We start from the raw sequence: 288,358 nt of genomic DNA on the forward strand, positions 1-288,358 counted from the left end.
AGAGAGAGAGAGAGAGAGAGAGAGAGAGAGAGAAGGCATACCAAAAAACTGCACATACGGAGCGACGAAGAGAAAGGGAGACTAGGTGGCTGGCTGGCTGCGTGAACGAGAGAGAGGCGATGGAGACTCAGAGAGTGAGCGAGCGAGCGAGGAAGGTAGGGTGGCTGCATGTCCGAATCGAATGAATTAGGTTTAGGATGCGCACCTTTATATATGTAAATAATTGAATTAGGGTGCATATGTGCACGTGTTCGAAAATAAAAGGATGCGAAGCAGAAGCGCCTTGTAGGGCTACTTTGTTCTAAAATGGTAGATTTTGTCAAGATTTTTGCATTGAAGTGAAATAAAGAGGGTAGGAAGACAGCGGGGTTGAAGAGAGTTCAGCTTTATAGGAAACATGCAAATTTGAATACGGAAACATAATATCTCGTTAATATATGTTAAGCTTAATTACTCATCAACCAGTTTGCATCTGAAAATAGGGGGCTGGAAGGAGAACACATACTGCACCTCCTAGTTACCTACACTGCATCCATGAGAAATTTGAGACAGAATGAACTTGCTGGAGTCATATTTGGTTGCACGAACATCACGATCAAAGAATGTCTATCTGAACATCTGCCTACCAGAAGCTTAATCTAGAGCACGGTCTGTAGTTCATCCATGAGAAATTTGAGGAAGAATGAACTTGCTGGAGTCATATTTGGTTGCACAAACATTACAATCAACAAAATTTAGCAGATAATATGGGTGGGTGTCAACAAAATTTGACCATTAGAGGCTGATGTCGACAAATTTTACTATAATATGGGTGTTTTACATCTCATATGCATATGATTTTTAAAGCATGAGAAATTATAAGTGCAATTACTACATTAATATAGTAATCGGACCAACAATTCCTCATTAAAAATTTGAGAAATTGACACCAACAAGCTTCGAAATCTTGCAGCATGACGTAAAAGATGCAATTGATTGAGCTGTGATACACACACTGTCACCATAGTTGTTGCTAGCCTACATTGATGGGTCATTCAGTACCTAGGTTGTTACTTTTATGAGTGCGTGCCTCCAATTTGTGTCTGTTATGCATTTATTTATGTTGTAAATAGCGGGTATGTTTGCCCACATGTGTATAGTAAAGACTCATATGCTAAATAGTAACCTTTTTGTAAGTTTCTTTTGAAGTGTCTCTATAAATAGAGCACTTCGATTGTTCAAAGTTGACGAACACCAAAAAGAGAAAGGAAAAAAATATACTACTTTCAGTATCTCGTATTTTCACACTTGCAATAATTTTGTGGTAGTATTAAAAAACTAAACATAGTAATATTTGCACCCGCTTCTCCCTCGCTCTTAGCAAAGGTTATTTCTCTAACTTTTGCTTATTTATAACACGTTATCAGCACGAGTCTCTAACCATTTCTCATTTCTCTTTGCCGAAAGAAAAGCAAAAAAAAAAAAAAGAAATGTTTCCTCTAAGAATTTTACTATTCGTCTTCTTCCTTTGCCTCAACTATTGGATATACCCTCGTGAAGAACTGTTTGCACCATGCTTGCCTCGTGAAGAACTGTTTGCACCATGCTTGCTTTCAGTTCTTAACATAACAATTACTTATATCTTTGATTTCTTGTTTGGTGTAGCTATTGACTACTAACCCAGTGTTTATTTATGCAATCAAAGATGGTGCGGTATCATCACCTATCTTGGACTGCAAATTTGATTTTACTGCAAATTTTAGGTGGAGCGGTATAATCGCCCATCTTATCCTGCATATTTAAATTTTATTGCAATTTTAGGCGGTGTGGAATAATCACCCACCCTGCTCTGCATATTTAATTTTATTGCAATTTTAGGTGATGTGGAATAATCACCCATCCTGTTCTGCATATTTAAATTTTATCGCAATTTTAGGTGGTGCAGTATAATCGTCCACCCTGCTCTGTATATTTAAATTCTCCTGCTATTTAAAGTGGTGCGGAATAATCGCCCATCCTATGCTTGTTCCGATGAGAATGATGTGGTACAATCGTCCTTCTCATTAATCATGTAAATCTCGAGCCTGAAGTTTCGAGTACTTATCATTTTGGCTTGAAGATCAAAGAAAAATTTGTAAGAACCAGAAGTTCTAATAAAATATTCCTCCAGAATACATATTATTGCAAGTTCTTACACACCTCAATTTTCTTTTAGAAAAGAAAATGGCGAACTTGGCAAAGCTTAATTTTGTTGCCCTGGATATTACTGGAAATAACTACCTTACCTGGGTAATGGATGCCAAGATCCATCTGGAGGCAAGAAATCTTGGGGAAACCATTAATGAGGATAACAATACATCTTCTCAAGATCGGGCGAAGGCTATGATCTTTATCTGTCGCCACCTTGATGAGGGATTGAAGAGCGAGTACCTCACGGTTAAAGATCCACAAACCCTCTGGAAGGCACTGAAAAATAGCTACAATCACCAGAATACAGTGATTTTTTCAAGGGCTCGATATGAGTGGATTCACCTAAGGATCTAGGATTTCAAGACGATGGATGAGTACAATTTTGCTATGTTTAGAATTACTTCCCAGTTGAAGCTCTGTGGAGAAACGATCACTGAGGAGGATATGCTGGAAAAGATTTTTAGCACTTTTCATGCCTCCAACGTGCTCCTGCAACAGCAGTATAGAGAAAGAGGCTTTACTGAGTACAACCAGTTGATATTTGTACTCTTCGTGGCTGAACAAAACAATGAGCTTCTGATGAAGAATCATCAGTCCCGGCCTACTTGATTTGCACCATTCCCAGAAGTGAATGTTGCTTCCCTTGAAGGGAATACCACATCCTCTCGTGGCAATAATTACAAACGAGGACATGGCCACAAGTGAGGCCGGTGGAATGAGAAAGGCAAGAACCATGGTGTCCAGGTTCCAAGGCATAATACAGGCCTGAGCTTTAAGAGTGCAAATCGCCAGAAAGGCAAAGCTCATATGAACACTCCTAAAAATCCTGAAGAAGTTTGCCATAGGTGTGGTGGCAATGGGCACTGGGCATGTACCTGTCGTAACACAAAACATCTAGTGGATCTGTATCAAGTCTCCCTCAAGGAGAAGGGTGTCGAGACCAATTTCCTAGACCAGGCTAAACCAATTGATATACCTGATCCAGTGACTGATTTATCAGGACATTTGAACACAACCCACCTGGATGTTTCGGACTTTATCATTGAAAGAGGGAATGAGGTTTATGGGTCCAATTGAATCATTTATGTACTCTTGTTATTTGTATTTATGGTTTAATGCTCACATTTTCAATTCAATAAAAGCAGTATTCCAGTATGAATAAACTGCTTTTAACTGTAATTTCCATTACTCAGAGAGCATGGATAAAAATTATGGTTGTTTTCAAAACAAGAGCAATGGCGGATACCTTTGTCTTGTAGACAGCGCAACCACGTATTCAATACTTTGAGATTGAAAGTATCTCTCGAACTTGGTACTTGCAAAAGTAAATGTAATAACAATATTAGGGCCATCAGATGTAATTGAAGGCTCAGGAAAAGCCCAGATCATTTTACAAAATGGAACAATATTGTCCATACAGAATGCGTTGTACGCTACTCGATCCACTCGAAATTTGTTGAGTTTTAAAGACATACGTCTAAATAGATAACACATTGAAACAAAAAGTGCAGAAAATGTGGAATATCTATGCATTACCTCCAATGATACCCATAAGCGTATATTTGAGAAGTTGCATGGTTTATCAAGTGGATTGTATTATACATACTTAAAGACAATTGAGGCATATACTGTCATGAACCAAAAGTTCATGAACTCAAAAGTTTATATGCTTTGGCATCACCATCTAGGTCATCCAGGATCCACCATTATGCGTAGGATCATTACCAATTCTAATGGACATCCATTATTGAACAGACACATTGCTGTCTTAAATGATAACCCTTGCAAGGCTTGTTCCCAAGGGAAGTTGATAATTAGACCATCATAACTAAAGGTTGATACTGAATCCCCATCATTTTTGCAAAGGATCCAAGGGGATATTTGTCGGCCTATTCAACCACCTTGTGGACCATTTCGATATTTTATGATTTTGGTTAATGCACCTACCCGATGGTCACATGTTTGCCTGTTGTCTACTCGAAATGTAGCTTTTGCGAGACTTTTTGCTCAAATAATTAAGTTGCGAGTACAGTTTCCAGATCATCCCATTAAGTCAATTCGACTTGATAACGCTGGTGAATTTACGTCTCAAACCTTTGATGATTACTATATGGCACTGGGCATTGATGTTGAACATCCTGTTTCTCATGTCCATATTCAAAATGGTTTAGCAGAGACATTTATCAAGCGGTTTCAATTAACAACCCACACTCTGCTCATGAAAACAAAATTGCCAGTATTTGCATGGGGACATGCCATATTACATGCTACATCATTGGTTAGATTGAGACCCATAGCCAACCACCAATATTCATCAATACAACTCATGTTTGGGCATCAGCCAAACATTTCACATTTACGAGTTTTTGGTTGTGCTGTTTATGTGCCTGCTGCATCGCCACAACGCACTAAAATGGGACCTCACTACAGACTAAGAATTTATGTGGGTTTTGATTCACCATCTATCATTAGATATTTGGAACCCTTGACAAGTGATATGTTTACAGTTCATTTTGCTGATTGCCACTTTGATGAGACAGTCTTCCCGTCGTTAGCGGGAGAAAAAATCATTCCAGAAGAACGGCAAGAGCTGACATGGGTTGTTCCCACCTTGTCTCATTTTGATCCTTGAAGCATGCAATGTGAAAATGAAGTGAAAATGATCATTCACCTTCAAAATATTGCTAACCAAATGCCAGATGCATTTAATGATGCTTCGAAAGTGACAAAGTCACATATACCAGCTGCAAATGCACCTGCAAAAATTAATGTCCCTGTTGGACAAAATAAAATGGCAGCGAATGATTCATCTAGTGCACGCCTAAAGTGTGGTAGACCCCCAGGTTCAAGAGATTCAGCCCCTCGAAAGAGAAAGATGAGGGTACAGTTGAACCTAAGCGAAATCATTCAGGAAAAGAAAATGAATGATAAATCCACAATTCATGATTTTGTACTTCCAAAAAAAGAAAGTGTCCTTGATGAGACACATATCCCTGAAGAGACAGAAGTACATGAAAGCAAAGAAATATCCATAAATTATGCATGTACTAATGAATTGTGGGATCGAAATAAGCAAATAAATTTTGCATTTGCAATAGCCATTGAAATTATATTAAGCGATGACATTGAGCCCCGCTCTATTGATGAATGCAAACAGAGACATGATTGACCTAAGTGGAAAGATGCAATCTAGGCAGAACAAATTCTTTGGAAAGGCGAAGTGTTTTTGGACCAGTAGTCCAAACCCTGCCTGGTGTAAACCCCGTGAGTTACAAATGGGTATTCAAAAGGAAACGCAACGAGAAAAAAGAGATTGCAAGATACAAAGCAAGACTCATTGCACAAGGTTTTTCACAAAGACCTGAAATTGATTATAAAGAGACATATTCTCCTGTAATGGACGCAATTACGTTCCGTTACTTAATAAGTTTGGTAGTTTCAAAAAAACTTGACATGCGACTTATGGATGTCATCACCGCGTATCTATATGGAGAATTAGATATTGACATATATATGAAAGTCCCAGAAGGACTTCAGTTGCCTGAAGCAACTAACAAACCACGAGGTATGTTCTCAATTAAATTAAGGCGATCATTATATGGGCTGAAACAATCTGGACGAATGTGGTACAATCATCTGAGTGAGTATTTGATTAAAAAAAGATATGCCAACAATGTCATCTGCCCTTGTGTATTCATTAAGAAATCAAATACTGGATTTGCTATAGTGGCAGTATATGTCGATGATATGAATTTAGTTGGAACCCCTGAAGAGCTTAATAAAATTGCTGAATATCTGAAAAGCGAATTTGAAATGAAAGACCTTGGAAAAAAAAATATTGTCTCAGCCTACAGATCAAGCATTGTGTTAATGGAATTTTGGTTCATCAATCAGCTTACATTGAAAAAATACTGAAGCGATTTGGCATGGACAAGGCTTATCCACTTAGCACCCTAATGGTCGTTCATTCTTTGGACATTAAGAAAGATCCATTCCGTCCAAAAGAAGATGATGAACTGGTCCTTGGTCCAGAAGTACCATATTTGAGTGCAATAGGTGCTTTATTGTATTTAGCACAATGTACTAGACCAAATATAGCTTATTCAGTCAACTTGTTAGTAAGATATAGCTTTGCTCCAACAATTCGTCACTGGAAGGGAGTCAAAGATGTTCTACGATACCTTCGTGGGACAGCAGACATGGGTCTCTTCTACTTAGATAAGTCCACAAATGACCAGATCCTTGTTGGATATGCAGACGCTGGTTTCCTCTCTGATTCGCACAAAGCTCGCTCACAAACTCGATATATGTTCAATAATGGAGAGACTACAATTTCATGGCGCTTAACAAAGTAAACATTAGTTGCTACATCTTCCAATCACTCGGAAATAATTACTTTGCATGAAGCAAGTCGTGAATGTTCTTGGTTAAGATCAATGATTCATCACATCAGGAATTTATGTGGTCTACCTTAAAAAATAGACACTCCAACTGTCATCCATGAAGATAATGCAGCCTGTATTACCCAAATGAAGGAAGGATTCATCAAGGGTAATAAGACTAAACACATATATCTCCAAGATTTTTCAGTGCACATGAGCTTTATAAGGCTAAAGTTATTAAAGTCAGACAAATCCATTCCAATGAAAATTTGGCAGACTTATTCACCAAGTCTCTACCAAAGTGCACATTTCAGAAGTTAGTGCAGGGAATCAGATTACATTGAATTACCAATTTGAAGAATGCGGAATCAGGGAGAGATACAATTCAAGGGGAGCATTTATGACACATGCATGTTGTACTCTTTTTCCTTCGATTAGGATTTTTTTCCACTGGGTTTTTTTTCCTATCAAGGTTTTAACGAGGCAACGTAAGCATGCTTAACACTATATCAACAATCCGGGTAAAGTTGTACTCTTTTTCCTTCATTGTGGTTTTTTCCCACTGGTTTTTCCAAGCAAGGTTTTAAAGAGGTAACTGATATTGATATGTGGGCATCCAAGGGGGAGTGTTGTAAATAGTGGGTATGTTTGCCCACATGTGTATAGTAAAGACTCATATGCTAAATAGTAACCCTTGTGTAAGTTTCCTTTGAAGTGGCTCTATAAATAGAGCACTTTGATTGTTCAAAGTTGACGAACACCAAAAAGAGAAAGGAAAGAAATGTACTACTTTCAGTATCTCTTATTTTCACACTTGCAATAATTTTGTGGTAGTATTAAAAAAACTAAACAGTGTAATATTTGCACCCGCTTCACCATCGCTCTTAGCAAAGGTTATTTCTCTAACTTTTGCCTATTTATAACAATTTATTTATTTTTATTATTTTTTAATAGGCTATTTTAGAGTTGATGAACAATCTGAACTCAAACAAGTGGCCCATAACCTAACCCTTGTAGGCCTTTTCAAATCCTGTACAGTTAGGATTTTTTAGTCAGTTTCAGTATGATTTGAGGGTAGATAGGACTATTGCAAACAACTTTATTGGGATCAAGCCTATTTTATATTTAATGGGCATTCTTGCTACTGTTGCAAAGACTCTCTAGGGCTATTGCAAACAACTTTATTGGGATTAGGCCTTTTTTAACTTTACCGTTACAAAGGCCCTCTAGGGCTATTTACTGTTTAATTCATTAAGTGAACAGTAAATGCTCTTAATGAACAGTAATTGCCTTTTGCATCTCCACCTCTACACTGAATAGCCCTGGCAATATGCAATAAAATATTAGTACTACAAAATAATTTTATTTGTAATTTCGGATAAGATTTTTAATTGTTCTCGTTGCGCAACGTATCGTTACCTTTTCAGAATCGTTGAGTAACTTCAACCCAGCTAGTACACAACGTAACATCTTCAATAAGCGTCTAATTCGTACTTGCATCATTAGCCATTTTGTTTGAAAAAAATTGGATGGAAACTTTGAGAGAAAGATAGGAATGCGGTTGAAATTAGTTGACAAAATATGAAATTGTGGTGTAAGGTAGAAAATAATGAGAAGGTATGTATAGAAAAGTAAAATCATTTTTTTAAAATTTTTTATTCACATAATTAATCTTTGGATTAAAATTTTTTTAATTCCAACACTCTAGATTGTGCCATGTGGCACAATGGTAAGATTTCAAAATTTTAAATTGTTTTTTTTTAATTTATAAAGCCGAATAACGTAGACCGTTGATCTCAAAATTAAATGAGGTTTTAAATTTTTTTTGACAGTTGGAAATCCAACAGTCCATAAAATGTTGTCATTGAAATCTAACGGATGTGGGTCACGTGGCCTTCCCAACGGTAACATTTAAGAAAAGCACCGCGGGCCCCACGTTTGAAACTGTGTCGGATGACGCACGCTTGAAGTGCACGCGCATGACGCAAAAAAGAGAGAAAACGTGGCTGACGTCGCCTTGACGTTAGCCTTGCATCATACCCATTCCGGGCTCTCGGGCCAGTGACTTCCCACGGGCCTCTCGCTCGAGCCCTCTTTCATCCACGCGCCTCTGTGGGCTAGAGCATGCAGGTCGGGCCATTGGGTTGGTGGGGAAGCCTGTCCATGGGCTATTTAGCACAATGAAGGTGCTCTAACTTAGTGAATGTTCATATAATATCCAGTTTGCAGATATATGGCAAGCCTATACTGGGTAGAATGGGAAAACATGTGAAATGTTGTAAAATCGATGGTGTGTGCAGTGGAATAAATAAAACAAGACACAAAATTTACGAGGTTCCTTTACAGTCAGTGTGACTGGAGTATATCCTCGAAGCAGCATTGGTGCTTCTATTATAATTTAGAATAATAAGAGTACAAAATAGCTCTCTCTATTATCCTTTCTCCTCTTCCTCCTCTTTTCTCTCTTCTTCTTCTGTGAGCCTTGTGGCTTCTATCTTCATTCGTTTTATAAGCAAAGAGAACACTATTCATTTACAAAATTTCCACAAATGAATAGTAAAAATACTGTGCATAAATAGTAACAAACTATTCATGTGGGCCATCCACATATTATTCACAACACTCCTCCTTGGATGGCCACAAGTCTTCGATTGACTCATTAAAATCTTGATTACTTGTGGATGCTCCCCTTGGTGAGTATCTCCCTCTGATTTCAAATCATTTAGGCTGATCGTTGATCATTCTGCTTCTGTCTCTTAGTGAGAAGAGTTGCTGAAAGAGGTGTTTTACTTGTAGTTAACTTTCCACATGCTTGTTCTTGAACTGGGCTGTAGGTGTGACATCTTCTTTTGTAGTATTTGTCCCTTGATGCAGCAGTGGAATGCAACCCTTGCATTTGAATGGTCATTCAAAACATTACTTCTCAGCAACTTATCATGCTTGGCAGCTTCAGTGTAAATAACCAACATCATATCAATAGTTGAAAATGAGTACTCAAGAGCAATGCAAGATAAGCAACCAGGCAAAGGTTCCGAGCAATCAGTTCCAAATCATGAGCTTGATTCTATGTGGCGACTGATTGCTCTCTTTCTCCTGATCCTGCAGGTGAGAACAAGGACAAAGGAAAGGATAGGGAGATTGCATGATATGAGATATTCTTGCTCTCGTCCTTGATGATATGAGGTAATCTTGCCCTGGTGTGACTGGTTTGAAGAGGTATTCTCAGAGAGGAAGAAAATTGGGTATTTCAAGATGCTTTGTTGAATATGCATGCTCGGAGATGAGGATGAGTTAGGTATTCTTGCAAGTCTGCCTTGTTATGAAGAACAAAGGTCAACATATATAGAGATTTTTCAATAGCAAGTAGTGGTGCTGTGCCTTTACTCTTGTCAGCAACTATGGTGTAATTTGAATAGTAAGATTTACGCATTTTCAACTTTGTCAAAGATTTTTGACAAAGTTGCACGCGATATCTGAAAAAGCTGAGATTGCGTCTGAAAAATGCCAACGAACTTTATTCAGGAAAATCTGGCTTTTGAAATCCGGAGAGTGGTGCTTCTTCGATCTCTGAACAAGTGGCTCTGTTGCCTTTGCTTTTTATAGAGACATCAATTGTGTTCAAAAGTATGCTTAGAAAGTTGTTGCATGTAGAAATTTTCTCTTTCTTGCACTTCTGAGTGTTTATTTGACCTCATTTTTCCTTCATTATTTCTGAAAATGGCTTGCCCATCTAACATTTGCTTAGATTTGAGTCTTAAGAGTGACACAGACGAGCAACGTCACGATAATATATGGCGCCCATCCTTCTTATCTTCTAATGGTCTTTTTACAGTTCGGGACTCTGTGATGAAGAATAACATTACCGCTACAGTGGTAGCTAGGAATTTTATCACTCCAAAAGATAACAAAATCCTTTCAAAATGGTCTGATGAGTCGGCCGTTCAAGACTCCTTGGCTCTCAGTGTTCAATGTGCGGGTTTTGTATCCAATATGGGCCAACGACTACTTGCTCGAACTCACCAAGTTGAATCATTGATGGTTGAGGTGGCAAGTCTTAAACAAGAGATCAGAGGGCACGTGCTTGCAAATAATTACTCGACGAGCATGAAAATTGATCTCAACCAGTTAGAGGAATCCGAAAGTCGAATTCAAAGTGATCACCAGAGGTTCATTGCTAAATTCCGAAGGCAACTGATTTCTTCCCCTTCTGGTGTTTTGTCGAGTACTGGGGTCCCACATGATCAATCTCCAGTGCCTCCCCCTTCTGGGGTATTGCCGAGTACTAAGGCTTCACATGAGCAACCTTTGTGAAGGCTTCATCCTGTTTGTTTGTTTTAACTCATGTGTATGCACATATCTGTAATTTCTCGGAGATATCAATATATAAGCTTTATTTCATTCAATGTATTATGCCAAATACAATAAAGCATATACTTCACTAAGATGTAGTACTTCTAGACCAAATATCAATTTATCTTTGCCCTCACGAAGATAAATGATCATTCTTAGTGTCTAAATCATTTGAGTATTCAACTCATAATCTTCAATCCATATGATTCTTTAATATCATAAACATCATGGATAAGATTCGTGTTGGCATATTGTTCGATTTGCAGTTCAAGAGAATATTTCTCTCAACACTTTATAATCTTTCTTGACTCTTCGGGAGTTTCAATTTAATATCATCAACTATTGCAAGAGATTTTTGTATTTTGCAACAATATCATAATGAAAGTAGTCACTAAGGCAATTTATACCATCCATTGGTATTGAGTACATATTTTATGTTTACCCTTCCGGGGCTTACTTTCAAGCAATTTGAATCCTTCAGGGATTTTCTGCACTTCATGATACATTTTCCTTTGGAATTTATATAGAGCAATTTGCTCCCATGTATACTTGAGGGATTTACTTGTGGAGATATGATGTGGGTGACGTACAACCCTTCGTATATAATTCTCCATTCATATGAACTTCTTTACAACCTTGTGTCATATCATGTAAGTGTATTTCACGGTACTACAAATGCCCATATGTAACCTTCTAGGTTCAACATCTTTTGGTTATTTGTATTGTTTTCAAGTATATAGGTTCATTTTTCCACATTCTTACAAAATTGTAATGGAATTGCCTTTCTCCATTTTGGCCAATAATTTTGTTGACAAAAAAAGAACGAGACTCAATATCAACACAGCTCATTGATGAATTTAGTAGCTACTTGTAGAAACCAAAATTACCATTGGTTATCATCAATTCTTGATCCCATATTCTCAAGTGCATGCGCATGCATAAATTTTTTTTATTTATTTTTTATATATTTGGATATCCATTGCCTCTTCAAGGGCATTACACCGTCTCTTCTAAGACAGTCATACTTTAGAGAATGCGGATCATAACCTCTTCTTGAGCGTTATAGAGCTTGGATTGTAATCTCCACTTCCGGGAGTTGAGTCATTGGAACCTATATGTCTATCATGCTTCATGCATGAGACATCAACATTCCCATGTCCGCGGATTATCCTTTCTAGGACGTATATCCATGCAATGACTGTCATTGATAGGAGCATATTTATGCGACTTATTTAGCTTGTTCTTGTGCATTTGTGTTTTTATTTCTTAGTTAATGTAGTATTTCAAGTCATTTTCGTGCGTTTGTAGGTCCAAAGGGTTAAAGTACCAAGAAAGTGCATTTTGGAGTAGTTTTGGGCACTAAATGGATAGCTTGTATATGGAGCAAGGTGGAGGGACGAATTTGGAGTCAAAAGAGGCTAGGACTATATATACATATTTTCAGCCACAAATTCGGAGGAACCCTTATGCTATTAAGAAAACCCCTTGCCGCAACCTTCCAGCCTAATTCTACATCATTCTTTCGAACTATATATACATATTTTCAGCCACAAATTCGGAGGAACCCTTATGCTATTAAGAAAACCCCTTGTCGCAACCTTCCAGCCTAATTCTACATCATTCTTTCACTCCATATAACCCCATACACAACCTGCCGCAACCCTTCCACCCTAATCAGCCATCATTCATCATCCTAAGCAAGAATACACCATTCAAAACCCCTAAAACCACCACCTACACCTTGAACCGCAAGCAAGGAAGAAGGAGGAGAACCCTAGATGTGTATGCCATTTGACTTGGAGTTGCTGGAATGTTTTAGGTGTAATCTTTCTTGTGTTTTTCAATGTTTAAATTCAAGAATCTTTGTTTTGTGAGTATGAGGAACTAATCCCCTTTTGGCTAGGGGGGATTTCGAAACCATGGCTATATTTGCATTATGATTTGATTACTTCCAGTTGTAATTTCATGAATTGTGAATTCAATTTACTTATTTATTTGAATTAAAACTTGTTTGTGTATGTGGGTTGAGAGTGCACACTTAATTTGCATGCATAAATCTGATGCTAGGACATAAGGGAACTTCACCTAATTGTTGTGAACTTATATTCATAAGTAGTAAAGGTTGTTAGTCACAATCATGTTAAGTAAATTCTTGGCATAAGTATCATGCACTTTCATAGTTACGAACGCCTCGTCAACACTTATGATTTTCACATAATTTAATGATCTTTGATTGTTTCTCTATTATGTGCTTTCATGTAGAGAACTTTTGAGGAATAATTTGATTGCAATGCGCTAATTCCATTCAATTCAATGGCTTAAGGAAAATTTGAGGGCTAATTTAAGCGTACCTAATTAACTTGGGGTGTTGAGGTTAATGATTCATTGAAAAAGCAATTGGAGATTGTTGTGTATGCAAGTATGTCGTGTGTGGAGAAAGACCTCCTAGCTAGCCCATCATCCATCTAATTTCACCAAATTCGTGCAAATCTGCCTAGTTTAAATTCTTGTTTTGTTTATTTTATTTTCGTCCAAAACCAAATCCCCCTTTCGTTTAGAGTGTCTAACTAGTTAAAATCTGTTTTAGATTGTGTTTTCAAGTGTTTTGAGTCAAGTTAAAACCAAAATTCGTCCAATTTTGTGTTTAGAGTCAAATCTGCCCAGTTTGTGTTTTTTAGGCAATTTTGAGTGTTTTTAGCTCATTTTGAGTCTTGTGAACTTGTTTTGAGTATTTAAGTTTAGTTAAGTGTTTTAAAGCTTAGTTTTATCTATTTGAGTCAGTTTAAAGTGTGTTAGCAATCCCTCATAATCCCTGGTTTAAGAACGATCCCTACTTACATATATACTACAATTGTCAAAATAGGGTTTAATTTGTGTGTTAGGTTAATTTTCGCATTAGTCATGCTTTTGGCATGCAACAGTTATGCTTCGGGAATGCAATAGTTTAGTAGTGCCATAGTCTTATTCTTTCAAATGACTAAACCTTTTGAGTCTGAAGGTCTGCCATGCTTCAGGCATGCAACAGATAAATCATTTATTGCCTCATTATATTATCCAGCATGGACATTAATTCTTGTAGGCACACTTGCAGCAAGTATATATGATTTCATCACTTTCGTTGCATCATTAAATGCATATGGCAGTTGATTTGCATATCGTTGCATCATTCAATTATTCTCACTACGTTTTTATATTGATTGCTTCATGAATCAAAATAAGACAAATTCTCTTCGTTCTTCTAGAACAGTCTTTTCTCATCATTCTTCTGGAATGATATTTTCTCATCGTTCTTCTGAAACGAAGTTATTTTCTTCCCCTAACAATGGGAAAATTGTCTTATCAAAATGACAATCCGCAAACCACTCGGTAAACATATCCTTAGTCAAGGATTCCAAATATTGAATGATAGATGGTGTTCAACGTCAATGCCCAATCCGTGATGATGCCTCATTTCAGTACGTTATGGCAATGCAATAGGCACAAAGATAATACAACCAAAAACTTGTAGATGTGTAATGTTTGGTTAGTGCCCAAACATGAGTTGTATTGAAAAATATTGATGGTTGGCAACATGTCTCAACCGAATTAATATTGCATCATGACACGTCACCATGTAGAAAACTTAACAATTTTGTTTTCATGAGCAGAGCGCGGGTAATCAATTTCATCCGCTTAATAAATATTTTTGCTAAACCATTTTGAGTATGGATATAAGGGACTTCTGGTCCTTATTTAATAGTCTGTAGACTGAGACTCTTATGGCTTTTATTACAATTAAGTTGAGGCACTACAACACTTCAAACTTACTGTACTCATCAAGGAACTTTATGTCCTGATCTTGAGGATCAAGGGACTTCATACCCGATCTTTTTGTATGATGAAACTTCGGGTCCAATCATTTTATATGATGAGGATTAAGAAACTGCATGTTCTGATCTGATCAAGGAACTTCAGGTCCTGTATATACTCATCGTAACAAAAGATAAGTACAATACGTAAATTAACGTAATAGGCGGTAATTCTAGTCATAGTAAATAAATTGCATTTAAGTAAATAAAACTTATGACCAGGGCTTTAATTCAGCACCATTCACATAAATCAAAATTTAAAGCAGTAGGCGGTAAAACCGTTCATGATAAATAAATTGCTTTAAAGTGAATAGAACTTATGAAAGTGTTTTAAACCAACACCATTCACATAAATAAATACATATGTATTTTCTTCATTCTTTTCAGATGGTGCAACACCATCTAAAAGCCTTTACCTTTTTTTTTATATTATTTTTCTTATTCATTCACATGTTGCATAATTCCAAAAACTTTGGCCCCATTATTATTTTTCATTCAAATGGTGCAGATGCATCATTTTGCCTTTTCCACTTTTTTATTTTATTTTTTTGTTTCTTGCTTTTTCAAAAGGTGTCGTGCATTATTGCCTTTTTCAGATGGTGCCATGCATATTCCATAAACTTTCCATTTTTTCTTTCTCTGTCTGTCTCTACCAGTCTCGAAACCCAGGACCAGTTGGGTTGTTGTGCAAGTCACACAAAACCAATTCAATCCAAAAAGGCTACCAAAGACTGGCATTGTTCTTGCATGGTCTAGAAGCAAGAACCTCCATACAGAGACATAGATGACAGTGGGGTTGACGGAGGCACAAGAGAGGGAGGCCTGTGTGGATTCATTCTTGCCAACACCATTTTAGATAATCAAGTATTCTGGGAGTTCTCGAGATCTGTCGAAAATGATGCGATCTAGGTTTCCAAATCTGATGAGATTCTTCTGGATCTCTAGAAACCAGTTGTCAAGTAAGAGTTTTCTCATCTCGTGACGACTTCAGGTTGTTGTAAATTTCAATTCTCACTGGAATTTGGTGGGGCGCTTCTGGCGCAATGGGAGAGACGAAAAATGGACATACCTTTTATTCTGTGAGATTTTAGCTGACGGAGGTGAGAGGTAGATATTGCTTCACTGGATTTATGGCGTTGTGCTTTCCACTAACATGAGAGCTTCTCGTGCTAATAACGTGTTGTAAAATCGATGGTGTGTGCAGTGGAATAAATAAAATAAGACACAAAATTCACGAGGTTCCTCTACAATCAGTGTGATTGGAGTACGTCCTCGAAGTAGCAGTGGTGCTTCTATTATAATTTAGAATAATAAGATACAAAATAACCCTCTCTCTATTATCCCCTCCCCTCTTCCTTTCTTTTCTCTCTTCTTCTTCTGTGAGCCTTGTGGCTTCTATCCTCATTCGTTTTATAAGCAAAGAGAACACTATTCATTTTACAAATTTTCCACAAATGAATAATGAAAATACTGTGCATAAATAGTAACAAACTATTCATGTGGGCCAATGTGAAATTATTTGACAAGGCTATTGGGCGGTAACATAACCAAGATACATTTTCTAAAGGAAAAATATGATTAGACTAGCTTAGGAAAACCTTCCCCCAGTTACAAATAGGTGAGGGTGATCCTCGTTGGGAATAATACCTTAGGGTCTACTTCCTGTATGTTATCGGGTCTTATATAATAGTCGATACATGCACAATTTGTGTATTGTCAGTATTTAACCCTCATGGAAGACATGAACACAATTGGTGACTATGCAAGGGGCGCAACTGCGTGGGCCACTATGCAAGACAACTTGTGAGGGAAAATGAATGGCCTATCATATGCTCTAATGGTAAGAATTATAAATAGATTTTATATATTTTGTCTTAGTTAATATATTATTTTATAACTTACATTCCCTCCCTTCTAGGTATTTGCTATAAAACATATACGAACACTCTGTCAGGAGCTCATAGTCAACGTTAAGCTTCTGATGGAGTTACCTTTGATGGTGTCGTGGTCCAGCATCCTACACAGGGTGTTATGTGGCAACACAATTCAAAATGGTTCGAGCTATACCATGTGGATCATGGCACCATGACACCATCAATGGCAACTCTGTAAAAACTTCAACATTGCTTATAAGCTCCTGATGGAGTGGTCATATATGTTCTATGGGAAATACTTACAAGAGTGCAAATCAACCATTCAACCAATAGATAGAGTAATTCAATTTGCAGATAAGTTTCTAGATGAAATCATTGACAAAATCCAATTACAAAGATTTCTAGGATCTTTAAATTATGTTGTAAAATTTTATCCACATCTTAGACAACAATGCAAACCCTTGTTTGATCGTCTAAAAGAAAATCCCTCATCATTGTCCAATACTCATACTTCCATAGGCAAACAAATCAAATCACATGTTAAGACTTTGCCTTGTCTTGGCATTCCAACTCCTAATTCTTTCAAAATTGTTGAAACCAATGCCTTTGAAATTGGTTACAGAGGTATTCTCAAACCCAGATCTCCTGAACAAATTGTTCGTTTCCATTAGGGAGTATGGAATCCAGCACAAAGTAATTATAGTACTATTAAGAAAGAAATATTATCTATAGTATTATGTATTAGTAAATTTCAAGATGATTTATTAAATCAATTTTTTTTAATCAGAGTGATAATAATGATGATGACAATTATACCAAGGGCAATGATGATTAGGATTAAATGAACTGTTAAATGAATTGTTAATTGAATTATGTGGAACTTGATGTGGAGGATAATCAGGATTAAAGATGTCATGAGACCAACTGTTATAAATAAATAGAAAGAATTGAACAAATGATTGATCGGTGTTTACCTTGAACTTGAGGTACTCGATGAATTGACTGTGAGTAAGAATTTTATGCCATTCAAAACTTACACTAGAACTTACAATTGATTTACTGACGATTGAGTCAGCAAAGAAAATGACTGATGAGAAGGATATTGATGCATGTAGGCATCCTTGACATTCTAAAATTAAAAGTGTTTACAATTTTTGCTTTCTTTGGTTACAGTGTGAAGTCAAAGAAACTTTTGATTGAGAAATTGTGGAAATTCCAAACTTGAAAGACTAAACTTCTCCATAGTCCACCTCTTATAGACTTGGAAAAGGTCTTGGAAGACTTACTTTTACTATTTGACGAATGATGACTTATTTTCACTATTGATGAACAGTGAAAGTTATTGGAATAATTGATGCTTTTACTGTGGAAGCATGGGATGGATGATTGAATGACTCCAAACTTTGTTAGAATCATTGGTAGGAACGTGCTGGCTGACTGATAATTTCATGCTTTGTCGGAATTATTGGTGTAAATAATGCCTAAACACCTAAACGTTTCACATGGTTGATTTTGGAAAGATGATTGAATTTTTCACATGACCTTATGCAAATGGGTCTTGGGAATCTTGGCAGTCAGCCCACTTGGCTGACTATGTTTTTTGGCTTGTTGAGTTGGATGGTTGCTGTGAGGATGGGTCTGAAGATTCGGAGTTTGCGACTTCTTTTTTTCCAGTATGGAGCATCGTTACTTTTGCAAGTAATTGTTGTGCTAAATCTTCAAGCTGAGTGACTTTATTTTTCTTTGAGTCTGACGATTTAGAAGACTTGACTGTTTCTTTGAGGGATGAAGATGGACTAATGTTCGATAATGATTGTTTTGGAATAACTGGCAATGATGGCTGTGCTGGTTGTGCCGGAATGACTGGAAGTGGAGTAATGGGAAATTCAGTGAGGACTTGACTAATGATCTTTTGATGATTGAATTTATCCCACCACTTGACTGATCTGGCTCTGTAAACTTCATCTGTTTCAACTTCATAATTCCACTTCATGAGCCATGGAACTTTGTACTTGGCCATGAATATTGGGAGAAGTGTAATTTTATAGTTAAATCGGCTTTTGTCAAATTTCTTTTGGAAACTGGTGGATAGGACCTGCATAAGCTCTTCTAGTAAGAGACTGGTTGTTAGGCTGTGAATGGACCACCATTTTGGGAACCATGCAGGAAAATTTAATCTGAAACAATTGTCAAAATTAATGAACCATGAATGATTAAAATTTTTTGTTTGATGGAGAAAGATGTTAGTCCATGCATCAATGTAATCAAAGTAATTGTAATGGTTATTGGGAAAGTGGACATAATGGGTATGAAAAAGTTTGGTTTTGTAAAAGGGGTTCTCCAATCTGATTCGGTTAAAAACCTTCCAATGTGAAGAGAATGGTAGAGGATTTTATTTTCATGGGTTTTGCTGTAGAGATGTTTGATGGAAATGGACTCAGTTTCACTGAGGATGGCTTGATAGTATTTCAGTGTTTTATGTGGTTTTGTAGGATGATAATGGAAATTAGGTGGAAAGACTATTTTGGCTAATTTTTCTGGTGCTTGTTCTTGATTGAGATTGAAAGGGATACTGAAAAGATATTCACTGGGATTTTTCTTAACATATGGTGATGTTTTGGTATAACTGATTGGTTGGGATGATGATGATTGGTATGTTGGGGTTGAATAAGGATCATATTGACTGACTAATGTCGTTTGATAATTGCTAGTTTGGCCTAAGGTTTCCTATTGTGGAATCTAAGGGAGTGAATCGGTTGGTAATGGCTAAGGTCGATGAAGAATCTGGGCTTGATTCTTGTTTTACAGGTGGTGGTGGTAGAGTGGTTGGAAGCCTCCTCTAATCAAGTCTTCTTGCTGTCATTCTTCCCCTGTCGAAATTCTCTGGTTAGGAAATTAGGGATGCAATTTTGACTATCTTTGATGTATTCGATTTCAAAATAAAAAAAAATACTTAATATAGCTTGCCATCATGCAAAAACCTCTTTTGATGCAATGTTTTGAACATCTTTTTATAAAACATGTTTTGCAAATTTGCAATCGACTCTGATTAAAAAATTTTGATTTAATAAATCATCTTGAAATTTATTAATACATAATATTATAGATAATATTTCTTTCTTTATAGTACTATAATTACTTTGTGTTGGATTCCATACTCCTGAATGGAAACGAACAATTTGTTTAGGAGATCCGGAAGAAATTGACTGTTTAAGAATACCTTTGTAACCAATTTCAGAGGCATCGGTTTCAATAATTTTGAAAGAATTAGGAGTTGGAATGCCAAGACAGAGCAAAGTCTTAACATGTGATTTGATTTGTTTGACTATGGAAGTATGACTATTGGACCATGATGAGGGATTTTCTTTTAGACGATCAAACAAGGGTTTGCATTGTTGTCTAAGATGTGGATAAAATTCTGCAACATAATTTAAAGATCCTATAAATCTCTGTAATTGGGTTTTGTCAGTGATTTCATCTAGAAACTTATTTGCAAATTGAATTACTCTATCTATTGGTTGAATGGTTAACTGGTGGATATTGTATCCTAAAAACTTAATTTTGGTTTGGAATAACTTAATTTTGGTTACTGAGACAACTAATCCATTTGACTTAATTATCCTAGCAAACATATTTAAGTGTTTCCAATGCTCATCTATTGATTTGGAATAAATGAGAACATCGTCAATATAAACAATTGAGAAATGACTATATTGATTAAATATTTCGTTCATGATATTCTGAAACTCACTGGATGTATTCTTAAGACTGAATGACATTACATTCCATTGATAATGACCAAAGGGAATGACGAATGCTGTTTTGTATTTATCATCCTCATGAATTTGAATTTGCCAAAATCTAGACTTCATGTCGAATTGTGAGAAGATTACAGCTTGACTAAGTCTCTTAATTAAATCTCTTTTATTGGGAATTGGATACCTTATCCATTTCAAGGCTTCATTAAGAGGTTTGTAATTGATGACTAACCGAGATGTTCTTCTTTCTAACTCAACATTCTTTTGGACATAGAAAGCATGACAAGACCATGGTGATTTACTTTTCCTAATGATTCCTTTATTGAGAAATTCTTGGATTTTTGTTTTGTAGAATTTCATAACTTCTTGACTCATTTGGATTGGTTTGGCTTTGGTTGGAATTTTCTTTTCATTAAACTCCTTATTGTAAGGAAGTTTAACAATGTGTTGTTTTCTGTGCCAAAAGGCATTAAGAATATCCGAACAAATTTCATTAACAAGTTTCTTTTGAAATTTGTCATTGCTTCGTAACAAAGATTTGTTTGTTAATTGTTCTTCAATTCTTTTGTAATTAATTTCTTCTTTTAAGAAATTAATTTGTTGTGATTTCTTGGTGACTAAATTGATGGTTTTTGAGATACTATCTTTTTGTAATTGTCTTAATTTTTTGAGATCTGTTTCCATGCAGAACTCAAATCTGATTTTTTTTTGTCCTAACATTCTAGTGGTTATACGTTTATTGTGTACCTTAAAAGGATATATGAGAGCTATGAAGGGGATACCTAAAATAACTGGGTCTGAAATAATTTTTATCAAAACAAATGGAGTTTTAAAACAAACATTGTTTTGACAAACATGAGCTGATGGGATTCCATATTTTAACTGCATTGGTGACTGGTTTGCTGCACTAAGAATTTCTGTTGATTTATGAAAATACTTAGTGGGAATTAAACCTTCTTGAATACAATTCAAGTCTGCACTTGAGTCAATTAAAGCAATTATTTCTAACTGAAAGTCTTCAATTATTATTTTTATTTTAGAATACTATTTTTGGATCCTAATTTTTTGTAGTAATCCTAAAACTAGGTTTTTGTTGGATTTTCTATGGACTTGGATTCTGACTCTTGGTCGGAGGAGGAACTATTGTGTTCTTCATTATTTTTGCCAATGAGTGCTTGTGTTTGGATACTACTGAGATGTGAGCGAATTTATATGTTTTCTGATTTTAAGGACTTAATTTCTTCCTTAATTTTGTTGACTTCTCTTTGTAGATCTTTGACCGTAATTTCTTTCTTAGCCTTATTAAACCTTTCCAGGGTTGTGCTAAGACAGATTTTTGGGGCCACTTGGGGTTGACTAGTACTAGCTTCTTTAGGGGAGACTAACTTCTTAAGTTTCTTTAAATAAAATGACTTTAATTCAAGGTCATCTACTTTGCTGATTAACTCGATAAGAAGATCTTCTTGTTCTTCTTGTTTATTGAGGACTGAAATCTTTTTACAACAAGTATCAGTGCATCCTATTTTAATGTTGGGGGATGAAAACTACTTGAGGAATTATTGGAAGAAGACGAATTAGAACTTAAATTCGGATTGACTATGGTCCGTGTCTCTTAATTCTAAGACCTGGATTAACTCGGTTTTCTCTTCCTTAGAGATTTTCAATTGGTTGATTGTTTTATTGACTCTACATTTATTTGCATAATGATCGAATTTGCCACACTTGTAGCAATTCCCTTTTTGTTCTTGGTTTTTGGAGTGGAATTTTCTGGAGGGTTTTCTCGTCCACTTGCTAGACTTGGGTTTCTAGTAAAATTTATTTGTTTCAAAATTCTTATTTTTGAATTTGTTATATTTGGGATGTCTCCTACTTGAGTACTTATTTGGGTACATATTGTAGGCTTCTGATTTTTTCTTTTTGTTGGATGGAGCAATAGAAGGTAATCCGTATTGTTCACAAAATGTTCCTAATTCATAATTGGCTATTGACTTGTCTTTGTTGACTTGTTTTGTAATTTTCATATCAATACACATTTTCAATCATTCTTTCTGGATAATATTAATAATATTTCCATAAGTAAGGGTATGATATGGTATGATACCTTCTTCATTAACTAAAACATTTCTAATTTTATGGGCAAATAGATTTGGTAATCCGTTAATGAATTTTTCTTTCCAAAATGGTTGATTATTATCCTTTCTAAGCATGACTCTAGACATGAAAACATCTTTGTACCATCTAAAATCACTTAGGGTTGGACATCTTAAGTTACTAAGTTGGTCATGAATTATGGAGGTGACATTATTGGATGTCCCTATGAAATGTTCTATAATGGTGAAAAGTAATGTGTTGACTGCATCTAGGACTCCTCGTCCTATATACTCATCAAAGATGGGTGTTCCATCTTCGTCTCTTTTGAATGCATTTTTAATTTCATTTCTTGATTGTTCAGTGAGATGTTTTTCCCACCAGGAATGGAGCATTCCTGTAAATCCAGTGACCAAAAAATCGATAACTTGTGTTTGACTGAGGTTATGATTGGTAATATAACTATTAGCAACCATGGAAATGTGTTGTAATTTATTCAAAAGTTCTTTTTCTAATAATCCATCTATGTTCCATTCATAGAGTTTATCAGCTGAGACTAAGAATTGGTTTTGAATGTTTATTTCCTCAAATTGAATATCTGGAGGTGTTGGCCTTGGATACCAATTTTTGGTAAGAGTTGTTGGATTGACTCGTTTGTTCGTGATTCATTTTAGTTCAAGATTTTGAAAAGCTTCTTCTAGTTTTTTGATGGAATTTGTTTCACTTTCTCCTTTTGAATCCTATGTTGTAGAAGTTGTTTCTAGTTGAGATTCATCTGGATGTTGTAAAACATTGACCGTTTTTTCTTGTTTTAATTCTTGTAACATTTGATCTATTTTTTGACTTGTGGAAATTGTTTTCAACTAAATTGTGTTAAAGGAAGACTCTGGGAAGTTGACCAAGGGTTTTTCTTTAATTATTGGTTTTGGTTGAGAAAGTCTATCTATTTTGGTTTCAATTTTGTCTGATTGTTTTCCTATGGTGTGTAGACTCTGGTTTGTGAAATTGTTTTGTTCGATGATTGGCTTGACTCCTACATCTTCTTTTGGAAGTTTGAAAGGAATGGCTAGTACTTGTGTTTGCAGTTGTAATTAAAATTGTTTATGAGGATGACTAGAAGAGACTGATTTTATCTTCTTTAACCCAATTTTCTTTGGTGATGGCTTCTAACTTCTTTCAGACTGGTAATATTTTTCAACGAAATTGAAGAAAAATACTTCAAATCCATGCTTTTTCATGAAATTGGTCCATTTATTGTAAATGTCCAATTTTTGTTATTTTGTATATTTATTTCGAAAAATATTCCTTCTGGGAATATTTTTTGTTGCTTCGATGTCAACATTGAGTTTCTTCCATCAAATTTTGAATGGTTTATTTAGTACGAGTAATTGGTAGTTAATTTGACTTGCTTCGAAGTCGGATTATGTTGGAGAGATTTGTTCTCCTTGGTTCTGAGTGTTAGACTAGTATCGTGGGTGAGTTACCTGAGAGGTTGTTTCTATTGATTTTAGTTTTATGTTAATCAGGTCATTGATTAATTCTTGTTGGGTGACTGCTGAGCTAGTTTCTACTGCTTTTAATTTTCCTTTTAATTTTCCATTGACTAAAGAATTGATTAAATCTTGATCTCGACCCACTCATCATATCGGTTGATGTGGATCCAGAAAAAGATTTTCTACTTGGTTCTAAAGATTTATGTGACTGGGCTAACTCATGTAAGTGGACACTAGATTTTATGGCTGGACGGTCAAAGTTGATTTTAACTGTTCCGTCAAAATATTGTTCTATGTTGTCTAGGTTGACTACACTATTTTGGATACTAACTGGTTTGCTTCCATTGATCAAGCACCAATCTGAAGGTAGATTGATATCTGACCACCTAATGGTTTTGGGTATTTTAATGTTGGCGTTTTCTTGATTGGTTTGTATCAAGAGTGTGTGGTCTTGAGGACTTTTAAATAAGGCTTGGAAATTCATGTTTGTTCCTATGACTTTATAGTAGACTCTGAAAATTAAAGCTAATGGTTGGACTCCTTCAAGGATTTGGTACCCTGAAGTTTTTATGTTTAATGTGAGTGTTTTCAGCATGTGGAGGTCTAAAAGACTTATTGTTAGATTTGGGAAAAAATCAAAATGAATTGGTCCATTGTAAAGACTTGACTCAATCATTCCAAGAATGCTATCACTAAAGTCAGTGAATCTTGCATCTTGGAGACATAACAAAATAGAGCTATTGAGGCCTCTTCTTGTTAAGGGCTTGATAGCTATTTGGACTAGACCTATGTGAATGTAATTGTAACCATCTTTTCTATGAGTTCTGATTTGTTCTAGTGTGAATAATTGACAAGTTTCATGTTCTTTACTAAGAGCATAAGCTTTTTCAACTATTTTGACATGGTGTTCACTTTTAAAAGAGGCTACTGACCATTTCTTTTTGTAAATGTTTTTACTAGAAACCTTGGGGATATTCCAATCTCCAAAGTTGACATTGTCATCGGTTTGAAATTCCAATTTTTGCTCTTTATTTACTATATCTGGAATTCTACTTAAACTGAATTTGGAGCTAGTGCTGGTAGTTGAATTAGATCTAAATAATCTATTTATATTGTTCAAAATGTAGATTTTCCATATGCAGAAATCTTACTGGCTTTACCTTGCTAGTGTATTTGCTAAACTCCCTTTCTACTCATGCGATCCACTCAAGCCAATCATATGGACTTATTATTTGGAACATGCCTTACTGTTTGGGTTAAGAGTAAACAATCCTACTTAGAAGGTTAACAAATAAGGTAAGTTGTAAATTAAAACTGAAGGAAGAACAAATGTGCTGATTATAAAGATGATAACTCAAGTACCATGCACTTGGCTCTGATACCAAATAGGACGGAACTAGTGATAATAACGACGATGACAATTATACCAAAAGCAATGATGAATAGGATTGAATGAACTGTTAAATGAATTGTTAATTGAATTATGTGGAACTTAATGTGGAGAACTACAAAATTACACTTCTCCCAGTATTCATCGTCAAGTACAAAGTCCATGGATCATGAAGTGGAATTATGAAGTCGAAATAGGTAAAAGCTACAGAGCCAGATCAGTCAAGTGGTGGGATAAATTCAACCATCAAAAGATTATTTGTCAGGTCCTCACCAAATTTCCTATTACTCCACTTCCAGTCATTCCGGCACAACTAGCACAGCCATCACTACCTGTTATCCCAGAACAATCATTATCGGACATTAGTCCATCTTCATCCCTTAAAGGAACAGTCAAGTCTTCTAAATCATCAGGCTCAAAGAAAAATAAAGCCACTTAACTTTAAGATTTAGCACAACAATTACTTGCAGAAGCAACGATGCTCCATATTGAAGAAGAAGAAGAAGCCGCAAACTCCGAATCTGCAGACACATCCTCACAGCAACCATCAAACTCAGCAAGCCAAAAAACACAATCAGCCAAGTGGGCCGACTACCAAGATTCCCAAGACCCATTTACATAAGGTCATGTGAAAATTTCAATCATCTTTCCAAAATCAACCATGTGAAGTGTTTAGGTGTTTAGGCATTATTTGCACCAATAATTTTGACAAAGCATGGAATTATTCAATCAGCCAACATGTTCCCACCAATGATTCTGATAAAGTTTGGAGTCATTCAATTATCCATCCCGTGCTTCCACAGTAAAAGTAGCAATTATTCCAACAACTTTCACTGTTCATCAATAATGAAAGCAAGTCATCATTTGTCAAATAGTAAAAACAAATCTTCCAAGACATTTTCCAAGTATGTGTGTGTATATATATAATCTGAGTAAAACAAAATATCTAAAATCTATTTATAATTCCTACCATGGGAGCATATGGTAGGTCGTTCATTTTCCCTCTTGACAAATTGTCAAGCATAGTGATCCACGCAGTTGCACCCATTGCATCGCTTCCATGTCTTCCATGAGGGATAAATAGTGACAATGCACTGAACCCGTGTCTATTTCAGGTATTAAATAAGACCCGAGAACCTACAGGAAGTAAGTGTCAATGTATTGTCCCCAACGAGGATCACCCTCACCTACTTGTAACTGGGAGAAGGTTTCTAAGCCAATCTAACCGTATTTTCCCTTTAAAAAAGGTATGTTGATCAGGTTGCCTCTCAAAAGCATCATCAAGTTGTTTCACATGCTTTCCAATTCTACCCTATACAGACGTGCCATCTACTCGTAAGCCTGATATTGTACAGTGATCCACTAAGTTGAAGTAGCAGTAATGTCCATTAAATATAATACAAGCTTGATATTATAGTATGGAATCAAGCTGTTTAGCATAGTCCTATCTACCCTGAAGTCATAGTGAAACTACCTAGAAAATCATAACCCTACACGGTTTAAAAGGGCCGCAAAAGAAGGCTTATGGGGCACTTTTCGGCTCTACAATAGCCTATAAAAAAATTAAATAATTAGCTGTTACAAATTAGAGGACTCACACTTACAAAGTGACAACCTAGTCACTCAAGAACCCAGCAATGTAGGCATCCCAGCGCTAGCAAGAACACAAAGGAACAATTTACACCTCCCACCTAACAGAAAACAGAAAACTAATCAAACGAAGTACAAGCAGAACATCTATATCCATCTATTATCCAATCCATTTGAAAAAAAAAAATAACCGAAATGGCAGCTGTAAAATGTGGAAGAAGCCGATGCCAAAGCAATGCCCAAAATCTGCACATCAATCAATGCCCAAAAATCCCAGATAACAAGTAACATTAAAACTGAAAACCAAAAACCCTATATTTTGTTGGAAATTATGGCGATGCGAATGCTACTTCTTCTACAACAAATCACATAACTTTAATATTAGTATATGATAATTTTTATTACCACAATTTATTAAATAAAAACAACAATATAATAGAAAATACTTATCTTTTGTGATGAATATATTAATCTCCGGCAATGCTTCAGTAAATCAAGTTTTAGGTTGAGGTGGTAATCACTGAAGAGTAGGTTTCGTCCATCAGAGGCAATGTCTCAATGTAGTAGGTTACGACGTCCTACCCTTTAGGATACAACATACAACCTATTATCATTGTAAGCATATACTTGCAATACTTGGATTGGGTGAACAACTTGATTATTTCCTTTGGTACGAAACAAGTGAAGAATATAATCACACTTTCAAGAATGATGGATCAAGATCGGAGAAGAAAGGATAGGAAAGGATTGTCACATATAATTTTCACCAAAGAGATTACCAAGTATATACTAGAACTATCACAAAGAGACGTTGGCCAATAAATGAGAATTAAATCAAAGAGCATATTACTATACAATAAAAGTGTTAACGTTATTATCCCCAACTTTAGGATATAATGAAAATATCAGTTTTTGCTTTAGAAAGAAAATTGACATCAGGACATGGTACGCTGCACAAGATCAATTGGCTAACTTACAATATTAGACTTAGTAGTATATAATACCAATGTTATATACTAGTTAATGCATCAGTTTTGATTTCCAAGCAAAATTGAATTAGGATAATGATATTAAGGTGACCTGATATCAGTTTCCTTCCCAAATAAAAGTTCAACATAATTCATTTGTCCAACAGAAACGTTCTTGACACTACAGTCACAAAAATCAACATAACACTAATTAAAATTATCCGAAAAATGCAATAGCCAGAAAACGAAGGCGTCGGCCTAGAAATTGCATCCACAAAATCACCCGAGAAAAGTATCTTGAAGTCTACTGCCTCCTATGTTTGAAGAAGTATCTTGAAGTCCCGCGTTCTAAGGGCTAGATACTTCCCTAATCGCACCTTTTGCTACGCTGTTGCGCATCCTATGTTTGGAAAAGTATATTGAAGTCTCGGTGTGTCTTGGAGCAGGGCTCGAGATGGGCTATTGGGAAAGGAAAAGCTGTTCAGGTTTGGAAGGATCGTTGGTTACCTAGGCCAACTACTTTTAAGATTCTTACACCTGCTCCTCCCTTACTCGGGGGATCTTAGGGTGAAAGATTTACTCGTGTCGGAGAATATGAGCTGGAGGGTCGAGCACTCAAACCAGCTATTTGTGGAAGATGAGGTTCGTCATATTCGCTCTATTCCCCTTAGTCTTCGAAGGCTACCTGACAGGTTAATGTGGCGTTATTATAAGAAAGGATTGTTCTCGGTTAAAAATGCATACAAGGTAGCAAGAACAAGTTGTGTATCTAGAGCGTTAATGGCTTCATCCTCTAGTAACGATGGTGGAGCATATCGTAGCTTATGGCAAGCAATATGGAAGGTGCGAGTGTCGCCAAGGTTAAAGTATGTGGCTGGAGGGTTTGTACTGACACTCTCCCATCGAGAGCCAACCTAACTAAAAAAGGAATGTTGCTTGTCGATTCCTGTCCCAACTGTGATGCTCCTCAGGAAACAGCTCATCACATTTTACGGGATTGCAGTTTCTCTCGAGCAGTGTGGTTTGCTAAACCATTGGGTTTAGGTGCTGTGGTGAACTCCAACGAACCTATAAAGGAGTGGCTGTTTCGAGTTTTGGAGGAAGAAATGGTGGACTATGATGCAGTGCTGATGTTACTTTGGTCACTATGGAAGGAATGGAATTGTGTTGTGTGGGAGGGTAATCTATCAGAAGTTCAGAACCACTGGATTTAGTACAAAGAACTTTTAGTTGGCTGGATGAATTCCGTGCTGCCAACCAACAACCCAGCCATGTACATATGCCAAAGTAGCAGAGGTGGCTAGCGCCTAGTGATGGGTGGCTTAAACTGAATGTAGATGGTGCTGTGAAGCTGGAGGATGGAGTTGGGGGTGCTGGGTGGTGCCTGGGGGGCGGCGGGGGTGTTGTAAACCATGGCTAGGGAGGGTGCTTCGAGGCAGCGGGGGTGTGGAGTTTTCAAGGTATTGCCTTCGTAAAGCAGGTGGAACTCCTAGCTATTGTAGTTTGCGAATGTTGGTATTCACAAGAGTTTGCTAACTCAATACCAAAATATGTGGGTGATAAGTTTACAAACTCTATCACACCTCTCACTTTCACTCTCAATAAAATTGGACAAAGAAAGAAATAGAGAAATAGAGAAATAAGGGAAGCAACAAGCTTTGGTAAAACACTTGCACAAGCTTGGTGATAACAAACACTTTGAAATATTAGAAGAGTTTACAACTCTTAAAGCTTACAAGCTGAAATTAAATGAATGGGAAATGGGATTTGGATGGGATGCACTAAGGCTTAGCAAGATGGCCTATTTATACAAAACTGAAAAAATAAACAATCCAACAATACATATAATGAATGATGGTGTTCCACATCTTTACACCCTTTCAAACACATGCAGCAACTTTGATAGTTGGCATACACATGCATTGCATCATGGCAGGTTGTAATAACCACCTTTCGGCTTGCACACAGCAGCTCACATCTCTGCTGTCTTTCAATCTCCTTTCGGCTAACACATGGAGGAAGCAATGATCTTTGTAGTTGCTGAAAAACACCCAAGAAAGAAACTGACAGCTTGTTTTAACCATTAACAACCTGTTTTTATTTGATTTTCCAACACACCTCCTCAAATTAAAACGCCTTTATCCCTAGCATTTCACGTAGCAACTTGAATGGCTCAACTGGCAGTGGCTTAGTGAAGATGTCTGCCACTTGTTCCTTCGTGTGACAATAGACAAGCTCAATTGTCTTTTGCTTCACATGATCCCTCAAAAAATGGAACCTGGTATCGATGTGCTTACTCCTTCCATGTTGGACTGGATTCCTAGCAAGCTTGATAGCTGAGATGTTATCCACATGAATCACAGTCGATTCCACTTGTGGATGACACACTGACTTCAACAGATTTCTTAACCACATTGCCTCACACACGGTTGAGGCTACAACAACGTACTCGGCTTCACACGATGACAAAGCAACAATTGATTGCTTTTTTGAAGTCCATGAGAAAGCTGTTGATCCTAGAAAAAAACACATAGCCAGTTGTGCTTTTCCTTTCATCTTGGTCACCTCCCCAATCACTATCTGAATAACCAAATAATTTTGCATCTTCACCAAAATTATAAAACAGACCATAGTTTAGAGTACCTCTTATGTACCTCAAAATTCTCTTGGCAGCCAGCCAATGAGACTCCCTTGGTGTTTCCATGTATCGACTCACGAGTCCAACACCATAAACTATATCAGGTCTTGTGATTGTAAGGTACCTTAGGCTTCCAACCAAGCTTTTGTACACGGTTGAGTTTACAAACTCACCTTCTCCTTCCTTAGACAGCTTCAATCCAGTTGCAACTGGAGTGTTGACAATATTGCACTTGTCCATATTGAATTTCTCCAATATATCTCTCATGTACTTTTGTTGAGAAATGTAGATACCATCACTTCCTTGCTTCACTTCTATGCCAAGAAAGTATGACATTAATCCATTGTCAGTCATCTCGAATTCACTGAACATGGATTGCTTGAACTCACAGAACATTGCTTCATTGTTTCTTGTAAACAACAAGTCATTTACATAGAGACAAATAATTAAGAACTCCCCTTTTGCACCATTCTTCATGTAAACTGAATGCTCGTATGGACATTTTTGAAATCCATTTTGATGAAGGTAGTTGTCAATCCTTGAGTTCCAAGCTCGTGGTGCTTGCTTGAGGCCATACAAAGCCTTTTTCAAACGATACACCTTATCTTCTTTTCCCTGTACTTGGAAGCCTTCTGGTTGTTCCACGTACACTTCTTCCTCAAGAACTCCATTAAGGAAGGCTGACTTGACATCTAATTGATAAATTTTCCATTTATGATGAGCGGCAAGAGAGATTAGCAATCTTACCGTGTCAAGTCTTGCAACTGGAGCATAGACTTCATCATAGTCCACTCCATACTTCTGTTTGTAGCCCTTTGCTACAAGCCTTGATTTGTATCGATCCACACTCCCATCTGCAGTGCGTTTGATCTTGTAAACCCACTTGACATCAATAGCCTTCTGATTTGGTGGGAGCTTTGTCAACTCCCAAGTGTCATTCTTCTCGATGGCATGGATCTCTTCTTCCATGGCTTTTTTCCAACAATTTTCTTCCACAGCTTCATTGAATGAGAGAGGCTCATGGTCTGCATAGAAGCAGAAAAAATTGGTTTCTTCTTCTTCTTGTCCATAAATCTCTGTGAGACTCCTTAACCTCACTGGAGTTGAGGAGCTGCTTTCCTCACTAGATGTAGGACCACTCCTTGCAATTATGTGCACTGGAGTTGTTGTGATTATTTGAGCAGGTTGTTGCTCAACAGGTGGTACAACTTCTGGTTTTTCAAAATCAGTGGATACGATCTTCTCTTTACTGACTTCTTTGTTGTTCCACATCCGTGCCTCTTCCTCACTGAAGATGACATCTCTACTAACCACTAGTTTGCCAGTTAGTGGGTTGTAGAGCTTGTACGCCTTGGACTCTTCACTATAGCCCACAAACACACACTTCTCACCTCTATCATCAAGTTTCCTCCTCTTGGCTTCTGGAACTTGAGCATATGCAACACACCCAAAAATTCTTAGGTGTGTAACATTCGGCTTGTATCCACTCCAAGCCTCTTGTGGTGTCATCCTCTTGACACTCTTTGTTGGACATCGATTCAACAAATAAATCGAACAAGCTACAGCTTCTGCCCATAACTCTTTTGGCAAATTCTTCTCCTTAAGCATGGACCTTGTCATGTCAAGGATGGTTCGATTCTTTCTTTCGGCTATCCCATTTTGCTGTGGGGTATAGGCAGCAGTAAGTTGATGCCTAATTCCTTGCTCCTTGCAGTATGCTTGGAAAGCATTGGAGGTGTACTCTCCACCTCTATCTGATCTCACAGCCACAAGCTTGTGGTTGCTTTCAGCATCTGTGAGTGCCTTGAACTACTTGAAGATCCTTAGGGCAGCCGACTTCTCCTTGAGAAAGTAAACCCAAGTCTTCCTACTAAAATCATCAATGAAAGTAATAAAATACCTATTACCTCCATAAGACATGGGATCCAATGGACCACATATATCTGTGTGCACCAACTGCAGTGGTGCCTTTGCTCTCCATGTATCACCAATAGGGAACGATAGTCGTGCTTGCTTGGCAAGCACACAACCTTCACATACTTGGCGTGTGGCTTCAATCTGGGGTAAACCACGAACCATTCCTCCACTTGACAACAACTTTAGGCCATTGAAATGAAGATGGCCAAATCGAAGATGCCATTTCCATGACTCATCTTCCATCACACCGATGTTGCAACTCCCAATCTTTGTGTTGAACTTCAATGGGAACATTCGGTTCTTTGACATTTGAACACGTGCAATAAGTTTTCTCCTTGCATTCCTGAGAGTGAGAAACATATTCTCCATATGTATAATGTACCCTTTCTGGAGCAGTTGACCAATGCTTAGAATGTTGCTCTTCATACCTGGTATGTAGTACGTATCGGAGATGTATTCTTCTTTACCATCCTTCTGGATGATCTTGATCTTCCCTTTGCCTTCAACTGGCAACTTTGAGGAGTCACCAAGACTTACAGATCCATAGGCCCCATCTTTTAGTTCGGCAAAAAACTCATTCTTTCCACACATGTGATTGCTTGCACCAGAGTCCAAATACCAAATATCTTGTTGGCTACTGGAATCATGGTGTGCTAGCAAGACTGTAAGTTCTTCATCAACATTTCCGCTTGATTTTGCCATGTTGACATGCTCACCATTTTTATGTGAACATTCATTGGCATAATGTCCATATTGCTTGCAATTGTGACATTGGATATGCGCCTTTCCTCGAGTAGATCTCCACTCTTGAGACTGACCTCGATTTTGTGCATAGCCTAGACCTCTTCCTTGAGCTCGTCCTCGGCTACGGTTAGATGAACTCCCACGACGTGAGTTCCACTGCCCACGACCTTTATTTGGTTTGTCAATATTCAACTTTGACTCCAAAGCTTGCTCTAGCGTTATGGGGCTTGCATTCTTCTGAATGCGTTGCTCGTGAACTAGGAGGGATCCTAGTAGCTCATCTACGCTCATCACCTCCAAATCCTTGGATTCCTCAATGGCAGTCACCACATGCTCAAACTTAGATGTGAGTGACCGGAGTATCTTCTCCATAACTCGTACTTCATCGAGTCTCTCGCCATTTCTCCTCATCTGATTTACTATCACAATGAGCCTTGAGTGATACCAATTGTTGGTATTCACAAGAGTTTGCTAACTCAATACCAAAATATGTGGGTGATAAGTTTACAAACTCTATCACACCTCTCACTTTCAATCTCAATAAAATTGGACAAAGAAAGAAATAGAGAAATAGAGAAATAAGGGAAGCAACAAGCTTTGGTAAAACACTTGCACAAGCTTGGTGATAACAAACACTTTGAAATATTAGAAGAGTTTACAACTCTTAAAGCTTACAAGCTGAAATTAAATGAATGGGAAATGGGATTTGGATGGGATGCACTAAGGCTTAGCAAGATGGCCTATTTATACAAAACTGAAAAAATAAACAATCCAACAATACATATAATGAATGATGGTGTTCCACATCTTTACACCTTTTCAAACACATGCAGCAACTTTGATAGTTGGCATACACATGCATTGCATCATGGCAGGTTGTAATAACCACCTTTCGGCTTGCACACAGCAGCTCACATCTCTGCTGTCTTTCAATTTCCTTTCGGCTAACACATGGAGGAAGCAATGATCTTTGTAGTTGCTGAAAAACACCCTGGAAAGAAACTGACAGCTTGTTTTAACCATTAACAACCTGTTTTTATTTGATTTTCCAACAGCGAAGAGGTTTGGATGTGTTCAAGTACAGGTTGAGACTGATTCTATGGATGAGACTGATTCTATGGAAGCTATGACAGCTTGCAATGGTCATACCATGGACCTTTCAAGTATCAGTTTTATCATCTCAGATATTATAGAGATGGTGTCTGAGTTTCATGGGTGTACAATATCCCGCGTAATTGCAATGGTGTAGCTCATCGCCTTGCCTAGTCAAGTTTATATAGTCATGATTCCGTAGTTTGGTTTGAGGAACCCAGATGTTATTAGGGAGTTTCTCAACCAGGATTTGTACTCTCGTTGAGTTAGTTAGCAATAAAGCTATCGTTTCCCTTAAAAAAAAAAAAAAAAAAATCACCCGAGAAACAGAAACTGCATACCGAAGTCAATAAACAAAATAAACCTCAAACACTTCCTCAACCATTTTGGTTTCACTAGATAGGTTGACATTTGAGGGCAAGTACATTGTTTAGCTTCAGACCCCAAAATGGCCATCACACAACTCCCCTTGGTCTGCATTGTAAATTTTGGGATTAGTTTTGAGAGGTGCCTTTGCAGAGCCTTTGGTAGGCTCTTAGGCTCTCTTATCAAAGCTAAGGTGTGCTTAGCGTGCCACTGTTGGATTAGGCCAACATATTTAAGTTATTTAACCGTGAATATGTTGAATACTTGGGCAACAAGTTACTCAAAACTTCTTTGTTCAAGGGATTGTTTATGGATGGGTTAAATCCATAAAAAGTTCTTTTCTTTGCCTTGTGATCAAGGACTTTTAATTTGCATTGTATGCCAATGAGAAGGTCAAAGTTTATTAAAGACAATAGTTTGTGAAGGTTACTTGAACAGTAAGGAAAAGCAAAGTAACAGTGCAAGGGAATAAGTGATAACTTGAAATGAAAGACTCATAGCAACTATTGGAAATAAATTCAAATGACAATGTAAAGCATTAAGAAAGCAGTAATTGATATAACTAAATACAAATATGAAAGATCGGGCATAGTTTCAACCTTCTCGGGCAAAGTCTGATGCTTGTCAGGCACTCTTTTGTCTAGTTACAAGATATGAACTAGCTTTGAAGGAAATGTCATTACATAACTACAATTGAAATCGATACTATACCAAGAAATGTTGCAGAGCTAAAAACTAAGAACTGAAATCGATATTATACCAAGAAATGTTGCAGAGCTAAAAACTATAAAGGTGATGGCTTTGCTGCAAAAGGAATGTAAGGAAAATGACAGAGCTTTTAAGGGTCTTCACTGAGAGTTTTTGGTTGAGTTGAGTGTCTTCTTCCACTGGTTCTCTTGCTACTTTTATAGAGCCTTTGTCCATGTGGATTAACCTTTCCTTTTCTGGCTTGACCCTCCTTCTTTATTTACGAGTTTTTTTCCATTGAAAAGCACTTTTCTTCTGCCAAATCCTCTTGGCAAAATTCGTCTAGCCTCATCATTATAGACTTGCTGCCCACTAGCTGCTATGTCATAACATTTAAAAAAAAGAGTTAATCTCAGTTTACCAGCATTAAGTTTCTTGATTTTCAACATTTAATACATGAAGTTTTTCTCCCCCTAGAGTGGTACTTGAAGTCAAAATTTTGGAACAGGTTCATACATCCGTTGAGGTTGCTGTTAAGTCAACCGTTAACTGATGACGTGGCACCCATGTGGACAATTACTGGGCGCCACTTGTCAATACGAGCCCATATGAACATTAAAATTAAAAAAAATAGAAAAAATAAAAAAAATAAACCTAAACCTTTCCTCCATTCTTCTTCGACGACCCCTTTCTCCTTCCCCTTTCTCTCCACAACAATCACCTCCTCCATCATTCCTTTCCAAACCCCCACCCTCCTCTTTCTCCTCCTTATCCTGCAACCCAAATCCCACAAGTTCCCACAGTCCACAAGTTCCAACCCAGACCCAATCCCAAACCCCAATTCGCGTTCAGGGACTGAGAATTTGAAAGATGTCAGAGATGGCGAACACAGACCCGAAATGGATCAACGAAGTTGAGATGACGTGGGCCGTCTGGCCGCACACTAAGGTGGAGGCCAGTAAGTGCGTGATCCCACTGGTCGTCTGCATCTCCCCAATCCGGTCCCACCCCAACATCCCTGTGTTTTCCTACGCGCCACTCCGCTGCAAGACCTAATCTGCCGCGCTCCACCTCTTTGCGCGTGTTGATTCCCTCATTCCATCACGGTCGGAATCCCAACGGCCAAAACCTTCCCTAGTTACAAGTAGGTGATGGTGATCCTCGTTGGGAAATTACCTTAGGCCTGCTTCCTGTACGTTATCGAGTCTTATATAACACTCGATACAGGCACAATTTGTGTATTGTCACTATTTATCCATCATGAAAGACATGAGCACAATTGGCTAGTATGCAATGGGCGCAGCCGCGTGGGTCACTATGCAAGACAACTTGTGAGGGAAAATGAACAGCCTATCATATGTTCTAATGGTAAGAATAATAAATAGATTTTATATATTTTATTTTACTTAGATAATATATATATATATATATATTGTTATAAATAGGTAAAAGTTAGAGAGAAACTTTATGAGTGACATGAGAGAAGCAGATGTAAAATATTACACTGTAACTATAACACAGGGGATGACAAATAAAAGATGGAGGGATAGATAATGATGTTATTGATCTTTCCTTGTTCTCTATGTATCTTGAAAGCATACGGAGCGCTCTATTTATAGAGCAACTCAAACAAACGTATTAACTATACATTGAAATTTACAGGACACACCCTTTGACAATACGATCCTCCTTCATTTCCCAAGTCAATATCACTTTGTGTGGGCATTGAAAAACCTACCAATGTTTTCAATATCACTGTGGGCATTCATTAACCCACCAGTATTTTCAACGTGTGTGTGTGTGTATATATATATATTTATTTATTTATAAGTTATATTTGCACTCTTGTACGTATTTCCCATAGAGCATATACGACCACTCCATCATGAGCTTATAGGCAACGTTGAGCTTCCAACGGAGCTGCCATTTGATGGTGATGTGGTTCGCATCCTACCCAGGGTATTTAAACCGTTGACAAACTGTCAGGTATGATGACCTACGCAGCTGCGCCCAATGCCCTAAACCCATGTCTGTATGAGGTATTATAAAAGACCCGAGAACGTACAAGAAGTACTAAGGTATTGTCCCCATCGAGGATCACCTTCACCTACTTGTAACTGGGAGAAGATTTCTAAGCCAATCTAACCATATTTTCCCTTTAGAAAAGTTATATTAGTCAGCTTCCCTTTAGAAAAGCCAATCTAACTATTTTTCTGTAAATTATACCGAAAAAGAACAGTTTCACTATCCATCGAAAGCACCAAAGGTTCACTACTAGCAAGCACCCAAGGCACATTCCCGTGAACAATAGAATAAAGCAGGTTCCAACTTCAAGATTCTGTCACTCCATATTCCTTCATAATCCAAACATCGTTTCGAGTGGCTAAATCTTGGGCGTTGAAATGATTAACACAGATGCATAAGGAGCCTCTCAAGACCACCAAATCAAGAGTAGAATATTAATCCCCATCCCATGGACAGGTGCATGAGATTTGAGATATTTCTCGTTGGAGAGATTAGAGCACTGTCCAAACACACGATGTCACCTTTGAATCTAAAACCATTGGAAGGAAAGTTTTGGACCCTTTTCCAGGAGTTGGATTTTAAGCTGTAGACATTGATCACTTGATAACTCACTACTACTACTACTACTACAACAACATTTTCCGTATCAGTAAACTCCACAAGTTATAGTCGTCGTCAGATGAATCATACCCGAATCCATAGTGAGAGCTCGTCCATAAATCCGGTTCTTCCTCAATAGTTGGGGAAGGAATCTTCTTGAACCTTTGAATCGTCGGGTTCCACAAAGGAATCTCCTGATGGCTTTTGTTGTGAACACAAACCAAACCATTGGACCAGCCCACTATCTCAATAAGAGCATCTCCGTCAGTAGGTAAATGACAAGTAGGCCAGGCCCAAGATGTTGGGCACTTGGGCTGGTAGTGGTTGGCTGGCCTACCACTTGCCCTTGCTTATTTGGACTGCTGGAGGTGTATTTTTAGGATTTGAGGGCAACATTGTTGCCTTTGCCCTTGCCATCCACCAACTGGTGAAGATGCTCTAACTAGACATGACAAAGAACAAAACCCATTCAATTTTATTGAATTTGGTTGAGATTTGCTATGGCAAAAAATGATTTGAAATTGTAAAAAGGAAGTTGAAAATCTGCCCTAAACAGTTGGAGAGCTCTACTTTGGCTGGTTTAATATCTAGTTCTCATTTTTCTTTTCTTTTTTATGTTGGTCATTTTCTCCTTTCTTCCTGTTACTTGAGTTGCTTATTGCATTGCAGACACATGTTCTCAAGGTGCTGATAAACCATCTATGCAACAATTATCAAGGGTTTATCCAACAAGGCTTTTAGTATTTGTCTTGTAATAAGTTGTTTAAGCGCAAAATAAGCTTTTGAGTTTGAAATCTGAAGGGTAACCAGCAACTAACGATTGAACAACAGAAAATAGTAACAAAATATGGCACCTTCTCAAGCGTGACAAGCCAATCCGCGATATAGTAAGGAAGAGCAGTGTGCTCATGCCCAAACCAATGAAACTGCCACCGGTTTGGTTCGAGCTCAAACCGAACCAATCGCTTAACAGTGACTGTTCGGCTGCCATTATGAACAATCCTCGAAAACATACAACAGCTATCAAAGATTTCTTAATGTATCAACTTGAGACTCTTCTTATATTTTGGATTATCAGTACTTCAACTGAAGTCATAAATTGTTAAATTACATGAACTGCACATCTCTGGCGGCTTCCCCACATCGCAAACCCAACTACATAATACTATGTACAATCTTGCACCGAAGAATACAAACAATTAGGAACAAGCAGAGTAGAGTTCGCGTCTTTGAGGTGTGGAGCTTTTACGATCAAAATATGATTTTCCATTTTTTTCGTCCTTCGTCCAACTCCACATCCTATGTTTTGGACATCATAGAGTCAATGCTGTAATAGGCATTCAATTAGAGCCGAACTCTTCGTTCCACCTCTCAAGCTCTTCCCACTTGCTTTTGCTTAAGCTTGGCCTGATTACAGTCATCGCCTTCTGAAAATCTTCATATCTTAGCGGTCGTACCTGGTACACAAATAACAAAGTAAACTGAGATCAAAATTGTTTTTCAAAGAAGTTTACAGTCACCGGGAACATCAAATAAATATTATACTGAAAACCAGATGAATGCAACCGCTTAGCTTAAGTTCGGGACCGATGAGAAATATTAGGAGCAGTTAATGGAGTGTCTTTGGCATCCACATCCACATCCTCATCAATAACAAAATAAAAATGTTCCTCAAGGAAACCTTAATTAAAAAAAAAGCATTTTGAATGAATCATGATCTAGAGTGAAAGACTTGCATGAAACGAATCAGATCATCAAAGTAAACATGTGTAAGTGCCTTCAGCAAATATCTACCAAGAACTAACAAGTATTTATACACGGCTCTTAAACCAATTTATTTAGGTATAATACCTGATTTGCCCTGATGGTGAGAATATTTTCACCCAGTTCCCTAATTGGCATCATTGCAGCTTCTTCACACAATGCTTGTAGATCACTTCCCGAATACCCTGTATATAAAAGTAAAAAGTGACATGCTTAACCAGTATGATAACTGTTTTATTCCAAGATGATGAATAAGGTTCCATTCCATAAAAAAGCAGCACAAAGTGAGGCTGATAACCACCAACGAACCACTACGAGTGGAACTAAGATTGGTAGCATCAAGTGTCTCAATGTTGGCCAAATTTCTTTTGCAAATTGAATTGACTTATTAAAGCACTGCCTTCAAAAAGTATAACAGGAAAATTTTCTTACCTTCTGTCTCTCTTGCAAGTCTTTCAACATCTCCACCTAATACAAGCAATAAGAAGTAAAAAAATCACGTGACTAGTCAGAAGACTAACCAAAATGCGCAAAAAGATGCTTGCATGCTTCACTTTCTTTGGTTATTATTTGGTTTGGTGGAATAGAATCATATACAAGGAAAAGTTCCAAAAGTATTTATAGGAGAATCCTTACTTGGTAAGGAAAATGCTTGGCCCTTGAGTTTGTGCCTTAGGAGAACTCTCCTCGCAGTTAAATCTGGTAATGGTATGTACACTCTCTTTACCTGGTTCAGGGTTCCCCATTACAGTGAGTTTAACCAGAAAAGCAACTGGAAGCCAACAGAATGAATACCAAAAATGTATAAAAGTTAAAAGGGAAGAAATCACAATGATACTTCTGAACATTGATCAAGTTGTCCTCCACATCATTTTTGTTTCTTTGCACACAGAGAGAGAGAGAGAGAGAGAGAGAGAGAGAGAGAGAGAGAGAGAGAGAGAGAGAGAGAGAGAGAGAGAGAGAGAGAGAGAGAGAGAGTAACCAGTCTTCTAAGAACTGCGTCATCCAGTTCTTGAGGCTTATTCGTAGCACCTGAAATAACATTAAAAAAATATATATCAAAGTGAGGATCCATATTGAGACAAAAATAGAATAGTTCAGAACTTTGGCAAGTCACTCCCTACTTCCCTTGACCTTTTCTTTTCGTTAAAATTTATTATTAACAGGGGTCAACATCAATTTCCTTGATGAAGGTCTCAACAGGCAGAAGACATAAATGATTACAAATAAGAATGGTAATATACCAATTGGCATGCTTGAAGCAAGCTAGCCAAGATTGTCATAGAAACTAGACATAATGTACTAATAAAAAACACATCCCTTCCAGTTCAGGGGACTTTGACTGCATTTGAGATATAAAGCTTACCGATCACAATTACCAGATCATTAGGATTAGAGGTCACTCCATCAAACTGTATCAGAAACTCTGACTTCAACCTTCTGCTTGCGTCATTTTCGTTTGCCTGCCTTGTCGACATGACACTATCAATCTGTAAACAAACAGACATCAGACACAATTGCATCACTGATTTATGTTGAACAGTAACAGAAAACAAGAGCACCACTGGAGAGAAACGGGGAGAGGGGACAGTGGGGTGGGAAAAAAATATGGTGGAGATGAAAATGGTGGAAATAGTCTATGATCTCAGAGGCATTTGTGACAGCAGGTACAGAGATGCAAGTTGAATGGAAATTCAGAAAAGTGTCATGTTGACTCATTCCACGAAACACTCAACCATGAATATGTAATCTTTACATTAACTATTTACTAACAAACCCAAAAACCTGAAACTTACGGCACTCAACTATAATGGCTATATGCGATCTAGATGACTAAAAACAAATAATAAGTGATACAATTGAGAAAAATCAGCAGTAGGGCTAGCGCTAAAAAAACTGAGAAAACAGTGACATAAAAACAACAAACACAAGTAGAGATAATTATCTCATGCTAACCACTGATCATACATCCAATTTCTCCTAACCAACTATACAGTCCTCGAGTACAAGCAAGAAATAGCTTACTTAATAACAGAATCAATAACAGATACAGGGGAAGCTAGGGCGTGTTCAAAAATTGAATCTAAATTTCAGAGTTCAGAGGAAAAGTAGCATACTTCATCCATGAAAATTACTGATGGCTGTCTGGATATAGCAACCATGAAGAGAGTTCGTACAAGCTTTTCAGCCTCTCCCACCTTTTTCAGTGCAAGTAAAGCTTATTAGAATTCCTATAAGGGCAATAGCGGAAAAGAAAAAAGGGAATGAACTGAAAAAAGAAAGTGCATCCCTCAAGTCAGAGACATACCCATTTTGAAGTCAGTGAAGATGCAGAGACATTAAAAAATGTTGCCTCTGACTCTGAAGCAACTGCCTTTGCAAGCATGGTTTTTCCATTTCCAGGTGGACCAAACAAAAGCAAACCTGAAAACAAGGGCAATGTTATATATGAAACAAATTTTTTGGCTGTTTCACTGTTACAAGTAAAGATGTGAAATCTTACAAAGCATTACCTCTAGCTGGCCTTCGAAGACCAGTGAACAAGTCTCTTCTTTTTGTGGGTAAAATAATCATCTCCATCAAAGTTTGTTTCACCTTCTCAAGACCAGCTGCAGAGAAACTAAAATGAGTAACTTGGTAATCTTAACAAACTTACCAAAAGAATAAATAGAGAGTATGTTATAAACTTCTCACCAACATCTTCCCATTTAACGGAAGGGCTTCTATCCACTATAGCACTATTTATCATTTCAACCAATTTTTCATCATAACCACCACCAGACTGTTGCACAGGTTTTGAGCTTACAATGTTATTGGCCTGATTCCTCATTTCTGGTCTGTTTGTAGTGGCACGTGGAGACTGGGGTAACACATGTTTTCTGGCAGTTGATGTTGTTGATGCAACTGAAGCAGTTTGTGCATGAGCTACGGTGTTCTGCATATATTTTGAAATTTTTTAGCTACACAGAGTATGTAGTAACCTTGAATTTTATCAAATACTCAACTGTTTCCTTGCATTTTTCGAAACAGATTAGATGCTTCAGATCACCATAATGTGCATTTATTAAAAAATAAATTATGGTTCAACTGAAAAGGAACAAAAAAAATGTATAGAACTCTCAAACCAGACCAACCATACTTTGCTTATGGGCGCACCACCTGAAATAAGGAAAAGGAAAAAGAAAAGAAAGAAACAAAGTCACTTTCCAAGTATGGATATCAGTTTGAAAACAATGCTCAGTTAAGTTGAATCAGTATGTGATATGACCTGTTCGTCTGCCTAAAATTTGTAATCTTTCAGAAACTTGACCCTGCCACTTCGATATTTTCTGACGATAAGATTTCACCTTCTCTCTCTCACTGCCACAAAATAACATATTTTTATGATAACTACAATGCACGAGCATCTCAGCATGTCATCATGACCAACTTCATGTTTAGCAGTAAGCACAGTGTGGTTATTCACTCTTTGTGAATGATTTCGGTGACAAATGAATGCAGTTTTAATAATTTCATTGGTTATGGTTGGTTTCTTTGTACACCCCAAGAAATTTTCGTAGTAAGTCCAATAGGTATTCTAACCCCTTTTGAAATTGTTAACCTTGTGGGCAGTTTCCTAACAAACTCATTAAGATGTAATTTTTGAGGTAAAGTTTGAAAGAGGCTTCAAATTATGTCTGTTCTTGTTCCTCACAACTTTGTTGAATAGATTTGGGAAATTAAAGCAAGTGTTCTATTCTGCACTGACGAATTAGAAAATATGTGTAAACAACATTTAATTCATCAGCTATTTATAAAGATCTTCATCTCTTACAATAGGAGGCAAACCATACTTGTGGGCTGATTTGCCCTATTGAAAGATACTTCACAGTTTACGCAAATGAATTCCAAATTAAAGTTCATATTCTACAACATTAATCACTCTGACTGACTTGATACTTAGCAGTATAAACCGTGACTGACTTTTGGGTAACTATCCTTCGAAGGGCAGATTCAGCCAACATACGAAGTCATGGTTTGAAACCTATTTTAAGTGATGAAGCTCTTTATAAATAGATGATGAATTAAATATTGTTTCCACATCTTTTCAAACTCTCCATTGCACATTAGAACACTTGCTTGATTTCCCAAATTATCAACCAACAATATTTTCTACACTGTTTCCAACTTTACCTCAAAAGTTTATCTTGACGAGTTTGCTTAATCACCCTCACTCTCCTACATTTTCAATGAAAGATGTAATTTTGTATATAACACATAAATAATCAAACTTTCATATCCACAAAATCAAGAGTCTCGGCATTTCGATGCATAAACAGAAATTTGAAGACTACCCACCAATTTTTTCAGAATAACAACTTCAGCAACACTTCAACAATAATCAAAGATGAAGAAAAGCACAAGAAGAAGAACACAGAGCTCAGAAAGTTGAAAACCTGAGGGTGATATAGGAAGGCACGGGAGTGGAGGTGGCCTCGACAAGAACCCTCTGGGCGTTGCTGTAGTGAGCAATGGCGTCATCGACTAAGCCCCACTCTTCAGCCCTAACGGCCTTGGCGATCTCATCCTTCGCCAATTCGAAATAGCCCTTGAGCTTGTATGCGACACGCTCGTTGGAGACGGAAGATGGGCCAGCTACGCCGTCCATGGTGGAGGAATCGGGCGGAGGACTGGAGTTTGGGTGAGACTCATCGGAGGAGGCGGCGGAGAAGACGGAGCCGAAAGAATCGATGAGTCCTTTGAGGAAGCTCATGCCTGAAACAAATACATGCCGATTAATTGGGTTGAGGAGGAGAGAGGGAGAGAGAGAGAGAGACAGAGGGTTTTTATTCTTACCGATTCCGCGAGACTGCGGAAAATTCCCTGTAAAGTCATTCTTTAGGGAGTTTTTAGCCATTTCAGACGCCGGCGCAGGCGAGAAATTGAGAAATTATTAATTTTTTTTTTTTTTTTTGGAGTGCGGAAATTAAATTTTAAAGGGACTAAACTTGTTGATAAAACTCTCTTAAATTTGTTGATAAAAAGATTAAATTTGTCGATAAAATTTTATAAACTAAATGACATAAAAATTGATGGTTGACTTATTATTAAGTATTGATTAACATGCGCTTATTTCTTATTGGTAATACATTATTTAGTTTACTAAGCATTAGTCAATTTTAAATGGCCAGAGTATTTATGATCAGACCTTTAAGACAATCTTCAAATGACATGTAAAAAATACCACATAAGCATATAACGGTAACAAATGACATACTATTTACTCCAACTGAGATGTCAAAGATAACATGGAAAAGAAGACTAAGCAGACATAAACAAAGAGATCAAATTTGAAGTTGCATTCAAATTTGGTTTTTGCTATTTCTAAAGGCATTCCACTTGTCTTACTATAAATGTTAGTCAACAACACCCCAACTTTTATTATTTTTGCTTAAAAAAAAAACATAAGTGAAGCAATAAGATTTGGCATACCGATGGAAGGAAAATATTGACAATATGTCAAATTGTCAAGTCAGCCATCAAATTTAAATTTGATGTTTTGAATTTGACGTATGCTTTGGAGATGCTCTAAAAGAAGGGATGGATTAGTTGTGGGAACCACTCTACATTGAATTTCACCGATCCAAACTATCTACTTTGTAAGTCTCGATTCATAGATTGTCCTTACAAAAACCAAATCAATCCGAAATTATTTGCATATTTAATTATCACAATGAAGTTTCATTGTTTCTTAGAGAATAAAATGTTCGTCAATTTCTTTTAACCCAATTAGATGCCTCAAATATTTCTAATTTGGTTAATATTTTGCAAAAATGATTTATGAAGTACAACTTAAAATAGACAATTCGGATAATTAAAATTCGATGTGATGTATGGCCTACAACTAATCCTTATTTTTATACAAAAATAAAAAATAAAAAATAGAGCTTACTTCCCTTAAAAGCTTCCTATTTATAATTATGACAGAGATCACAATTTGCCAACATGTGACATTAAAATTACATAATTTAATTTCTAGCTAGTATTATTGATATCGAATCACAGGACTTGTAACTAAACATGAATTTAAAAGTGATGAATGGTACAAAGATAAGTTACGGATACATTTTTTTTTTTTTTAGCAAACGATATTATCTACACTGAGGGGGTGGGGGTGGGCTTAGTCTCACAATGGGCTAGTAGTAATGTGGATCAAACTTGCCTTTGGTGTGAATCAAACCTAAGACCTCTCACTTACAAGTGAAGAAAAATAATACTAGACTGTAGTACTAAGTGGCTCGGTTAAGGATACAAAATTAATTAATCTTTCTCACTTCTTTTGTGGTTAAACTAAGCCCGCTTCAAATTTTTAGGGTTAACAAGACATGTTGTCCCTTTAACGAATGAGTAAAAAATAACTTGAAAGCTATACCTTTAGGCCTCATTTGACAGCTTGAACTGTACTGACTATTTCAGTCGGATAGGATAATCTATCATCAGATAGTACTGACTATTTAACCGGGGCGTACTTACTATTTAGTTAGGTGTTTGGTACATTATCAGATTAAATACCTATTTTTTTATGAAAAAAAAATAATGCCCATATATTTTTTTAAGAGTATAAACAATTAAAGAGCATTGATTAAATCTGTTCTTAGTTAAAAAAAATAAAAACTTAGTTCATCTTGGACTTGTTTTTCTCTACACTTCTTCCTCCTTCTAGTAATAAAAGTTGCCGCTGCACAAAGAATCAAAGCCTATCATATTCATCTACTTCCTCAAAAGGAGATTGAAGAACATTCAATGGCACTGAGTTTTCAATTTAAAATCATATTTGCTATTAGAGCCCGTCTATTTGATCCAGACATAGAAGTTGTCGCCACGAGTATCTGCAAACGCAGGTCGATGACCTGTTCATTGAGTTTCCCTAATTCCAACTTATTCCACCACCCAATCCCCATCCCCAATAACCATACATAGCCGCACCCTCAACACTCCAATTTCTTCTTCGTCGAGAGAGAAGAAGGAATATTGGTTGAGAAGATGGATCGGATGGCCCTAGGGTAATCTGCGAGAGGGAGATGGAAAAAGAGCCAGCGTGTTTTTGTTTCCAGCGACCCGACTAATAATACTAGGGATTTGGAGTGTATAAGTTGGGGGAGGATTCTATCTCCTCCTATTCTCATCCCTTTCCTTCCCCTCCTCTCACACACTCATTTTTGTCTTATTGTCTCTATATAAAAATCAATATAAGATATTGACATGACTTAATCGTAAATGTTCAAGTAGGAAGGGAGAAAAAGGTGAGAGAGATTAGGAGGGAAGAAAATCCTCCTTCGTATAAGTTATCTGGCGTGCATTAATCTAGTGCTAATTAAATACGGAACGACACCAAACACCGAATAGCTAGTATTAATTAGTACTATCCGGTGTCTAATACTTCATGCCAAACTAGGCCTTAAAGACACTCTCGTGCTCTTTCATTAACCCTAGCCATAAGAGGAAAAATAAAAACCAAAGAGAAACATGTCGCCGCAGACCCCAGCCTTTGGCCTTGGGGTCGGCAACAATCCTTCTTTATCCTTTCGTTCTTTCTTTCTTGTTTTTGGTTGTAACCGCTCTCTCACTTTGTTGAGGAGAGCCTTTGTAGTTGTCATTGTGGTCACTCTCTCTTTATGAGGATGAGAGCTTTTGTAACAGACTTACTGCTCAATCCCGGATCTTAAAACGACAATTGTTGTTTAAATATGAGGTGGTGACTTTGTGGTTTGTGTGCTAGGTAAGGATTATACGGTGGAAGCTCAACGTTAATTGGAGGCGATTCATAGTAGGTTTTTTGCCGATGATTGCAAGATCATCAAAGTGTGGTATGATCAGTTGTTGCAGTGGTTCGAGGACTCAGTCATGTAACCAACCCTTCACAATTGCATCTTCAGTACTCTACCTTGAGAATCTGGGATCGGTTTTATCCGGTTGAGGCAGTTCTTCAATCAAATAGTCAAGCTTTCCCAACCCCGCTGCTTGGATATCCATCATCTGAGACCAAATTGAAAAATTGGTACCATTAATTAAACCCAAACGGCGGGGTATTTACATTGGGTAAATCGCTTGAAGTAGAGACTTGAATCTTAGCCCCGGGTTTGTATTCTTTTCCCATAGTCGCATCTGATTGATATAGTACATTTATGTTTAGGATTTGGGTAATGATTAAGAGCTCGCTTGAATGTGATTTTGAAATGACTGAAAGCGTTTTTGGAGAAAATGTTTTTAGAACCAAACATTAGTAAAGATGCAAGTAAATCCTGGAAAAACACTTAAAAGTGTTTCCTGCACATAAATATTTTCTCTAAAAGCATTTTCTATCATTTTAAAAGCACATCTAAACGAGCCATTAATTATCTAAAATACAAGACAACTAACAAAAAATTGGGGCCGGCAACCGGGATCAAATTGCACATCAAGTAAGGATTAGGGTCGGCTTGCATAGTGTCACAACAAGGGTTTTGGTTTCGTGTCGATCTAAAAAACTTGAAATCGTGCAAGAACTGATGCAAGCAAACTAGCAATTCTTGGCGATAGGGTTTTTGGGGATTGAGACAGGATAAAACCTGCTTTGATGCCAAGATAAAATTGTAGTAGAATACTAGGATTTGAATTGTTGTGTGTATTCTTCTCTCAATGAGGCAATATATATATACACACAAACTACATATTTGACTAGGGTTACAAAGAAATTTCTAACAAGAAGAAAATCCCAACTAATAAGGAAGTTACAATAATAATTAGAAACCCCTTGCTCATGTTGGTATTTGACCCTAATACTAAATCACAACTCTCATTCTAATCAATACCCATGATTATATAATCCTCTTTTGTTCCTCTTTTGGTAAATAGAAATGATAGCTAATCATAAAGAGAACATGCTCTTCTCGAATCATAAACTAAATTGTTTTACATTTATATAACCCAAATTTATGTTGTGTAGCAATTTGTCACCCAAATTCCACGATGTTAAGTCGAGGATAGTAGGCCGCTATGCCGACTCTCCGAGATGTCAATATAGTATTGAAGTGGGTTAAGACTGGCCCTCAATTTTGGGCTTGTGATATTTTTAAGCCTACTCGCATATCGATGAATCCGAACGTGCCCTTGACGTGAAGTGGAATGTATGGGACTAGAAGAAAGGGTCCAATTCTTAACAAGACTGACTCTACTATTATTTGGGGAAATTAGAAGAAAGAGTCCAATTCTTAGCTGGAAAGTAGTGAATCACCAATCTTCATCAGCAAGAAAGCCTTGGAGCTGGTTAGCTACACTGTCCTAGTTCTCCAAGGAATCACCTGCTATAGCTAAAAGATCAAAACCTTTGATTCAATCCGATCTTCTTACAATCAAGATCCAGATGACCGCTCGCTAGCAGATCGACGGCCATGATCAGCCATAGGGAACTCAGGACTGCTATTTCAACTCTCATGGGTAGTTATCCTTTTCTTATTGTCTTATTTTGACAATAAGACCATTGAATAAGATAATAAACCAACGTTGATGTTCTGCTTGCATTTTTTTTCTCTTGATTTCACTTTCATAGATGTAACATAAGATAGCAACGTTTCCTCCCGTTACACATATAGATAATGTTTCTCCTTTGTCGAACAACTCAATATGTCATGTTGTCAGACTGTTAAGTTTAGGTGAAATTTAAACAATAATCCACTTGATAGACATCTTATACGGTTAACACTTTTGGATTTTCCTATATATAGACGGTCTTTGCCTCCTTAACTAGCCAGGAAAGATGAGTATTCTCTACTTCATATTCACCTTCATGTCATTTTCAGTACTATTTGTCATCCTCACCTTCTGTTTTCTGCTACTTAAAATCTTCACAGGAAAATCCATTAGAAACCAAATTTACCCGCCAGTAAAAGGCACCGTCTTCAACCAGCTCTTCTACTTCAACAGGCTCTATGACTACCAGACCGAAGTTGCCAAAGAGCAGCCAACTTTTCGGCTGCTTGCCCCAGACCAAAGTGAAGTATACACCACTGACATGCGAAACATCGAGCATGTTTTGAAAACCAACTTCGCCAAGTATTCCAAAGGGAAATACAACCAAGATATTGTGTCTGATGTTTTTGGCCAAGGGATATTTGTTGTTGATGGAGAAAAGTGGAAGCAGCAGAGGAAGCTTGCAAGCTTTGAGTTTTCGACCAGAGTTCTTAGAGATTTTAGCTGTTCTGTGTTTAGAAGAAATTCTGCCAAACTGGTTAGAGTTGTTTCTGAGATTTTGGGTTCCAATCAAAGTTTTGATATGCAAGTGAGTAATCTGAAACCAATAAATCATTTTAGTAGCGACTTAATGATAGGGTGGACCAAGTTCCAATCCTTCTCCCTATGGTTTAGATTACATTAGAATATCGCTTAAATAATCAGTCTGGTCAGAATTAAGCTTAATATGATTTTGTTTTCTTGTATATGATTCATTTTGCAGGATATTCTTATGAGATGCACTTTAGACTCCATAATCAAAGTAGGGTTTGGAATAGACCTGAATTGCTTGGAGGGTTCAAGCAAGGAAGGGACTGCATTTATGAAGGCCTTTGATGATTCGACCGCCCTGTCGTATTGGCGCTATGTCGATCCATTCTGGAAATTGAAGCGTGTTCTAAACATTGGTTCTGAAGCAGCTCTTAAAAAGAATGTCCGAATCATGGATGATTTTGTACACCAACTTATCAAGAGTAAGAGGACGTTGGTTACAGGGAAAACTGATGCTGTAAGTAACTCGACATTTTTCGTTTTCTTTGCACTGCAATCTTTCTTATTAAAGATTCAAATTTGTTAATGGAAATCTTGAATTATATTTATTTATGAAGAATGACAGGGAGGACATACTATCGAGGTTTCTGTTGGAGAGCGAGAAGGATCCCGAGAAAATGAATGACACATATCTGAGGGATATAATTCTGAACTTTATGATTGCTGGCAAAGATACAAGTGCAAATACACTCTCATGGTTCTTGTACATGCTTACGAAGAACCCTCTAATACAAGAAAAAGTTGCACAAGAAGTGAGGGATGTTGTCGGTTTTACTATTCAGGTCGACGAAGCTAACATTGATGAACTTGTAGAAAACATAACTGATGCAAATCTTGATAAAATGCATTATCTTCATGCGACGATAACAGAGACCTTGAGGCTATACCCTGCAGTTCCTGTGGTATGTATTTTCAAATAACTTGGTATTAATCATTTTCCAATGAGTTAGTGAAGTTTAAGCATTTTTTCTGGGATGGAAGTTTGATATGTAGTTTGATGTCTTTGTGTTTGGCTTCCTCGAAGGACGGGAGATGTGCAGAGGTAGATGACATTCTTCCTGATGGCTTTAGATTGAGAAAAGGAGATGGAGTATACTACATGGCCTATGCCATGGGAAGAATGCCTTATATTTGGGGAGAAGATGCTGAGGATTTCCGACCTGAAAGATGGCTCAAAAATGGAATTTTCCAGCCTGAATCACCATTCAAATTTGTCGCATTTCATGTTAGTATCATGTGAAAGAAAAAAATGCTAATTGCTTAGTCTATCTAAACTCTCAGCAATGATTTCAATTAACCATGCTAATTGCAGGCAGGACCTCGAATCTGTCTAGGGAAAGACTTTGCATACCGGCAGATGAAGATAGTATCGACCGCTCTTCTTTTCTTCTTCCGCTTCAAATTGGCTGACCAAACAAAAAATGTAACCTATAGGACCATGTTCACCCTACACATGGATGGAGGTCTCTCTCTTCGCGCAACTCCGAGGACAGCCTGATATCTTTCTTGCATATCAAATAGAATAATGTTCAGTACTTTGCTAAACTATGTATCTGTAAAATTCTGCATGACTACTGAAATGCGCTTTAGATTTATATATGTAGTGTGGTTCTACTTGTATTGGTAAGTTTTTACAGTAATATTGTAACCTGCAGTATAATATACGCACCGTATTGCGAAGATCTACTTTTTTCAATTTTTTTTGTCAAAACTCTCTCAATTCAACATGTAATTTTGTATAACTAAGATATAAATAATTAATTTTTATATTTATATAGAAAACTTATAGTCATAATATTTTTACACATACACAGGAATTTAGAGACTACCTACCATTTCTTGCAGGCTAAGAACTTAAAGAAATGCTTCAACACTTAACAAAAATCAGAAAGTGAGCTTAAAATAAAAATTGACAACCTGATGCAGATATATAATTAATAGTGTTTGATTACTCAAATGATATATAAAGTATGTACACTTTGATCTAAACTTGGCAAAACTTTGATTCTTGTAATTGTTGGTTCCTTGCACGTAAAATACGATTTCTACTTTCAATCAAATACAAATTTGACGGGGGTTTACTTGTGAGAAGGAACTTGCCCATTTGAGAAAAAGGTAAGGACATTTCGATTGCGATCAATGTTAGAGTTGTGTTGCTTGATACAAGTTAAAAGTATGAGTCTATGACTACATGAACTTTCAATTTTTATATCTCACATCTATAATGGAGATACGTTAATATTGCCTTCAATTTAGTCACGTTGCCTGTAAAAGCCCTTATAGTTTTTACACATAAGGACTCGAAGCAATTAAAATGCCACTTAAGCTAAGTTGTAATTATTCTGTAAGATGTTAGACTTTTCACATTTCAACAAAGATGTAGATTTTTCGATTCTAAATATAATATATATATATATATATATATATATATATATAAGTAATGATAAGAATACCAACTTCTTAGACCAAATTTGAGAATTATGTGATGTGTCTCATTAATATAAAAAAGTACGTTAATGAACACTTCAGTAATAATCGGATTATAAACAATCACGCCATATAAGTTATAAAAAAAAATTGAGCGGTATGAACTGAGAAAGCGAAAGAATGATGGAATCTTTTGTTTTTTTTTTCTCCGTCAAGTGCAGGAGGCCTGCAACTAGTTCATACACTCAATTTTTGTTCCTTTTGGTAAAACAATACAAAACCAAGAAAGATAAAAAAAAAAAAAAAATTTATACTGCGTTAACGTGCATACTTTCTCTTCTCTTCATTTCGCTTTCATGCTTCCAACCTTATCTAAGAAAGCAAAAGTCTCTCTCTCTCTCTCTCTCTCTCCATATAAACTTTCTTTGCCTCTTTGTTATCACAAACAAATTTGAGATGGGGTTTTTCCTTATCATCTTCACCTCCATACTTATGTTTCTCTTCCTAACTCTGTCTTTGTTCATACTGAAAATCTTCACCGGAAAGTCTATCCGAGACCCGAACTACCCTCCCGTGAAAGGCACTGTCTTCCACATGTTCTTATACTTCAACAGACTCTACGACTACCAAACCGAAGTAGCCAAAACACACTCAACTTTCCGGGTTCTAGTCCCGGACCACAGCGAAGTGTACACGGCTGACACGCGCAACATTGAGCATGTTCTGAAAACCAACTTTGCCAGCTACTCGAAAGGCGCCTTCACTCAAAGTATTCTGTCGGATATTTTTGGCCAAGGGATATTTCTTGTTGATGGAGAAAAGTGGAAGCAGCAGAGGAAGCTTGCGAGCTTTGAGTTCTCAACAAGGGTGCTTAGAGATGTTAGCTGCTCTGTGTTTAGAAGAAATGCTGCCAAACTGGTTAGAGTTGTTTTTGGAATTTCGAGTACCGGAGGGGTTTTTGATATGCAGGTGAGTAATCAGAGAACTAAAAGATTTTTTTAACTTTTCTTTTCTTGTTTGGTATTTCTTAATCCAACTGGATTTATGAAAATTTATTTAGAGGGCTTAGCTAATTAAGCTTGGAAAGTTGGGGGAGTCCTAATTAAAGTCAATTTGATCTGACTGATTTTTGGTACCAATATATATATATATATATATATATAAAGTGAGTACCCTCAAATGGTGAAACATTCAAAATATCATATATTACTCTTTAAGAATTTCATAAATTACAATTGAACCAAAAGAAGCTAAAGTATTTAACCATATTTTTATTTCTATATATATAAAGTGAGCACCCTAAAATGGTGAAACATTAAAAATACCATAAATTACCCTTTAAGAATTTCATAAATTACAATTGAACCAAAAAAGCTAAATTATTTAACCATATTTTTATTTTGAAAGAATTTAATATTTAAAATTATAGAAAAAAAAAACAAAAACAAAAACAAAACCTCCCACGTTAGTGGGTGGTTTCACATTTTTAATTCATTTCTTTTTTTTAAATAATTTTTTAAAAATACGTAAATTAATTATTTAAATAAAAAAAATATAAAAAGGTCAATTGGCACATGCATATACGTGTGGCAAGAGGCTTGTATATATATAAAGGGAGACGACAAAAATGGTGAAACATTCATAATCCCAAAATTGCCCTCTTCCATTAAATTTTCAAATAAAATAAGAAATTCACAAAAAAAAAATAAAAGGTGAAACATTCATATTATTATTTGTTTTTCTATTTTTTGTTTTTTTAAATAAAAAATCATAAGTGCCAATTGTCACACACATACGCGTGTGGCAAGAGGCTAATATGAGAAAATAAAACATGTTGGGAGGAAAAATATGATTTGTAAAATTATAGCTCGTTTGGTGTCCAAGATTGTATTGGATTGTATACTTATAAGATTGATATATTGTAGTAAGAAATGATGAGATAGAGGTGAAAGAGTTTCCATGTTGTGGGGATGGAACGTATAAGTTATACGATGTTGATATCGTACCATTTTGTGGATGGGGATTGAAAGGTTAGTTTCTTCATGAGTAATCTATTTTCTACCTTCAACATACCTCAAACCTATTGAGTTATCCAATCCAATACGTATAAGCACATGCTAAGGTCTCTTAATTCTCAAAAGCGGGATTCACACTCAACAAACTCTTCGGATCAAACGTAATATTTTGCATTTGATTCTATTTTTAGGATTTGCTTATGAGATGTACCTTGGATTCCATATTCAAAGTTGGGTTTGGAATAGAACTGCATTGCTTGGAGCGGTCAAGCCAAGAAGGGACTGCATTCATGAAGGCCTTTGATGAATCTACTGCGCTGACTTATTTTCGCTACATTGATCCGTTCTGGAAACTGAAGAGAATCTTTAACCTTGGTCACGAGGCCTCCCTTAAAAAGTATGTCAAAGTTATGGATGATTTCGTGAACCAAGTTATCAGCAGCAAGAGGAGATTGCAAGAGGAGCAGAAAGATGTTGTAAGTATATTTAACATTACCACATTGGCTTTACAGAATGTGTCTCTACCATGTAATTCTATGTGTTCTTTACACGATTTCAGTTTGCCGGGTGAGGGAAACATACAGTAAGGGAGGTGTTTTGCGCACATCCTTTTTCTTCTCCCATACGTACCCTTGGTTATTTTGGATTGTAGGAATCAAAAGAGAATTAAGGGGAAAAAATAAACAAGGGTGTGCAGAAGGAGAAACAGGGTGTGCAGACATCATTTCCCTGCATTAATGGTAAATTTAAGATTTTAGTTTCCTATGAAGTTCTGAATTTTTTTTTATTTTTTTATTTTTTATTTTTTATGTTTCAAAGATTGACAAGGAGGACATACTGTCAAGGTTTCTACTGGAGAGTGCGAAGAATCCAGAGGAAATGAATGACAAATATCTGAGGGATATAATACTGAATTTTATGTTTGCTGGCAAAGACACCAGCGCAAATACACTGTCATGGTTCTTCTACATGCTCAGCAAGAACCCTCTAATACAAGAAAAAGTTGTACAAGAAGTGAGGGATGTCGCTGGTAATCAGGTAGGCGAAGCGAAAGTTGATGAATTCGTGGAAAACATTACTGAAGAAACTCTAGAACGAATGCATTATCTTCACGCCGCGCTGACAGAGACCTTAAGGCTATACCCTGCGGTTCCAATCGTAAGTATACTCGAATAACCCGGTTTTAATTTTCGTCATAATATTTTTTGAATAAGATACTTGTTATTTTCTTTACTTTCTATAGTAGTTTGTAAGAATTTAACCAGGACAGTGCCAGAACCTTGATTAAAATTGTTAAAACATATCGAAATCAATACAAGGAAGCCACTGCTCCACAAGGAAACTTAGAACACTGTTTGTCGCCTAATGACTAAGGAGTTATTCCTGCTTACTCTTGCAAATTACAGTCCAGACTGGCAAATGTGCATAAATAAATTTTAAAAATGCAACAAGAAAAGGTTATGGCACGTGTCTAACTATAATTGATCTGCATGGATGAACGAGTCCTTACACATAGGGAGCCAAGTATCTTTAGGAAATTTATAACCATTTTTCTATTACTAAGGGAAAAATAGGCAGTGGACTTCCAACTTTTAAGTCCGAAGAACTCTTCATATTACTGTAAATATTGACATCCTTATGTCTTGGTTTTCTCCAAGGATGGGAGATGTGCAGATGTAGATGACATTCTTCCAGATGGCTTTAGAGTGAGAAAAGGAGACAACGTAAACTACATCACCTATGCCATGGGAAGAATGCCTTATATCTGGGGAAAAGATGCCGATGATTTTCGACCCGAAAGATGGCTTAAAAATGGAATTTTCCAGCCCGAATCACCCTTCAAATTCGTCGCATTTCACGTTAGTAAAAATATTTTCTTTTTCCTTTATCACAAATATATATTTTCTAATTATCCAAATATTCACTAATAATAGTATCACTTTCACTTGTGCTATTGCAGGCAGGTCCGCGGATATGTCTAGGGAAGGACTTTGCTTACCGGCAGATGAAGATAGTAGCGATGGCTCTCCTTAGCTTCTTTCGCTTCAAATTGGCCGATGAAACAAAGCCGGTAACATATAGGACCATGTTCACCCTTCATATAGATGGCAGTCTCCCTATGATTGCAGTTCCCAGAACAACCTGAGTAAATTCTTCTATGCATTGAAAAATAATGTTCAAGGTTCATCAACCAAGTGTGAACTTTATATAATATATATATGCATGTATGTATACCAATGTATACAGATGTATATGATAATGACTTTCAGGTTTTTCATGTTTACTATGATCAAAATAATAGTTCAGGGTCCCTATTTTATCGCAAGGTATATACATAATGTTGAGACAGCTACACGCATAAGACCATCTCCAAATAAGATGTTAAAATCTTAGGTGGAATGCCACTTTGCAATTTTAATTTTTTTCGTCAATACTCTCTTAATTCATCATGTAATTTTGTATACCTAAGATATAAATAATTAAATTTTATGTTTATATAGAAAACTTAAAGTCATAATATTTTACTAATACATAGGAATTTAGATGCAACCTACCAATTCTTCCAGGCTAAGAAACTTACAGAGATACTTCAACATTGATAACAAAAAGAGGAAATAACAAAAATCAGAAACTAAGCTTAAAAGAAAAACTGATAACCTGATGCTGACATAATTAATAATGTTTGATTACTCAACTGATATATAAAGTATGTACACTTTGATCTAAACTTGGCAAAACCTTGATTCTTGTAATTGTTTGGTTCCTTGCACGTAAATACGATTTCTACTTTCAATCAAATACAGATTTGACATTGATTCATTTGTGAGAAGGAACTTGCTCATTTGAGAAATAGGTACGTGGGGGACCATGATTTTTTAGGGTTGGAGTAAATATGATCGGAATGTTGTTACTTTAGAAGTTTGGTCATAAACTTACTAGCTCCGGGCAGAGTTGTTTCAAATGGGGGGTAGGGTGTCACCATCACTCTACTTTGGAGCACTAGGTGGAGTCCTAGCGACTCCACTGGATGACCATGATTGTTCCATAAGACACGCAATCTAATCCGGATGTGGACACAATCAAATCCTATAAGTCTTGGAGTCCCTACAATCTAGGGATAGGTGTTCGCCGCAAGTAATCACAACTTCTAAGATGATGCAATATCTACTTAATTACTAGATATCCTTTAAGATTCTTCCGGCATAGAACGAGATTCTATCCTAAAAAAGTCTTTCTCCCCACGATGTAAACACACCTACCTAGGTTTCATCTACTATAACGCAATCTATAAACTTCAATTCTTTTGCCAACTGCTTAAGTCTAAAATCATTTGCTAACCTGATTGTTGGAGAACTTTTGGCCGGCACACCCCTCCCCTGATCCTAGGCTTGCTCATGGTTGTTTACTGTTTTGCAGGTTGCTCAAGTTTGTGCTTAACCACCGCTCACATAGGTGCGCAAATTTGGTTCCAACAATTGGTGCTTTCATTGAGAGAGAACCCGTATTCCTCTTAACCATATCACTCTAACCTATGGAAGCAATGCTTAGAAGATCGCTGTGTGGTCAAGCCATGAACCCAAATGGAGAAGAAGCCTCTTTCACCAATCAGGTGTGGGACAACATACTTAAGATACGCACGTCAGTAAAAGACCTCAAGAAGAACTTACATATCAAAGAAAGGGCAAGGCTCGCCAGGCTAACTGAAAGAATGAAAACTGTAGAAGACACCCTTGCCCAATGTGCAAGTTTTGCATCTCGTGTTTCCCTAAGAACGACAAATCCACGCTCGGAACAATTGATCTAAGAACTCTTCCCAGCAACGTATCTGGCATAACTACAAGAAATTTCGAGACCGCCACCTCCCCGACACAGACAAAAAGTTTTTTCTGAGCATTATTCGCATAATAAGAAGACATGATTACTTCAACAAAGCACAGAAGGGGAGAAAGATGATCCCGGGAAAACCTCAGCTAAAAAATCCCTCAATCAGGCCAAAAACTGTTTATCCACCCTCTAATGTCACCCTCATCGTAAGACTGTAAATCTCAGACACCATGGTCGACAGAGTCCTGATTGGTAATGGGTCGGAAGTCAATATCCTCTTTAGGGGAGCAGCCACAAGGATGGATATCCTAGATAGAGTTTATTCAATGAGCTTTATTATCCAAACTCTTGATGGAACCTCACTCAGCACCATGCAAACGATCCGTCTCATGGTTTGAAGAAAACCATCTGAACATTTGATGACTTTCCATATGATGCATAGCCCATCTTCTTATAACATTATCCTCAGTTGGGAATGGTTGCATGCCATAGGAAATGTTCCATTTAAAGACAGAATTCCACCTCATTACTCGAGAGTAGCGCCAAGCAGTGAAAAAACCAACAGCAGAGAAATTGAATAGCCTATGTTGAGAGAAAGACCTCTTGCTGGAAAAACTAAAACCTTGTAGGCCTTTACTAGTGGCTTAAAACGAAGCAAAGCACAACATAAACTACACGCAGTTTAATTCCCTTCCTGGGATATGTAAGCAGTTCTCTCCAGACCCAATCACTACGCTGCAGTCTGCACGAAGATGAGTTCAAGGAGAACACACCTCTTAATGCCCCACCATATGCTTATCGTCAAAAGTGTTCCTTGATGTAATTTTTTGCATCATATCATCTTTTCCTTAGAACTACACCAGCGATTTAATTCTCCATCCCAGAGATATGTAGGCAATCTTTTTCGAATTTAGTCTTAACCCCTTGTCAACTAATTTTACTTTGATCATGGATAAAGATCATCTATTTGTCTTAAATACGTATTCTTTCTTTATTTTTTTTTTCCGATAAAGCAGGGAATACCCTACTCATTCAAAAACAAGGTCCAAACTTTGAAAACTTCACATGAATACAAGTCTAAAAAAGTTCAAAGTTACACTGTCATATGGGCCTCTTTAGCCCAATCTGTCTGGGCGGTTAATAGCTTAGGAGACTTGAATCGTAACAAGCACAATAACGATTGGCAGACACGGGCCGAGCACATGGCGCCTTGACCTGGAAATCCACTGCACCATCCAGCCTCCGGAAAGTTTACACAACCAACAAGGTTGAGGTTATGACATTCAAACCAGGGCTCTACGCCATTTAAGGGAATAGTCAAAAGGGCAATCCAGAACTCATCTTAGGGTGGCTCTGAACTTCGACCCTGAGTACGACTACTTCTATCTGATATGATTCAAATGTGGACACAATCATGTCCTATAAGTCTTGGAGTCCCCACAATCTAGGGATAGGCATGTGCTGCAAGTAATCATAACTCTTAAGAGGATACAATATCTACTTACTAGATATCCTTTAGGATTCTCCCAACTTAGAACAAGGATTCTATCCTAAAAAAGTCTCTTTCCCCACGGTATAAACACACCCACTTAAGCTAAGTTGTAGTTTTACACATGAGGACTCGATGAAATTAAATGCCACTTAAGTTAAGTTGTAATTATTCCGTAATATGGTTGATGTTGGTCTTTTTCACATTATTCAATAGAATGGAGACATAGATTGGTCGATTATAATATAATGATAGGTAGACCAACTTCTTAGACCAAATTTGTAAATCATGTGATGAGTCTCACTAATAAAAAAAAAAACATGTTAATCAACACTTAAATAATAATCGAAGCCTCCCTAGTGTGATTGCTTATCTAACACTAAACCATAATCATTCAGTATTACGGTCTGATGGTATTCCTCTTTACTTGGAAGTGAGAGGTCTTAAGTTCGAATCTCGTGAATGGGGAATTTGATACCAAATTAAGCTGCCCATTGTGTGACTTAGCCAAACTCTCTCTCCCTTTAGTGTAAAACTATCGATGTACTCAGGAAAAAAAAAAAACTATTAAACCATGTGTCCAAGGGAAAGCCGCAAAGGTAAGGTTCATAAACAAGAAACATTTGAGCTAATTGGATACACTCCTCCTCTTAATGGATTCCATTAATCAGAAGATCATGGCCGTTTAAATCCGATTGATAAATTGATAAAGATGTACCTCAACCCCAACTCGGTGAGGCGAATAAACACAGGAACAAAATATATTATGTGACTTGGACTCGAGAATTTACATGATCTAATACCATGAAGAATAAAGTAAGATTTCACCGTGAATCCAATTGACACTAATTTTTATATGCTTATGCAAAATGTCTTAACTTTTTTACCGTAAATGCATGATGGTCTTAACACTCGGTTGGAACAGAGAAGTAGCAAATCAACACTCATTGAAGACTTTTAACTGAAAGTGGCACCAACAAAACAAAAGCACAAACATTTACCAAAGATTCTAGGGGTAAAAATTCCCGAAAATGCTGAATCGGACCGAAAAATTTTTGATCCTAAACCAAAGTGTCCTAAACCAAAATTCCTAAAATTTTCAGGATGCTATTCCAAATCGATCTGAAATTTTGGTACAGGATTCGGGATTATCTTCTCAATATTTCGAGAATCCCATACCGAACTGAAAATATATATTATTAATTATTATATATATTATTATTTTTTAATTATAGTTAGAGTTAATTTCAACCATTGGATTGTTTCAAATTGATTTGTGTTGTCCATTCATTGTTAAGGTTCTTCAACATTCTCTCTCCATTGTTTGTTCATAACTTTCATTTCAATTGAAGCTAACCTCCCTCCTTCAGCCATCGAGCCCCCTCCTTTTTGTCTCAAATTTGAAGCTCAACTCCAGCCAGTCATTGGCCCACCACCACACCATAGTATTATTACCGCCTTCGACCGTGGAGCATTCCTTCACCACACAGAGCCATCACTCTCTCTTTCTCTCTTTCTCTCGCGATTCTCTCTATCAGACACTCAAAGTCTGAAAGTCTTCTTCATCCAGTGCATTGTGAACCGATTTTCCCCCAAATTAGGTAAAATTTGAAATTAATTTAGGGTTTGAAATTTAATTTAGGGTTCAAATTTTAGATTAAGGTTTGTGAAATTTGTTCATGTTTTGGATTGGATGTTCATGATTTTAGCCCTAATTTAATTTCTATATTTATGTTTACCATTAGGTTAGGGTTTATGAAATTTAATCCCGATTTGTCCCAAAATCCCGAAAATATTTCAGGATTCCCAAAAATTTGGTTTGGGATTTGAGATATTAGTTTCAGTTCGGTATACCATACCGAACTAGCCCTAAAAGATTCCATCTTTCTTTCACTCTCTCAACAAGGCTTTCTCCATCAAGTGCAGAATGCCTGCAATTAGTTCATTCCACGCAATTTTTTTGGACATATTTGTTGATTTGTCCTTCGAACTTGTATGGAGCTGCCAATTTTCGCCTAAACTTTAATTTTAGCCGATCATCCTTTGAACTTTTATAATTGGTCAAATTTTCCCTTGAACTTTAATTTTAGTTGATTACCCCTGAACATTTGTAAATAGTCAATTCCCCTTGACATTAGATTTTAAAAAAATTTCATTCAATTTTTCATCCATCCAATTTTCCATCTTTTTTGCCCTCATACAGTTGTCATATGTTGTTTCTGTGATCAAGATGAATGGAAAATTGGATGAAAATTTTTAAAATCCAGCGCCGAGGAGGAAATTGGCTATTTATAAAAGTTCAGTGGGGCAATTGGCTCAAATTAAAGTTCAAAGGAGAAATTGGCTAATTATAAAAGTTCAAGGGGGTAATTGGTTAAAATTGAAGTTCAGGAAAAAAATTGATAGCTCCATACAAATTTTAAACATAAATCGACAAATATGCTTTTTTGTTTCTGGTAAGAATACAAAACCTAGAAAAAAAATAAAAAGTAAATTTATATTATATATGTCAGCATGCATGCCTTTTTGTTTCTTGTAAGACCACCTCCAATGGTGGGCTAAATGATAAATTCCCCCCTAAAATTTCCCACCACACTCACTTTAACCCAAGGGGAAAATGTGGGCTAGATGCTAAAAAGGGAAGTAAGGCCAGAAACTGCCCAAAATCGGAGTGGACCCCACCAAAGAGAGTGGTTTTCAGCGTTTGGGCTCCAAACCCAGCCCATGGACTCGCTAAATGCGCCTAACGCACGCTCCTTCCGACCGGCCGGGACCCACCCACATGGGCCTGTCGGCCATGTTCCCCAGAGCTCCAACGGCTTTTTCGATCGAACGGTTGTGATCATCAGGCCGTTGGTTAATCCAATGGCCTAGATTCAAAATTTTATTTTATTTATATTTATATTATTGAATCCAACGGCTGAGATCAAATATAATCAAATCTATTGGTAAAAAAAAATATTTAATGGCCCAAATTTAAATCCAACTGCTAAAATAATTAAAAAAAAATTATTTAACTCAAAATTCACCCAAAAACTCTATAAATACCTATGTATTTGTTCTAACATTCACACAAAATTCAACCTCCATTCAATAATTTATCCAACGTACTAGACAAAATACTTTGCACAAGAAGACACTTAAATTTATTACTAGAAAATAACAACTCAGTACACTTAAAATTATTACATAAATTCTTAACCAACGTCATCAACGTTCACCTTCTTGGCCCCATACATGCTCAACCAAATCCTTGCAGAGTGTGTCATGACATTGAGGAGCTTGAATTCTATTTAAACGTTGCATATACTCAATCAAGGTGACCCTATCCTGTTGAGTCTCATATGTGGTTGGAGCGAGATATTCGACATCTCTTGCAATAGCTCTCGCATGTGTTGGTTGGTCATCACCCATATCTTCGTCTGAATCTTCTTCAATTTCGATGTACTCATCTTCCACAATCATGTTGTGCAAAATTATGCACGTCATCATGATTGAATGGAGGTCTTTGGTCTGCCAAAATCATACAGCCCTTCTAACAATGGCCCATTGAGCTTGTAGGATCCCGAACGCTTTCTCGACATCCTTCTTGTAAGACTCTTGTCTCTACGAAAATAATTTATTCTTTGCACTATCGGGATGAGAAAAACTTTTGAGAAAGATACCATCAGTTAGGTAGTAACCTAACTCATACCTATTACAATTTACCTTGTACCGAAATTCTGGTGCCCATCCATTGACAACATTATCAAACAGAGGAGAAGACCAAAGAACGTTGATATCGTTGTTTGATCCATAAGCGTCGAAGAAAGCATGCCAAATCCATGTGTCGTAAGATACCACAGCCTTGAGCACGATGATTGGCTTGTTATGATAGCCCTTGAATTGGCCAGCCCAACCAGTAGGATAATTCTTCCACTCCCAATGCATACAATTGAGACTTCCTATCATTCCAGGGAAGCCTCTTTTGTCTACCTTGCGTAGAAGCCTCTTCAAATCTTTACGATTTGGTTTGTGGAGGTATGTGGCTCCATATATGCCTTCAATTGCCTTACAGAAGCGTTTCAGGTTCTCAATAGCAATACTTTCTGCAAGTCGGCAATACTCGTCAGTTGAGTCTGCAGAGCACCTATTAGCTAGCTTGCGAAAAACATATATGAGCTTCTGATGAGGTGATAGACCTTGTTGGCCTGCGGCATCTAGCCTCCTTGCAAAGTAGTGGTCATGATTGACAACTGCATTCAAGATGCTTTCAAAAAGCTCTCTCCTCATCCGAAACTGCCTCCGAAAATCATGAGTAGGAAATCTCGGACGCTCGATGAAATAATTTTTCATCATTCGGTCATGACACTCTTCTCTATCACGCTGCACATATGAACGCACCGTGACATAGATGGCTAGATTCGCCATGGTGCTCAGATTGCTTAAACGAGTTTACAAGTTCAGCTTCACTGTTGAACAATTCTTCATCCTTAATCTCAATCTTTTCTTGGTTTTGTGTCATCTGCATTGCCATGCTACGCCTTCTTCTATCACCCATTGATGAGATATTGAGGATTTTTAGGAAACAAAAACTCCTTGAAAGTTGAAAGATTGGTGAATATAGAGGATGATTGAAGGTTGAAAGGTTATGTGATCAACTAATATTGGACATATGTTTATATAGAGGATGATTGATGAAAGTTGAACGGTGGGTGAAAGTTGAAAGTTTGGTGTTGAACGGTTGATGAAAGTTAAAAGTTTGGTGTTGAACGGTTGATGAATTGAAAGTTAGCCCAAAGTTGAAAGATTGGTGGAAAGTTGAAGGCTTGCTTTGTGAAAAATTTAATGATTTTTCAATATTTATCGGAATTTAAATATTTTTAGATTAAAATGTTCATAAAATTAATTTACGATAGTTTACATATTTATTTAAAAAAAATTAATTTAAGAAAAAAAATAGCCTAAGTTCATTCTTTAATAATTCCGGGCTAAAATTTTAGTCCAAAGTGATTGGAGCTGAAAATCTGTTTCTGAGCTAAAAACTAAATTTTTCGGTTTAAAAAATTAGGCTTTTAGCCCAACCATTGGACTCGATAAATTTATATATGTCAACTTGCGTACTTTCTCTTCTCTTCTCTTCATTTCACTTTCACGAAGCCATGCTCTTTCTTTCAAAAAAAAAAAAAAAATTAGAAAAAAAAAAAAAGTAAATTTATATTATTTATGCCAACTTGCATACTCTCTCCTCTTCATTTCACTTGCGTACTCTCTCTCTCTCTCTCTCTCTCTCTCTACATATTTCTTTCTTTGCCTCTTTGTTATGACAAGCAAATTTGAGATGGGGTATTTCCTTATCATCTTCACCTCCATATTTATGTTTCTCTTCCTAATTCTGTCTTCGTTCATACTCAAAATCTTCACCGGAAAGTCTATCCGAGACCTGAACTACCCTCCCGTAAAAGGCACTGTCTTCCACATGTTCTTATACTTCAACAGAGTCTACGACTACCAAACCGAAGTTGCCAAAACACACTCAACTTTCCGGCTTTTAGTCCCGGACCACAGTGAAGTGTACACGGCTGACACGCGCAACATTGGGCATGTTCTGAAAACCAACTTTGCCAGCTACTCGAAAGGCGCCTTCACTCAAAGTATTCTATCGGATATTTTTGGCCAAGGGATATTTGTTGTTGATGGAGAAAAATAGAAGCAGCAGAGGAAGCTTGCGAGCTTCGAGTTCTCAACAAGGGTGCTTAGAGATGCTAGCTGCTCTGTGTTTAGAAGAAATGCTGCCAAACTGGTTAGAGTTGTTTTTGGAATTTCGAGTTCCGGAGGGATTTTTGATATGCAGGTGAGTAATCTGAGACCTAAAAGATTTGTTGAACTTTTCTTTTCTTGTTTGGTATTTCTTAATCAAACTGGTTTTATGAAAATTTATTTAGAGGGCTTAGCTAATTAAGCTTGGAAAGTTGGGGGAGTCCTAATTAAAGTCAATTTGATCTTACTGATTTTTGCTACTGATATGAGAATAAAGCACGCTGGGAGGAAAAATTGATCTGTGAAATTACAGCTCGTTTGGAGCCTAAGATTGCATTGGATTGGATAGCTTATAAGACTGATGTATTGTAGACTTATAGTAAGAAGTGGGAGAGCAGCAAGAGTTTTCATGTCGTGGGATTTGAACGTATAAGTTAAATACAACGTTAATATCGTACCATTTTATGGGTAGGGATTGCACGGGTGGGTTAATTTCTTTCATGAGTAATCTATTTTCTAACTTCAACATACCTCGAATCTATTGAGTTATCCAATCCAATCCTTATAAGCACACGCCAAGGTCTCTTAATTCTCTGATGTAGGATTCACACTCAACAAACTCTTCAGATCAAACCTAACATTTTGCATTTGATTCTATTTGTAGGATTTGCTTATGAGATGTACCTTGGATTCCATATTCAAAGTCGGGTTTGGAATAGAACTGCATTGCCTGGAGGGGTCAAGCAAAGAAGGGACTGCATTCATGAAGGCCTTTGATGAATCTACTGCACTGACCTATTTTCGCTACATTGATCCATTCTGGAAACTAAAAAGAATCTTCAACCTTGGTTCTGAGGCCTCCCTTAAAAAGTATGTCAAAGTTCTAGATGATTTTGTGCACCAAGTTATCAGCAGCAAGAGGAGATTGCAAGAGGAGCAAAAAGATGTTGTAAGTCAATTTTACATTACTACATTGGCTTTACAGAATGTGTCTCTACCATGTAATTCTATTTGTTTTTTACACACCATCGGTTTCTCTTGTGAGGAAAACTTACAGCAAGGGTAGTGTTTTGCACACATCCTTTTTCCCCTCCTACGCCCCACGCCCCACAGTTTATTTCTGACCTTCGGATTGTAGAAATCAAAAGACAATTAAAGGGAAAAATAAACAAGGGTGTCCAGAAGGAGAAACAAGGCGTGCTGAAATCATTTCCCTACATTAATGGTAAATTTAAGATTTTAGTTTTCTAAGAAGTTCTGAATTTTATTTTATTGTTTCAAAGATTGACAAGGAGGACATACTGTCAAGATTTCTACTGGAGATTGTGAAGAAAAATGAATGACAAATATCTGAGGGGTATAATACTGACTTTTATGTTTGCTGGCAAAGACACCAGTGCAACTACACTGTCATGGTTCTTCTACATGCTCAGAAAGAACCCTCTAATACAAGAAAAAGTTGTACAAGAAGTGAGGGATGTCGTTGGTGATCAAGTAGGCGAAGCGAAAGTTGATGAATTTGTGGAAAACATAATGAAGAAACTCTAGAACGAATGCACTATCTTCACGCGGTGCTGACAGAGACCTTAAGGCTCTACCCTGCAGTTCCAATTGTATGTGTATACTTGAATAACCTGATTTTAATTTTCCTCGTCACATTTTTTTTAGTAAGATACTTGTTATTTTCTTTACTTTCTATAGTAGTTTGTGAGCTTCCAAACAGGACAGTGCCAAAACCTTGATTAAAGTCTGTTAAATATATCAAAACCAATACAAGAAAGTCATTATTCCACAAGGAAACTTAGAACACTGTTTGTCTTAAGGAATTATTCCCGCTTACTTGCAAATTACATACTGGCACATGTGCATAAATAGTTTGTGCACACGTGTGTAACTATATTTAGTCTGCATAGATGAACGAGTCCTTGGCAAATAAGGAGCCAAGTCTCTTAAGGAAATTTAAAACCCTGTCTATTACTAAGGGAGAAATAGGTAGTGAACTTCAACTGTTTAAGTTGGAAGAATTCTTCATATTACTGTAAATATTGACATCTTTATGTCTTGGTTTTCTATAAGGATGGGAGATGTGCAGATGCAGATGATATTCTTCCAGATGGCTTTAGAGTGAGAAAAGGAGACAACGTAAACTACATCACCTATGCCATGGGGAGAATGCCTTATATCTGGGGAAAAGATGCTGATGATTTCCGACCTGAAAGATGGCTTGAAAATGGAATTTTCAAGCCCGAAACACCCTTCAAATTCGTCGCATTTCACGTTAGTGAAAATATTTTTTTTTTTCCTTAATCACAAATATAGATGCTAATTACCCAAACGTTCACCAATAGTAGTTTCACTTTCATTTGTGCTATTTGCAGGCAGGTCCGCGAATCTGTCTAGGGAAGGACTTCGCTTACCGACAGATGAAGATAGTAGCGATGGCTCTCCTTAGCTTCTTTCGCTTCAAATTGGCCGATGAAACAAAGCTGGTAACCTATAGGACCATGTTCACCCTTCACATAGATGGCGGTCTCCCTATGATTGCAGTTCCCAGAACAACCTAAGTAATTTCTTCTATGCATTGAAAAATAATGTTCAAGGTTTATCAACCATCCAAGTGTAAACTTTACATGTATTTCCTATATACACGTATGCACATGTAAATGATCATGACTTTCAGGTTTTTCCTGTTTACAATGTTCGAAGTAGTAGATCAAGGTCCCTATTTTATTGCAAGATATATACATAATGTTGAGACGGCTACACGCATAATATAACTAACAACATTCATTTTTTGTCGCAACATAATATTCTGTCTCCCCCAGATGCATTAAATAACCTGTGTACAAGATATATACCTAGCCGAGGAGTTCCTACTGTTGGCTATATGTACCTTTTCGGTACAGGTGTTGCTACCAAACACTTTGTACTTTCTTCCAACCTACATGATACTTTAGGACTCATTTGGTACACATGATTGGATTGGAATGGTTAATTTAATTAAAGTATGTTGAAGGGAGAAATAATAATATTATGACCACCTAGAGGATCGAAGATGAATTACTCATGAAAAACCATTCACCTTCACCTCAAAATATACCTTGAAATTTCAAAGTTATTCGTTCCAATTCAATCATATGTACCAAACGAGCCCTATAGTTGCAGAAAGTCATATCAACCGCTTGTGCCCATTCTCATTTCCTACACACAAGATCATCAACATATATCAGAATCACAGTGGTGCTGAATGCTTCTTTCTTGATAAATAATAAAGAATATGTTGTGCTTCTTTTATATCCTGTACCCATAAGAACAGAACTCAGATTTGCATACCAAGCTCTCGGTGATTGCTTGAGGCCATAAAGAGTTATATTCAACTTGCAAACCAAGTCCCTTTGTGATTCTTGCGGATGTCCAGGTGGGCGACTCATTTAAACATCTTCTTCCAAGTCCCTCTCTAAAAATGCATATTTTACGGAATAAAGGCCAATCCTAATTTAACGACAATTGATAAGATTACTCAAACTATATTCATTTTTGCAACTGGAGAAAATGTTCCTTTGTAATCCACTCCATAGGTTTGTGAGAATCCCTTAGCAACGAGTCTTGTCCCTTGATAGGATTAAAAGCACACCACAAAGTAGCACACAAATGTCCTATTGATTTTCCTTATTAACACTAAGATTTGTCAATTGTAGCATATGAAAATAAGGGTCTGTTCCGCAGAAGATTGTTTTATCTAACTACTTAAAATGTTACAAAAACTGTGTTGTTGTCCCTACTGACCAGTCACTGAAAAATAATTATTAGACCGACTTACACTTATCTAAAGTCTACGAAATTTTATATGAAGACACTAGACACACAGAGCTACACTCACACAAATTTTTGGGATTTTTGGAGTTGATTTGCTATTTAAATTAAATCGAACAAAAACAGAACAGAAACAGATTTTTAAGTAGTTCACAAATTAAGAAAAACGAGTTAGGGGAATTGCTATCCACCACCAAATAATCATGCAAACATGTTATGTTTCATTCAAATTCCTTTCATTTTCGGATGAAGATGCTCAAGTTGGCTCAATGTTAGAACTCAACCTATTACTCTTTCTTATGTAGTATGTTAAGAGAATGGCGTTTTCAACTTAACTTAGTCCCTAACATGCAATCTAGAATGGTGTGTTCATAGATTTAACAAGTAGAAATCATTAAGAGCAAAAAGAGTTTGAGTCATCACAAGGCATCGTAAGTACTAGTGTTGTCTTACTTATCCTACAAATTGATTCACATGTTAATCGCAATTAACAAGTACTACTTTAGAACATATGTAGGTCCTCATTCGAAAAGGGCAGGCACACACATATTCATAGCATTAGAATCCTAGATATGCTTACTAAGTATGCATCTGTAGAAAACACATAAAGAAATTCATCAATGAGACAAGTAGTGAACCAATTTTCATCTATTCATAAAAGTAATTCAAACGAAATGTCATAACAAAATTGCAATCATTTTCGAGGCTTCAAAACGGCCTCTAACTACTAAAAATTAGTTACACATAATTCTCAAATTAAACCAAAAGAAAGACATGAGTTTGAGAAGATAAACCCGAAAGAAGAGAGTGCCAAGATTTCATCCTCTCTTTCCTTTCTTCCCTAACGCAGCAACCTTACCTCTTTTCCTTTCTTTCCTTCCTTTTTTCCTATCTTTTTTTTTTCCACCTTTTTTTCCCCTCTTTGCCGCTGCAACTTGCAGCCCTTTTCTTCTTTTCTGCTGTCACACTTTTTTTTTTCATAACTCACCCCACTAACAGCTATTTAGTGATGACAACAAGTGAGAGGAAATGCTAAAACAATTGTAACCCTTTGGGCAGCCTTTATGCCCATTACTCCCACTTACTTATCCATTTCCTCTGATATTTGAATAGATGTCAGCTGGCTTGTTCTTGGCTGCATCAGTTGTGGCTGCTAGTTTTATTGGATTTATTGCTTTCAATGCTTTCTTATCAATTACAAACTGCTCAGCCTCTTGAGAACCTTTCAGTGTTAAAATGGCCATAACTTCTTCTAAAAAAATGATATTAACAATCCGTGAAATGCTCCAGAAAATAGACATCCGTAGCTTTCCAAGCATATAAGGCTCATTCTCTGATTCATTCTGAGCTGTCCGCAACTTGCTTCCAAAATCAGCTGACCTGCACAGGCAGTTTTGACGAATTTGTTACTTAAAATTCCACTTGTGTTATTTTGTTTTTTCTTTACTTGAAAAATCCTACAAAACACAAAAACAAAGTAAATAGCTCAAAAATATAAGGAACTAACTAAGAAAAGACAAGTGAATTTAATGTAAAATATATATAGATATGAGCTTATCATCCCTCTTGTATTTTATTTTGTAAACCCATCAACAACTGACTGATTTTTCACCTTTTGGCAGCTTAACAATAGTCCATGTTTGTTCTCATCAACAGCTTGAAGTTCCTCTTTCATTGTTTTTCTCCATATTAGTTGAGAATTTGCTTCTTGAAATGTTGTAGGTTCTTTAAAATTTTGCTCAAAAAGCCTTACTTTCAGCTCATGATTTGAAGGAATATTGACTTCCGCAGTTTCAACAATTGGGAGAGGAGCTGTACTAAAGGGATACTCCTCCTAAGGCCCAAGCTGAGACGTTGGTCCAAAGTGGGCTTCATTTTCAGCAAAACAAACATCATGTGATACTACCATTTTCTTGGTCTTTGTAGAGTATCCAAAGAACATACACCTCGCTGCCCCTGGATCAAGTTTGTAACTAATGTAATTCAGTCATAGTTAGGTCTTTATCAACTTTGTTCACCCATTTCCCATGTAACTGGATAATACTTTTTCAAGTACTATCCGTTAATAGGCATCCTGTATAATGAACCAGTTCTGTCCTTAGGTTGACATGCCATCTTAGAGAGAACTTTATGAACAATAAAAGGCCCTTCTCAATTCGAGGACCATTTACCATACCTTGGATTCTTAGTCCCAATAGGCAAAACTGTTTGCGAAACTAAGTCCCCTTCCTCGAATGATTTTTGATATACTCTTTTGTTATATGCTTTCTTATCAATTCTTTCTTTTTTTTTTTTTTTGTTTTTTTGTTTTTTTGTTTTTTGAGTCATGAGACGGTTGCAACCATCAAACCTTGCTTATGCTAATTCCTCTAATTCTTGCATCATTGCCTACGCATACTCGCCACTTGTCAGTCGTGGTGACCTGTAAAAAGCTAAAACTTATCAAAATTGTGGAATGGCATCATGCTCATTGGTTTGAGCATAATATGGTGTTGACTACTCTAACCTAATTTTAAGACCAGATGTGTAATGTCTAAAACTTTCAGTCGTGGAAATCGTATTATCAATGAAGATTGTTTCAGATACTGAATCGTGTAACATATGTTCTTTGACGAAATCATAGACTTTTTCGCATTGAGCTCGACATGACTTTGCCTCGACCCATTTTGTGAAGTAGTCGGTAGCTACTAGGATCCAAGCATATTTTGTTGTAGCAGAGGTCTAAAAGATCTTCCCAAAGATGTTCATGACCCATCCTCTGAAAGGCCATGGTTTTAAAACTGAATGTAGTTCCTATAGGGGACTCGTTGTACTTGGCTGTGTAACTGACATTGAACACACTCCCGTCCATACCTAATACACACCCTTAAGATTGTTGGCCAGAAATAACCATGGCGTCAAATAAGCCATCTCATCGTTCGACCTAACTGATAAGCGTCACAAATCCCTTTATGTATTTCTCTCATTACTCGGGTAGCCTCGGTATATCCAAGAAAAAGTAACAAAAGGTCATCTTCGCCTTTTCTGTAGAGCTCGTTTTGGTACACAATGCATTTTATGGCATGATGCTTGACTTTCCGGTTTATGTTTGCCCCTTGGATTGTTGAGATACTACATAATTGGTCGTCTTCAATCTGATGGTATCACTTCGACTGTGTAGATGTCCTTTGGCACCTTATGATCTACCAAAGGTGGTAATGACATCACCCTAGTTCTAATCAAGCTGTCTTTCAGGTGGGATTGTTGATTAACTAGAGCCTAGAATAATTTTTTTTCAACCATTATAGCCCAGCTCATCTCGCCTTTAGAAAGTTGCGGGTCAGAGGTGATTATCATTATTCTTAGCTCTAGAAATGTGCTTGAAGGTGATGACAAAGAACACATTGGCCAAATAGGTAGACCATGTGATATGGAGCTAACGTGCAACTCGTGCAATGGAAAATGCCCTTAATTTGGTTAATCATAAGCTCTGAATCACCAAATACAAGAACTCGAGTTGCCTTAAGATCATGAAGTAGCCTAAGACTGATCACAATAGCCTCATATTTGGCTTAGTAGTTGGTACATTCAAAGTCAAATTTGAAATCAAACAACCAACGTTGGTGCTCTAGTGATTGAATGATGATCCCCACACATTCTGAAGACTCAGTACTAGAGTGGTCGAAATATATGGTCCAAAAATTGTTTTGCATTTAGACTATGCCGATCTTGACTTCCTCGCCCCCAAAACCATATGGAGAAGAATGACATGCTAAGAAATTGGCTAATGATTGTCATTACACTACCTTATGAGAAACATACTGGAGAGTAAATTCTGACAGTATTGTGGTCCACTTGGTGATTTGGCCTTTAACAATAGGTCGTGTAAGCATATATCAAATGATTTATGTTTAGACAATTATTTGAGTCTCCAAAGGCAACATGTAATGTCGCAACTTTGTTGCCGTAAAGAATAGAGGGAGGCAGAGATTTTTATCGGTTGTATAATTGATTTCAGCTGAGTTGATATTTAGACTGAGGTAAAATATGGATTTCCCTCAATTACTTTCGTTGTCTTAAGTCAGTAAGCGCCCAATCCATGCGTCAGTTACCAAGATGTACAATTTCAAGAACTTTCCTCGTTTGGAGGCATCAAAACTAGTGGATTTACTAAGCACTCTTTGATTTTATTAGAAGCTTGTTGGTGCTCCGTTTACCAAATGTGTTTGAATCTTTCAACCTTTAGCGAAGACAAAAATGCTTTCATTTTTCTGGCTGAATTAGCAATAAATCGATCGAGGAAATTGATCTAGTAGAACAGAGATTGAGCTACTTTTTGGTAGTCGGCAGATGGGCATCAATAATAGCTTTAGCTTTATTCTTATTTACCTCTATTTCCCGCTGATGAACCAAGAAAACAAGAAAGTTCCTGGCCGAAACCTCGAGCACATTTTTTTAGGATTTGTCTTTGAATTATGTTGGCGCATCTGCTCAAATGTTTGTTGAAGATCTGTCAGATGATCTCGGTGCTTTTTCGATTTGACCACAATGTGATTAATGTAGACTTCAACAATCATTTTAATGGGATCATGAAAAATTGCTTTCTTTGCACATTGATAAGTGGCACCAGCATTCTTAAGACCGAAGAGCATTACGACATATTTGTAAATACCAAGGGTTCCAGGACACTGAAAAACCATTTTTTGAACATCGGCTTCTGTAATAAAAATTTGATCATAGCCGGCATGGCCATCCATGAAAGAAAATTTTCATGGTGGTCACAACATCAATTAGCAAATCAGAAATTGGCATTGGGTATCCATCCTTAGGTGTAGCCAAATTTAGACTGCAAAAATCAATGCAAATTCGATGAGTGCCATTTTTATTTATGACTGGCACAATGTTTGCCAGCCATTTCATATACCGAGCCATCTGAATAAAACCATCATTCAATAAACGCACAATCTCGTCTTTGATGCTGAATTATAATTTGGTCAAGAATCAGCATAGGGGTTGGCGAAATGGCTTACAATGTTTTTTTATTTATTTTAAGCTTGTGTTCAACCAAGGATCTACCTAGGCAGGCATCTCGTGATAATTCAAAGCAAAACAATCTTTGTATTCAATAAATTAATTTGCAAAGCTTGATCTTTAAGGGCCGAGGTAATAAGAAACTAATAAAAAGAGGATGTGCGTCATCGGTTATTCCTACATTAATTTCTTATAATGGATCTTAAACTTCAAGTTGATTGTCCTTAAGCTGGGCGGGCGTTGCTTTTCGTTGTCCAAAAGAAAGGGCGGCCATGTTTTCTCCTTTGGCAAGAAACTCAATTAAGTTGACGCCATAATAAGGGTTTTGAGAGATCACACACCAATGGGCAAACAAACGTTCCATATAGATGAAACTGTGACTTTTCGTCCAACATTGTTGGCGTAACTAAACATTAGAAAAATCGATGAGTAGCGCTTAATCATGTTGAACAGTTTCAGTGCCTACTTCGATGGCTTCTAAACAGAAATCTTCAGGTTGGCCATTTTCGTTGAAACCTTGCAATGTGATAAAGCTGACTTAGTTATCATAATAATAAGCATGGATCATGTTTGTCTCAAACGATTAGCTATCGGCCAAATGAACCAAAGCCGATTTGCCATCCCAAAAGACCAAGACTTGGTACTAAGAAGACAGAATGACTAGTTTGATGAATCCAATCTCGGCCAAGTAAGGCATTGTACTCGATATTTGAATCTACGAAGAATGACGCTGTTATATGTGGTCTTCCAGCAATAGTAACCTCCAAAGGCAGGACGCCTTTAGTTGTAGACTTGTTGTCGATAAAACTGCTCATGGTTACGTTGGATAATATGATTTATCTTTCGACCGCTTTAGAGCCCTTATCATGAAAACTGGCATGGTATTCATCGTGGTAGTCTATAAACACCTTAGAAACTGAGAGACATTCAATGTAGATAGTTATGTACAAAGGTTTAAGGTGTAGTAAATTGGTGGTCACATCACGAAGGAAGATTTCCAATAAGGTAGTGTGCAACTGTCTTTCATGGTTGAGATGAGCCATGTATTCCACTTCCACATTTCCATCGAGCGAATTCAACTGATAAGATCCGATTGGAGTCTAGGAGGAAGGACATGTACCATGTTAATCTACATATTATCCAAAACTGTGGGGCCTATGATATCGTTGTGATCCTCTTCAGTTAAAGGTATTTCTCGCTAGGTTTCACTTTTTTGTCCTTGGTGGTAGGTGCCTGACGTTGAGGATTGTGTGCAAATATAACAAAAGTATTTACACAAGAAGGGGTTTCAATAACTTTTCTTTCCATGGCTAGCTCTAACGTGATATTTCTATCTGACTCATAACTCTTTGACTGAGCCTTTTTCATCAGGGTTATCTCACGAATTTGACGCTGAAAAGTATTCATGACGTCCTGAGCATCAATATATGAATTAAGCCACCAAATTCGCTCTTGCTTTGCCTTGGTTAGGCCAAAAATACTAGAAGTGCCAACAGAAATACCGCAGGCCATCCACGGAGAAAAGAAGCTCTGTATCATCCATGTTGACATACGACTCGAATTCGAGCCCCAATAGCTTGGCCTCATTATATGCTGAACCCAGGCCTAGATTGATAAATTTGACTTATGCTGGATCATTTCTTCTTCTGCTGCAAGGCTAGTAAAAGCCAAGTCGATACACTCTTGGAACTATTATAGTAGATTATAAATATCACTAGCTAAGAATTTTTGTGGAAATCCTTCATATATTCCAAAGCTTTACCAATAAATGAGGGGTGCATGTTATGCCAAACTTTGATCAATGGCTACTTTGGAATAATTTAAGGAAGAGCCTTTTGAGCTTCTTTGGCCAAATGCTCTATTCGTGCTTTCATTTTGCCTGGACAAAGCAATAACTTGATAAGCTTCTCAGACTTCCCTATCTCAGTCTCTATAGTGTAGACTGAAATCTTCTTCCCTTCGGCTATCTCGGCGAGAATTGTAGGAACTTGTTCAATTCCATCTCGTGTTTCAACTGTCGAACTTGAGTTGCATTTCTCTGAGCATTGGCAACCTTATTTTGAAGGTGAGCCATGAGCACATTACACTGCTGCAGGCATTTTATGACTCAGACTTCGCAATGTATGTACCAGTTAGAAGGTTATACCCATATAACTGAGTATCTGTTGGCTTTGGCAGCTTAAATGTCCGTTGTGGAGTTGACACGTCTATATTGCCCACCTAGCTGTCAAAGTAGTCTTCATGGTAAAATCCTCTATCAAAATCGAGTTGTCGCCAAACATGAGGCTTCTAATTTCTAGACTATGGCCCAAGTCGATCGAAAACTCCTGAAAAACTTTGTTCTGAACCGACGGATGGGAGTAACGAGATTATGGCCCAAGTCCTGAAAGACTATGACCCAAGTCGATCGAAGTTCTTTCTCCTTCAAAACCAACAAAGCCTTTGAAGTGCAAACCGACGGATGGGAGTAACGAGATTTTGCTGAACAAAAAGAAATGCCAAGGTGTACTATAGAGGCCGTGGGGGAAATGGGTGAAGATCCAAGACCTAAATCATAGAGTCTAGCTCTCGTTTGGAATGTTAGACATGGCAGAATAAGCCAGTTTGGCTGAGCAGTGGGTTGTAACTTGGTTTCTTTGCAAGTATTTTTCTTCAGTTCTTTTAAGAATCTTTGTAGATTTTATATTTGTTTTCTTCTCTCCAAGACTGCTGTATTAATATGTGTGTGGTGATGATAAGATATTGATTCATTATTATTTATATAAAGGGTTAGAACTCTAGAAAACAAAATAAATAAAAATTAACAAAAAACCTGAACCGAACAAAAAAAAAATTGAATTGAACTTAAATCGAATAAAAAAAACCAATGGAGAATCGAAACCGAACTGAACCAAACAGTAAATTTGGTTTGGTTTTCGATTTTGGTAAAAAAATCAAACTGAATAGAACCATACCCACCCCTACCTTTAAGTCTTTGGCTTTAGGTATAACATGATGTGAAGTCTAGACTACAGCCTCAGCTAAAGTTGTTTATGTCTTCACATCTTTTGAGTTGGCGTGAGAAAGCGCCTTGCACACAAATGAATTGTCAATAACGATCTCTGCAACATCAATGTTGATATACGGTGTCCCCATTGTCCTCAGTCAAACTGTAGCTTACAACTGGATTCTTGTATATTGCTCCTTGAGACGTTATTTTGATGGCGATTTCCTCCTTAAGCAAAAAGTCATATGGCTCAACATGCTCGGCTAGTTTGTAAATGTCTCGAAAATTCATGCCGATAAACTTCTTCTGGAATTCCATAGTAAGGCCATTTTGAGATGTCCTGACATACTCTTTTTTCAGGCAAAGGAACTTTGCACCAATGTTTTGCTACCTTAAAGTGATAAAGGTACTCAGCAAATGAATAATTTGGTGCTTGAGCCATTGTTGCCAAGGATGACACTGACACTTCCATTCCAACCCTACAGAATTGCTCGTGGAATTTTCTAACCAAGTCATCCCAAGTTTGCAATGAGTTTGACGACAAGTTAATATACCATGAAAATGTGACTGAAGTTAAAGAGAAATTGAGTAGTTGTAACTTGTGGAAGTCATGGTTGGCATCTTCACACTGGCCATGAATCGGGCAATGTGTTCCAAGGAGGACAAACTTGATTTGTTGAGGAACAAATTAAAATCGCGTTCACAGCCGAATCGATCATCCGTTGAATTTCCTCCATGTTAATTGTCGCATCTCCTTTTTTTTCCATCCTAGCCATGCCATTCAAGGTGATGGCTCATAAAGAGACTTCTAACTAACTATGTTTTCACTTGTACTAACCTTAAGCTATTGTGTATGTAAGGTTATGTTTTCACTGAGAGATATTTTCTTTTTCAGTGGTACTACGTTCGCCCCCTGTCTCTCAACAGTGGTATCTAACCTATTTGCCGAATTTTAGTGGATAATGTTGTTAATAGACAATTCTTTCCTCATATGATGGTTGTATCCCCTCGTGGTAATGATTTTTCGTATCCTACTTGAGGTTAAGTCGACCGAGCTCACGCTCCAAAGTGTTCTCTAAATGTCTGGTATGTTCGATGAGTCTATGTAGAAAGAACAATCTAGGAGTTATGTCTAAAGCTTTATTGTCTTCTTCATCTACCTTTTTTACTATACCTTCCTAAGGTTAAAAATCAATGGGTCTCGTTCTCTTTTTAATAAACATAGTTGGTCACTTCTAATAGGCTGAAAGTTATTTCTACCTCTCGGCGCGCCATGGGCTCTGGTGTGACGGCAACATGATGATCTTGTGCCAATTCTACACCAGTAAACACAGTTGCTTAGTTTGCAGACATCTGATTTGTAGATGCCTGATTTACAGATGATCTTCTTGTTTTCTTCTTGACAGAGTGAGTTTCGATGGTCAGGTTCTTCGTAGTTATCTTAGAATTGGTCCCACCTGGCGTGCCAAAATGTTGGCCCTAAAAATTACAATGCCTACGTGCACGCAGGCCAAGTAACTATAAGCCAACTATGTCTTTCTTGTGAATGCTGGCTTGCCAAATCGCAACCGCTCTTGGTTGGGCAAGTAGAATAGATGTGGTGGTGATGTCGAATATGTTGCTCACTTTTGTACTTGAGCATTTACAACCAAGGAAGGAACGCGTCTCGGCCTTGGGTTCTAAAACCTGAAGACAAGGTTGCTAGATCACTACGAAGTTCAATAAATGGTTTGGCTTTCAATGTGCCGAAGACGAAATAACCTGGTAATACCTCACTTCACCAAGAAGCTAATGGAGTGACTTCTTCAAGATAAAGAAATAGAAACTCTTCACCTGCTGAGACTTGGATATATAACCAACCAACCTAGAAGCAGTGTTGCTTATTTGTCCAAAGTGAAGGATAGTATTTTTCTCATAGGTGTGAAAAGGGTTTCACGTAGAGCGAGTGTTATCGCATAGGGTGTTTGAATTGTTTGTTGAGTTGAAGGGGCATTTCATGTTGCCAAACCTCTTTTATTTATAGAGATGTTTTTCACAACAAACAAGCCTGCTGAGGTAGAGCCCTGATAGGACTGTATTTACTCGACATTTACCTGAATGTTCTCTTTTTATCTTTTTAATTCCCTTCTTAGCCAAAACTTCATATTCATCCAATTCCGACCTCTTTGATTCCAACTAGGATTCTGAACTTGACTCTTTTATGCAATTAATCATTCTTATATGATCAAGAATGAATTTTAATTCTTAGAATGATTCGCATCTAATCAGAGGTCATTTTGATCCTAGGAAATTTTTTTAGTTTACTTAAGACTTGATTGAGCCACATCTGAACTTAATCCTTTCACAATTCCACTTACATGAGGACTCGATCGAATCAACCCTTTCTTGGGCTAAAAGCCTACTGGCCTGTGGGATCACCATTGGGCTGAGGATTGTGGCTTCTCAACTCGGGTTAACCATTCTCGGCCCAAATTATTATTTCAGACCCAAACAAGAGATACACAATTATTGTAGCGTTCTGAACCAATAATATAATATCATATATAAATTTCTTAGAATCTCTTTACATGATGCTATATTATTTGCATAGAATGTCATGAAACGAGAGTGTATCTATAAAATTGTGATGTTAACCAAACGACACACGAGGACAGAAAGACTTTAGACTGACATGTGCATCGCACGATCACATCACATCAATTTGCTCATTAAATAAGAACTCCGTTAGACTTTGTGACCGATCTCCACGCGCCTTTTCCTTCCCGCAACCTCCACCGTCAGTAAAATACTCCCCCCCTCCTCTCTTTCTCTCTCTCGGAAGTATAAACTACTACACCCACACGCATCATCAGCCAAACCATGGACTTTCTGTCAAATCCATTCCTCTTCACATCTCTGGTTTTATTGTTATCCATCTTCACTGCCCAAATCCTAGCATGGAAACTGACCAAGAGAAAGAGGAAGTATCCACCAATTGCTGGCACAATCCTTCACCAGCTGCTCAACTTCAAAAGGTTGCATGATTACATGACTGATCTTGCTGCCAAGTACAAGACCTACAGGCTGATTGGGCCCTTCAGGAATGAGGTTTACACCTCCAATCCACAAAATGTTGAGTATATTCTCAAAACCAACTTTGATAATTATGGCAAGGTATGTATACATCTCTCCAATGTCTTCATAGTTAATCGCCCAAAAAACCTATGTGACTGTAGATTTATACTTTCGTACAATTTTTTTGTTGTTTTTTTATTTATTTCAAAGTTGGGTGCATATGGGAGCATACTGGCCTGGCCAACTTAGCTACGCCCGAGTCTGCTTGTTAGAAGATGCTTATAGTTTAATGGGTTGCAATTAAATTTCACCAAAATCTCGTTTTTATGAAAGAGTTGTGATGATTCTGCGAGGTCCTTTTTTACTTGCTCAGCCATTCAGTTCTTCATTTGAAACAGATGCGGCATTTAAGTACCTTCCCTTTCCTTTGTCTGATTTAGCTACCTTTCAAGACAGGTACTACCTTCCATTAGAGGAGACATATACGGCTTGTTTGGTGTTTAGTACTGGATTGGATTGGATTGGACAGCTCATAACATTCAAAGTACGTTCGAAGTAAGAAATGAATGTAGAGGGGAATGATTTTTCATTGTGGGGAACAAAAGGTATAAGTTATACGGGTGTTGACATCCTACCACTTTGTGGGGGTTGGAAGGGATTAGTTTCCTTAACAAGCAATTCATTTTCTACCTTAAACTTGGACAAAATTTCGTTATTTGTTCCTTTAGAATCCAATGAATTATCCAATCCAATCCAGTTCTAGGCACAAAACAAACCTTTTTGAAAAAATAAAGAAGGAAATTATGGTCAGTTTGAAGTTTATTGCCATGTTTGTAAGTATATTAACTAGTGATTAAAGCCGATAAGAGACCATAGTAATGCTAGGACTATTGATGTTGAATAAATCAGAAACTAAATTAATTGTTGGCATTAAGCAACAAGGGAGGCTCTAACTTGTTCCTTGGAACTTTGAGCAGGGGTGGTATAACTACAATATGCTTAAGGATCTTCTGGGTGATGGAATTTTTACGGTTGATGGTGATAAGTGGCGCCAACAGAGGAAGATATCGAGCCATGAGTTCTCGACAAGGATGTTAAGGGAGTTCAGCAGTGCAGTCTTCCAAAAAAATGCAGCAAAAGTTGCAGATAAACTGTCGGAAATCGCAGCTGCCAACCAGACAATTGATATTCAAGTGAGTTTGCAAAATTAAGTTGTTCAAAAAGAAACCAAGTCAATTTGATTATCCTAATCAACTAGCTATGTCATTAATGTAGGATATGTTTATGAAGTCAACGTTGGATTCGATCTTCAAAGTAGCATTTGGTACTGAATTAGACAAAATGTGTGGATCCAATGAAGAAGGCAGGAGTTTTGGTGATGCTTTTGATAATTCAAGTGCATTGTCCCTCTGGCGTTACGTAGATGTCTTCTGGAGGATCAAGAAGTTTCTGAATTTGGGATCGGAGGCTGCATTACGGAAAAATATCAAAATCATCAATGAGTTTGTGTTTAAGCTAATCCATACAAAAATTGAGCAAATGCAGAAAAATGATAACAGTTCTGTGACTGTGAGTGACAATAGCTATAAGTTTCTGTATCTTATTCGGTTTAGAGCCATCAAACATGATACATTTTTTTTTTTTTTTGTTTTTTTTAATGCTCGATGCAGGTGGACAGAGAAGATATTTTGTCAAGGTTCTTGCAAGCGTCCGAGACTAATCCCTTATACTTACGAGATATAATCCTCAATTTCATTATTGCCGGTAAAGACACAACAGCAACCACACTGGCGTGGTTCATTTACCTGCTGTGCAAGCATCCTTCTGTACAAGAAAAAATTGTAGATGAACTGAAGCAAGTAACCGGCATGAAAAGGATCACAAGCTTTTCCGAGCTTGCAGACAGTCTGAGTGAAGATGTTCTCGAAAAGATGCACTATCTCCATGCTGCAATCACTGAAACTCTCCGAATCTATCCTGCAGTTCCAGTGGTAAGGAAAATCATCTGCGAATCATCACTACCACGTAGTTGAGTGTTGCCAAATGTTCATAATCTATGATTCTGGAGCTCTTCACTCAATCAGAAGTATCGGAAATTTCATTTCCATCCCCGCCCATAGATAGAGTTCACAGATCAAGGGCCTAACTTCGTAAATAATCCTCAGGTTTTGTTCTTATTACACCTTGGTTGCAGGATGCAAAGATGTGCTTTTCAGATGATACTCTCCCAGATGGATACAGTGTGAGGAAAGGAGATTTGGTAGCATATCAACCTTATGCAATGGGGAGGATGAAATTCATATGGGGAGACGATGCAGAAGAGTTCAGACCAGAGAGATGGCTCAACGAGAACGGAGTCTTCCAGCCGGAGAGCCCCTTCAAGTTCACCGCCTTTCAGGTTTTAAAAAATTTCTTTTGAAACCAACCTTCATCCAGTAAATGTATAGATACCTCTAACTTCTTTGCATAATACGATGGTTGACAGGCCGGACCGCGAATATGTCTCGGAAAGGAGTTTGCTTACAGGCAGTTGAAGATCTTCTCGGCTGTTTTGTTAAGCTGTTTCGTGTTCAAATTGAGCGATGAGAACGCAGTTGTCACGTACAGGACGATGATTAATCTTCATATCAAGGGAGGTCTACAAGTTCGTGCCTTCCACAGAGACTGAATTTGGCTTGGTACTCAAGTATGGATGTTTCGTGTAATGTCACATGGTATGTAACATCTTTTGTGCTTGAAAAACAAAATGGTTGTCAAACAGACTCTTAGTATATAACCCTTTTGTAATAAAGCGATGTTGTACAAGCACCAAGATGAAATGAAATATCCATTTGATCCACTGCCATTTAGCCCCCTGAAGAGCAGGGCCAGGTCTCCGTCGCACAATGAACCCGCCATAAGTTGGTATCAGACTTGCCAGATAGAAGAGTTGAACCGAAAACTCCTCACTTACAAGTAAGAAGCCATGCTACTATAACGTGGGATAGGTGGCCTATCATTAGGTTTTTGGATTTCATCCAAATGTCGGTAAAAAAATGTCACATTTCGGGCACTTGAGTCACTTTCAAAGGGCAATTTCTGATATTCATGAGATGAGTAAACGTAGTTAGCCAAAAGAACCAAGAATGATACATATTTCCGAAAGTTATTTAACACTTTTAGATCAAAACTTGTTGGATAAATTACAGAATTGCAGAGGCACAAGAGGGTTTCCTATAGCATCACAAACTACGACACAGAAAAGCTGCCAGGCAAGTAGCCAAAAGGATAAACATGCATTCCAGTTTTACCGATTACAATGATCCAGTCACAGGAGGAGGAAGTTGAATCCCCGGCCTTGCGTTCCATCCTTTGCGCTGCCTGTATGCCTCAATTGCCTTGACTCGAACCCTCTCCTTAGAAGCATCTTGTACATTCTTCAACGCCTTCAGAAAGCAGGGGAATTTTTATTAATTAACTGAATAATTTTAATCTGTATCGTAGTATCATAGAGAATGAAATGCTACCTTAGGAACAACCAACTTTGGGGGCGCTTGAACCACGTCTCCAAATCTGATTTCCTCACATCCAGGGAAATCTTCATTCTCCTCTGTCTTGCCCTTCTTCTTTTTGTTTTTCTTTGCCTCCAAGTACCTGAATACGAAACATAGTCAGTTGTCACTAATCAGTAGAATATGGCTACCGTGTTTGATATCAATCAGTGCAAATTACGACACAATATCCCGGAAAAACTGCAATCTGTTCACTTTTGCATATGATTCATTGACAAGCATTCGACGGAAGATCATAAGGCGTTAAACACATACTTTTTCTTACGCTCCTTTCTTTTTAGCCGAGTTCCTGATTGCTCCAATCCTACATTTTCAAACCGAAGGTCCTGTACTTGCTTTCTCTTTCTTTTCTTCTTTTTCTTCTCATCCGTATGTTGATGTTCCGAATCCTCAGCATTACCCTCATCATCAAATCCAGTTTCAAAGTCGACTTCATCCTCGGGCTTCTGTTCACATAACCATTGTTTTTTTTTTTCTTTGTTATACACAAAATGCAAAGTCACCAACTCAAATTCAAACGTCCCTAATCATACGCAAGTCACGAGTACTTAAATTGAACCTCAACGGGATTAGCTATTGCATTACCCAAACTTGCTTCAAATTTAATCAAACTGTTCCAACCAACCTAGCAACCAAAACCCTAAACACAGAATTCCATAAACAAAAGCACATTGACAAGAAAAGCACTTACTGGTTCAGCAGCACCAACTCCATTTTTCCTCTTTTTTTCTTCAGCAACTTTTGAGAACTTCAAATCGTCTGAAACCGTTGAAAATTCACAAAAGTAAAATCAAAGAGTGAGAATTTAAGAAAATAATATTTATTTATTTTCCTCAGAAAAGCGGGAAGAAAACAAAAACCTTTGGGATCATGAGAAGCAGTGAAGGCGAGGAGTTTGCGAAGCTTAGAGGGCAAGGCGTCGGCTTTGGAGTAATCAGGTGGCGGCGGCAGCCTGGTGTATCCTCCATCGTGCGCTGCTCTGTAATTCTTCTCTCTCCGTCTGATTCCTTTACCTCCCATCTCTCTCTCTCTCTCTCTCTCTCTCTCTCTCTCTTCTCCGTCCTATCTGTGTCTAAGTAAACCCTAATCACTGCAGCGGCTGTTTGTTTTCGCGCGTATTTGAGGCCCACCGAGTCATTGGGCTTAAAATTGTTTAATTCCGAGCTATTGAGAATTCGAGAATTGAGTTAATTAGTGGCGTTTATTTTTGTCAATGTTTTGAAACGCGCCCTGCTTATATATAATAAGCGGTTAGTCACTATCACGATTAATTTTAAGGTATTTGCGGCCAACTAGTTGGAGATGCACCTGGGTGCATCTAGGCAGGTTGGGTCATTATGTGACTATTTTGCTTTTTCTTTTTTTTTTCTTTCATTTTTTTTTATTATTTTAAAAAATCGCATAGAGTTGCAGCTGTCATTTAAACATAAAATAGATCACTTATGTTTTGCATTTTATATTTTTTTATAAATTGTAAGAGATTTGTTGGATATTTGGATGAACACTTATTATATACTTGTTGACCATGTTTCAATATGTTATACTATTTTATACTTTATACTTTATACATCACTCTAGTTTTCAATTTATGTGTTTTGCATATCATTATGCATTTTTTTAGTAGGCCTCACCTAATTCCCCGGCGCTAGATCTCTACACACCGTCTGACTAACGCCTAATACCCCTTAAACCTTGATTTTTGTATATCAAAAGAAGAGGTAAACTAGGTTGAAGAAAAATTACTTTTTATTGACCTAAGCTGAGGAAAAAAATTGTCTGTATTGACCAATATCAAAAAATGAAATGTCCACCAACTTGTACTGAAATATGAAAATTATTTTTGTGGCCTAAAACAAATTTCCACAAAAAATATGTAGAGTTATACTTTCATATTGAGCTAGTGGAGAATGAATTTTTATTTTGAAGGGATTAGAAAGGGAATAAATATGAAGAAATATTCTTCCGTCTTTTCTTTTTTTTTTTCTTTTTTTTTTTTCGGTGAATTTATTATTATTAAGGGAAGAGAAAAGTGTTCAAAACTGTTACAGTAAATTAGGAGACAAAAAAGTTTCAAACCCAAACACACAGGAATAAACCAACACTGTATCCACTAAAATATTATATCACATGCACAAAAATTCATGTTTCCATAGCTCTTGATGAAGAGTCCTCGTACCCTATTCCAAAACGACTTCTATATTTTCATTCACTAAAATATCAAAACAAATCAATGAACAAAAATGAACAGCCCGAGGCCTCCATCGACATGAGCCCGTCATCTCAACCTACATACTTACAACTCAATCGAGTCCAAAAAAAAAAAAAAAAAAAAAAACACCAAAAAAACAACAAAACCTGCAACAAACTCTAATAACCTGCAACTCTCGGGTTCTTCTGATTACCTAATACAAATATCTTACACTCAAAACACAGCTCGAAATTGCAGGCGAATGAATTGGCTCGATTTACAAAACAGGGGCAACTAGCACGCCCTTGCAGTTCATGCCTTCGTTGTAACTAGTGTTGGGTATCTTCTGTAGTCCTTTTCCTAAAACTATGATTTGATGAGGGGGCTCAGTCCATCGCCTTCCCAACCGAGCTTGAGCATGTGATCGACCACTTTCAAGCTCAACTGCACGCAATAAGCACCAGATTAACAATTGTGAGTTTACTAAAAGTCCGAGGAGACTGGAAACTCTTATAAAAAACTACACGAGACAAACAAGTTTTTGACTTACAGCCGGATCAGTGAAAATTATCAACTGTTTATCGACAGTTGACACCAAAAGGTTGGTGTTATCCGTGTTCAGCGCTAGAGATGTGATATCCTGTCCGAGTCCCAACTTTAATACATGAAAAACCTGCAGTGTAAAGGACCACGGGCTTGTGAGCTGAATAGGAACCAATTCACTTATGAAACCAAACATGCATATAAAGAGAAAAAGCCACATCACAAATACAGACTACTCAATTTTGCCATTACAACAAACGAGTACAATCCAACCCCAGGAAGACATTGGAGAAGTAAACAACTGAATTGGAAAGGAATAAATGAAGAGAAAACCAGCGAAGACCCCTATTTTGCAGAAAGTTTTATCACGTTGAAAGGGTAAGATCCCCAATTGCTGAAACTCCTATGATCTTTGGTCATGCAAGCATATGAAACTTTCCAAATTCCAAGAGAATTGACAATTGAAACAAGTCAGTTCGTTTAAACATAAGATATTAACAAGAAGACTACCAACCAAAAAGTCAAAAGTAGAAGGCAAATCACTCTATTTTTGCATTTCTCATACCCTTAGTGTATGAAGATCCAGGAAACAAATTGAAGGCAACGGGACGTCCAATTCCTCAGCTTTATCTGAATTCTGATCCTCAAACTCTGTGTTCTTCAGTTTCAAATCCCAGCCGTTGTTTTCCAAAGACGTGTTTATTCCAACCAAAGCACTCCATCCATCAACAGAAATTTCCATACAACTGATGCTACCAGAGAAAGGTAGTTGAGCTCTGCCAATTGGAACCCCATTAAGAGTAAAGGTATTGAGAGTATTGAGCGTCTTATTCCAAGTCAATACGATTCCCTCAGATGATAGGCAGACAGCATGGGCCTCCCCACCAGGCAGCCTTCTGATCAACCGACCTCTTCTTGTCGAATGCAAGAGAACATCTGATGATTGTGAGCATGAAACAACAATCCCAAGATCTGAACTCACACAACAACAAAGTATTTCCCGCTGGTGGCCGCGAAGAACATGTATGGGACCTTCAATACGACGCCTCCTGCTTTTGTCTGCCAATATGTGTGATAAATTATTACTGTTGATTGTGCCCGGTGTACCTGTCCCACCGGAAGGCTCTGATATACTACTAGAGCGAGAAGTAGATGCCCTATGTATTCTCCAAAGTAATACAGTGGTGTCTCGGGATCCCGTTACAAGGTAGTTGCTATCAGGTGAGAGCCCAAGGCAAGTGACTGGAGCACAATGCCCAAAAGCTGTCTCTAAGGTTTTTGCTCCATCTGATGATATTAGCTTGATACTATTATCCACATGCCCACCTAGTCATGAGCCAAAAACTATCGCTTAGATTCAAACTTATTTCAAACGGAGATGAAACTTAGTTACAAGTTATGATACAATTAAGCAAAAGAAATCCACAAGCCCGGCTAGGCACGGGCACTAGTATCACATGCCATTTTTAGAATAATAAATTGGGGCAAAGACTTGACACTAGTTTATTGCTTCTAATCTTAAGAAAGGAAGAGCAAACTTTGTCTGTAAACTGACAACTCTATATAGTCTGCACATGTGAAAATAAGTTTCAATTCAAACGCACACACAAATCACAAATGAGAAGGGCAGAGTCTAGTTTTCCTTTATGTCCTTAGTGAGTTCCCCCATCTCTAAAAAAGACTCGTCGACTAAATTAATTTGTTTGAAAGAAAAAACAAAACGTTTTAGACACACATTTATTGAATGGTAAACCCTCAACCACATGCAGTCACAATACAATTTAAAACGAAACATAACCGGAGGAATACATAAGAAATAAAAATGCCCAAAAGAAGAATAAATCCTGTCAAAACTTTCCTATTAGTTTCTATGAATACATTAAAAACCCTAATTCATGATGAGCTTTCCTATTAATTTATCTTTATTTTGTTGCTTCAGTCGTACTCTATCATTATTCCTCACATCTCTCACATTTTCACTCTTTAAATTTTGAAGAAGAAAAAACCTTTAAACCAAAACATAAACATTCTCAAACATAATACTTTTAGCCTTGTTTGGCAGATCGGATAAAGGATCGGATAGGATTAGTTATACGGACTCGGGTGTTTGGCGTTCACTCGTACTAAATAAGCACCGGATTAATTTAACCGGTCGGATAGGATAACACGGTATACACCCGCTTAATAAAACCAACCAAAACGCCCGGATTATTTAGTCGGGGAAGAAGAATATGGGAGAGAAAGGGAGGGAGTTTGGGGGGTGTGGCGGAGAGAGCTGGGGAACAATTATTTGGGATTCTTCTGCAGTCGGGGAAGAAGAAGGGAGAGAGAGGGAGGGTGTTTGGGGGGTGCGGAGAGATTTGGGAACAAAAAAATGATTTTATTTTTTTTAAATTTTTTTTTTTTAAGTTTGATTCCTCCTATATAGTATAATATCAAACATAGTATAAATAATACGGTCACTAGTTCGATACTGCACCAAACACCCGACTAATTTAGTCAGTACTATCCGGTGGCTATTTATCCTATCCGACAGAAATAGTCAGTACAGTCCGAGCTGCCAAACGAGGCCTTACATGATAGAATAAAGCGGTGAAAACTAAGGCAAGAAAATGAACACATACCAGTGATTATTTCTTTATCACATGTTATGGCAACTATAGCTGAGCTTGTAATTCCAGATGCAGCAAATGCTAGCGCCTGTGGAAATTGCCATTCATCAGAACTAGATCCAGCTGGTCCCTTGAACATACGGATAAATGTTCCACCAGTTGAGCCTGCTGTAGCCTTTCCATGTTGAAAGAGGAAAGGCAAACCCTGGCCATCAGGAGTGTTCGGCTGCCACTTATGCTCTGCAACATTTGCTGCTGGTGCATTTACATTAGCAATAATGATGGCATCGGAAGAAGCATGAATGGCGGCTGCAGGAAGATTGCAGTGCTCAGGAGCAGAAACAGCATATGGTTTGACTTCTTTTGGGTTCCGGAAGATGGTCTGACATTTAAAAATCAATCAAGATGATCTTCATCAAAAGAAAATATATATATATATACATGATATTTTCATAAGAAATCAAATCCTCATCAGTTATCCAAAATGTAATATAATGTGAGATTGGATAATTTCCACAAATAAAATAAACAATCTGAAAGGTTCAGCTAAGTTTCTTGTTTCCCAAAAGAATGGTACCTGTAAATGAAGAATGTCTGCTAATGGCAACCTCTTCAAGTGAGGGATGGTAAGCAGCTGGGATGGTGTTTGCCCAAAGTATGCAATCTGGTCCTGTGTTGCACGCTGTTGTACCTGATTTTGGCACGGGGACAAAAATTATTGAAAGAAATTATCAAACAATAATGGATAAAAACATACAGATGCTATAGGAAACCAGACTTACTGGGTCTAAGATCTTATCAATATCCACTGTCCCTTCATAGGTAATGTAAAAGAAAACATTATTTGCCATTATAGCTTCTTTGCCGCGCTGCTTATACCTGTATATTCCAATCTATTAATGAATATAACAGTTCAAAAATGAAACACTCAAAGTTGATATATAAAGACACTCTAGAGTTGTGATCAACTAATAAAAGTAAAAAACCAAATGAAACAAAAAATTGGTAGATACAAAATATAGGTGTGAAACAAACAAAAAACAAAATAAGATTGAAAAAAACTACCCGAATATGAGATCAATCCATTCATGCAAATGCGCAGATACATGCTCACTTTCTAGAGCCTTCCGATGCTTATGGATGAAGTCAATTGGGTTTTCAGCCCAAGGTGGAAGTTTTACAGAATCTGACATGTAAAATGAAAAGCAAAACAATCAAACCAGTATAATTGACAACAATCTATCAATTTCACACACAGTGTACTCTTGGACCTACCGAGTAGTCCACCTGTTTGTGTTATACCAAAATCGATTGAATTTTCATTGGTTAACATCTCTGGGAGGTAGAATAACTCAGGAACCTAAGATACAAAAATGAATTAATAACCAAATCAAAGTCTTATTGACTGCTACAAACAATCACTGTGTAAATGAAATAAATAATCATTGCATCTAATTTGGTAAAATTAAACTTTTATGAAATTGGTGACACCATACCAATTCTTTCACATCACTCATGTCCTCAGTGACTCCACTCCAAGTAGCTGCAATATCTGAAAACATTCGATCTGCATGATCGAATTTTCCGCCTTGCAGTTGAATTGAGAGAGTTGTAAAAGGTTCAACTCTAACAAGATAATATAGAACCTGTAATAAAATAATTACCGGTATAAATAAAAACACCAGAAAACTAGAGAATTAACTTTCAAAAATCTAATTTATCTAGCCAAAAGAGTATTGGATATTGGCTTCAATGTAAAAACAAAAACTTATAATATAATAACAAGTCAAAATTGCACTGAAGTCCTTTCCTGAGTAGAGTAGACAGTCCTGTATGCCAGGTTAGAAAATGTCAAATTAACAGCTGCTTTTTCTCGGGGAATAAGAGAAATTTTTATCCACAAACAAGAAATTGAAAAGTACAACTCCAAATACAAGGAGTCTACCACAGTAACAAAATACTACAGCTAAACATCCCTAATCCTTACAATCTCTGTGCTATAAACATTTTGCGAAAGAGCCTACAAATCTATAAAATCGCTCCAAGAGTTACATTCCTAAATTCAACTGGTACAGAGGCCCAAGTAAGGTGTAAAACCTAAACTTTATCCTGCAGCTCTTCCACAAAATCCCCTCTATATACTAGCACCCATTCTATTGACTAGCCACAGCTTAAGTGGAGCCCTATAAAGGGAATTCGAGTATGTTAGCATTTAGAAGAGGTTCCTGACTTGATATTCATGATGCATAAGTGCAATCTATCACGAAGACAAATCAGTTGCCCTTTTATCCCTTTTCCATTTGATAGGAAGAAAGTAGTTACTTTTTGGCAAGTGCCACCAGCAACCAATAATGTTGTAGTGGCATAGTTGGATTTGTATTAGACAACCACCAGGAAGTGAAAATAAAAGAAAAACCAATAGTTCATACGAGGGCCGTGTATCAAGAGGATGTAGTTAACAAAATAATAAATATGCATAAAACACTTATCAGCATCTTTTAAAGAATCATCTGATAAGTCTGCCAACAACCATTATAAAGACGAAATATGACAAATATTGAAAGACAAAATGAAAAGAACCTACTGTTCCAGCACTGGAATAATGAGAACCATAATGGAACTTGGGTATGACTGGATCCTCAAAGCTGGAATACCTCTCATGAAACTTTTCCAGACGATCAGCATTTAATGCACCGACCGGCTGTGGGGATACACAAAAGGGCCATTAAGATCAAGGTGTAAAAATCTAACACAAATGGATGCAGAATTCTAAAGATCCCACCTTTGAAAGATCTCGATAGGAAGAAGGGTCAGCAAGATCCAATCTCTTTGAACTGTAATCAGAAAGGATCCAAGGGAAAACAGGATACTGAAAGAAATAAAAAGAAATGTGAAGGGAAGATAAACAGTATAAAATGCACATATAATACAAAATTATCCATAATATTCCACCTGCGTGATGTCATTATAACTACGCCCAGCCAGTGTATTGAGCTGCATTAGATATTCGAAATTGCTGATCTGCACAAAGGTTGTAATTCTACTAGTTATCATTTATTTCAGAGAGTATATGTTATACATACGAAAAACGGAAAACAAGAAGCATAGGTAAAAAAAACATTGTTAATGATAAGTAGAATTTCAATCAGAAGTCATACCTCCCACCTCGCCCAACGCTCCATAAGTTGTGTTCTCTTTAGAAGTTGCTCGGGTCTCTATAATAAAATATCAACTCATATAAGATCTAAATGTAATTAACACAAATTAAGATATGAAGTCTTGTATTAAATACCATCCAGGTTAGAAACGTCCACATCTACCAAGCATAAAACTTCAATTCCTAAGCTCTAGGATGTATAGAAAAAATTAAGACAAAGTTGTTCAGGTCACCACAGTAATTAATTTATTGTATGTTCTAAAGAGAAATAATACAGATGAATGCATAGTCGCTCTTTGAATACGTTAGGCACACATCTCAATAATAAGTTTGATAACACATCACTTGATGTGAGATGAATAGGAGAATTCTATTCACGATTAACTCTGGGATGAGAAAGCATGATTAACTCTAGGATGAGAAAGCATGACCAACATATAAGGATAATAGGTGACCAATCAAACTATTGGTGCAGGTGTACACATACATGCACACAACAATCAATGGATTCCTAAACAGTGGTATTCTGGTTAATAAGGCTACAAACACTAATGCAAACTTCTAGTAAATTCCATTCTTATAGGAATAGCATGGTGAAAACCTGAGTTGCCAGATAAATGTTATTCAAATGAGGAGGCCGTGCTTGAACAATGGCTCGATATGCATTTCTTCGTCCATCAGTACTCTGAGGAAATAATAGTGGGACGCAAATTAAATCACCAACAAAAAGGTTTGGTCAACAGGAGGTTCATTAGGGTTAGAAACAACCAAAATGCCTCCAATTATGACAGTAATAATAAAGATAAAATCTTAGTTGACATATTGTCATAGAGTTACCCCAAAATCAAAGAAGAAATTCGAACGGTCAACCATAAACAGCTCCAGAGCACTTCGTCTAAGGAGATATCTGTAAGAAAAAAAGAAGGAAAGATATAATTCATCATTTACGTCAATTTAAACTACACTGATACTCATGCAAATCAACTACGACATCACCTTCGGCTATATATTTGATGAAGGGAAGACATTGTCCAACTGCGATCCTTTTCTTGGTCTTTCATTTCGGTGCAATCTGATCCATCCACTGCACCATTGGCCTCACTGTTATCAACTATAAAATTTATTCTCCTACTTGTCACCTGAAAGAAGACACATAAGCCAAAACTAATTAGCAAATATCAATATACAAGATTAAGCTAAAGCACTGAAGAATAAAGTTTCAGTAACTAATTATGATACATTAGAACGAAAACAAACAAAAAAAAGTCATAATTTATTTTGATCCTTTGGAAAAAGAATTGTCCAGCATCACACATTTTTCTAAATGAAAAAAAAGAAATTTATTTCAAACAAAAAACAGTACAGTAAGGGGACAAGTAATCCACCATAAATGTTATTTTGTAGGAAACAAAGAACAAGTAAAAGACTCAGAATGGAATGTCAGACCATAAAGAAGGAAACATTGATAGGTTCTTCGGTTCACTAACCCAAATTATAGTACTGATATCATTTTCCAACTGAGGACCTGATTTGGAGTGTAAGTCAATTTTCAAGAGCAAAAACGGCCATCTCACACTGATTAGGACAACACTACTGACCCTTAAACACAAATCCGTGAAATATGATTGAGCTCAAAAGTATGAATAGAACTTAAAATCTCCATGAGATATGCTTACATGTCCAAGCAAGTCATGATATCCTAATAAGAAGATCGATTAGTTGAAAACAAAGCAATAAGTACTTTCCAGATAGGATGCTCAAGCTTCTTCAAATAATAAACTATAGAAATGGCAGTAACCATTAGAGAAAGTAGACCCATAGCATCTTACTTTAATCTGAATTTTCAGATGACAAAGTTTGAAGTATTTCTTAATTTAGTTTTGTGATTTGCCTCTCAGATTTAGTGGGAAACACCAAAAGATTTTGTTCAACTGATAGATAACAATTACAGATATGCAAAAACATAGAGAAATTGAGTGTATACGAAAGAATGTCAGAGCCTAGGTTTTTAGACTTGCCTGGAAAGTTCCGCGTATGACCCTCAATGGTCGAACCATCGATGAAGGAAGCTCAAGAACAATTCTTTCATCAAGTTCACTTGGAACATATCCAGGCGCCACTGCTGATGAACTTTCTCCCAAGTCTGGTTCACAAGAAACTTGTGCATCGCCAAATTCCATAGTTGACTGCAGGCTTTGCTCGGCTGTTTCAAACCGATGTGGCTGATTCTCGCCACTTTGTTCTTCACTAGGGGTTCTGCCATCCAAATTATCAATTTCCCCTTGTTCATCATCTTCATTGACAGCTTCTACAGCTATTGCTTCTGCTGCCAGAATAGGAGCATTTGAGGAATGTATGCCATTTTCTTGTTCTTTCATCTTATTATGATCCTCGAAATTGGCAGCAGCACCAAAATGATCAGAACCTTTGTAATTCCTCCTTACACATCTTCTCATCCTAGTTGAACTTTCCATAAAATCTAGCTTCCAAAAAACCTACAAAACAGTTATAATATCTTCAGAAAATACAGTTTTAGATAAACCCCAAAGATAGTGTAGGTTGCAAGAGCCACCAATAAAAACGAATAAATTCTAATCAGTCAGAAAACCACTGTTCCACCCAGACCACAAGAAACTGATCCGAATGTAACAAAATTTAAAAATCCAGTAAAACAAAAGTAGTTATTGCTAAACATACAGGTGCAGGCTTGCATAACTGATCTCCAGATGGCCCGAAAAGACACTTCATCTCAATCAAGCAATGTATGAGTTTGCGCCATGCACGAACTCCATTGCCCAAACGATGACGACTTATAAGATCAACTTGAGAGCGTCTGTCAACCTGGAGAGCAAGAAAAGAAAACAAATCAGATATCCTACCTCAATATGTAAAAGAATCTATGAGGACAAGAACAGGTGAAACCTCAGATCGTTGGATGTTTCTTGCTAAAGCAAAACTTGCAACAAGTACAGCAATAAATGTATACGATAAAGCATTAAAATCTTTTCCATAGACAGATTTCGTATCAACTGGCTGCAAACATTCCATCCAGGCAACTCCCATTGCTTCAGAAACATTCCATCTCTTCACCCGCTCCATGTCACTAGCACTTCTCCGCTGTGCAGATGTGGCCATTGCTACAGCACTGAGACCCCTCCCAGAACCAATTTTGGCATTACGTTCAAGATCACGAGCTGCAGCCAAGGCAGCAGCTTTTGCAGCAGCTTTGTCCTTGGGTAGAGCCGGTAATTTGTTAGGCAGCTCCAAAGGTTTTTGAAAACTTGAAAATGTGTGAAGCTTGGTAGTTTTCCGCTCAAGCAATGAGGAGTCACGCCTAAGATGAGAAGTTGTTGTAGGAGCTGGAGTTTCTCCACCAGAGGCACCAGCAGCTATCATCGCCAGTGCCATTGCAGCAGGTGGTGATGCAAAAGCAGCAGCCCAAGCTGGAGATACCAGAGCGAGAGCAGCCTGAAAGAAATATGGTCGAAATGTATCAAATAGTGAAGCAATAGATTTCAAGACAATGGACTCCATGAAAAAGCGAATAGCTTCAATTCTGAAGAGACATCAAAAGGGTCACAATAAGCCAATGATGAGGTGCACAAATGAAAGTTGCAAGAAGAAAACTAGAAAGTGCACCCCTCCCCCAACATTAAATTTCAACCACCAAATTCTAAGTGCCTGAAAAATTAATCAAGTCTACAGAGAACACAAATTGATATTAAATAGACAAACCTCTATTGGCAGGGCATCAGCAGCCAATGCACGATCTTCAACTGTAAGAGGGTTGAAACCATCAGCAGTTGCTAGTTCGTGAATGCCAGCCAAAAGTGGCCGCCACCTCCTCAAAACAGCAACAAATGGTGGTACAATGGCCTCAAGGTACTTTTTACGGAGAGGTTTTCTATCCCTGCCAACAGCATGATACAACTGCAAGAACGAGGAAACAAAAAAGGTAACAGAAACAAACAATAATTGGTAAACAAGACAACCATAAAACCAGCTTTCAAAAGTATGTGGAAGGAAAGCAGTATCAAGACTATGATAGTTTGAAAGTCGATTAAAGTTAAAACTTGATAAGAGCATAAGCTAATTGGTAACATGTATTACCAATTCACTATAATATCCCAAAATTGAAAGAAAACTAACCTCAGAATAAAGAACACAGGAAGCAACCAACACTCTCTGTCTCTTGGAATCAGAAACCGCCATGTTCAGAACAGGTGAAAGCACACTGCAAATTAGTAACACGAATTAGCAGTAATGATTCGGGAGTTTCATATGTGTAACATGAGGAAACGAACAATAGGATGTAGCCATATATGTAATAGTAAATTAAACAGCCTCCTTAGAGTTTCCTTTTCACAACTCATATGATTCAGAGTTCCAAACATGAAGCTAGAATCCACGATATACAGGGTCATTGCAATTTCATAACGGGCCATTGGAGGATCAATTCCTTCAGAGCAATGCTTAACTCTGACTGGTTACTACCCATTATCTCTGGAGTCCGTTATTTTGAAGAATGCTTCTCCTTTCAAAGTAGCATGTAATGAATGTAATTGTTATCCAAGAATAAATTTTCATAGTCAATTTTAAGGCCAGCAACCAGCAAATTGATAGAAACCATGGATTCCACTCTTGATTCCTATCAAACTTAAAGGAAACAGAGAGGGTTTACAATCTAAGTTTTAAACAATAAAAAATGAAAATAAGTTCTGGTTAAATCACCTCCACAACAATGCTGAGCGTGGTTGCCTCCCTTCTGATTTCACATCATCTATACTTACATTCCTCATAAGCAGATTGTCTTCACCATCATCTTCTTCCCTCATTGAAAGAAGAGCCATTCTGAGCATGCATAAGAATGGTTGGTCACTGTCCAATAACTGGTAGAGTGCTGCCATCCCTCCCATTCCAGTACCAGATCCACCTCCTATGCCAAGTCCTCCACCAAGTCCCGAATCATCTAATAATAATGCTTGGAGCATTGCCACAGACTTTTTTACCAAAGGAAGCTCAATCCAGTTTCCATTTGCATCCTTCTCCAGTGCAGACATCCAAGATTCCCGACCACTGCCACCACCACCAAAGGCTTCTGTATTTGAAGGATGACCAACACCATACCACAATCTGCTCCTATACTTCCACCCCACAGCTAAATCCATAACACAGCTTCCATAGGATACAAAAGCACAGGAAACGGATCCATAAGGCTCAGCTGCTGCTGCAGCAGTAAGACGTTCCATAACTGCTGCAGATATTTGACCATTCGCATCAGCCATTGACGCAAGAAGCTGATCAAAATCTTACAAGCGTAAGCCCCATGAATAAAGATTATTGAATGAGAAAAACAAAAAGACAAAAACGACAAGAAATACAAAAGGCAATTTAAAATGGTAAATTAGGTAAGAAGATGGAATATAAAGTTTATAAACTCACGACTATAAGATATTAACTATGAATACGCAGCAGAAAGAAAAGAAGAGTAAAAGAAAATTCACAATTGAACCAAAAGGCATAAGAGGGGCAGTTGCTAAGAGTATGATTATGAGAACCCAGTTAAAGGCAACAACAGATTAATGTGTTTTTTGTTTCACGTATTTATGAGGGTGGGGGTGAAAATAAACACTATAGATGGAGAACTAAATGGAAAATATAATGTATGGAGAAATATTATATACAAGTAAGTGTAAGAGTGAAACATTTGCTCATGTGTTTTGTGCAAATGCTGTCAACGTACATCAAGAGGAAGTCCAGAATCACTAGATAACGACTTGCGATCACCCGATGCTCCAATGGAATCCTCCACAACTGTACCCAGCGAATTTGAGTGGTTATTCATTGGAGAGACAAGAGAAAGGGGAGATGGAGAACTATCTGGTGCACGTGAAGCACAGGATAGTTTGCTCTGCAACCGTAAATGATCCTCGACAAGCATTAGTATCACAATTGCATTCTCTACTAAAGCGACAGAAAGCTGAGCAGCATTCTCTGCTTCTGCCTTAGCATCGCTTGGTGATAAACCCTCCGCTGCCACATTAGCAGATGCTGCAGCAATAACTTGAGTCTGTGGTAAAAAGAAAAGCTCAATATAGATATTATTGGTTTTATTTTTTCAACTAGTTAACTTTTAGAATAAAACGTAGCATATAGTTCTTTTCTTACTAGTAAAGCATAAACTAAAACTGCAAAATGGGATACAACCCTAGTACATGGGAAGTAAACAAGGGTAACAGAGAGAGAGAGACAGAGAGAGGTTCCAATGAATTTCATTAAAAAAAAAAAATTGGCAATTGGAGGCCAAAGAGGATGCAAAAGGTAAAAGAATAAAATACGAAGGATACCTGAAGCTGGAGCTCTCTAGCTGCAAAGTCCAACAAACCACCTAAAAGCCTCCTTTTAAATATGGGCAACAATTCTTCACGTCTTTCAAAAATAAAAACAACAACCAGTTTAGGCAATCAATAAACCATTAGGATTCCAGCGAGAGCAAAAACCACTAACTGTTATTATTCTTTGTTTTCAATTCAGACGCAAGTTTTCTTTTTCATGAAAAAAAAGACTTTTTTTTTAAAGGGCTGAAAAAGCATATTGACCTGTGTAAACAGAAAAGCATGCTATATTTGGAGCCAAAGTACAAGTGTTCAACAGAAACTGAAAGAATTATTTCATGAAACTTGACAAATCATTTACATTACTGGAAAACTTCACATAGGTTTAGCCAGAGATAACATAATACCTAACTCGTTGGTCTCCAGTGCTTGAGCCACCCACAATGGAAAGCCACTCCGCACAATGAATTGTAGCTTCAATATCCTGTAGAGGGGAAGGGATAACAACATGAATGGGACTGATCAATTAGAAAATAACTGATTCTAAATCTCACCACACTTAGCCTACATTGCTAAAAGCACAGTAAGGATATAGAGAATGAACAGAATTCCTAAAAAAGGCTGAACAACAACATTTCCAATATGGCAAGGCGTCAATACAGCCGAATCAATCGCATTTGTCAATCACAAACCTGGGTCACGTTCGACAAATAATTTGGTGAGTTCAATTTTTTAAGTAAGGCTTCTACTTAGAATGGGGAGAAGTGCAACAGCAAGCAGTAAAGACCTAAGACTGGGGAATAATGGACCACTGAACTAGAGTGAGCTGCTGAAAAGCAAGGCATGGAGAGGCTAAAAATAACAGAGAGAATGAAAATATGAACTTAAAAGGGTGATAGTAGATCAAACATTTTAAACAAGGTTAAGCAGAAAAGATAGACCTGAAGTTATCCAGGAAAATGGACATCTGTAGTCCTCTTTAGTTGAGTTTATTTGAGCTTAAATTTCCATTTCAGGTATCTAACTTCATATATTACTTCCTTTTTGCAGTATTACTTTTTTGGCCCGAGTCACAGTCAATTACTTTCACACATAAAGAGAAGTATGTTGATTAACCAGATCATCAATGTGCTTGAAAATCTAGCATTTCGAAAGATTAGGTTCTCTTTGCTCGAAATCACAGAATCTCTATCATACAAATCAGGAATTCATTTCAACATCTTTCCAAGATACTGATCTTTTATACACGGTTGGGAATCCCACTCCCAGTAAACATTACGTCAAATGCTGACAATGACATGTAGTAGAAACTATAGGAAACAGAGGACTGATATGAGCGGGCAAAAATCTAAAATTTATTTGCAGGACCTAAAAATCACCTACACAGAAGCCAATAACATACAAGGTCAACCAAGTTAAATGATGAGAAAAATATATATACACACATGAACCTAACCTTCCAGCCATCCTTCTGGCGCATTGAATGCTCTAACATGATACTCAGAAAATTGTGTATGAGGTCCTCTATATCTCCTGAGCTTGCAGAATCAGAATGTTTACTTGCACCCATCTGTAAAATCAGGTAATACAATTGCGGTGACATGGAGTTTGGTTATCTTCAAAGTTTCAATCGATTAAAACAGGTAAGATCACATTTCACTGAAACTTAAAACCTTCTAACCTGAACTAAATGTCATATTACAAAGACTTAATTAGAGTCGGAAGGTAGTTTGGGGCTGGCTTACAAAGTGAGGGATAGTGCTCCCCCTTCCTATATTATATTCCACCATGGCTTGAGCCAAAACCCCCCTTTAACAAAAGAAGAGATGAACCACTGACCGAAAAGGCTGGTGGTATATATCACACTATAATTGCAATGCCTGATGTAAATGATAAGTGATTATATTAAGATAATGGTAGAAGATGTTACCTCATAGTTAGAGATAAGAACCTCAAGAATCCATTCAGGCCATTCCTCCATTTGTGTCAGACTGCTTCTATTTTCTGAATGACTGCAAGCCAAAAACAGAAGATCCTGAAATCATAAAGAAAGAAGAATCTCAGAATATGAAAGAATATCGACGAGGATTCATCAAATAAACCTATGGAAGCAAGAAATACAGCGTGTAAACAATTCCAGCCTCTTACTAAATTAAATCTACGAAGCCTAAAAATTCTTATTTATGACAATTGCATAAAGTTTTGTTCATTCCGATTACCACATATATTTCTGATTCAACAAATTCACATATAGTAGATAGACAGCAACATGGGAAAGTTAAAAAGTGATACCTGTAGCGCTCGGCTTTGCAAAGCCTTGGATGCATATGGCAGTGAACGCAAGAGAACCAAAAGAAGTTGCATATGTTCAAATTGATGACCAGAATCGTAGAAGTTCATTCCATCATCACTTGAAGAGGCATTGATCTAAAGAGAAAAAGAGAACAACTTTACATAAATGTATGGCTTTTTCAATGAGCACAAAATTATAAAATGAAACCAATCTTCCCCCTTGGAATTTACTTTTAAGTGGATTTCCACACCAAAAATAAAAAGAATGCGCTTATGGTTTAAAAGGAACAAGAAAAGAGTACTCAATAATACAATGAGCTGAATGACATTGTGACCTTATAAAACCTCAAGTCTTGGACACAACGTCATTGATCGAGTTTAACAACAAAAGTAAAGAAAAATTATCACAAAGATTCGGTTGAACTATGTAATGTATCAACTCATCACGCAAAAATAAAGAGAAATTACAAATTAGAGGGAAGTTTAACCATGACAGTGACAACAGACTAAAGCATAAGTATACTAAGTATACCATAACATGATCATAAGACCAAAATGTCAATCAATACCACACAAGACTAAAGTTCCAATGATGCAAGAATACAAGTAATTATCCGAAGAGAAGCTGCACCGTAGTGTGAACATCACGTTTAAGAATGGGAAAAACAGAACAAAATCGGAAATCAAAAACAAAATAACCAAGATAAATAACACCAAGAATTAACGTGGTTCGGCTATATGTGCCTACATCCATGGAGTAGCAACAAGAATCTTTCACTATATCAATAATGAGTATAACGAACAATCTTGCCAATCCTCTAGGAGTAAGACTTGACGAAAAACTTGAAAGAACAAGAACAAGAAATACACTCTTTATCTCTTTTCTTTTCTCTCGCACACACTGTGCTCTTACAGTTTTCTCTCACTCTGACTCCTTAGTGGTATACAATTTATTGTTTTGTTCCAAATCAAAACTAGTGCAATAGCCCCTTTATATACACATAATAAAGGTCTTCTTCACTAAGGATTTTTAATCTTAATTGGAATCTAGTTATGAATTCTTCTCCAATTGAGAAACCAACTCTAATTGGGAAAACAACTTCAATTGGGTAAACAACTTCAATTGGGTAAACAATTTAAATTGGGTAAACAACTTAAATTAGGTAACCTTCAATTGGGAAAACAACTCCAATTGAGTAAATAGCTTAAATTGGGTAAACAATTTAATCCTCCAAGACTAATTCCTAAGAGACTTAGGACAACTCATCATGGGCTGGAAAACCCCAACAATCTCCCCTTCTAGACCATGAGGAAGGTATAAGAAAATAGGATTGCTCCTCTGGATCAAACTCCCATTGATCGAACTTCTTATAACCAGGCTCCTCCTGTATGAACTACTCATGACCAGACTCCCCCTGATTGAACTACTCATGATTAGACTCACCCTCACGACTCCTCTGACCAAGTTCCTCTTGATCAGACTTCTCTGGACCAATCTTGCCTATTCATAACTCTCATCTTCATTGGCAAAGGCAATTATAGACTTCTTTGCCAGTAATCATCACTTATCTGCATTAAAGAAGCTCTACATCGTAAGTCACAACTCACAACACCTATTGTATTGTTCCCATCCTTTTGTTCCTTTTTCCATTTACAACAATGCTTCTTCATGTGACCCTTTTTCCCACAATAGTGGCAATCACCACTGAATCTCATCTCACAAGAATTTTTGCCTCTTTTCTATGTGACAAAGAGGTGCCTAGCATCTGCACCTAAAGCTTTTCTCCTTGTTTCTTCATTGAACATGCTAACAACATGTCCCCCATTCTTGCTTTTCTCCTTGCTCTTAACACCTTAATAGGCTCATGGAGATCATTACATAAAGCATGTCCCCCATTCTTGCTTTCCACGTAACCATGTTGGAGCGGGTGAGTTTCATAATGGTGCTAGTCCCACCCTCCATTCTAAACGGATATCAGCTAAACCCAGCTCTAATACCACTTGTGAATATCACGTTTAAAAATGGAAAAACATAACAAACTTGGAAATTGAAAACAAAACAGTCAAGATAATAACACCAAGAATTAACATGGGTCGGCTATATAACACTACGTCCATAGGGCAGCAACAACAATCTTTCACTATATCAATAATGAGTACAACAAATAATCTTGCCAAGCTTCTAGGATTAAGACTTGACGAAAAACCTAAAAGAAAAAGAACAAGAAATACACTCTTTATCTCTTTTCTTTTCTCTCGCACACACTTTGCCCTTACAGTATTCTCTCACTCTCACGCCTTGAGTGGTACACCTGTTTTGCTCCAAATCAAACCTAGTGCAATAGCCCCATTATATAGACATAATAAAGGTCTTCTTCAATAAGGATTACAAATCCTAATTGGAATCTAATTGTGAATCCTTCTCCAAATAAGAAACCAACTCCAATTGGGAAAACAGGTTCAATGGGGTAAACAAATTAAATTGGGTAAACAATTTCAATTGGGAAAACAACTTCAATTCGGTAAACAATTTAATCCTCTAAGACTACAATTCCTAATAGACTTAGGACAACTCATCATGGGCTGGAAAAACCAACACAGAGAACAGGTGCAGCAGAAATGCAAGCTACAATGTTTGAATTATTCATGAGCCCTGAATTTTCAGCTTAAACAATATGCCCAAGAAACACCTATGAAGAGGTAAACAGAGCATGAACCATATAATTGGAAAGGGACTTCGTACGATCCTTAGCCACAAAACAAAAATCACAGACTTTTAAAAGAAATAAAGAACTAGGATATATATATATTCGTATATCATTAATAATGAACTCAATTATTACTACTCCCATTTCTGGCCAAAAGTTTTAGCCAAGAAATCATATGAAAGGCATGTAGAGATTATTTCAAGTCACAAAATTGTTCTCAGTAAACAAACCCATGGCAACATACGAGCACTGAAACAGAAGAATGTCTTACCGACGCCCCCAACAATGTTGTATATACATTGCTGGTCAAAAGCCTGTTTGGCGCTGCTTGGAAAGCCTTCTGTAAAGCAAAAAGTAACAAAGACACTTTATCTTCAAACATGGTACCACCTCCATCATTCAGTGCACTACCTAGAAGAGTGTTTGCCATATCCGACGATGCTCGTGAACCAAATTTCAAATACCCTGATGCAACTAGAGCACCTAAGAGCCCAATGATGCCAACAAGCACCCCATCACTTTTGTCGATATTGTAAACATTATTCCTTGCATTGTCAGCACTGATGGATAGAGCTATACCACCCAGATTCTTTGTAAAGGTACTTTCTGCAGCAGAAGTCGTTCTTCCAATTTTCAAATCAGGGGAAACAGCAAGAGGACTGCTACCTCTGTTAGGGGTAGATTCACCAATTTTCTCATGCAAATTGAGGTCATTTCCCTCTGATGATTCATCATCCTGAACTTGTTCATAAGCATCGGTGTTACTAATTGGCTCAGGTCCCTGGGCAGACAAAATCTCGTCATCCTTGGTCATGGATTCTGGAATAGTATAGTCACCAGCTTTGGCTTCTCGTTGCAGCAAAACTAGAAGAGTCTCTATACCACCAGAATCTATGAATGCCTCTGCAAACGTCTGTGCTCTTGATTTATTTGGCTGTACCACTAACCTGTAAATCAGATGCAATACCCTTGCAATCTGAAAGACGAACGCCTTTTAGAGCCATATATCAACATGAACTATCAAGCATAATATATCCAAACACCTTTTCTTCCTTGATTATTCTAATTTTAAAGTGAGAAGCGGAGATCAAAGAGAAATCAAATTCATGCAGAAATATTTCCTTAAACATGGAGTTGCAGGATGCTTTAAGCTACTCGAAAATACTCAATAAAAGAGAAACTTGTTAGTAACGTACTAATGTGGTATACAATTTAGGAAAAGCTGAATGAGGCAAATGAAAGGATTTGGTTATCTACCATACATTTTGGTTGAGCGAGCTTTCTCGTCATATTTTTAAAAGGCTGTGTCTTTAAGTTTCATAAACCTGTAAGAATAGTATAGTGTTCATCAAGCCAATACCCCACCCCCCCCCCCACCCTTCTTTCCCCTCTCCTCCTCTCCAAAAAAATAATAATAATGTAAGGTGTGAACCCTACGGTGCACATCCAATGGCACAAGAAAATGGCCAGGTGTTTGGACAATTTGGACCTTGAGCACTATTTCCTCCATATGGACGACTTGAGGTGCCCAGCAAAACTATATAGGATAAACAAATGGAGCAACTATGTCTCACAAGAGCTTCATTAGGTCATACTAGAGGAGCAACTCATCAGAGTAAGCAAGTATCGTATGCCATACTACAATATATCCTGCATATGATGATCCAACATTACAATTTCCAAGTAAAAATGCAATTAATTTGGGAGGTGGGAGGCGATTGTAGGAGAAGTAAACCATTCAGAGCAAGTAGCAACACCATAAATACATTCGACCTATAAAATCAACCTTTTGCAGAGTAATTATACCTGATTAGGCTGTGGGCAGTCAACCATGAACCCCAGTAAACAACGAACGTCCTCTGAAGCCAATGAAGGGGGTGCTGCTCCTACTAGGAGTTCAATAATGACCAAGAGTTCATCAACCAAAGCATTCACTTCACCCACAGGACGTCTGGTCTCATTATGTGAAAGAGAAAAGGTATTCACTGAATCCTTTTCACGAATTGTCCAGTAACATCTTCTGCAACTGTCCAGAAGCATCTGAATGGCATTAGCATCTCGCATTACCGATGACTCTGTGAAAACCATGTCTGCAAGTGATGAAAGAAGCTTCTTTTGTAGCCCATAGTTACATAAGCTCCAAATTTTTAGGTCCAAAAGCAATGTACTGAAAAGCTGCACCTTTAGTGCATAATTCTTCTCCTGGGATTGACACAAGGATAATATGGCAGCAACAAGTTCCTCATCTCCCACACCATTTTCCTCTCCAGCACGAAGTGAAGACAAAGTTTGTAATAGATAGTTTAAGATTCTTGATAGAACCTCTGGCCCTCTGGTACGACAGAACTCTTCATTGTTACTAGGGTGTTGGATAGCCAAGCAAATAGTTCGGAATATTGGAGCAGCGAGAGCTGTGGTAGCCAAAGACAAAGGAGGATTTCCTTGTTGTGGCTCCAGGCTATCTTTATCCACATTGCTAACTGTCAGCGGAAGTAAAGACATAGGACCCCCATAGGCAAAGGCCCACAAAGCCGCCATTGGTCGCATTCGAGTAGCAATATGTACCTGCCCAAGAACCTCAGCTGGTCGTCGAAGCATGCCTGAAAATAACAGTGATAGGAAACTAAATAAGAAAAAGACATGTACACACCACCAGGGTACCCAAACCATGAAGCATGAGGTCGAGCACACTACCAAACGTACTAAGATAGAATAAATACAAGGCGTCAATGCAATAATCATCTGCATATCGGGCCATATATTAAAAATTCCTGGCCCCACCCCCACTTATGAAAAAAAGAAAGATGCTTAGAAAGACAGAAAAAGGGAGGGAAAGAGGAATTAAAATTAGAGTGAAAAATGTTTTCTTTTGAATGGAAGCAAGAAAGATAGAGAAAAAGAAAGAAAAGGGAGGAGAAGATTTTCCCATGGGCCAACCACATTTTAAAAATCTCCAGAAGTTGAGAGAAATTCGAGACGAGATTTAATTGTCTAAATTATTATTGTCCTTAAGAGTAAAACAGAATGCCCATAACTATATTGAACTTTTACCGAAAAATAGCAAATTTATCATCTTCGCTTTCCTTTCCATCCTGTTTTCTTCTCATCCAAATAAGGGAAAATTGTTTTCTTTAAATCTCTATCTTTCCAAGTTCTCCCCATCCAAACAAAAGAAGAAAGTTAAAATTTATGTCGTAATTTATTTCTCCCTATTTTCTTTCCTTCATTCTGCATCCAAGCATAGTTTTTACTGTTACTGCAAAAGCCCAACCCAACACTATTGTAGTTTTGGTCTGGTTATTATTCATTGTAAGATATTGATAAAAATATAAATAATTTGACCTGCTGCACCACTAGGGGAAGCATCTGGACAAAATCGCCCGCTCAGCAAACTGGGGTGATAGAGAAGGTGAATGCATCCTCCTATCTCTGCATCCAATAGTGAACTTTCTTCTGCCATATTTTGCACATGCACATTTGTTGCTAGCCATGGCAGCCCTGCCCCATGACCAAAAGAAGGAAGCACATCTCCTCCCCTAGAAGCCAAACGTGACATCTTTTCTGGGCCAATTGGTTCCTTAAAAATATAAACAGGCCCCATCTCAGCAAACAAAGGGCATTGCCGGCGTCGACGTTGTAAACCAGCCATTGTAGGAGGAGGGTTTGTCCCAATGCAGCAAAACGCAAGCGGCTTTGAGATCCGAGGGAACTCAAAAGGTCGAGTTTCATACAACGATCCATCAATATATAATCTTAATTCACTCTCTGCTTTACCAAGCATCCCCTGCTTGCAAGTATGCTCTAAACCAATAAAGTACCAGCACTGCGGCTTGAATGCATGAGTAAAGTGTAAAGAAGTCTTCTTACCCTTTCCACTCGCACTTTCAACCACCAAAAACTGTGCATGGAAATATGCCTCAAACCCCTGATTGTCAGCAGATAAGAAACTGAACAGTCGTGGCATGTGTGCCGTGCCTTCACCTGCAAGGGCACTGGCAGCAGCAGCAGCTGACATGGCAGACGATTTTCCCGACTTGGCGGCAGCAGCAGCAGCAATTGCTGCAGCAGCGGTTGCTGCATTTAATGTATCTGCAAATGATTCAATGTAAATCCACGTTGAAAACGCATACCCATTGGTAAATGGCCAACGGCTCTCCCCTGGACCAAGCAAACCTGAACTTTCACCATCAAATTCAAAAGTACATGCTGGGCCTCTCGACTCCTTTCCACCCATTGCCTTCTCCAGTGCAATCATTAAACGGGTTGCCCATACAGTCGTAAGTGTTCTGGTAATGACTTGAAACCATTTGTGCAAATCAATAACACTAAGTGAATGTCCTGCTAAGTACTGAATGCAATAACATAAGGGAGTTCCATCCCATCTCATTTGCCGCGGAGAATCAACATCGTGAACAAATATCTTCTCTGCTGACCTCAACAGAACTCCTAATAAACCAGCCATTGAACACATGGCTCTGTTTCTTGTACAAGCCCTTAAAATTGCAAGTAACCCCCTGACCATCCGTGTCCGAGGGGACATAATAACATCACTATCACCAACCCAAGGAAGCGAAGGAATAAGCTCACCTGAGACAATGGCAGCCCGAGAGTTCAGCATCACACTAGGAGGATTGTTATCCTCATCTTCTTCAAAACTTTCAACGCCACCCATTGTCGCAATAAGTGAATCAACCACCAGGTATGCAATGCCATCCATTTCCTCCCCACTTCCAAAACTCTCTACACCACTAACAATATTTTTCAGTTTATCTAAACTTTCAGGCTTCCCCATGATGGCAGAATCCACTAAATGCAATAACTCCGGAGATACATTTGGCATAGCAGGTTTTGGCCTTGGTTTTGGAGGTGAACCAGCAGGAGAATAACCTGCATCCCCGTAAAAAGCAGAATCAAAACTAGAAGATGACATAGATGGCTTGTGACTAAATTTTCTGTCCTTCACTGGGCTCCAGGAAGACTGATCAGGTCGCATTTCATCACCAGCAGAAGAATTCAATTCTGCTGTAAATGACTGTGAGGCATCTTCAAACTGACCAGATGATAGTCTAGCAATATCTGAAACTGATGATTGATTAGAGTCCACGTGAACACCCTGAGATGCACCAATCTTATCCTGATCTTTCAAAGAAACCTGCTCAAAATGATCTTCATCCACTACTGTAGTGACAGAATCGACCACTTGCAAGGTTAAGCTATTTTGTTTCAGATCAGCTACATCACTATCACGATTATTAATGGTTTCCTGATGTGATGGATCAATTTTTTCCTGTACACCATTCACCACCTCATGATTATCTGAATCCTTGCTGGAAATCGTTTCAACCTCCTTCTTCCTCTCCTCTTCTTCTTCCATTATAATATAGCTCTACGAATAATTCATATATAGCACATACACTGAGTTACCTACAAAATTACGAAAATAATCATATCATTTAGTCAACCTTGTAAAAACACAACCAGTTCAAATAATCAACGAATCACCTATCTGACTAGCGGAAAATAAAGCTACTAACTGACTGTACTTTCAAGTTTCAAGGATAAAAGTAGTGGATATCACAATAAATTGAAAAAACTCCAACAGGTAAAATCACTAAATACGTAAGATCCCTCTGTTTGCTTTTAAAAATTCTTGCAGACAAAACTCTAAAGCAGCTCTCATCCCACACCACATAGTTGTCTCTAGTTGGAACTTTATTCTACATATCGAGTTGCAACTCTTCTAGCAATCTATTGCTTATTGTGCCAAGTCGGGTTCATTTGAGTAATCCCCACCATAGTCCATTAGATCAATAATTACTGAAAAGATACTATCTTAGCTTGGTTAAAGTGACTTCTTCCATTTAATACAGCCTCCACCATCTACTCCAGTATCTATGTCCACATTTTCCTGCAGCCAGATATAGCGGTTCACAAAGACAACCCTCTTGAACGTTCAAATCAAAGAAGTAAACAAGCTACCAAGATTTCATTTTTACGGATCTACCTAACCACCCAAAACATGAACATGCATATACAGAACATACGCAAATCCATACACAATTCATACACATTTACTGGATTCGAATTCGATGTACCAAAGAATTGGAGATCGATCTCGCCGCGCATTGGGGTTTTACAACAATGCCGTGGATCGATCATACTCTCATCACACTACTAACTAATATACCAATGTATACAGCAACTATAAAGTTTCTCGTAGCTACAGAAAAAGCACGGATCAGAGTGAAATCGCCATTGATATTCAACCAAAACAGAACCATTGGTTAAAATTTGAATTAAAATTGAAATTTAAAAAAAAAAATCGTCAACGAAATTAAATACCTGGGGAAACTAGGATCGAGGAAAACGGCGACGAATTTTGCAGCGATTTATTGAATCCAGAAAATGGGAAAGAAAATGCGAAAAGCAAAAAAATTACAGAGAAAAGGAGAGAGATGTTGCGGAAAGAGGAGGCTAATTGTGCGCGAGAGAAATGGTGGATTTCGGAGGTAAATGGTGTTTATGTGTGCGGTCTGGTTGCCCGGTCAAAAATCAAAATAAAATTCAACTCCTTTTTTACGCAATGGCATGCTTTTTTATTTTTCTTTTTCTTTTTAATATTCCTACAAGGAAAATATTTTTAAATTGCAAAAGATGACGAATGGAAATAAAAATGAGTAAGGTTATTCATACTATGGTTTTATACCATATTTTCATATCAACTTAGGTGGCATATGATGTAGACTCTCATATCATTTGAATTAATCAGATTTTTAAATTTACTTTATTATTTAATAAACTAATAATTAAGAAAAACTAGTTAATTAAATTATAATTATGGTATGCGAATAGTCTTTCTTCTTCCTTTCTTTAAGTTTTGCAAATTTTTCAAATAATGTGGTTGTCCACGTCAAATGTCACCTAAGGTGGTATATAAATATGTGTATAAAAACATAATATAAATAGCATTACTCAATAAAAATCAATAATGTTATTCTTACCATATTTTGTACCGCAATTGTATACCACCTTAGAGCATCTCCAAATAAGATGTTAAAATATCCAAATCAGCAACAACGTTAACAAAAGACAGGATTATTGTTTTCCAATCGAGAAGCCAAATCTAATGTGGCATGATATGGATCAATCTCTTCCCTTTGCTGCCAAATTTGACAGAAACTTCAAATTTTTTTAATTAATTATTAAATACTTTTTATTAATTTTTATTAGTTTGAACCATTATCGTTTTGTTTCTTTTCATTCCCAATGCAAAGAAAATATATATGAATTATTATTTTATGTTTAAAATTTAGCATATCGGTTGGAAATCAAAGTTTAAAAGATGCCAAAGTGCCACGTAAGCCTTCACATTTAAATTTTAGGTTTAAAATTTGGCATCTCCTTTGGAGATGGTCTTAAGTTGCATCTGATTTAGACAGTTACATCATTTAAATTAATTAGCATTTAATTTCAAAATGTTAATCAATAATTATAAAAAGTTTCTTAATTAAATGATGATTGTAGTATATAAGAAATCTTCTTCTGGCACCTAAGATTATTTAATTATTTTAATTAATAAAAAGATTGAAATCAAATGATGTAGTTTGTCCAACTCATGTGCCACCTAAGATGGTAAAAAAATGTGATATAAATTAGGCCTTGATTTTGAGTTAATTATGTTTCTGCCATTGTGTGTGTGGGATGTGCTTCACCCAAAGCAGCCAGGTTCGGCTGCCACATTTGGGCCTGGAAACAACTCTTGTGCCTTTAGGCTGTCCACAATGTGTTTGACAAAAATATCCATCTATGGTTGGATCATGCGACTGCGATTGAAAGTTATGATAGCAATTTAGTCATTGGGCTTCCAGACCGAATAGGGTTGACAGAAGGAACCCTCATGCGGACATTAAGGCTAAGCCATGCCTTTGGAGAGTGAGTGAGGAAGAGAGGGGAGAGACAGAGATAGAAGGAGGTAGAGGTGGGCATGGGCGGGGCTAAGCCAGGCCTAAAGTTGAAGGGACCAGATTGGACCCAGTTTTAAAAGAAACGGGATATGATGGGGTGAGTATAGCAAATTAGATTATAGGAACCGGACCTAACCCAACCTGTTTGCAACAGGTTGGGTCCACGAGCCCTCTCTTCTTCTTTTTTTTGAATAAAAAAACATATTTTTATTGTTATTTTTTTACAGCAGCACAACTGCACAAATTGTCGTTGTGCTGCACAGTAACACAAATTTACAGTTCGCACAACAACACATCCAAACGTTACAAAGTCCAACATCTATGTCTATAGATTAACATTACATCCAAAATAACAATATTACATTGTTCAATATCATTCCATACATTAAATCTGAGACATTCAAAATAGCATCTGAGACATCCATAGATCAAATCGACATACAAAATAACATTCGAGAGTTCGAGACATCCAAATTCCAAAAATCAAATTAACATCCTAAATAACATAAATATGACATTCGTAATAACTTTCAAATTAACATCTGAAATCACGTCCAGCATCATTCATCATTGAATCTATAAAGAAAAATAGAATATAAACATGACATTTTTAATGTCTAATATCATATTATCCTCATTGAATCATTGAAATTTTAAAATGTAATCATTTGAGTTTAAAATATTACCACAATTCCTTTATTCTTTCAAGTTGTTTGAGGAGCTTTAATTTCAAGAACACTTGAACGGGTTGAACTTGTAGATATATCATTTGTTTTTTTTTTTTTTAATGTTCTACAAAGAATAAAAGAAGCATGTTTATTGTAAATGAATAGAAGATTAAACAATTAATATAAACCAAACTATACAAAACAAAATAATTATCGTTTTCACTATTGATAAAATTCAAGCTCGGCTGAACTTGGTTCATACTCAATGTTGCTAATTTCTTCAATTCTTATCCAGTTTTGGAGGCATATCAATGACTATTGTTTCAAGAATGAGAGATGATCAAAAGAAATCAATTACTCTCTTTCCTGCACTAAATGTACTCTCCTTCTTGAAACAATGAAGTCATTGATATGCCTCCACATCTTTCGCTATCAAAACAAATATGGGATATGTGCTCCTCCCCTTCAACTTCCATCATTTCAAAATGTCAAATGTTTTACCATATAATACTTTCTCTAGTGTATCAAGGAGATACATATCCACCTCATGTGCAACCGTAATAAGTTCGGTGTCTTTTAATTCCTTCTCCTAATCATCTATCATTTGACTAAATATCATTGGATTTTCTATTGGTACATTAGGAAGTTAATTGTTTTATCCTTGAAGAAATAATGTCAACAACTAAATCTTATTTACTTTTTTGTTGTGTTTGTAAATCAAAAACTTGTTGAAAATATTCATCACACATTGCCTTCAACTGTGTCTTCACTTCATTACTTTTCTGTTGAATCTCTTCTTTAGAAAGCTCTAATTGCTTTTTACACAAGTTCATGAAGTGCCTCAATTTGAAATTTGGGTCTAAGACAAGGGTAACTACAAATATTTGATTAAGGGACTTAATTGAACCAAAATCTTTCTGTATTTGGTTCTTATGCTCATTGTCATATCATGTATCACCACTGTATAGTTCCTCCAATTTGCATATATTCAAATAAAAAACTTTTCAATCACGTTCTCCACAGCAATGACATCATGAATAGTTGTATTAGATGATGGGATACTTACTTGCACTGACTTTCAAAGGCACAAGGTAAAAGACCTTCAAAAAATTCACAAACACTTATGCATCATCTCAATCTTCCTCCTCAGGTGGTCCGACCTTACCTGTACTTTCTACTTCTTCTCCTTCATTATTAAGTACCACATTTTCCCCGAAATTGGTCGAGTATATTTTGGCTTCATATCTTTGGACATCCTTTCGAATGCCTTTTCAAACTTTAAACAAGATTCTAGCATCATGTATATGTTATTTCACCTAGTACGTATATCCATAACAACTAGACCTCTACCATCTAACTTCTCATTATCTGCATATTTCTTGAAATAACCAAATTTTTTGGGGCTTGATTTCACAAACCTCACAGCATTTCTAAGAGCATCCACACTTGTATCTAATCTTTTTAACCTATCTTTCACTACAAAGTTGATAATATGAGTTAAGCACCTCATGTGCATAAATTTGCCATAAATTTACTATTAGGCCATTTCTGCATTTTACGAGCAACATACCTAATTGCCACCTTATTAGCTGATACATTGTCAACTAAGATATACATCACATTCTCAATCTCCCACTCAACCAAACATTCCTCAATCAACTTCCTTATTTCTTTGCTTTCATGATTTGGAATCAAATAAAAGTTTAGAATCATGTGCATATTTCATTCATCATCCACAAAATGAACGGTATCATCATGCAGTTCAAATTCTGCACACTTATCCATGTATCAGTAGCCAAGCTAACTCTGCGTTTGTGTATCTCCTTTTTAACTTATCTTTCATGGTATCATACATATTGCACAATTCTCTCACAATAGTTCTTCGAGATGAAACATGCAATCTAGGCTGGACTTTGCACACCATCTACTTAATTGCCTCATTTTCCGTAATACTAAAAGGTACATTGTCAATCACAATGAACTCAATAATGTCTTTCACACTTCTTTTTGGCTCAATCCTTTTAGTAACAATCATGATTTTAACGTCACCACATCCAAAAGGTCCAGAACTGCCTAGAACCTTTTGTAACTCATCAATTGATTTATACATCTTGCAATGTCTATTGATGCGTTTAATATAATTACAAGTTCCACCCCCACTAGAATCACATACAAAAAAGGTGTTACAATGGTTACACTTAGCTTGATACTTGTACCTCCATCATCTATTTCTTTCCATCATTTCCTACTACTTGTAGTTCCATGATGGTACATTTAGTGACATGAACCCAAACCTAAGATCTCTGAGAAAATGATTTTTCTAGTGAAGCTATTATAGTTGGTTGTTTTGTCTTTGGAATAGTTGATGTTTTTTTTTTTTTTTTTTTTGTGGGAGAATGAGGGTTTTGGAGGAGGCATTGATGATTTTAATTGTAAGGGTTGTGTTGGTTGTGGAGGACATGGTGATGTGTCCGTAGAATATGCTATATTACTAGGGGTACTTTGAGACATTATGTAGAAATCTATATAATTTAAATAATGTAAGTATTCATTAATCAAATAAAGAGAGGAAAATGGACACTTATGCACATTAATCAAATAAAAAGAGAAAAATGCACACTAATGCATAAAATATAATGAAAGTATTCATTAATCAAATAAAGAGAAGGCAATTGTTGATAACATAGAAACTAAATTAACTAATCGTCAATATTAATAAGATTTTAATTCGATTTTAAATATGAATAAACAATCTTCAATAACTAAGACTAACCATTTAATAAAAACTTACATTGTAATGCAATTCCCTGCATATGACTTATAAGATAGAAAAATGTAACACACATAAAGCATCTAACATATACTAAATTGAGATCAAGTTCAACCTACAACAATAATGAATGAAAACTAGGTGTATATTACACCATTATAATCAATTGCAAAAGTCAATGTGAAATAAAATAAAGAAGTGGGATGAGTATTAGAAATGTTTGAAAATTTCGAAAACCAAGCAATAAGTGCATGCCTAAATCTTTCATGAGCCAAGCACATCAAATGATATGAATTCAAAGTTCGTTTTTTTCCAAACACTGTCAATATAAAAGTAACAAAAAGATATCAAAGTGAAAACATGGTACTGATGATTGGAAATTGTATAATGCATCCATTCAAAATCCGAAACAAAGAAATGCTTAAAATCAGTCTAGCAAAGACATTTAATGTAACAAAAATAATGATCATGATTTTGAAGGAAATTTAATCACAATTAACCAAAAACAGATGGCAGTTTCTAGAATATACCTGAAATTTGAGCGAATATCGAAAACTATTGGGGAAGGCCACAAGGGTTAATCTTCAAGTTCAACTCTTGTATTCTAGAACCTAGGAATTTAGAACTCGGAACACATCAATCTACAAATTCTAATTTCAAAACCCTAAAATCCCTAAACCAGAAATTAACATAAATAACAAAACCCTAATTCAAAATTACCTAAATTTTAGCAGGATGATGATTGGGCAGTGTTCTCAATAGCAATAATAGGATGATAATAGTTGCAACGATGATGATGCTGTCGAAGAGGAGAGAATCGAGTCATAGTGGTTCTAGGACCTAGGCTCTTTGGGATGTCATCGAGGAGGAAAGATGGGTAGTGCTGTAACAACTTGTCTTAAAATTTATGTTTTAATTAGTTAAAATAACAAAAATACCTCTAACGATGAAAGGTTATTTTTCTAGTAACTGGTAATCTATTGTTTTGTTAGGCTTGTTCTTTTTTTTTATTTTTTTTTTAATTTTATTTCATTGTAGTCGTGTATATGCTTACATGTTAAGCTTTCTTTGTGTTGGTCTTCTTTCTGTTATCCAGATTTTCACAAATACTTGTTTACGCTTGCTTGCGATTCCTTTTGCAGCTTCAACCTAGTAAGATTTATTGCCTTTTACATGTGAAACAGTTTTAAAACTAAAATTTAATCTCATTTGGATTAGGATTCCATACTTCTATTTTTCATGCATTTGTGATGGATTCCCTTATCTCATGCTTCTTTACTAATTACATAGCGTTAAAATGGGCTTTTTTTTATGTTTTGGTTTCATCGGTCAGTGAGGCATTCTGATTAATGGGTTTTGGTTCGTTTATGTAGTGCTATGCCTAGAAAATCCAAGATATATAAGTGAGTTGATAAAATTATGCATGACGGTTTGCCGACCTTTACTGGTGTTCTTAATTTGAATGATTTGGTTTTGCAAGATGTCTCAACTTCTTATGACCACAAGTTCAGCACTGTTTCAAACTGTTTCATAACAACGCAAGCAATCCTGACCAACACTCTACATTTGTTTTAAACCAACATGCATCGATTGACCAGATCTTTAACTCATCATCAACTGCTATCAATACTTCTCATCAATTTTCTGTGTATGTGCTTCTTGCAGATTTTGCCACTTTGCATTGCATCTTAAGTCATGGTCAAAGTAGTGACCTTGTTAAGACTCCATCTATAATTGGTCAAGCCAATTATAAAATAAATAAATAAATAAATAAAAAGGAGTATGTCATGTTTGAATCTAATTCTCTCCATATTTTCCCCTCATTTAAAAAGTTAACTTTCCCCTGCTTCTTTGATAGATGATTTTTTTAATGTATTTTTTCCATAGATGTCGATCCAGACTATGTTGATTTTAGTCTTAGAAATTACAAGTGTTAATATTGTGGCGCTTTATTTTGGTCTGCAGAACGCTTGAAAAAAAAGCACTTTTTCAGTTGGTAGGCCAAACTTTGGTGCATGTTATATGAGTGTAAAAGTTAAGTTCCCACTTATTAAACCCACACCTGCATTTTTATATCCTTTGGTAGATCCAACAAATTCTCGAGAAAGTTTGATTTTAAAACAAATGTTAAGTTGTATAATTATATGATGACGTTAACCTCAATGGGAGCTAAAGTTAATACATCAATCAACAAGAGTTGATGTTCTTATGTTTTTAAGATCAATGGTGAAGTGCATCATTCAATGGGTTTTGTTTTGTCTCTTGAAGATGAGTCCTAAATTTGCCCAGTTGTACACTTATGACACTTAGGGCTAGTTTGGTATTGTTATGCTTTGAAAAAAAAAAAAAATACTTCTGCTGTGCTGTGAGAATAAGTAGTTGTGAAATAAAGCAATATAGTGTTTGGTAAACTTTTTTGTAAAAGTTCTTTTGAAAAAAAAAAAAAACAGTATTATAGTATTTGGTAAACTTTTATTTAAAACAGATGTGACTGTGTGAAATAACTAAAAAGGGTATAATACTAGATGTACCATAAACTTAATTTTCTTAACAAATAAAGGTGAATTACTAAATATACTATATTTTTAAAAGAAAAATATTTATAAATTTTATCTTAAACATATAATCCAATGTTTAACAAGAAATTATAATCCAACGTTTAACAAGAAATCATAATCCAGCATTCAACATATAATCTAACATTTATAATAATATCTATTTACTATACAACTATTACTCTTTATCTTTTCTTTTATTATGGAATCATAATTTTTTATGCTATTTTCTTCTTCAAGGTTTGATTTTCTTCTTTTGCAAAACGTATATTTTCTTTCCTCTTTCGTTGCCCCACTTCCTTTTGCCCACTTCCTTTCTCATCTTTCTCTCTATCTCTCTCTACCATATCCTAAGGAAGGTTGGGTCACCGACAAATTCTATTCTCTTATTGAAGACCACCACCGCAGCAACACTAATTGCAATCCCTCGAACATAATCCCTACTCTCTTGATGGAGATTTGGGAGAAGTCGTGGGAGAGTTCCCTCCGTGTTAGAGGCTTCGTCGTCAACATTGCCCACAACTACCACCACTTGGTCGTCTTCCACTTGCCGCCCTCGTTTTGGGGCTTTTAGCATGTCCAGATTTTGACAAAGCCCATAAATCCAATAAAGAGGTTCCAAATTTTGACAAAACCCTAAATTCCGACAAACCTCCAACCGCTCCTGTCCCAGAAATCCGAAGAAGCTCATAGTCAGAGAAGATGGAAGAGAGACATGGCGGGGTTAGCGATGAAGTCGATGGGTATAATGTATAATTTATTTAATTGCTAAAGGCCATTTTGGGTATTGGAAAATTTCATTAAAAGCCTCAACGCCTCTTGCGAAATCAGTTTGTGCAGAAGCTGAGCAAGCAAAAAAAGTCGGCTTTTCAAAGCTGGGTTTTGTAGCTTTGTGTTTTTGGCCTTTGTCACCCAAAACTGTGGAAAAAAAAAAGAGCTGAAATTGAATGTTGACTAAACATAAAAAAGCTCCCAGCTTTTTTTTATACCCATTTTTTTTCAGAAGCACCCTAATACCAAACCAGGGCTCAGAATGAGATTAACAATCGGTTGAGTTGTTTTTCTCATTCAAAAACTTCTCCAAAACTTGACGCGCAGATAGGTGATGGTTTTATTAAAATGTTACATGAGTGTAATGAGTTAGTTCAATTATTTAGGGTGGCAAGGGATAGGGTTAATGAAGGGTTGACATATTTGTTGAGGCTACGTTTGCTCGATGTCCAAAACAATCATGATGCGCAGTATAATATGCCAATGTGTATAGGATTAAAGGGTTAATAGTGGGGGACATTGACCAATTTCACACTGAAAGAGATATTGCTATAGAGCATAGGACGACTGGGCTGCAAAGATTAACAAGGTTACATCATAAATATGGGCTCTCCAATATCCTTTTTTTCCCTATTTGGTGAAAACTATAAGAAAGGTCTAGCCTGGAATCTAAATTTGGAAAAAAATAAAAAACTGAAGGGGTATCTATGAGAGCATTTCTAGGTTACTGAATCCAAGATAAGGAGGGTCATGATAGCACCCTATGAAAAGGTGGCAGATTGTTTCAACCCTATTTAATCGATGCATATGCCACGCTTGAAGAAGTTAGACTTGAATTCATTAGAGCGAATCAAAGTTCCCTAAAAATCGAGTGTCTTATGCGAATTCGTGAGATGCTAAGAAAAGGAAGTGTAAGTGGATCAGACATTGGACATACCTGATTTGTTCATCACCTTTACTTGCAATGTCAAATAGCCTAAAAATTGTTGAAGATATAGGTCACCGATCTGGATGTAGGGCTGAGTATAGACTGAATATAATTTCAAGAATTTTTAAAGCAAAACTTAATCATATGATTAGCTATATAAAATCTAGAACACCTTTTGGCAAGGTTGAATCTAGTTAGTGAGCTAACTTTGTCCAATTCTTTGCCTAAGTTTGTTTTGTTTTCAACACATAAAGATGAAACATTCTCATTTGATGTTTGTGTGTTGTTCATTTTACAACAGTAATTTACACAATGAAGTGCCAAAAAAAAGGCCTACCCCATTGTCACATTTTGGTTTTGGGCCAGTAAGAAGTATAAGTGTCATTCTCCTTTCAATCATTTCAGCTGAGATTCTTGATTAGGAATTCAACCTAGTTTGGATATGATGTTGTTACACAATTCATGATCCATGGTTAGTGCAGTCTTGCAAATAAAGAATAAACTTGCATGAAAGATAAAAAAAAATATGTGAAAGAATTTTCAAAAGTTTTTGCATATGAAATCACTTTTGACCCTGATGGTTTTTGTGAACACGAAAGTTCCTTGAAACAGGAAACAAGAATAACGTGTACAAAATAATATTTTGTGTTTAATGATTTTGGGGTTACAATCTCTTTATAATTTGATCCTCTGATTCTATCTCCGTAAGATGTAGATTTGTTGATCCAAGGGCCGTCGAGGCTTGATCTTGGATGAACAGTTGTAAGTTTCTTCAAGGGCCTTCGTGGCTTTGATCTTGAAGGTTGATGGAAGTTTCTTCAAGGGCCTTCGGGGCTTGATCTTGAAGGTTGATGGATGAGCGGATCTTCAAGGGCTTTTGGGCTTGATCTTGAAGAACGGTTGGTTTTCTTCAAGGGCCGTCTAGGCTTGATCTTGAATGAACAGTTGGTTTTCTTCAAGGGCTTTTGGGCTTAATCTTGAATAATGGATGTGTGGATTTGTTTGTTGATCCAAGGGCCGTTGGGGCTTGATCTTTGGATGAACGGATGATGAATGAATCTTCAAGGGGCGTTGGGCTTGATCTTGAAGAATGGGTGTATGGGTTTGTTGAGGTTGTTGATCCAAAGGGCCGTTGGGGCTTGATCTTAGGATGAACGAATGATGAATGATGAACACTTTCTTCAAGGGGCCGTCGGGGCTTGATCTTGAGTTGGTGGAAGTTCTTCAAGGGCCGTCGGGGCTTGATCTTGAAGGAGGATTTGACGAAGAATGAAGAGTGTTTTCTCCATTCTTCGGGATTCTTGGGAATTTGGGGGTTGGATGCTTGAGAGCTTTAGAGTTTCAAAGCTTCAAGGATTTTGGATGTGTGGGGAGTATTCTCTTCCATTTTGGGAGTAGAGAAATGTATTTGTGAATTCCTTGATGCTTGATACCTTGATGGAGAAGCCTATTTATAGGCTTTGAAAATGAATCACCACCACAAAATATTTGTTTCCTTTCCAAGCACCATTGCCTAATTTTCCCACTTAATGCAATATTGAAATTGAAGTGGTGTAACTTATGGCCTAATTTCCCACTTAATACCATTTTAAACTTGAAGTGGTGTAACTTATGGCCTAATTTCCCACTTAACACCATTTTAAACTTGAAATGTGTATGCTTTGTCATTGCCCAAATGAGAAAAACTTGCTTTGATCCGTAATGGATTGAAGTGTGCTTGCCTTGTCATTGCCCAACATGAGAAGAAAAACTTGTTTTGATCCTCAATGGATTGAAATGTACTTGCCTTGTTATTGCCTAAAATGAGAAGAAAAACTTGTTTAATCCTTCAAGGGTATTTCTTCCTATTTTGTTGAGTCACACGCCATGTGTACAATTTGTACAACACGTGGCGTATCCCATGTATGCCTTGACATGTCAAAACTTTAATGCATTGGTGAACATTTGTTTTACTGAAATTTCGATGTCTACAGTTTTGTTACGTATGGACATAGGGAAACAAAAAATATATTATGTTCCAAAGAATGGAGTTAAGCTTGATAATGTGTTTGTTATCTTTAAATTCGTGAGTTGTTATTGAAGTATTAAGCTCATATAAATATTGAGTCACTCTATCAATAATGCTCATTAAATATATTTTCAAATATATAACCAAAGGCATAGATAAGGCTAGGCTATTTTTGAGGATCAAAGGTTTGATGAAGTTGTTTATTTTAATTGTAGATATTTATGTACTTATGAAGCCGTTTGGAGAATGTTACAATTTCATATTCATATTAGAGCAACTCCAGCGTTGCTGGGTGCTCAGGGGACAAGCCAGAGAAAAGGGACCTGAGGCCTTATGGACCAGCGCCAGCGTGAAGAAGCCCGAGTAGAGGTGGAGGCCCGAGCTCCGAGCCCGTGAAGAATTGCCAGCCCGAGTGGATGTGACGCTAGGCCTGACGTCAGCCTAGCGTTAGACCTTTTTATATTTTTTTTCTGTCATGCGCGTGCAACCCACTCGCGCGTAGGGGCGCATCGCTGACACAAAATCAGAAAAAACAGTCACTTTTTCAGTTACTGTTGGGAAGCCACGTGGCTTCCCATGGTCCGTTCGATCTCAATGGTTCTTTAACTTGGACCGTTCGATCTCAATAGAAAAAAAAAATAAAAAAAATCTTATTTAATATCCACCGTTCGATCTGAGATCAACAGTGAATATTAATATGCTTTATAAATAAAAAAAATAAAAAAAAATATTTTTAAAATCAAGAAAAGTTACCGTTATGACACGTGGCACAATCTGTAGTATTGGAATTCAATTTTTTTTTATATCCAACGGCAGAGCTTAATTAGTTGAATAAAGATTAAAAAAAAAATTGTAAAAAGTTCGAAAAAAAAATCTGAATTTTTTTTTAAAAAAATTGTGTTTACTTTTCTATAAATACCTTCTCATTATCATCTACCTTACACCATAATTTCATATTTTCTCAACTACTTTCAATCACATTCCTTTCTTTCTCTCAAAGTTTCAATCCATTTTTTTTTTCAACAAAATGACTACTGATGCAGGTACGAATTGGTCGCTTCTTGAAGATGTTGCGTTGTGTACTAGCTGAATTGAAGTTACTCATAATTCGCTTACGGGTAATGAGATGCAGTTGCGAGAAATATGGAATCTTATTCATACCAATTATCTTGAGAAAATTGGTGGGAAAAGAACCAAAGAATCGATGTCCAGTTGTTGAAAATTACTTAGCCAATCGTTTAGTATGTGGAGAGACGCCTTGGCACAAGCTAGTAGTAATATTCGAAGTGGGGAAAATTACTCGGATCAGGTAACAATATATTATTTATTTGTTTGTACTATACCCAAATTGACATTATACTTATTTGTTTGTATTATTTATTTGTTACCTACTTACATTATAATTATTTGTTTGTATTATTTATTTGTTACCTATTTTCATTATAATTATTTCTGCTCCCGCATTGTGTAGGAACTTCAAGCACAAGCTTGGTACGCTGCCAAAACCAAAAGCAAAAATAAATCATTCAACCGGTGGGAATGTTGGAATATTGTCAAAGATTGTCCTAAATTTAGAGTTGTGTCTGTCGGTCTAGAAGTTTTCATGAACAACACCCCTCTACACTCTACACCCGATTATGTCTCGCATGTTCATGAAGATGATGCAGATGAAGTGCCCGAAACGTCCCTCCCTGAACAAGCGTTGGGTTCGACCTGTTATCCAATTAGGCCTCAAGGTAAGAAGGCTTCAGAGAGAAAAGGGAGTGCTTCCAAGAATGATTATGCAAAGTTCATGGAAGAACTTGTTCAACAAGGTGAATTGACTTTGGCGAGGGAACTGGCGAAATATGAGGCTGATAAGGCTAAAGAGGACGCAAAAGTTACAGCTATTAAGAGAGAATCTCAGGCTAATGAGAGAGAAAAAGAGCTACTTAGGCAAGAAAGGGAACATGTTAGAGAAGAAAGACGGGCTCAACGAGATCGTGAAATTATGAACACGCCTTTAGAAAGGAAGTCTCCAAATTCTAAATTTCTTTGGAAGTCAGAGAAAGCGGACGTGGTGCGAAGGAGGCGTGCAAGAGAAGCGAGAGCAAGCCAAGATGGTCCTAACATCACAAGAGAAGATCATCCTAGCACCACAAATTGGTTAAGTGATGATGAATAGAGTAGTTTTTGTAATCGGAACCCATAATTTTTTAATCACTTTGGGTTGTAATTTATTATTTATTGAAAATAGTACTTTATGTTGTTTCCAATTTATTGAATATTTATTCAAATGAATTTGGTAAGTTATTTATACTAAGAGAATATTTATTGAAATGACAAAAACACACCAAATAAAATTACATAAGCATACCGAATAATAAAAAACTCACTAAAAAAATTACATAAACATAACAAATAATAAAACACACCAAATAAAATTACATAAACATACCAAATAATAAAACACACCAAATAAAATAACACAAACATACCAAATTAAAAAAAACACACTAAATGAACTTAATTATCTTCAGCTTGTTTTAATACCCACTGGTGCTCTATCAAGTCAATTTGCCGGGCATTATGCATGTCTGGCATTTGAAATGCAATATATCATTGAATGAGCCTTTCATTGTAATATCCATCCCTTTGTAATGACTCATATTGCACGGGCACATCAGTGGCATCATGAGCACAATATATATGTGTTCTTGAATTGTTCATCATGTTTGACTTATATTCATCAACGGCTTCATAATCATACTCATACTCATATTCCACAATCATGTTATGAAGAATGATGCACGTCATCATGATGGATCGAAGTGACTCTACATCAAACAATCTGGTAGCACCCCTGACGATCACCCAGCGAGCTTGGAGGATACTGAAATAGAGCTCCACATCCTTCCTGCATCCCTCTTGACAGCTTGCAAAGTGTTTTTCCTTTGCACTTCGTGGACGTGGCACTGTTTTGACAAATGTTGACCACCGCGTGTAAATGCCGTTAGCTAGGTAGTATGGCCCGTCGTACATACGTCCGTTGACCTCATACGTGACTTTTGGTGCCTTTCCTTGCAGGACATCTTTGAACACTGGGGATTGTGCAAGGACGTTGGTGTCATTTTGAGCTCCTGGAACCCTGAAAAAGGCGTGCCAAATCCATGTATCAAAAGATACCACCGCCTCCAAAATGATATTTTTTGCTCCTTTTCTGTCCCCATAAGCACCTTGCTATGCACTTAAGACAGTTTTTCCACGTCCAGTGCATACAATCAATGCTTCCAATCATCTTAGGAAAACCACGCATCTCGGCCTTCTTCAGAAGCCGTTCCAAGTCCATGTTTGTAGGTTTGCGGAGGTACTCAGCGGTGTAAGTAGATTCGATTGCTCCACAAAACCTCATTAGGGACTCAAGAATGGTTGATTTCCCCATCCTCGTTATCTCATCCATTTGGTCTGCAGATACTCCATATGCAAGCATCCGCAAGGCAGCAGTAATTTTTTGCTGAGAAAAGAGACTCATAGCACCACAAACATCCTTTTTTTTTGCACAAAGTAAGAATCATGGTTGCAAACAGCAATCATGATTTTGTTGAATAAATGTCGTTTCATTCTAAAACGACGTTTAAAGTACGTATCAGGGAATGCACTATTAAGGACAAAATAATCGTCCAAGAGTTCTATACCTCGTTGTTGCCTTCTTCTATCAAGGTTTCCAGAATGGCTGGGCCTGCAGATCTGAGCCACAACTTGGATGACTCGACGGGAATGTGAGGCTCTGCCTATTTTTACTTCATCATCTCTCCTTCTACGCTCCTCATCCTCTTCCCTCTCATTTTTTGCCACCTGGTGATTGAACATTCCTTCTAATTGGTTAAACAATTCTTCCTCTTCCTGATCGAGTTCCGACATCATCCTTGAGGAAGAAGAAGACATTGTAAGAAAGAAGCAGAAACCTTGAATAATGATACAGATTTTTGTGAAGAAGGAAGCAGAAACTATGAATAATGATAGAGATCTTGAGAAAATTGGTGTGAGATTTGTGAGGATGGATGGTGGATTACATGAAGGATTCAGAAAGTATTAGGTTGTAGATAATGCCACGTGGCATGCCTTCATTCGTTAAAAATCTGATCGAAATCTATCCTCAAAGATTGTAAACAGATTTTGACACGTGGCGTGACATGATTGGTTAATAATCTTATCAGAAATCCATCACCAATAATTGTATTTTCGGATAATGACACGTGGCATAACGAGTACGATTAAAAATTTTATCAGAAATCCATCCCCAATAATTGTCTTTTCGGATTTTATAACAAATGGCGCAACAAGAACGATTAAAAATCTTATCCGAAATTACAAATAAAATTATTTTGTATTATTTAATAATACTTCGGATAATGACACATGGTACAATGAGAACGATTAAAAATTTTATCTGAAATTACAATTAATTATTTTGTATTATTTTATAAATAAAAAGAAATACTAATATTTTATTGCCTATTGATAGGGCTATTGAAGTGTAACGGTGGAGATGCAAAAGGTGATTACTATTCATTAAGGGCAGTTACTGTTTATCAGGTGGATTGAATAGTGAATAGCTTGGGGTGAGAGCTCCAACACTGGAGTTGCTTTTAGAGAACTCACTATTGAAAAGATTGTGTGTGCACATTCCTTCCGACTAAAATGTTATTTTTCAAGAGGATGATAATATAAGCCATGTCCTTAACCAACCTAATCTTGAAAACACATTGTTAAACAAAATGCTTTGAAATGAATGCACAGGATGCCTAGGTGAATTGTACTATGAAAATGTTACTCAATCACCAAAAAGGCACATTGGGCTTTGACCATTTAAAAACAATTAATGATGTTATTCAACCCACATTTTAGGTTGCATGTAACATGTTTGGTTTGTTAGGGGATGATAAGGAGTGAAACAATGCAATTTTAGAAGCTGTCCTCATTGTCTCATCATTCTAATTAAGACAGTCGTTTGTTATGTTAGTTCCTTTTTGCAGTGTCGCTGACCTACCTGCTCTATTTGAAACCCATCGAAAAACCATGTCTGAGGAAATTATAAGTAGAACACTTAATGCTTTTGGGTTACATGACATCTTTTAAGTGTGAAGAGGAAGTTACAAATTCTCTTTTGTATGAGCTAGAAAAATTGTTTGTCTAAGCATCATCTCCCTAAGGATAAACTGGGAGTCCATGGACAGACTTAAAAACAAAAACTTTAGAAAAAAGTTGAATTACGACATTGAATCGCTCAAAGAGCAACATTCGCTCATAGTCATACTGTTGAGTAGAAAGTAAAAAATTGTTTACAATAGTGTTATGCAAGCGGTGAATAACAAAGAGGCTGCTTTGTTTTTTGTGCACTATTTTGATGGAACATGTATGATTTTTTTTTGGACCACCATCATAGCTAAGCCAAAATTAGATCACAAAACAGTATTGTTTTAGCGATCACTTCGTCATAAATTGCTTCTTGGTGGAAAGACTGCACACTCTAGGTTTAAATTTTCTATTAATGTTACTGATTGTTCAGTTTGTGAAAAAAAATATATAAAAAAAAAAAACTCATCTTGCAAAATTAATTAGTGATGCAGCTCTTATTTTTGGGATGAGGGACCAATAAACTATAAATGACGTTTTGAAAAACTGAATAGGTCTCCCTGAGATATTCTTAAAGGATCAAAACCAAGTTTAGATGATTTGCCATTTAGAGGAAAGCTAATTCTATTCGAAGGTGATTTTAGGCAAATTTTCTCTATTGTTCTGAACAAAAGCAGGGCGGAAATTATTAAAGTTTCATTCACGATTTTTTATCTGTGGCCTTATTTAACTTTTTTTTTCTTTAAAGAAAGCATGAGGTTTTCAAAAACAAGTTTGAATGATCGGGAGAAATTCAAATTGAATCATTTTGCAAGTTGAATTTTGCAACTTGAGAACGATCAAATTGCTGAATTTATTTGTTCAGGTGATGAAGAAAGTTCTTAGGTTCAAATACTAAAGAACTTTCTCATTAATTTTGATGATGACCCCATTGTTTCAGCGATGCAAACAGATTTCAAAGAAAGTTTCCATGATGTATCATATTTGAAAGAGTCATTGTGATGCTGCGAAATAATACCGTGATTAAGATAAATGATTTTACGTTGGGTATGGTGTTCAATGAAAATCATACCTATTTTAGTTTTGGTTATGTGCCTTCTTCGATGAAAAATGTCGAGAATGTTGATATTCTTTATCTGATTGAATTTTTTAACCAACTTGATAGTTGGTATGATGTTAATATTGCTTAGAAATTTAAATCAAAGTTGTGGCTTAAGTAATGAAACAGGCTTGGTTGTGATGCAACTAACCGATAGAGTTGTATAAACAATGATCATTACAAGTAGCAACATTAGTAAGACAATTTACATCTTAAGAATTATTACACTCATCTCAAAATAAATATCCATAAACTTTGCGAAGGCGACAATTTCCTCTAAGGGTTAGCTATGCAATGACGATCAATAAAAGTCGAGGACAATCTTGAAAATTATGGGTTTATTTCTCTTACAACCAGTTTTTTCTCATGAATAGCTAGACGGTGTGTTGTCCTGAGTTACCTAAAAAAAAGGTCTCAAATTGTGATTGCTCACAATGTTGATGTGTCATACAGATACACAAAATACATTTTATAAAGATGTTTTAAGTCATTTGTATGAACGTCTGTTTATTTGTTTTTAACAATTTTAGTTCTTTCTGTCACCCTTTATTTTTTTAAATGTTAATCTATCTTATGTTTCATGAAAATAGTATTGCGGTTTTCATTTGTTATTTGCTTATAAATTTAATTCTCTATATACTGATGGAAGCTCAACTGATTTGGTTTTTGGTGTTGTCCTGGCCAACAAGCAAACTTAAAATTAGAGTGCAAGATTTGGATCACGAAGACTATCGGGACTAATCTCTAAGCTGCAAGTTTGGACTGTGTATCGATGAATAGCTTACAAAATTGAAACTTTATGCCTACTTATTAAACAGTACAAACTTTCTTTCATGATTCATATTGTTTAGTTTTTATACACTACAAGGGAAATGTGATCCACACAACTATAAACCCTTTGGACATTCAATTCTTTTATGAGAGCTTAATATCGTGTGTACTTATGAAATTAATAAGTTTCATATCGTCAACAATAGAATTTCAAGTAAAATTGTCCCTATGCTGCAATGATTAAGGTGAACAGAAGAATGACCATAATCCCGGTTGAGAGAACCAACCAACTTATCCCGATGCAATGATTTAATCTAGTTGAATTTGATCAGCTTCACAAAAAAGTGAACAGAGATGTGGAGCTCACAAGTTAACCATAACGTTTTCAAAATACAGGTAAACCTTTAAATTCATTATTAGCAGTTTTAATATAATTGAATTTACCATCATTCTTTTTACTATACTCTTTTTAGATTTTTTTGGTTGTTTAATGACCTTACAATCAACTAAGGAGGTGACTATGTAGAATATTAGGATTTTGAAAAAACGAAACTTACAAACACAAAATATCGAGTTGGTAATGTTTCTATTAAATTGTTGCTATAAATTTGTACATGCATGACCATATAAACTTGATGTTGAAAATACTTATTGCATTTTCTTATTCCATAGGAGAGCAAATAAGGGTTACCCTGTGGGCATAAAGTGCAACAGGTTTTCAGGATGACAATAAAATCGTTGGCACCGATTTGTTTATTATTTTGATTGCCTCAAAGTGAAGCAATGCCAAGGTTGTTCCTCGCCATAGTTTAAACTTTAAATGCACCCACTGTAAACTACATTTTACTAATCGCTATCTTTGCATTGACGCGATAACTTGTTTTGGGAAGCACGGACTCAATAATGTGCTTTTTCAACCCCGACATCCCACAACTTACATAGTATAAACAAAGTTAAATCAACAACTCTTCTTTATCATTTATTATTTTACGAACTGTCTTCTTGCTGCAAAAGTGTAAGAACCGGGTTTCAATACCTAAAATTGCCTGTTGAGATGCTACCTAGCTCAGCTGAAATGTATGCAAAACCCCCTATTACTGCTAATTCTGAGTTGAAGACTATTGAAGAGTTACTCCTCAATCCTGCACTAAATAAGGTTAATGCACCATCCTTATGCAGTTAAACAAATGTTTCTTCTTTTGCAAATTGTATTTTGCAATCACTCTTAGTTTTTCTTTTTTGGCTAAACACAAAAACATGGTAAATGCATATCATCGTCTCTACTTGAGTTCCAATGATCTTGATGTCTTTAAGTGGTTTATCATTTTTAGAGAATGTTTTCTCTTTTGAATTTTGTTCTAATCCTAATTTGTTTGATTTGTTTTTCATTTTTGCATTTTGGTTACGAAAATAAGTAGTCACCAATTTTGTTCAGCTTTTTTTTGTGCTTCATCTGTTTTGCTTAGAGTTTTATTGTGATTAATTCATCTCTTGTGCTTTTTTTATGCTTCATCTCTTTTGCTTAGAATTCATGTGTCAGGTGACCATTGTTAGTTACAATCTAAGCTAGGGATGGTGATACAAATTGTGACCATCTTGCCACAAGGTTGTGAAGAAGACATTTGCAACCTTTGAAAGCTTTGACCACGGGTTGCTAAAAAAATTGCATGAACCATGGTAACACTCACATCCAAATTTTTTACATTGTTTATATTTCTTCTTATTATATCTATAATTTTAACAATGTTATCATCTATTACTTAGATTCAAGATCAATTTTATTGTGGAAGACAACACAAATTAGTCAACCTTATGATGATAGGAAGGCATGCTGAAAAAAATTTTGGGCGTATCTTGCCACTATCTCGTCATCGAAGAAGGGCATGATGATTCTTTTGTGTTGCTGCTACACCTTAAAAGATTGGTTGGCACCACAAAAACAATCCAACTTTGATTTGGTAATTAAAACAAGGAATTTGGCAAGACAGTCTTTGTAGTTTATGGATTACTTGAGAACCAACCACAACCTAGTGCAACTATTGGCTCGGCTAAACCACGCACGCATGTTGTGAATGTGGGAAGCAAATTGTTGTTGATGCAATCCCATTTATTTTACACCTTTGGAACCATGCACTGAAGAAATCCAATCACTTTCCTCAAACAAAGGTGTCAAAAGGGCATTGTTCACTAAATTAGAACTTGCAAAAACTCAAAGGTTAATTTTTCTTTTATATTACGCGACTTTAACCCGTTATTGTTTAGCCAGTTGCTTAAATACTATATTTGCCTCTACCCATTATTGAGATATGGTCTCCTATTTCTATTTAAGTGCTAGAGATATGTGCCTCTACCCGTTATTGGTTCTCAGAAGAAATGAGCTCTCAAGGATTTAATGATGGCTTGGTGCAAATATAATACGTGTATAGTTTTTTTGGCATTCCACTTCCAAATTTACGTATTGTAGACACTTTAAGAATGTGTTTTTATAATCTTTTCGTAATCGCTATGACGATAACATAGCTTGCAGGACATGTATTTTGTCACATTGCATGCACATAAAAAATATTTGTGGACTGCATGCTACTTGCCTTCATTATGTAAAAACAAGATATTTTATGGTTACATCTTTTGTTGCCTCAAACTTCAAAATATGCCCTTTTGATTATGTATGGGTTGTTGATGTAAAGTAAATTTAACCTAAATGCAAGCTAAAATACCAATTCTGCTATATCAGTTAACCTTGGTCTTTGGTTTTCAAATTATGTTGAATTATCTATGTTTGCCTGTGTTTTTTTTTTTTTTGGAATTGGTTGAACTAAAATGTACATTTTCTAGATTAATCTAATTGAAAATGCATTATGAAACCAGAACAGGCAGTAGTAGGTAGGCCATTTTTCTAGTTCATTACTATAACATTGTGGTAATTGAACACTAGGAAACACAACAAAATGAAGGAGTAATTATACATGCTCCCACAACTAAGTCTCTAATAAATCAAAGTAATGAACTAATCAGCAAAGAAAAAGCACAGTATACTCACTTAGTAAAGATTCATACCTGTGAAAACAAAAAATTTAAAACTCGTTTTGCAACCTATTTGTTTTTAATTTTTAGTTTAATTAGTACGTTTTGTTAGATATAGAGGGGTAATGAGAAAATACTCATATTTAATCATATTTGTTGTTTTCGTTTGATTTATTTAAGTTGATGGCTAAATTAAAGTGTGGTGTGTAAAAAGCTAAAATAAGTGTAAAATCAGCTCCATGGAGAAATATATCAAAGGAGAATGAAGGTTGATGAGAGGAGTAGGGGGAAGGATGATATATAAAATGGGGGGTAGTGCTATCTACACAGCCATTTTTACTTTTCATACACCCCTCTCAATTTTCTGTTATCGGATCAAATGAATTGAAAAAAATCAACAGCAAAAATTAACAAGAATGTGTAAGAAGGAAAAATGGGTATATGAATAGCACTTTTCAAAATGAAAAGATGAGTGAATTTTTCACTCTCCTTGTCACCTCTAGCACTCCTTTTTTATTAACCATTAGATTGAACAACAACAAAGCCTTTTCCCATTAAGGGCTGGTTTAGTATTGCTGTACTTTGAAAAAAAAAATGCTTTTGTTGTGCTGTAAGAATAAGCAGCAGAGTGTTTGGTAAACTTTTTTGTAAAAATGCTTTTGAAAAACAGAAAAAAAAATAGTATTATAGTGTTTGGTAAACTTTTATGTAAAACAACTGTGATTGTGTGAAATGACCAAAAAGGGTATAATACTAGATGTGCCATTAATTTAATTTTCTTAACCAATAAAGGTGAATTACTAAATATACTTTATTTGTAAAAGAAAATTATTTATAAACTTTATCTTAAATATTAATTAGTATGACAAACTACTTCAATTGAAATATTTTAGACTGAATAGCTAGGATTCATTAGTACAATATTGTTAATGTACTTGAAAGTAGTCTAATTAGATGCATTCATCAAACTTGCCGCTATTCTATTTCTTAATGCTTTTATCTCATGTGATCCTTCAACTTGATAATTTTGGTATTCTTCATCATCATCATCACTATTATCGCTCTCTTCACAAAAGTTCCTAGGGACATCAAAATGACAATCACGTTCAGAATACCTCCGTATGTAGTTATCGCTGGGAGATTTTTAGGGACATTTTTAGCTTAACAAGGTAAAGAAGGAGACCATATGTCATCTCTATGCACCTCACTTGATAGAGAGCCAACCCTCTAGTGGATTTCGACTTACATCAAATCCAAGCGGTACAAAACATCAAAGTGATTCCCGACCAACCAATCCAGCAAATCTCACCCGTCCAAACACGTACTTCCATTCCCCAAATTCCAAACTTCCCCCCAAACTCGAAGCATACATACGCACTCGACCCCCCAATCTGTCTCTCTTCTCTTTCTAGTTGGCCACAAACCCTTCCTTCCTTTTTCTCCCAAATCCCAAACCCCCAAAATCCAAAAACCCACTTCCACAATTTAATAAAGATCGAAGCTTTCACTCTCACACGCAATGAGAAGGAGAGGTAGTGAAAACCCACATGGATTCCGATCAGGGGAAACTTTTAATTGGTGGGATTTCATGGGAGACCTCAGAGGATAAGCTTAAAAAGTATTTCAGCAACTACGACGATGTTTTGCAGACGGTGGTCATGAAGGATAAGATCTCCAGCCGCCCCAGGGGTTTTGGGTTTGTGGTTTTTGTAAATCCTGCTGTTCTCGATAAGGTTCTTCAGGATATGCACACCATTGATGGTAGAACGGTGAGATTCATATTCCCAATATTTTTCTTTTTTTTAGTGGGTTTCTGAACGTGATTGTCATTTTGAAATTTGAACATGATCCTCATTTTGATGACCCTAGGGACTTTTGGCAGTTTTATAGAAGAATGAGAGAGATCGCTAGGATTGGAAGTTTTCTGGTTCAGGTTTTGTGAGAGCGGAATGCAAGAGGTGTGCTGAGAGTGTGAGGAAAAGAGGGCAATTTTGGGGTTATTGAAAAATTCATTAAAGATTTTACTGTTCACCTGTGTTTTGAAAATAAGCTAGTTTTTAGAAGCAACTATTTGCAGCTTTAGGTTTTGGGCTTATTTCCATCCCAAACTTTGAAATAAAGTTGATTTTGAGAGTTTACCAAACACTAAAAACCCTCCCAACTTTTTTTCATATCCACTTTTTTTTTAAATTCACCTTAATCCCAAACCAGGGCTAAGTGGGATCGGCTAAACCATTGGATTGAACAAATAAAAAAATAATCAGTAAGCATAATTAAGCAAATAAGTGTAGAATGCCCAAAGAAGTGCGAAAATTACTTCCCAAATGAAAACTAATAGCAAATTTGAGTTAATTGTTCCATGAGTTTTCTTTCATCTCTCTCCTCTTGTTTTCTCTCGATCTAGAACAAAAAACGATTTTCACACTTCATTTTCTTCATGAAAAAAATTTCTTTATTTTTGGCATTTGGAATTGGATTGAATAATTCAATAAAGAATCAAAAGATAAAAGTTAACAATTATGTGCACAAGGTAGAACAACGTGTGTGAAAATCTTTTTCCACCGTCAAAATCATCAAAATAAAACCAGCGGTATACCATTCAAAAAAATTGAAAGAAAAAAAAATCTACAAAAATTTGAAGACCAACACATAAGTTATAAGTAATGATCACCTAACATATCACCCAATATATTGCCATGGAAAACAATGATAAACGCAGTCACAAAAAGAGCAATGATGTCTCTTGCCATAATATATGTTTGCTCCTTGGAAGAAATCACTTGCCTATATTGTCAGGTTTAATCACGATTATCATCTTAATTATAGAGGTGCTATTCGCCCACATATTGTTACCTTTTTTACACATTTTTTTTAATTTTCAGTAGTCGGATCGAATGAATTGAAAAAGATCAAATGATAAAAATTGAGAGGAATGTGTGAGAGATAAAAAAGAAATGTGTTGATAGCACCATCTGAAATATAACGAGAGTGGGTATGCTTCATAGGTTTAGTAGTGGTTTGGTCACACCATTGCAATATTACCAATAATTATCTAAGTAAAGATGTATACATGCCTTTGCCACACATTTTGATCTATACGTAAATCCATTATGAATCCCGCAGTTTGAGTTTATTACGTCATCTATACAACCTTCTGTTCTTTTGGTCAGGGCATTGGGTGATCTATAAATAATTATTACCAATAATTATTTAAGTTTTTCTCGCTCGTCGGTAATCCTTCTGTTCTTTTGGTCAGGGCATCGGGTGGTCATGTTATACATCAATTTACCAACATCTTTAAGTTTATTGAAAAAATAAAAAAGGAAGAGAAGAACAAAGTACAAGTTGTCTCCGTTAATAAGCTAAAGCTGGTGAAGAAGATGCTGGCATATATGAGTGAATCAATCTAGTTTACGGTGACCTTAAGCTTCTGGTCGGTGTGATTGCAGTGCCATTCACATATGAAATAGTAGTCCCGGCAACGTTAAACGTCAGTACGTCGTGGCCGCTGTTATAGGCACCGTTGTTTGGAGACGCAAGACATTGATCATACCCGTTAGCATCAACTACAACCACATTGTGGGCACCTGCATTGTAATTGAAAGCTGGAAAACAAAAAATCAACATTCAACGAATAAATGCAATGGTTAGGAGACTAACGTATTATTCGATACTAGGCATTTTCTTTTCATTGTTCCATAACAATGAAGTTAACGATTTTTCTGACCAATTTAACGGAATAAAGTAACTTAAGAAACAAAATAAAAGTACGGGCGGCAAAGTCATGCATTACAAGTTTAGAGGAAAAGGTGAGATTTTCATCAAAGTATAGAGAAGCAATGTGAAAGTGCTAAGATCACCTAATGAATCTCCAACACAGAATGTTTTTCCCTCAACCCAAGCATAGTAATCAACTCCTGAATTCCAGCCTTCGTCATCTCCGACAACATACTGTGTCGCAAACACCACGCTAGGAAGAACGAGAAGCGCGATCACGAGAAGATAAGTGACTCGTGCCATGTCAAGCTATTTCGAATTCGTGTATGTCCGGTCGAAGAACTGAACGATCACTTGTATATATAGGGCTGGCTGTGGCTACTTGGCACAAGCGTATGTCTGTACACACATGATGCATATACAATGGATTAAATAACACTTGGGTGACAACATGATAATATGAAAATACATATACAGTTGGAGTTTATTGACATTGTGTTTATCGACGTCGCCTGCAACATTTTCATGTTTTTTAAAACATACAACTCATGTTTTTAGCTTGGTAAGTATCAGATGTCCATGTCCAATCTTGGACTAACGAATCACAACCGTTCCGAGGAAATGGGAAACCTTAAATTCATTTTGCTCAAATATATACATTCCACCTCCTTCAGGCATGTCCAACTCACTAGCTAAATTTTTAACTTTTAACTCATATTTAATATAAATTTCCCAAAGACATACTCGTAAATAGACTTTGAGTATTGTTGCACTATCATTATTAAGGAAATGATTTTCACACACCATTATTTCTCTCGTTCACTGCACTTAAGTTCATTTTTATTTCTTTGATTTTCCTTTGATTCATTCAATTCAATTGGCAAAAATAAACATGGTTGTGTTGGGGGAGAAAAATAGTGTGTGTGTGTGTGTGAAAATCATTTATTAAAGCAGTAAACTGTGACTAATTTTTATGTCATTATAACCAAGTTTTGGCAAGCCTCCCTACCCCACATGAGATGCTCTTTAAGCAGTAAATTGTACTATAAATTTTCAATTCACAAAGCGAAGAGTTGTTAGATTTGGGAGATGGTGGATGCTAGAGGGCATCTTCTTCGGTCTTGGGGAAGGTCCTATTTGTAGCTCTCTGAGAAGAGGCATAGCCCCATTGTCTATAACCAATGAATATAGCCCCTCCAAGTCCCTGAGTTGTAGCACCTCCAGTTTCGTAAAGCCTCACTCGAAATGCAGCTCCACGCCGCCATATGCCTTGTACAAGAGTCCAAGCTCGAACACATTAGGTAGGTTTTGAAGGGCTTTTAGTGGGGAGTCTCTCAACCTTGACCAGAAAATATTTAGCTTGACTAGGTGTTGAAGCTTTGGAATTCAACTTGGCAACTTCTCTAGACGCCCTTCAGGTAGAGAATTCGAATAAATTCTGGTGGACTTGAAATGGATTGCAGATCCAAGACTTCATCTTCACTTATTGTACTTAATTCTAGAGATTCGAGGCGGCTCATCTTTTCTATCAAAGCGCATAGGGCCCTTCCATCTTCACTTTTCAAGCTTTTAGGCCTTACTCAGCTGCCTTAGCTTGCCAAGCGCTTTGATTAGGTTGATCCCTCCATGATTTGCCTTAACTTTCTGCAAAGCTTGAACGCATCCAATACCATCATCGATCTTCACTCCTTGTTCGGATTTAAGGCTAAACTCTATGTTGTAGTCATAGCAGTATCCCAAAAAGATGTCTCAACTTAACGAGCCTTTTGATCTCGGCTGGTATTTCATACACCAGATATTGTTTCAGATCCCAGGTTTTCTAAGTTTTGCAGATTACCAATGAACTCCGGAAGCAACTTCACTTTCGTATTCCTTAGGCTTAAGTACTTCAAGAGATACAAATACCCCATGTATTTCGGAAGATAACTGAGTGGAGCATCTGTGAAATCCAACACTTTGACAAGTTTTGAGTTTCCACTCCATGTGTTGAGAAAAGACTTGGGCCATTCTGCTTGGTTGAAAGTAAATACGAAACGGATATGAGACTGTGTAATGCTTCTCAAGGCTTCAGAGGGACTGCTGTCTATCGAGAGACGTTGAGTTACAGGTTCAAAAGTTGACTCATCTTCTGATAACATGGGATAGAAGCTCGAACCAGCACTCTTTCTTCGGAGGACTTCATGCAAAAGATCATAAACACGACAGCTTCTAGCTTTTCCATCAATGTAAACTTTCGACACTTGAACCAGGTTTCTATGGATTAGGTTAGCCAAGTATTCTTCTCCAACCTCTTCCATTAATGTCTTGCCCTTCTTCGATTTTACAACCCTTCAGCGATCCACAACCAAATCAATCTTATGCAACTAATCGAATAGTCCACAACCGATCCATCCCTTGTTTGGAGGCAGAAGTCGCAAGCAATGAACATGAACAAAACAAGACCTTTGCAAAAATCAGCAACATCTTTAATCCTACTAGTGATCATTATTCTTCCACCTTTATTTTCTGGTAAAGCATGTTCTATAGCCCCCCCGCCCCAACAAACCACCCCCACCCACCCCACCCACCACCCCCCCCCCCCCCCCCCCCCCCAAAAAAAAAGTCTACTTTCCATACATCGTCCAAAACATCCACATACCTCTTTTGCATTATCATCATCCTCAAAAAATCCTCCACCTTGTTACACTGTAACACTAAGAACATGTGAAATGTTATCACAAGTAGTATCAGTAGTTTTACTGGAATTTTTATTTATTCAAGTGATATTGTGTTGGAAGATTCATACATAAAACAACGAATAGACTTATAATTTTAATCACGTCATATACAACGGAAATTTAAACTTTAATAATGTGAGTTACAAATCTGTCGCATCACAATGTGACATCAACAAAATAGTCATTTTGAATCTCCCATATATATATATATATAATATCAGATATTACTAATGTGGGGATGACATATTTTTGTCAGTAATTCCATTCATAACTAGACCAGTCTAGGGAGAAAATAAATTTTCTCCATGACTAAGAGACAATATTGGAACTTCGAGTTTGGTAAATTGACCAAAGATGAATATCATTTTGGACTTCTAACCTAGCCCAAGTCTTTCAATAGAATCCCAACAAAGCCCAAAATCTGACCTAAGTTTTCTGAAAAGACTTTTTTTTTGTCCATATAGAATTTTCAAATCTTCTGACAAGATAGGGACTTTGAGCTTGTTATTAGAGCAACTCCAGCCCATGCCCCATGGACTGGCACCAAGTGAAGAAAATGGACTGGCACCACATTTTTCTGCTCCAGCCCGTGCAATTGACTGGCACCCAGCCCGTGCCAGTCAACAGCCCAGCCCAAAATGGACAGACCCAGGAGCCGGTCTGTTTCTGGCGCGTGCAACACACTCGATGCCCGGGGCGCGTAGCCGACAGGCTGTGCAGGCGCTGGGGCCTGCGTGCAGGTCCACTTGCAGTCGTCCGGGGTGAAGGATACGTGGCCTCCTCAGAGCCGTTGGATTTCCAACCGCTAGTTTTTTAGGCCGTTGGATTTCCAACGGTAAAAAAAATTTAAATTTAAATTTTAAATTGGACCGTCCGATCACAGATCAACGGTCCACGTTTATTTCACCAAAAATTTAAAAAAAAAAAAAAGGCCCAATGGTCAGAAATTTGACCGTTGGCCACGTGGCATCATGTTGGCTGTTGGATTTGATTATTTTTCAAATCCAACGGTCCCGATTAATTACAACATTAAAATTTATTAAAAATTAATTTAAAATGTCAAAAATTTTTTAAAAAATACAGAAAAATTTTAAAAAATTAATTTTTTTTTTTTTATAAATACCTAACCCTCATCTTCCACCTTACACCACATTTCAATATTTTCTACACTTTCTACACTTTCTACATTTGAATATTTTGTACACTTTGAGAGAAAAAAATGACTTCGTGGAAGCTCAGTGAAGATGTTACGTTGTGTGAATGTTGGGTTCGCACTACTCATGACCCGATTACGGGTAATGAGATGGATAAGCGAATTCGGATAATGACACGTGGCGTGACGAGATTGGTTAAAAATCCTATCCGAAATTAAAACTATTTTTTTTTATTATTTTATAAAAAAATTATTTAATATTTTAAATGGACTGGGTGCCAGCGCATTTTGTAGGGGTGGAGATCGTTTGTGCCAGCACATTTTTAGACTAGGTGCCAGCACATTTTTTTTTGGGGTGGAGATGCTTTGGCCTATTACTGTTCATTGAGTCTGTTACTGTTCAATTAAGTGGATAAATGGGCTGGGTGCTGGCGCAAAGTGGATAGGGGTGGAGTTGCTCTTAGGAGTCTTCAAGGTTATTTTGTCATTTCCACTATCATGGGCACCCTTTTTGAGAGGGGTAATGAGTATGTATTGTTAGATAGGGAGGGTAATGAGAAATGATAATAACACGCGTTTTTTAACCTTTCACACACTTATGTTAATCATATTTGTTGTTTTTGTTTGATTTATTTAATTTGATGCTTAAAAATAAAGTTTGATGTGTAAGAAGCTAAAATAGGCACAAAAATCATCAGAAATATATCAAGCATGGAGAATGAAGAGTGATGAGAGGAGCGGGGAAAGGATGATACATAAAATGAAAAGATGAGTGAATTATGCACTCTCTTTTTTAGCTCTAGCACTCCATTTTTATTAAGGAGTAATAAGAAGCCTTTACATTTTTTCTAACTTGTTTTGATTAAACATATGTAGCTTTACAAAAATTGATTAAGATGCTTTGATCAATTGCCAACTCAGCCTTTTTATTTATTTATTTAATATATATCCACTTAACCTAGTTAACAACTAATTTCCTACAATCTAGGAAATTTTAAATTCATGGCTTTATTAAAAATATTAATATAACTAATTCCTCAATATTACTCAAAAAGATTAATTTTTTTTATTTCTGTTATTATATTTAATTAGTCTCTTCCTTCATTAAAAAAATTCATGAATATTTTCTTATGAAAACTTCATTAATTCTTTAATATGTATTGTTATCTAAAAACATGTATTTAAAACTTATGGTATATTTGAAAATATACGGACTGACCTTTGGTAAGTTTAGATTCTAAATGTACCAGAAATTCAAATATACCACAAAATTAAATATACCAATATTATATATAACCAAATGTACCAATATAATCAAACGTACTTCTAATAAAGTTGAAAAAAAATATTTAATCAAATTCTTAAAAGGAATAGATGTTTAATCAACGAAATTAAAAAATGAGACGCCTATTTCAAAATGCCCCTGTTATTAAACATTGGATTGAACAAATAAAAAAAAAAAAACAGTAGGCATAATTAAGTAGGTAAGTGTAGAACGCCAAAAAAAAAAAAAAAGAGAGGAATTACTTGCCAAATGAAAACTAATAGCAATTTTGAGTTATTTTTGTTCCATGAGTTTTCTTTTATCTCCACTTTCTTCTTAGGGGCACTTTGATTCAGGTCCAAAAAATTCAGCTATTTTTGAATTGGGTCCAATTTTATTTCATTTTCTATTACACCTGTTTTGCCCCTGGAATTTTTTTTTAATTCTTTAAATTTGAATTTTAAAATTTTGAATCTTCAAATACCTTTATCTACCCGTTTTTTAATTAAAAAGACATTATTACAAATCTTATAAGTTTATCAAAAATTAAAAGAAACATTGCTAGAGGTAGATAAAAAATTTGTGATGTAGGAAGAATCTATGATAGAGGTAGCCTATGAACAAAAACCTATTGTATAGATATATAATACAAAATAATCTATGATACAGATAGACTATGAACAAAAACTTATTGTATAGGTAGATAACACAGTTAATTTGTGATATATAGGTAGATAAACACAATTAATCTTATATAGATTATCAACAAAATATGTAATATATAGGTAGATAAATACAATTATTCATGATACAGGCATAGTATAATATAAAAAGATAAATAAATAAATAAAGGACAAGTGATATAGGTAGATAAAAACCAAAAAAATCGTGAAGAAAAATGATATTGAGGGAGGAAACACTAGAAAAAATGCTAATTCGATAGAACTTCAAAGTTAAAAAAAAAAAAAAAAAATATATATATATATATATATATATATATATATATATATATGAGACGAAGAACCCAAAACACAAGATTGACTAATACAATTTTTTTTTTTTTTAAAAGACCAATCAAATGTATATTGATCATCCTTATGAAAGGAGGAGCAAAAGAATAATATTATGGTAGAAGACTACTGGGAAAAATAACAGAGGAAGATAAAGATATTGTGAGGGAGAAACAAGAAAAGAGAAATGAATGATTTGGGGAAGGAGAAGAAAAAAAAAGGAGATTTAAATCCCTAATCCTATAATTAAGGATACAATTAACATTAATCACAAACTTAAAAAAACAGTAATTACTTAATTGGTCAATTTAAGGGTAAATTTGGCAAGAGAATACAAATAAGCTTATGTGGACAATAAATCACTGGACCTAACCTAAAAATTAAATAAAATTGGACTATAACTAATAATGGCTCATAAAATTGGACTCATATTAAGTTTCCCCTTCTTCTTATACCCTTCTTATACTCTCACATATTTTCTATCTATCTATAACCAACAAAAAAAAAAAAAAAAATTGAAAACTCACATATTTTCTCTCTATCTATAACAAAAAAAATGAAAACTCAAAACTAAAAACAACAAGGTTACCAAACAAGAGCTTGGAAGAAATTTTTTGTGTCAATGCAGCGTGTAACAGGCACAAAAGGTCAAGGACTCAACGGAAATGACTTCCACCCTTCATTTTTTTCTACTACAAGCTCTTCTCTATTTTTGGCATTTAGATTGAATAATTCAACGGAAGAATCAAGAGATGAAATTTAACATTTAAGTGGCAACAATTCTGTTTGGGGACCGAAACACTATATTCATCCACATAACCACATAAATTAACCATATTCATACCTCAAATTAACCATTGGATAATAGATTTCCGTCGATTAACGGTTATATCCATCTTCGTCAATACAAAAAATATATTTCTTTAGTTGACGCATTATAACTTAGTAGATATTAATTTCGGTATTAAATATTTGATGTATAAAATTATTCAATGAACGGATCTTGTGGAGATAAAAAATTAAACATTGAATTTAAAACATTGATGATGTTGGCTAATTTTTTTTTTATCTCCCATAAGCACTATTGAATTTTCATTGATTTTGATTCAAAACTTTACTTTCTCACAAAATGCAACTCACAATGGATTCGGTGAATAATAAATACACATATATGTATATAATATATTATGCATTATATATATTACTCGGTCAAATTTGGGGACGGTTACGGGAACTTTTATAATCATATCCAAAATGAGAACAGAATAATATTCAAGGTTTTTCCACATTATCCAAAATATACTAGAATTTTCACACCCAAATCTGTTTTGTTTGGATGATTATCCACAGTTATCGACTTTAACGGTTAAACTGTCATCCCTATGATGATAGAAAAGCATGTGTGAAAATCTTTTCTCATTGTCAAAATCATCAGCGTGTGTCATAACTATTAAAAAAAAATTGAAAGATAAAAAAAGAATCAACAAAACTTTGAAGACGAACAAATAAGTTATACCTTATAAGTAATGATCACGTACTATATCACCAGCATAGAAAGTCATATTCTCCATCTCCAACTACATATTCTTTTGCAACGGAAAACTATGATAAACGCAGTCACAAAAAGAGGAATTATGTCTCTTCCTTAATATATGTTTTACTGAAGAAAAATAAACTACATGTGAAATCAATCTAGTTTACGGTGACCTTAACCTTCTGGTCGCTGTAATCGCAGTGATATTCACAGATGAAGTAGAAGTCCCCGGCAGCGACAAACGTTAGTACGTCGTTACCACTGTAATAGGCACCGCTGTTTGGAGATGCAAGACATTGATCGTACCCATTAGAACCAACTACAATCACATTGTGCTCACCTGCATTGTAATTGAAAACTACAAAACAAAAAGGCAACTTTCAATGAATAAATGCATTGGTTAGGAAACTAACGTACCACTCGATACTTGGCATTTTCTTGTCGTTGTTCCACAACAATGAAATTAACGATTTTTCTGACCAGTTTAACAGAATAGAGTAACTTAAGAAACAAAATAAAAGCACGGGGGACGAAGTCATGCAGTTGCAAGTTCAAGAGGAAAAAGTGAGATTTTCATCAAAATATAGAGGAAGCAATGTGAGAGTGCTAAGTGATCACCTAATGAATCTCCAACATGGAATGTTTTTCCTTCAACCCAAGCGTAGTAATCAACTCCAGAATTCCAGCCTTGGTCATCTCCAACGACATACTGTGTCGCGAAAACCGTGCTAGGAAGAACGAGAAGCGCAACCACGAGAAGATAAGCAACTCGTGCCATGTTAAGCTATTTCGAATTCTTGTCTGTTTGGTCGAAGAAATGAACGATCACTTGTATATATAGGGCTGGCTGTTGCACAAGCATATATCTGTACACACATGATACAAATACTACAGATCAAACAATACTTGGGGGACAACGTCGTACATGATAATATGAAAATACATATACAGTTGGAGTTTATTGGCATCATGTTTGCGGACGACGGCTGCAACATTTTTTATGTTTTAAAAACATACAATTGATTATCTCACTTGGTACTACGATCTAGTAGAATTTCTGTTCGGGCAAGATTCCCCTTGCACAGCTCCCCAGGGGTGTGGCACTTTGGTTGGTTGTCGAGCTGACTCTTGTTGCTTGGTGTGCTACAATGATAGTTTGTAGTTAGCTTGAAAGGTGCCTTTGTGGGGTCTTAGCTATAGGCCTTAAGGCTCACAATCAAAATTAACAAGAATCTTGGTGTGCCACTGTTATCTCAGTACAGAGGTTGAATAGATGGGATTTAAGTCGATTACTTGTGCTCTAAGTTACTTAAACTTCTTGTTATCAAATGATTGTCATAGATGGGTTAAGTCTACATTAAGTTCTTTTTCTTGCCTTGTGAACATGGACTTCTAGTTCATAATCTAGTGATAGATCTACTAAATGAAAGTACAAACAAAGAGACTCAGACAAGATTTCACCTTGCCAGGCAAGGTTGAACTTCTTGCAGCCACTCATCTTTGAGTTTACAGAGGTTGTGTGCTTAAAAATGATGGTAGATAACTAGGTTCTACACGAGGGTATCGATACTACAATACTAAGTTCTACACTCATCTTTGAGTTTACAGAGGTTGTGTGCTTGAAAGGGATTGCATACCCAGGACTTCATCTTCACTTATTGTACTTAATTCTAGAGATTCGAGGCAGCTCATGTTTTCAATCAAAGTGCATAGAGCCCTTCCATCTTCACTTTTCAAGTTTTTTAGGCCTAACTTTCTCAGCTGCCTTAGCTTTCAGAGCGCTTTGATCAGATTGATCCCTCCATGATCTGCCTCGACATGGTACAGTTTCTGCAAAGCTTGCAAGCATCCAATACCATCATCTATCATCACTCCTCGTTTGGATTTAAGGCTAAACTCTATGTTGTAGTCAAAGTAGTATCCCAAAAGATGTCTCAACTTAACAAGCCTTTTGATCTCAGCTGGTATTTCGTACACCAGAGACTGTTTTAGATCCAGGGTTTCTAAGTTTTGCAGATTGCCTATGGACTCCGGAAGCAACTTCACGTTCATATTCCTTAGGCTTAAGTACTTCAAGAGATACAAATACCCAACAAATTTCAGAAGATAATTGAGTGGAGCATCTGTGAAATCCAATACTTTCACAAGTTTTAAGTTTCCACTCAATGTGTTGAGAAAAGACACAGGCCATTCTGCTTGGTTGAAAGTAAATACAGAACGGATATGAGACTGCGTAATGCTTCCCAGGGCTTCCGAGGGACTGCTGTCTATCAAGAGACGTCGAGTTACAGGCTCAAAAGTGGACTCATCTTCTTGGATCAGCACCCTTTCTTCAGAGGACTTCGCGCAAAAGATCATGAACACGACAGCTTCTAGCTTTTCCATCAATGTCAACTTTCGACACTTGAACCAGGTTTCTATGAATTAGCTCTGTCAAGTATTCCTCTCCAACCTCTTCCAATGTCTTTCCCTTCTTCGATTTTACAAACCCTTCAGCAATCCACAACCGAATCAATCTCATGCAACTAACCGAATAGTCCTCAGGAAAGATGCCAAAGTATAAGACACAAGATTTGAGGTAATACGGTAGATGATGATAGCTGAGGTATAGGATTCTTGTGAGGCTTTTAAGATGGGGATTGCTTTCCAATTCGGAACTGAGGCTATTATATAATCTCTGCCATTCATACAAACCTTTAACTCAGGTCGACAGCAGACCACCTATGGAAACAATTTCCAAGGGTAGTCCTTCACATTTCTTAACAATATTAAGAGACAACTCCTCCAAATCCGGAGGACAATTTCCCTCCAATTCGAACTGAAACGCCTTTTTGCAAAACAATTCCCATGCCTTGTTTGGAGGCAGAAGTTTCTAGGGATGGACATGAACAAAACAAGACCTTTAGTAAAAATCAGCAACATCTTTATTCCTACTAGTGATCATTATTCTTCCACCTTTATTATCTGGTAAAGCATGTTCTAACCACATACCTCTTTTGCTCCAAATATTCTCTCAATTTGCGAATTAGAGCCTCCTCATCCATTGTGTCAATCCCATGGGGGGTAAACTCCTTCCTCGCCTTGTAGAATTGCATTATCATCCTCCTCAAAAGATCCTCCACCTTGTAAGACTGAGACACTATGATCCAAGCGTGACAATCGTAATGTGCCACCACCTTCTGATTGTCATAAACTTTCTTGGCAAGAGTGGTCTTCCCGAGTCCTCCCATGCCAACTACCGAGATTACTTCGCACCTCAACGCTTCATTTACCAACCGACCAATTAGCTCATCTCTGGCTGATTCAACCCCCACAACTTCAGCTTCCTCAATGAAAAGGGAAGCCACTCTAGGGTCGTGCCATGGAAGAGTCTTTTCTCCAAAGTCAACAGAACTAAATCCATATCTTTCACTTCTAGCCTTGATTTCACTAACCAATGTTTTCATCCCATCAATTTTTGAGACAATGTCATCTTTCGTTCTCATTTTCTTCAGAAACCAAACCACCGTGGGCATAAAATAAAAGAATCCATGGTCTTGATCATGCCGCGTGACGCAAAGCAAGTATTCACCAACAATATCTTCTATGCAATAAGCTGCTTCCCGTACTTGTTTGACCCAAGTTTTGATACTGTCATTGGCCATCTCGTCATCTTTTGTTGCTGCCTTAGCATCTGCATCCTTAAGGAATGATCGGATGCTCTCGAGCTCATCTCTGATGAAGCCTACTTCAGAGCGCGAGTCTCTTGCAAGTTTGGCTTCTGCGGTGAGTAGGAGTGAGATTAACTTATCAATCACAAAGCATACAATTGCTTCTGCCATTCTGTCCTCTGCTTTTTTGGCCAGCAGTATTACATCATACCAGCAATCTCAAGGCTCAACTCAGACGACAAAGTTGACTTTTCTGGCTTCCAGCAGCTTGCAAATTTCATTGACTAAGCAAGCTCTATATTATATTGTGTAATCCATCCATCAAATTGCACAGACCTGACCTGCTTCATTTTCAGTAATTATTAATTAATTCACGACTTGTTGACGAGTAAGACCAACCAACCTTTTAGGACTTGTTTTGGAGGCCATTTCGTTGTTTAGTCTTTACTTTCCTTGTAACTTTAGCAAAAATAAAAACTAAAAACGAAAGGGTTACCAAGCGAGCAGCGTGCTAAATTTCAGATGTTCAATCTTGTACTAGTCGCAACTCGCAAGCCTTCTGAGGAAATCTGGAACCTGATCAAAGCTCAGTTTGCTCCAGAAATCCATTTTGTTCAAATACATTTTCCAATTGCTCAAAGAATTCATTGGAAAACAAAGACTTGTTCAATATTATGTATCCTATGCTGCTGCCAAGAAGTATTCTTTTCTAATTTGCAATTTCAAAGTACAGTGAGATCCGACCTGGTAAGAACAAGACCATAGGGAGCTTGGCGTGTTTGCGTGCCAGACTCAGCAACGTTTTGTGCTCCCTGCGAAATGCAAAACCTGTAAAAAGTTCATGGAAAGATCAAACAAAATTCTTCAAACAGTGACTTGGAGAACTCGATGCTAAGTTTTCTCCTTCTCACTAAGTATTATGATCAATTAGAAGTTAGAAAATATGCGGCCAATCTTTGCAGGAAATCTCAACCTTTTTACACATGGATTGTAGACCAACAAATACAATTGTTAGACATCAGCCAATCAGCTATTAATGGAGTGATTAAGGTTTGTGATTAAAATTTAAAACCTTATTGTTCAAGGACGTAATGCATAGAAAATCTCATGTGAATTAAAACCCTCACGTGCTAATGATGAAAGCTGCTAATGTTACGCAGATCAGACACACAGAGTCATTCAAGTACAGGTTAAAGAAGTCTTAGTTTGATTTCCTTCCCTCATACTGGAAAACAACTTACATGACACAGGTTTATCGCCACGATAGCGTCTCATGTCAATAAATTAAAGACATACGAACAAAAACTTTCACATATCTTCATTTATTCACACAAAACGCTACTATGACGATAAATCCATGCCGTATAAATCCTTCCAGTCGTGCCGACCTCAAAGAATTGGCCAATGAGACGACCAAGTCTCCCTACAAAATTCATAGAACTAGGACAAAAAGAGTAGGCACCCGGGGACCCCACACCTCACATGGCCCACACCCTATAACCCCTCCACTCTGCTTCCATACACCACACTTTGCATGTGACCGCCCAACGAGTAACTCTCATTTTTCCATTTTTTAATTGCACGAACCCCGCTTTTCAAACCCCATTTTTCAAATTTTTTTAATTTTATTTTATACCAAAAACACCAGCAAAATTACAAAGTAGTTCAAATCCTCACCTCAGCTGCTTCAGCTTGAAAGTTCTCATTCAGATCGGAGTGCCCATCCAGAGCCATGAGATCCGCTAATCCGATGGCCATTCTGCTTCTCATCGCCATCACTGCCACCGCTGCCGCCGCCGCCACACCTACGGCAACCAAATACGTCAACCACACCGTGGGTGGAGCCACCGGCTGGTTCTTCAACTCCACCAGCAACTCCTCCTTCACGAATTACTCCACTTGGGCCGCCACTCAGACCTTCAACCTCGGAGACTACCTCAGTAAGCTAATTAATTAACCTCTAATCACAGTTAGACATAACTAGTGCTAATTAGCCTAGCCTATCACATTTTGTATTTTTCAAATTATTTTTGTTAATTTTTATTTATTTATTTATTGTAGTCTTCAATACTAGCACAAACCAGACGGTGATCGAAACCTACAACCAAACGACATACCGTAGCTGCTCAATGGACGACGCGTTGGACGACGACACGTTCGAGTACGGCGGCGGAAGCAACGCGTTCGGAGATTCGCAGGTTATAGCCGTGCCGTTGACCCTTAAGGGTCTCACGTACTACTTCTCCGGCGCCGGAGACGGCGTACAGTGCCAGCGTGGCATGGCGTTCGAGATCCAAGTGAATCAAGGGCTCGGATTGCCGCCGGTTCTCAGGCAGCCTCCACCTCCGCCGTACACTGCCCCGCCGCCTGGTTCCGAGTCGGCTCAGACGCCGCCTGGTACTGTCGCGGAAACTCCGCCGAAGGGGAATGGGGCAGTGAGAAACGGTGCTAACGTGCGCGAGGGGTTATTTGGGTTTCTTGCTTTGCTGCTTCTTGTTAGGCTGTGAGAGGAGGGAGGATAAGATCGGTATTTTGATTGCTGTTGTATGGGTAGTTTTGTGAGGAGATTCTGTTTTCTGAAAATAAATTTTACGTGGTGTTTAGATGGAGAATTTCTATTATTTATAACAAATATCGTCAATTCATGGAATTTATAGAATTGAAATTGCATTGTAGCAATATTGGATAAATACAAATTAGAAAATGATGAGAATTACAAATTGCATTGTGCAAATAATTTGTATCGCTTTTTGATTAAAAATAATAATAATAATAATAATTTGTGTCTCTTATGTAAAATACATGACATTATTTCAACAGTCTTACAAAGAGGGCATGTAGTAATTTAACCAATTCTCAAGCAGTTTTATGATCCCTCACAAAAAAAGGGTGAGTACTACGAATTCTCAAGCAGTAATACGAATTGCCTTGCTTATTCAATTTAGGGATACAGATTCACTTAGACAGTTATTGTTTATTTAAGAGGATTGAGTTGTCTATTGCACAAAGGGCCTTCCTACATTGGAAGTGCTCTTAAGATTATCTCCAACCAAAAGGGCAAAACATAGCCCTGAAGCCCTACAAAAAATTATTTTTTAAATGAACAGTATCATGTCATATTCATATATCATCCCCAACCTCAGCTAAACATAAACCCTCGATAATTTATTAGTTTTAACTTTATATTTTAAATTTATTGGTTAATTTAATTAAACTTCCGTTAGATGCTTTCGAATCAAGCTGTTGAGTTTAAATTTGTGATTAAGAAGTTGGGCCCCATAAAAGTGGCTAAGAGAATAGCTACATTTGGCTAGCCTGATGCCTCTTCGACCAAATAATAGTCTGGTGGCCTCCATAGAATTATAGCCTAGTCATCAGTTGGAGATGAGTTTTAGGACAAATTAGGCCTTTTTTTTTTTACCCTTAGCCATCTCCATTGAAGATGGCCTAAGCAATCCTACAAAGTTAGAAGGGCATATATATAAGGGAATTTATCACAAATGATATCTGAAATTGACCCCCCATTAAAATTGTCTTTGAAATTAAAAATCAATCAATATAGTCTCTAAAAATAGATGTCTCAAATCACTGTTGTCCTTTGGTCACAATTTTGTCAAAAATTTTGTTATGTGCTGATGTGATACATAAATAGGTCCCACGAGTTTTTTTTTTTTATCACAAATGGTCTTTAAAATTGACCCACACGATCAAGATGGTCCTTGAAATCAATGACGAAGCCTAGGATTGGATGCTGGTATCGATTATGCGAGGCTTAAAGGGCAAGAATTTGTGTGGATTGACATGCACAGCTGCTGTTTTGGTGGTTGCAGCGGTAGTTATGGCAGAGGATGCAACATAACTGGCTTGTTTGAGTTTTCTTTTGTTTCGGTCTCAACTTTTGGTTGGGCCACTATTGTTTGTTTGTGTTTCTTTTTGGGCCTTTTTATTGTAAATTTTGGTCCTTTGTGTTGTAAAGTTTGTTATTGGTAATGTATGTTACCCTTGATCAAAAAAAAAAAAAAGAAAAAAGTCAGAATGTCAAGTTGTAGTAATTCAACAACTCCTCCAAGCAATTTCTATGGAAACTAGAAAATATGGCCACAACACATTTAGGCTTAGTTTGACATGGTTATGTTGTAGAAATAATCACTTTTAAAATGCCAACGAAAGTTGGCCCAACTGATAAAGGGATGCGAGAGAGAGAGAGGTGAGAAGAGTACCATAATTTCTGTTTTGGCCGGAAAGTTCCATTTTTTTTTATGACTGAAGCTTCAGCAGGCATAGTAAGGTAGGGTGTTTAGTTCCAAGTTCCTTCATCAATGATTTATGGAATAAATGAGTTGTTTGTAAGATGAATTAATACTTAGAAGTTAAATTAGGATTTATGTTTCATGTTGGGGTGTATGGGTTGTGGAATAAATTTTAAGTTTTGACGTGCTACAAAACTTGGATAAAACAATTTATGGTTCAAGTGTTCAATTGCAGAAATTTGTGAAATTTTTTATGTAATGTGCATGTTGTGTGCATACGGTTTGTGTGGCTACATCTTAATATGAGAAGCGAGAATGTTCACTAGTTATGATGCACGTATGTTGTGCCCTAAAATTTAGTGAGTATGACCACAACCTAGTTGGCCTTAGCGAAAAACAAAATTAAGAAAAGGCTTAGAGGACATTAAGGGTCATGTGTGTCCATGAAATAACGACAACGAGTATCATGTTTTCCATGTGCACGGTTAAGCGGTGGTTGATATACGTAACAAGACTTTTCAAATTGTCACTGTAACCTTATATACATAATAATTATATTTTAATTGCATCCATTATACCAATATGTTGCCGTTAAAGTTTCTCTCGTTATGTGCATATCATGTGCATGTGGTGTGCATATACTGTATATGGTGCATATTTACACATTTGATACTCCTCGCATTAACGTAGTTTACTACTTTTTCCTTTGATTCAGAGGCAGGCCCTGCAAATATGAAAAAAAGTGAACGAGTTCGTGAAACAATTTCCTTTGATTTAGTTGGGTTCTTTTGTGCCCATTCAGACAACAATTTTCAAATCCTTGAAATATTTGAACACAATCAAATTTGATACCAAATTCAAACTAATGAATCTTTGATTATGGTCATTTATCTGATTGCATCATTTTTCTAATTTCGAAGAGAGAGTTGTAAGCTATGGGTTTTTGGGTTAAGCTCTGAACTGTGAGCATAACATGTGCATATCGTGTACATGTCTTGTGCATGCAATGTATAAGCGTGCTTAATACAAAGAGAGCGAACAAGTACACAAAACAATTTCGTCCGTATCCTTCTCTCTTCCTTCTTTCCACTCTAATTTCTCATTTTCACTCAAAGTTATCTCTTCTCCAAAGGGCAACTGACCTTTAATACGTTTTTTTCATTTAATTGCAGCCAAAGCCAAACCCTATTTTAGTGCTTGTAAATGTGGATCGAGAGAGGGCGCAAAAGGAAGGAGAAGATAGAAGAAATGAAAACCCACATATAAATCGAAGAAATGATAACAAATAAAAAATCAAAATTGAAGGATTTGGGTCTCCTCCAAGAAACACCAAACCAATCACTTCAACTCCAAAAATCCATCAATCAAAAAGCAGAAGTATGCAAACCCAGTTCACAAAACTTACAATTGAACACGTAAATATCAAATTTAAGAAACCGACTCGCACGTCACCGATTTCATCACCTTCTCAAATCCAACGACCTTTGTCAAACTCCCCGACGGTGTTTCTTTTTCTCTTCGTTTGAAATCACTTTATGAACTGTAGTCAACTTCGCAGCGGCCTGGTCCGAGCTCATGAACTGGATCCAAGGTCAAGGTGGTGGTTTTGGATTTGTTTGCTTTAGAATTTGGGTCTTTTGCTCGAATTCAAAGTACTTGTTGTTGACTGGAGGCTTCAAATCGCACTTGAATGAATTTTGTAAGCTCAAAATGGTGGATTTAGGTGTTGTGAAGTCGATTACTTGGGTGGAAAAAGATAGAGATATAGAGAGAGAAAGAGAGAAAGAGAGCTTGGATGAAGAAGATAGGTGGGTTAGAGAAAGACCTCTTGGATGAAGAAGATGGGTGGGTTAGGGTTCTTTGAACTAGAATTGGGTGAATGAGATTTTCTCTCTCTACAAAATGAGAAATGAGGTCTGAAATTTCTGGATAACCAATTTACATGAGAGAACAATTGGTCATTTCAAAGTGTAGGAAAAATCATATTTATATATGATTGTTGTGCATGGCGTGTGCATGATGTGCATATTCAAAATGTCATATTTCTGTCCCAAGATTAAGAAATTATCATACCTTTGGGCATTTCCCAAAATTATAACAAAGCACGACTTGTCTTTTCTTGGAATAATACACTAGCAATGTGACAACCCGTCCCGATTTTTATTTACAGATTTTGGAATGAATGGGTAGTTTGGTAATTTTTGGTGGGGTTGATAGATGTTAATTGTTGCTTTTGGGTCTTGTTTGGTGTGACTAAGTAGGGCCCACCCTTGGTTTTGTTCCCTCGACCCAAACACATCATCTCTCTCTCTCTCTCCTTCTTTCCATCACTTTCTCTTTTTCTCTCAACTCCCCCTAGCTCTCTCTTATCTTTCACCCTTCTCGGTTCACCGTTGCACCACTATCACCGCCCACATCACCGGCAAGCCACACCACCATCACACCAGTTCGTCCTACTTCTCTCATCGAGACCTGAATTGGACTTAACCCTCGGACGTCTCTTACACGCTCTCTTTGCTCACGATAAGGTCCGATGACCTTCGAGCTGATTTTCAGCCAACTCCGACCACTACTAAGGAAACCAAAGGTATAATCCTAATCTACACTTGGTTTTCTTCATTTTGGTGGGTAGATCGTATGTTAAGGTTGAGAATCGAGGATGACCGAAGCTTGGGAAGCTCTGGCTTTTGTCTCCATGAGAACCGGTCTAAAAACGGGTTAAACCTGATCCACAAAACTTGAGCCGGCCCAACGAGTTGGGCCGTGGAACCTAACCCAATTGGCCAGCCCAACCCAAAGGCAAGCCTTTGGGTCACGCAACCTAGGCCCACCTTTATAACCCGTCCCTACCTTGTAGCCCAGAATTAAGCCTAAAACCCTCGACCCAAATCCCAGTGGGAACCGGCCTAAACTCAGTCGGATCCCAAACCCCCTGGCCAAGGCATAGGTGGCGTATAGGCCTGCGCTTGGGTGCGTGTGAGCGCATCTCTTGGTCAGCGCGTGGAGCACATACAGCTCTATCAGAGGTACTGTGTTTAGCAGCCGTCCACGATGGCGCAGTCGATTTTCTAGCGACCCAAATCGACGTGTGCAGCAGCATGTGGGGGTACCCAAGGTCCTTTTTTTTTTTTCGACGTCCGTTTCCCAAAATTCAATCGTTATGGTAAAGTTTTATTATTTAGACTATGTATGTGCTTAGGTGCATTTATTGTGGTGTTTCCATCTTCGCTAGTTTGCACGGCTCTTCGACGGTGAAGTATATGTGAGTGGGCCCTTTCTAAAATGCATATGTTACTATTAGAAATGCATACATGAAAAACATGATTAAGTGGTTGCGTTTTATAAAACGTTTATGAGTAATTTGGATTTACACTTTATGCTATTCATGATTTATCGATTTTACGTTCTTCATAGTATATATGATTGATGACTATATACTACGAATATGTTTTATGATATGATGTTTGAGCTATTAAGCTCTGATGATATCTATGCATATGTAATTTGGAAAGATTATATTCACTAATTTTGTGCTTATCTAGTGCTCACTATGCCTACGAGTGATTGATACTTATATATGACTTCGGTCGGGTGTTGTAGGAGCTTACGGGTGATTGATATTTATATATGGCTTTGGTTCGGTGATGGAGGAGTCTACGGGTGAATGAAGTGTTCTATATGCCTTCGGGTGATAATGATACCACTACTTAGCACATTATATATGATATATGTTTTATTGAAGGTTTTATGGCATGCTAGGGTTTTCGGAAAACCTATTACATAATATGCTATTGTGCTTTCATAAACTCTAGGGGTTAGTACGTTGTTGAATAACTGTTTTAGTATTACTTATTTATCAACTTGGTCCACTCATGTTTTGTTTTGCGCCCCATCAGGACTTAGAATTGAGGCGTACAATCTCAACGTCAAGGCACTTCCACATCGGCATTTTCGAGTCCTTTTGGTGTAGGACCCATTCCTTTGTTTATTCAATTTTATATTGTTCCTGTCTAGTGTCTTGGTTTAGTTGTATGCTTGAGCATGTTCCACAAATGCATAATCATTGTACTTAAATTTATAAGTTTTATTTATGTTCGTTACTTCTTATGCATCTTAGTATGGCTTCGTCACCTTTGGGTGTCAGTCAGCACGTGCCTACCCTGGTGTTTGGAGGATATCAGGGTCGGATGTGTCAATTTGGTATTAGAGCGTGGTTTGTTAGAGCATACTTAGGATCTTCTGTTATTGTAGTGGTGTGTCGGTTATGACATCATTTGGATGTCACGACTTCCGGATTTGTTGTCATTCGACATGGTGGTGCAACCCTCATTCTGCGTGAATAGTCACATCCTATTGAAAAATAAGAAATTCGTGTTGGGATTGTGCCTCATCGGTGACAAAATGGATTATTAGACAACTGTCAACATCGGACCAATACTCTGCGACATGCGTTCCCTAGGAATTATGGGCAGAGTCGATTTTTACTTTGAAGTGACATGAATTAGAAATCTCAATAAAGGAAAGTTTGGTTAAGACCAACTGAAGATTCATTATGGTGATGTTACTCTGCGACATGCGTTCTCTAGGAATTGCAGGCAGAGTCGGATTTACATAGGAGTGTTGGGAAACGGAAAAATCTTAGTGGTTTAAATTCGGAGATCTGAAACGGTGATGTTACTCTACGATATGCGTTCCCTATGAGTGGCGGGCAGAGTCATATCTTTGTGACAATTACTCGAAACATTCGAAATGTGTGTTGGAAAAAGCGAGTAAACGCTAGTTGTTACGAAGTTTAGTAAGTGGTAGTTAGTGGGATCGAATCAATGTTCTTGGACTCATTCCTGTTAAGGAAATTCGTGTGGATTCTTAAAGCAATTCTCGGCGATTGTTCTGTCAATAACCTTCTTGCTTGCTCCAACAACGAAGTCAAGTTCCCTAACCATCGATTGTTAGCTTCACACCAAATCCTTCAAGCGTTGACTTCGTTTATATTTTATACCTTTCTTGGGAAATTCTTTGGTAGCAAACATTATTCTCATCAATTTCCAAAAAGGGTTGCGACCATTGGAAATTGAAAATCCTCACAAGGTGTTGTGAAATATGAATATCCTAGTCTTATCACTTTTTTCAGTAGTTCTTAACTATTCTTTAAGCTTAGCCCTATTTCCTTTCTAGCTAAGAAACCGGTCAATTTTGTTGCGATGCTAACGGTGAATGAAGTTTCTGACAGCAGATTATTGTCTAATCTAATCGTAGTTCTTACACTTGTCAATTTATGCGGTGATGTATTATTAAATGTTTGGTTGCACGCTGGTGCAGCAGGATCAAGTGGCGTGTGTTTATCTTGACGGTTGGAACCTCACGTTGTGAACAACCCTATCTTTGACCTTGAGCCAACGGTAACCGTCTTGCTTGAAAATCTTGTGACACATTTTCCTTGTAGAAATCTTCATAGATTGAATGTTGGGAACAAAATTTTTGGTGTTTGAAACATCGTCACACTCATGCTCACATCCCTACTTTTCGTGACGTTGGTTGTGAGTTTTCAATCTTTTGTTTTACACCCTTGAAAGGTTACTACTTGTTTTCAGTACGAGTTTTCGACTTCTTCGTTATTACATATCTATTTTGACGTTATCGTATTATACGTACATACTTTTGAGTTTTGACCTTACGTTACTATATATTTTCGACTTTATATTTTTATAAAGTATATTGCTTTCACACTTATGGTGGAAGAAGGTGTGAGCCTAGAGGCATGAAAGAAGAATCATTACAACCTGATCGCGACGGTGTGGCATTTTCCCTTTTGTGCAACCACTTTGACTATATATTCTTCTTTCTGTTTTCGAGTATAGCAAGTTATTTCAAATTTCGGGACAAAATTTTCTTAACGGGGGTAGTAACAACCCATCCTGATTTTTATTTACAGATTTTGGAAAGAAGGGGTAGTTTGGTAATTTCAGTGGGGTTGATAGATATTTTAAATTGTTGTTTTTGGGTCTTGCTTGGTGTGCCCAAGTGGGGCCCACCTTTGGTTTTGTTCCACAGATCCAAACACTTCATCTCTCTCTCTCTCTCTCTCTCTCTCTCTCATTCTCTCCCTTACTTTCTTTCTTTCTCTTAACTCCCCCAAGCTCTCTTTCTTATCTCTTGATAGGAGCATATTTATGCGCCTTAGTTAGCTAGTTCTTATGCATTTTTGTTATGTTTTATTCGTTAAAGTAGTCTTTTAAGCTACTTTCATGTGTTTTCAGGTTTAAAGGACATATTACATGAAATGATGCAATTGGGAGCTTTTGGAGCAAAACTGAGCTGGAATGTGGTGTATGCAAATGGAGCACGAGGAATGAACGAGGTTGAAGGTCAAAGGAGCTTAAGAAATGAAGAAATGAAAGTGAAGAGCAAGGAAGTCGGAATTGGTAACCAAAGTTTCTAAAGTTGGAAGTTTCTATTCTTGGAGGTTTCCATTGTCGTGAGTTTCTATTCTTGGCTTTGGGCTTTTAGATGACCTAAACCCTAACCTTAGCCCATTTTAGAGCCATTGCCATGGGCTTTAGCCCAAGTCCTTTCCCTTGCCATGCAAGGGGAGGCATTTTAGGCCCAAATCCATGCATTAAGCCCTTCACCCTAATTGGCCCAAATCCATGCATTAAGCCCTTCACCCTAATTCTTCCTCCTAATTAGTGCATCCCACCATTCCATTCCATAATTTCCATTAGTGCATCCCACCATTCCATTTCATAATTTCCATTAATGCATCCCACCATTCCATTCACACTTAAATGCCCATTATCCCATTTTTTTTTAGCTTTTAATTCCACACCATCCCATTATCCTTTACATCCACTAAACCATGCATCCACATTCACCTAAATAAACCCTAAATTACATCCACTAAACCATCCATCCACCATAATTCCCACCATCCACACCTTTTCTCATCCACCAAATACCTTAAACAAACATCCATTAACACCCATTCTCTTCCTATAAATACCCATTCATTCCATTCACCAAATCATCTCATTTTCCATTGTAATACACAAACACTTCCCCTTCTCCATCTTCTCCATTTCCACTCCATTCCACACTTCCATCCCCCCAACCAACCTATCCTTAAACCTTGTGCTACAACAACGAGGAAGAGAAGAGTGCCTAAACGTTCATACAATTCAAGTTTGAGTTGTTGGAATGTTTAGGTGTTTCTTTGATTTCAAAGTTTCATTTTAATTCTCTTTGTTTTGTATGTATAAGGAATGGAGGAGAAGAGTGCTTAAACGTTCATACAATTCAAGTTTTGAGTTGTTGGAATGTTTAGGTGTTTCTTTGATTTCAAAGGTATGAGGAACTAAACCCCCTTTAGCTAGGGGGTGATTCGAAACTATGTTTATATTTGCAATATGAATTGATTAACTTTCGTTGGAATTTCATAAGTTGTGGATTCAATTTGTTTAACCGTTTGATTGATAACTTATTTATGAATGTTTATTAAGAATGCGCGCTTAATTTTCATGCATAAATATGACGCTAGAATATAAGTGATTTTCACCTAATCGTTATGAACTTATATTCACAAGTAGTGGAGGTTGCTTATAAACAATCGCGTTAAATGAATTCTTGGCACGAGTTTCATGCTCATCATAGTAACGAATGCCTCGTCAACACTTATAGTTTTCATAATACTTAATGATCTTTGATTGTATCTTTATTGTGCTGTTCACGTAAAGGACTTTTGGAGAATGTTGTGAATTGCGTTGCGCAAACCCATCCAATTCATTAACTTAAGGAAAACTTGACGGTTAATTTAAGCGGACCTAATTAATCCGGAGTGTTGAGTTTCATAATTTATCGAAAGACCAACTGAGAATCAATTTTGTATGCAAGTATAACATGTGTGGAGATGAACCCCTTGGCTATTCCATCATCCATATTTTCATCTCATTCATATTTACGTTTTGCCTTTAATTACAATTTTTCCATTTAATTTAATCTCGTCCAAACACAATCCCCCCTTTACTTTATTGTCAAATTAGTTAGAAATCAATTTAGTTTGTGTTTTTAAAGCATTTTGAGTCTTTTGGTTTGTCTTAGTGTTTTAACATTTAGTTTCACATTCTTTGAGTCTAGTTTAGTGTTTTATCTTGTTTTTACGTTTTTGAGTCAGTTTCCAAGGTTTTAGCAATCCCTCCTAATCCCCGGTCCAGAACGATCCCTCACTTATCCATTCTACTACAATTGTCAAACGAGGGTTTAATTTGAGTGTCAAGTAATTCTCACACCAAATTTTGGCGCCGTTGCCGGGGATTAGCAACTTTGCTAATCTCTTGGATTGTTGTATTTTCTTTTGTTTTTATTTTATTCTAGATTCTTAATCTTGTTTTGTTTCTTGTTTTAGGTACTAGTTTATGACTCGGAGTTCTCATCCGATTCGTGAACCTATCTCGGTCTTTGACGCCGATTTCGAGCGAGAATTGAGACGAAAGAGAAAGAACCCAGAACCTAGCGAATCAAGTGAAAACTCCGAGTCCGTTGCTGAATCTGAAGAAGAGAAACCCAGGAGAACAGAGGGTGAAGTAGACATGGCAGCAGACAACCGAACAATCAAAGAACTTTCCGCTTCGGGATTGGACAATGCCGCACCCCTATGTATTCAATATCCTAGGGCGGCTCTAGGCAAGACCGATGAGTTCGAATTGAAGTCAAGCTTGCTGCATCATATTCCTAAGTACCATGGGCTGTCCATGGAAGATCCAAACAAGCATTTGAAGGAGTTTGAAGTTGTATGCTCAAGCATGACACCCATTAATGTTGATGGGAATATTTTGAAGATGAAAGCTTTTCCATTCTCTCTTGTGGAAAAGGCTAAGGATTGGCTTTATGAATTGGCACCCGGGACAGTGACTTCTTGGGAAAGCATGAAGAGAGCGTTCTTGGAGAAGTTTTTCCCTACTTCAAGAGTCATTCTCTTGAGGAAGAAAATTAGCGGAATCCAACAAAGTCAAGGAGAATCTTTTCCGGCATACTATGAGCGTTTTAAAGCCCTTGTTGCATCATGTCCTCAACATCAAATGAAGGAGGAGCTTCTTCTTCAATACTTCTATGAGGGCCTTCTTCCCATTGAAAGGCAAATGCTCGATGCTTCGGCGGGAGGTGCATTGGTGGATAAAACTCCTATGGCAGCCAAGACCCTAATTGCAAACCGTGCTCTAAATGCACAACAATATGAAGGACTTGGACAAAGAGACCCCCCACGGCAACACCAAGTCAATGAGGTAAGTGCCATAACCGAACTTCAAAATCAAATGGCTAACCTTACTACGTTGCTTTCTCAGGTGGTGGAAGGTCCAAAAGTCAAAACCGTAGCTTCTTGTGGAGTATGCTCCATTCAAGGACACCCTACGGACACGTGCCCACAATTGATCGAGAATGGAGGGTGGGAGACACTCAATGCCGTGGGATATGACAACCAATACCAATCACGTGGTGATCCGTTTTCTAATACTTACAATCCCGGTTGGCGTGATCATCCGAATTTCAAATGGCGAGATCCCCAACAAGGTCAACAACAAAGCGGATTTAGGCCAAACCCCCCTGGTTTTTATTCCAAGCCGTATGCACCCCAACAATCCCAACAACCTTCGACATCATCTCATTCAGGTACGTCCTTGGAAAGTAATCAAGCGATGCAATTACTAACCTCTATTTCGCAGGGGTTGCAAAATCAAAACAACCGGATAGAAAATAACGAGAAGGAGATGATGGATATGAAGAAACAAATAGGGCAGATTTCTGAGTTCCTTGGACAGATTAGAGATAAAGGAAAGCTTCCTAGCTCAACCACAGTCAATCCAAAGGGAGGATTCGAATCCGCCAAGGCCATCACCCTAAGGGGTGGAAAAGAAGTTGGGACCGAGCCAAACAATCCCAAATCTGCCCAGGAAGTAGATGAAGAGACGACACAACCTAAGGAAGTGTCTAGCTCACCCACGGAAAGAGTGAAAAACCCAATGCCGCAGGCCCCCAATCACCCTAACTCGGCCAAATCAGGTAATTTAAGTTCAAATTCATGTACTTCACGTCCTAATCTGCCCAATGTACCTTTTCCTCGCAGGTTCATGCAAGAAAAAAAGGAAGAAAGCGAGAAAGACATTCTTGAAACGTTCCGGAAGGTGCAAGTGAACATACCACTTCTCGATGCAATCAAACAGGTTCCAAAGTATGCTAAATTCCTCAAGGACCTATGCAATACAAAGAGAAGAAGGGCAAACAAAGAGGTAGTGAAGGTAAGCGAGAATGTGTCCGCTGTTTTGCAACGTAAACTACCTACCAAGTGCAAAGACCCCGGTAGTTTCACGATTCCTTGTTTGATTGGACATAATCGTTTTGAACATGCCATGCTTGATTTAGGTGCATCCATAAATGTCATGCCTTATTCCATTTATGCATCAATGAACCTTGGTGAGTTAAAACAAGATGGCGTTATAATTCAATTGGCCGATCGTTCTAACGCTTATCCCAAGGGAGTCCTTGAGGATGTTTTAGTGCAGGTCAATCACCTTATTTTCCCCGCAGATTTCTATGTTTTAGACATGGAGGATTCAAGCCATGCTCCATCATTGCCAATCTTGCTAGGCCGTCCCTTCATGAAAACAGCAAGAACAAAGATTGATGTGTATACGGGAACAATGACCATGGAGTTTGATGGGGACATTATTCATTTTAATCTTTCTGAAACCATTAAACATCCAATTGAGGACCATTCTTGTTTTGCTATTGATATTGTTGATTCTTTGGCACAGGTGCATTTGGATCAAATGAACGAAGATGCACTTGAGGTAGCCTTAGTCCACGGCATAGGAACAAGAAATAAGTGTGAGGGAGTCTTGGCAACCCACGGCATGCAATCTGACCATATTGCCGTACCCCCTTGTGATGAAGTACTTGAAATGGTCGCTGCCCTCGAGTCATTGCCCTTCCACTCTGGTAAGTCTCCAATCTCACTTTTAGATTCGGTTTTGACTAACAAGTTACTTCCATCAACTGTGCAGCCACCTACACTTGAGTTAAAGCCATTACCTAGTCACTTGAAGTATGTGTTCTTGGGCCAAGATCAAACGCTACCCGTCATCATTTCAAACTTACTCACGGCTCAAGAAGAAGACAAGTTGATAAGGGTGTTAAAAGAGCACAAATCTGCCATTGGATGGACTTTAGCGGATATCAAAGGCATTAGTCCCACCACGTGCATGCATCGCATCCTTTTGGAGGAGGAAGCCAAGCCATCTCGTGAAGCTCAACGTCGCCTTAATCCACCTATGATGGAAGTAGTGAAAAAGGAGGTTATAAAATTACTTGATTGTGGTGTTATATATCCTATTTCTGATAGTCGTTGGGTGTCACCTGTGCAGGTTGTTCCAAAGAAGTCTGGCGTCACAGTGGTGAAGAATGAAGAACAAGAGCTTGTCCCCACTCGTGTTGTGACTGGTTGGCGTGTTTGCATTGATTACAGGAAGTTAAATGCCATGACAAGGAAGGATCACTTTCCATTACCATTCCTCGACCAAATGTTGGAAAGGTTAGCCGGTCATGAATTTTATTGCTTTCTTGATGGATATTCCGGTTATAATCAAATTGTCATAGCGCCGGATGATCAAGAAAAGACCACCTTTACTTGTCCATTTGGTACTTTCGCATATCGTCGTATGCCATTTGGTTTATGCAATGCACCGGCCACTTTCCAACGATGCATGGTAAGTATCTTCTCTGATTATGTTGAAAAGATAATTGAAGTATTTATGGACGATTTTAGTGTGTTTGGAGACTCATTTGATGCTCGTTTGCATAATCTCACTTTAATCTTGAAAAGATGCATGGAAACTAACCTTGTTTTGAATTGGGAAAAATGTCATTTTATGGTTAAACAAGGTATAGTTTTGGGTCATATCATCTCAGAAAAAGGGATTGAAGTTGATAAGTCTAAAATAGATCTTGTACGTCACTTACCCTCTCCTACTTCGGTTAGAGAGGTCCGTTCTTTTCTTGGCCATGCAGGATTCTATAGGCGATTTATCAAAGATTTCTCAAAAGTTGCACAACCTCTTTGCCGCCTCCTACAAAAAGACGTGGCATTTGAATTCACTAAGGAGTGCACGGCATCATTCAACCAACTCAAGGAGTTGTTGACCACGGCACCCATTATTGTTTCCCCGGAATGGAGCCTCCCGTTCGAACTTATGTGTGATGCGTCCGATTATGCTTTAGGGGCTGTTTTGGGACAAAGAAAGGACAAGAGGCCGCATGTCATCTACTATGCCTCACGGATGTTGAACGATGCCCAGTTGAACTACTCCACTACGGAGAAAGAACTTCTTGCCGTTGTCTTTGCATTAGATAAGTTCCGATCTTACTTACTTGGTACTAAAGTTGTTATTTTTACTGATCATGCAGCTCTCAAATATTTGCTCACGAAAAAGGAGGCCAAGCCTAGATTGATTCGATGGATGTTGCTTCTACAAGAGTTTGACATTGAGATTTGGGATAAGAAGGGCGTGGAGAATGTGGTGGCTGACCACCTAAGCCGAATGGTGCATGAGGAAGCAATGCCAATTTCTGAAACCTTTCCCGATGAACAATTAATGTCTATCCAGGTAAGTGAGCCTTGGTACGCAGATTTGGTGAACTTTTTGGTGTCTAAACATACCCCTAGCACACTTAATAGGAATCAATGTGATAAGCTTAGAAAGGATGCTAGGTTTTATGTTTGGGATGACCCATACCTTTGGAAATTTTGTCCCGATCAGATTGTCCGACGTTGTGTGAATGAATCTGAGTTTCAATCTATTTTAACATTTTGTCATTCATATGCATGTGGGGGACATTTTGGCACCCAACGCACTGCCCTTAAAGTCTTAGAATGTGGGTTTTATTGGCCAACCATCTTTAGGGATGCTAGGACGTTTTGCCTTACATGTGATCGGTGTCAAAGAATGGGTAATATAAATGCTAAGGATCAAATGCCACAAACCCCTATACTTTCTGTTGAAATATTTGATGTGTGGGGCATTGATTTTATGGGTCCTTTTCCTTCATTACATGGTTTTCTCTATATCTTGTTGGCGGTGGATTATGTTTCCAAATGGGTGGAAGCAAAAGCCACCCGTACTAACGATTCCAAGGTAGTTGCAGATTTTGTGAAGTCTAACATTTTTGCTAGGTTCGGAATGCCTCGAGCTCTTATAAGTGATGGAGGCTCACATTTCTGTAATCGTACAATTGAGGCCTTGCTCAAGAAGTACAACGTTACACATAGGGTGTCCACACCCTATCATCCTCAAACAAGCGGGCAAGCCGAGGTGTCGAATCGGGAGATAAAACAGATTCTTGAGAAGACAGTGGGTCCAACAAGAAAAGATTGGAGCTTAAGGCTAGAAGATGCATTGTGGGCTTATAGGACCGCCTACAAAACACCCATAGGAATGTCCCCCTTTCGGCTTGTTTATGGCAAGCCATGTCACTTACCTGTGGAGTTGGAGCACAAGGCTCATTGGGCCGTGAGGAAGTTCAACATGGATGTGGATGCAGCGGGAATTCATCGTAAGCTTCAATTGAATGAACTTGAGGAGATACGAAATGAAGCTTATGAGAATGCTCGCCTTTACAAGGAAAAGACGAAGGCCTTTCATGATAAGATGATTCGCACCAAGTCCTTCTCTGTTGGACAGAAAGTGTTGTTGTTTAATTCTCGTCTTCGTCTATTTCCGGGTAAGTTACGTTCACGTTGGATTGGACCCTTTGTTATTACTAACGTTTTTCCTCATGGTGCAGTCCAAGTTCGTAGCTTCAAAACAGGTCAAGAGTTTAAGGTGAACGGGCATCGTTTGAAGGCCTATTATGAGAACTTTGTGGAGCACACCGTGGATGACACCCCCTTGGGTACCGTAGGCTCCAATTTGGAGTAAATGGATTCTTCGTCCGGCTGCAAGACGTAAAAGAAAGCGCTACTTGGGAGGCAACCCAATACAGTGAATAAAGCTTGTTTATTAATTTCCGAGTGTTTAAAAAAAAAAAAAATGGCAGAAAGATGAAGCCTCACTGCAATCACCAAGGAGAAGATGGAATTTACACTCCATAACCAGATTTGCATCTCTAAAACTCTTCTCTTTGTTAGATACATTCTGCCATGTTTAGTATGTTTAGTTGCTGTTTTATATGTTTTCTTTTGTTTGGTGTGTTTTAAGCTTAAAACATTGAGGACAATGTTTGATTTAAGTGTGGGGGGGGTAACTAAGTATGTTGATACAAATTTGTTGGATTTTATCACCCATAACTTCAAGTGTTGTTCCTTGCTGTTTTAAAATGTTTTTAAACTGTTTTAGTATGTTTTGACTTAAAAATTCGAAAATCCCATAAAAATTTGAAAAATTGTTTTGAAAAACCCAAAAAGAGTTGTTTTTGTGTGTTTGTGTCGTAGGTTACCTTCCAACACAATGATGAGGATTTGGTTTTTAATTGCATGATGGTTAAAGAAAGTTACAAACATGGATGGACGTTTGATATACTCTTTGGTTTATGCTTGGTTGTAGTTATAGTTCACGAATTCACATGCAATCACAAAGAAAAAAATTAGTTTTTATAACATGCTTGAAGGAATGAGCTCAAACTAACACTACATCCCTGTGAGACTTGAGCTTAAACGTTTATTTGGAGAGTTAAAATATGTGCATTCTTTGTTTTCTAAAGTCGTTGCATGATCTCATTATTCTTTGATTGGTTGCTACTTAGAAGGCGTTTCATCACTTAGTTCCAAATGCTAGAACTCATGCCCATTTCATTCAAAGCATGTCATTGATTTGCATAACACGTATTCAAGATGAAGTTGTGTAGTGAACACCATAGCCAAATTGCCATATTTCCCTTTTCATTTGTTTTATAGGATTTAACCCCGTTGAGCCTTGTGTAGCCTACTTTCTTTGTTAACCCACATTATCTTCACCTAGCCTAGATTAGGACCATCCGTACCCTTGTTCTTGAAGCATAGTAAGCATGAATGAATTCCCTTTGATTAATGTGTGCAGAAAATAAGTGTGGGGGAAAGTGTATTCATGTGAGTTTTTGTGTCATAGGCACGGTAAAAAAAAAAAAAAAAAAAAAAAAAAAGAAAAAAATGGAAAAAGAGTTGAAAATAGTTGAAAAGTATTGGTTGTTGAAGTAAGGGCCCAAAACAATGAATTAGGCCCTAAGAGTTGTTTGAATCTCCCCTATTTGTTTAAAAGTTGATTTCTGCATTCTAAGGGAATTCTAGGTCTTAATTTCATTACTTTACTTATTATTGCTTAAAGAACGTTTGTTATTCCTTACCTTCCCTTGTTAGCCAAAACCCCAAGCCCCGTTACAACCCTTGACTTCTATCTTGAGTGTTGTGCATTTCAAATGTGGAGTTTGAATTTGGTATGAGCATATGGTGTCACTGGTTCTCGCATCTAAGTAGTAGCATCCCATTCATGAGATCATATCCATACACGTTTAATTACTCCCGAAATTGCTTTCCTTGTATAACGTATGTGAGTACTAGTCTTTCATGTTTACATCAATCTTCTCACATATAACTAGTGTAGGGTGTGTAGTCAGAAAATTTGAGTGAAAATTGAGTGCATAACGAGTGAGGAATTGAGGGAATTCTCTAAGGCATGTTACTACATTCAAAATATGTTTTAATTGATTAAATGCGAACTAGTGAATGGTGACTATGATTAAGTATGTGCTTGAGGGAAAGGAAGACTAAAAGCCATGTGAGTAATGAATTTTGACATGTCATGTTTCATTGGAAATCCCTGAGGCGAACGTTGGAAGGTTTAGTTTTTGGTTTTGGTTAGTTTGTTTCGTTTTGTTTTCTTTCTTTTGTTTGTTTTGCTCGAGGACTAGCAAAAGCTAAGTGTGGGGGAATTTGATAGGAGCATATTTATGCGCCTTAGTTAGCTAGTTCTTATGCATTTTTGTTATGTTTTATTCGTTAAAGTAGTCTTTTAAGCTACTTTCATGTGTTTTCAGGTTTAAAGGACATATTACATGAAATGATGCAATTGGGAGCTTTTGGAGCAAAACTGAGCTGGAATGTGGTGTATGCAAATGGAGCACGAGGAATGAACGAGGTTGAAGGTCAAAGGAGCTTAAGAAATGAAGAAATGAAAGTGAAGAGCAAGGAAGTCGGAATTGGTAACCAAAGTTTCTAAAGTTGGAAGTTTCTATTCTTGGAGGTTTCCATTGTCGTGAGTTTCTATTCTTGGCTTTGGGCTTTTAGATGACCTAAACCCTAACCTTAGCCCATTTTAGAGCCATTGCCATGGGCTTTAGCCCAAGTCCTTTCCCTTGCCATGCAAGGGGAGGCATTTTAGGCCCAAATCCATGCATTAAGCCCTTCACCCTAATTGGCCCAAATCCATGCATTAAGCCCTTCACCCTAATTCTTCCTCCTAATTAGTGCATCCCACCATTCCATTCCATAATTTCCATTAGTGCATCCCACCATTCCATTTCATAATTTCCATTAATGCATCCCACCATTCCATTCACACTTAAATGCCCATTATCCCATTTTTTTTTAGCTTTTAATTCCACACCATCCCATTATCCTTTACATCCACTAAACCATGCATCCACATTCACCTAAATAAACCCTAAATTACATCCACTAAACCATCCATCCACCATAATTCCCACCATCCACACCTTTTCTCATCCACCAAATACCTTAAACAAACATCCATTAACACCCATTCTCTTCCTATAAATACCCATTCATTCCATTCACCAAATCATCTCATTTTCCATTGTAATACACAAACACTTCCCCTTCTCCATCTTCTCCATTTCCACTCCATTCCACACTTCCATCCCCCCAACCAACCTATCCTTAAACCTTGTGCTACAACAACGAGGAAGAGAAGAGTGCCTAAACGTTCATACAATTCAAGTTTGAGTTGTTGGAATGTTTAGGTGTTTCTTTGATTTCAAAGTTTCATTTTAATTCTCTTTGTTTTGTATGTATAAGGAATGGAGGAGAAGAGTGCTTAAACGTTCATACAATTCAAGTTTTGAGTTGTTGGAATGTTTAGGTGTTTCTTTGATTTCAAAGGTATGAGGAACTAAACCCCCTTTAGCTAGGGGTTGATTCGAAACTATGTTTATATTTGCAATATGAATTGATTAACTTTCGTTGGAATTTCATAAGTTGTGGATTCAATTTGTTTAAACCGTTTGATTGATAACTTATTTATGAATGTTTATTAAGAATGCGCGCTTAATTTTCATGCATAAATATGACGCTAGAATATAAGTGATTTTCACCTAATCGTTATGAACTTATATTCACAAGTAGTGGAGGTTGCTTATAAACAATCGCGTTAAATGAATTCTTGGCACGAGTTTCATGCTCATCATAGTAACGAATGCCTCGTCAACACTTATAGTTTTCATAATACTTAATGATCTTTGATTGTATCTTTATTGTGCTGTTCACGTAAAGGACTTTTGGAGAATGTTGTGAATTGCGTTGCGCAAACCCATCCAATTCATTAACTTAAGGAAAACTTGACGGTTAATTTAAGCGGACCTAATTAATCCGGAGTGTTGAGTTTCATAATTTATCGAAAGACCAACTGAGAATCAATTTTGTATGCAAGTATAACATGTGTGGAGATGAACCCCTTGGCTATTCCATCATCCATATTTTCATCTCATTCATATTTACGTTTTGCCTTTAATTACAATTTTTCCATTTAATTTAATCTCGTCCAAACACAATCCCCCCTTTACTTTATTGTCAAATTAGTTAGAAATCAATTTAGTTTGTGTTTTTAAAGCATTTTGAGTCTTTTGGTTTGTCTTAGTGTTTTAACATTTAGTTTCACATTCTTTGAGTCTAGTTTAGTGTTTTATCTTGTTTTTACGTTTTTGAGTCAGTTTCCAAGGTTTTAGCAATCCCTCCTAATCCCCGGTCCAGAACGATCCCTCACTTATCCATTCTACTACAATTGTCAAACGAGGGTTTAATTTGAGTGTCAAGTAATTCTCACACCATCTCTTACCTCTCTTGGTGCACCATTGCACCACCACCATCGCCCACCTTACTGGCGAGCCACACCACCATCACACATATTCGTCCTGCCTCTCTCCCCGAGACCTGAATTGGAAGTAACCTTCAAACGTCTCTCGCACGCTCTCTCTCTGCTCACGACGAAGTTCGACGGCATTCGAGCTGATTTCCAGCCAACTCCGGCCATTACTAGGGAAACCAAAGGTATGATCCTAATCTACACTTGGTTGTCTTCATTTTGGTGGGTAAATCGTATGTTATGGTTGAGAATCGAGGGTAACTGGAGCTTGGAAAGCTCCGGCTTTTGTCTTCGTGAAAACTGGTCTGAAAATGGGTCAAACAAGATCCATAAAACCTGAGCAGGCCCAACTCATTGGGCGATGGAACCCGGCCTAATTAGCTAGCCCAAAATAATAAACCTAGAACCTAAAGCCAAGCCCTCGGCCCATGCAACCCAAGCCACTTTTATAACCCAACCCAGGATCCCAAAACCCTAAGACCCTAGGACCTCAGGCCCAACCTTGCAGGCGTGAATGCATATCTTGGTCAGCGTGTGGAGAACACGGACCTCTATTGAAGGTATTTTGCTTCGCCGCTGCCCACGGCAGCACCAATGACTTTTTCGGCCAAATTTTCGAAGACCTAAATCGGCACGTGCTGCGACGCGCGACCGTTTAGGCCGCCGCCCCATCGTGGCGAGTACGGCGGCGCGTAGAGGTACCCGAGGTCCCCTTTCATGTTTTTTCACATCCTGAATCTGTTTATGACGTCTGTTTCCTGAAATTCAATTCTTATGGTAGATTTTTATTATTTGGACCCTTTATGTGCTTAGGTGCATTTATTATGGTATTTCTGTCTTCACTAGTTTGCACAGCTTCTAAAATGCATATTTTACTATTAGAAATGCAAACATGAAAAACATGATTTAATGGTTACATTTTATGAAACGTTTATGAGTAAATTGGATTTACGCTTTATGATATTCATGCTTTATCGATTTTACGTTCTTCGTAGTATATATGATTGATGACTATATACTACGAATATGTTTTATGATATGATGTTTGAGCTATTGAGCTTTAATGATATTTATGCATATGTATTTTGGAAATATTATATTCACTGATTTTTGTGCTTATCTAGTGATCACTATATGCCTACGCGTGATTGGTACTTATATATGGCTTCGGTTAGGTGTTGTAGGAGCCTACGGTTGATTGATATTTATATATGGCTTTGGTTGGGTGCTGTAGAAGCCAACGGGCGAATCAAGTGTTCTATATGCCTTTAAGCGAATGAAGAGTTCTATATGCCTTCGGGCGATACTGATACCACTACTTAGCACACTATATATGATATATGTTTTATTGAAGGTTTTATGGCATGCTAAGGTTTTCGGAAAACCTATTACATATTATGCTATTGAGTTTTCATAAACTTTGGGGGTTAGTACGTTGTTGAATAATTGTTTTAGTACTACTTATATGTCAACTTGGTCCACTTATGTTTTGATTTGCACCCCCTCAGGACTTCAAATCGAGGCATACAATCCCGACGTCAAGGCATTCCCGCATCGGTATCTTCGAGTCCTCTCGGTGTATGACCCATTCCTTTGTTCATTCAATTTTATATTGTTCCTTTCTTGTGCCTTGGTTTAGTTGTATGTTCTAAGCACATTCCACAATCGTATAATCATTGTATTTAAATTTATAAGTTGCATTTATGTTCCTTACTTCTCATGCATCTTAGTATGGCTTCGTTTGGAGGATATTAGGGTCGAGCGTGTCAATTAAGAGTTAGCAAAACAACCAAATTGTACTCAATCTATAACATCAAATGAAGCCTATGTCATTTAACTTTCACAACATCCTAATTTTAACTAATCGTCTTACTCAAAAAAGTTCCTAAAAAGTGGAGAAATAATTAGGCAGTACTTTACTACCACGTCATTCGTGATACTTTCTTTTAAAATTAGAAATGTGGACCCATTTAACACAACTAAATTTATAATTTATTTTAGGAATTAAAAATAAATAAAATACTTGATACATAAAAAAATAAAAAAACCAATCTGATCTTATTTATGTATAAACGATTCGGCTTTAACTCTGTCTGATCCTAACAAAATCCCTCCCAATTGATCCTCATTTATTTGCTACTTTTATTATTATTTTTTTTTTATTTTAATTTTTTTGCAGCAGCAGATTTCGAAATTTCGAAGAATTGTTTATGTTTTAGCTTGTGATTCGAGGGTTTCAAGGTCCTAACCCAGACGGTGAAGGGCGTGTCTGTACTCTAGTGTTGAAGTGTCGTGCTGCATAATCCAAACGGCGAAGGATGTGTTCGTACCCACGTCGGTACAAACTCTATGTCGGTACAAACTACCTGAGTGACCACTTGGGTGGGTAGATCAAGATGGTGATGCTGGAGACGTAAAGACACTTGACTACTACCTTGGAAGCTCCGCCACGCCTTTGCGTCGTAGGGCGTCAGAGGGATGGTCGCTGGGTTTTTTTATTTATTTTTCAAAGTATTTAATTTATTTTAATTTTCAAAACAAATTAGAAATCTTGTTAAATGAGTCCACATGTCAAATTTCAAAAGGAAGTATCACGGATGACGTGGTAGTACAATACTACCTAATAATTTCTCTAAATTTTAAGCACTAGTCACACGGGGTGGGGGGACAGCCAAGGGCCTGGCCTTTTCTATTTTATTTTAATTAAGTTTATTATATAATAATAAATAAATTTCTACCTATACCTAGAAAATATACATAATGATTTGGGGATACATAAATTGCAAAGTGGAATGACTAAATTATAAAGTACTATAACATATTCAAAACATGGGAACCAACAATATAATGACTGTTCACCCAAATATCCAACAAGTCAATTACAAATAAAATCCAAGGCAGAATTTATCTATATTTGATAGGAGCATATTTAGGCGACTTAGTTAGCTTGTTTTCGTGCATTTATGTTGTTAGTTCGTAGTTATTTTAGTAGTTTAAGCTATTTTCGTGTGTTTTTAGGTTCACATGGCTAAGGAAGCAAAAAGGTGCATTTTGGAGCAAAATTGGACTTGGAATGGATAGCATAATTTTGGAGCAAAAGGAATGGACGAAATTGAAGACCTAAAGGTGTGAGGATTCCTAATCACAAGAGGATTCCTAATCAAATGAGGAATCCTAGTCAAAGAAGGTTTCCTACTTGAAGTAGGAAAGTTAAGCCAAGGTTTCCTATTTTGGTTTAACCTTTCCTAATCCTAAATGTCCTTAAATTCCAGCAAGTTTGAAGGCACCTTATGTATTTTAGGACACAAAATAAAGCTCCCTTGCAACCTAAATTCCTTGCCGTGGCCTTCCTTAGTGTCTCCCTTCCTTGCCGTGCAAGGGAGGCCATTATGTCCTATTTTAAGTCATTAAAACACATTCCTTTTTCACCTCAAACTCAGCCACATCTCACATACCTTTTCTATTCCAAAATCCTTGCCTAATTTCAGAAATAAAGCACATTCCCTTTTTCCTATCCTTTGCTGTAAATTACCTTTCCTTTTCCCTTTTTATTTCTGACTTTATGACTCCTTTTCCTGATGGATTTGGGGTCTAATCCTTTCCTAAACTATGTAATAAACTCTAGGGATTCTTGCTCCCAAATAAATACCCAAGCCGCACCTTTCATTCACCCTAATCACCCTTCCATACAATCTTCCCTCATTCACACAGAAACACATCCTTGCCGCAGCCTTCCATCAAACCTTCCACCATTCTCCTACTTCCATACCTTCACCCAAGCCTCCATACACCATCCTTAACCCTTGCGGCCCCACCCTACCCTCCTAAATCCATTCACAACCCAGAAAATCATCCACAAAACCACCCTAGACTCTTGTGCCGTGACTTAGCAAGGAAGAAGAGAAGAAAGACGAAGCCTTGGACATTTGTGCATTCAAATTGGAGTGTTGGAACGTTTTTAGGTGTAATCTATCTTTTTTTTTTAATGTTTAATTCTATTTTCCTTTGTTTTGTTGTGAACATTAGAGGCTAAACTCGTTTTAGCTAGGGGATGCTTTGAAACCATGATTACATTTATAATATGAGTTGATTAATTCCAGTTGTGATTTCATAAATTGCAAATGCAATTTACTTAACCGTTTGATAGATAACTTATTCTTGTATGTTGATTAAGGAGGCCTACTTAATTTGCATGCTTGAATTTGGTGCTATAATATAAAGGAGTTTCACATAATCGTCACAAACTTATATTCACAAGTAGTTAAGGTTGTTTTCACAATCATGTTAAGTAAATTCCTAGCATGAGTATCATGATATCATAGTTACAAGTGCTTTGTCAATACTTATGATTTCCATTGAACGTAATGATCTTTGATTGTATCTCTATTATGATGTCATGTAGGGGACTTTTGAAGAATGCTTTGGGTTGTCATATGATGTCATCCAATCCACTAACTTAAGGGAAATCTAAGTGTTAATTAGTAATATCACGGTTAATCTGGGGTGTTGAGGTTCATGGTTGATCGGAAAAGCAATTGGAAATCAATTTATGTTTGAATGTATCATGTGTGGAGAAGTATCCCTTGGCTATTTAATCATCCATTGGTTTTTCCCAAATTCGTCAAAATTTGTTTTAAGTCTTTAATTTACTTGTTTTTCTTTTAAATTCGTCCAAAACCAAATCCCCTTTTCTTACTTGTTTCAAATATGTCCAAAAGTGTGTTTTTGAGTCTTTTGAGTCAAAACCAATTGTATTTTCGTCCAAATTGAGTCCTAGAGTCTAAATTGAGTCTTTTTTATTGTTTTGAGTTGTTTTGAGTCTTTGAAGTTTGTTTGGAGTCATACAAGTTTAGTTAAGAGTCTTTTGAGTTTGTTTAAGTGTTTTGAAGCATATTTTTACATCTTTGAGTCAATTTTCATTAGATTAGCAATCCCTCATAATCCCCGGCCTAGAACGATCCATACTTATATCTATACTACAATTGTCAAAAAGAAGGTTTAATTTGAGTGTTATCTTTTATCACATCAATATTTTGTCTAAGTGAGACTGGTGACCTAGGCGGGTGCCTAGACGGTTTAGGCATCGTCTAGGTAGGTTTAGGGGTCATTTCTTACTTTTGAAACATTTAGAAACTAATTGTGGTGGTGATTAACTACCTAGCGCCTAGGCGGGGCTTAGATGACACTAAGCAGCGACTTAAGAATTAAAGCAATTTTGTGTCCCATACTCCCACATAAAGTATACAGTGATATCATACTCATTTTTCTTCTCAATTAGAAATTTCATCATCCTCGTTTGATATTGCTTTTTTTTTTTTTTCCTTCAAAAGTTCTACCCTTTAAAAGCAATAACCTCTAGAAAACAACTTTTAAAAGTAACTTGCAGGTTGCATTTAAAAATTGGTTTTATAAAAAGCAAATAGAGCCTTTAATCAATTTTCAATTATTGTAAAGCCACCATTAGTTTGTAAAATGACATTATTTATCCTTCAACACACATTTTATCCCATTTGCCGCTAGAAACACCAACTTTACACCGTAACTGTCAGTACCACTACCATTATTGCACCACTACAACCGTCACGACAATTGCCGTCACCACCATAGCCATGACCGCTATCACCATCATTGGTGCCATCACCACCATAACCCTTATCATTATTGTTGTCGTCGCCTCTACTACCATTGTTACTTCGCATCTCAACTGCCATAGCCCCTTCCTGGCACCACCACCATAAAACCCTACTATTGCCACTACATCCATCACCAACACTACCACCATTGACACCACAACCACCATCATCACCACCGTTGTCGTCAACACTCTCACTACTATATCCTTTTTTTTCTTTTCTTTTTTGGTAAAAAAAAAAAGGTAAAACTCACTACCAACAAAGCAAATATACACAAGAGCTCCATTTTTGTCTTTATATAATATATACAATTAGGGTGAATTACCAATTTAGTCCTTGAATTATCACCTGAGTGAAAGTTAGGTCCCTTACCTTTTTTTTTTAATTTTAAAAATCAGTCATTGAATTATAAAAATCTGTCAATTACATCCCTAATATTAGATTCAAAGCTACTATATTCAATTTTGCGTCAATTTAAGTCACGTTACTTGCATGTGATATACATAAATTGGTGATTTTTCATAAAGAAATAATGTATGGAATTAACTTTGGAGGGTAAATTAGACATTAGATTTGTAACCTATAAGAAATGTTAAGGGTTTCTAAGCGAGAAAATGACGGTATTATACTTAAATGTGTGTCAAGTGACTTAAGTTGACGAAAATTTTAATAAAATAGCTTTTAATATAATAGTATGGATGAAATTAGCAATTTTTAATGAATTTAGAGACTTATTTTGTCCAAAAAATTATTTAGGAACTTAATTTTCACTAAGGTGTTCAGGGACTAAATCAGCATTTCACACTTTATAATTATATAGTTCCACATTAAAACTTTATACCATATTCATTTTTGTCATTATATATTGTATATAATTATATCACTTTTACATTAAAGTTTATCAAATGTTCTTACAATATTTTTCATACTCACAATATTTTTTAAAAATATAATATATCAAAGCTCTAACTTTTTAATTTCAGCTGTGCATTATTTTTTAAACTTACAAAATTAATTATGTAAACGTACAAAATGACAAAAAGCCAAAAGATGTCCAAAAAGAAGACAAAAAACAGAAAATAAGAAAGGCGTAAAAGTAGAATGTCACGGCCGTTTTATGAAAACAGTTGTGGGAAGATTAATATTTAGCAACGGCCTAAACAGCCAAGGCGTTTGTCCAGAAAATACAAAAAGAAAATTGATTTTTGTATTATTCCAAGAACAACAATAATCTTATTCCGTATAATTACTATAAGGGGGCTTATACAGTATTGCAAATTATTTTGGATATTAAAAGAATTAGTGAGAGTAAATTGAATGTCTAAAGAAAAGGGTGAAAGAGCAACACAAAACGCGTAATAAAAAACAAAAAATGCCCAAATCTCAAAAACCAAATGCTACGTAATAAGAGTGATTTTTATACATGTCCTCTAAAATATTTAGGATTTTTCACTATAGCTCCTAAAAATTTATTTTAGTTACTGACTTTTGTTACAAAAGTTAAGGAAAAAACATGTGTCTAATTTTTTAAAGGCATCTCGCTAGTCAAGTATTCTTTGGCCAGTGCATGGTCACTTATACATGACAGTACGAAATGAGTGAGGATCCTCGTCGGATCCTCGTCAGATCCTTTTTGCGAGATTCCAGAGATTTTCCAATCACATCCGTTCATCATATATCGTACTGCCAGTTTTTGTCAAGTATAATTTATATTCAATTTTAAATAAAAAAAATTATAATGATTTCAGATCGTACGATGTATGATGAACGGATGTGATTGTAGGAACCTCAGGATCCTCACAAAAAGGATCCGCCTGGGTATGAAACTAGCCAAACAAATTTATCGGTTTAGTTTGCCACTTAATACTATGGTCTAGTGGTATTCATCTTCACTTGTAAGTGAGAGATCTTAAGTTCGATTCTTGCCAAAAATGAATTTAAACCACATTATTTGCTAGTTTCACTTGAAGAGATCTTAAGTTCGATTCTCGCCAAAGATGAATTTGAACCACATTATTCGTTAGCCCATTATGAAGTTTAACTCACTCTTCTACCCCTTAATGTAGATAATATCGTTTGTTCAAAAAAAAAAAAATCTAATTTCACTTGAAGAAAAAACAATCGTAATCAACTTGACGCACCAATATGATTGAAGTAATTAGCTTCTACAAATTTCGATTTCAGTAATTGTTTCAATGTCGATTTGATTTTCGAAACACCTTATCAACTATGGAACCCCAGTCACATCTCTTTAATAACAAAAGTTGTGACCATTTGAAGTCATTCCGTCCCAACAAAAAACACCCACCCAAGCGTTGAATAATCATGGCATCACTAAAAGCGTAGGTGACAAATTCGTAATTGAATTAAAAAACGTAACCGATAAGGCGATAACAATAAACATTGAAAAGCAAAAAAGGCCGCCCTCCAATTGGCAAAGGCTTGAATTGAATGCTCGCCTGGCTTTCATTTTCTGTCCTCTCTCTCTCTCTCTCTCTCTCTCTGGTTAGTGGTTGCCATGATCCTGTGGAGGCAAACCCACAGCCAAAACACTCTACCCTCAGACAGGCATATCTCCAGAGGCACATTTAAGGCAAGAACCCCACCCCACTGTTAGACAAGTGAGGAGAAAGAGATTAATATCCAAATTAAATATTACATTAACAACAAGATTATATTTCAAAGCTTCGGTTTCTTCGTTTCGCATTTCCACTAACTCCGTCTTATCCTCTCTCTCTCTCTCTCTCTCGCTGATCCCTAATTCCTTCGCTCTCTCGATCCTTCCCATTCCTTCGATTTCGCCGGTAATGCTTCTCTATCTCTCTCTCTCTCTCTCATGCGCGCGCTTCGATTCTTCCACATTTGAATTTTGTCGGTTCATTTTTGGATTTTTGATCCTTTGCAGGGAGGTTGTGTTTGGATTCCAGGGAAATGGGGCTGATTTCGGGGATTCTGATGGGGATGGTGTTCGGAATTGCATTGATGGCCGGATGGCGTCATATGATGAGGTATCGAAGCACCAAACGAGTCGCTAAGGTACTCTTATGGCTTTGCCTTCGATTTCTCTTTGACGTTTATTACTGTTTCTTCTTGTTGTTGCTCAATTGTTTGGTAATTGAAATGCTTTTTGTTGCCAGTCTCGAATTTTCGGTTGGATTTGCATTGTACATTTTTTGCTCTCACATTGTCGGAATTCGGGAGTTAGATACGTATAGGGAAAGAACTATAATCTTTGTTGAAATTTGGTAGAATTTCGTAGAGGATTTTGCTAATTAGGAGAATAAATAAGATTAGGAAACTGACTAGCAAAAACTGAAATGACGAGAATTAGATGGAGAAGGCTCGGTGGCAATTGAGAAACCGACAAGGTTAAACTGCTTTTCTGAGGCTTCAACACGCTGATTATCCTTGTCTAAGGACGATCACACAAAGTTGGGAGGCATGTTCACTTGGCTTTACCTGCAGATGGAAGGACTTTTGGTGATGAATAGTATATTGTCAGAGTAATAGGAGGCAGTTTTAGTGAAGGAACGGAAGGAAAACAAATTATAAATCTGGTGGAGTCTCATTTGTGGACAACGGACTAATTACGTGTCTAGTGAACCATACTCAGTTGGATTGTCATCCTTAAGAGGAGGCAAGTGTGCTGACTTAATGTGGCTTCTTTACCATTTGGCTTCATCTTTCTTTACTGATTGATGAAGGGGCAGAGCAAAGTTTATATAGCTCAGTTGCATATGGAGACAAATAACATTTTCTTATATATATGCACACGCAAAACCGGTTGATATATATATATATTTTCTTTTTTTTTTTGTCTGATGCATAATCTGATGGGAACTCAATTGTCAGTTTACTGTAATTTCTATTTTCATGAATATTTGAAAAGGTCTTGGGTCATCTTGTTATGCTTACCTGGATTATGCTTACTTGGTCATTCATATTTTTTTTATTCATAGCATTTGTGGCAATGTAACAAACATGGATTCAGTCACTATCGTTCTTCATTGTTTCTATTTCACCCCGGGAGTTATAATACTTGATATATTTTGTATGAATTGGATTATCTTTTGTCTTAATCTTTAGTATAACCTATTCTTTCACAGGCAGTTGACATAAAGCTCCTTGGATCGCTAAACAGAGATGACTTGAAGAAAATATGCGGGGACAATTTTCCTGAATGGATATCTTTCCCTGTATTTGAACAGGTTTTTTGTGAACTTTTATTATATTATTGTTTTTATTAATGTACTCAGTTTTGCTAATACGCTGTCAATTGTAATTAAGTGCATTACCTTGGTTTGCCCTTCAGGTGAAATGGTTGAATAAGCAATTGAGCAAACTGTGGCCGTATGTGGCAGATGTAAGATTTTATTTTTTTCGTTGTACATATGATTCTGAAATGCATTTGAAGCAAGAACCTTGTGGTTGTTGCATTTATTTATTCAGGCAGCAGAAATCATTATAAAAGATTCTGTTGAACCACTACTGGAAGAATACCGACCTCCAGGAATTACTTCATTGAAGTTCAGCAAACTGTCTCTTGGTACCGTGGCACCCAAAATCGAAGGTATTATCTATGATCAGTTCTCTCTCACCTCTTTTTTTGGCATATTAATCCCACTTGATGGTAGTCTGTTAAAATAATCTTTATGGGTATTGCGTTTTTACCATATGCCTCAGGCTGTCGAAGTCCCGTTAAGGTCAAAGGGTTCTCTCTTTTGTTTTTTTTTTTTTTTTTTTTTTTTCAATATCAACTTAATTTTCTAATTAGTATAGCCTTTGGTTTATAATTGCTTTTTCAAGGAGGATATTGATGTTGTTTTCTGGATCATTTGGAATATATGACTTTGAGATCATATCTGTGCTCTGGTTTTCATGGTGGATTTAATCTGTAGCTTTGTTATGGTATGTCTTGCATTCTATGTTTTGCTATGGTTTTCACGGTGGACTATGTTTTTCGGATTTGACAACTGTACTGAGGCATTAGAGAGTTAGGGTTTCAAAGAGTGGGAAGTTTTACTTGAACTTATCCTCTTTTGGTTGTGGGGACGGTAGCCTGTCTTGTCCCCTTGCAGTTGTTGCTGCCAATGATAACTGTTGAGCTTGACGTTTCTACTTCCCAAACCTTTTTAATAAATAGTGCCTTTATTTCAACTTTGCATTTTGTTACTGGTTCCTAATCTCTTATTGTGAAGAATTTGATTTAGTTGTCAACTTGTTACATGGTGATTACGTATAACTTGCAAGCTTCTTTACATTTTTATTTTTTTATTTTTTTTAATTTGGAAATTATAAATGTCTTTCAAACCTTCTTGTAATCAATTTATGCAGGTATTCGGGTTCAAAGTCTTAAAAAAGGTCAAATTACAATGGACATTGACTTTCGTTGGGGTGGCGATCCCAACATCGTATTAGGTGTTGAAGCTGCACTTGTTGCTTCCATCCCCATTCAGGTTGATATATCACCCATTTCGATGATCTACTTTTGAAAAGTTTTTCTTTGTTTTTGGACAAGTGTTTGTTTCTTTTATAAGAATTTTTTGTTGGTCTATGTTCTTTTCCATATCAAATCTTAACTTGCAATGTAGTCTTAATTCTGGTTTTTTTGTGGCATATATGGCTACAGTTGAAGGATCTTCAAGTTTTTACCGTTGTTCGTGTGATTTTCCAACTTGCGGAAGAGATCCCTTGTATTTCTGCGGTTGTTGTTGCTCTACTTGCAGAGGTATTTTTTAAATGTTTAACTACGTGCAAATAGGTGATGATTTGAAGTCCATACATTTCTCAGGGTGGTTATTACTATTAGTTAACCTTGTTGGCGTTAGCTTGATATAAGTTGTTGGTCCGTTCCCTTACAGCTTAATTGTAGGAGTTTTTGGAGCCTGGTGATTATCTAACATGGCCTCAAAGTTTTGATTGTAGGAGTTTTAAGTTTGTTTGGAGTACATGTTTTGCATCATTTATATTTGCTGAGTGTAGTCTGTCATCAAGCTGTCATCTGACTCATATCTTGTAGAAGTATGGGGGTGTTGTAGAATTACATCACAAACTTTTCTACACTTGTCTTTACAAAATTGTTTATTGAATGATTACTTCTTGTTTACATCCGATCAGCCAAAGCCGAGAATTGATTACACTCTGAAGGCTGTTGGTGGAAGCTTAACAGCACTCCCTGGAATTTCAGATATGATTGATGTAAGTTTCATAATTTTGATGTGAAGTCATCATCTTCTTGATTTGTTTGTAAGTTACTAGTCTCATTCTACTGTTTGCAAACCATTTGTTAGGATACCGTGGAATCCATTGTCACAGACATGCTCCAGTGGCCACACAGGATTGTTGTTCCAATAGGTGGTCTGCCTGTTGATACAAGGTAATTTTGAATTGTTATTTTCTTCCTTTCCCTGCTAGAAATTGGTGGTGTGACTTGGTGTCAGAAAACTCATAAAATTCAGTTCAACACTCATGGGTGAATTGTCCATTTGTTATCTGTTTGCCCTTTTCACCTATTGACTTCAAGATATAATGCACAGGAGAGATTGGTTCAGTAGTTAATTTAGTGATACAAGAGTGCTAGGAATTACACTGTTCTTACAGTTGGCACCAGTGATCAAAGCAATATATTGGTCAATTGGTTGCCCCCAATTAAAATGCACTTACATTTTAAAAAGGTTCTGATTTGTAGTTATATAGATTTGAACCGAGGATTTATTTGTTCTATAGTTATCATTTGTCTCTTTTTTTTTTAAATCATTTGTCCTTTTAGTTTATCCAGAAACGGTGAAAAACAAAGTAATAGTTTTTAAGTAGATTAAACCTATAGTAAACATGCTTATCCAAAAGTGCTTTTAATAAAGTTACTTAGCACATAGCAGTATGCAGTAAAAGATGAGAAGTGCCTACCAAAATTTAGTACCAAGAATTTACGCTTGATGTAAAAACACAAGCATAAAAGATCAAGTAATAATACTTATATCTGATAATCAAATTTAACGTTTAAAAGATGATAATATATAGAATTATACATATTTGTATTCTATTACTTCATCAAAGTTTAACCATGTTTGATGGTATGACCGTTGTTCCTTTCCCTCTGGTTCGATGACCATTCTTGTTTTAGGACGTTGGGATTTTTATATTCCTTTATGTTTTAAGGGTTGTTATCTATAACACTTTTTTTGGGTTATGCAGTGAACTGGAGCTTAAACCTCAAGGAAAGCTCACCTTGACTGTCGCGAAAGCAAATGATCTGAAGAACATGGAAATGATTGGAAAATCGGACCCTTACGTTGTTGTCTACATTCGTCCACTGTTCAAGGTTAAGACCAAGGTTATTGATAACAATCTGAATCCTGTTTGGGACCAAACTTTCGAGTTGATCGCAGAAGACAAGGAGACTCAATCACTTATTCTTGAGGTGATTTACCAATCACTCATCCTTTCTTTATCACTTGTGCCTTGGCTTTTGCTTCTTTGCTTTCTTCCAAACATGTATGCATAACTTGGAATCTTGCATGTCTATTTAATGTTTTTGAAATGTTTATAAGTGGTGATGTTTGGTTAAGAAACTTGCGTGCAGATGTCTCTATGCTCAATAGATACTAGGAAGTATGAAATTTGTCGCAGTTTCACTATATTAAATTAGATTTGAACTATGACTTAAGTCCACACATGTAATACTTGCGTACTTGAAACATAATAGTTCTGAATCATTTCATCCCTATACGTTGACGGTATCATGGACTTAAGTTAGTTATTGAAGCCATGGTTCCTAATCAGAACTTCACATTTTATTTAGGACGGTTGGTATCATGGATCTGTTGTGCCTTATGAGCAAACTTCAAAATTAAAAATACGTTTTTATAGTGAGGAAATCTAAATGCAAACTAACATTAAAATGTATGTTTTTTTTAGTGAGGAAATCTAAATGCAAACTAACATTAATCAAATCTTTGAACAGGTTTTTGATGAGGACATTGGACAAGACAAGCGATTGGGAGTAACAAAATTACCTTTGATTGAGCTGGAAGCAGAAACTCCTAAAGAGATTGAACTGAGACTGCAGCCATCACTTAACATGCTAAAAATAAAGGAAAAGAAGGATAGAGGAACCATTACAATCAAGGTAAGGGTTCAACGCCACGAATATTGTTTCCGTACTTTATCGGTTTTAATATGTGCCTTATATATATATACGGTCCTTTTGTGTATTTATTGTCTTATTCAACTTCTCGTTTTTTATCCTATGACAACTGTGTGAAACTTATACTTTTGGGAAGCCTTGAAATACTTAACTTAATTTGCCTGATTATATGTTCTTTTTAACGATGCTGTTAGAGGTCTGAATCTTTACTATTTTTTCCCTTACCAATTTTTTAAACTAAGTCGGGTTATACTTTAGGTCTTTTACCATGAATTTAACAAGGAAGAGCAGTTGATTGCTTTGGAAGAAGAGAAGAGGATCCTAGAAGAAAGAAAGAAACTGAAAGAAGCAGGAGTTATCGGCAGCACAATGGATGCACTTGATGGAGCAGCTTCAGTGGTTGGATCCGGTGTTGGAATGGTGGGAAGTGGTGTGACCGCTGGAGCCGGGCTTGTGGGAAGTGGAGTCACTGCTGGAGCTGGCCTTGTGGGAAGTGGTGTCACTGCTGGAGCCGGGCTTGTGGGAAGTGGTGTTACAGCTGGAGCTGGGCTTGTGGGAAGTGGCGTTAATTCTGGAGTTGGAATGGTTGGGAGTGGGCTGGGGGCTGTTGGCAGTGGCCTGAGCAAAGCTGGGAAGTTCATGGGTAGGACTATCACTGGGCAATCCAGCCATTCCAGGAGAAGAAGTGGCTCCACAACTCCAGTGAATAGTGTCCAAGAAAATGGTGGTGCAAAGCCGCGGTAATGTGCCTGCCTGCACTTGCTTTGTTGCTGCTATATTGTGTGAATGGTAGGTTTTAATGAATAGAGATATACTTTGCCATGCTTGCTCCTTTTCAACAGTCTCTTCTTACATTCTTTTCCTTGTTATAATTGGATAATAACGGCAATAGGTATTGGTTTATTCCCGCCCGTCTTTCGTCTGTATCATCCTGTGTTCTTGCTCGTCTTCTATGATTGCTGGAAATCGTAATAATTTTTTAAAGTATTTGTACAAATTTATGAATTGCTACGTTGGTTTTACGTTGTCTCGTCTGCATGGTACTTTGCTAGACTTATCAGTTTCAGATTTTGAAATTCTCTTGTGAGCACGGGAAAAGTGATGTTTGGAGCCGTTGGATTGATGAATGGGGATTATTCTGTTTAAAATCTAGCAACCCAACGGCTCCAAACATTGAGCGCGGGATTTGTTAGCAAATGAGATGTAAAGGCGTATGTATACACTCTGTATGCCGGTAACGGCATATATACGAGTGAATTTAGGTCAGGCAAGGTGAGCCGATGATGTCGGTGTTAAGTGAGAAAAAACGACTAGTGTGTGTGTGTGGGTGTCACATACGGATATAGCCAGAGTAGACCGGAAGGACGAAAATAGGTACAGGGCTGCAGCCTTTGTATTTATAGTTTTAACCACCACCACCAGCAGCGGCAGATAAGGGCAGATAAGTAAATGCGAGGTGACTGCATGAATTCACATGGGACTTTCACACTATTGGCAGCAGACTGAGTGGCAGTACAGATCAGATCCATGAATTGCAATAAGTGAAAAATAAGTGAATCGCAGAGTAGACCTCGTGAATTATGGATTTGGATCCTCTCCTAGGCTAATGGAGAGGATCCTTTTGACTGATCATCATGGATCGTTGGATTTTGATCCAACGGTTACAAACAAGAGGTTCTTTTAAAGTTATAATGATTGTAGTCATTAGATAAAAATCCAACGATTCACGATGATTGATCAGAAGGATCTTTCCATTAGCTTAGGAGAGGATCCAAATCCGTGAATTTTTCAACCATAGTTACGTAAAATACTGACTTGGCAACATGTTATACCCAACTACCTTTTAAGCTCCAAAACTACCATAATAACTTGATTACACCGCCAGAACAATTTATAGTGTATTGTTATGTTGACATATGACGTCTTGTATTAATAAAATTATAATTTGAAACATTAACACGAAATAACATCGTGACAATGTGCCGAAATCCATACCTTTTGTACATCTAATTGAACAGGATTGGGCTTGTCATTTATCATTAAATAAATTTGCAAGTGATGATAAATAAAATACGAAGAAGGCACACAAAAATGCAGCCACGTGACACGTTGTACATATCTTGAAAAACGGTGCAGGCAGGAATATATTCACGTTCAACTGTAAAATAACTATATATCACAATTTGCCCTGCAACAAAAATCTCAAAGACCCCCCATTTTTTTGTTTAATTATTTGAAATATCATTTATACCATGATCATCGTCCCAAGCGAATGAGTTGAATTCTCTTTGTAAGAATTTTAGAAATTCTCATATTTTATTATTTTGTCATACATCATGCGATTAATTTTTGTTGAATATAACTTTACATTTAATTTTATATAAAATAATTTATAACCGCACAACAATAAATACGACAAAAAAATCTTTAAAATCCCCGCAAAGAAAATAATGAAGATAAAATCCAAATCCGTCGCAAGCAAGCATTGCAGGAAGGGGCAGATAGGAGATGGGTGTCTGGGAAATATCGCTGTCTCTTTTCTCTCACGGGTCACAGACTCAGACCACCTCGACAAGCGCGGGTTCGACTTTTTTTGAGAAAAAAATAAAATAATGTTTAATTTAAAAATTAAATGGAAAAGTGTGGGACTCACATGATCCCAGTGTAACGCTCACTCGTCGCAAGCAATGCGTAAAACCCCCAAAGTCTACGACGCCGGGGCAGATTCCTTCTACGATGTTACAAAAGTCAAATTCTATCTTCTCAATTACTTAAATACCCCTCCATATTTACCTATGTTTCCAAGCTTTGTATAAAATAATACTTGACTAAAGATGAGTAAATCCATCCCCATACAAATAATTAAATATAGTTTTGTTCAGAATTATAGTATTGTAAAAAATTATTTTAAATAAATAATATTAGACTATATTTATATCATTTTCAACCGAAGAAGCTAAACATAACCCCCTAATAATTTATTAGTTTTAAGTTTATATATTAAATTTAGTGGTCAATTTGATTAAATTATCTTTGGATGTTTTCAACCTTCCCATTGAATTTAATCAATTATTGCAATTTACGAGATGGGCCCTCAACCGAGGGCTGGCCAGATGGCTTGTTTTAGCCATTTGGGCATCTAAGATATTAATATTTTAATGAACAGTATATGGCCATATTTACCTCCGTCTCCAACTAAGGGCCAAAGGGCCATAGGGCTCGTTTTAGCCATGTCACAAAAAACCATAACCAACCTAGGGCCAAACATAATTTATTATTTAAATTTAAAAACTACAACAACTTAAATTCAAATCCAACAACAACTTAAATTTCAAAAATACAACTTATATTTAAAAACTACAATGGTAATTGGCCCAAAAAACCAAAAAAAATAGAACTTAAATTTAATGAATGGTTTAGGTATTTATAGGAAAAAAAATTAGAATTTTTAAGAATTAAAAAAAAAATTGGCCCAAAAAAAAAAAAATCGAATACAATGGCTAGTTAGCTAGCTGTTGGATTCAAAATTTTGTTTAAGCATTCCTGTCGGTTATATCCGACAGGATTTTTTGAATTTCTAGCCAACATCCGACAGGATTTTTTGAATTTCTAGCCAACCCCAGCCTGGCTGGCTAGTTGCATGCAGCCATCCCTTTGGGCCTTTCAAATTTCATGGGGCCCACGAGCCCTCGGTTGGAAACGATTTTCGGGTTATTTTTAGCCCTCTGGACCTTTCGGTTGGAGATGGCGTAATGCCCCTTTGGCCAAATAATGGTCTAGTAGGCTCTATAAAATTATAGCCCAACCATCGATTGGAGATGAGTTTTTGGACAAATCAAGTCATTTTTTGGCTTTTGAACCCTTAGCCCTTTCCATTAAAGATGACCTAAGATTTTCTATTCAAAACTCTTCGTGGTGGCTAGGTCAAAAAACTTCATGCAAAGATGTCATATCCAGCTTGTTTAGTGAATCAATTGTAATTAATAAATAGACATGTTGTTTAGTCAATCAACTATACTATTTCAATCCGTCTCCATACATAATTAAAAAAAAAAAAAAAAGTTTCTTCAAGTTCACTTATGTATAAGAGTTGGAGAATAAAGTCTCACATTCGAGATATAACAAAAATAATAGACCGAGTCTCAAATGGGTAAGTTGTACACAATTATGGATGATGATGGTGCTTGGGTCATGTGGGGCCTAAGAGTAGAGTAGAATAAAAAGCTTAATTGCTTTGGAACGTAGAAATTACACCTCTTTTTGATAAAATAAATGTTAATAATAATAGTTGGGTATCAAATACTCTTCGGTCACGATACATTTTAACTATTTTATAACTCTTTGTTTGAAGTAATGAATTGATAAAATATACAAGTAAACCTCTTTCTACTCCTCAACTTTCTTATTATATATTTTCAATTTTGTAACTTGTGTTTAAACACTACTTAAAACACGCATTGAAATTTAAGTCAACTTTTTTGTTTTCCAACATTGACACCAATATTTGCATTAATCCATATTTTGACTTTTTAATTCTCGTCAATTACAAATACATTTTAAAAAAAAAAATCTCTATAAGAAAAGGCACCTTCTGTTTATAGCAGTGTAGTAGCTGCAGTAGCCCTCAGAACTATTTTGTACAGAAAGTCTAAGCTATTAAAAGCCATCCAGGACCACCTGCGCTTTTTACGTCTCCTTCTGGTAAAATGCGCGCTCTGCGTACCTTTGGACTACAGACAAATAGCAACAGCAGAGCAGATATACTTAAAATGAGGGGGATATCGTCTCTTCTAATTTATCTTTTTTTTCTATTTGAACAATTACAGTTTAATCATATTAATATTTTATATTAAATTATTTATAGAGATAATAAGATAAAAATCAATATTTAAGAAGAGGAGAGGGAAGGAGATGAGAATACGAGGGAAGTGAATTTTATTCCATAATTAAAAACTAAAATATAAAACTTCATATAAAAAATTAAAACATTGATATCTGAATTTATTTACTGTAAATCATTTTAGACTTCTAGTTATATTGTAAAAAAATTTCATTAAATAAGTACAAAATGATAAAAATGCTATCATTTTTTGGCATATTATTTATTAAGTTGAAGATAATTTTTATCTTTATTTAACATAATTTTTTATAAAAATATAAAAATAATTGATGATTGATAATCTGAAGTACTATTTTTATTGATTTCAGATCTATCGATGAAAATGTAAAGTTGTGGGAATCCCGTAAATTGTTTTGACTGAAAATGCCAAATTAAAATAGCTTCAAGAGCAAAGCACACTTTCCGGACACGCGCCCCCCCTGGTGCGTTAGATCCGTTCTCTTACAAGTGGACCCCCCACTCACGTGGCTGCCCAAAGGTATCGCGTAAAATCATAGTCCCCAACCAGACACTACCTTTACCTCGGACAGTTGGAAATAGAAACGACGGGCGAATAGGAAAGAAACACGTGTATAAGGATTAAGCTCACTGGACCTTCAGCTTATATGGTCACAGCCGTATTGTTGGTAATTTCCTTGCCTTTCGTTTTCAGTGGACTATCCGATAATACATAATTCCATATCCATAGTTGGAAGTCCAATTTCCATATTACTCTCTCAAACAAAACTAACTGTTGTAACTATAATAAACGCCCCTCTTTTCCCTCCTATTTACCGACCATGCCATCCCGTCCTCCACCATCTTCGCCACCCAACTACCACCACCACCACCGCCGTATCCTCGTACCACTGATAACCGTATCCTTAACGCTAACTCTCGTCTCCCTCGTCGTCTTCCTTGTCTTCCTCTACCGCAAGCTGTCCTACAACCGCACAACCCCATTCGATCACCACCACAGCAGCGCCACCACCACGCCCACCGCCACACCCAGCAAGAAGAGGGACAACAACCATCGGTTCTCGTACACTCTACTCCGGCGAGCCACCGGCTTGTTCTCGGCGTCGAACCGGCTGGGCCATGGCGGATTCGGCTCGGTCTACAAAGCCTCACTCCCCTCCGGCCAATCCCTCGCCGTGAAGCTCATGGACTCCAATGGCTCTCTCCAAGGCGAGCGGGAGTTCCACAATGAGCTCTCCATAGCTCTGAACCTCACCAATCCTCATATTCTCTCTCTTCTCGGCTTCTCCACCGACCGCCGCGGCCGGAAGCTGCTGCTGGTGTATGAGCTCATGCCTAATAGAAGCCTCCAGGAGGCGCTGTTGGATCGGAAGTGCCCGGAGCTTATGGTTTGGAACAAGAGGTTCAGTGTTGTGCTTGATGTGGCTCGTGGGCTCGAGTATTTGCACCATGTTTGTGACCCGCCGGTGATTCATGGCGATGTCAAGCCTAGCAATGTGCTGCTGGACTCGGATTTCAATGCAAAGATTGGGGATTTTGGGTTGGCGAGGTTGAAAACGGAGTCGGAAGAGCAGGGGGAGCACGGCGGAGTTGTGGCGGTGGAGGAAGGGCAAGAGGAGGAGGAGAAAGAGAGCAGGGGAAGGGAGAAGAGGGATGGGGATGATAATGGGTCGATTTTGGAAGAGGAGAGTGTGAGTTTGAGTGTTGTGACTGGCGGGCTTGAAGAGGGCCAGTCGCCGGAGTGTTCTCTGGTGAGGATTGGGGATTCCGACGCTGCAGCGACGTCGCCGGAAGGGGGTTTTGACAAGGTGAGTGTAGAGAGTGAGATGGATTTGGGTTTGGGGAAGAGGGTTAAGGGAAGTTCAGGGAGGGACTGGTGGTGGAAACAGGACAATGGAGGCGGATTGGGGTCTGAGTCCGGGAGAGTCAAGGACTATGTGATGGAATGGATTGGGAGTGAAATAAAAAAGGAGAGGCCAAAGAGCGAATGGGTTGCGTCACCGAGCACAAGTGGTGTCAATGCCGAGCCAAAGAAGAAGGGATTCGATTGGTGGATGTCATCGGATGAGGAGAGGGGTAAGAAGAAGAAGGAGAAGAATCGGAAGCCGAGGGAGTGGTGGAAGGAGGAGTTTTGTGACGAGCTCACCAAGAAAAAGAAGAAGAAGAAGAAGAGGGCTTTCGATGCGGCTAGTGGTGGTGGAGAGTTGTGGTGGCAAAAGGATGAGGATTTGGGGCAAGAGAAGAAGAAGAGGAAAAGCAAGAGCAAGAGCAGCAGAGGGAGTATTGATTGGTGGTTGGATGGAATGGGTGGTGATGTTAGAAGTGGGAGGAGGAATAGTCAAGATTGGGGCAGTACTTGCGGTGGTGATGTACCAAAAAGTGGTGGTATTAGTAGCACACCAAGCATGAGAGGCACAGTTTGTTATGTTGCCCCTGAATATGGCGGTGGTGGGCAGCTCTCCGAGAAATGTGATGTCTATAGCTTTGGAGTCTTGGTTTTGGTCTTGATTTCTGGTAGGAGGCCGCTGCAAGTCACGGCCTCCCCAATGTCAGAATTCGAAAGGGCCAATCTGATTTCGTGGGCTAGGCAGCTTGGTCGAAATGGGAAGCTTTTGGATCTCGTAGACCAATCCATACACTCTTTAGACAAGGAAGAGGCTTTGCTATGCATCACAATTGCATTGCTATGTCTGCAGAGAACACCGGGCAAGCGGCCAACCATGAGGGAGATTGTGGGGATGCTTCTGGGCCAATCAGAGCCGCCGCATTTGCCCTTCGAATTTTCACCTTCGCCGCCTTCCAATTTTCCGTTCAAGTCCCGGAAAAAGGCCCGGTGAGTTTATCCTATTTTGTTAACTGTAGAGTGTACTTTTGTAGGCCCTCTTTCTAATTATCTTGTTGTGTAAAAAATTCATGCTTAAAAGGAAAGAAAAGTTGCATCACTCTCGTAACCTCAGTCCCTTTTTTTACTCAGTTGTTTGGATGTCACTAAGTTTTGCCTGCACATAATTTCACTGAAAGCAACCCAACTGATTGTTTTGCTCCTTGAAGGTGTTGACATCTAGGAAATTTCATGATTGAGAGTAAAAAGTAAGCAAATGGAAACATTGCTTTTCTTACTTTTGCAATAGTTGTAGGCCATGATAATCTGCAAAGTTCCTCCCGTCCTGGGACTCGAATGAGGAGCTTGCTTTTTGTGACTTTTAGGACCTTTATAGGGCCCTTGAAACATGACTCCTTTTGAGTTGTCTGCTTACTTTTGAAAAGAAGCAGAGCATTTTGTGCCAAATTAGCATAAATTTTAGGAAAGGGGGTCAAATCTTGGTCCCATTTCAAACTCATCAGTTAACCACTGTAGCTGTGCCACATAATCTTGGGGTGGGTGAGTGCGTGTTTGGGGCAGGGCAGGGCCTATTTGAGAGCTTATGTGTATGTTTGAGGCAGGGCAGGGGTACATTCTGTTTGGAAGAATTAAATTCTCTCTCACTGTTCTTAGTGTTCTATGGGAAGCCTAGTGCTTTTTGTGGAGGTGGAATGTACGAGAGACTTGCTTGTGCTCCCGTTACACCCGTTACACCATTGTGGCGTCCCGGGCTAATAAGGCAATGTTATGGGAACGCTAAATCTCATGGCATCGTTTTGGGATGCCATAGTGGAGTACCGGGGGTGTGCTTACTTCTCGGTACAGGTAGGGTTTAGGACGAACACTGGGAATTGGATTTTCTGTGGGGATAAAAAAACATTCGAAGACTTGTGTGTCGGCTTTGCTTTGTACTATTTTGAGAAATGACGCAAGTGTTTTTTGGCCACCCCATCACTACTACACATTACGTGATCAAACTGCATTGCTTATAGGAATGAAGCAAGTGTTTTTATGAGCTGAATAGGATGCTGGAAATCTTCAATTCCTACACATCAAACTAATTTTGTGGTTTCTAAGTTTTGGATCTAATGAACTTTTTAAATTTCATTCTATCCTAATTTACCATGGTAAATCGCTCAAGAATGCCATCGGTGCCACTCGAATACGTATGACATACGAACATTGTTTGAGCTTGAACGTAGATCAGCAAAACCTTTTAAGTGAATTGTCTTTGTCACTCGTGAATCGAACCCAATTTTATGGCATCTCTGTGACTTCTAAAGGGAAAATGAGAGTAAATTCAGATTCTACTGAGAAGTGAAAACTTTCTTTCATACCCAACTTAGACAAAGTGAAAAAAATGATCCTGGCTTATATATATTTTGTCAATTGCCTATGTTTTTGGTGAAAATTCTAGGATTTTTTTACCCTTATGTGCCCCATTAGTTGCCGTTAGATTAGTTTGGTGTAATTGATTTAAAGCATGAATTTCGAAATTTAAACTAAGGGAAATTTTATTTAAACCCATTCAACCTCTTTTACACCCAACTTAAAATTTTAAATGTTAATTTTCTATTTTACCATATTGCATAATTAGTATTAAGTACAAAACGAAATTAATAATAAAACTCAAATTTATCAATAAACCCAAACACTATAATTAAACCCTATTATAAAATTTATCTTCCCACTGTTGCACTTGTGTAATTGAATTAATATTCCTCCTGTATAACTTTGCAAGAGCTCGGGGTTCATAGGGAGGAGGCATGGTGCAAGGGTCTGTTGCTGATGGACTCTTAACCAATGATTCGATCATGGACTTCTTGGGCGACTCATCTACAGGACAATCCATACTCTCCGAGCACAAATGTGTAGCGCCTTTGGGTATTCGTGGCTCAAATCTTAAGAGTTTAGCATCTTCATTTAACAGATGAAACATGTAGTCGTACACATAGTCCATCTTTAGCTCCTCCTGAATGAAGTCGCTTGCTGCTTTTCCAATTGCTTGTGCCTGTTCCAAAATCCGTAAGTAACAGAAACCGTAGAGTATAAACTTCCAGAGTAATGCTAGGGGGATCACATCGTTGACCGCACCTGTATAAATGTGGCACAAATAGCTTTGCTCGGAGTTTAAAAAGAACCATACCATAAATTACGAACAAAATGGAAAGTTAATTAGAAGGAGGAGTCACCTTTTGTTTGTGGTTGTTGCCCTAATCCACAGCAAACTTAATGGATCTACATTTGTTTTCATGCCTTATAGGCCAGTAATGGTGCACTGGTTGCAGACCTCTTGGGAAGAAATCATAGTACTTCGGTTTTACTAGCAATGTTGCTGAATCACAGGCTAGAATGTACTACTCACTCACAGACCATGCATAACCCTTAATTTATATCTCGTACCAGCATAAATCATGATAAAATGGAATGACGATTAAAAGTGAAATTTAATTACCAAACAGGAGAATTTTATTTATATGTCTACAAAAAATACATGTGTGTGCATTGGTCTGCTACATTTGATTGCTTGAAGCCTTGTTGAGAATTAAGAATCCAATCCTGAAATTATACCTAATTAGTTTGTAGATTTATTGGCTAATTGGGTTTTCAATCAAAAGTTAATGTTGTTGATAACATATGCCATTTGTTTAAACGAAATTTTTTTTTATCTTTAATGGTACCTGGATGAATAGGCTAGCATTCCAGTCCTGTGTCTCTGAGACATTGCATTTTTGAGTAAGTCTTTCTGCGTATCAGCAACAAAGGAGCTCCCTTTCCAGTATGCATAAGGTTCTCTGTCCATCCATTTGATCCTTTCATTCCCTTTCTTGACACCTTTCAACAATTGAATTATCAGCTTTTGTGTGTGTGGAAAACCATGCAAAGAACTTAGGTCTAAACTCATCAAATTTAGCTTTTGTGTTGTGGAAAACCATGTAAAAATAAATCCACATATTGAATTGGGTTTATGGGGGTATATTAGGTATCAAATTTGGGTTTAAAGATATTAATAGTTTAATTAAAAATCAAATGGATGCAAAGAGTAAGTTGGGTGTAGAAATAGGTTATATGGGTTTAAATAAAATTTCCCTTAAACTAATTTAACGGAAATCAATGATGGAGTGAGCATCACTTTTACTTTAGAGAGGTGAGCAAAATTACACTATGGGTCTTTTTAACTTTAAACGTATGGTTAGTGGTTGGCATCTTTGGGTTTCATTGCGTTGGTCCAATATTTCTTAATGTTTTCTTATTGAGTTAGGTACCATAGATTGGGGAGGATGGAGACCCAACTCTTTAAAGGAGAAACTGAGCTAGTTCAAGTCAAGCCTAGCAACTAGACCTGGCATTCGTGTCGTGTTTCTCGTGTTTGTGTCGTTTTGGTGTCATACCCAATAGCTTAATGGGTCGTGTCGTGTAATACCTGTTAAAGAAAACGGGTAATATGACCCGACCCGAAATTAACCCGTTAATATTATCAGGTAATATGACCTGACCCGTTACCCGTTAAGAAAATTATATTTTAAATCAATAAAAATGAAAAGAAAAACATAATTTGACCCAAAAAACTGTAAAACATAATACTAAATTAGTATATACATACTAAATTTTGAAGTTGACCCCTTAATGAAAGTTGTAAAGCTTTTCATTACGAGTGATTACATTTTTTATACTTATTATTATTAATTTTTCACTCAAATAAATAACATTATTCATGAGATTGGGAGGGATTTAAAAATCTACACTTATTTATACTTTAATCAAGTATAACATAAGATTTTGTGGTATCCCTAGTGTAAATATTTTAAATTGAAGATGAATTCATTCATTATATTCATATAGGGTCAATGAGTGTAGCTATAAAAAAATCATCAAAATCGGAGTTAAAATAACCCTTAAATCGTAATTTTTCGTTTATAACCGTCGAAAAGTTTTGTCTCATTACTTGATCTTTAAATGTTTGTTTTTTTGCAATTTTTGGCGTATGCGATCTCGAAGCATATATAAACAAGTTTGACGGTTGGATCGTTGAAATTAGTTTCGTAGGATGCGTATCCCATCAAAACGACAGATTCACTAACACTTAAAGTTTATTTATACTTTCATCAAGTATAACATAAGATTTTGTGGTATCCACTAGTGTTAATATTTTAAATTGAAGATCGAATTCATTCATTGTATTCATTTAGGGTCAAGGAGTGTAGCTGTAAAAAATCATCAAAATCGGAGTTACAATAACCGTTAAATCATGATTTTTCGTTTATAACCGTAAAAAAGTTTTGTCTCATTACTTGATCTCTAAATGTTTGTTTTTTGCAATTTTTGGCGTATGCGATCTCGAAGCATATATAAACAAGTTTGACGGTTGGATCGTTGAAATTAGTTTCGTAGGATGCGTATCACATCAAAACAATAGATTCACAAACACTTAAGAGTTTATTTATACCTTCATCAAGTATAACATAAGATTTTGTGGAATCCATTAGTGTAAATATTTTAAATTGAAGATTAAATTCGTTCATTGTATTTGTTTAGGGTCAAGGAGTGTAGCTATAAAAAATCATCAAAATCGGAGTTAAAATAACCGTTAAATCATGATTTTTCATTTATAACCGTCGAAAAGTTTTGTCTTATTACTTGATCTCTGAATGTTTTTTTTTTTTTGCAATGTTTGGCGTATGCGATCTTGAAGCATATATATAAACAAGTTTGATGGTTGGATCGTTGAAATTAGTTTCATAGGATGCGTATCCCATCAAAACGATAGATTCACTAACATGTAAGAGTTTATTTATACTTTCATCAAGTATAACATAAGATTTTGTGGTATCCACTAGTGTAAATATTTTAAATTGAAGATCGAATTCATTCATTGTATTCATTTAGGGTCAAGGAGTGTAGCTATAAAAAATCATCAAAATCGGAGTTATAATAACGGTTAAATCGTGATTTTTCGTTTATAACCATCGAAAAGTTTGTCTAATTACTTGATCTCTGAATGTTTGTTTTTTGCAATTTTTAGCGTATGCGATCTTGAAGCATATATAAACAAGTTTGACGGTTGGATCGTTGAAATTAGTTTCGTAGGATGCATATCACATCAAAACAATAGATTCACTAACACTTAAGAGTTTATTTATACTTTCATGAAGTATAACAAAAAGATTTTGTGGTATCCATTAGTGTAAATATTTTAAATTGAAGATCGAATTCGTTTAATATATTTTTTTAGGGTCAAGGAGTATAGCTGTAAAAAATCATCAAAATCAGAGTTAAAATAACCGTTAAATCGTGATTTATAACCGTCGAAAAGTTTTGTCTTATTACTTGATCTCTGAATGTTTGTTTTTTGCAATTTTTGGCGTATGCGATCTTGAAGCATATATAAACAAGTTTGACGGTTGGATCGTTGAAATTAGTTTCTAAGATGTGTATCCCATCAAAACGATAGATTCACTAACACTTAAGAGTTGATTTATACTTTCATCAAGTATAACATAAGATTTTGTGGTATCCACTAGTGTAAATATTTTAAATTGAAGATCGAATTCATTCATTGTATTCATTTAGGGTCAAGGAGTGTAGCTGTAAAAATTCATCAAAATCGGAGTTAAAATAACCGTTAAATCGTAATTTTTCGTTTATAACCGTCGAAAAGTTTTGTCTCATTACTTGATCTCTGAATGTTTGTTTTTTTGCCATTTTTGGTGTATGCGATCTCGAAGCATATATAAACAAGTTTGACGGTTGGATCAGTGAAATTAGTTTCATAGGATGCGTATCCCATCAAAACGATAGATTCACTAACACTTAAGAGTTTATTTATACTTTTATTAAGTATAACATAAGATTTGTGGTACCACTAGTGTAAATATTTTAAATTGAAGATCGAATTCATTCATTGGATTCATATAAGGTCAAGGAGTGTAGCTGTAAAAAATCAGAGTTAAAATAACCGTTAAATCATGATTTTTCGTTTCTAACCGTTGAAAAGTTTTGTCTCATTACTTCATCTCTGAATGTTTGTTTTTTGCAATTTTTGGAGTATGCGATCTCGAAGCATGTATAAACAAGTTTGACGGTTGGATTGTTGAAATTAGTTTTGTAGGATACGTATCCCGTCAAAACGATAAATCTACTAACACTTGAGAGTTTCTTCATACTTTCATCATTTTGATGGGATACGCATTGATGTTATACTTAATGAAAGTATAACTAAACTTTAAGCATTAGTGAATCTTATCATTTTGATGACTTGGAATAAATATATTAATTATTTATATATTTTAAGTGTTAATTAGACTATGTTTCAATTAGTATGTGATGATATTTAATAATAAAATTACATTTATGTTTTTTATTACATATTTTATTTTTATTCAAGTTGAAATGTTATAAGAGATAAAAAAAAAAAAAAAAAAGCAGGTTATTTTTTTTCTTTGGGTTAAACATTAGGCGGGAAATGGATGGATATAGGCTACAAAATTTCCCAAATATTAGGTGGGAAATAGATGAAACTCTTGAAATATTAGGCGGGAAATTAATTATTATAATTTTTTTATGTTTTTGGTATTTTTAAATTACTTGATATTTTTATTTTTAATGTGTTTTATGATTTTTAATCTCAATCTTTGCCTATAATATACTATAAAAATAAATAAATAAATAAAACTTAATAAACAATATATACATATTCATTATATCTATTGCATTTTATAGTAAGTTTTTTCTAGTAGTTTAAAAAATTAAAATCATCAAAATAGCATTTTTCTTATTGTGTCGAAACAGGTTACCCGCGTGTCATTCTCGTGTAAATCTGTTAAGGACCCGTTATTAACAGGTTATTATCGTGTGACCCGATAATGACCCGATTAGTTATCGTGTTGGCCCGAAACCCGTTATTTTCATGTCGTGTTAACGGGTCGTGTAATAAATTGCCAGGTCTACTAGCAACATGTAAATATCGCATGATCATTCATTTTCCTTTTGTAAAGTGCTTCCAATTTTCTTACTTTACCTTCTTATTTTAACTTTCTTACTTTTTTTCAAGCCACATGTATTCCGCTAACACGCAAAACTAAAATTATAATTATGTTTTGGTTGACAAAATATAATTTTCATTGTAGTAACAAAGGAAGAAGCATAGTGTTTTTTTTTCCTCAGGAAAATAAATCAATTAAAGGAAAAATTGACAAGTGCAACCAATTTTAGAAAAATCAAATACAAGCATGAATAGGCCCTGGTTTGATTTAGCTTAACTTTTTTTAAAAAAAATGGGTATGAAAAAAAGCTGGGACATTTTAGGTGTATGGTAAACACTTTAAAATAGTTTTTTTTTTTTTTTCTCAAAGTTATGGGTGAAAAAAAGCTAAAATCCGGAAGCTGGAAACGGTAGCTTTGAAAAATCAGCTTATTTAGAGAAACACGGGTGAACAGTAACACTTAAATGAGCTTTTCAATTTTTCAATCCTGCCCTCCCCTTTCTCACGCTATTAGTCTCGCCACTTTTCCCAGAACCCAGTCCACACTAGATCTGAAAGAAGTCATCCTTCCTCCCAGCAATCTCCTTCGTCGTGTTCTCCCGGTTCGGCGTCTTTCCTTTGGTAAGCTTATCTTGTCTGAAATTTCATTATTTATTTGTTTGGGTTTTTAAAACTTAAGGATGGGAGAGTTTGATTGAAAAAGGGGTGGGAAGAGCGAAGGGATGAGGTTTGCAATGAGACATGTTTATGGGTGCGATCCCAAACTAGCCCTAGCACTCATAACAGAGTGCGATCCCATGTACAAGTATCACTAATACTGAGTCTTACGCGGCTAAACCAACAAGGAAAATGGCCTCTTCAAAAAGATATGTTTCCAAGAGATTGACCGAAAAGAAACCCTAGTAACAATCCCTGCACCAGTCTTTTCACCCAACTATCATAGTTAACTTTTAAGAAGCTTGACCATGGTGGACTCCATTTGATGCGGGACTGAGTAGATTGCGCATGTGACCTAATATCTTAATAGATAAAATTTACATTTATATATTCGAAGTTGAAATTTTCTCCTTATAAAATTATAGTAATAATTCGAACATTTCTTATTCTCTATGTTTTTTTTAACAAAAAAAAAAAAGTCCACTGTTTCATTTCCTTGCATTTTGTTTAACTTTTACTAAAATAAAAGTAATACTAAAAAGATCAAATTTATAAACCAAATATTAATTACAAACCGCATGTTAATCATTGTGAGATCTGGTTCTAAACACACATTCTCCACCCGCGTGCAAACCCAACTGAATCCCAATCAACCAATCAGGTAGTCCCCAAGTCTTCATTTGAATTTTCTTCAATAACACTACTACCTCATCACTCGTCACTCACTTTCTTCCTCATATAAGCTCTCTTCTTTCAGCGCAGCATTTCCACAAACACTTGATTTGCAAGTTTCAACAACATCCATGGCGGATCAACCTTCTCCATCCCCAACCTCCATTGACCCCTACAAACTCCTCAAAATCCTCCCCAACCCTGATGGCTCCCTCACCCGCTTCACCATTTTCCCCACCGTCTCCCCAACTCCCACCCCCACCGAGTCCATTTCCGCCACGGCCGCCGAGTCAGACTCCAACTCTCCCCAACTCGTCCTCTCCAAGGACATCCCCTTAAACCCAGAAACAAAAACCTTCTTCAGGCTCTTCAAACCCCACCCTCTCCCCCCAAACCCCCGCCTCCCTCTCATCATCTACTTCCACGGAGGCGGCTTCGTCCTCTTCTCCGCCGCCTCCAAACCATTCCACGACTCCTGCTCTCGCATGGCCCTCGCTCTCCAAGCCCTAATTATCTCCGTCGAGTACCGCTTGGCTCCCGAACACCCTCTTCCTTCAGCCTATGATGACGCCGTCGACACCATCGCCTGGGTCCACCGCCAGGCCTCCGACGTCGACGGCTGCGATCCCTGGTTGAAAGACGCCGTTGACTTCTCCAGGTCCTTCCTAATGGGCAGCAGCGCCGGAGCTAACATTGTCTACCACGCGGGTCTACGCGTTTCGGGTGATGATCTCTTGCCGATGAAGATCCGAGGGCTGATACTAAACCAGCCTTATTTCGGTGGGGTCCATAGGACTGAATCCGAGATGAGGTTGATCAACGATCGGATATTGCCGCTGGTCGCTAACGACTTGATGTGGGCCATGGCTTTGCCAAAGGGCGTTGATCGGGATCACGAGTATTGTAATCCGACGGCGGGAGGTGGGGATGGGAAGATCGAACGGTTGCCGAGGTGTTTGGTTAGAGGGTACGGTGGGGACCCGCTGATGGATAGGCAGAAAGAGTTTGTGGCGTTTCTTGAGTCACGTGGGGCGCACGTGGTGGCCAAGTTTGACCAGGACGGGTTTCATGGCGTGGAGCTCTTCGACCCCAGCATGGCCCAAGTTCTGTACGACATTCTTAGGGATTTTATCGAGTCGTGCAGTGCATACGACGGTGATAATGTCGTCGTTTCAAAGTCGGCCACGTGAGAAGTAAGGCTAAGAAGCCGACATGGCTTGTTAGAAAACGCCATTTTGGTTGCTGTTACTTTTGCCTGTAAGGAGTTTTAGCCACATTAAAGCACATCCAATGATTAAATTAAAATTTCGGGTAATGCTACGAGATCATGTATGTAAACTATATTTTGTAAATTATATTATGTGCTAGTTGATAATTAGATTATTAATTAAGTATTAATTAACACGATTATTTTTTATTGATGACATATTATATAATTTACACATTACTTGGTACTCTTATCTTGCTTAAACTAGACATCAAACTAATTTTGTGGTTTCTAAATTTTGGATCTAAGGAACTTTTTAATTTTCCACCTTATCCTAATTTACCATGGTAAATCGCTTGAGAATGCCACCGGTGCCACTCGAATGCGTATGACATACGAACATTTTTTGAACCGTTATTTAGATCAGCGAAACCTTTTAATGCATTGTCTTTGTCACTTGTGAATAGAATGTGGTTTCATTCTGTCATGATAGCTTCGGTGAGGAATATAACCCAATTCTATGGCATCTCTATGACTTAGGGAAAATGAGAGTAATTTCATATTCTACTGAGGAGTGAGAACCTTCTTTCATACCCACGATTAGACAGTGTGGAAAAAAAATGATCCAGGCTTATATTTATTTTGTCAATTGCCTATGCTTTTGGCGGAAGTTCTAAGATTTTTTACCATTATACACTTTGTTTGCACCATACTTGACCAATCCCGAAACTATCAAACACGGGTGAACTTTATACCTTAAAGGATCCACTGAGGGGTTTATGCTGAGGCACCCTAGCCAAAGCAAAAGAGTTTTCCTCTAACCAGAAGGCCAATCACAACACGACACATGTCAACGTCAGAATAAAGCTCATAGGATCCCACATCGACCGCAGACAAAAGATGGAGACTCTTCTCAACTATAAAAAAAGACAATTCTCCTACATAAATCCCTAATGTCATTATTGTACTTAAACTAGTCATTAGAACTCACTAATGATGATTAAGCTTGAACCTATGTATTTTTGTAAACCCTTCACTATTAATGAGAACTCCTTTACTCAGTGGACGTAACCGAACTTAGGGTGAACCATGTACATCTTGTGTTTGCTTCCTTATCTCTATCTCTTTACATATTATCCTCACTAGGTGATCAAACAATTGAGCGAAGGTCACAAATTTGACACTTTACGTTGTTCCAAAGTCTTCACTGATTTTACGCATTAACATTTGGCGTCGTCTGTGGGAACAACACTTATTTGTACTATCTCCAGCTTTGTCAAGCTGGTTTCCATCTTTTGTACACTCTCATTTGATTAGGCATCATTCTCTAACATGGAGAGCGAAGGTAGCCACAACACGCTGAACGATACCCCCCTCATTCTTAGTGTGAGGCGGCGAAGGAAGGAAAAAAAGAAGTTTATTCTTCAAGCCAAGGTTGAAGAGCTAAAGGCTCAGAACAACAAGATAGCGATCAGAAATGAGATCCTCTAAGAACAATATGAAAAGCTCTTCGAGATGCTCCACGAGTCTAAACAGAAATTATAATTATAATTACGTTTTGGTTGGCAAACTATAATTTTCATTATAGTAACAAAGGAAGAAACATAGTGTTATTTTTTTTCCAAAAAAATAAATCAATTAAAGGGAAAATTGACGAGTACAACCAGTTCCAAAAAAAGTCAAACACAACAGCATGACTAGCATTCATAGGAAGGTGTGATTTCGTATATAAGTATCACTAATATTGATTCCCACACTAGTGACAAAATCTACAAGGAAATTGGTCTCTCTAAAGATATGTTTCCAAGAGATTGATTGAAAAGAAACCCTAATAACAAAGCTTTGCAATAGTCTTTTCACCAACTATAGACCCATCCAAGTTAACTTTTAAGAAGCTTGACCTCGGCAGACTCCATTTGATGTGGGACTGAGTTGATCGCGCATGTGGTCCAATATCCTAGTGGCTAGGGTGTAGGGTTTACGCCCATGTGTTATGGGTTCAAAATTCTTCTCTTCTTATACGTTGACCCTAAAAACTTCCAAGCTTATGTGGCACACATGCCGAGTAACTAATAAGCTAACTACGTCATTCGGTTATGTGCGGGGCATGCCAAGTCAGGAGTCAAATATGCTGATGTCGCGTTGAGCACATTGCTGACTTCTTGGTCTTGTGATTATGGCCAAGGAAGGAACACATCTCGGCCTTTAGGTTTTAGAGCTTGAAGATAAGGCTGCTAGTCTTACGAAGTTCACGGATCATCGGTATTGGGTTTGGCCACGTTGATTATATTTGTAAAAGTATAAGCATGCCGAACTGGCATCAGACTATACAGACACAAATACTTGAATGAGATAGATGTCTTGATGGTAAACGTGGTTCGACCGTCAGAATGCCGAACTCTAAAATGTACCTGTGAATACCCAATCATAAAACAAACTTGGCGTTCAATGTGCCGAGCCTAGTAACTTATAACACCTATCTTCGCTGAGAAGGCTGATGAGATGACCTTTACCAATAAAGACTCGAGAATCCTTGTTGACTAAAACTTGGATAATAACTAGTCGGTCTCGAAGCAGTGTTGTCTAACCAAACTGAAGATGCTCTTTGATCGGCTGATTCTACAGCTTTAGTGCTGTTTATCAAAACTGAAGATGTCGTCGGTTACCTTCACAGTACTGTTTATCTAAACTGAAGATGTGTTGGCGTGAAGAAAATGGAAGAAGGTAAAATCTCAAGGTTGTTGAGAAACTTTGCGCATGCCAATATGTGTGTTGAATTGGAGGGGGCTTTGAATCATGCACTTCTCTATTTATAGTAGCAAAACCCCTTCATAACTGAACTACAAATGTACTCAGATTAGAACTCCTTAACGCTATTTGATTAGATTTCGACCAGTCCTAGCTCCAATAGGACTTTGAGCCAAGCTACATAACAAACTAGATTCATCTCTTGATCTTAAGCATCTTTAACTTTAAGACTCGTTGTTGCACTAGGAGTCGACTACTTCACCCTTATCTAAACTAATCCTTCTTGCAATAGGATTTGTTCGACCCTAATTGGACGACCCATAAGAAAATTCTAGATAAATGCTACTGGGTCGAGAATAATCCCAGGCTCGGCCCAAAATAATATTTTGGGCCCAAACACTATGATAATAATATTTTTATTTAAAAAAAAAAAAAAAAGAAGAAGACTAAGTTGCCTACTTCTTTTCCCTTGTATTTTGTCTTACTTTCATTAAAACAAATTTGAAAATCAAATGATTTGTCACCAATAGAAAATAAGCACGTTAATCAATGTTTAAGTAATAATTCAATCATCAACAACCACATCATTTTGTTTGCAAATTTGGTTTAAATTATTTGGTCTCCCTGTCATTGTTTTTAAAGTAATAGGATAATGCTAAGGAGATCACTAATTCTAATTTCAAGTTCAATTACAAGCAGTGGCGGATGTAGGATTTGAACTCATTGTGGTCATGATAAAGAAGTATGACATGCCCTAACCCCGATGGCCCTGCCTACCAGGGTAGGCACGTCCTAGTCGACACCCGAAGGTGACGAAGCCATTTAACACATGCATACAAATAAAATATATGCAATTACTTTCGGCGGTGAATGAAGATCTCGATAAGAGGAACAACTTTCATACTTGTGACTAAGGCCAATTTGGCCGAGAAAAGCCTCAATTTCACTAAAACCTATTGAAAACCCTATAAAGGGTGTTTCTTGATTTGACCTCTAACCTCGCTCCGACACCTCAACCAATGATTGGGCATTGTTCCTGAGCTTAAGGGAAGTTGTTTGATGGTGGGGTTCGATGTGATTGCATTCAGAAATGGTGGATCGCTGCCCAGGAACTCACGAGGTTGTCGTCAGAGTCGACGACTTCGAACTCAATGAATTAGGGCCTATCTCCTTAGATTTTGGGGTGAAACATGAAGAAGGAAGGTCATGGAGTTGGTTCTATGTGGTTAGATTTTGCTCCAAAAATCTGGAGCTTTCCAGAAAATATTCAATTTACTAAAATATCCCTGACTTTAAACATTAATATCTCCTTTGTTATAAGTCCAAATCACATTTCGTTTGCGCCCACACGTTCGTAGCAACGAGTACTACAAGATTACACCAAGAAAATGAACCTTACATGACATGAAAATGCGGTCAACAAAAGTCAACGTAAATTCACGTTTTAACATTATAAAAACTATATAAATTCACGTTTTCATAAATTCAAGTTTTAACATTATAAAAACTATAATTTTTAGGGACGGGTCGTTACAAAGTAGATGTGTTAACATTTTGTTTGTTAGATATATAATTCATGATTGGTTCTTAAAATTTGACTAGTCATTGTACGACATCATTATCAATAATGTCATTATTTATTTCGACGTATACAACAAATTAACCATATAATGATCTTGAGTTTTTTACTGTAATATTAGATTTTTTCCACTTAAGCAGCCAAGACCTTTAATTTGACTCCCATAAGCAAATACACCATTTTTAAAGATTATTGATCAATCCTTTCAATTGATTGAACTCACTACGAAATACTGTTGATTAATAGCGTTTTGATAAATGACAGAAATCAAAAGCATGCAGACATAAACTTAAACTGAATCTATTTATTGGAAATTCTTGTTGGGGTATATGGGGATTAATAGCAAAATTGTGTGTAGTAATATAAAGTTGTTGGGGTCACTCATTTTCTTCCACATATAAAAAGTTATTGGGGTATATGGGCATTAATGGCAAAATTGATTGTGTGGAGTACAATAAAGTTGTTGGGGTCACTCATTTTCTTCCACATACAAACTTATTGGGGCATATGGGGATTAAAAGCAAAATTGTGTGGAGTAATATAAAGTTGTTGGGGTCATGGTCTCCTTCCGCTACCGATTACAAGCCAGATGTTAATCTTTGTGAGATCTTTTTTTTTTTCAATCAACAAACAATATACGTACATTAAGAAGAGTGGGTGAAGCTTGGTCATGTGAACTCATTCCACCCTTCCCCCCTTCCTACCTATCTCCTTCCGCTACCGATTACAAGCCGCATGTTAATCTTTGTGAGATCTGGTTTTTTTTTTTTTTTCTTCGAACAAACTATATATCTACACTAAGGAGTGTGTGAACTAAGCTTTACAACGGACTAATAATAATGTGGTTTAAATTCGTTTTTAACGATAATAGAACCTAAAACTTTTCACTTACAAACGAATAGAAAAACCACTAAACCGTAGTAGTGAGTGACATGTGAAATTTGGTTGTTAACACACATATCTCCACCCGCATTCAAACCTAACTGACTCCCAATCAATTAATCGGTTGACTTTTAGGTCAAATATTCAGTAGCATGCAACTAAAACAGGTAGTCTTCAAGTCTTGACTTTAATTTTCTTCACCAAACACCAACCCATTTTTCCCACTATTACCTCATCACTCGTCACTCATTTTCTTCCACATGTAAACTTATAAACCCTATTTTTTCAGCTAAGCATTTGCACAAACACTTCATCTGCAACTTTCAACAACATCCATGGCGGATCAACCTTCTTCATCCCCAACCTCCATTGACCCCTACAAACTCCTCAAAATCGTCCCCAACCCTGATGGCTCCCTCACCCGCTTGACCACTTTCCCCACCGTCTCCCCAACTCCCACCCCCACCGAATCCATTTCCGCCACGGCCGCCGAGTCAGACTCCAACTCTCCCCAACTCGTCCTCTCCAAGGACATTCCCTTAAACCCAGAAACAAAAACCTTCTTCAGGCTCTTCAAACCCCACCCTCTCCCCCCAAACCACCGCCTCCCTCTCATCATCTACTTCCACGGAGGCGGCTTCGTCCTCTTCTCCGCCGCCTCCAAACCATTCCACGACTCCTGCTCTCGCATGGCCCTCACTCTCCAAGCCCTGATTATCTCCGTCGAGTACCGCTTGGCTCCCGAACACCCTCTTCCTTCAGCCTACGATGACGCCGTCGACACCATCGCCTGGGTCCACCGCCAGGCCTCCGACGTCGACGGCTGCGATCCCTGGTTGAAAGACGCCGTTGACTTCTCCAGGTGCTTCCTAATGGGCAGCAGCGCCGGAGCTAACATCATCTACCACGTGGGTTTACGCCTCTCGGGTGATGATCTCTTGCCGATGAAGATCCGAGGGCTGATACTCAACCAGCCTTATTTCGGCGGGGTCCATAGGACTGAATCCGAGACGAGGTTGATCAACGACCGGATAGTGCCGCTGGTCGCCACCGACTTGCTGTGGGCAATGGCTTTGCCGAAGGGCGTTGATCGGGATCACGAGTATTGTAATCCGACGGCGGGAGGTGGGGATGGGAGGATCGAACGGTTGCCGAGGTGTTTGGTTAGAGGGTATGGTGGGGACCCGCTGCTGGATAGGCAGAAGGAGTTTGCGGCGTTACTTGAGTCACGTGGGGCGCACGTGGTGGCCAAGTTTGACGAGGGGGGTTATCATAGCGTGGAGCTCTTCGACCCTAGCATGGCCCAAGCTCTATACGACATTATTAGGGATTTTATGGAGTCGTGCGATGCATACGACGGTGATAATATTGTCGTTTCAAAATCGGCGATTTGAGAGAGAAGGCTAATAAGCTGACATGGCTTACTGGAAAACGCCATTTTGGTTGATGTTACTTTCGCTTGTATTGAGTTTTAACCACAATAAGGCATATCCAATGATTAAATTAAAATAAAGGAGAATGCTCCGAGTCTTTCTATTTAAATTATATTCTGAAAATAATTTTGGTTGATAATTAGATTATTAATTAAGTATTAATGTGAACTCCCAACTTTGTTAGCTATTCCCCGGTTACCAAACATGAACTCTAACTTTGTGACGCAGAAAAATACACGTTATGGTTTGACAGTCATCATAAATAAATGGTCGAACATCACCCAAACGCTACTCGCTAGAGCCAGGGTTATCAATACAGTATAACTCCTCTAAACTAAAACAGTTTGGATCAAACCAATTTTATAATTTTAGAGAGGTTATTACATAATAGAGAAATAATTAGAAAATATTAGTTATTGACTTGTTTATCTTTAAAGAATGTTGCATTTCTTAAGTAGGATTCCCTAGGCGCCAAATATTTAATTTCTTGCATATTTTGTACTCATTGATAATTATAACTATATGTGGGCTTGTTTATATAAGATCAGACCAAGAAAAATGATAGCTTTTAACAATTTGGAGTTTATTTCAATACATAATTGAACTATTATTTATTGACTTATTTATCCTTAATGAATGCTTTAATCCTAAATAGGATTCCTTGGGTGCCGCCAAGTATTATACAATGACGAACTCCCATGCTCTCGTTTCAAGCAAATTACATGCTAAGGGGGAGGCGTAGACTTAGCCTCACAATAGGCTAGCAATAATGTGGTTCAAATTCGCCTTTGGTGAGAATCGAACCTAAGACTTCTCACTTACAAGTGAAGAGAAATACCACTAGACCGTACTAAGTGGCATTAATTTACTCATTTTATAACATATAAGTACTTGTTGTGAACTTTCCTAGTTTAAGTGTGATTGTGTAAATTCTATATTAGATTTAATTCTAGTTATTCTTTCTTATATGGACTTGTATTCCTTGGGGATGAATGATTTCTTCTCTCCTTTTACTATTATAAATAAAGGCACTACGTATGGGGGGATAACAACATCCTCAATACATAATTCCCCTATGATTCTACAAACACATCTTTCCTCTCTCTCTACCCTTGCTGCCTGCCCTCTTCCCCTTATCAGATAAAATAGGCTACAACACGTTATCAACACGCTTCTATCGCTGCACTTAAGAATCTGACGTTGAAGATTTTTCTACATCAAAGCAGTTCATCCATATCATCACGCAATTAGGTTCTTTCAAAACAACAGTTTTTATCTCGATATTTTCGCAACCCTAATAGCATGAACATTCACCATAATGCATGACCCAACTTTACGTTTTTCGAATTTTATATTCTACATAAATTGTGTATGCATTATACTCATAATTGTTGAATTATTTGAATTTGATATTTGTGATGAATTGCTTATATATATATATATATATATATGCATTATATTATTGAATTGAATTGAAAAAAAAGGGGGAGAAAAAAAAAAACAAAAAGAAATCGAAAACATGGCTTGGGTTCTTCGAACCCATGACCTCAAGCTTGCAGCTTGGGTGGCTGAGCCGAGCCACGAGTCCTAAACCCAAAGCCGAGGGCTCCAGGTTTGAAACCCAAAAACACCGACGCCTTCCATGGTGCCTTCATCGTTGCAGGTTGGCCTGCAGCTAATCTTCACCCATGGATCATCGTGTTTTGACGACCTGCAGTTTATCCCCGACACCGATTGACTGAGATTATCTTGAATCTCGTCAAAATTTTTCCAATTTTCTGATTCTTATTTCTAAGGTTTTGGTAGAACGTCGAAATTTTTCAAATCTCCGTTCATATTTGTGGTCTCCCTTGACCCACAAACGTTCCCCGAGCATCATTATCCTAAACCATGGCCACCTGAAGCGACAACGTCGACCTTCTTCCCCGGCAAATGCACCCAGTTGTGGTTGGGGAGTCTTTGGACCTAACTCGAGCCCTATTTGGGCTTTGTTACTCGGCCTCCTTTTTTTTTTTTTTCCTTTTTTAGGCTCACCTATATTGGCCCAAAACCGTCTGATCAGCCCGCGTTTTTTTTATTGGACTCTCCTGAAGCGATCCGATACTTTAGCCCGACCCGTTTTCCCTCTCTCCCTTTGGGCCTACAGTCCACTTGAGACCAAACTTGCCCAGCTTTGGGCCTAGGATGCATGGCACCCATTTATTTAGCCCACCCGTGGGCTTAGGCCTTATTTTGGGCCTCGAGTTTAATTGCCTAATTATTTTTAGGCTCAATGGGTTTTATATTTTCACCCACACTTTTAATTTGGCATGAAGTCCAAATAATTTATTCAATTATAATTTTAGACTTGAAGTTCTATTTGCATATTTTCTTGTTGCATATTTATGTGTATATATTTGCGTTTATTTGTAGAAACATATGAACCTGAAGTTCATAATTATTTTGAAACATGAAGCTTCTAAAAATATGCCTTGTTTGAAAACCTGAAATTTTTCACTTAAAAACATCACCCATGAAAACCTAAAGTTTTTTCATGTGAATATTAACCAATACATGTCTATTAGAACATGAATATTCTACTCCTATGTGAATAGATTGATTTTTGTTCTTCATTGCACTAATCACATCTTGTCCTTTATTTTGTGATAGGAACATGTCGAATTTGAACAAACTTGACTTCACCGCTTTGGAGGTCTCTGGAATGAACTACCTCAAGTGGTTCCAAGATGTGAAGCTTTACCTCACTACAAAGAATTTGCGTCCCGCCATTGAAGATGAGACGGAGAACCCTGTTGGCGAAGTTGAGAAAGCCACCGCTATGATCTTCATCTGAAAACATATACACGACGCCTTGCAAACTGAATTTCTTGCTGAGGAAGATCCACGAGTACTATGGGTCACTTTGGCTGATCGTTTTGATCACCAAAATGACATCTTATTGCCTAAAGCAAGACATGACTGGCATCATTTGTGCTTCCAAGTCTTTAAGTTTGTCAATGAAAATAATTCTGAAGTTCGTCAAATCCGATCACTTCTCAAGTTTTGTAATGAAACTTTGACCGAAGAGGATCTTTTGGAGAAGACCTATTCGACCTTCTCTGCTACTAATATTGCCATGCAACAACAATATAGAGCTCAAAAGTTCACCAAGTTCTCAAATTTGATCATCGTTTTACTTCTCCCTGAAAAGAAGAACCAGTTGTTAATGAATAATCATCAAGCTCGACATACTAGGGCGATTGTTGTGCCTAAAGCACACTAAAGCACAAACCAAAGCTCGAAACACCAAAGAGGCGTGGTAGGGGCGGCCAAAAGCCATCTCACCAAGGTCAACATAGTCAAGGCCTATCCAAGGAGGGAAATAAAGCCTAGAAGCACCTAAACCTTGCTCCCAAGGCCCCAAACTTTAAGAATAAGGGCAAAACACCTTAAACCATGGATGCAGATATGTGTTATCATTGTGGTTCAAATGACCATTGGTCCCATGTTTGCAGAGATGAGGGGTTGTAGCTGAATATCATTCTCGTCGTAAGATGTTTGAATCAAACTTTGTGCAAGTGGACGATCCTAAGAGTACAAAGATGAAGGTTTCTGACTTTCAAGATGCTATCACACTTATGGAAGATTAGAATCTTAGACATAGACTTATTTTTTAGTTGAAATAAGACCATGGGGCCGAATTCCACAGTAGTGGCTAAACCTCTTCTTGTTTTTTGATAAATTTTGAATAATTTTCCAACTCAGCCTTAACAAGCCTTAGCTTTTTCAACTCAGCCTTAACAAGCTTTAGCTTCTTTCCTACCTGGAATTGATGGCAACCTTGGATATGGGTATAAAAGCTTTTGCAACAATAACTAAAAAATTATCATGGTGCATAGAAATTGAAGAATTTAAAAGGTGAATTTCTTTGAGTTTGAGAAACCACCACTGGGTAGTGATTAGAGGCACTAGGAGGCAAAAAAACAGCAAAGTTATTGGGAAACATATATGAACAACCGATGTTGACAAGGACGCGATTCAACTTGTGATAGATAACCATGCCATTGAATTGCTTATTGCACCAAGTAAGGAGTTGACTAGGGAATCTTAAATCATCAAGGTCAACATCAAGTAAACAATCCCTAAACCCAATAATAACATTAGACCTCAAATTAGATCCCCTATCAATTTCTCCAGTGGATCAAACAACATTGAAGCCACCAAGGACAATCCAAGGGGCATCACCAATGGAGTGCCTATAAGAGCAAAGGTTAGGCCAAAAAGCCCTGCAAAGATTTTCATCATTGAAGTCGTAGCAAAGGAATCACAAAAACTTTGCCCCATTAGAAGAATTTAAATCTGGTAATGGATAACTTGATCAATCTCCACCAAGTAAGAAACATGAAGAATGGTAGGATTCTAACCCACCAATATTCTTCTATTACGAAAGACAAATTGAGTAACAACATCAATATTATTCACACGTACTTTAGTCTCAACCATAACAACCAAATAAAGCTTATTCATATCGATGAAATTATGAACCTTGAGTTGCTTATGAAGCCCATTAAGCATCCTAATATTCCAACAAGTGAGATTAATCATTTGAGTTTGAATGAGATCGATCATAGGCACTACAACCCTTACCACCAACCTTAGATGTGCCTTTACTTCTATTATTCTTCCTTTTCTTCTTCTTATGGTGAAATCTCTAGGATGGGAGAGCATCAATATCCTTACCCAAAATACAGTTAGGCCAACGAGATATATTGAATAGGCAATGGCTTGAATATCAGAGTCAAAGACAATCTCCAAAAATTCAAGGACTTTAAACGGATTTAACACCGCCATAACATCCTCTAAAGGAAGGGGAGTTCCAAAGGGACTAGAAGAGCGATAATGGGGTTCAATAACAGAAATATTGGCATGTAGCAAGACCTTCTCATTCCTACGCCCTTTTTTGTATCCCTGTTTTCTATTAATGGTATCAGAGCTAGGTTTAATATTCTTGTAAACTTTGATGTCGTTGGCACACTCCATAGCCACTTTATTAAAGTGCTCCAATTCCTGGAAGATTTCCATCAATTCTCCAAAGTAGGTAGCTAAGGAGCGGCCGTTCTGGCGAAGGCGTGACACCTTCTAGCTGAGGGTATCTTCAACGAATCCTAAATTCCTTTTGCAATGGGTAAACAAATATATCATTTCATAATCTCCGGTTTCATGGATGACAGTAACCAACTCTTTATTTTTTGATCTTCAGAGAGCCAATCATCGTACTTGGGGTCGTCCTCTTCTGGAGCCTTGATAGACACACGAAGATAATCCATTTGTTTCCTTCCACAATATGATTTTGGATGAGAGGAGCCCACAAATCATAATTCATCTCATCAAGAAACATACAAATGTTCAAATTCGAGTTGTCTGATTTGCAGATTGCATCACAACAGGAGAAACTGACTTCACCTCAGCGTTACCAGCCATGAATGAGAATTATTGTTGGTAGCAGTGGTGAAGCTACAGAAGGGCGAACTCTTGGAGGTGGATAAATATACGATTACTTTACAATTTGATTAGTTAATGAAAGATGTACAATGAAATGCTACTTACAAAAGAGGGCCAACAGTTTCTATTATACAGTTTGGCAATGGATTTTAGTGGATTTTAGTTTACCAATGAATTTGTAGGCAATTACATGTAGTGTGTAATATGATTGTCTATTATCTAAACGGATTTTAATGCCTAATTTTTTTTGGACCTTTTACCTTTTTAAATTTTGCCTTTCCCCTCGACAATATCTGGCTTCGCCACTAAGTGACAGTGATATCGTGCAAAGGCAGGATGAAAACTACTATTGTTTGTGGGATTTTGCACTGTAAGGAAGGGACTTGCTGCTGTCGGTGAGGTTCTGCAGAGCAAGGAATGGAAGTCTAGGTGGCTGATTAAGATTGGATTCAAAAAAATGGATAGCAACAACAATTGTTGCTTAGTGATCCTTTCAAATTCAGAGAAAGACAACAACAACTACGGCTCTCGCTGGTCAAGAGGCAATAATGATGATAGTCGCTTGCTGATAAAAAAAGAGTATTATCAACCACGGTTGGACCGCACATTGCTAGGTTTTTTTTTTTTTTTAATTATTTTTTACGACTGGCTCTAGTACCAAGAAGAGAATAATTAGAATTGTATTTTGTTCATCACAAAGTGAGGTATAATATGTAACCTAGTCCTATCCCAATTAGGAGAGAATAATTACAAACAGATTTACCTCGATTACAAAGGATTACACAAGATCCATCCAAACTCTTTCCCCTTCCCTTCCCTCTTGCTTGAACGATTACAATTAAACTACGTCAACATCTTATATATATTTTTTTTATAGAGACAATAAGACCAAAAACAAAGTGTGAGAGGAGAGGAGAGGAGGGAAGGGGATGAGAATATGAGGGGAAAGAATCCTACTTCTTTTGAAACACCCCAAAAGTGTTCAATGGCTTATATAAGCCCTTTTGACATGTACTTGAGCACCTCATCAACCACAGTGCTAAAGACCTTTCTATCCTCCAATTGTTCAAATGCACAACCACAACAAGTGACCAGTGGAAAAGTGCGAACAACATCTTTCTAAAGGAAAAAAAAAGGAAGTTTGGGTTCGATTCTTTTTTTTTTCCAAAGGGTATGATACTTTTTAAACAGTAAATATGCTTGATCGTGGCCACGGGTTGGGTGAAATTCCCAACTAGCTTCCTCTAGACCCGAAAGGGGCGGATAACCATGATTCACCATTAGTTATCTCCTTAAAAAAAATAAAAAAAAGGAAAAAATGTTCAAACGCTCCTCTACACACCTCACTCACTATAACTTAATGTTATAACCATTGTCACTTGTGAAGTTATGATCATCTTATACAACTTGCGATATGTGTCATCCTATATACAACTTTCAATGGACATTGACTACCATGCAATTGATTGTCTACATCGATCATCAACTATTCTCCACTATTCACAAGTTACATACAACAACAACAACAACAACAATAGTCTTATGATGCGGCACGAGATGGACAAAAACACGCAGAGAGTTGTTGAAATAAGTGTCGGTGTTTGGGTCTCAGCTTCGAAGTGGTGGTGTTTCACGGTGGTCATGATGTGTATAAAGACACTACTAAAAAGTGACTATTGCTGGCAGTGTGAAAACCGACAAGAAAAACTAATTAGTGTCGGATTTAAGGTAAAAATCCAACATCAAGTCGTGCAATGTCGGATAGGGGAACCGACACCATTGTTAGCGTCACAAAAAGGGTATTGACATCGATTAGTCCCCTTAATCCGCCACCAAGAAGTAAAGTAATATAAAATAAATTCTGACATGATGGCAGTCATAACCGACGTCACGTAGTAGCTAACAAATAAAATACTCAATCTATTGTCGGTCCTAACCGACACTGCCCAACATCTCGATAAATAAAATAATTATCATGCATTCCTACACAGATGGTACATGAGATGCAAACTTCACAGATTCAATTTATTCAAGAATTCAACTGGGGTCTTTGGGTGTAGAATTTCTTTTTAAAATGTATTCTATTTCATATAAATAAGGAAGTACAAATAACACATATATAGGAGCTATTAGAGAACCGGTTACAAGATGAAGATAAAAAAAATAACAATTACATATAATACTAATCAGCTCCATGCTTGCATATAATACTAGCAGCTGCCATGATGCTTTCCCGTGCTTGCCTTTGAAGACCACATATTTTGTAGCTCCATGTTGCCATATTCTGTAGCTTCATGCTGCCATATATAATACTAGCAGCTCCATGTTGCCATGCTTGCCATCAGATCAGTGCTCCAATACTTTACTACTTCAACATTAGGGCTCTAATCTCTATAGATTAAACTCATGTTTTATACCTTTCAAAAATTATGGATGTGCGATTTCCAGTGTCCTTACTCTTCAGATCCAAAATGAACATGCACAAATTTTTATATGGATTTTCGAACTGCTGATCTTACTGAACAAGAACATAAAAGAGGAGCTGAGCGGAGATTATAGCTTTAGTGAGTTATGCATTAGACTGCTTAGCATGCAATATTAATAGCTATGTGGAAGGTTGTAAATACATCAAGAGTTCCACTTATTCTTCCTACCTTTTCACCACCAAATCATCCAATTAGAATAGATTTTGTTGTTATAACTTTAAATGACGGATATAGAATGGAGACAACTCCGTGGTGATTTTTCCTTGAGATGTGATTTGGGGCTATACCAGTGGTTGCATCGTTTTTTTTTTTTTTTTTTTTTTTTTTTTTTAACATATCTCAGGTCCTTGCAAAAGAAACAACACAAGCATGGGGAGTTGAAGATTTCTTTCTTGTATGGTATATTTCAATCCGTGAACCTGAGTGCATGAATCGGCAAGGGAAGGTGAGAAGTTTACCTCTGAGTGCGTCCGCACCAAGATCGGTGCTGCTACTCTTTTGGTGATGCAGTAATTCCATGGCAGCGAGGTCTTATGGGTTGATGATGGAAGATTAAGGTTTGAGAAAATGTGGAGAAAGGAGCTGCAGTTGTAGGGTGTGCTTGGAAGAAGGGAGAGATAAATGAGGGAGGTAAGCCTCTGGGCTCGAGGTGAAGCCTCTTTAAAGAGGGAGACTGACATCGTCTTTTTAGTTTAAAAATATGGGGGGAAATATCTCGTCCAAAATTTTATCATGTGAGGTAAGTATTTAAAAAAAATAGAAACACCAACCTGTCGGCTACAACCGACAGGAAGTTTTAAAATATTTAAAAAATATTTATTAGTGTCGGGTAGAAGCGACATGAGTTTCGTTTTTACCGACACTAACTTTATGTCGGTTGAAAGCGATACGGTTTTCTTTTTATACGACATCACCATTTAAAAATATTAAAATCTATATTGGCTATAAGCAACATGGACAGTTTATGTCGCTTATATCCGACAGTAATTCTGACACTATGTAAGGATGGTGTCGAAAATGCCTTATTCGCCAGTATTTTATATAAAACCGACACAATCTACTGACACAATAAGCCACTTTTGTAGTAGTGGGAGAGAAGTTGCCAAGTTGGAGCAAACCGCCTGAATGTCTCTTCAACCGACCCAAATATATCAATCGCCGGTTTGGGATTTGGGTCGGCTATTCGATATTTTGGTATAACAAAGCAGTACAAAATCTTCAACAACTATTCTGCAAAACAATAAAAATAAAGAACGAACAAAGCCGAAATTTACACTCTTAATCATACATTTATATAAAAAATTAGATGATAAACTCCTTAACAATGTTCAAAACGGCAGCAGCCCGCCTGGCGTCAACAAAGTCAATATTATGGAACCCCACGTCATCGAACCGCGCATCAACCCTGACCCCACAACCCACCAGCATCGTCACAAACTCCTGCTGCCGGTCTATCATCGGGTCCCCACCGAACCCAATCACCAAAAACCGCCCCAGCCCTTTGATCATCGCCTTGTGGGCCCCATCCGCCATCGGATTACAGTACCGATGGTTCCTGTCTGTTGATTTCGGCAACGCGAGGTCCCACATGAGGTCGAGCGCAGGTAAAGGCAAAAGCTGGTCCACAGCCAATCGCAGCTCAGACTTAGTCCGCTGGACCCCACCGAACATCGGCTGGTTCATAATAATCCCCGAGATCTTCAACGGCTCTAGCTGGAGCTGGCACGCTTTTAATCCTAACAAAAAGACGATGTTGCCCCCGCATCCGCAACCGTACAGATAGCACCTGGATACGTCGGCGTAGTCTCGGATCCAGGTCTCGCCTTTCGGGTCCTGGGCCTGGGCCCTGACCCAGTTGATTGCGTCGATGGCGTCATGGTACTGGCCCGGGAGCCGGGTTTCGGGCGCCAGGCGGTAGTTGACGGAGACGATGATGGCGGGAATTTCGGAGGTGATCTGAGAGCAATTGGTGTGCGCGGTGGAGTCGGCGGCGGAGAGGAATATCCAGGCGCCGTGGTGGAAATAGATGATGAGGGGGAGGCGGGCCACGGTGTTGTCATTGGAGGGAAGCTTGGCGGGTCGGAAGATCCGGATCCAGGTTTTGGTTTCCGTGTTGAGTGTCACGTCTTTAGAGACGACCGGGTCGCCTGGGGCGGGGTCCGGGTTGGCGGGTATAATGGTGGAGGCGGGGCGGGTAAGGGTGTCGGTGGCGGGGTCGTGTACTATGTGGAGGTGGGTGTAGGGGTCGAATTGTGACATTTTGGTAAAATTGGCGCGTAATGTAGGTGATTTGATTAGCTAGGTAATTATGTTTAACTCAATGGGATTTTTGGGTTTGATCGAAAGTGTAGGAGCTTAGATGAATCTGCAACAATTTTGAGAGCGGCATATTTGGGGGAGGGCAACTCTCTGCATTTGGTTGAATGTTTCCACGGGGGAAGGGGACTTGGTAGTGGTGAGAGTCCTTATCCGGCGCAATCGGTGGTTCGGTGGTGCCGGACTTGTAGGCGATACGGTTTGCTTTGGGACTTGTCACTTGGTTTTGGTTTGAGGTATGATTGGATAAATCTAGGGATTAAGGCAATTATAGCAATTAAAAAGGTGTCAAATTTTGAACAGATTTAAATTTTACAGGCTAAGTGTGATTTTGACAATTTTTTAACAAAAGAAGACTCTTCACCTTAGCTTGATTGAAAACACTAAAGAGGCAGGATATAAACAAATGCAATGGTGAACAACAACATTAATTATAATAATGATTGAACCAATAATAATTAATAAAAGATCATTAATAATTAGCGTGATCATTTTTTATTTTTTATTTTTTTTACTAACTTATATGAACATTTTAACATCTTTTTTGTAGATGCTCTTAGACGCTCCATTCAAGTATGAAACCTTGAAATTCAAGGCTAGTGGAGATTTGAGATTAGGTTGTAATAATACAATATCATAGAAAACAAAAGTAATGTATTTCTGAACAAACGATATTCTCTACATTAAAGGAAAGACGTTGAGTTTAGCCTCACAATGGGCTAGCAATAATGAGTTTCAAATTCGTCTTTGACGAGAATCGAACATAAGACCTTTCACTTATAAGTGAAGAGGAATATTATTAGACAGTAGTAATAAGTGGCAACAAAAGTAATGTTAGGTAGGCCAACTTTTTATAGTGAATTTGCAAATCATGTGATGTGTTACCAAAAGAAAATAAGTATGTTTATCAACACTTAAAGTAATAATCTAATAATTAGCAATAATGTTATATGGTTTGCATAATTTAGTTTAAACAGATGGTCTCGCTATCATTACTTGTAAAAAAAATTTATACGTCATTTCATGTCTATGTCCTTCTCCTGTGCACGGTTTAGAGAGACATTAATTTTGTTAAATTCCATTAAGTTCCGATAATGGCGTTGGCAAAAGCCCGAAAGGGGTTGAATGAAGTGGAAATATTTGGGTCAAAATAACAAATTATTAATAAGATGATTAAAAACTAACAAAAAAAATATTTAAGTTATGAAAATAAGTTTGTCCATCACATAGTTCGATAATATACTAAACACTTCATTATTCTTATACTACTTAGTTCATGCGAAGCTAATTCAGCTTAGTCTCTGAAGTTAATACAATTCGAAATAATCCAATGCAACAAATGCACCCTAAAAAGCATGCTAGTTGAAACCTAAGATATTGTCTTTCTTTCTACACCTATAATAAACAGTAACATAAGCTGAGCAACAACACCTTGCCTATTCATCTGTGAAGATAATGGCATTGTGAAATCTCTCATTCGCATCCAAGTTTATCAACAAGGAGATAAAAGATTATTGATGATCATATCGTTTTTAACTTCAATTTTTATTTAGAACTGAAAATTAAAATCTTGTTGGATAACTATTTTTATTTTTTATTTTTCATTGAAAATAAAAATTAAGAACTATTTTCTTCAGTTTTCAGAATTTGCCTTTACTTTTTTGTTTAAGCCAAACAAGTTTTTAAGTTCTCAAAATGTGAAAACTCAAAATGAAAAAAAACGAAATGATTATTAAACAAGTCATAAATTGGCATTACCAAAATTTCAAGTAAATGGTAGCAGAATGGATGAGAACAAAAAAACAGAGCAAAGTAACCATTGTAGAACTTTTTCAACGCTCTAGAGAAACTTGGTTAGATTAAGCATAAAATATCTACTCAATTCCCGGCAAGGCCCTTAAAATTTCATGGCATATTATTGAGAAAACTTATTTAGTACATTATATGACGTTCCGTGCCAATAAAACAAGAGACATAAAAAATTATGTACAAATTTTTATTCATTAACACAGAATGCCGTACCCATGTAAGTCCTCCATATTTTCGTTCTCCCTATTTATAAAAAATTAATCAACTTCATACCAATTTACTCAGGAGGAATTATGGTTACTTGCTCTAAAACACGAGCTTAATCCCTTTTTTAACATTATTAACTCTCTTTTTTGTGATAAAAAAAAAACATTACTAACTCTCTAGTTTTGTGAATAAAGTCCAACCCATCGAAAAAATTTTCTATGTGACTGAAACATACACTTCACCATGATAGGTGGTGCTCCTTACAAATAACCTATAAACATCTGTATCTTTATAGAATAACAATTTAATACATTTAAATTTTATTAAAAAAAATCAAAATAAACAAAGACCTGGACTGCTCCCAAGACTTGCTTTCTAGTCCCAATCCCAAGACGCCCCCATCTCCTCCTGACTTTTCTCTCCCCAATTGCAAAATCATAAATGGAGGTCAATGATGGCAAAATCTTAAACCACCCACCTCCATCGTCGCCTGTGATTTCACCCGGGACGCTCCATCTCTTCACCTTTGGGTTTGCCGTCTATCTCCTCCCTCCCCCACCCTCTTCTGGACCTCCGTACACTGTGAGCCGCACATGAGCGAGCTCAAACAAAAGATTTCAGAGCTAAATCCAATGTGGAAGGTCAGAAAATCAAAACCCAGAAAACATTTAAAATTATGAAAATAAATTTGTAATATTTTTTTTAAAAAGCCATTTTTTAGATCATTCTGTATGTTCTTCTCCCCATAAACCCTTCAAATCTGGTCCTTCTCTACCTCCTCCCCTTTATCTCTTGGATTTTAATTAGCATTTTTTCCTTTTTTTTTTTTGGGATTTCCTCTTTTTGGTTTCTGGGTTTTGTGGGGCATGCAGAGTTAATATTTTTTTTTTCTTTTTTTCTTCCGGGTTTTGTTGTTTTTAGTGATTTAGGTGGAAGAGTTTATGCATTTTCAAGGAAACTGTGCCTCTGGGTGTTTTTCAAAGCTCGAATTTAAATGTATTAAATTGTTATGCTAAGAATACATTAGTCTATAGGTTATTGGTGAGGAATAACACCTGTCATGCTGAGGTGTGTATTTCAGTCACATTGAAAACTTTCTCTAAATTGTTGTCTACTCTTAATTGTATTACCATCTCCTTCCCTCTCTCATCTCACACTCTTCTTGTTTGTCTTTTATTTTCTATAGAAAAATCAAAACAAGATGTTAACGTGACATAATCGTAAATGTTCTTTTTTTTTTAATAAACGATATTATATATACTAAAGGAAAATTGGTGAACTTAGCCTCACAATGAGCTTGTAGTAATGTAGTTCAAATTCATTTTTAGAAAGAATCGAACCTAAGATAACTCACTTATAAATGAAAAGAAATACTACTAGACCATAGTATTAAGTGGTAATCATAAACGTTTATGTAGGAGGGGATGGAAGGGGGGAGAGGGAAAAAATCCCACTCCTAATTGTAGTTAGACTTATTATATTAGCATCCCATATTGTTAAATACACTCCACATATTTAATACACTCCACATTTATTTTTATAATTAAAAGTTATCTTAATACACTCTATATATTTTTTCATAATACTCTCACACCCCCACATTCCCAACATACATCTTATATTTTCTACATAAACCTCACATCCTTCGCATCCTTCACATCTTAAAATAGCAAATGTGGAACGCACGAGAAAACCCAATAAAATGGGAAAAGAAGCAGAAAAATAATCACAAATGTCTTATGCTGATTATTTTCTCTTGACATTGTTGAGAGGGGTTCTGCATGACCATTGTGCGGATACAAACCATGACTGCTGGCACTTAGAATGATATGACATGCAACCTTAAATTCCTTCTAAGACCTTAAACACACAAACAAAATATTATTGTTTCCTGGGAATCGCATGCAGGTATATGAGAATCACAATAAAGGCCTCCTACAAACCTGCTATAGGCAAGCCGCAGGTACTTAATTTGTATACGTAGCAATACTTTTACACCTTGCAGTATAGTAATTCACAAATTCGGATTACTTAAAGCTTTATCTTTCATCAAACGAATCTGATCCTACCCTAAATTCTCTCTATCGAAAGACTAATCTCTCATTTTGTATAGGGAGATGTCGTTGAAATCACTAAAAAAATAAAAAAATATGAAGTCTTATCTCATGTGAAGTTTCTGAAACGTTGATTTCATGTTCCATTCGTAAAAAATATTTTTTTCTCAACCAACCTGTTAGTTTCATTGGTTAGAATTTTATTCTACAATAGAGGGTGAGAGGGGTTTGGAGAATTGAACAAGATAAATAATGCGTTAAAAGTGATTTGGGGTCTATTTAGAAATAATATTTTTTTAACCTTATAAGATCGAAATTGTCATTGCACAGTAGGGTATAAGTCATTTAATATTAAATTTTAATGTATAGTGTATTCAACGTTATGTGGAGTGCTAATAAAAAAATTATTGTAGTTACCCTTTTTACCTAGAAACAACATCCTCAACCCAAATTTTCCTTGCCTTCCCCAAATTTACTACTAAACCAGATATGAAGGCCATAAGGACGGGTTTGGTGGGCTAGAAGGGATTGAGCCTTAAGGATAAGATTGGATTGACATAAACTTGTAAGACAAGACCTGTAACTTATGTATAAGAATAGTTTAGATAACCTACTCTATTGTGAATTTATAACTTATCATGTCCAGTCCTGTCACACAACAAATAAGGAAATTGACTCAAGTCTATCTTAATTGGTCATAACCTATCCTAACCAGTCCACCAAAGAGGCCCCAATTCCCAATGAGATTTGGAAAGGGTCAAGGTTGGAAAGTGGAAGAACCCAGCCGTCCCCTCTCTCTTCTACAACAGGAGTTGGTTTAGGGTTCTTGGATTTGGTTAGTACAACAGATTGAAGGAGACCTCGGCTAGCTCTGTCTTTGCCTTTGAATCTGTCTCTCAATTCAATTGTTTCAGAGATGGGTCTTTGTTTTTCACTATTCTTCTTCCATATGGGTTTTGTGATTTATTGCTTCGATTTATCTTTGTTATGCCTCTATCAAACTTCAAAACCCATCTTTTAGTTTCTTGTTTTGACATGAAAAACTCATGTATTTTTCTGACCTAAAAAGAAATTAAACATGCTTATCCTGTTCCTAATTATCAGAGAGATATATATAGGCTCTTTATGTAAAAAGATTCCCATTTTTTGAAAAAAAACAAATGGAGATTAGTTGTAGGACTCACTCCATATTGAATTTCAATGATCCAAACCATCTATATTGGAAACAAAAATAGACTAAGAAAGCAGGAGTCCAGGGGCGAAGAACTTGAAGAATCCCTTCTTCTCATCGCAAGTAATTTTCTACCCAATTCGGCTAATTTACGGGTTAATTAGTTTGCTAATTAGTTTGATACTTTAGGGGTTGATAAATTAGGGGTTTGATAATTTCTTTCTATCAATCTCGTCTTCTCACTGCGGCTTCCCACTGTAATTTTTTTCAATATCTTTTCACCATTTTGGTCTTTATTGCTGCGTTTTGATTTATTTATCTACAATCTTTGAGGTTGTTTTATAGCCCTTGATTTGTTTTGCTGAGTTTTTCAAATTGATTTCAACTTCTAGGGATAAGGTTTTCAAAAATTTGGGGTTTTCTTGGCTTTGTTAAATTAGGTTGGGGAAAAGTCAGATTGTTTTGTTCAAGCTCAGTTTTCCACTTTGGGTGCATGCTTTTCAATTCTCAAAGAACTTCTGAGGTAAATTGAGTCCTTTTGTTAATTTTGTTGGAACTATTATTCTTTGCATGCTAAATAAATTTGAAAAGTTTAAATAAAATCTCTCTTCTTGCTCAACTTGAGAGTTTACTTGAAGAGATTTACTGATGAAGTGTATGTCGTGGAACTGTAGAGGTCTTGGTAGACCTAAATTTATAAGTAAATTTACTTTTCTTTGTACTACCTTTAATTTGGACCTTTTTGTTTAATGAAAACTAAGATGGATGTGGATAAGGTTCAAGGAAACTTTTATGGAAATTTTTTTGATAAACTTTGTAGTTGTAGCCCTATTGGTAGGACTGGGAGATTATGCTTGTTCTGGAAATCTTGTAAGGTGGATATTAATGTTATCACTTCCTCTTCTCGTTTTTTTACACTATGTGGTTACTTATCTTTCTTCAAATGTTGAACATTATTTCACTTTTGTGTATGCATACCCACAAAAACACTTACAATCTGGTCTGTGGGAGGACATTTTATTGCTTAATCCTAAAGTTAAACCATGGTGTTTAATGGGAGATTTTAACATTATGGACATTTCTGAAAAGAATGGAGGTTGCCAAGTTACTACAACTTTTTTGAACAAATTCCTCCAATTTCTTTACAATGGTAACCTCTTAAATCTTAATGCTTCTGCCTTTTACTTGGTGTAATAATCAGGAAGGTAGTAATAGAATTTATGAAAGACTTGAACGTGTCTTGGCTAATTCATATTGGTTAAATGAAAATTCTAATTATAGTCTTCATAATTATCCTATTTTTGGGTCCGATCATGGACCGATACTCTTAACTTTTAATTCAACAAGCATTAGTTGTAGACATAATAATTCCTTCAAATTTGAAGCAATGTGGCTGTTGCATCCTGATTTCAAGGAGTTTGTGAAGGATGCTTGGAAATGTAATGGTGGTTTCAATCCTATGAATAACTTTAGAGCTTGTGCAAATATGTTTAAGTACTTAGTAAAGAATTGGAATAAGACTATTTTTGGTAATTTGAAAATTGGCAAGGAATGCATCCTTGGTGAACTACCTGTGATCCAAGAGACCATTATGAGAAACCAGAATGTTGATGTTGAGTTGAAACATGAAACTAAGATAAATGAAGAACTAAGTTTGATACTAAAGCAAGAGGGAATTAAGAGGATAAAGGACAATAATGGGTTTTAGTGGAATGTGGATGAATGAAGTTTTTTGTGCAGGAATTTAAACTGTGTTTTTCTTGTGATTGTCCTCCTTCACCTGTTGATATTTCTTCTTTTGCTAATATCATTACCCCTTGCATTGATAATAGTCAAAATGAAATGCTTCTTAAACATGTGGAGGACGTTGAGGTTTGGGAGACTGTGAAAAGCATTGGTGCGCTAGAGGCATCGGGGCTTGATGGTATTACTGCAAGTTTCTACCATGAATGCTGGGATACCATTAAAGATTCAGTTAGTGCAATGGTGAAGAATTTTTTCCTTAATAATTCCAGTCTAAGATTGATTAATCATACCAACATAGCTCTTATTTCTAAAATGGAGAATCCAGAGGTGGTAAGTAACTATAGACCAATTAGCCTTTGTAATGTTAGTTACAAAATTATTACGAAAATCATTATCAAAAATTTAAGACATTTGCTTGATTTGTGCATATCTAACTGCCAAGGGGCTTTTGCCCCAAGGTGTTCTATTCATGATTATATCTTGATAGCTCATGAGAGGCTCTTTAACTTTAAAGTAAAAAAAAAAAAAGGAAAAAGAAAAAAAAAAGAAAAAAAAGGAAGGATTGGAGCAATGGGAATTAAATTAGATCTTGAAAAAGCCTATGATTTTCTTAATTGGGATTATATTGAGTATGTGCTTTTGAGATTTGATTTTGCGGTAAGGTCGGTAAACTTAGTTATGGAGCGCAATAAGTCCCCTTCATTCTCAGTTTTAATAAATGGTTCTACCTATGGTTATTTCTACCTAAAAAGGAGGATTAGGCAATGGGACCCTTTGTCTTCTTATATTTTTATTCTTTGCATGGAACCTATAATTAGACATTTTAGCAAAATGGCCAATACCCCTAAGTCTCATATTTGGTAATTTATTCTCTCCTGAGGGATTTAGAATTTCTAATCTAGTGTTTGCAAATGACTATCTTTTGTTTTCCAAAGCAACTACTAAGGGTGTGCGGAATATCCTCCAAATTCTGAATATGTTTGCTAAAGAGTGGTCAACAGGTAAATTTTCATAAATCATTTTTATATTTTTCAAACAATACTAATGCTCAAACTAGAAATTCAATTGTCAACAATTGGTAAGCACATGGGTATTCATAACATTGTGTTCAGGAAATATCCAGTTAATGAACAAGAATTATTAAGAAGAGTGAAGCAAAAGTTAGATGGGTGGAAGGCGAATACTCCTTCTAAAGCAGGTAGATTAACTCTTATTAAGTCTAATCTAACTGGTATGCCTAACCATATCATGTCTTGCTTTAAGTGTCCCACTTGTGTAGTAAAGAATTAAAAAAAAAGGAATGTAGTGATTTCTTTTGGGGAAGAGATAGGAAACTTTATCTTTTAGCTTGGGATAAAGTTTGCATGGCTAAAGACCAAGAGGGGGGGTGTTAGGAATTATTAGGGTGGATCATTTCAATAATGCTTGTCTGGTTAAGTTAGGTTGAAAAGTTCTATATAATGAGAACAATTGGTGGGCGCAAGTGGTTAAAAGGAAATACTTAAGGAATAATCATTTTTTACGTTGTAAGGTTAGACAAAACTATTCTATAGCCTGGAAAGGAATTTCAAATAGTAAACATGCTATCCACATGGGAATGAGATGGGTGATGGGTAATGGTAGGGACATTTTTTTTTTGACCCATTGTTGGGTTTTATTTTATCCTCTTGTCCACATCATTCCAGTTAATCAGCGTCAGAATATTAATTGGGAAGCTAAAGTTTGTGATTTTATTGATAATGGGAACTGGGACAAAGTTCGGCTTTCTTAAGTATTAGATTCAGATGTTGTGAAAAAAATCTGTTTGGTAACTATTCCTTTGCAGAACAAGGAAGATTACTTCATTTGGAAGCATTCATCAACTGGTGAGTTCTCAATTAAATCAGCTACTTGGATTCAAAGTAATCAAAACCATGAAGTGAAGAGACAAAAGCTCCTTTAGAGGATGTGGAGGTTTAATCATACCCCCTAAGGTAAAATTTTTTGCATGGTTGCTTATTCAAGGAAAATGGCATACTAAGGTAAGATTAAGTAAATTCATTCAAAATGCTAACAAAGATTGCCCATTATGTGGCAAGGAGGAAGAAACACAAAATCATCTTTTTCGAAATTGTGATTTTGCAAAAGAAGTCTGGAACCGATCCCCGTTAAATACATGATGGAGTAATGTTGGTCATACAAATGATTTATTAGATTGGTTAGAATTAAGTAACAATGATGAATACAATGGTCTAAGTGAGCTTAGTAAGGTTCTTCTGAATTGTTGGCAAATTTGAAATGACATGAATAATAATGTTTTCAGAAGCATAAGTCCTCATCTTGCCAAAAGTATTGCCATTGCCACTAGAGTGGGTTTATCTCATTTTGAGGCCAATTGCAAAAGGAGAACATTTGTTGGAGGCCTCAGCCTCAAGATTTTGTGAGGTTAAATTTTGATGGCTCGATTTGTTTAAATAAAGTGGCCACTGGGTCTGTTTTAAGGAACGAGGCTAGATAACCTGTTAGAGCTGGTGCTTTCAATCTCGATGGGACCACCATCTCGCTCATCGAAGTCACTGCTTTAAAGGAGGGTCTTTCTTTTTCCAAGTGCAAAGGTGTGAGAAAGCTTGTGGTGGAGGGGGATTCCAAGCTCATCATTCAGCTGGTGCAGGGGGTGGAAACCCCCTTGGCATCTTATACCGATCATTGAGGACGTCAAGTGGCTAGTGTCGGGATTTCAGTGCATTAGATGACATCATATTTTTAGGGAGGCAAATTTTGTCGCAGATAAATTAGCTCACGTGGGCCTATCAGTGACGAATCCATATTTTTGGGATTATTGCCTTCCTGCTTCAACCTTGGATGGTTTTAGATTTGATTCTTTGGGAATCGGTTGTACTAAAGGCTTTTCTATTTAATGAAATCTTTTTTCCTATAATAAAAAAAAATGATCCGAATCTTCTATTTTATAAGTCTCGACTAATAGATCATCCTTGCAAAAATTCAATTCAATTTGAAACCATTTGCCTACTTAATTATCACAACAAAATTTCATTGTTTCTTATAAAATAAAATGTTCATCAATTTCTTTGAACTCAATTAGATATTTCAAATATTTCCGATTTGACTAATATTTTACGAGGATAATTTAAGAGGTGTAACTTGAAAATAGATAGTTCGGATCTTGAAGTTCGATATAGTGTGGGCCCCCCACAACTAGTCCTCAATATATATATATATATATATATATATATATATATATATATATTGTGCTAATCAAACTGAATTGCCATGTTTCTAGTCAGTTTCACTACAAAAAAAATGAGCACTGCGCACAATAAATTATATGTGCCCTTTGAGGTCAAAAAGCACCAACAATTGTGCTCATAGACCAATAGCAACACTGCAGCTACCATCTTTGTGTCTGTGCCCTCTATGGGCGTCACCATTACTAAAAGGGCACAATAGACTGTTTGGTGCTCAAAGAGGCAGGCACAAATAAAGGCCTTTTTGTGTCCTTGTTCTGACAACTTGTCAGATGACCTTCTCCATCCACGTTTGCACTATTTTGTTATTGTGCCCAGTAGGTTCTATTAAAAAAAAAAATAGAAATGTAAAATTTTGAAATAAAACCAAAAATTTAAAATTTTCATAAAATCAAAGATGGCAGTCTCGACTGTAAAAAGCAATCCAATAGTAGAAATGGAATGTCTATAATGAAACTACATAAATATTCCTCATAAATAACATTTTACAAGTGTTCAAGATAAAAGACCAACAAATAATTAGATTTTCCTATCAATGTATCCATGCATTCCTACATATAGCCACCCATAACTGATTTTACCCTTTTTCCCAGCTCGATGGATTATGCAATCACCTTCCTGAAATCCAAACCAAAGGAAAAATGAAAAAGGGAAAGGATCACATATTTCCAGTGATGTTACCCAGACATCCAATCAACATTGAGAATTCATTAGCTCTACACATATATGATAACAATAAGAGTTTCATTTTCTCCAACAAAAAAGAGAACATTTTACCATTGGTACAACTAAATGTCCAATGTACCTTAACAAGACAAGGAAGCAAATCCATATCGACACTGTGAACCATAATTGTAGAAGGAAGTTCATCCTCTTCCTGGAAAAGAAAGAAATTTAGTAAATATAAGTTTCATAAAAAATAAAAAAATAGTTATTTTATACATAATAAGAGCAAAACATTAATAGGACCTCCAATAATGTTGTATATATTTCAAGCAAATAAAAACCAAACTTATTAATGTATGGTACATTAACCACTTACAAAGATGAGAAATAGCACGAAGGTAAAGTACACCTCTACAACACAATATATTCCCGTCAATCCTGTAAAAATATGTATAATCCAAAATCAAACATTATATACAAATAACAAGTCATAAAAAAATAATAAATTGAAAAAACTTCTGTAATAACAGAAGCAAAATTTTCATCAAATGGATTAAGGCAAAGGCCATATCTTTCTGATCCAACGGACAAAGTTGAGCAAACTAGAAAACAAGAAGCAAAATGTGTGATGCTTAGGGGAACTAATGAACAAACATTGATATTTGAATCTACAAATGCCTCTGCTAAACTGCGATTTACCACTTCTAAATCTACTACAAATTTGTACTCCTAAATCACAATCAATTAGTAAGGCACATGAAAATTCAGGGCATACAGATAATCAAGTTTGGGAGGAATCACGTGAGTCACAAAATTGAAATACACTGAGGTTTTTTTTTAATTATTCAGTGCAGGGAGCTGGTTTTATACCTTCACAACCTCGTGTTCAACATACATAGTCAAAATCTTTCATAAGAACGCGAAATCAAGAAACGGGTAGGAGTTTTACTTTACTCACTTTATAGCTTAAACAGAATCCTAATGGTGATGGTGTAGATTATTACAGTCACCTGAAAGTCAACTAAAGCCTAAAGATTCCCGTACACAAATACAGCTCATAACTATATTCAGATTGCGTGTGCATGTCAAATCGTAAAATCCTCATAGCAAAATCACAAAGAAATGGTATTATAGCAAGAACTGTTTTTCAGTCTCCAGATATTTTAATAGGTCACAGAGCGATGAACTGATGTCTCATGCAAATAACTTCTAAAGTCAACAGGTCACAAGTCCACCAAACCACATTATACGCAAGATACACATACCATCTTAAGGCAAAAACGCTTACTGCTTTTTAATCACTTTTATGCAGATTAAGTAAAACAAAAAATCAGATACTGCACATATAGTAGTAAAAAACAGTCTTTTAACATTACTGGGTAAAAATTAGCATACCATCCAATGATGGGCACGGTGCCAACATGAAAAAGAACTGGCTTCCATTTGTATTCGGACCAGCATTCGCCATCGATAAGATGCTAGCTCCAATATGCTTCAACTCTTGTTTTATCTCGTCCTCTTAACTTTTCCCTGAAACTCATTATACAAAACAAGTTCTTCACTATGGTTCTCAAATCTAATTAAAATCGGGGGTAAAAAAAAAATAAAGCAAATTTCAATACATTATGGGTAAATTCAAGGGAATTGTTTTTTTACCCATAAATGGATTCGCCACCCTCTCCTGCCCCGGTGGGATCACCACCTTGCCCTATGAAATCTTAACCCAAGACCAATTTAACCGTCAGTAAAATATATATATATATATATATATATATATATATATATCTAATATTTATATACACTACAAAAGCAGAAAATATGAAACCTGGATGATTCTGTGAAATTACACTGTCATAATATCCTCTGCAAGCGAGCCCGATGAAGTTCCTGCAAGTCCTCGGCGAGTGTTTGTAATAAAGCTGCTATTGTTAACGATTTGAAAACACAAATAATGTCAAAGATACAAACTTTATGGATTGAATTGTCCGTTTGGTTACAGAGAAAGTGAAAGAAAATTGAAGGGAAAGTTTGGGAAGAAGGAGAATTTACCTCGATGGTGAAGATGGCAACGGTGGTTTCTAGGGCGGCCTCCAGCGACCCTTCTTTTTTGCTTGCCCACATCTTTCTGACACGAAGATTCTCCTTCATCAAATCCAGATCAATGTAGCTTGAAGAAGACAATAGTAGGAAAGAAAAATCAAATAGATCTATATATTTTTTGAAAATCAAATCAAATAAGAGAGAACTAGAGAGAGACCGAATCTAGGAGTTATGCTTTGGTTGGTTCATCAAAAACCACCAGATCGGGAAAAGGAAAAGAGATGGACCGAATCTAGGAAGGTAGAGAGAGAAAGGGAGTCGGAGACAGAGATAGAGGCGAGAGAAAGAGAGTCTGAGGGAGGCAGAACAGAAGATGAAAGTAGGGAGAAGGATAGATGAGAAAGAAGGAAGAGGAAAGAGAGATCATTTTTACCTCTTGCATCGAGGTCCAATTCCGGCAGCCTTTGCCGGAAATTGGCAGGAAAGCCCACGATCACCGTTGCTTAGATGTGAAATTGAGGAAATTTGGCTAAGAATTTGGAGAAACAAATTTGGGAGTTGGAAAGAGGACGACAAGAAGATTCTAGAGGTATAATTAGACGGTCGTTGGTGACGGGTGAACAGCGGCTTTGTTGCGTGAAAGAGGAGGGACAGGGGGAGGGAGGAAGAATGGAAGACTGCTGCGGAGGACAAGGAGTAGAGTTTAAGAGGGGGGAGAGAGAGGAAAGGCATGAACTAATGTAAAAGAACTGAAAATGGGAAAAAGTAAAAGCAATGGACACAAAAACCTACTTTTAATTTAAATATATTACATTGGAGAGCATGAAAACTCTTATTGTGCTTCCGTAAATTAATAAACAAATCTCATTTCTGACATTTAAAGGTGACATCGCAAGTAGGCACAAATACACTTCATTTTCGGCACAAACCAGTGTTCCTTTTGCTTAGAGAGCACATATAAAATAGTTTTGTGTTCAATGATACTCAAAACGCACAGATATGTATTTGTGCTCAATGAAATTGAAAAGGACACAAATCAATTGTGTTCTTAGCCCACTTTTCTTGTAGTGTTTATCATTGACTAGTAAGCATCATTTTTCCGATTATAACTAGTAAGCATCATTCATGTTCTTGTGATGGTTTCAGTTTTAGATAGTTTCCAATGTCGCAATGCATGAGTTTTATGTTGTATTTTATTCTCTGAAATGCAGCAAAAATCATTGATGATTGTGTTAGAAGTGAATTTGTGAGTTTACGATTGTTAAATGCAAATTATACACATGCCTAACAAACAGGCAAATTATAGGACCATTTAAGATTCTAAACATACGGGACAAACCTTGCTCCTCACTTAGTTCATCACCAAACTAGTTCCCCACCTTTACAAGGCAAAAGCCTGGCGGAGGAGGATCACTATGACTATAGCCGTTGGTAAATATACCAGAGACTTTTTTTGGATTTATTTTTTATCAATTGCTTTGGACAATATCTTCTCTGTATTTTCACACCTTTTCTCAATTGATTTTTTCCAATTGCTGTATCTTACTTCAAGATATATATATTTTTTTTTTCCTTCCTATATTGATCATATCTTAGTTTTGAGATTTTATAGAGAAGTTATGTGTGAAAGTATCTTTGAATTGATGACACAAGCTAGTGTTGATCATACGCCTTCGTCGTTTTCGTTATAATAGGTCTAAAATGTTTTCTTTGAAAGACAATAACTTTTGTTAATACAATGAGGGCGCGATCGAGAGTCGATAATCCTTCTGTGTTTCCTATTTGTAATTTTCTGGAGGCCATTGGTTTTATGTATCCGAGAAAAGAAGTTCAGTTTCATATAAACCGTCTGCACTAGATTTGTTTGCTGATGTTTTTTTTTTTATTCTCTATTTTAGGTTGGTTATTTCAAGGAAATTGCTTTACATTAGTAGTAATAATGGCGGTAAGTTCGAAGAGTTTGTTTAATTACTGGAATATTTGACTACTTTTTGTGCTTTATTGAAGTGTTCATCCACTTTGTTGTGTTGCTGCTATTTGATGGTGCGCAGGTTTTACAATTTTTAGAATTTTTCTATTTTGATAACAGAAAATGCATTAGACCACAATTTTGCTTTTATTGTTGCTGGATGAATGGTTTTTGCGGTTGATTCGAGGTGTAGCTTCGTGCATGATACTGAATGTCACATGTTGTACGGAAAGGTCTATTTATTCATTGATAGACTTTTTCATATGATTGGTGGAGATTATGTTAGTAACGATAGTCTGTACGCATATTTGAGAAAACGTTTCGAAGAGGTATTAAACTCTTGATAATATGTTCTTTCAAATAGTCAATTTTCTTTGAATACTAAATGAATTTTTGTTTATCTTTTGAAATCGCAGAAGCTTCTGACAAATTTGTGCTTAAAAAAAAATTACAAGTTACTAACTTGTTTGTGAAATTCAATGGACAGATTTTGGAATGGCTTCTTCACCTACAATTTAAATTTAACTCAAATGAACTTTATTAACTACATTTATTTTTGTTTCAAACTCAAAAGATTTTTAAAGTAGGCTATGAAATTGGCAAGACATCGTAAGAGCAAGTCCACCCTCTACAACAATTCCTGCCCAGACAATTACTCTCGTACTACGTCCTCCATGCCAATGTCATAGTCAACTTTAAAATATTTTGAGTCCCAAAAAGAATAAATTTAATTAATAAAATTTATTTTGAGTTAAATTTAAATTGTAGGTGAAAAATCCATTTCAAAACCTTTCCATTGAACCCCACATGCAAGGTTTGTAACTTGTAATTTGTTTTTAAGCACAAATTTGTAGGATGCTTCTGCATTGTCAAAAGGATTCGGGTGTACCATCTATATTTGGTTAAAGACGAACAAAATTCAATTAGTGTTCACATAAAGTTGAGCACTCAAAAAGACTAGTTATCATGAGTTTATTACCTCCTCGTAACGTTCTCTCAAATGTGAGAATAGACTATCATTACTAATGTTTGCTCTAGCAATCATGCGAAAAGTCTATTGTTGAACTGATAGACCTTTTCGTAATACATGTGACATTTAGTGTCATCCATAAAGCTATCACTCGAATTAGCCGCAAAATACATACCTCCAACAAAAAAAAACAAAAAAAAAAGAAAAAAAAAAAAAAAAAAAACCGATAACTGTGGTCCCATGCATTTTCTATTGTCAAAACAGAAAAGTTAACAAAAATTGTAAAATCTGGGCACTATCAAAATCTAAATATCAAGTAACAACAATTGTAAAATCTGTGCACTATCAAAATCTAAATATCAAATAGCAGCAACACGAGGATAAACACTTGAATTAAGCACAAAAAAATATATTATATTCTAATAGGTAAACAACCCCTTCATTAATATGTTTGCTCGCGGTAACTGTGGCCTCTCTGGCGAATCGATGGCTGCATCTTTGATGCACTTGCTAGTACATCTATAAATAATCCCAGACTGTGGAACAAAGGATTATCCCGGATCTATTCTGAGATATTGACGGTGATTCTTAAATATCGCAGAACAGAATGTGATATGATGAGATAGAATCCAATAGAAACAAAAAACACAGTGAACAGGTTATAACTTACCACCATTATTACAACTAATGTAAAGCATTTTCCTTGAAATAACAATTTGAAACAGAAAAAACAAAACACCAACAAACAAGTCTAGTGCAAAAGTTTATAAAAGACTGAATTTATTTTCTCGAACACATAAAACAGAGCAAAATGGCTTCTAGAAAATCACAAATAGGAAACACGAGTATTATGGACGTTCCCTCATGTCAAAACTATATCATACTCTTTTGGATGCTTAGTTATGCTGCATACGTTGGCATGACCAGCGTACAAAACTTATTGTGTTTGAAGGAAAACTGTTTGGACCTATTATAACAAACAAAGGCTTATGATCAACATTGTCATGTCAATTCAAAGATACTCCTGCATACATGACTTCTCTATGAAAACTGAGATATGATCAATACAGAAAATTTAAAAAAAAGGCAATATCTTGGAAGTAATATACTCGAGAAAAAAGTGTGAAAATACAGGGAAGATAGTGTCCAAAGCAATTGATAAAAAATACATCCAAAAAAATATTCAATTCATCTATGGAGAGATTTTTCAATGTGGTGGAAACACAGGACGAAACACCATATGTCATTATAAAATTGCAGAAAAATATTTTTATTCAAGTGTTCCTCAAATTGTATAATGACTTATGGTGTTCCGCTCAATTTTTTTGACACAATGAAAAATCTCTCCCATCTATGATTGTGGATATAGGGTTTATACGGAGGAAAGGAAAGGATGAGGCTATAGATGATTGGATAAAAATCTCATCGAAAATTTATCCACAAAATTCTTACATGATCATGACACATGGCGCTACGGGATTTGATAAAAATGTAATCGAAAATCTATCCACAAAAATTGTAATTTCGGATAATGACACGTGATGTGACGAGATCGGTTACAGATCCTATCTGAAATTAAACATAAAATTATCTTTATTTAGTTTTTAAAAAAAAAAAAATTTTAAATATCAATTGCCCGGTTAACTCATTTATAGGTGGAGATGCATTTGGACAATTACTATGCAGTAAGGCAATAGTTTCCTTAGTGGATTGGATTTGCTCTTAGCTATGCTGCCAGTGGAACTGGAACTCGTCGAGCTACTCACGTATTGCAATCTCAATATGTAAAAAAATATTTCTATTTCAGTTATTGGGCTACAACAGTGGTACGGCGTTATAACGTTATGTTATCATTTCAGTTGTTAATACAATATGTCCCCGGAAGATGGCATCTCTTTAGCATTCGATGCTGTTTTGTACGCTGCATTGGCTGATCCAAGCACTGGAGGTTGGTTGAAGAAAGACGGTATATGCAGCATACCTAGAGCGATTTGAAGGCCAACAACGTCTAATGGAGACGTGGAGTGCACTGTTCGTTCTTGTTCTGAAATCTTTGAGCTTGAAAAGCAAGACACTAGCATATAGTAATTCCTTCGGGTAAATAAATTATTTGCACACGCGTTGTTTATACTTTATTTTTTTCAGGTGGGCATTAATGAATTGAAATGTCATGTTGGCAACCAGTATGGAAATGTCAAGACATATCATTGCATAGGATTGTTTGGGGACGCGAACGGGGCCAAGTTTGCAACGGATGTTGTTGACCGCGACTTAGAATGGCGGACGACGCATCACCTTCACCGTGTTGAGTATAAAGACAAAGATTCTGCAGGGATAGGTTATAGAGATATCTCAAGTAAATGGAATTGGGACTGGGAAGACAACTGGGGACTTGAGGGCTCTCCTTGGATATGCATGCGCATGAGTACAGTTGCTGCATTAAACAAGCTGGTGATTGTGTGCATGGAGTCGGAGACAGCATTGAGAGTAATGACGGAGCATTTACCGCAGCGTTGGATAACGGAATACCAAAGGCTCCAAATGTAAACTTGATCTAGTGAAGTCTTCCTTCTATTTCCTTAATGGTATATAAGACACTTGATGCATGTTTATGCTTTTTTTTTTTTTTTTTTTTTTTTTTTTTTGAATGTGCACACGTCCTTCCATTTGCATTGTTTATTAGTGTCATATTCCATATTTGGATTTTGCAAATATTTGGAATTAAATAGAAGCCCTTAGGCGGGGCTTGGCCCGGGCATTACATAGTTGAAGTATATTGTTCTGGCCCAGGCTGTCTCAGCCTAAGTTACTATGCAGATCCATCACAGTATATAGAAGATTTGTGTGGCGGTTAATTTACTTAAAACTCATAAGATCCAATGTAGGGTTGACAAATCAACTTATTGGATTGTTAGTAAGTATTCATTAAGACTCATTTAGTTTGATTTTACCTTACTCGTCATCGTTACTACCAAACTCATTTTTATATTATGGTGATATCAAATTAAACGGATTTTAACGGGTACCTATTGAGTTGATTTGCCACCTTTAGTCGGTCATAACTTATTTGATTGGTTAAATCCTCCTCCTCCTATTCCTCTGAAAATAGATAGCCGTGGAAGATCAAACTAAAACAGGTAAACTGGCATTTTGATTTTGATTCCGATGGTCCGGCCTCGGTTCGGGAATTTGGGAAATCATCGTGGATGACCAACCATTCAAATGGATAGCAAGCTTGATCCACGTCTAGTAAAAATATTGTTGTTGTTGTAGCCTAATTTATTTAAGGGAGAGGGAAGGTGCGGCGGCGTAGAGAAATGAGAGAGGTGGGTAACTTTTGTGATGACGTGTCCTATCCTTTGTGTTTATTTATTTACTAGCCTCTTCACACTCACTAACGTGTGTGTGAGAGGAATTTTTGCATCACGGATGCTACGCGCCCCTAAAGGTGTATTGTGTTAGTTTTTGAATGCGAATACAAAACGGAAATTTATGTTCATTTAGAAATGTAAAGGTATAAATTGAACAAACTAACAATCAAGTTTGTATGCTAACATGATTAGGTTACATTTTCACATCGAATTGGGGTTCAACATTAGAAGTTCTTTTCTCAAGTCTCAACATTCAGCAAAATGAAGAAAACAAAAGGCCAAAAGCAAAAAGCCACCTCTTCCACTGTTATCACCTTCCCTTTTCTTCAAGGCTCACTGCCAATAGAAAATCTATGGCAAGGATACACTCCCCCACCCCCCCCCCTTCCTTTTTCTTCAAACCTCGACAAATGGGTCTGCAACCAATAAGTCTGTATGACAAATGGGTCCGCAACCAATGCCAACTAAAATAATTGAGGTTAAGCAGGAGGAGTTGATGAAGAATCGGCCAAGAGAAGACCAAGCCAAGACAACTGAAATAATTGAGGTTATTCTTGACAACGCTATAAATATTACATCATAAAACAGTTAAGCTTAATCATGTTCTGTAAAACCAAGATTTTTGAAAGTCTAACTAATTGGGCAAATAGTGTCAAACATAATAGTATCTCTCCAAGTCATAGCACGTCATAATATTAAGCTGAAGAGTAAGAATACATATATGACATTAAATTGAAAGTCTAACTAATTAAGATGATCATAATAAACATGAGGCATTGTTTTGCAAAGATAACAGGGTTGCAAACCAATTGGTAAAAACACACTTTTATATGAAAATAAAAACAAAAATTCAGTTAAATAAGCATCAGCATACACTCCATAATTGTCTCTCTCTATGTTTTTTTATGTCAGTCTATCTGCAAATGATTTAGGAAATTATAGGAGTGCAAAATGGATAGAACCAAGAACTGAAATCAAGAGAAAACACACATCCAATTTGGTGATGGTAAAAATGGAAAAGGGATATGATCAATACCCGATCGAATCACTGGCAAGAGAGCTCCGATTTCATAACGGAATTTTTCAGGGCTTCCACTTTGTAATCCCAATCCTGTTCATGAATCTGCAAGGAACAAAGAAAATGAAAAGAGTGAACAATCAGAACTGGACTTGGGGTTTTTCCCTACCCCAATATCCTAAACCATTTCAAACTTCACTCATCCAAAATCATCCAATTTTTTTCAACATAGTGCTATGTCGGTTTTTTCTCTCTCTTAGCTGATGATTTGTGGACCAATATGTATTAGGTTGTGTTGCCTTACTTTAATCCAAAATTGCATTCAATCTACAATAGAGAAAGGGAAGCCCGACTTATGGGGACACGTTGATGAAAGATTTGAGAAGATGGTGTTGTTTCATGGGGAACTTCAGTTATGGTCATACCAGTTATGCATATTTCTATGGTTTAAAGACAAATTAAAAGTCATTAATTAAGTTCATAAATCTAAGACTGGAAAAGATAACCATAAAAAAATAATAGATGATAAGAAACATTTGTCGTAAAAAAGTAATACTGTTGGTCAGCTTGTGAATTCCCTGAAATATCCTAAATTCATAAGAGCTATATAAAATTTGGAGTGCCTGCACATTGTAAAAACCAAATTGCCTAAAGAAATAAGCACAAAAAAGGCAAAGTAGTAGCACAACTAATATGGAAACATGTAAGCTTGGGTTTGCCTTTCAATGAAGAAACTCAAGTCCAAGTTGAATGAAACACAGAGTGTGCCACCAAGTTTGGTTTACCTAGCTATTATGTGCCACCAAGTTTACTTTCATCAACTTTAAAAGGAATTGCCGTTAACATTCAAAAATTAATAAAGGAATCCTCATGCATAAAGGAATGGAAAATAAATTAGATATAAACGTTTCCTTTTCAAAACCCATTACCAAAATCCTTCACAGTTCATACCACTACTTTCCCAGCAGTTGTTTCATAATGTCCATCACTTCCGACATAGATTTATCACCATTTCGTACGAACTCCAAAATCTACAACACACAAGCACATTAGATAAATACGTGTTATTTAGAAAACCCTTTTTCCAAAATCAGCTCAAAGTTTGTAAATTTAAACAAAAATCAAGTTTTGGCTCAAAAGCACACACGTTCGACATTTTTTTCCCTAAAAGTATGATCTTCTGCCATTTTTCTATTGATAATTAAGCATGTCATAGGTTTTGATTGAATTGGTAATGGTAAAAATGGAAAATGAAGATATCAATACCCACTCGAATCATTGGCGAGAGAGCTCCAATTTCATAACGAAATTTTTCAGAGCTTCCATTTTGTAGTCACAATTCTTTTCACGAATCTGCAAGCAACAAAGAAAATGAAAAGAGTGAAAATAAACCCCGGTTTTTTATTGGGAAGTTGGGTTCCGGGAGAAGATGATAACATCCAATATCTTAAATCACATAAAATAGGGGATTTGGTGGCTGGACCTACAAATTGTAAGTCATCGTTTCCCTAGAAGCACCAATGGATAAAGAAGAAGGGCAAAATAAAAAAAAAATATAAAAAAAAAATGATTTGATAAAGGGGTACCTGCAAATTGTAGTACTTTGTTGATCCTAATTCATCATTTCCCCAGAAAGCACCAAATTGAATGGCGAATGAAGAAGAAGGCCAAAAAAAAAAAACATGATTTGATAGAGGGGTCTATGCAGTTGAGTTCGTTTCTCCCCTTCGTATGAATAGTTGGACAGAGTAACCGGTTAAAGCCTTATGAACGTCTGGTAATAGGGTACAGTTTCCATCATGCAACATTGCAACCGCTAGTGTTGGATGGGTAGTTTCCATCGTCCACCGCTTGAGTTCGCAGGGTTTAATCTTTCTATATATATTTTTTTTTGTTTGCCTTTTTTTTCTTTGTTTTTTTTTTTTTTGGTGGAAAGAAAGAATGTATACAGTACTTGTAAGACAAATAATCGAAGGGTCACAATTGTTTAGAAAGTGTAGGTCCCATTTATCTTATGGTTGTAAACTATCAGTCTTCACAAGCATGCACACATACATTGTCATTCTTCATAAGCATGCACACATACATTGTTGTTTCGTAAGAAATTGTTTTACGAATTGTGCATGCGAGAGAGGCTTTTACCTATTATTGATAAGTCCCCCCTAAGATGTGGATACTCTCTCACACACCTTAGTGTCGTTACCTATCTTCTCTAACATTACCTTCGCAAGCATGTTATATTAACTTATTTTCTTTAATATTACCTTCGCAAGCATGTTCCTAACCCTTTGAGACAATGGATCTGGAAATGCATCGAAGTTTCAAATAATGAGAAGATACAAGACATTTACAAACATTTAACAAACAGTACTGTATATATTTACCATGAATGTAGTACCAACATAAACTTACACCTTAATCCCTTAATCCATGTGATAAGTAGTATTTTACAATACAAAACTATCAATCTCATTGTTTATTTGAACCATCTCTCCATAATTGTTTCTTGTACAAATTTGTGGATGATCCTGCAATTGAAAAACCCAAATGTGCAGTAAAAACAACCAAGAGAAAACAGAAGCTAAAAGAAATCATACTAAAAAAAAATCAATTGAAATTAAGCAATCACTGTGCACTTGATCGACCCTAAAGTCACGTACAAATGCCAATTGCCAAAAAAACTTAAGAAACCATTTTGAAATTAAGCAGACATTGTTGTAGTAAGAAAAAACCTCAAATGTGTAGTATAATTGAATTAACTCCAAACAATTGAAGTAAATTGTTAGGTAAGTTAAATGGAGGGAATTAAAGAATGCCAAAACCACAATAACTTCATATTACAAAACCACAATAACTTCATATTGCATTAACATTTTAACTAATATGTTATAAGCACAACCAACTAATCCATATTAAGAACCCAACAGAGTTAGAAACCAAATGATGCAATCTGCTAATTAATTGTTTCACGCATCATCTTGTGAACGAAAGGAAAGATATGAACATAAAATAAATTCAATAAAACTGGAAAAATGAAGATAAGAAATTCCACTTATGAAAGGCGGTTAGGAAAAAAAATACCAAAATGAATCAAAAGTAGAAGTTCCACAACCGACCTGCGTATTTATCCTATACAGCATTCGTTGTCAAACTCTTCAATCGAAGCTGTACACATTGCTTCTATATGTGAGATGAATACGACAAACATCTGAGGTTGAATTAGTGAATCTCAAATACACTAGAAAAAGAGAAAATGCAGACCATATCTTGATCAACAAAATCAGAGAAAATGGCGGCAGGTGATAAAGTTAGGGATAGTATCGGTTTAGAGTGAGACCTCCGGGATCGTCGATCTTAAAATTTTTAACATCGTATCAGAGCTCAAGGTTACGGGCCCATGCAAGCCAAAAGCTTGTCACCAGGAAGTGTGGGCTTGGAAATAAGCTTGGACTCTTAACATAGAGTCAACCTTTAAGTGCTTAAGAGTCACTTCCCCAAAAAAATTGAAAATAAGTTTGGACTCCATTGGAGTTGACCTCTGAGTTTCAATTGCTGATATGTGGATCTCCACGTGTGAACCACTAAATGGGGTTACACATGAGGGGGCGTGTTAGTAGTCCCACATCGGTGGGGGTAAAGAAAAACAATGACTTTAAATAGGATTACCCTACTCTAGCTAATACCGCGACCTTTTATGGTAAAACCTAACACCTGAAGGATTGGGCATGTGGTAAAGTTAGGACAGTATCAGTGTCATTAGAGTGGGGTCCTCATGGTCCGTCGATCTCATGGAAGTGCGAGATTGGAAGCAAGCTTGGACTCTTAACATAGAGTCGGGCTCTGAGTTCTTAAAGTCACTTCCTAAAAAAGATTCAAAACAAGTTTGGACTCCATTGGAACTGACCTATGAGTTTCAATTGTCAATGTGTGGATCTCCACTTGTGAACCATTAAATGGGGTTACACGCGAGGGGGTGTGTTAGCATTCCCATATCGGTGGGGGTAAAGAAAAGCAATGAATTTAAATAAGATTATCGTACTTTAACTAGTACCAAGACATTTTATTGTAAAACCCCACATCTAACGGATTGGGTATGTGGTAAAGTTAGGGACAATATCGGTGTCATTAAAGTAAGGCCCCTTGGGCCCTTCGATCTCTAGAAAGTGTGGCTTGGAAACAAGCTTGGACTCTTAAGATAGAGTCAACCTCTAAGTTTTTAAGAGTAACTTCCTGAAAAAGATTGAAAACAAGTTTGGACTCAATTGGAGCTGATCTCTGAGTTTCAATTGCCGATGTGTAGATCTCCACATGCGAACCACTAAATGGGGTTACATGTGAGGGGGCGTGTTAGTACTCTCACATTAGTGGAGGTAAAGAAAAATAATGACATTAAATAAGATTACCCCACTCTAACAAATACCAAGACCTTTTGTGGTAAAACCCCACACCTGACAAATTGAGCAGGTGGTGAAGTTGGGGACAGTATTGGTGTTATTAGAGTGGGGCCCCCAAGGCCTATCTATCTAAAAAATTTCAACATGGTATTAGAATCACGGTTACAAACTCGTACAAGCCAAAGGCTTGTCACCAAGAAGTATAGGCTAAGAAACAAGCTTAAACTCTTAACATAGAGTCAACCTCCGATTTCTTAAGAGTCACTTCTTGAAAAAGATTGAAAACATATTTGGACTCCATTGAAGCCAACCTTTAAGCTTCAATTGCCAATGTATGGATCTCCACCTATGAACCATTAAATGGTGTTACACATGAAGGGGCGTGTTAGCAGTCCCACATCGGTAGGGGTAAAGAAAAGCAATGACTTTAAGTAAGATTACTTCACTCTAACTAATACCAAGGCGTTTTGTGTTAAAACTTCATACCTGACGGATTGGGTATGTGGTAAAGTTGGGGACAATATCTGTCACATCCCGACTCGGGCCCCCACCACATCCCAGGCTCGACTCCACTGTAGCACGATATTGTTCGCTTTAGGCCCCGACCACGCCTTCACGGTCTTGTTTCTGAGAACTCACACGAGAAATTCCCAGTGAGTCACCCATCATAGGATTGCTCTTGCTCGCTACTCGCTTAACTTCGGAGTTCCAATGAACTCCGAAGCTAGTGAGCTCTCAAAATGCCTCGTGCTAGGTAGAGATGGGAATATACATATAAGGATCACTCCCTTGGGTGATGTGGGATCTTACAATATTGGTGTCGTTAGAGTAGGGTCCCTCGAGCCTGTCGATCTCAAGGAACTGTGGGCTTGGAAACAAGCTTAGACTCTTAACATAGAGTCGGCCTTTGAGTTTTTAAGAGTCACTTCCTGAAAAAAATTTGAAAACAAGTTTAAACTCCATTGGAGCCGACCTCTGAGTTTCAACTGCTGATATGTGGATCTCCATATGTGAACCACTAAATGGGGATACACGTGAGGGGGCGTGTTAGCAAGCCCACATCGATGGGGTTAAAGAAAAGTAATGACTTTAAATAGGATTACCCCACTCTAACTAATACCAAAGCCTTTTGTGGTAACACTTCACCCCTGAGGGATTAGGTATGTGGTAAAGTTGGTTATAGTATCGGTGTCGTTAGAGTGGGCCCCCCCCGAGCCCGTCGATCTCTAAGAAGTGTGGGCTTGGAAACAAGCTTGGACTCTTAATATAAAGTTGACCTCTGAGTTCTTAAGAGTCACTTTCTGAAAAAGACTGAAAACAAGTTTGGACTCCATTGGAGCCGACCTTTGAGTTTCAATTGCTGGACTTTATTGGAGTCGACCTTTGAGTTTCAATTACCGATGTGTGGATCTTCACGTGTGAACCACTAAATGGGGTTACAAGTGATGAGGCGTGTTAGCAATCTTACATTGGTGGGGTTAAAGAAAAGTAATGACTTTAAGTAGGATTACCCCACTCTAACTAATATCAAGGCCTTTTGTGGTAAAACCCCACACCTGACGAATTCAGCAAGTGGTAAAGTTAGGGACAGTATCGGTGTCGTTAGAGTATGACCCTCCGGGCACGTTGATCTAAAAAATTTCAACATATTGTGGCTCCATTTTCTCTCTACATAGTTTGGTCATCTTTAGCTTCTTTCAAAGTCGGACTAAGCAAGCTAGCGAGGGCTGGTTATGGCTTGATATACAGTTGATCTTCTTATTCCTTCCTCTATTACTTTGTCTAATTTGTCTTTCCTATATTTCATTAAGGGGGACGGATGTAGGAGAAGGCAAGAGGATAAAGTAGCTAGTATTCGTCTTTCGCTTATATTAGAAGGGCAATTTGTACAAGGGAATGACACTACCCTTTTTCCTTAGCAGCTCTGCCACAGAAATTAGTTTCATATACCCAGTCAATAATGCTACTTAATCTTACAAAATTAACCATATTACTAGTTTTGCATGTTAGGATTTTCATACCTAATTACTTATTTTGAGTTGGAATTCGCAACTTACATACCAAAACGAATCATCATAAGATAAGACTTTATTAGCACTTAAAAACATTCTTCATAAGATACCAATCTCTATTAGAATAAAATGACTATTATAAGCACTTAAAAACATTTTCATTCTGCAGATTAACTTTTTTAGAGTACTGTGAGACCATGTTTTCTAACTCATTAGAACAATAAAGTTGCTTACTCACTTTGTTGATTCATTTTGGAGTGAGTAATGTGTATATACATATGAGGAAATAATGTGTATATATAAATGCGTAATGTGTATATATTACCACATTAAGGCCCTCCTCAATGTGACGTTGCAACAATGCAATCCGTTCTCAAGGACGTCGCGAGGATGCGCAATGACCACTCCCTCACTAGTTGTCCTAGCAGTTAGCAGCTTCCAGATGTAGGATCTCTTAGAAGGCTCTTTGCCCACTCAGTCCTCCTTAAACACTTCTCCAGAGGCCCTTCAGTGGATCTAACGACAACTCTTCTTGTACCTACAACTACGTTAACATCATTATCAACACCCTCAACAATGACTTCAACAACATTTTTAGAAGTATTTCTGGCAGCCTCCATGAGACCACGTGGTCCGCCGCCCCTAAGCTCTCCAACTGGAGTTAGTATCGAAGATACTACACATAGTGCCCAATAACCCCCTAACTAGATACGATCAATCATTAATCAGATCCCAATTGCCAAATCTTAATTGCAGGTCTGATTGGTCAGACTAATAGCAATATGACCCATGTTAAGCACCTGACACATGATATCTTGTCTCATGCTACTAAGGCAATAGGACCTCGCGCCTTACCTCTGACTCCATCTGCTCTAACAACTCAAATGGCAGAACACTGAAACCGACTCCTAAACGCCTATAAGTAGGCCACTGGACTCTTCTCAGATGGTTAGACAATCTGAACTCTTTCAGAATATATAACTTACTCTCAAACATTTATTTCTGACTTGATCATCGGAACACCTACGTTATGAACCGCCCACCCGGGCGCCTGGATTCATGATCTTTCCTTGGTTTTGTTCTTGCATATTCATTCCATCATCTTGTGCAAAATTTGGCTAACAAGTACCAATAACAATTTTAAAAGCAATGTTGATTATCAGTGGTGTAGCCAGAAAATTTCTGAAGGAAGGTCAACTTTAAATAACTTTAAGATTAAAAGATACTAAGAAAAACTCATATAAAAATACAATCCTTAGTCTTAATAGGTACTCATTAAACATTCTACTAAAATTACAATGGCCCTCGACGAATTTTCATAGTCTGAAATCTTTTCATAATCATGTCATTGTCATTATTATCGAAGATATCTTTCTCTATATATATTACTATGTTGCCTTTCTCGATATATAAACAACAAAATGACAAAGAAAACTAAGAGTTAAGAATTACCTAATTGATTTGTTGATTAAAAAAATTTGCAAAGATAAACTGGTGAAGGTTACCTGTCTTGGAATTGAAGATGGCCGATTCTCTGAATAAGAGAAGTTTAAAAGGTTCTTTTTATTTTTTATTTTTTTGGAGGAAATGTTCAAAGTTTAATGCCAATTGATCAATTACCTTTTCATTTTGTGTAATTCCCTATTTTTATAAATATTATAAATGTAGTCAATATTCTACAAATAAATAAATAAATATAGTAAATAATGAAAGAAGACAAAAAGGTAACAAATAACTCTACCATATTGAAACTATGCAGTCAAACTAACAAATAAGGGTTAAATTGTTTAGTGGCCACAACGGTCAATATGTAAGAATATAGCAGATCACTAAGAATTATAATATAATACATACTATTTTAATGAGAATCATTTAAAGGTTACAATGGTCAAATGACCACCCTAATGACAAGGTGACCTCGCCCCGGTTGTTTATTAAACAATGCTTAGCTACTCAATAATGGTAAAATACCTACTCAAAATTCTTCATAGTTGATTCGTAGAAATATGTGCTATAATTAAAACTGGTCATATAATAATTACTTTGAAACGCTCATACATGCAAAAGAGAAAAAAAAAATCAATTAAAACTAAGATCGTTTACTTAATTAACGTGATTAAATAGATAGATAGTTCAAAATACTGCAGTTGATTGACTAAACGAAGTGTTGATCTATATGCTACTGTTGATTAACTAAAGTTACTTTAGTTTTTATCTATTTTTTGCTAAGATGATATTTACAAAGTAATTTATAATAGACCAATTTCGATAAAAAGTATGTAGTTTTGTAAATCAGTTACAAAAAGTTTTGAGTATGAGTTTCTATTCATTATTGAGATGATTATGATGCACTTATGTTGTAGAATAATACTTGGTTACTCAAATAATAAACAGGATTTTCTACTCAAAACTCTTCGTTTTTTATTCATAAAATTTTATTTTATGATTAGAACTGTTGTACAAATAATAAGTTAAACTAAGTTCATTTAGCTATCAAACTATAAAAAATACGTAGACAAAATAGTAAAAGCATTACAAATTGTTTATTTAACTTTAATTATTTTTCTATAAGCACGATATTTACAAATACAATAAAAATAATTTCAATTATAAACACGAAGTTATTTGAATCAGACATAAGTTTCTTTTAAGCATACTTCCTTGTATCAAGTCATAAACGTGACAGTAAACTGTTATCAAACAATACTGCTTCTATTTTCTATTCGGGTCCCAATCAAAACCAATAAAAAAACTCTGACTCTCTCACTTCAGAGTTGAAGAGATTCCCTTAGCACTTCGCGACTGCTCTGAAAACTGAACAATCTTAACCCCGTACTCATCCTCCCAGCCCTTACCCACCCCAATGGCCGGCGGTGGAGGTGACGCGCCGCCTCTCCCGTCCCCTAACGGCGGCGAATTCCTCCTCTCCTTGCTCCAACAACAAAAGCCCAACCTTCTCCACCACCAGTCCCCCTCCCCACAACAACAGCAACCGCCTCTGGTGCTCGATCCGGCGGTCGCTGCGGTGGGACCCACACTCCCGTTCCCGCATATGCCGCCGTGGGTATCATCCAACGGCCAAGATCATCACCCTCAACTCCCCAACCCTTCTTACCTCTGGTCCACGCAGTCCCCTCCTAATTTCAACTTCCTAGGGTTTCCCCAAAGCCCTTATCCGTCTTCCTCTCCCCCGAATCCCTTTCCCCAGTTCGCCGGAAACCAATTCCCGGGAAACCTCGAGGATTTGAGGAATCTAGTCGGCTTTCAGAGTGCAAACAATAATCCCCTCCAAAACCTTGCCCAGCTGAAGCAGCATCAAGATCAAAAGCTTAAGGTTAGTTATTTGCCTGGCGACCTTGTCCAAAACCCCGAAGGTTCAGTAAATGCCAGCATTTCCTCTGAGGTTTCGAAGCTCAGCAATAGCTTCGACAGGAATCTCAATTTGAGTTCTAACAATTCTTCCACTTCCAGTGAGTTCCGGCATGGGAATCACGATAATTTCAGTTCGAATTTCAATTCTCGGGAGCAGGAACGGCGAGGTGGAGGTGCAAGTGGAAGGGGAAAGCAGTTTCAGAGGAATGCTCCGCCGCCAGGGTTTGGGAACAATGCGAGGGGAGGAGGGAGTTGGAATTCTGGGAATAGGAGGGAGTTTGAGCATAATGTGGATAGGGATAGGAAGAGTTCGAGTGAATTTGTGAGGAACAAGGATGTTTCTTTTGAAGATGAGAGAATGAGAAGATTGGCAAATGAAGATGGTCGAACTCAAGGCAATGGGGCTCGGGGATTGGGGTTCAATGCACAGCCTGATGAGCCTCGTCTGCCCACTGGCACCAATCTCCATTCGGCTTCTGCTATGGAGATTGAAGAGTCGATGATGAATTTACAACATGGAGATAAGGCGAGAAAAGACGTTGAAGATGGAAGCCAACAGTTCGTTGATGATGACAGGGATGAAAAGAATGAGGCAAAGCAACACCATAATGCGCGCGAAAAGGTTAAAACTTTGTTTCTATTACGATACATATAAAGGTTTTGAATGCTATGGGGAGTAAATTTGTTCCTGCTGACTTAATGTTATAGCTCAAGTTAATGCATAGATAGTGTTAAAAGTGAAAGTCATGCCTGAATATGCAGTCTGGGTTAGACCAAACTCTTTTGCTCAACAACAATTAATGCAATATGTATGGAGATTTATTGGGACATCACTTGTTGATCGTGATTAAGAAGCATTACACCCGTTATTATCTGCTGTGTATCTTAGCCATTCATACCTAATCCAATGGCTGAGACACTGATTCTCAAGTCAGGTCCTTATAAGATGCCGTAGGTTGTATGCGTATGTGTATTCTTTAATTATTCAAAGTAATGAATAGTTTAGATGTTAATTACTTATAGTTTTTGTTATCAGGAGTCAAGATCAGATAACAGAGGACAACATCTACTTAGCCAAAGAACGAGGATCTTCAAAAGACAGATGCAATGTCGCATGGACATAGACAGGCTAAACGCTCCATTTCTTTCAATTTATGATTCCTTGATACCAACTGAGGAAGAGAAGGCTAAGCAGAAGCAATTGTTTACATTATTGGAGAGGTTAGTTACTCAAGAATGGCCTGAAGCTCGACTATACATCTACGGATCGTGTGGCAACTCATTTGGGGTTTCTAAAAGTGATATTGATCTCTGTCTTGCAATTGATGAGGCAAACATTAACAAGTCAGAGTTCTTATTGAGGTTGGCAGATATTTTGCAATCAGACAATCTACAGAATGTGCAGGTGAATCAAAGTGCCTTCTCCTCATGAATTTCTGTGATGGATAAAACTTTAGTTTTTTCATTTATAAATCTTGACGGATGCTCCTTGCAGTGTTTAGGTCATTGTATTGACTGATGTGCTTCTTACATTGAGACATAGATATAAAATTATTTGAGGGGCTAAATTTTAACCATAATGAGAAAAATGATTATCTGATGGTGCAGAAAACAAAAGCTGAATTACCCTTCATTTGAGCAACTGGCCTTCTTTCAGTTGATAAGGGAAACTTTCTGTATTTGAATTTGTACATTATTATAGTCCCTAATATAGTCGCTATTCCTGCTTTGGGGGTTTACCTATGCAAAATATTGTTTGGCCACCTGTACTTCATGGTTGATTTATGGAAGTAGGAGATTTAGGAAATTATCTCTTGTCCTGCGGAATCCTTTTAAGATGCAAGGCTTTGGTATTCATGATGATATCAGATTTTTATACGCTAGACTCTGATATGCAAGATTTAGGGCTGTTATACTATTATTGAGTGTTCATCTTGCGGTTCTGTAACTTGTATTGCTGTTTTGTCAATGTCCAACTAGGCAATCAATTATGAAACGTTTTTTTTTTTTTTTTTTTTTTTTGAAAAAAGGGAGAGGGAGGGAGGTGTTTGAAAACAATATGTTTTTATCAGGGAAGGGATTCTTGACATCCTCCATCTTCACCTTCAAATCCAGGAAATGCATCAGCCTTTTTGTTTGTTTATTGACAAGCTGGTGTTCGTACAATCCTGAGGCTTATGAAGTCCCCTATCCTGCATGTACTGTGAAAGGATGGTGGAACAGTTCCCATATCATCTAGTTTTAGGATTTTCATGAAACACCATATAAATATACACAAGCACATTATGCTTCTTGTATCTTATCAAAGCAATCCATTTACCATGGGCAACGGTATTTCCAGTAATTTAATTCTCCTAGAGTTTTATAATATTTATGTGTTATTTAAGTATTCCTGTTTGTCAGGCGTTGACACGTGCTAGGGTTCCCATCGTAAAGCTTATGGATCCTGTCACTGGAATCTCCTGTGACATATGCATCAACAATGTTTTGGCTGTCATAAATACAAAGCTTCTTCGTGATTATGCAAAAATTGATGCAAGATTACGGCAATTGGCTTTTATTGTGAAACATTGGGCCAAGTCAAGAGGAGTCAATGAAACTTACCATGGAACTTTATCAAGCTATGCGTAAGTTAACTTCTGAATCTCTCGTTCCCAAAATTAGTGGTAAAAAGTCTTCAGTGATAGATGCCATTGACATTGATTCGATTACTCTGCTTCACTTTTTCGACACAAGATACTTTGGCTACTTCTACCTAGAGTCTTTGCTTTATTCAAAAACTTTTGGTTTGAATGTTTATGACTTTTTGCCAGCTACCTTGAAATTGTTAATGTTTTCATTTAATTTCAGGTATGTTTTGATGTGCATTCATTTCTTACAACATCGCAGACCTGCTATTCTCCCCTGCTTACAGGTATGTGTTCCTACTTCCTAGTTTACGTCTTCAACGAAAGGACATCAAGGCATATATGGACATCATTTCAATATCATTCTTTTTCGGTGCTTAAGCACAACCTTTTTTCTCTTTCAGGGAATGCAAACAACGTACTCTGTCACTGTAGAGAACGTTAAATGTTCTTTCTTTGATCAAGTAGACAAACTAAGAGATTTTGGGTCCCATAACAAGGAACCTATTGCTAGACTCGTGTGGGGATTTTTCAATTACTGGGCATATAGCCATGATTATGCAAATTCTGTTATTTCTGTTCGTACGGGAAGCTTAATCAGGTGAGATATAGAATCTTTTATGTTCTATTAAGGTAAGTAATTGAAGATATTAGTTGAATGGATTATTAATTGATATATTTATCAAATGTGTTTCAAATAAAGACAGTAGGTATATTGTCATCAGTTGAATGTTCTGAGAGAAACATTTGCATATTAGGCTAGTAATAGGTAGATGCCACTGTCTTGCATCGTCATGAAGCTAAATTTATGCAAATGTGCTGGACTTCATGTGCTCATATATCATATTCTGATTCATGTCCATGAGATATCTAATTACCTTTCAGTAATATTTTATCTTTTTTTTATGTGTTTTACACTGAGCAGAGAATCTAGTCGATGTATTCACAGATCACGTTTGACAAATATTAAGTTTGTTTTGAGGATCTATAGCAGACATGCTTGAGCGTTTCATTCATCAATAGTTGCTTGATCTCGAGTGATTGAATTAGGGGGAACTCTTAGTCTGTTGAACCCATGGATTCTGAATAAAGTATTACTTTGATGAATGTCATTTGAATTACTTTTCAGCCAGAGTTGAACCAAAAACCTTTCATTTATAGTTTGTTGCCCCCATCGTCAGTAGAGGTTTTGTAGCTTGTGGTTAAGAGCTGTAGTTGTCCAACTTATTGCAAATTGAAACCTTCAACTAAGAACTTTCTTGTAATTATTTACCCAAAAGAAAAGAACCTGCAATTGCAACTAACCAACTTTAGCCGTGATGTTAATATGTTCAGCAAGCGGGAAAAGGACTGGACAAGGAGGGTTGGGAATGATCGGCATCTGATATGCATAGAAGACCCTTTCGAGATATCCCACGACCTGGGTCGAGTGGTGGACAAGTACAGCATAAAAGTTCTAAGGGAGGAGTTTGAGCGTGCAGCCGACATTATGCAGTACGATGCAAATCCCTGTGTGAAGCTCTTTGAGCCCTACGTCCCTGATGTTTAATTATTTACTAGTTTGAGTATAATTTTGGTCCAGCAACAATGGTTAAATAAGCTATGATTGTGAAGTATTTGCTGCCACAATTCCATATATGTGATGTTTATAGCATTTTTAAGCTTTATTTAAATGCGTCTAAGTGTAAAAATTATTTTTTTCTATATAAATTATACTCTGTTAATGTTCCAAGAGGTTTTGATTTAAGTGTTAGCTAGTTAAAACAGCGAAAGAAATCATATAATCTGGTATTTTCCTTTCTTTTATGGTCTTCTAGTTGCTCTGCTTGCTATTCTCAGCTTTTTAAATTGTAAAATGAAGGGAAAGAAAAGAGAAATAAGGTAGGACATTTTATTTTGTCAAACACTTTTTTATTGTTTAACTTTAAAGTGAAGCAGTTTTTTGTGAAAAAAATAAATAAAAATAAAAACAATACCAAACGAGGCTCAAGTGCCCGTTTGAGATTTGCCAATTTGAAGCAACTTCTGCTTTTTTCAAAAAAAAAAGGTTTTAATTGTAAGTGAAAACGCTAATTTCTTTTTTTAACTATTCTTGATATAAAGAGAATTACAGATGAAATGATTGGTGTTTTCCTTGGCTAATTTTCTTTTGCTATGCATGTCCTTTTTTCATCCTCTTCAATTTTTTCCTTTCAATATTTGTATCCTATCATTTGGTATCAGTATCTATACTTATATGCTTCTCATGATTCAAATTGAAATTTTCGTTTACAGATCAATGGATCTATAAAAAAATTTGGAAATTTTGACACGTGCTTGGGTGGAGAAATTTAAAATTACTAAGGAATTTTAAAATAAAAGAAATTGAAATGCTGGAATTTTGTTTTCTAGAATTTGCAAATTTTCTTCTAGTTAACCTAAAAGAATAATGAAAATTTAAATATAGACTTTAATGCGTGTATAGAGTCAATAATATATAAATGATGAGAGATAGTAGTTAAGAAATATGCTAGTAGTGGCTACAACAACTGGGGAGACAATGGTATGTAATTGTGGCGGCAACCATGATGAGGATGATGGTGGTGGTGGTAATCACTCGTGGTTGAGGTTGTTGTTGTTGTTGTTGTTTTTTTTTTTAATTCACTTATACGAATTTAAAGGTGACAACTATTTATATAGAATTTAAATTTTGAAATTAGAGGTCGCAAACTAGAAATTTTTTTGGATTAAGTACATAAATTTCTCCAACATTTTGGTGTCATTTCAAATAAGTATCCAACCTATTAAAAATGTCACATCCGTTAAACACCAGTTAAAAATCTGTTAAATTTTTTTAAAAGTTCATGATAGCATAGCCTTTACCAACTAACAGTTACCACCATTCCCATCATGCCATCACCTCCAAACCCAACGCAAACCACCAAGTCTACTCTACAATTCAAGCACCAACATTGAGAAGAAGGTTATAAAGGTTGCTGAAATGGTATGGACTGTCATGACACCATCTTCACCACCCACAAAGAAGAACTAGAAACTTTACTAGCCGAGAATCAACAAATGAGGAAATCACATGAGCAAAAACAGACTCCTTGAAACCCTAAGTGGATTCTTAACCTTCTTCTCGTTAAGAGATTGTTCTCCTGATGTCCTTTCAATTTGGGTCCATTTTCAATTCAATTCATTACTTGTTTGACCATTGGGTTCCATAATATATAATCTATGTTTGATATTTAGATTCTGAGGCAACTAAGATTAATATTGCTCCCAATATATAAAGTTAGTGAGTTTTGAATATAATCTATGTTTGAAAAACTAACTAGGGCATAACGGGTATGTCATATTCAATAGGTTAGGTACTTGTTTGGAATGTTTAAAAAGATTGAAATTAATTGGAATGACACTAAAAGGTTGGGGGTTTTGTTGGGATTTACGGCTCAAAATTAGGATGATGCAGAAATTATGTTTGTGTTACCCCTTTTTTTTTTTTTTTTTTAGTGTCCTATTTGGGTTTGGATTTGACTTCTTAGTTGGATTCCTTACTTGGTGGAGAGATTTTGTTAATTATCTATTTGATTAGGATTTGGATTTTACTTCCAATTAGGATTAGAATTCTCATGGTAACCTAAGTCCTATGCACTATAAATAGGACCTTGGGGTTTGGTGTATTTTGATGTGGCTCATTCATGTGGTAATTTCGTGAGAGTCAATTTGTGAGTTTGTAAGTTAGAGAGCAATTTGGGAGAATCTTCTCTGTTAGTTTTGGGTTTTTTACTCGTTTGGTTTAGAGTCTATAATTTGTGGGATTTGGGTTGTGACAATTTAAACACTATTGTAATATCCGTTTATTTAGTGAAATTCATCGCCACGCTTCACCCGTGGATGTAGGATTTACGCCAAATCACGTAAATTTCTTGTGTTCTTTTGAATTTTTCTTTGCTTTCACCTACAATGTTGATAATTGATACTTTTATTAGAATTCGTTTCTGTTTGCGCATAAAAGTACAAGAAGTGGTATCAAAGCTAGGTTTCTTATTGGGCTTTGCTTGTCAGTCTCTATGAAGTCTTTTGTGTCATTGGTGAAAGTTGATATTAAAAATTTTGATGGGAATGACTTTTTGACAATTAAAGATGCATGCTTTGTTAGTTCAACAAGGACTTTTGAAGACGCTCAAGAGTGTGAAGGCTTTGCCGAATTCGTGGACTGATGAGAAAAAGGAAGATGTTATGGGGCGGGCACTTGGAGCAATCCTACTAACTTTATCTAATGAAGTCTTGGGTGAAGTTGGTAACATCAAATTTGCACCGGAGTTGTGGCTCAAATGGAGAGCTTGTATATGACCAAATCCCTTGCCAAAACGATTTTATTTGAAGAAAAGTTTGCGTACTCTTCGTATGGATGAAGGTGCATCAATTCCTAAGCATGTTGATGAATTCAATAAATTTATGATGGATTTGAAAAGTGCGGATGGCCAAATTAGTGATGAGGATTATGCGATGACTTTATTGTGTTCTTTATCTCCTTCATATGAACACTTTGTCGATACCATGCTATTTGGTAGAGAAAGTCTTGGTTTGGAAGATGTTAAAGCCGCTTTGAACTCTAAAGAGCTAAAGAATAAGGTGTCTAACACACAAGATGGAGCTTTGGTAGTTCTAGGAAGGAATAAGGAAAGGGGCAAAATTGGAAAGAACACTTATAGCTATTGTCATAAGGAGGGTCATCGGTAAGTGGATTGTGCTAAACTCAAGGGCAAAAAAAAGTTGTTTGATAAGTCTTTTGCTAGTGTTGAGGCAAACATTGCAGAAGATTGTTGTTCTGAAGTCCTCTAAAGGTTATGTGAGGAGGTGGAGCTTGGTACTCAAGTTCTTTTGGTGGAGTGCAATTCGCACTTTTGCTTCATATGTTCGAGCCTTTGTTTGGAATTTGTTTTGTATTTGTTAGTTTCCGTAATGGAGTTTGTTGGAGAAGGCGTTGGAGGAAATTTCAAGTTTGAAGGCTTTTGGATTTTTTGAGTCTATCTGGAGATACGTTCTTTGAAGTATTTAGTGATCATTTGTACGTTTGTAGTTTTGGTATCCCACTTTGAAGTTTTTTTTTGGAAGTTTGTTAATTTCTCACCGAGGTGGAGATTGTTGGGATTTTACGGCTCAAAATTAGAATGATGTAGAAATTAGGTTTGTGTTACCTATTTTTGTTTGGTGTCCTATTTGGGTTTGGATTTGATTTCTTGGTTAGATTCCTTGCTTGGTGAAGAGATTTTGTTAATTACCTATTTGATTAGGATTTTGATTTTACTTCCAATTAGGATTAGAATTCTCATTGTAACCTAAGTCATATGCACTATAAATAGGACCTTAGGGTTTGGTGTACTTTGATGTGGCTCATTCGTGTGGCAATTTGATGAGAGTCAATTTGTGAGTTAGAGAGCAATTTGAGAGAATCTTCTCCATCAGTTTTGGATTCTCTACTCGTTTGGTTTGGAGTTTGTAATTTGTGAGATTTGGGTTGTGAGAGTTTACACTCTTTTGTAATCTTTGTTTGTGAGTCGTTGGCTTTATGCCAAACCACGTAAATTTCTTGTGTTCTTTTGACATTGTCCTTTGCTTTCACTTATGACATTGATAATTGGTACTTTGTTAAAATTCATTTCCGTTTGCACATAAAAGTACAATAGGTTTTAGATACTAAATCCATTTTTTTTTTTCATCAAAACTTCTAAATTTCTATGTTTGTGAATCCAAACAAAGCAATTGATGCATGTCAATTTATAAATTCTAAACTTTTGTCCAAATACCAAGTTATTTCTCCCATCAAGTCTAATATTACAAGTTCATGGTTTTGCTTGTCTAACCACACATCAGTTAATACCAAAAGCCACAGGGCATTGCCAATTGCTTTACATAAGCGACTACTCAAAATACAAATTAGTTTACTATATGCATTGCAAGCGCGTGCTAATTACTAAGGAACGATCACGGCATTGAGCCATCCATTTCCTGACCTCTATGCACGTTGATCTGCAAACTCCGTCAAGCAGCTTTTTCGCATACCACGAAACTCCCCGGATTGATAGTGATGCTCTTTGTGCAGTTATCTGTTTTGTATATCCCAACCAGTCGATCGGCCAACTCAAACATATTGTTCCGAAGGCTGTACAAGACAAGGCGTGCGTATAACGTTATATATACTGACGGACTTAAATTCAAATAATACCAGCGATTTCTGTTATAATCCACCGGAGCAATCAACGGATCAACCAACCTTATGATGACGAACTGTGCATCCTTCGTTCGGTCCTTGATATAATGCCCCACGATAGAGACATTCTTGAAGTCTGCAATAACATACGAAACATAGAAATGAAATTTAGCCAAAAGAACAAAATGAGTAAAATTGATGTGATAAAATTAGAAATTTAGCTCAAGCATTCATCCAAAAGTACCTAGCGCAGCATCGATTTCATCCATCACATAAAGAGGGGTAGGCTTGTAATGGTGCAGGGCAAAAATAAGAGCCAATGAGCTCAAAGTCTGCAAGCAGTAAAACCATCAACATTATACATTTCATGTATATGACAGACAGGTGCTATGGGATCTTTAATGGAAAACAAGGAACACCAAGTCAGCACCTTTTCACCACCAGATAAATTCGCAATATTCTTCCAACTCTTCTTTGGCGGTCTGACGCTGAAAACAACGCCTTCAGAGAAAGGATCCAGGGAGTCCACTAGCTCAAGCTCTGCATCACCTCCCAGCGTGATCATCTGTGTACATATAACAGAAGTAACAACACCAGGAATATGAGAACCAGTAAGAACAAAACAAAGAAGATTCAAGTGCTGAGCAAAGGAATGAAACATAAGCCGTATCAGCAGGAAGGTTCATAGCAATGAAACATTTAAGATAAAAATCATAAAATCAAAAGCATTAAGAAATGATGAAACACCATTTGTTACTAGCTTACAACTGGCACAAGGTATGCCTGTATCTACGTAAAGCTTTAAACTGTTGTACAAGCTCAATTGTACACAGCAGCAGCATTAAAATGGAACGTAAAGATTAGAACCCATAAAAAAGATAGAAAGAGATCAGTTGACGAACCTGATACATTTCCTTTAATTTCAAAGAGATTGCATTGAATCCTGCCATGAATTCATCCAGCCTAAGATCATAAAATATTCAGTGAATTAAATTTACAGTTTGATAACATATAGCACAGGAAAAAAAAATTTAAGAAAAAGGGTGGCATGCCTCTTCTTTCTCCATTCATCATACTGCCTCTTTATATCATCACGCTGTTGAGTGACAGTGTTAAGATCCTCAACTCGTTCATTATATAATGAGACCTTTCTCCGATACCTATTGCAATAAACAATTAGAAGAACTCTGCTTACAAGTCAAATTAAAAAATCTTTGAAAATGAAGGAAAACATACTCTGCGATTGAATCTAGATTTGGATTCATCTCTTTCAATTGTGCTTCTAATAGTGCTACCATTTCAAGTGCCCTTTTAAGGTCACAAGGGTTATTAAGAATTTCATCTGCCAAGGTAGCTTGAAGCTTTTCAGGATCCACTAAATCTTTCTGAATTCTGAAAGAAAGATATAGTATTAGAAATGTTCAATACACCATTTCAAACAAGTATTTTCTGAAATCAACATACTGTTCCATATGCTTTATAAGGGAAGTTTGCAAGTCGTCAAGCCTTTTCTTGTAACCCTTCCCCTTCAACTCAAGCTCCTTGTATAGCTTCTTCATATCTTGTAATTTAAAATCAGCGTCAACCTATGATATCACCAAGCCAATCAAGCAGTAAGAACTTTAAAAAGCTTAACTAACAGCAGCATTCCAAGGTAACATAGTATTACTATGCCGAACAAATAGCAAAATAACAGTCGTGGTAAAAGAAGAAGCAAGCATGGAATGTGACCAATTGCTGCTAAGTTCCAGTTACCAATTATAAGGTTGAGTGTACTGATCGTCAGATCAAATTTTTCTAGTATTATGACAATAGTTACCACCACTGAAATTTGAAAATGGTATTAATTTTTCATCATAGTACCTGTGATGCACGCAGTTCATCCACAGTCCTTTTCATTTTGTTGTAGTCAGATTTTGCTTGACCCAAGATATCTTTATGTTCATCAATCAGCTGCACAAGATATAACCAAATTATATAGAATTTTTTTCAATAATACATCAGCTCATAGAAATAGAGTAATGAAGAAAGTAAACCTTCTGTATTCCCTCGTAGTTCTCCTTAACTACAAATGCCTTCTGTTCTATTTCTTTGAATTTGGAACACACGTTTTCCTTCTCCTTATCAAGTCGTTCTTTCTCAGTCTTGGATTCTTCAATCATCTTTGTCAACTTCTTTATAGTTTTCTGGCCAGTCTCAATCTGGACTTTGCGGCGGTTAATCTCAGTATTGTTTTTATCAATATCCTGACAATTAAATAGCACCTATTAGGACAGTCCTTCCATTATTGTAGCTAGGATGTTTCATAGAGGTGCATATACTTACAGACTGAATCTTATTGACCTTTAGCTTCTGTGCTTTTAGTCTTTCGCCACCAGCATTTTCTATATTACTCTGGAGTTCTGAGGCCTACAAGACAGGAAATGGTCAGATAATGTGAAAAAAAAAATCATTGTGCCTGTCTGCATGTGACAATCAATTGTAATTCCAGCCATTCTCATAATTTTTTAATTGAATTACCAGTTAGACCAGAAAACGCAACTACAAGCCAAGATACAATGGCCTGTGTTTTATTGTACACTTAGCCATCACGATTAGCTGCTACTTTCAGGGACAAAAGTCATAAAGGAGTTCCTCACCTTCTCCTTCAGCTGCTTTGAACCTTGTATGAGTTTATCAATCTCCTTTTCTTCAACAGAAATAAGATGCTTGAGTTCAGCTAGGCGATCAAGCTCATCCTTCTTTGGCTGTGAAGCAGCCTCCAGGGAACCAATTTGTTTCTCAAGATAACTGTGTTGCGAATTCAAACTGTCAATCTGTTTCAAGATGAAAACTTTCATTCAAGGAAATTCTTTTCAAATACATAAACCTAGGACAACACATAGTTCCATATGAAGAATCACCTGTTTCTGACTTTTAGCTAATTCCATCTCCAAGCGTGCAAGTGCTTTTTCTGAGGCTTGATACCTCCGCACTGCATCGGAAATTTTTTGGCGGATGGTATTTAATGAATCAACCATGGCTGCGAGCTCCTTCTCAGCATTTGCAACAGCTTCTCCTGAAACACTGGTTGCACGAATAGAAGTGCTCATCTTTCCACCACGTGGCTTACTTCCTCCGCCACTCATAGTACCAGATTTTTCGAATAAAGAACCATCAAGTGTTACCACTCGTCGAAATTCTCTGTTTCCGCCATATGCAATACGTGTTGCCTAAAATTGAAAATAGAGTGCTGTTTAATTGCTTTCAAAACTAAACAGAAATTTAATGGAACACTAAAGCAATCCACAAGACATCGCAATTGTATCCTTGAGAAAAGGAAATCAGACTCAATAGGCTGACTGCTTGGGTCCTTCCGATTGTGGCATTCATACAAACTAATTCTCAATTAGCAAACCACAATTAAGCTCATCAACTTCAATAAGGAAAATTGATAAATACCTGATCAAGGTCTTTAGCTACAATTGTGTTTCCCAAAGCTGCAAAGAATGCGAGCTTCATTCTCTCATCTTGAACTCTAATTAGATCAAAAAGGCGTGGAACTCCTTCTGGAGTGTTTACATTCTCCTTCAGCTTTGGTAAAAGATCACCTTGCTTTTCCTGAGATATTGAAATACAGCATGAAATAAGAATTTCATAACTCCCCAATACCCACATGCAATGTATTCAACTATGGTTGTACGATCTCCACAGTTGGAGATATATAGTAGGTGCCAAGATGTAACCTCCATTTACAAGAGTAATTAAGTCACCCCAATGCCAAACCAAATGTATATCTACTACACTTTTAAAAGCTAGCCCAGGACACCTTAAGGACTTCCCACATAACAAAGCTTAAAAATTTAAATGACAATTCGTCCATTTCACTGAAACTGGACTAGAAATCACCTCCCCCCCGGTTTAGGCACTTATACAATCCATAAATGTTAGGATTTGGTTTCTGCAGAACATTGTAACATGGGATTAATACCAATATCATGAAAGTTGCAACGCCAAGATTCTCCCTTCGGAGTAGCTCAACACATGCTTGGGCTGCACTAGTTGTTTCCACCACAATATAATCAAGTCCAGCGCAAGCTGTTGATATGGCAACATCATATTTTGCTGCAGAGGCAATTTTTCAAATGGGAAGTTAATTCGAACGTATAAACTGTGTATGAATATGTGCTTTTGACAACTAATAGTAATAAACGATAGGGTTAAGAAAAGGATATGCACTTTGGTGTTTTAAACATCGCAGACAGAGAAAACAGGAATCGTGACTGTGTGTGCCACTTTTAGCTTGGCACAAGGCACTTCACCAAACAAGAAGTACAAATCTAAACTTTCACATATGATAATATTAACCATGGATAATGACTCCCTAACCACCTAGTCCATTCATTCAGTTCAGAATTGTGAAGGTCCTTATGCCTTGATTTGGAATGAAATTGTTCTTCTTACAACATAAAAATCCTATATTTCATTCTTACGAAAAAGGGATGTTACCTTATATTGAAATACAGATTTCAATCCATCCAACTTAATAAATTGGGTTTGTGATAATTTGTAAAATACGTATGCTTGTTATTAGTATTAGAAAGTGACCCTTTTATAATCGAAAGAAATTTAATTAAACTTGGATTTGTTTTATCAATTGTTATTTAAATTAAGATGTAATGACCTTAATGTATAAAAGACTCTAAATTTGAACAGCAAAAGAGTTACAGCAATTAAAAATTAACCTCAATGAGCAGAACACTCACCATCAATAGCACCTAAATCACCCATCCGGCCATGTATTCCCTGTATTCGATTGGACTCCTTAGCATGTAATATTGCTTTTAAAACTGTTCCTTGATTCCTTTCAGAATCTAAAACCGACTTAAGTTCTGCAACCTTCTGTCTTGCAGCTTGTTCAGAAGGAATCAGAGCTTCCTGTTCTCTAATGTATTCCTGAAAAAGACTAAATGTTGTTACCGCATCAATTGAGATGAAAAGCAATAATTTAAAAATAAAGAGATCAAACATCATCTCAATGATGAAAATACAAACCTGTTCCTCTTTACGAGCTTCAATTCCTTCAAGCTTGCTCTTTTCTATTTCACTTTGAACTTTTGCAATGCCTATGCTTTTTGTTTCAATACTTCCTGATATATCAGCCATCTGCTTTTGAGCATCTTCAAAAGCTGCACGACCAGCTTCGTGCTGAAACAGTATGAAAAAGTTGAAAATTATCCACATGTCTAAATCCTCCTCACACTAAAACTTATAAGTTCTTCAATTAAAGGAGTAGTTCAAAAGAAATATTTTAGTTTTTAGTCACAGGTCACAACACAAATATCTTTTACTATAATAGCAAGAGAAGACACTAAGAATATCTAAAGCAATAATGTCACCATTAATTTATATTTTATTTCAAAAAAGTGTCAATGCCAATATTATTACAACTTCACCTTTTCATTTAAAAGCTTCTGTTCGGTAGATGCAACTTCAAGTTTCCCCTTGCGCTCAATCAGTTGCTTTTCCCATGGTTCTAATTGAGCACGAACCTTTGTAAGCTCAGAGCGGTATCTTTCAGTTTCCACTGCTTGTAAAAACAGAAGCAAATGACTTGTTAAACAATTAGCAACATCTGCTAGGGGGAACTGATACCTAACGATGAAAACATTATATGGCAGACATTGAAACAAGGACATAATCATCCATGTCAACTATAAAAAAAAAGAATGTAATGGTGCACATAGATGCAAAGCACCTTTTGAATAAATAAAACTATCATATATATAGTATACTCTGGTCCACCAAATGTTTATCATATTAAGTGCATCACATAGATTATGTGAACTTTTTATTCACAAGAATGTTAAGACAAGTCTAACAAAAAAGTCCCGACATTTGAACAATTGTAATTGAAAGAAATCACCTTTTGAATTCTCTGCAATTCCGTCCAAGACTTTCTCTTCATCCAACAAGAGTTTTTGCAGTTCTGGAATACTTTTCTCAAGTTCAGGGATCAGATTAGTTGAGTCCTCACACTCCTTCTCAATGTCATTAATCTTTACTGAATCCTGCAGTTGAAGTCAAATGTTTAGTGTATACTTGTTTTCACTTACACAGAATAATGCTTTTCCCCTACCTTTTCAAGTTTATCCTTGAGTTTCTTGATCTTCTGCTTCACATGCTTCAGATCCTCCCGATATTTAACATCCTCCCTTTCAAACTGCTTAAATTCTTCCTTACATTTTCTGAGGTTGTTATCAAGTTCCTGGTTTATTTGTACCAAACAACAGAATCTAGTCATGTTTTGACAAATGACCAAGACAGTATAAGGATCAATGTACTCCAAATTTCTTCTAACAAACAAGAAATTCAAGTGCCAGTTAGATAAGCTTGGTTTGCAAGAACAGAAAAAGCAAGTAAACCAAACCTCTTGTTGTTTCATGTGTTTATTGTGCACAGATTCCAGCTCCTTCAATGCATCATTACTTTCCTGGATCTTCTCCCTGAAATAGTATCCAAGTTCCTCAATGAAAACAAGTTCTGAATCAACTGAATAGTACTAGTATGAGAAAGTTTACCTTTCAGTTTTTAGATTGCCTTCTAAGGTGGACATATTTCCATGTAGATCAACCATTTTTGCACTGGTATCTTCATGAGCCAACTTTGTGGCTTTCTCTTGCCATTTCAAAAGTGACAACTCTTTCAGCATGTAGGCTTCTGCTTCATTCTTCACATCCTGTTTAAATCATTTCAAAATTTCAATAAACCATATCAGGCGATGGTCAACCAATGTGCAAACTATATTTACCTCCAAGCCATCTCTTTCTTTCTCTGCCAACTTGACCATTTGCACCACACCGGATCTTTTTTCATTTAGGGATTCTAACCTACGACAACAGTGAAGATAATCATCCAGTCGTTAGAAATATGAGAATTCCATATCAGACCAAGAATGTTTGTCTGTCCTCTAATGTCTTGGCAGAAAGGTGGAGTAAATATATGTTATCCAGGAACCAAAGTTTCAAAGCCACCCAAGTGTACTCTTTTTTATCTTTTTGTAAAACATCCATGCATGTCAGTTTCCATTCTCTAATCTTTAAATTTCTAGTCAGCTAAAAGAAATTAGCTAAAAGAAATTTATGTGCTTGCAATTCTACAAGTAGGGTGTAGCATGTGTGATTGAAAGGAGAGTGTATGCAGGAGGAGGATTATAACATGTAACTTCTCAGTGAACTAAAACACAGACAAAGTACTCACTCTTTGAACGACTCATCAATCTTTTCAACATATTTGTTAGTTCCGATAATGTCTTCAAGGTATTCGAGAAAACCTTCATCATGGGATCCTTGAGCTTTTGGCTTCATAAGTGAAATCTGCTCAACTTCACCCTGATAGTGACAACAAACTCACTCTTAAAACCCCGAGACAAACTTACTCAAAGTTGAAGAGCTGCATGTCAAAAATCGAACCTGAAGAATCAGAAAACGATTGTTGTCCAGGTCAACTCCTTTTCCTTTCAATTTCTTGGTAACTTCCGTGAAATTGCTTGCGCGGTCATTAATATAATATTTGGAGGAGTTATCACGAAACGCTACCCTAGTAATTACAAAATCACTTCCTGGAACAGCTTCAAATGTACCATCATCCTGTAACGATTGCAAACATAGTTTGCATATTACTATATTCATTACTAAATACCAGAACAAACCCCAGAATTAAAAATTTTCGGGAGAGCCCTGCAGTTCCAGTTAAATTGATTGCTCTTTCTAGAAAACGTTTACCAAAAATAAAACACTTGGAACATGAAAGTTTATACCTATCAAGGGCAAAAAGCAAACACAAATGAGAAAAGGGTAAAATTACCAAATCAATGATCTCCTGGAAATGAACAGAAACTCCAGCATTATCCAGATTCTGGTGATTAGTGGAGTTGTGAATAAGCTCCGATACTTTGTTAAGTCGCATCTACAATTATACCGCAGATTTAGGCGAAAAGAAAAGTATAACCACAGCCGAAAAACAAATAAATCATATAGAAATCGTACGAACATTCGACCTACCTGCTTAGCTCTCTTTCCAAATACAAAGAGCATGGCGTCTATTACATTGCTTTTCCCACTCCCATTTGGTCCAACGACTGCAGAAAAGCTCTGGTTTTCCCAATAATTACAATTATTAATAGATAAATCAAATTTTCCGCAAATTAACATTAATAGCATTTCCGTCGGCAACAAGAAAAACCCTAGCTTCCAATTTTACAAAATCAATTGAGCCTGTGAATTTTCATCAAGCTAATTAGGAAAACCTAACCTTGTGGAAAGGACCGACGCGTTGTTCGCCGGCATAGGACTTGAAGTTCCTCATGACCATTTCTCTGATAAACAGCCTGGGACCCCTGGATGCTCCGGGCCCCGGGTCAGAGCCGTCGGCCATGAACTCGTCCTGCGACTCCGACACCATTTTCTTCCGAGTCAACTCGGTGAAGCTCTTCGTTTCTGCGAAGTGGAAGCGAGATGCTTCTCGGAGAAATTGGATCCTCGGGATTTTAGAGCTCCTCACTGGAATGTAAAGCAGTTTGCTGTCACTAAGCCGCGGTTTTAGATTTGAATTTTTAGTTTTGAAAGGAAAATAAAAAATAATAATAATAATAATAAATAATTATATTTTATTGGGAAAAAGATTAGAAAATCTGAAATGTGGTTTCGGCGGGAAAGTGAGAGTTGCGAGGGATCTCAATTCTAAAATTGGGAAGTGGGTTGTAACTCGTGGATCGGGCTTCTTCGCGAAAGAGCAGTCCATGTCAACAATGGTACAGTCTTGGCCTGCAAAACAAATTTGGCCTCCCACAACCAGGTTTTAGTTGATTGATCATTTTTTTTTTTATACAAGCGATACTGCGGAAGGAATTATTAAATTCAGGTGAAAAAGGAAATGCTCTTGAATTTTTTCATAAAATTAAAATAAATTCATTTGCATTTACCCAACGTCATAATTATCTAAATTAGAAAAAAATAAAATTTTGTATAAATTAATACTGATATTGTTTCTAAATTAATTACTTATTGACAATGAGTAATGGAATTATAATCTCATTTGGATTACGAATTATGCAAAAAAAGCATTGATTTTCTTGGTTGTCCTTTATAAGGCATTGATAGCTAGTGCTTGTGTATTGAATATCGACAAGCAAAACGGCATGAAGGCTGATATTTTAGAGAGGTGTGATTGGGATTCAAAAAATTTCTTGTAATTTTCTTTTATGAGTAACATAATAGTAATGTTAGATAAACCAAATTTTTAGATTATATTTGCAAATCATGTGATGTGTCGTCAATAAAAAATAAGCACGTTAATCAACACTTAATACACTATATAAATTTATTATACATTATATAAATTAATTAAATTTACTATATAATATACATATAAATATTTAATAATATGTTATTTTGAAAGATTATTACATATTATAAAATACAAGTATTGTGTGTAACATTTAAAGCTTTTATTATTAATCTTGTGACATGTGGGCTTGTGGACTTAACAAACAAACCCAAATACAATGCCTCACTTATACATTGAAACATAAACAAAAGCATTTGCCTGTAAATAAACCATACACTTGCCTCTTAGCCTCAAAAGCAAGAGGAGCAGTCGTTTCCATTTTCATCACTTTAAGCAGAGGTGGAGGCACAATGGCGCACTAATGATCAAGCGCAAAGACCTCTAAGAAAAAAAATTACATAATTTCTAAAATTTGCTAAAATTTCAAACAATTTCTAAAATTGCCCAACATTTCAAATAATTTCTAAAATTCCATATAATTTCTAATGTGTTCCAAAAATTTCAAATATTTCTAAAGTTTCAAATAATTTCTAACATTTACTAAAATTTCACATATTTTTAACATATTCAACTCTGCAATAGAGAGTGCAAATGTGTTTTGCTTGATTGAGGCCCGAAAAAACAAACTTGATCCCAAATTGAATGCATAACCAGAGGTGCTTCTCATATCATCATCATTTCCTGCCTAATCACTATCATAATAGCCTATAAGAAGGCTTGATTGTCCCTTAACATACTCAATGCCATGATTCAAAGTGCCTTGAATATACCTCATGACTCTCTTGGCAATTCCCATATGCTTCTTTGTAGGGTTGTGTATAAATCTTGTAAGAATACTTGTTGCAAACATAGTATTAGGCTTTTTGCAGTTAAATAAAGTGAGTTTCCCACAAGTTTTCTGCATTTAGTCTCATCAACAATTTCATTTCCATCAGCTTTGCACAATTTCTCATTCACCGCTAGTGGAGTTGAAATTTCTCAATCAACTTCATGGCATACTTGTTCTAATGGATAAAAATACTTTGCTCAGTTTGCACTACACCCATTCCAAAGAAATGATGTAGTAAACCCAAATTTGTCATCTCATAGTGCCTCATCATATCATTTTTAAACTCTTCAAGTAATTTTGAACAACTACCAATATACACTATGTCATCAACATAAAGAGAGATTATAATGATCATAAGCTTCCATTTGACTTGATGTATAATGTGGCTTCACTGTAACTCTTCTAAAATCTAATATTGGTGATGTATGAGTTTATCTAACCTAGCTCTTGGAGCTTGCTTTAACTCATATAAAGCTTTGTTCAGCTTATACACCTTTTCTTTTTCGTTCTTTATCACAAAGCCTTGAGGCTGATCAACATATACTTATTCCTTCAATACCCTATTCAAGAAAGCAGACTTTCATCCAATTGAAATAGACTTTATCCCTCTATGATGAACGTTTTGATGGTGTCAAGTTTGGCCACTAAAGAAAAGTCTCATTATAGCTATCCCAGGCTTTTGAAAGTACCATTTTGCAAGCAATCGGGTTTTATTCTTCTATATTGAACCATCCAAATTTAGCTTAGTTTTATAGACCCACTTGACACCAATGTTTGGTTTTTCAAATGGTCTATTAACAAGTTGCCGTGTATTGTTCTTCTATATCATATCTAATTTAGTCTACATTACTCTCTTCCAAGAATCATCTTGAGCTGCTTCTTAATAGTTCTTAGGCACTATGACACACATATTGCATTGAGCCATCACTTCACTCAAACTTCTCCATTTCAATGGAGTGTGATCAAAGTCTTGAGGAATTCTTGTTGTAACATCCCACATCGTCCAGGAGAGTGGATCCTGTAAGCCTTATATGTATATTCTCATCTCTACCTAGCACGAGGCCTTTTGGGAGCTCATTGGCTTCGGGTTCCATCGGAACTTCGAAGTTAAGTGAGTTCGGGCAAGAGCATTCCCAGGATGGGTGACAAACTAAGAAGTTCTTATGTGAGTTCCCAGAAACAAAACCGTGAGGGCGTGGTCGGGGCCCAAAGCGAACAATATCGTGCTACGGTGAAGTCGAGTCCGAGATGTGGTGGGGGCCCGGGCCGGGATGTGACAATTTGGTATTAGAGCTAATCCTTGCCCAGAAGTGTGCTGACGAGGACGTCAGGCTACTGAAGGGGGTAGATTGTAACATCCTACATCACCAGGGGAGTGGATTCTGTAAGCCTTATATGTATATTCCCATCTTTACCTAGCACGAGGCCTTTTGGGAGCTCACTGGCTTCGGGTACCATTGAAACTCTGAAGTTTAGTGAGTTCGGGCGAGAGCATTCCCAAGATGAGCAACCTACTGGGAAGTTCTCGTGTGAGTTCCCAGAAACAAAACCGTGAGGGCGTGGTCGTGGCTCAAAGCAGACAATATTGTGCTACAGTGAAGTCGAGCCGTGAGGGCCCGGGCCGGGATGTGGGGGGGCCAGGCCAGGATGTGTCACTCGCTCTATCTTGTGAAACATAATTTGTATTTGGAACTTCTGAGATATCTTGCTAACTTTTCTATGGAGTACTCAGCAAGTGATCAACAAATTCAGATTACTTATTCAATTCTTCAACATTTGCATATTTTCCTTTCTCAGCATCAACAATCACTAGAACCATTTACCGCATTTTTAGCTTCATAATTCCACATCCAACAAGCATTTTCATCAAAAGTTATGGTAACTGGATTGTACAGTTTGTAGTTTTTCTCACTTTTGTAATAAGCAACAAGTATGTCACACTTGCAAGAATGTGTACATAACACAATGAGCCAAAAAAATTCAAGTGTGCAAATTCCTGGCTTTCTACCGCTATTTGTGTCGCACCTCAATCTCAAGATACACCTGAAATCGATACATGACAATAGAAATGTAGTGGTACAATACAAAATACATAGAGTAACTAAGACTTATACAAAGAATATACATTACAGTTTTAGCAGAAATAAATTGCAACAAAGGGTGACAATACCTACTCTTGAGTTTGTTGCCCACATTAGATATACTACTTGAAATTTTCTCCTCTAACTGTTACCTGTTACTTTGCAAAACAACCCCAAGCTATGGAAATTGCGCATTCGAATGAAGGTTTGGATTAAAGGGAGAGATCCAGAAGGTGAGAGTGAGTGCTCAGAGAAGAAGAGAAATGACACTTTCATTTATTGTTTCACACAAGGTGTATGAGGCAAGAGATTACACTTGTCATGGGCTATAACTCACACATAACAAACTAAGTGATGCACATGGACTATGATCTAATGGCTCACACTAAATCCAATTTAAAACAAAAAACTACAAAACTTTCTTTTATTCTAAGAAATCTGAAATGAAGCTTAATCACTAATAATTTGTAGAATTTGGTAACTGTTCTTCATCCAAATCTGCTTGCGTAGTTTGCACCAGTTTGTGGGAAAAAAAATGTTTTGTTTTGTTTTGGTTTTTTTTTTTTTTTTTGTAGAAACGAAATGATACAAGAAAATGCGGCTAGTGTCATTTTCTTCATGTGAAGATGCAACCACATTCAGATTAATAACAAATCCTCATGAATGGTATTCAACACTTCATTTAGAAAAGAAATATGAAATTCATGTAAATGAATGTGATGCATCAATTAACTTTCTGGTATACGCATTAAATTTGTGCAAGATTATTTGAGAAACATATAGTTCTTGTTTCTAGTTTTATGTGTGTGTGTGTGTGTATTCCATGATTTGAAAAATTTATTATGAAGTTGCAGTTGACAACTTCTAGATATATATTAATCTAAATTACAGGAAAGATGCAAAAACTTGCTTTATTGCCAAGGAGACTTGGGCATTTGCCAAGGTCAATTAGGGAGAGACTAAATGATTACTGAGTGCTATTCAAAGTGATATCAATATAAATAAATTGTGTTAATTTTAAAAGTGTAGGGGTCTTTCAGAAAGTAAACTACGAGACATTAGAATTGAATCAGACATGATCACATGATGATGCTTATTAAGTAAGTGTATGAATATACATGGTCGTTGGGTAATATTACTCGCAGTAAGGGAAGGATGAAAGCTAAGAAGTGCTTTCCCTAGAATGACTATAGTTATGAAAGAATTGTAGGGTAGCGTAGCTATATTTAAGATGTGAGATTTACTTAAGAATGACTGTAGTCATGACACGTGGCACCCTGGCCAGAATGACCACAATGCCCTTGGCATGAGATTGAAAATGTCCTAGGTAGTCTGGGTAGGACCGCTTTTGATCAAGGTGATCTGACATCAGTTCTAACAGTGCATGGCACTAAGCGCATAAAAAAATGTTACTTATCTCCTAATCCCAAGAAAGGAAACCCTAATTCATATTTAAATTATGATATATTGGGAATTAGGCAATGTGATCACAATCCTACGAGAATTTAGTATTTTATACTACATATTTTTCTAGATTCTTTCTCGAATTTAGGAGATTAATTTTTCTATCAAGACTCTCAAGATCTCTAGAAATACCCAAGCCAGGGTTCTCTACAAGGATCTTCATTTTACAACTCATACATGGAGCTACACATGATTTGATTCTCCTTATTCGACGAGGAGATATATAAACAATCCTTCCTAGATTCAATCACACACCCAATCAATCCCCCTACTCTCTGAATTTCATGAGATTCCCAGGATTGTTCATATACCAACGATTGTGCGCAAATTTAGTTCCAATACCTAGCATAAACATAACCTAGTTAATTGAAGATTTCACAGTCTTTTTCAATAGGCAAACTAGTTCGGCATGATTCATAAAAGTTAACATACTATATTCCTCATTCTTATGGTAGAAAAAATATGTTGTCTGCAAAAGTGATGGGTGTATATTTATACTTATGTAACAAGAAAAAAATTCATAATTTAATCTAACACATGAGTTAAGAAAAAAAAATTCAACTGATGAAAATCTTAATGCCCCCAAGAAAATATAGGTCCATCTAGCGAAATACTTCTCAATCTTGCAAATGTTCAACTTCATAAGCTGCATCATTTTCAAATATGTAATTCAATAGTTACAACTTCCTAATGTGTTGTTATACTTAAAATTAGGAGGCAAGTGATCGTTGCTAAAAGACTGGAGACATTTGGGTACAGTATCTCATACAACTCAAGGAGTAAGAAGACATCTTTGTCATACCTTTTCTTTTTCAATGTCTGTGAACTTTCAGCCAATAGTGATTCCCTCATCATATGTTGTGCATTGACAGACCAAACACATCATATGATCAACAAGGAAGTCTTATCTGCACTCAGAAGAGAGGGAGTGATCATTAAATTTGGACGCAGAGCTATCGTCGATGAGAAAGAATTGATAAAGTTCTTGGTGCTGGAGAGATTGAGATGCTAGTTTGGATGTGTTTGAAAATGAGCCTCAAGTTCTTGAAGAACTGTTTGCAATGGAAAATGTTGTTTTGTCTCCACACAAGGGTGTTCTTATTCCTGAATCTTTCCAGAGTTCAACTGGGTTGATGATTGCCAATTTGGAAGCTTTCTTCTCAAATAAACCTTTGCTTACTCCACTCATTGGTTAGTAGTATGTATGATCTGAATGTTTTTCGGTTATATATTGTGAGGGGTTTGGAACAAGAATATCAAGAGTTTTGGGATAAATGTTTTTAACCATTACTTAATATAGTGTCCTACTTGCTTGAAGAGTTTTAGGTATATGTTGGGAGATGGATGCATCCACACAAGTAGGCTTAGTGTGGTTATACTCTGCCCTAAGACTTAATTATTTCTTTCAGAGTTGGATTTTAGGGTTGGCCAGGCTAAACCAATCCTGAATATTTAGCGGCAAGGCACATGATTATTAGACCTTTGGTTGGGTTGGACTTAAGCACTTACACTACAATAAAAAAAATTAAAAAATAAAAAATCTTTTCAAACGTAATAATTTGGTCGGGCCAAACAAGGTTTCATCGCCTATATTTATTTGCCCAATGATATTCGTAGGGCAATATTCGTCACATAAAATCCGCCGCTCAAAGGTTTGCCTAACAAATAATGAAGATTCATTCTACAAAATAGATTTGTCGATGAAAGTATGTTGATCAACTTGGCCGGACGAGTGAAACTTGCCCAACGACAGAATTTCTTTGACTATCCGAAAATATAAAAAAAAGTTACTGATAAGCTTATATTTATATATATTTTATATCAAATTCACTTGTCTTTTCTTAGTTAGTTCCTTATATTTTTGAGTTATTTACTTTGTTTTTGTGTTTTCTAGGATTTGTCAAGCAAAGAAAAGAAAAATAACACAAGTGAAATTTTAAGTAACAAATTCGTCAAAACTGCCTGTGCAGGTCAGCTGACTTTGGAAGCAAGTTGCAGACAGCTCAGAATGAATTAGAGAATGAGCCTTATATGCTTGGAAAGCTACGGATGTCTATTTTCTGGAACATTTCGCGGATTGTTAATATCAGTTTTCTAGAAGAAGTTATGGCCGTTTTAACACTGAAAGGTTCCCAAGAGGCTGAGCAGTTTGTAACTGACAAGAAAGCATTGAAAGCAATAAATCCAATAAATCTAGCAGCCAAAACTGATGCAATCAAGAACAAACCAGCTGACACCTATTCAAATATTAGAGGAAATGGAATTAAAGATGAGGATTAAGAGGGAGTTATTGGCATAAAGGCTACCCAATGAGTTACAATTGTTTCACCATTTCCTCTCACTTATTGTCATCACTAAATGGCTATTAGTGGGTGAGTTAAGGAGAAGAAAATGATGCAGCAAGAATTGGTTTAAAAGTAGCATTGGGGAAGGAAGGAAAGGGGAGAGCCTTAGTCAATTTCTTTCGGTTCTATTTTCTCAAACTCATGTCTATCTTTTGTTTTAACTTAAGGATTGTGTAACTAAATTTTTAGTAGTCAGGGGCTGTTTGAAGCCCCGAATATGATTGCAAGTTTGTTATGACATTTTGTTTGAATTATTTTTAGAATGGATGAAAATTGATTCACTACTTGTCTCATTGATGAATTTTTTATGTGTTTTCTATGGATGCATACTTAGTAAGCATATCTAGGATTCTAATGCTATGAATATGTGTATGCCTGCCTTTGTTGAATGAGGACCTACATATGTTCTAGAGTAGTACTTGTTAATTGCGATTAACATGTGAACCAATTTCTAGGATAAGTAAGACAACGCCAGTACTTACGATACCTTGTGATGACTCAAACTCTTTTCGTTCTTAATGATTTCTACTTGTTAAATCTATGAACACGCCATTCTAGATTGCATGCTAGGGACTAAGTTAAGTTGAAAACGCCATTCTCTTAACATACTACATAAGAAAGAGTAATAGGTTGAGTTCTAACATTGAGCCAACTTGAGCATCTTCATCCAGAAATAAAAGGAATTTGAATTAAACATAACATGTTTGTATGAGTATTTGGTGGTGGATAACAATTCCCCTAACTCGTTTTTCTTAATTTGTGAACTACTCAAAAATCTGTCTCTGTTCTGTTTTTGTTCGATTTAATTTAAATAGCAAATCAACTCCAAAAATCCCAAAAATTTGTGTGAGTGTAGCTTTGTGTGTCTAGTATCTGCACATAAAATTTCGTAGACTTTAGATAAGTGTAAGTCGGTCTAATAATTATTTTTCGGTGGTTGTTCAGTAGGGACAGCAGCCCAGTTTTTGTGACATTTTAAGTTGTTAGATAAAACAATCTTCTGCGGGAAACACCCTTATTTTCATATGCTACAATTGACAAATATTATTGTTAATAAGGAAAATTAATAGGACATTTGTGTGCTACTTTGTGGTGTGCTTTTAATCCTATCAAATTTTTGGCGCCGTTGCTGGGGATTGTTATTTCTAATTACTTATTTTTCTATTGTTTTCTTTTCTTGTTTAATTAGTGTTTTTGTTTTTGTTTTTATTTCAGGTACTCTTTGTAGTATATGCATACTCAAAGGTCCAAGAGCATTGACCTAGCTTCCTACGAAGACCGGAAACGTGTTAAAAGTGAATGGGCATATACTCAACCCATATTACGAGTCTTTTGCGGAGCATGATGTGGAGGAACATTTGGTTATGTCCACCCTTGGAGTTGATTGCAGAATTGAAGTTTGGGGGTCATCATTTGCTTTTACTACAAATTGGGGAAGTTTTTAGTCCAAATGCTCGATTTTGTTTCTTATTACTTTATTTTATTTTTATTTTATGCATTATTGTTTTTTTTTGACATTGGGGACAATGTCCAGTTTAGGTTTGGGGGTAAGGATTGAAAAAAATGACCAAATTGAAAATTTTCATCCCTTTGACTAAGAACTGGTTTAATTTGTTTCCTTGTTGTTGCTTTTTGTTTTCTTAATTATTTTGTTTACCCTAAAAAAAAAACCCAAAAAAAAAGAGAAAATTTTGAAAATTTGAAAATCCAAAAATAGTCTTATTTTCTTTATTGTTTTGAATTAGATTTTTGTTAGTTTCCCGACCCAATAATATAATTGGATTGAATTTGGACCACGGTGATCAAGAACTTAGTAAGCATGTATTGTGTGAAATTCCTTATTCTCTTGTTAGCCTTGTACATGTTTAATCATCTTTGAAAAACCAAAAGCACATAGCCTTGTTGATGTGAAACTAAAACATGATTTAAAGCTTCATATGTGAACATAGTGACCATATACAACATATGTGAGTTTTTGAGCCTATTGAAAGTGTGTGCATTTTTCATACACTCCTATTCTTTCATGTGTGATGAACTTATGTGACTTACATCTCTAGAACTTGCACAACGATCTTTCGAAATGTTTGTCATTGATTGCATGAATTTGAAAAGGATAGAGGCATTAGGTTTATCACCATGGCCCAAATAAGCATGTTTCCTAAAGTAAAATGATATCATTAGATTGCTAATTTGAGCTGTATATGTTGAGCCTTTTATTTCTTATCACCAGATATGTCTGCCCTTGTACCTTAAACATTTTTCCTTACCCTTTCCAATCTAGCTAGTGAGCAATGTGAGATTGTCTTATGAGAAATGTTTGTGAAGTACTTTGAAGGAGTTTGGCAAAAGAATAAGTGTGGGGGTATTTCATGTTTTGTATTTAGTTATGTGAAAATTGGTTCACTTAAAAAAAAAAAAAAAGAAGAAGAAGAAGAAAAAAAAAAGAAAAATTGTATACAAAGCAAATAAAAAGTTTAGGGGTGTGATTTGAGGTATTAGTAGAGTGGTTGGAGAGCTTGAGTTCTTATAAATCTCAACAAGAGAATTGCTTGCAATGTAGCTTGGAACTTGTGTTTACCTATCCTTTCATTTCTATAACCCTCTCCCTAAGCCTCATTATATCCAATAAAAGTCCTCTTGATTTTAGTTTTGCAATTATGATTGTGGAGATGAGATCTTTATGCAAGCTTAAGGTAGATCTTTCACATTTGATTCTTTGAGCGAAACACGTTAAACGAAACATATGTATGATTGAGTGTATGTCCCGTGAGATGGTCACTAGTTTGCATGTGGTGTTTTAAAACAAAACTTGAAATTGCATTAGCATGGCTATTACACACACTACACTTCAAGGATGATTAAAAGGTCGCTGTTAACATTTGAATAAGGATGATGAGCTTGGATTAGCTTGTTTGGTGCTAAATAAGGTTCTTGATGATTTGTTTTTTTGAATGAAATTCTATGAGAGTCACATAGTGGGGAGCTAATGTTTTTCACGTTGCTACTTTTTCATGTTTTCTTTGTTTTGCTCGAGGACTAGCAAAAGCTAAGTGTGGGGGTATTTGATAAGCTTATATTTATATATATTTTATATCAAATTCACTTGTCTTTTCTTAGTTAGTTCCTTATATTTTTGAGTTATTTACTTTGTTTTTGTGTTTTCTAGGATTTGTCAAGCAAAGAAAAGAAAAATAACACAAGTGAAATTTTAAGTAACAAATTCGTCAAAACTGCCTGTGCAGGTCAGCTGACTTTGGAAGCAAGTTGCGGACAGCTCAGAATGAATTAGAGAATGAGCCTTATATGCTTGGAAAGCTACGGATGTCTATTTTCTGGATCATTTCGCGGATTGTTAATATCAGTTTTCTAGAAGACGTTATGGCTGTTTTAATACTGAAAGGTTCCCAAGAGGCTGAGCAGTTTGTAACTGACAAGAAAGCATTGAAAGCAATAAATCCAATAAATCTAGCAGCCAAAACTGATGCAATCAAGAACAAACCAGCTGACACCTATTCAAATATTAGAGGAAATGGAATTAAAGATGAGGATTAAGAGGGAGTTATTGGCATAAAGGCTACCCAATGAGTTACAATTGTTTCACCATTTCCTCTCACTTATTGTCATCACTAAATGGCTATTAGTGGGTGAGTTAAGGAGAAGAAAATGATGCAGCAAGAATTGGTTTAAAAGTAGCATTGGGGAAGGAAGGAAAGGGGAGAGCCTTAGTCAATTTCTTTCGGTTCTATTTTCTCAAACTCATGTCTATCTTTTGTTTTAACTTAAGGATTGTGTAACTAAATTTTTAGTAGTCAGGGGCTGTTTGAAGCCCCGAATATGATTGCAAGTTTGTTATGACATTTTGTTTGAATTATTTTTAGAATGGATGAAAATTGATTCATCACTTGTCTCATTGATGAATTCTTTATGTGTTTTCTATGGATGCATACTTAGTAAGCATATCTAGGATTGTAATGCTATGAATATGTGTATGTCTGCCCTTGTTGAATGAGGACCTACATATGTTCTAGAGTAGTACTTGTTAATCGCGATTAACATGTGAACCAATTTCTAGGATAAGTAAGACAACGCCAGTACTTACGATGCCTTGTGATGACTCAAACTCTTTTCGTTCTTAATGATTTCTACTTGTTAAATCTATGAACACGCCATTCTAGATTGCATGCTAGGGACTAAGTTAAGTTGAAAACACCATTCTCTTAACATACTACATAAGAAAGAGTAATAGGTTGAGTTCTAACATTGAGCCAACTTGAGCATCTTCATCCAGAAATAAAAGGAATTTGAATTAAACATAACATGTTTGTATGATTATTTGGTGGTGGATAACAATTCCCCTAACTCGTTTTTCTTAATTTGTGAACTACTCAAAAATCTGTCTCTGTTCTGTTTTTTTTCGATTTAATTTAAATAGCAAATCAACTCCAAAAATCCCAAAAATTTGTGTGAGTGTAGCTTTGTGTGTCTAGTATCTGCACATAAAATTTCGTAGACTTTAGATAAGTGTAAGTCGGTCTAATAATTATTTTTCGGTGGCTGGTCAGTAGGGACAGCAGCCCAGTTTTTGTGACATTTTAAGTAGTTAGATAAAACAATCTTTTGCGGGAAAGACCCTTATTTTCATATGCTACAATTGACAAATATTATTGTTAATAAGGAAAATTAATAGGACATTTGTGTGCTACTTTGTGGTGTGCTTTTAATCCTATCAGTTACAAATATTTTGTCCGACGAAATAGTCTTTGGGCATTTAATTCAAAGAAAAAAAAAATACAAAATATGTTGAAACCAAATTTTTGCATTACTGCTTGCAATGAAGATGCCTAAACCCATTAACATATAAAAGAACAAACACCCATACACAAGCCGAAGACCAGGCAAAGGGTGCTGGTAAAAGGATCTCTAAAGGTCAAGTTAGTAAGTAATATTAAGATTCAAGCAGTAGGCAAAAGAATAAGTATGTGGATATTATGTTACCAGAGATGAACTCTAGATGGATGTATTTATACCAGTCGAAGAGATGACCTTTTAGGATGGTAAAATCCTTATTAATTTGGGAGAATCCATGAGGATATCTAGGAAGTAGATATTGCATCCTCTTAGGAGTGTAATTATTTGCGATGCAAGCTAATTCTTAGATTATAAGAACTCAAGATTATAGGAAACCTATTGATTTCTTGTTGGATTAGGTTCCCGAATCATGCGAAACAAGAATGGTCGACTTCGCCCATTAATTCTGGAACATGATGATGGTGGTATCACTAATCCGTTTAGTCAGCTCCACAATGGAGATTGTTGAGTCCATGACCAAACTTTTGGGGCAGGTGTTTGATCCGTTTTACTCTAGCCTTTAAAAATCATGGTTCCACAATTGCTCCTAACTATGCATCAGAAAAGACTTGTTCCCCTTGATGATGGGTAGTTACCCAAAAACCATGCTTTTCGGAGTACGTCAGAATACGTACGGTTTTTTTTTCCTTCATACGCTTGGCATCTCAACTTTGTTTCTTATGAACCTTTGGACATCTAAGCATTTCGACCAAAACGCACTTCCTTGTAAATTGTGCCTTCAATATAACATGATGAGGATGATCGCAGTTAAGCAGAAAACAGAATTCTGGCCATTGCTTTCTTTAGCCAAACCCAGCCGTTAGATTTGCTAATTTCAATTCGCATTCAACGGCTAGCTGATTATGAAATATTCCCTTTAAATATTCTCAAATTTCTTCCTCAGCCTTCACAAAAATCCCCAAATTCTTTCAAAAATGTCGTGCATTCCCTTCATCATTTTAATTTGATTTCTTCGAATCCCTTCACTTGAACCAATGGTTGCACCTCTGAACAAACTTTCTCCTTCTGCCGCTAACTACAATTCTCAATTCCAATGGTGAAGGTACGAAATGAGGAAGAGGCAAAAGTTTTTGCCAGTCTTTATTAGCATCTCCTGAATGACTGCTCTGTCAAATGGGATGATGGTTATATGTTCAAAATCCTTTGCTGAAACTCTTTGATCACGACCATCCATGCATTAGAATCCATCTTTGATATTTGGGCCTGAGTTTGAAGTTGTTGGGGCCCAAAAATGTCACATGCAAGCCCAATTAAGTCTCAAGGCCCAATTGTCATTAAAACCCCAAGTCAAGCATAAACACATGCAAAGGTGCATAATCAGAAAGGAAAATATTCACAAGCATGCCACACTATGATAAATGGATAGGGCAGTTGTATAATCACGCTATGCCTATGCAAATCCATGCTTATTCACGCCAAGCTTTGCCACAATAACTACTATTCACGCTAAAATAAACCTAAGCCACATGTTGGGGCTTGCCAAATGAATCATGGTGTGGATGGTTACAAAAGTTTATCGGGCCAACCTGGAATCAAGATTATAGAAGATTTTGGGCTGCTTGGGCACACAAAGATCAAAGCCCGCAATCTTTGAATTACATGTAGGTAAGCCCAAGAGAGAACAAACCCAAACCTAGTTTCAATTTTCCTTAGCAAGAAAACTAATCCAATTAGGAAGAAGCCTGATCTAGAGCCTCAAGTTCATGTGAAGACCCAACACAGAGCCTGCATTTAATGAGGAGGGGTGGACTTTCCTTTCCGAGCTCACGCAGGAGAACGATGAACGAAAGCTAGGAGACGTGCTACCACAATTAAGGCCTATGGAAGTTGTCCTATGGCATGAGTGCTCTGGGAAGAGCGCACGACATAGTCTTTGCAGGAGTAACGGCGTTCATCTATTTTACATCAAAAAAGAAGGTCGCTATTGCACTAGAAAATGGAGAACGAAGACTTAACTATAACAGAAGATGCCCTAAGATAGCCTACAATGAGAACCCTTCACCTACATAAAGGAGATGTTCAACTTAATGAAAGAGGGAGAACGTTAAGGGGAGGGCTTCCAAGGTTGTATTGCACTAAGCAAGGGAAATCACTCCCTAAGTATAAACAGACTTGAATACTAGAGAAAGTCATTTTCTTACAATCTAAGGGGTTCCTCCCATCTTCCTTTGATCTTCTTTAGCCAATAAGAGCTTTCTTAGAACCCTAAACATCATGCAACCATGTGTTTGAACCAAATTTGTGCACCATCATGAATGGTGGAGGCACAAACTCGAGCAACCTGTAAAACATAAAACAACCATAAGCAAGCCTAAAGCTGGTGTGTATGGGGGATGGGGTATGTACCAAACAACGGCTTTCCGACAGTCAAGTTAGTAAGCATTTTTAGACTCAAGCAGTGGGTAAGAGAATTAAAGCATGGAGATTGCGTTACCAGAGATGAACCCTAGATTGGCATATTTATACGTGGGGAGAGAGACCTTTTTAGGATAGAATCATTGTTCTAAGTTGAGAGAATCCTAGAAGATATCTAGAAATAGGTATTGCACCTCTTTAGGACTTGTGATTACTTGTAGTGCATGCCAATTCCTTGATTGTAGGAACCCCAAGACTTATAAGGATCTAATTGAGTCCATGTTCGGATCAGATTGCATGTCTTGTGGAATAAGCATGGTCATTCTAACGGAGTCGTTCAGATTTCACCTATTACCCCATAATAGGGTGATGGTGGCACCGCTGCTCCATCTGGTCCAGCTTTATCCGAAGTTGTTGTGTCAATGACTAGACTTTTTGAGGGAACTGTATTCCGATCAACCTTACTCTGGCCCTAGAAAATCATGGTCCCACACCATGCAAAGTTCTCGCTCATGCTAAACTGACAAACTTCTAGCCTTCATGCCACACTTTGCTTAGGCAAGTCATTATTTGTCTAATCACGTTAGATTCGAGCCATTAATCTAACTGAGATACTTCCAAAAATATGTTAATGCTTTCGAGGTATCTCAGCACTTAGTATTCAAATGGACCAAGGAAGGCAAATGGCATCTATCAAATCTTAAGCCAAGCTTGACCTAAAAGTCCCTTAACAATAGTTTTCTCTTTCTCCTTTCTTGAAACAAGTGTTGAGTTGTTTCGATGTTGCTTTCTACAACTTGACTCCTGGGTTGTTTCGCATTCTCACCTGCTTTGAGTTTTTGAATGATTGGTATGAGGCAGAGCTAGGTATTTAGGATTTTCGCATGCTTTACACTATGCGCAAGAACTCTGATTCACACTACTTCTTTCAGTCGAAACCCAGCATCAGCTAGCCCACCTACACAACTAACTTGCCATGTCAAGACAAGGATTGGTACAAAGACATTCTGAGTATAGACATAAAATTGGGGAATGAGACATTTCTGAACAACATATTCGAAATACTTTATTCACCGTCCTCATCTGTAACAAAGACGTCATAATTATCAGCCAATGTCATCTTTATTTGATTGATAGGGCATTCAAAAGCATTCCCGTTGAACACTATAATTGGAAATGGCTCATTGCACCAAAGAAAATCAGAGAGAATGGGTGGGACACCATTATTGATTTGTGCAGCAATCATCCCATCGAGAATTTATCATGGGTCAGCATAGCGGGCACCAAAGACAGGAAGGATTTAGTAAAGATCCTAGAAACTTCAAGGTTATAGATAAAGAAAGGAAATGTCCTGAGAGCTCTGCAAAGAAACCAGCCAGTAAGAAACCTTCTAAAAAGAAATCAAACTAATCAAGGATACTTAATGTTCCTTTCGATAATAAAGTGTTGGAGATCCAGGACGCCACTCCTCTCTAATTAGGGTTACTTGCCTCTAAGCAATAGTGAACTCTGACGGGTAAGGACAAACTTGTGGCGAAATTGCTCGATAATTAGATTTTTATTAATGCTCTCATCCTCCAAACATGTCCATTTGTTGGCCCGAATCCACAACAACAACAACAATAACAACAACAATAACAGCAACAGCAGCTAAAGCAACAAGAACAAGAGTAAGTACCAGATGAGTTTGTCGTCACCAAAATCCTAGAAATATCTGGTGACCATTACACTTCTCCCATCCCTAACATAAAAACCGATGTGGTCGATCTTACTGATCTACAACCATCCCCCATCATGAGGCTTGTCAGCAGTCTTCATGATGCAAAGCACGCCCAGGCCTTAATGCATTCGGCCATTGCGCCAAGTGTTCAAAAATTGTTACTTGAGCCGTTATGCAGTTAATCTTTTTTACCTTCATTGTTTCTAACTCCTAATTCTTCCACTTGCTTTCATACCTGATATATTCTCAATCCATTTGCCTAGGCGAATGCATGGACAGAAGCTACTATCTGGAGCTAGACAAGTAAAATCTTTCAGGTTGAAGTATCTTGCAAACCCAAGCTGGGCTGTCGAATTCAATTAGAGAGACAATTGCAGGAGAGAGCCGTGGACTTAGAAAGATTCCAGACCGAGCAAGATGTGTTGTCGCAGCACCTTTACTACGAGGAGAGAAAGGCAAATGACCGGGTGCATAAGTGGTCTGTCTTGAGGTTGAGTTTGTCCAATTACGACAGAACAAGGATGATGCAGAGCACATAGTCATGGAAGAGTGTAGCTCGTGAGACGCGGATCGCACCTCTTGCAATCAAAGCTAGACGAAGCCCAACAAGAGGCAAGCCAGAAAGAAGAAATGTAAGAAGACAATGCTTCAGAGTTGACGGAGGTTCGAGTTCTATTTGAGACAACGGCTGATATGAAGTTCTTAGAGAGGTATGAGTCATGACCAAGGTTATACAGCATGCTTAGCAAGCTAGGGTCATAGCAACGGGTAGGATGTGCCTGTTGGAAACTGATTGCCATTTCCTCCATCCCTAGCTGCGAAGGCTACAAAACTAGAGCTTTTGAAGAATAGAAATTGAGTAAAAAGTTGGAAAATGTTGTATTTATGTTAAGCTTAGTGTTATTCACACATCCTTTTTTGTCTTAACATCTTTGTTAATTTTTGTCCATTGGTCTTCTTCAATTCTTTCTATCCAACGGCCAGAAAATAAGAATGGTGTGTGAGGGGTAAAAATGAGGTGTAGATAGCATCACTCTATGTTAATTAATGTGAATAAAATTTTATTTGAAGTCAATTGCAATCTCATTGAACAACATGGATATGACTGGTAAACGTTTTTTTTTTGTTAGGTACAAGAGATATTCTACGATAAATTCATCTTAAATTACTAGGAATATTCAAATTTGGGTAGGAGGACATTGCTTTAGTCAACTTGACTAAGTCCATGTTTGAGGATATGATTGGTAAGGTTAAAACTAGACATGGTAATTTCTTACATGGCCCGTTAACACGACATGAAAATAATAGGTTTCAAGTCGGCACGATAACTAATCGGGTCACACAACAAGAACCCGTTAATCACGGGTCCTTAACAGGTTTACACGAGGGTGACACGCAGGTAACCTGTTTTGACACGTTAAGAAAAATGTTATTTTGTTAATTTTAATTTTTTAAACTACTAAAAAAACTTACTATAAAATACAATAGCCATAGTATAAATGTATATATTGTATATCAAATATGTATTATTGTATTATTATTCTATATAAATTTAAAAAAATTAATTTTTATTAATTTTTTTTAATATACTATAGGCAAAGAGTGAGATTAAAAAAAAATTATAAAACACATTAAAAAAAAATATCAAGTAATTAAAAATACCAAACACATTAAAAAATTATAATAATTAATTTACAAGTGTGAAAAATGAGAAAAAATAAGCAAACGCTCGTGGTCGCATCTTCTATGCTCTGAGGATGGGTACATCGCCGTTTGAATTTTTAGAACTATACAAACCCTCATGAATAGTATTTTTAAGGGAGTTCAAATAAATGAAATTCATAATCATTTTGTAGTAATGTTTTTCATTAGGCTCTTATTTTGGGATATCTAATACTTGAAAGACACATGTTTTTTTTTTTTTTGAAGTAATATATGTATATACTAATTTAGTATTATGTTTTCCATTTTTTTGAGGTCAAATTATATTTTTCATTTTCATTATTTATTGATTTAAAATATATTTTTTAATAGATAATGAGTCGGGTCATATCACCTGATAATGTTAATGGGTTAATTTTAGGTTGAGTCATATTACCCGTTTACTTTAACAAGTGTTACACAATACAAACATAAAAAACACAACATGAATGCCAAGTCTAGTTAAAACTACATAAACAATTTTTTTTTTTCAATATTTACCTAAACAATATTTCACTTTTCAATGTTTAACCAAACTTATTAGTTGTGAGCTTGAATCTCAGCCATTGATACTGCCTCAATCTTATGGTCTAAAACTTGTCTCAAATCTTGTGTCCAATATATGATCTCATAGATAAGTCCCCATAAATATTTAAATTAAACTTTGTGCATCGTATGTTGCAGATTGACTGGGGCACTTGTTAAATCGCTGTTAAAGTTCACGTCACTGTCTAGGATCATGAAAGAAGAAAGAGTAATGGTAAGAGGATTAAATTTGTAGATTAAATTTTGTAAACTAAATGACATGAAAATTGATGATTGAATTATTATTTAAACATTGATAAACATGCTTATTTTTTATTGGTGACACATCATTTAGTTTGTAATTTTATTCTATAAATTTAATCTTTCTAATATTACTGAACGAGAAAACATCACCTGCAATAATTCTCTAGTTTAATAACATTGTCTATTTTTGTTCGTTTTACTTCATTTGCATTCGATCTGATAGGCATAATTTCATCGGAAGTTGACGGCTGTGCGTACAAAAATTAACTTTGATTACTTTATGGAAGTACTAAGTACAATGATTCATTTTTTTAATTGACAGAAAACTAGATTAAGGAGAAGACAAGGAGCCCCTTAACTTATTTACTCGTCCAAATTGCTTCTGTTTTCTCATTTACATGATTCCCTTCAACGACGACACACTAGTAAACAGCCCAAGTTTCTTTCTCCGCCGGTCTTGGTGTATCTGTCATCTTTTTCCTTGTACACTATTAACACTGCAAGTGTTCTTGGCGGTTCTTCCCGGGTTAGTTTGGTGTAGTTCTAATCCAGTCGGAGAAGGCGTCCAGGGTCCTCATATCGGCGCGGTAGTGTTTCTGCGTAAATTCTAGGAAAGTAGGCCAGGTGAAGTCAGGGTACTTCCTGGGGCTATTGGAATCGACCAAGCCTCTCGGTGGGGTCACCACTCTGTCCTTTTTGGGACAGAGGAAGAAGGTGAGAGATTTCCTCACAGTTTTGTTGTTTACCACTGCTCTGTGCAAGCAGCTCCTGTAAATCCCATTTGATAGAGCCTGAAAGATCAAATCAGAGAAAGCATAAATTCAAATTCGTAAACAGTGTCTGATAGTTTGTGTCGAAAACCTTTTGAAGGTCCCTGTTTTGTCCTTCTTGTTGGAGTCCTTCAGATATTTTGTAGGGGTTGAAAGAAAAAAGAAACGGACTCTGTTTAAATAAAGTGAGCCTAATTGATGAATAAGGTAGCTTACCATAAACGTATCGCCAATGTTGACGACGAAAGCGTCAAGCTTAGGAGTAACGGAGTGCCATTTATCATCTACGAACACTTGAAGTCCGCCGACTTGATCCTGATGAAGGATTGTTAAGGATGTGGGATCACAGTGAGGCCCGGTTCCTAGTGTTAAGTCTGGTTTTTGGCACATTGGGTAGTAGTTCAACCTCATGATCGAATCATTTCCTTCGAAGAACTCTTTGAAATAGTTTCGTCCAACGCCTAGGCTCATTCCGAGTAGCTCCATTATCGCACTGGAGAGGTTGTTCATGGCATCACAATATTCTTGGTAAACCTTCCTGAGCAAGACAAATAAATGCTGCATAAGTGAAGGGATATGTGTAATGTACAAGATCATGACGATTATTTTATTGGTTTAATGATAAGGAGACCATGAAACCAATCTGAGTTTATCAATATTTTTTGTTTATTGCAGAAGCACAACTGTATACTCTAGGTGATGTGTTCTTACCCGAAATCTCTGAAATCTTCACCCATCACGTTCACAAAATAGTCATTGACCGAGGACTGGTTATCGGCACTATATCTGAAAGAAAGTGTTTCTTTCCATGGAAGTTTGGAGGAGAACCTGCCAACGAAGCTACTGGCATATCCACAGTGCTCACCAGCCTTTCTCTGAGCCCTTTGCTTCTGCGAGAGTTGCATACCAAAGAAGGAGTCCATGTACTCATGAGCTTTTCCTACGAGTTGCAAATCAACTCCATGGTTAACAATGAGAAAAAAACCATGCTTCTTGCATGCCTCATCGACCAAACGAGTTGCATTTAAGACCTCCCACGTATCCCCTGAGAGAAAGCCTTTCAGGTCAACGAGAGGAGCTGGAAGCTCTGGCGACTCGGAGCAGGGCTTCTCGTGGTCGGGCCATATGAACTTGGAGGGTATGCTGGATTGGTACTGAGCAACTGAAGCATCAAACACCAAAGGGTTTTCTTCATTTTCTTTGTTGGTTTCATTCATTGGTGGGAGATGTTGAGGAGGCATTGGCATGCTTAGCGAATAATGTGTGTAACTTCTAATTAAGATTGTGGAACTTGGAAGAACACTGTTTGGCGGCTTGATACTTGAGAGAGAGAGAGAGAGAGAGAGAGAGAGAGAGAGGAGATTGTTGGCTTATCAAGAGTTAGCAAGGAGGACAGACTTTAAAAAGAAGCAGAGAGGGCGTGGTGAGAAACTGACAAGACTGTTCATTGGGGAGGTCGGTAAACAAATATTAGAATCTTATTTGGTTTTTACTGTTCTCTCTCACACTAAGCGTACTTTGTGTTATATTATAGCTAATCTTATTGCTTAAGCTATAATATAACAGTTACAAATACAAACCCCTTCCCAACTGTTTTACCTAATTAGATTAGAATGGGTAACTCTCTAATTTGAAAGTATATTGAATGTGGCCTCGTCAAGTATCTTGAATTGGATTGAAATGAAATAGGTAACTCCCTATTTCAAAGTATATTGAAGACGAAAGTGAATAGTTTTTCATGTAGGGAATTAGATATAAAAGAAGCTCATCCATTCTAATCGGACTATTTTAGGGAGGATTGGAATGGGTAGATTTCTTTCACGAAATTCATCTTCTATCCTCTAATTAGGTATAATTTTTCAATTCTCCCTTCAACATACCTTAAATTTTAGAAGTTATTCATTTTAATCAAATTCTAGATACTAAACAAGGTCACATACACTATAGGAGGTCTTGATCATCTTATTAGTCTCATAAAAAAAAAAAAGAAATTTTTAATATGACCACAATACTATTTACCAATTCACTCATATTATAACAACGTGTATTATTATTTTTTAATTCAATACTATTACCTAAATTACAAATTCGTCCTTCACCACTAAACACATAACTCGTTCAGCCCTAAATATAATATATGAATTAATCTAAAGCCACATGACGATCACACAAATACTTTTCCAAAACATTAGGGGGCCTATGAAAAAAATTAAGAAAGGTTCTTTTCCTAGTGCTAATGCTACCAACCAGATATTTGAAAGATATGTTAGGTTTCACTACAGTTTTTCTTTTTGTAATTTTATTTTTCTGTTGGCATAGGCATGTGACACCCACTTCTCAACCATACACAAATCTAATAACCTAAGCTAGCCACATAAAAAATGTGACTTAAAAGATATTGAGGGGCCAATATCTTCAGGGGTAGAATGCCACTACTCAATGTGGGTACAAAAAATGGGGGGTATACAAGCACTATAAGCTAAGGTAACCAAGACCAACATTGTTAGAAGGCTTCCATTCTTTTACAATTGTGTTTTTCAACTCAACTTTTGCTGACTATGCAACCAAAACGAGTCGCATTTTCGTAAAAAGAAATTCAATAATTTTACATAAATCTATCATTTGTTATTAGCACTCTAAAAATGTTAATTTGCAGCCCAAATAAGTAAAACTATAAGAAAGACAAAAACACCTTAGAAGTGTAGAATAATATTTATTTTGAAGTGTTAATAGTAACTCTAACTTATTTGATGTTTATTGTCACTTAGTACTATAATCTAGTGATATTTTCTACATTCCCTATATGATAAGGCAAGTTTGATACTAAATAACAACTTTGACAAATTTCAGACCCAAAAAAATCGACAAGGGAAATGGGACAGGACAAGTCCCCTCAGGTGTATACTCCAAAGAACCCCATTTTGTATCAAGTTGCGGTGGGATAGATTCCACATTAATTCTAGAGGGCTGAACCTGTAAAAGGTTTTCTGTTATTTCATTTCAGCTTCACAATTTTAGCATCGCATATTATCCTTTGCAATCTTTCATTAACATTTAAGCTAACTTTGCAAATTATCGATCTGAATAACAGAAAACCTTTTATAGGTTCAGCCCTCTAGATTAATTTGTGAATCTCATCATCACCGTTCACAAAGATTTTCCAGTCTAGATTAAGCATGTCATTAAAGTCACCAAGGTTATGCTTGTTTTATCATAAACACAGAAAGGGGAGAAGCAAAAAGCTTACGGCAAGTAGCATGCATGACATGACAACTTGCGAAAGTTTGCACGAGTATATGCATGTACTACCAAGATTTCTTAAAGTGTGTTCTCTAGTATTCTTTAAGTAGAATGAGCTATAAGAGGTGAACAAATTTTGATCATGGGGCTTGATAGAGGGGTGGGCCACATTTGATGGGTAAGAATAGGAAACTTCGAACTGTCATATAGTGTTATTAATTCACTCTTATATAATACGTATATCTTATCATGCACATATTGTCTATGTGTGTTATACTTTAGTTCTTTGAAATATTAATTATGTCTACCGTCATTTATATTATTGTACCACCTAACAATATGACCATCACATGAAAAACTTGTCATATGTTTGTTTTTGCTAACTTAAAAGCAATTTAATGAGTGACATAAGACGTATGTATTATTTGAAATTAAACAAGTAAAAAAATGAAAACTTGATCAAGTAATAATATTTTATTCTCAAATGAAAAAAATCTGACGGTAATTCTTTTAATATTCGTGAAAGTTCAAATTCATTTCTCTGTAATTTAAAAAACAAAAAGAAAAAAGGTTACGTTTATTCTTAGTATCCTCTCACATTCATGATTAGAGTTTCCTTAAATTAAAAAAGTCAAATTAATCTGTAAATATGCGAAGGTAGAATGAAAAAGTTTTACTTACTTTTTTTCATTCCTGTTGGTCCTCTTTCAAATTGCATGGCGGCTTATTAATTACTAGATTTCATTAAAATATATTCTTTGGGATTCGAAGCTTGAATTCGATATCTGTTTTCTTATAAGAAGCAGATGATGTAAGCTAATTCACACTAATTGTTGCGCTGGAGTGTGGTTAATTATGGTGGAATAATAAGTCCAGCAATAAGTACTGCATGTAAGACAATATTCTTCAGTTGCTGCACATATATTTGAAATTTGCATGCCTCTTGTTCAATATCTCAATGTTTGTTTGTTTCAGTTGAATCATTGTAAAACAGATATATTGTCGCCAAAGAAATTCACTCCCATTTAAAAATAGGGCAAAAATAAGATGTTAAAAGCTAAAAAAATATATTATATGCATATCGGTTATGTATATCTTTTTTTTTTTTTTTTTCACAATATATAATGGTACACTATTGATATGTATGAGTTTTAGACAGATAGATGGTATATATATACATATAACTT

At 36.8% G+C, this 288,358-nt stretch overlaps 19 protein-coding genes and 4 pseudogenes across 22 annotated transcripts; 11 read left to right on the forward strand and 12 right to left on the reverse strand.

The window, feature by feature from the left end:
* Window positions 1-2,202: 2,202 nt before the first annotated feature.
* LOC125473137 lies at window positions 2,203-2,778 on the forward strand. Its single transcript, XM_048575540.1, has 2 exons — window positions 2,203-2,475; window positions 2,578-2,778. Exons 1-2 carry the CDS (start codon window positions 2,203-2,205, stop codon window positions 2,776-2,778), a joined length of 474 nt encoding a protein of 157 aa, XP_048431497.1.
* A 36,239-nt stretch (window positions 2,779-39,017) lies between these two features.
* Window positions 39,018-44,727, reverse strand: LOC103967714 (spastin). Its single transcript, XM_009381008.3, has 14 exons — window positions 44,580-44,727; window positions 44,180-44,498; window positions 43,012-43,103; window positions 42,883-42,902; window positions 42,438-42,678; window positions 42,257-42,352; window positions 42,052-42,167; window positions 41,861-41,941; window positions 41,110-41,233; window positions 40,726-40,775; window positions 40,380-40,470; window positions 40,176-40,211; window positions 39,831-39,928; window positions 39,018-39,436 (listed from the first exon to the last, which is right to left on the reverse strand). The coding sequence occupies exons 1-14, from the start codon at window positions 44,638-44,640 to the stop codon at window positions 39,320-39,322; spliced, it is 1,542 nt and encodes a 513-aa protein (XP_009379283.2). The 5' UTR covers window positions 44,641-44,727; the 3' UTR covers window positions 39,018-39,319.
* A 4,344-nt stretch (window positions 44,728-49,071) lies between these two features.
* Window positions 49,072-51,815, forward strand: LOC103967717 (cytochrome P450 704C1). Of its 3 annotated transcripts, XM_048575289.1 has the most exons (6): window positions 49,072-49,199; window positions 49,613-50,040; window positions 50,215-50,499; window positions 50,600-50,944; window positions 51,067-51,267; window positions 51,355-51,815. In XM_048575289.1, exons 1-6 carry the CDS (start codon window positions 49,154-49,156, stop codon window positions 51,538-51,540), a joined length of 1,491 nt encoding a protein of 496 aa, XP_048431246.1. In that variant the 5' UTR covers window positions 49,072-49,153; the 3' UTR covers window positions 51,541-51,815. The 3 variants fall into 3 exon arrangements, with proteins under 3 accessions (XP_048431246.1, XP_048431245.1, XP_048431247.1); XM_048575288.1 differs by having other exon boundaries at window positions 49,078-50,040; XM_048575290.1 differs by having other exon boundaries at window positions 49,078-49,989.
* Window positions 51,816-52,885: 1,070 nt separating this feature from the next.
* On the forward strand, window positions 52,886-56,762 carry LOC103967716 (cytochrome P450 704C1). 2 transcript variants are annotated; one of them, XM_009381009.3, is made up of 5 exons: window positions 52,891-53,438; window positions 54,676-54,960; window positions 55,304-55,642; window positions 56,143-56,343; window positions 56,445-56,762. In XM_009381009.3, exons 1-5 carry the CDS (start codon window positions 52,926-52,928, stop codon window positions 56,628-56,630), a joined length of 1,524 nt encoding a protein of 507 aa, XP_009379284.2. In that variant the 5' UTR covers window positions 52,891-52,925; the 3' UTR covers window positions 56,631-56,762. The 2 variants fall into 2 exon arrangements, with proteins under 2 accessions (XP_048431561.1, XP_009379284.2); XM_048575604.1 differs by lacking the exon at window positions 56,143-56,343 and having other exon boundaries at window positions 52,886-53,438.
* A 6,642-nt stretch (window positions 56,763-63,404) lies between these two features.
* Window positions 63,405-64,208, reverse strand: LOC108868739. Its single transcript, XM_048575541.1, has one exon. It carries the CDS (start codon window positions 64,206-64,208, stop codon window positions 63,405-63,407), a length of 804 nt encoding a protein of 267 aa, XP_048431498.1.
* An 840-nt stretch (window positions 64,209-65,048) lies between these two features.
* LOC108868740 lies at window positions 65,049-68,328 on the forward strand (annotated as a pseudogene).
* Window positions 68,329-80,089: 11,761 nt separating this feature from the next.
* On the forward strand, window positions 80,090-83,239 carry LOC103967718 (cytochrome P450 704C1). Its single transcript, XM_009381012.3, has 6 exons — window positions 80,090-80,499; window positions 81,378-81,593; window positions 81,676-81,969; window positions 82,071-82,391; window positions 82,595-82,798; window positions 82,886-83,239. Exons 1-6 carry the CDS (start codon window positions 80,206-80,208, stop codon window positions 83,066-83,068), a joined length of 1,512 nt encoding a protein of 503 aa, XP_009379287.2. The 5' UTR covers window positions 80,090-80,205; the 3' UTR covers window positions 83,069-83,239.
* Window positions 83,240-83,506: 267 nt separating this feature from the next.
* Window positions 83,507-85,012, reverse strand: LOC103967720 (H/ACA ribonucleoprotein complex subunit 4). The gene is made up of 5 exons (XM_048575605.1): window positions 84,812-85,012; window positions 84,643-84,710; window positions 84,207-84,397; window positions 83,907-84,033; window positions 83,507-83,825 (listed from the first exon to the last, which is right to left on the reverse strand). The coding sequence occupies exons 1-5, from the start codon at window positions 84,969-84,971 to the stop codon at window positions 83,694-83,696; spliced, it is 678 nt and encodes a 225-aa protein (XP_048431562.1). The 5' UTR covers window positions 84,972-85,012; the 3' UTR covers window positions 83,507-83,693.
* A 1,030-nt stretch (window positions 85,013-86,042) lies between these two features.
* On the reverse strand, window positions 86,043-110,338 carry LOC103967721 (BEACH domain-containing protein C2). The gene is made up of 32 exons (XM_009381014.3): window positions 110,129-110,338; window positions 107,129-109,210; window positions 105,593-106,386; window positions 104,058-104,762; window positions 101,079-101,213; window positions 100,717-100,821; window positions 100,243-100,356; window positions 99,194-99,270; window positions 98,799-98,880; window positions 98,195-98,521; window positions 97,183-97,748; window positions 96,601-96,685; window positions 96,187-96,381; window positions 95,374-95,919; window positions 95,149-95,292; window positions 94,470-94,946; window positions 93,448-93,590; window positions 93,289-93,358; window positions 93,053-93,136; window positions 92,453-92,509; window positions 92,247-92,315; window positions 92,077-92,163; window positions 91,879-91,995; window positions 90,791-90,940; window positions 90,570-90,654; window positions 90,360-90,480; window positions 90,077-90,173; window positions 89,872-89,985; window positions 89,307-89,676; window positions 87,248-88,008; window positions 86,690-86,812; window positions 86,043-86,583 (listed from the first exon to the last, which is right to left on the reverse strand). The coding sequence occupies exons 2-32, from the start codon at window positions 109,158-109,160 to the stop codon at window positions 86,506-86,508; spliced, it is 8,910 nt and encodes a 2,969-aa protein (XP_009379289.2). The 5' UTR covers window positions 109,161-109,210; window positions 110,129-110,338; the 3' UTR covers window positions 86,043-86,505.
* A 24,532-nt stretch (window positions 110,339-134,870) lies between these two features.
* On the reverse strand, window positions 134,871-135,479 carry LOC103967734 (blue copper protein-like). Its single transcript, XM_009381030.2, has 2 exons — window positions 135,320-135,479; window positions 134,871-135,064 (listed from the first exon to the last, which is right to left on the reverse strand). Exons 1-2 carry the CDS (start codon window positions 135,477-135,479, stop codon window positions 134,871-134,873), a joined length of 354 nt encoding a protein of 117 aa, XP_009379305.2.
* Window positions 135,480-142,921: 7,442 nt separating this feature from the next.
* On the reverse strand, window positions 142,922-143,674 carry LOC103967736 (blue copper protein-like). Its single transcript, XM_009381032.2, has 2 exons — window positions 143,473-143,674; window positions 142,922-143,212 (listed from the first exon to the last, which is right to left on the reverse strand). Exons 1-2 carry the CDS (start codon window positions 143,630-143,632, stop codon window positions 143,013-143,015), a joined length of 360 nt encoding a protein of 119 aa, XP_009379307.2. The 5' UTR covers window positions 143,633-143,674; the 3' UTR covers window positions 142,922-143,012.
* Window positions 143,675-144,286: 612 nt separating this feature from the next.
* On the reverse strand, window positions 144,287-148,758 carry LOC103967722 (annotated as a pseudogene).
* On the forward strand, window positions 148,028-149,154 carry LOC103967723 (cucumber peeling cupredoxin). Its single transcript, XM_009381016.3, has 2 exons — window positions 148,028-148,444; window positions 148,566-149,154. The coding sequence occupies exons 1-2, from the start codon at window positions 148,237-148,239 to the stop codon at window positions 149,009-149,011; spliced, it is 654 nt and encodes a 217-aa protein (XP_009379291.2). The 5' UTR covers window positions 148,028-148,236; the 3' UTR covers window positions 149,012-149,154.
* A 27,985-nt stretch (window positions 149,155-177,139) lies between these two features.
* On the forward strand, window positions 177,140-183,668 carry LOC103967724 (calcium-dependent lipid-binding protein). Its single transcript, XM_009381017.3, has 12 exons — window positions 177,140-177,304; window positions 177,406-177,536; window positions 178,607-178,708; window positions 178,813-178,863; window positions 178,950-179,070; window positions 179,835-179,956; window positions 180,130-180,228; window positions 180,618-180,698; window positions 180,791-180,876; window positions 181,695-181,920; window positions 182,464-182,628; window positions 182,905-183,668. Exons 2-12 carry the CDS (start codon window positions 177,432-177,434, stop codon window positions 183,388-183,390), a joined length of 1,644 nt encoding a protein of 547 aa, XP_009379292.1. The 5' UTR covers window positions 177,140-177,304; window positions 177,406-177,431; the 3' UTR covers window positions 183,391-183,668.
* A 4,594-nt stretch (window positions 183,669-188,262) lies between these two features.
* On the forward strand, window positions 188,263-190,455 carry LOC125473164 (receptor-like serine/threonine-protein kinase At2g45590). Its single transcript, XM_048575597.1, has one exon. It carries the CDS (start codon window positions 188,326-188,328, stop codon window positions 190,339-190,341), a length of 2,016 nt encoding a protein of 671 aa, XP_048431554.1. The 5' UTR covers window positions 188,263-188,325; the 3' UTR covers window positions 190,342-190,455.
* On the reverse strand, window positions 190,350-193,272 carry LOC103937642 (annotated as a pseudogene).
* A 5,215-nt stretch (window positions 193,273-198,487) lies between these two features.
* Window positions 198,488-200,089, forward strand: LOC125473068 (probable carboxylesterase 8). The gene has a single exon (XM_048575343.1). It carries the CDS (start codon window positions 198,811-198,813, stop codon window positions 199,867-199,869), a length of 1,059 nt encoding a protein of 352 aa, XP_048431300.1. The 5' UTR covers window positions 198,488-198,810; the 3' UTR covers window positions 199,870-200,089.
* A 5,278-nt stretch (window positions 200,090-205,367) lies between these two features.
* Window positions 205,368-206,637, forward strand: LOC125473216 (probable carboxylesterase 8). The gene has a single exon (XM_048575744.1). It carries the CDS (start codon window positions 205,431-205,433, stop codon window positions 206,487-206,489), a length of 1,059 nt encoding a protein of 352 aa, XP_048431701.1. The 5' UTR covers window positions 205,368-205,430; the 3' UTR covers window positions 206,490-206,637.
* An 8,955-nt stretch (window positions 206,638-215,592) lies between these two features.
* On the reverse strand, window positions 215,593-217,302 carry LOC125473225 (probable carboxylesterase 9). Its single transcript, XM_048575762.1, has one exon. It carries the CDS (start codon window positions 216,752-216,754, stop codon window positions 215,798-215,800), a length of 957 nt encoding a protein of 318 aa, XP_048431719.1. The 5' UTR covers window positions 216,755-217,302; the 3' UTR covers window positions 215,593-215,797.
* A 10,498-nt stretch (window positions 217,303-227,800) lies between these two features.
* Window positions 227,801-229,830, reverse strand: LOC125473072 (annotated as a pseudogene).
* A 16,366-nt stretch (window positions 229,831-246,196) lies between these two features.
* On the forward strand, window positions 246,197-251,214 carry LOC125473116 (UTP:RNA uridylyltransferase 1). Its single transcript, XM_048575492.1, has 6 exons — window positions 246,197-247,477; window positions 247,892-248,260; window positions 249,259-249,482; window positions 249,706-249,769; window positions 249,887-250,083; window positions 250,818-251,214. The coding sequence occupies exons 1-6, from the start codon at window positions 246,347-246,349 to the stop codon at window positions 251,029-251,031; spliced, it is 2,199 nt and encodes a 732-aa protein (XP_048431449.1). The 5' UTR covers window positions 246,197-246,346; the 3' UTR covers window positions 251,032-251,214.
* Window positions 251,215-255,233: 4,019 nt separating this feature from the next.
* LOC125473002 (structural maintenance of chromosomes protein 4) lies at window positions 255,234-264,242 on the reverse strand. The gene is made up of 28 exons (XM_048575211.1): window positions 263,974-264,242; window positions 263,724-263,813; window positions 263,527-263,628; window positions 263,133-263,309; window positions 262,921-263,051; window positions 262,472-262,550; window positions 262,242-262,399; window positions 262,091-262,166; window positions 261,800-261,928; window positions 261,587-261,731; window positions 261,117-261,247; window positions 260,716-260,868; window positions 260,427-260,616; window positions 259,652-259,785; window positions 259,123-259,281; window positions 258,585-258,893; window positions 258,321-258,497; window positions 258,007-258,090; window positions 257,718-257,927; window positions 257,545-257,634; window positions 257,146-257,267; window positions 256,918-257,073; window positions 256,734-256,841; window positions 256,584-256,644; window positions 256,112-256,246; window positions 255,926-256,013; window positions 255,745-255,817; window positions 255,234-255,633 (listed from the first exon to the last, which is right to left on the reverse strand). The coding sequence occupies exons 1-28, from the start codon at window positions 264,121-264,123 to the stop codon at window positions 255,513-255,515; spliced, it is 3,738 nt and encodes a 1,245-aa protein (XP_048431168.1). The 5' UTR covers window positions 264,124-264,242; the 3' UTR covers window positions 255,234-255,512.
* Window positions 264,243-283,416: 19,174 nt separating this feature from the next.
* Window positions 283,417-285,308, reverse strand: LOC125473186 (gibberellin 20 oxidase 1-like). The gene is made up of 3 exons (XM_048575652.1): window positions 284,643-285,308; window positions 284,148-284,469; window positions 283,417-283,952 (listed from the first exon to the last, which is right to left on the reverse strand). Exons 1-3 carry the CDS (start codon window positions 285,176-285,178, stop codon window positions 283,689-283,691), a joined length of 1,122 nt encoding a protein of 373 aa, XP_048431609.1. The 5' UTR covers window positions 285,179-285,308; the 3' UTR covers window positions 283,417-283,688.
* Between the last annotated feature and the right edge of the window lie 3,050 nt (window positions 285,309-288,358).

Source organism: the organism of the source record quoted next, unplaced genomic scaffold (assembly GCF_019419815.1).
Source record: "Pyrus x bretschneideri cultivar Hongxiangsu unplaced genomic scaffold, Pyrus_bretschneideri_v1 Contig8, whole genome shotgun sequence".
In the NCBI taxonomy this organism is placed as follows: Eukaryota; Viridiplantae; Streptophyta; class Magnoliopsida; order Rosales; family Rosaceae; genus Pyrus; species Pyrus x bretschneideri.

Bases quoted from the DNA above. Each gene is read 5' to 3' on its own strand.
- LOC125473164 (XM_048575597.1), top strand. From the start codon at position 188,326: ATGCCATCCCGTCCTCCACCATCTTCGCCACCCAACTACCACCACCAC.
- LOC103967723 (XM_009381016.3), top strand. From the start codon at position 148,237: ATGAGATCCGCTAATCCGATGGCCATTCTGCTTCTCATCGCCATCACT. The intron at 148,445-148,565 runs GTAAGCTAATTA...TATTTATTGTAG, and splicing joins CAACCTCGGAGACTACCTCA to TCTTCAATACTAGCACAAAC.
- LOC108868739 (XM_048575541.1), bottom strand. From the start codon at position 64,208: ATGGCGAATCTAGCCATCTATGTCACGGTGCGTTCATATGTGCAGCGT.
- LOC125473216 (XM_048575744.1), top strand. From the start codon at position 205,431: ATGGCGGATCAACCTTCTTCATCCCCAACCTCCATTGACCCCTACAAA.
- LOC103967718 (XM_009381012.3), top strand. From the start codon at position 80,206: ATGGACTTTCTGTCAAATCCATTCCTCTTCACATCTCTGGTTTTATTG. The intron at 80,500-81,377 runs GTATGTATACAT...AACTTTGAGCAG, and splicing joins ACTTTGATAATTATGGCAAG to GGGTGGTATAACTACAATAT. The intron at 81,970-82,070 runs GTGAGTGACAAT...TGCTCGATGCAG, and splicing joins ATGATAACAGTTCTGTGACT to GTGGACAGAGAAGATATTTT.
- LOC125473225 (XM_048575762.1), bottom strand. From the start codon at position 216,754: ATGTCACAATTCGACCCCTACACCCACCTCCACATAGTACACGACCCC.
- LOC103967721 (XM_009381014.3), bottom strand. From the start codon at position 109,160: ATGGAAGAAGAAGAGGAGAGGAAGAAGGAGGTTGAAACGATTTCCAGC. The intron at 95,293-95,373 runs GTTTCACCTGTT...CTTGCTCTCCAG, and splicing joins GAAACATCCAACGATCTGAG to GTTGACAGACGCTCTCAAGT. The intron at 92,316-92,452 runs GTATGACTTCTG...ACCTTTGTGCAG, and splicing joins AGCGTTGGGCGAGGTGGGAG to ATCAGCAATTTCGAATATCT.
- LOC125473137 (XM_048575540.1), top strand. From the start codon at position 2,203: ATGGCGAACTTGGCAAAGCTTAATTTTGTTGCCCTGGATATTACTGGA. The intron at 2,476-2,577 runs GTGATTTTTTCA...ATTACTTCCCAG, and splicing joins GCTACAATCACCAGAATACA to TTGAAGCTCTGTGGAGAAAC.
- LOC103967734 (XM_009381030.2), bottom strand. From the start codon at position 135,479: ATGGCACGAGTCACTTATCTTCTCGTGATCGCGCTTCTCGTTCTTCCT. The intron at 135,065-135,319 runs GTGATCTTAGCA...TTTGTTTTCCAG, and splicing joins CTGTGTTGGAGATTCATTAG to CTTTCAATTACAATGCAGGT.
- LOC125473186 (XM_048575652.1), bottom strand. From the start codon at position 285,178: ATGCCAATGCCTCCTCAACATCTCCCACCAATGAATGAAACCAACAAA. The intron at 284,470-284,642 runs GTAAGAACACAT...TGTCTTGCTCAG, and splicing joins GAAGATTTCAGAGATTTCGG to GAAGGTTTACCAAGAATATT. The intron at 283,953-284,147 runs GTAAGCTACCTT...TTGATCTTTCAG, and splicing joins ACATTGGCGATACGTTTATG to GCTCTATCAAATGGGATTTA.
- LOC103967717 (XM_048575288.1), top strand. From the start codon at position 49,519: ATGAGTATTCTCTACTTCATATTCACCTTCATGTCATTTTCAGTACTA. The intron at 50,041-50,214 runs GTGAGTAATCTG...TTCATTTTGCAG, and splicing joins ATCAAAGTTTTGATATGCAA to GATATTCTTATGAGATGCAC. The intron at 51,268-51,354 runs GTTAGTATCATG...TGCTAATTGCAG, and splicing joins TCAAATTTGTCGCATTTCAT to GCAGGACCTCGAATCTGTCT.
- LOC125473116 (XM_048575492.1), top strand. From the start codon at position 246,347: ATGGCCGGCGGTGGAGGTGACGCGCCGCCTCTCCCGTCCCCTAACGGC. The intron at 247,478-247,891 runs GTTAAAACTTTG...TTTTGTTATCAG, and splicing joins ACCATAATGCGCGCGAAAAG to GAGTCAAGATCAGATAACAG. The intron at 249,770-249,886 runs GTATGTGTTCCT...TTTCTCTTTCAG, and splicing joins CTATTCTCCCCTGCTTACAG to GGAATGCAAACAACGTACTC.
- LOC103967720 (XM_048575605.1), bottom strand. From the start codon at position 84,971: ATGGGAGGTAAAGGAATCAGACGGAGAGAGAAGAATTACAGAGCAGCG. The intron at 84,398-84,642 runs GTAAGTGCTTTT...TTATGTGAACAG, and splicing joins GAGTTGGTGCTGCTGAACCA to AAGCCCGAGGATGAAGTCGA. The intron at 83,826-83,906 runs GTAGCATTTCAT...TGCTTTCTGAAG, and splicing joins CAAAGTTGGTTGTTCCTAAG to GCGTTGAAGAATGTACAAGA.
- LOC103967724 (XM_009381017.3), top strand. From the start codon at position 177,432: ATGGGGCTGATTTCGGGGATTCTGATGGGGATGGTGTTCGGAATTGCA. The intron at 177,537-178,606 runs GTACTCTTATGG...ATTCTTTCACAG, and splicing joins GCACCAAACGAGTCGCTAAG to GCAGTTGACATAAAGCTCCT. The intron at 181,921-182,463 runs GTGATTTACCAA...ATCTTTGAACAG, and splicing joins CTCAATCACTTATTCTTGAG to GTTTTTGATGAGGACATTGG.
- LOC125473068 (XM_048575343.1), top strand. From the start codon at position 198,811: ATGGCGGATCAACCTTCTCCATCCCCAACCTCCATTGACCCCTACAAA.
- LOC103967714 (XM_009381008.3), bottom strand. From the start codon at position 44,640: ATGGCTAAAAACTCCCTAAAGAATGACTTTACAGGGAATTTTCCGCAG. The intron at 42,168-42,256 runs GTAATGCTTTGT...CCTTGTTTTCAG, and splicing joins TCTTCGAAGGCCAGCTAGAG to GTTTGCTTTTGTTTGGTCCA. The intron at 41,942-42,051 runs GTATGTCTCTGA...GCACTGAAAAAG, and splicing joins CTTCACTGACTTCAAAATGG to GTGGGAGAGGCTGAAAAGCT.
- LOC125473002 (XM_048575211.1), bottom strand. From the start codon at position 264,123: ATGGTGTCGGAGTCGCAGGACGAGTTCATGGCCGACGGCTCTGACCCG. The intron at 261,732-261,799 runs GTAGGGGAAAAG...CTTCAACTGCAG, and splicing joins TCAAGGATAAACTTGAAAAG to GATTCAGTAAAGATTAATGA. The intron at 257,074-257,145 runs GTATGTTGATTT...TCTTTCTTTCAG, and splicing joins CTTATAAAGCATATGGAACA to AATTCAGAAAGATTTAGTGG.
- LOC103967736 (XM_009381032.2), bottom strand. From the start codon at position 143,632: ATGGCACGAGTTGCTTATCTTCTCGTGGTTGCGCTTCTCGTTCTTCCT. The intron at 143,213-143,472 runs GTGATCACTTAG...TTTGTTTTGTAG, and splicing joins CCATGTTGGAGATTCATTAG to TTTTCAATTACAATGCAGGT.
- LOC103967716 (XM_009381009.3), top strand. From the start codon at position 52,926: ATGGGGTTTTTCCTTATCATCTTCACCTCCATACTTATGTTTCTCTTC. The intron at 54,961-55,303 runs GTAAGTATATTT...TATGTTTCAAAG, and splicing joins AAGAGGAGCAGAAAGATGTT to ATTGACAAGGAGGACATACT. The intron at 55,643-56,142 runs GTAAGTATACTC...GTTTTCTCCAAG, and splicing joins TATACCCTGCGGTTCCAATC to GATGGGAGATGTGCAGATGT.